Source organism: Lampetra planeri, chromosome 5 (assembly GCF_965212315.1).
Source record: "Lampetra planeri chromosome 5, kcLamPlan1.2.h2, whole genome shotgun sequence".
NCBI classification, from domain to species: Eukaryota; Metazoa; Chordata; class Hyperoartia; order Petromyzontiformes; family Petromyzontidae; genus Lampetra; species Lampetra planeri.
Window position 1 is genome coordinate 6,687,762 of NC_136111.1, and position 288,358 is coordinate 6,976,119.

General features: G+C 44.4%; 6 protein-coding genes across 9 annotated transcripts; 4 read left to right on the forward strand and 2 right to left on the reverse strand.

Moving 5' to 3' along the window:
* Positions 1 to 65,588: 65,588 nt before the first annotated feature.
* Positions 65,589 to 68,133, reverse strand: LOC144719202 (thialysine N-epsilon-acetyltransferase-like). Its single transcript, XM_078595096.1, has 2 exons — positions 66,959 to 68,133; positions 65,589 to 65,813 (listed from the first exon to the last, which is right to left on the reverse strand). The coding sequence occupies exons 1-2, from the start codon at positions 67,524 to 67,526 to the stop codon at positions 65,788 to 65,790; spliced, it is 594 nt and encodes a 197-aa protein (XP_078451222.1). The 5' UTR covers positions 67,527 to 68,133; the 3' UTR covers positions 65,589 to 65,787.
* A 2,140-nt stretch (positions 68,134 to 70,273) lies between these two features.
* Positions 70,274 to 113,957, forward strand: LOC144718750 (centrosomal protein of 112 kDa-like). Its single transcript, XM_078594250.1, has 27 exons — positions 70,274 to 70,546; positions 73,101 to 73,198; positions 73,995 to 74,185; positions 75,871 to 76,019; positions 76,376 to 76,460; positions 77,801 to 77,875; positions 78,089 to 78,136; positions 78,703 to 78,783; positions 79,155 to 79,241; positions 81,389 to 81,488; positions 82,376 to 82,494; positions 82,775 to 82,918; positions 84,665 to 84,819; positions 87,029 to 87,158; positions 89,115 to 89,207; positions 92,052 to 92,111; positions 92,932 to 93,011; positions 93,119 to 93,254; positions 95,063 to 95,170; positions 95,775 to 95,957; positions 97,401 to 97,631; positions 99,611 to 99,673; positions 103,197 to 103,346; positions 104,339 to 104,428; positions 107,240 to 107,341; positions 107,897 to 107,962; positions 108,450 to 113,957. The coding sequence occupies exons 2-26, from the start codon at positions 73,102 to 73,104 to the stop codon at positions 107,960 to 107,962; spliced, it is 2,823 nt and encodes a 940-aa protein (XP_078450376.1). The 5' UTR covers positions 70,274 to 70,546; position 73,101; the 3' UTR covers positions 108,450 to 113,957.
* A 2,119-nt stretch (positions 113,958 to 116,076) lies between these two features.
* LOC144718751 (axin-1-like) lies at positions 116,077 to 140,989 on the forward strand. Of its 2 annotated transcripts, none has more exons than XM_078594252.1 (9): positions 116,077 to 117,878; positions 122,576 to 123,470; positions 128,762 to 128,980; positions 130,343 to 130,439; positions 132,180 to 132,305; positions 133,040 to 133,656; positions 135,006 to 135,218; positions 136,441 to 136,602; positions 137,799 to 140,989. In XM_078594252.1, exons 2-9 carry the CDS (start codon positions 122,596 to 122,598, stop codon positions 137,923 to 137,925), a joined length of 2,436 nt encoding a protein of 811 aa, XP_078450378.1. In that variant the 5' UTR covers positions 116,077 to 117,878; positions 122,576 to 122,595; the 3' UTR covers positions 137,926 to 140,989. The 2 variants fall into 2 exon arrangements, with proteins under 2 accessions (XP_078450378.1, XP_078450377.1); XM_078594251.1 differs by lacking the exon at positions 116,077 to 117,878 and adding an exon at positions 120,979 to 121,896.
* A 3,257-nt stretch (positions 140,990 to 144,246) lies between these two features.
* On the forward strand, positions 144,247 to 147,991 carry LOC144718752 (myeloid-associated differentiation marker homolog). The gene has a single exon (XM_078594253.1). The coding sequence runs from the start codon at positions 144,424 to 144,426 to the stop codon at positions 145,297 to 145,299; it is 876 nt and encodes a 291-aa protein (XP_078450379.1). The 5' UTR covers positions 144,247 to 144,423; the 3' UTR covers positions 145,300 to 147,991.
* Positions 147,992 to 150,524: 2,533 nt separating this feature from the next.
* On the forward strand, positions 150,525 to 212,255 carry TSC2 (TSC complex subunit 2). 3 transcript variants are annotated; one of them, XM_078594254.1, is made up of 43 exons: positions 150,525 to 150,717; positions 152,260 to 152,408; positions 153,466 to 153,552; positions 154,704 to 154,814; positions 155,677 to 155,821; positions 156,331 to 156,463; positions 158,208 to 158,256; positions 159,041 to 159,166; positions 160,257 to 160,330; positions 160,808 to 160,934; positions 161,741 to 161,884; positions 162,520 to 162,714; positions 163,552 to 163,655; positions 164,670 to 164,751; positions 165,434 to 165,589; positions 166,642 to 166,758; positions 167,102 to 167,224; positions 169,083 to 169,189; positions 170,210 to 170,351; positions 171,174 to 171,296; positions 171,896 to 172,030; positions 173,575 to 173,764; positions 176,124 to 176,217; positions 177,849 to 177,951; positions 178,084 to 178,253; positions 183,972 to 184,103; positions 187,511 to 187,669; positions 188,228 to 188,392; positions 190,459 to 190,571; positions 191,395 to 191,721; positions 192,538 to 192,816; positions 193,862 to 193,930; positions 199,412 to 199,614; positions 200,317 to 200,439; positions 200,854 to 201,272; positions 204,257 to 204,335; positions 204,880 to 204,966; positions 206,354 to 206,540; positions 206,987 to 207,126; positions 208,537 to 208,615; positions 208,833 to 208,924; positions 209,336 to 209,434; positions 210,593 to 212,255. In XM_078594254.1, the coding sequence occupies exons 2-43, from the start codon at positions 152,274 to 152,276 to the stop codon at positions 210,713 to 210,715; spliced, it is 5,847 nt and encodes a 1,948-aa protein (XP_078450380.1). In that variant the 5' UTR covers positions 150,525 to 150,717; positions 152,260 to 152,273; the 3' UTR covers positions 210,716 to 212,255. The 3 variants fall into 3 exon arrangements, with proteins under 3 accessions (XP_078450380.1, XP_078450381.1, XP_078450382.1); XM_078594255.1 differs by lacking the exon at positions 193,862 to 193,930 and having other exon boundaries at positions 150,526 to 150,717; XM_078594256.1 differs by lacking the exon at positions 183,972 to 184,103 and having other exon boundaries at positions 150,526 to 150,717.
* A 3,405-nt stretch (positions 212,256 to 215,660) lies between these two features.
* LOC144718755 (uncharacterized) lies at positions 215,661 to 231,022 on the reverse strand. The gene is made up of 7 exons (XM_078594257.1): positions 230,916 to 231,022; positions 227,313 to 227,465; positions 224,646 to 224,798; positions 222,680 to 223,166; positions 221,328 to 221,396; positions 218,159 to 218,329; positions 215,661 to 216,144 (listed from the first exon to the last, which is right to left on the reverse strand). Exons 1-7 carry the CDS (start codon positions 230,926 to 230,928, stop codon positions 216,141 to 216,143), a joined length of 1,050 nt encoding a protein of 349 aa, XP_078450383.1. The 5' UTR covers positions 230,929 to 231,022; the 3' UTR covers positions 215,661 to 216,140.
* Positions 231,023 to 288,358: the final 57,336 nt, after the last annotated feature.

Below are 288,358 nucleotides of genomic sequence, written 5' to 3' on the forward strand. Positions count from 1 at the left end.
CCTTTGTCAGTCGGGACGCCTCGCCAAACGGTCCGCGCTGTGCATTGTGGCGCCGCTCAAAATGGACTTTTAGCCTCAAAGAGCGGCTTTAAAATGAACTGCTGGGGGTTTACGCAGTGAACCGGAGACCGGGCCACAATTGGGGCGTTGTTGGAAGGCGCGATGATTAATAAATGATTTCTGTTGAACAGCGCGCGATGTACAGCGCGATCGATGCATTTCGCAGATGTGTGTGTGTGTGCGCTGTTGTGGAAGGCACCCGAAAAGGAAAATGGAAATAATGGTGACATTAAATTTGAAGCCGTGCTTCCCATCCGTGAGGACCGCACTAATGTATTTCAAACCTAAGAAAACATAGTTTTGAGATAAAAAAAACTAAAAGTGCATTACTTTTGTCGTAACCTATTAAACTGTACACTGCATGTGCTTTTTAGCTTCAAGAAATCATTGATATTTTTCTAATATTCTTTTGGGGTGGTGCGGTGATGCAGCAGTTCGAGCACTACGCAGTGAACCTGGTCACCAGAGTTAGATTCCCAGCCATGGCTACCAGCATTGTAGAATGAGATATTAACCAGTCCTGGGCTTCCCCACTCTGCAATCAGTGCTGACCAAGCCCGGTTAAGTATGGTCAAACAGGGTACATGGCAGACGTTGAATTGAGGACGCCTTTATCCAGGGGTATGTTTAACAAAATAGCTGTAGAATATTATTCAATTTTTATTCTTATTTATGAATGTGTACATCAGTATTGCACACAAACATAAACCAAAGTACCCAATGCAAAGATCTAATATTTTTTAACCTTCAATTTAAATGTAATGGTCATAAAAAAAAGACTCTCAGTTGTGTGGTTATTAGCAAAGAGTTTCAGCTATCTCTCGCAAACACGCACCCAAACAAAACTGTACACGTATCTGATAAATACCTTGGAGTTAATTTGCCTAATTATAAAACACTTTGTTTCTTTCCGACCATTAAAGAGATGAACGATGTATACCTAGCGCGCGTACTCAATACGCCCGGGCGTTTTGCTTTCTTCGCGTGTTGTTCGACCGAGTCAGTTCAAAGCAGCGAAAGAGGCTTAAAACAAACCCCCGTACCGAAGGGATGTTTCTTTAGTTTCCATCTGGGAGCTATTTGAGGCCCTCCGAGTGCCTCTCGGTGCTCAGGAAGTGACAGGCTTTGGGAAAAATCTGTTGAATTGACCAATTAGTTTGTTTTGCATCACTAGTACGTCTCTCACCCACAATTCCGCATTTCCGCACCGCAATCAGCGTGTGCCAGTGAGGTGAAATATTGTGCAAAAGCATATGATTGCGGTAATTCGTATTCATTATGGCCTAATTGCGCCTCCGAGGTTTTTTTCTCAGTTATTATTTTCATTATTGTTTTTTTTTGCTCTTCTGTTAAAACTCAAATTTCTATCTGGCAAAAGAAATCAACAAACAAATAGGTATAGTAACACAATACGTACATTCATTGAAGTAGATCACTTTTAATCCAGTAACACGCAGGCCTCCATACTCAAATTAAGATTTGGATTGTGCTCTTCTCCATTGGCAGGCCTGAGTCCGTGGTGGAAATTCCACATCCCTTTTTGGTGGGGACCAATTAATCCACAGGACAACCACCGATTCAATATTCCATTGACGCAATTTTAGAACTTCCTATCCGTTATTTACCAACATGTTAAGCAACGAGTAGAGGAAGCCGCTCAAATTATAGGGCTGCCTATGGGCAGTGCAACACTTTGAGACGTACATATTGGACATACTGGAGATGTGGGTACTCGTAAAAATGTAATCTCATAGCTAATCTTTACTGCGAGCATAGAATAACGACCAATTGGGATTGTGCTTCGGATAGAAATGGTTTGGCCACCATTGCTGACAAGAAATTAATGATCATGAAATATTCGCGGTGTCGGACGTATTCGGACAAACGTCTTTTTTGTCCACGATGGAATGGTGGCGATGGTGCATTGATTTTTGTCAACACGACAAACCATTGACTTATTCCATAAATAAACAATATTTTCTAAAACTATAGATAATTACCTTCACAATTACATCCCGTGTGTATTATTAGGATGTTTTTGAAATTTTGACCATGAGATTCCCTAATTTGTGAAACTGCCCTTTCAGAGTTCCTATGCAAGGAGCACAAATCTAGCATCTGATTGCAGTGTCTAAAACAGAGCAATTTCAGGCTACATTAGGCACGTTGATGTTTTGTGTACCCATTGAAATTCTGTTAAAGCAAGAAGAATTGCCTTTTGTTTCTATGAACAACATTTCAGCTAATTTGTTTTCTGATTTGCATGCAAGGAATGTGCGGATGAGCCAGTGAACGGGCCCCGTTCGCAACAGCGTGGCCTCCTCCGCCTTGTCAAGCTCGGTCTTTTCGAACTTGACAAAGCAAACGTTGCTTCTCTGCAGCAGCTCTGCTCGTCGGGGATTCGATCTCTCCCCCTCTCCCAATGCACTGCACGTGGTCGCCGGGTCGTGGTTTGCCAGTACATCTGGCTCACGGGGGACTGCATTGGAGGGTTACAGAGCGTCACCCAGAGCCATCGTAGAGAGGTGGAGCAGCGCATCTCTAGCGAGACGGGCGGTCGTGACGCGGGAGCTGCTGATGCCGCACAGCTTCTTGACTCTCGAACGGAGCCCTTCGTTAATGACGTTCTGTCCCCTCTCTCTCTCTCTCCCTCTCGCTCTCAGCTTCCAGGAGTTTGAAGAGGAGGTCCCGGCTGAAGGAGTCTCCGTCCATGTTGAGACGGTCCAGCATATCCTCCACCGTCCTCATGTGGCGCTCCACCGTGCCAAGCTGTGCCATCGCCTCCACGGCCGCCTCGAATTCTGCCACGATGTCGCTGGCCGAGCCCCAGGTCTCTGCAAGGGCCACGCAGCTCAACCAGAGCGTGGTGTGGGTGCTGGCGCCGGAGAAGCCGCACTCCAGGGTGACCACACGAGCGCGTTGCCTCCTTCTCCTCCAGCGCGTACTGGTGCAGGAGGCCAGCCCTCATGGCCTCCGCCACCTTGGTCTCTTCCTCCTCCACCTCCTCCATGGCCTTCCATTTGACGTGTGGCCACTTGGGCATGGTGGTGTTGTAGCGGGCCGCTTTAAGGTGCTGCCGCGCTTGGCCTGCCACTTTGCCAGGCAGGCCCTCCGCTCTTCCATCTGGGCTTTGCCCAGCGTTCTTACACCGTGGGCAGCAGGGACGTGCTTGTCTTTATTCATTGTTAGCAGCCATCACTAGACATGTTAGTTTTAGGTTTTAAAACATTTTCATTGGAGGATTTCCGGTGACGTCATGGCCGAGGTGAGCAGTGCTGGAACGGACCTCTCCAACCCCTGCATTAGACTCTAACCCAGTACACCCATTCCACAACTGTTTCTTTCTTATTAATAATAACGGTTTTTGGGTTAGATCGCGTTATTTATAAATGTGTCGCAACTCTCTACCACCCGACACGGCCAATCAGTAAAAAATGTGTCATGTTGACAAAAGACAAATAGTTCACTACTTTAGCGCACCGGTGTGTTGAAGAGTGGATCCACAACATTTACACTTTGAGTACGACGTTTCGCTGCAAATTACATCCAGCATCTTCAGGCGATTTACCAGAATAGTGAAGCCATCCACGAGCTTCCTGTCATTAATGCAATACAGTCGGTTCTGCTATAACGCGTGTCGTTTCGTAGCTCGAATTGGATATAACGCGATTTGAGCGAACAGAACTATGTCGCACGAGTAGCAATAAGCGCTTGTGCAGCTGCCTTGGCATAGCATCGCAGAAGGCGGGATGCTGCTGGATGATACCCACACGCCTCAATATTTGTTCAGCCAGCGTACGCATCTCACGTGTTATCACCGACTGTGCTTGACCCTGTTCGTTTCAAGCAGCCAGCTTATCTCATTGTGGTAAGTGTAAAAATGTGTTTTAAATATATTTACGTTTTTATTTATTTCATAAATATTTCTTACTAGCCTTTTGCCCGTCCAAGGACGGGTGTATTGCAGTAAATCTGAAACTTGCAAGCGGAAAGGAGGCCGTGACGTGATATTCATTGCATCCATTCGTATGCAGTTTGTAAGGCCGCGGTGACACAGACCTATTTCGTTTTAAGGTGATAATCCCTTATTTATCATGATGTCCTTTTTACTTTGATGTCTCAATAGCGGAGATCGCGTGACGTGAGGGTTCTGCCTTTGTAGTGAGGGTTGTAAGTTGACGCCGAGGAGGGGGGAGGAGGCACCTCGGCCCCCCGTGTGGAGTGACGTCAGCCGCTAATTATTATGAATGGAGGGGGGGGGGTCCATTTGGAAGACGTCACCTGATTATGATTATTAATGAGGAGGGCTGGTGGACGTAGAGTGACGTAACGAGCGATGCACACAGGCATTCTCGGCTCATAGTAGGTAATAATAATGGCGGGGGTGTCCATTGGAGGACGTCACCTGCTCATGATTATTAATGAGGGGGGCTGGTCGATGTGGAGTGACGTCACCCGCTCATGATTATTAATGAGGAGGGGTAGAGGGGTGTCCATCTGGGGGACGTCACCTGCTCATGAATATTAATGAGGGGGGCTGGTCGATGTGGAGTGACGTCACGAGCGTTAATGACATTCCTGGGTGATTGTCGTTGGTATGGTTAAAAATGATTTAATTGCAAAAGATTTGTGTCATTTAAAAGCTGTTCAGCGAGTCACTTCACACCCTTCATCGTTTTCTCTCTTCACCCTCCTCTCTATTCACCCTCTACCATGGCTACAATTTGTATCGCTTCGCGACTAACACTGTAACATGCATTTGTCACTCATTTTTAACTCATTAGTTAAATATATCATCAAACTAAAATGCAGTAATTATTAAATAACACAAACATCGACAATATAACAAACTATCATGACGAATGTCAGTCATGTTGGTGATTTCGAAACCTGCTACCTCTTAACCCCTTAATTGCAATTGAATCAATGGTTATTATAACGCGATTGTTCTTCCATAACGCGGTGTTCTTTGGGAAAGCACCTACCGTGTTATAGGAGAAGAGAGTGTACTAGGAAAAGCCCCCCCCCCCCCCACTTCACAGTTAATGTTGACGCTCAACGCAGCGGGGAGATGCTTTGTGCGTTTCTTGGTCATGCACGGATTAATTGAAATTTTTCTCGGATATCACGGACTTCTTTTTTTACAAGTTCTGTGGCACGAGAATAAGAGCCCCCTCAAATGAAACCAACCCCGTAGGGTTTAAAACCAAACATTTTATCAAAAACTCCGGCACGCGTTTAACTGCAAACCTTAAATATTACTGCTTGGTAGACCATCCTGGCAAATTTGGAAAGATATTGAACCTCCCTCCTCGAAGCAGTGGTATAAACAACCCTCCTAGCCATTGCAGGAACAGAGCATTTAAACCATGAGCTCAAGGGCAGAGAGCGAGAGTTCGAGGCCAGATGGTCCCCATTCTTCATGAATTTGGCGTGAAGGTGTCTATGGTGGGAGGTCGGGGTGTGGGGGAGATGGCCGTTCGAGGTACCGCCCCATGAATACACATGAGAGGTAATCGCTGCTGTACGGGATTCATATCGATGATAAATTCCCTTGGCGCGCGTCGGTTCTTTTATTTGGTAGATTTAGTTTTTGTACATTTTTACCCACCACACTTTTCCCCTTATATCTGTTCATTTTCCTTAGCCTTGCCTTCCCCTTATCCCTTTTATCTATTTTAAAAAGTCCGTACTCCTGCTCGCAGTCCCTCTCCCACAACTCGAGAGTGCTGAATCGGAATCTTTATTTTATACTGGAGGAATCCGATGAGCTATGAAGCTCTTTTTCACAGATGGCCAGCAGGGGTGGGTAAACTGTGTTTCGGGCTTTTGCCCAAATATTTTTTGTGTCCCCTTCCCTTTTATCGCTCGTGCTCTGTACCGGGCTCTTGCCAGAATAAAAAAAAAACAATAGAAAAAATGTTCGTTGGAAAAATCCCCAAGAATGTGGAATTCCCACCAGTTACTTTGGGCTGCGAATGAGGATGAGAGTTCATCTGATCGGGGAGACCTTTTTACTTGTAAGTGGTAAGGTGACAATAAAATGAAATTGCAGCGGCTTGATGTGGTGACATTTGGAGGCCATATATAAACTCAACATTGTATTGCATTCTTTTCACAAATTGGAGCCCTAGAACTTGTCTGAAAATGTCTACGGGTTTCATTTGTTTCTGAAATAACAAGCGTTTCAGCAATTACTGCCCGTTTATTATCATGGAAGTTGATAACAATCTGTCGAGCGGGCATATTTTACACACTTTGCTTTAAATGTTTTTTTTTGCGAATGTCAACATTTTTAAAAGGAGACTTTGTTAAAAACAGAAACACTAAATAAGTCTAATGATTAAAACATTTCCGGAGATCAAATACAGGCTAACCGTTTAATAGTTTTAATCTATTTTACTATTCTAGGAATGTGTACTGCAGCATTATTCATGCTCGCAGTATAATTTACCAATGTGATTTAGGATTTCCTCGTGTCTAAGAAAGCTCAAGTGAGCATTGGGTCGGTGCTCATTTCCAGTGGTGGCTTTGAGCCAACTGGTGGAAATTCCACATTGCTGTGGCACAGGTAGTTGGATAGTGGTGGGGGGGGGGGCAGCAGTCCATCCATAGAAAAACCCCTGCTGACTTTGTTAAGCTTTTGGTACCCATTTTACCAACCCCAGAAAGATAATTGGCTAAGTCAACCCCACTGCAGATGAGGATTCAAACTCGCGCCCTTCCGATTGAGTGCCTGAGTACTCTTAACCGCAGCGCTGCCCAGTTGGGCCACAACACGATCGCAATAACACGATGCCCTCTTCGAATTTGAGCGCCGGAATTCAAGATCGACCTCGTGGAGGTGTTCTCGCGTTGAACTCTTAACATCCAACAACAGTGATCGCCGTTGAGTCTGACGCACGGGGAGCTCGTACAACGACATCGCGAGCAGGGCGCGCACATTGAATGTGATGGACGCTCCAGTATAAATCTTGAGGCTGCACACGGCCCTGACATCTGCAGCAACATGGACTTATCAACTTGTGCACTATTCCGGGTGCCGAGAATGTCAGAGATGGGATTACCGTCAAATTGCAGTCGCGCCCAGGCGTGCGAGGGGAAGGTGGGGGGGGTCGCTTTAATGCCAGAGAGCCACACGCACGCCTCGCCCCCCCGCCCCCGCCCACTCACCCACCCAGTTCTGGACGGGCAACTTTTGAAAAGTAATCATTCTCTGATTACTGATTACTCGGTGCTTTAGAAGTAACGTAATATCATGTTTGGTATTTTCATGGTACCGCAATTTGATTGCTTAATTACTTTTGTAATTGCTCTTTGACGCTTTCCATCTACGGTTGAACGCGTTCGAGCATCAGCTGTATTTCTCTGCCCGTCCGTCTGCAACGGGGCGTAGGGAGAGCGCGCTCGCAAAGATGATTCGACGTGTACGCAAATTTGTTGCAAAAGTTGTGTTGCTATTAGAACATACACCAAATCGGTCAGGTTATTTTGTGACGCCGCATTTGGCAGCGCTGCATGTAAATTCCTCGCTCGAGACTCAACGCATCTAATTCAGTACATCTGCGGACAAACACCGTGTTGTGGAGTGTAACAGCAGCCATGGGCATGCATGTTTTTTTTTACTGTTGTTTGACAATTTACATCTACGTGATTGTTTCATAACCTCCAGAATGATAGCACCAGCAATGGTTCTTGGGTCTGCTGTGATCTTAATGCGAGGGACCGCAGAGCCAATGTGTACAACCAAACGCATTTTCTCCAATTATTTTTGCAGAGTCGTTTGGGAATAGAAATTTGAAAAAAAAAGTAATCAGCCGGCAATCTGATTACACACTGAACACGAATAAAAAAACTTAATAATTACAGTAACCTGCCTTTTGGTAATTTAATTTCAGTCGAATAGTCCCTCGTTATTCGCTAAATTGCTCTCTCAGATTTTGGCTTTTCGCGAATCGCATCTGGAACTCTACACGAATGCATCGAGAGAGAAAGAGAGAAAGGAAGGCACCAAGTCCCCTCTACGCATGGCTACACACCAAAAAGATGGGGTTCAGTAATTGTCTCGTGTGTTTTGGCCCAGGCTCCCTTTATGAAGAATACATTCTAAACATCCCATTTGTGTCCACGGCGTTGTGGTCACAAATTGGGGCGGGCCACGACATTTTGTGATCTGTAAAAAGACCCTTGTGAAATTGATATTGGAATTCGCTTGCACAAGACTGAACGGCATGCAATGATTACATCATGCGTTTTCTGAAATTACCAGTAATGTGCAACGATGGGGAGCGTTTACTTGAGGCAAGCACTCTTGATCTTCGATCGTTACTCTATTTTCATGGTTTCTTGTATTTTAACTCTTTCTCTTTTCCTGGATTCAAATCGGACCATTTTACTAATCAATTGTAAAATATTTATCTTCCATCAGCCTGTTAGCTTTTCAGATCATTATCCAGCAGAAATTATTTAAAGCTAGCGAACTCTTGGCCGGTTTTCGACCTTCTATGTTTCATCAGCACAGGTAATGCTTGTTAAATACATGCTTCTGGGTTACAAGATTTTATTGGCAAGAGCACTTTGTTGAAACCACGGGATCCTGTTGAGCGCAAAACGCAACATTGCCTCCGAACTTATAATGCGTTTTGGTTGTGGAGCATTATGGGTAATAACATATTTTCTTTTGAAAATCCAATATTCCGATGGACTCAAACATATTTGATTATGTGGATACACAGAATGTTTGTTATCCACAGCCCATAATGATTGACTTTTTTACATCACCGGTACCGCCATAGCTTGGTCAATTGCCAGCCCAGCGGCTTTTGCGAGTCTCTCTCTCTCTCTGTGCACTCGGCGATCTTTGCATGATCCACAAACCCTGGCAGCAAAGCTGCTGGTATCCAGGCATGATCCACTCCGGCCACCAGTCCGGGACAGAGTAGCTGAACCTGATCCCCTACTCCAATGATGAGCAGGAATGCCATGTGCGCAGAGCAAGAGCTTTCTTTTTTATTTTGCATTTGGGCAACACTGCCCCCGGCTGTGATGTTTTGGCACGATGGCAAAAAAATATGGCACGGTGTGATATGCACCTCCCTGGCTTGAGTTTCATCACAGCTATTTAAGAGAGAGCTGATCATGTCCACATCAACACTCCTAGCCAAGCACGGCCAAATGCCTGATGAACAAATCGCACTGAAATGCACCATATTTTGGAAGTTATGCAGAGATGATAAGCCTGTTTGGTACCTGGATGAATTCTGGAATCTGTCTGTGCAGAGCGTTGTGTGTTACCAACCGTGTGTGCATGTCTTTGATATGGGTTGTCTGTTTTCCTCTCCGCATCCAAAACAATAAGTAACCGAATCTGGCCAAACATCCGAATGCAGGACTTTCCTAATAAAGAGTCATGAGCGCTGTGAAGCTCATTTTCACAGGTCTCCAGTCGGGGCCTGGTCAGAAATTCAAAACAACACAAAACACGATCGGAATGCCAAGTATAGGAAAGGAAAGCAAATCACTAAAAATAAATACGTAAAATCGATTAAGTATATCAGTTAAAATTGTATAAGTACACAAATTTCCAAGCTTGGGCAAGGTAGCAAAAACGACGCTCGAATCAACGGTCTGAATGCACTGCTCTGTTTACTTCTTAGGTGACTCTTTCCCTGAACACAGCTTACCTATCCTATATCTTAATTCTAGATTTGAAGTTTTCGTGAGTGCAAGGATCCATACTCTTTGGTTCTTTCGGAAAAGTCACGTAGGTGAAAATAAAATAAAAAATCATCAGAATGACGGAAGCGTGTGTTTATCCGAAACGTCGTGATTTAGTTATTTTCTATTTTTTATTTTTATTTTATTTTCACCTACGTGACTTTACCGAAAGAACTAAAGAGTATGAGTATCCGATATCTCTCACAGCGTTTTTGAATATACCCTATCACTACCTTTTTTGATGGTTATTGTATGCCTGTGGCTGTCAATTCACAACATGTTAGAGTAATTTGCTGCTGTATATTTCCACATGATAAGCCACTTAATTGAGCTATAATTTGTGGCCAGGTCGCTTCTGAAAAAGCGCTACATAGCTCAGTGGGGCTTACCTGGTAAAATACAAAAAATAGAGGTTAATGTCATTTTTGCTCTCAATGTAACACATTTGGACACTCCTTGTGTTAAATGACCACGATTAGTAAACAGAAACAACACATCAGTTTTCCTTCCACTACGGAGAGAGGGAAGGCAAGAGGAGGTGGCGGGGGCTAAGTGGATGGAGAGGAAAGATCGATCCCACGGATCAGAAGCGTTGGGGTGAGAAACGAGTCGAGTGGTGCCGTGCCAAAACCATGCTTTGGGTCTGGTGTCTTCACGACCATGGAAATGCAGCGGTTCGCGGAGCCGAGAAATGCTGCTGGTTAGCATACGTCTTGGAAGGCCAGTCCGGTGGCAGATTGAAATATATTTTACTTTTTCGTGTAGAGATGTAAGAGTGGAAGGTGAAATTATTTAATATTTAACACAGGCAGGCGGATATGGCCTTTACAGCCGCGCGCTGTTGCCTTTTTTGAAGTTTTTGCGTGTTTCTGTACCGTTGGTCAGGCAGTGTGACATTGTGCATTTACCGTGGAGAACAAATTCGAGCTTGAAGCTGATCTCTTCTCCATCCCTGCCTTGTCTCGCGCGCGCGCGCGCCCACTCTGCAAGCCTCCTGCTCCGTTGCCGAGCGGTTGACATCGCACGCATTTAGTCTGTGGGATAAAGTGGAGCAGGGCCCGGTTCACTAAACTCGGCAGCGTAACTCTGCGGCGGCAACGCAAACCTGGGTTCAAGTTACAAGCGTGGGTAAATTAGACGCATGTCACGCCAACCAATATTGATGCGGTTCCCTCTCCAATGCCAACATTCCTCAAATTTATGAGCAGTAGAGGGGGTGGAATGACGCATCGAATCATCGATGATGAATGTTAACTTTGTTATCTCTCGCGATCCACGCATAGGGCTGCTAGCGTAAGAACGAACGTTTGATTTCTGTTCGATTTGAATCATTTGTCATTGATTCACGTGACCTTACGAGCCACGACAGTCCGCTACATTTACCACTATGTCAAACATATATTGTTCTTGAATAAATTCGCAAAACACCTAACCGCAATAACTCTTGAATATGCGAAGGGGCGAAGCGGCAGCAAAAAAACTATTTTGTATTTTAACAATGCGGTGAATGTAGCAATGCATTTTTTAAAAAGTGGAATAATAATGAGGCCAATGCTGTTATTTTAGTTTTTTTACATTTTAAGCTTCTGCAGTCGCTGGCTTTTTTTTGCCAAAATAAAATCTGAAGTGGAATGAGTTTGAAGTTCAAAGGAAGCCGTGTTGTAAGAGCCCCGGCCGATAGAAATCTGCAAAAGAACTAACTTTGGCACGGCACGTTACATTACAGTGTAATTAATCACAACGAAATGTAAATGTTTACAAAAATCGCTAAGTGCCAAAAATACTCTTTGTTATTCCCCCCCTCTTCCTCCCGCCCCCCTGCCGCCAGAATAGGTTTCGCTTTAAAGGTCACACGGTATTGCACACGCGCGTGCCTTGGATAGACGCGGCGTCGCCAATAATTGCCGTCGTTAATTTCAGGGGGGGGGGCGGTGGGGTGGTGGTTTGTTCTATTTATGACGTGCGCACGAGCATGACACCTAGCAATAATAAACCTTCACCTGAACCTTGCGTGGTGGCGTTGGGGGTGGTGGGGTGGGCGTGGAGGGGGGCAGAAATTTCGGCAAATTCCTAAGTCCTTCTCTGCCATGTCGGTGAAATTCCCCATACCGACGGCGAGCCCGGCGCTGTCGTGATAAAGCCAGTCGTGGCGACACGGCAAATACTCACGGGACCTGGAGCCAGGCTGCCCTTTGCGCAAACACGGTGATTGAGCGGCGAGCAAACATCGTCCTACAGCTGTGATGAAAGTTAAGTCGATTGCAATTCTCACCAAAACATCATCGCACTGTTCCCATTAGGTCAACACCCGAGACAAAGCACTAAAAGCCTTTAAAGGTCTCTTCCACATATTTTACATTTTTGGGAGGTGAAACGGCCTATTGCCGTAGCCTTTTTGTTTGTACGTGCGTACGTGTTCATTCTGATTTGGAGAAATTTACCAGGCGCTGTGGGGGTTGCACGGAGGTGCTATTGCGAGCAGGTGAAGAAATTCCCTCGTGCGTTCGCGTATCTGGCCGACGTGGAAATGTGGCGGTGTCAATAAATGATAATCCCCCCGATGTGTTTTGTGGGTCGTACCACGTGTTGTTTGGCATGATGGCCGACGTTTCGCTAACACGTGCTGAGTTTTTTTGCGTGAATTAAATACGCAGGACAACTTTTAAAGACACAAACAGCCCAACTGCAAAAACCTACGTGGTCAAATTCTAATCCCGTTCTTGGGTCAGCCTGACTTTGCGGGATTCATAAATAAGTCTCGTTTTGTGGGAAGACAACAATGGGGTTGCTCTGTGGGTAAACTGACCTTCGCACTAGATAGGAATGTGAAACTTTCACCATTGGTTCAGAGACACCAGTAGAGATGAATACTGTCCAACCACGAATTTTTACTTTTAAACAAACATAAAACGTTTACCCTTTCCCCCCAATTTTAATTCTCGCGCTGCTATCGGGCGTCGTGTCGCGAGATAATAGATTTGGGAAAACTCGCAGAGTATTGCATCAGCCAATGATAACAGCCAGCGGATGCAACGATCTCAGAACTACTTTTGATATCCCGTTCAATCGACCTGCTTTGTTTGCAAACTACAGGGGCACAGTTTTCCACACATCTTCTCTACAGAGATATGTTCATTGCATGGAAAGTCAATATATTTATAAAAACAAATCTTGGAGGTGGAATTTATCCAAATTTAAATAAAACACCACATTTCTTGTGACGGATTCATTCGTGTGCAGTTAGTGGTGACCGCTGTAAGGTCACATCCACACGTTCCACTTGAAAACCCAGCTTCATCGAACACTGCCACCCAGAATCACGCAACGGATCTCGGCTGTGGCAGCCCAGTGCTTGACTCCTGAGTCACGTGACCACCTACTTACACTCCGACTTTTGAAGCTACGGCGAAATCTGGATATATATGCACACCCCTTGTATATACTGTTATGTGTATACGTTGATCTTCTTTCACACTGTACGTAGCCAACCGTGATAATTTGGAGCATGACCAGCTGTGCTTATGTCCGAAGTCGTGTCCTTGTATCAGAAGTTGCCCTTCGTCTTCCCTTCCACCAGTGTGATGTGAGGATTCGTTGCTGATATCAGTACTTTACTTATTTAGTGCAACATAATCAGTAGTGTAATTTTGGAGAAAATGAACAAAAAACTAAATAACAGCGCAATATGCCTCCACATATGTCTCTCCGCATAAAAAAGTCAGTTACTTTTTACAGAAATGAGCATTGAGGCATTGCTCTTTAACTGTTTACATCCCCAAGCCAGTGCCAGAAATTCCACATTCCTATGGTGGGGGTGAGTGCATCCATACGAAAACCCCTGACTTCCTCCCAAGTGTTTTTCATTATATCTATAATAATATTAGTTCAATTTATAACAGGCGCAAATTTGCGGATGTAATGACCGCTACCTTCTGTTTGAGAGCTGCTCAGTTTGCCATTGAACCACCGTTTTTTGGCAATCTTTCGTCTTATTAGACAACAGCCAACGGGGACAAATTATTTGTGACAGTGATACAATCATACCTGTGTGATTATATTTGTAAACATCGCTACATATTTACTATCCCCAATCTGGTGAGACAGCACATTGATTTTGACAATATTGCTTCACTCTGCCGAACACGCCTTGTGCATGACACGTATCTCAGCCAGGGCGGAGAAAAGAGCAAGATAGATGAATTGACGGTTTTACATCAATTAGTTTGCTATGGTTTGTAGGACACAGAATTTAAGCTGATATTTAATGCACCCCAGATTATATATATTATAAATATGGGCCCCTTGAGGTCCTTGGCGCCATACGTGTTTTGTTGGTGCACTTAGATCAAGCACCACCACTGTCCACAGAAAAGGAGTGGCCACCTGCGTGCAATACCCAGCTGTGGTCTCCATGCCATTGCCAGAGGTGCCACTCACCCCCTCTTTCCTCCTCCCCAAGCCTTCCCCAAAATCCTCCGCTGGTCAACGACCGCGGAGCAGCAGATTTGCACGCCTGACGGGAGATCAGACGTTTCTTTTTAAATGGAAAATCTCTTGTTGAAAGGCAGGCAGGCAGGCAGGAGCGCCGGGCGGTTGGGGAGGGGGGGGGGAGACAAAAAAACCCTCGGCTTGAATGATGCGGTGGCCAGCGGCCCACTGGTCTGGGTTCACCAGGCAACAGTGGCAGCAACAACAAACGATGCTGGACAATTGGGGCGGAACGGGAGGTGATGTTTTGGCCAACGGAACTTCACAAGGGGTCTTTGCTGTGACCGGTCGGCCAATCTCATCCAACCCTGGCATGGCAAGCCACTAAACTGTTTCCATTTTTAGAGATTTTTCTCTATTTTTTGCGTTTGACAGTTGCTTAAAATGCATTGGTGGGGTTTTTTTTTGCTGAGCTATGCAAAAACAATTACACGCAGCAGCAGCAGCAGCAGCAGCAGGAGGAGGAAGGGTATTAGGAAGGGGCTGCGATCGGATTCCCTTGATGCTTGGCCACATTAGGGATGACCGAGCTGTGATGCTATCTGCCTGCGTGTTCGCACGCCCGCTTCGCTCATCGCTGGGGAACAGGAAAAAAGTCACAGAAGTAAAAAAAAAGCTCCCACATTTTCCATACAATATTCCATTAACTGCTTCCTTTGATTTGAGCGCGCGTTTCAGGTTATATTTGTACTCGCCGAATATTACAATGTGCTAGTTTTAAAAATATACATTGATGCAAGTGATAATTATCTGAGGTGCAGTTTTGTAGCAAAAGTCAGTTACCATGCAGTGACGTAGCAATCACGTGTGCAGGCGGTGCAACTGCGCCTGGGCCCACTAGCCAGAGGGGCCCAAGCACCAGACCACTAAGGGGTGGGGGAGGGGTGTAAATTTGACCAGTGGAGGGGCCCATTTCATTCCTTGTACCATGGCCCACGCCAGCCACGTTCCGCCACTGGTCCAACACCAGCCGCATCCAAACGATGGGGCAAGAATCAACCCTCAGCGAAGAGTTTACACGGGTTAAATTGTTAATTGATCATACTGCTTTTCCTCCTCCTACACGCAAATCATACTCTTTGAGAAATTAACCAGACATCTGAAACAGGGCTCTTCTGACCCACCGAGGCATTTCTGAGTGAGTGAATGCGTTTTAATGCTGTGTATAACAATTCAATTCAACTGGGAAAATATCCAGGAGTAAAAAAAGAAAAGCACTATATTGAATGGGCATCACGCTATAAATGTGGAATAACTGCTGGTGGTTGCTAACCCGGCAAGAAAGATGACCACCGTTTCCTGCTCATTCGAGCATGGGGAACACTTGGAATCGACGGGCACGAGCGATGAATTAAATATATTTTGCAAAATACGGCCACCAGTACGGCAATACCCGCTTTTGAAATGCGGCCCGGAATTAGAAAAGTGTCGGCAAAATGCAGTCGCCGCAGCCGAGCCACCAAAGGGACCCGGCTCTTTCCGATAGCATCACAGACACATCGATCACGCGGGAGACAGGAAGCCGGAACATCCATCACGGCGCTGCTCCTGCCACCCTCCTCCTGGCCGGCGTGGCCTGCGCGTGAACGCGGCTCCGGCGTCGGACTTGCGCTCGCGTGCGGAGGAGTCGCCCCAGAGAAGAAGAAGAGCCTTGAAGCTGTTGGATGAAAAGCTTCCTGAGCACTCCCTTTACGGCCGGAGAGTTGAAGACGCACCCCAAGAGAGACCGCAGTTGGGCGATAGACGCGTCATTGTGCTCGACTCACTTTAAGGATGCTGCTGTGGTGAAATGCAGTTGCCCCCAGTTGATTCCATCTCCAGGCACAGCAGTTAAATAACGGGCGAGTTTTTATTTGTAATCCCCGCCCCCCCCCCCGCCCCCCCCCCCACCGCCGCAACCTCTGTCCAGCCAGCTGTATAAATGGGTACACCACAGGAATGGAACGCGTCCGAGGAGATGGAGTGATGAAATTAGCTCGTACGCTGGCGCCAGGTGGATTTACACCGTAGAGCCACGAAAGATGGCAACGACTTCGAGAGGCTTTCATCCAGCAGTGGATCGACCATGGGCGATAATGATGTTGATGAGTTATCCAGGAACCCGATGCTGCTTCTCATTGCTCTTTTGCAGGAGGGTCATGCATTTTGATGTTTGGCCAATTTCTTTTCATTGTGAGAAAAGGCTGTGGTGTGGCAATGAGCCTGGAGGAAACCAATGCATAGCGCCCAATGGAGATATGAGCAATTCCATGCAGTTGAATTCACACGGAGACGGTTTGATTTCAATGCATATTTTCAGTGTCGCCGGTACAATAGAGTGATTTTGTGACGAGTAGTCACGGCCATAGCCAGATGTGTACATGGAATATGGTGTGATGGGTGCATTAATATTTCCTGGGTCACCGACCCGAATGGATTGGGCTGGAATGAACTGTTCCACCTGAAGACGGAAGCTTGTGTTGCCTCTGAAACGTCGTGATTTTTATTTTATTTTTTATTTTACTTTTATTAATATTAATTTTTTACCTACGTGACTTTACCGAAAAAACCTAAAAATATGGAATGAACCCCTTTTGTGAGGAATAAAGCCTGAAATAACGACACGCGGTACTTGTGGTGAACATGCAAACAAACATGCTCTGACAATTATAATAATAGTGTATCCATTGTGCGTGCAACTGATTGGCATCCACCAGAGACAGCCTTCTTTATATGGTCTAGTCTCACCAGTGTCAGACCAGGGAACGTCAAAAGGTGAACACGATAAAACAATACATTCGATTAAAATACGACGGTAACATCCAAGAGGGCCAAATATAAAATAAGCGTCTACTCGCGACCGTCATTGAAAATTACGGTACACATTGGCACGCCTTGACATCCCGAATGCCCGTTGCCGCGAGGTCTGCGACTAAGCGAGCGTATCCAGCGGCGGGACCGCGTGAAACCGGAGCGACGTGATTCGATGTATTAATGTCACAGTTTGTGTTCTGCCGGGCTGATCTCGCGCTCGGCGACGCGCTGTGGGCGTGTGCCACGGCGTGCCAGCTCGGCGCCACGAGTGCTCGTGCGAGCGCTCGTGGCTGCGCCGTTATCCGAGATGTGCCGCTCGGGTTCCGTCTGTCCGCTCGACTGATGGAGCGAAGGCGCATGAGCCGCTATGTGAAAAATAAACCGAAGATGTCGAAACGTTTTTTTCTTTTTTACGAACTACCAGGTAATGCCCACTGAGCTGCGTAGCTCTTTTTAAATCTCTTATATTAAGTTCACTTGCTTGCTTGCTTGCGCGCTTACGACCGTGCAAATCTTTCGGTCGTTTTTTAACCCACTTCCCGTGATCCAATCGAGCTGACATTTTGCACACAGACTCGTTGTGCGTGACAATGTATTTTCGTGAAAAAATTCAAAAATTGTACACTTTTTAGGAAAAAATAAATTATATATAATTACCAATTGCTTAATGGTGACAGGCATTCATCTGACCCATAGGTGGCAGCCATCTCAAGCCAGATGACGAGAGGACTCTAGCCGCCACGCATATAAAGGATTTATAGTGAAAAACTTTGTTTTTACGGGTTAATTTTTTCAGAAACGACCTGGTCACAAATGATAGCCCAATGAAGTGGGTTATCGCGTGGGAATTTATAGCGGCCAAATACTCTAAACGCACGTTGATTCTAAATTTGGGGGGGGGGGGGGGGAAACCCGGAGGACTCTGAGAAAAATCCACGTGAGCATGGGGAGAGAAAGAGGGAGCAGAGAGAACTCCAAATATACAGTTGTCAAGGTCGGGATCGAAATCACAACCTCCTGCATACTCAGCGAGAGAGTTCACATCTCGCTACTGGTGCTACGAAAGAATAAAGTGCTCGTGAACGAGGCTCGCAAAGGGGAAGGTCAAGATTCTCTAAGGTCTGAGAACGAGAGATTGCGTAGCCTCATTTCTGGCATCATCCCACTCACTTCCAGTTGAATTCCAAGAACATTGACATGATTGCACTTTTAGATTCAAAACGTTCGTGACTGCAGGTATTCATCTTCTTGGTTCTTTCGGTAAAGTCACGTAGAAGGGAAATAATAAAATAATAATAATAAAACATAATAAAATTCTCACGACGTTTCGGCCACAACACAAGCAGCCGTCCTCAGGTGAAGACAGAGCTGTCTGAAAGACATTGGAGCGCTGTCTTTCAGACAGCTCTGTCTTCACCTGAGGACGGCTGCTTGCGTTGTGGCCGAAACGTCGTGAGAATTAAATTTCATTATGTTTTATTTTTATGATTTTATTATTTCCCTTCTACGTGACTTTACCGACAGAACCAAGAAGATGATTGCACTTGCTATCTTCGAGGTCCGCCACGGACTTGCCCCTGCCTACCGATCCCCTCTCAACTCACTACTCCCCTCCACGCATTCTCCTTCTTGTCGCATCTCATCTCGCTCTACCCCGCGTAGTTGCCCTCCGTGAAGTATGCCGATGAAGCCGATGGAAAGTGGGTGAAGCCCGCTGCCGGCTATATTTTTTATTTGATTAAACGTTTAAGCATTCATTCTCATACTCACGCTGCATGCGTCAAGTTGCGAGTGTCAAATGTGATTATGTTTAATGTACGCTCATCTTACGCAAGGCAAATGGAGTGAATTCTATTTTGCAAAGTAGATGGTAAATATATCACGAATGAGATGTTAAAAAACCAAGACGTAAAAAAAAAATGTTGCTTCTTGAATCAAATCACAACCTTGAACCGTCACCGTTTATCGAATCGCCGTGGGGGTGTACCGTTGAACTCCAAGCCATATAAATGCCATTTCAGTTTAGGCATCACATTGCTCGGCGCAGGCAACTCCTAACCCAGGCATGGTCTCCATTGTGAAGTCGTTTCGCTTGTGTCGAACGCGACGGCTACGGGCAATCTCGTGACTTTTGTCGATAACAAATTTGGTGAATGCCCACCGCATGGACACAGATTCATGGGAAGAGGACAGCCGGACCGGGGAGTGGTTTAATGGCCCTTGTATCCTGTCAGCAGGTTTGGGAAAGAGACACAGGCTAGTTTATCCACAATAGAACAGCGATATTAATGAATGTCTCCATAGAGAAGCATTATCTCGTCGTGAGTTTACTATGTTATTGCACTTTTTCTGCACAAATACAAGGCCCGCGGGCAACTGACGGCCACTGGTCGCCTTTAGTGCGGCTCCTGACGTGCGTTCCCCGACAATACACAACACGTGGCAACACCCCCACCATCATCGTCATCGTGCTGCTGTCAAACCCCAATGGTTTCGAATGTGTGGCGGCCCTCCTCACACTGACGATGTCTTATGGGCGAAAGTGTCCCCCCCCCTCCTCTGAAAATTTGTGAAAAACACTGCTGTCGAAGTATCAGTTACAGAACATCTCGGAGGACGTTATTATAATTTTGTAAGAGGGAAAAACAGCAATGTGGGCCTTCATAAAGTGTGATTTACAGTCTGTTTACCACCCACTTCTGGATGGGGGCCTCCCGACATCACATGAGCCACGGGGGTTGTTTGGCCATACCTGGTGAAAGTCGTGCGTCCGACATTGGTTCAAATATCGCTGTTAGCCGTGGCTGGGAGTCAAACTCGGGATTTTGGGGTTTAGCTATAACCACTGCGCCACCGCACCCCCACCCTCCACACCTAATATACACTAATAAGAGGATTCCAGCTGGGATAAGGATGAAAAAATATGTATTTTCTTTAAAAACTGAAAAAAAATCACAAGAACACCCTATCCGGATATTGAGAAAGTAGTGTGCTGGGCTCGGCGTAAGGGTACAGCGTGCTACTTTATGTAGACACATCACTCTTACAAATTGTGGACAACAGCAGGAGTGAATTATGTCCTTGGAAGAATTAAAGAAAGATGTTTCTTGAAACGTAATACGTGGATTTCTGCAGACAGGAAGCAAATGATGTATTACTCTAAGTGAAAGTGTCTTGTGTGTGGGAATGGTCGGTCACTTTGAGACAAAAAACATACTTTATAGGACCGAGATAATAATAATTATAATTACAGCTCATATAGCACCTTTCATAAGATCTCAAGGCACTTCATAGATATGACAATGGGGGCGGGGATTGGGTTAAAAGTGGCCGAGTTAAAATAGGAAATGCCATCCTGAAAGAGACATCTTTTTAGGCAGCACTTTGAAATGCCATACGAACCGGGCTCCCTGTGACAGCCTTCGACAGAGAGCTCCACAGTCTGGGTGACACTGAAGCACGTCCCCTCGAACCAGCCTTTGGCACTTGTCACCGTGTCGACGCAAAATTAATTGGTAACATAAACGAAATACGTTCCATACATAAATACAGTGTTACGTCCATGAAGTGGCACATAAGCACACTTATTGCCAAACTAAGGCTCAAATTAGACACCAAACTGAACCGATTCACAATATTTACATCATCATCATCAACATTAGTCGTTGAACATGACACGTGCAACATCTCGGTCCGTTCGTTCTTGAGTCCACGAATAGGGTTGCCACCTGCCCCAGGTGGCACCTGCCCCAGGTGGCAACCAGCCGATCCGCGGACTGGATAGTCCCGGACCGTCTGGGAATTGGCGTCTGTGTTCGGTTGGCAGGAATGAAACACAAATGTCCTGAGATCTGGTACCGTTGTTGTGTTACCACTCCATTAAAGTACACCGCACAGATGTTTTTATAGGCCTAAAGCTGAAGTGAGAACAATATGTGCCGGTTTGATCTGCGGCTGAAAAGTTGGATGCCCTGTCAACGAGTGAAAAGGTGATCTATTATTTGGGTCGACATGGATCTTCTTCTTCTTTCACATAGATTAATAGCATCAGATTAACTATGTAATAAAGAAAAAAACACAGGTCAACGAGGCCTTGTCGCTACGACATGACCTAACCCAATTAACTTTCTTGGACCGTGACCGTGATGGTGACAGTGCAGCGTACATCTGGTCTCTACCAGGTGCAGAGACAGAGAGGGAGAGATAGTCTATGGCTTTCCAGTCACATTGCTCATGAAAGTCAAACTTAATGCGGAAACCCAGGAATTACGATTTATGAGCTCTGTCTTGAGTAATATACTGGCAACGTTTTTTTAGAGAGCTGCACTGGAGGTAGGTTTCTCCGATCGTCGTCATATTTTCTGTGGTGAATAACATCCCTGTTAAAGCGAGCAGATGCCTGTTTGGTCGGCGGGGGGGGTAATAAAATTGGCCATTCCATCGTGTGTAACAATAGAACGCGATGCGTTTGAGATTTACAATTCGTCTAAATATCTCCGCAACTCAAAAGGCTGGGCAAATGGGACAGCCCGCGGATATAGATAATCTGAAATGTATCTTTGCGTCAGAGTAATAAATACTCTGAATATACGATGAGGTGGTTGCAGATGCGAGGAACATGCTAAGGTTATATTCGTTCATATCAGTGATTTAAAAAAACGGCTTTGGCAGTGCCTTTAGTGTTATCCCAACTATATATATTTTTTTACTTTACCAGGTAAGGCCACACTGAGCTATATAGTTCGTTTTCAGAAGCGACTTGGCCACAAACAATAGCTCAATGAAATGGCTTATCACATGAAAATTGTATACTCTAAAAGCATGTTTCTAAATGTGGAGGGAAAAATCGGAGGACTTGGTGAAAAATCCACACGACCACAGGGAGGACAAGCAAACTCCAAATATACAGTCATCAGGGTCGGGGTTGAGATCAAACCCACGATCTCCTGTATTCCAGGCGAGGCAGTTAACATTTCGCCACCGTGGCAGCCCTGCTGTATCCGTGCCCCAGATCTGTCATCTGTTTGCCACAATGGATGAACGTTTGCGCAGTCCCTCTCCACCTTGTCCAAAAACGCACTCTGATATTCTCTGCAGCTCTTTTGCGTGCGACTCGCAGATGGCGGTGAGGAGGTGCTGCCCAGGTCAGGTCACTTGCGTTTTGAAAATGGGATAAAAAAAACATTGAATGCGAACTTCTGTAGTTTTTGCGTATCATCCCTGTACGCCGATGTGGCCAACGAGAGAAACAGAAGTGGGATGGGGCTGGCACCGGTCTCTCGAAGGGAAGGTGGCCACTGATTGGCATCAACTACGGAGTGAGGGTCAAAAGTGGAAGTGCGGCCAAGCGGGCGTCCACCGAGAAAATGGAGCGATGAAACTGGCTCGCGCGCGGGAGCTGTCGGCTCGCACGCGATCTTTGCATCGTGCAAACCGTGACAAATGGCTACGGCCTGGGGAGGCCATTATCCAGCAGTGGATAAATCATGGCTCATGATGATGATGATCAGGTGGGGTTGGTGGATTGTGCAGAGATGACGATATATAATTTACCCACCTGCAGGGGATATGAGATGCCTGTGGAAAGCAATGCAGCACGTAGCCCCCTGGCCTATGCGTGTGCTTGTGTTATTCTACATGTCTGTAAAGTTCTCTCCAGGAACTCCATTTTCATTCCAAGTGGACATTTACAACAAGAAGAAGAAGAAATCATTGACCAAACATCCCTAGCAAACCCGCCCCCATGAAAAAAATCCACGATCCTCAGCTGAAAGATGTCTCGATTAAACGACGGGATAATTTAAATGAAATGCCGTCTAACACCTTCACCGACTCACACCGAATCAGTGTGGTCAAGTATGGCCATACAACCCTTACAGCCTAAATGGTTTGCGCTGTATAACAGGCAAAGGAAGCGAAATATTTGATGTCGGATGGAAATTCGCGTCTAACGTATTGCCGATACTGCCATGAGATCGTGGAAATGTCAACACTGGCTCAGGGCTATGAGGACTGCCCTTTACAAGCAACTCAATTTTGTGCTACTCAAGGCTACGTACCCTCGACTTCCGATTATGAGATGCTCCGCAAAGCAAGGTGCACCGCACGCTTGTGCCCGGTGTCAAGCCATGCACATCTGGTCAAAAACGACTTTCGGATAACGTAACGCGCCCCAAGTTTTACCCTTTTAAAATACAAGGGGAAAGGTGTGGATTGAGTACGCAATGCAGAGGATATGGTATCACGAGCGTAGGCATCGATTTCAATCAATAAATTCACGAGTCGTTTAATGCTGAAAAATTATATTCCATTTTAAATTACGACGTTTCGGAAGCAACACAAGCAACCGTCATCAGGTGTTGACTGCTCCAGCAAAATTACTGAGGCGTGTGAAGAGAGTGTGGGACCCTTGCAGTCACGAAAACTTCAAATCTAGAATTTTTTCCATTTTCTTCAATCAGCTTTAGTGCCTCTTCGGCAAAGGAGCATTGCTTGCTTCACTGAAGACAGACATCGATGCATCATTAAATGCCTATTAGAGAGATGAATTCAATTACCCACCGACTCACACTGAACGGTTTATATATTTTTTAAATAGTGTTTTCTAGCATTGGTACAGTGCGCATATTTGCACGCTCTGCACGTACAGAAGGAGGTTGAAAAATGCGCCTAAAATTTGGCTCGTGCATCTCATACTTTAGTGTCTCGTATGAGCTCCTTCATCACCCACCCCCCACCCCACCGCGTGTGACAAATCGGCATCACGATTAATTAACTGCAGAGGTGGGACAAAGTCATTGTTATGCAAGTCCAAGTCGAGTCGCAAGTCATCAAATTCATGACTCGAGTCTGACTCGAGTCCAAGTCACATGACTCGAGTCCACACCTCTGATTAACTGTATTGCAGGGGGTTGCATTTTTATATTTCTTTTTACGGACTTGAATTATAGTACAGTTCTCAACGAGCTGGACTCACAGGCTGCCATTGAAGAGGCAACTTCTCTACAAAAAGAAAAAGTTTTTATGAATTTAGAAATGTTAACGCGGGGCCGCCATACTTTAAACCGCGCGTAATTTATCTCACAAGGAGACCTTGTTTTGAATAAATGAGAAGTCCTAACGCCTGTGAATGATGCGCGGATCGTTTGATGGTGACGCTGAGGGCGTCTGTGCATTCTGGTTTATTCAACGCGTTTTCCTCCGAAACCCGTTTGCCACTGCCAGCTTTGTGAGGACGAGTCGCGTAACCGGGGAACAAACATTCTGGGGATCCAAATGTTCATCTGTTTACACCGGTGGCACCCATGCAAGTGGATAATTCGACAAAATTACCAATGGGCTTTGTTTTGGCCATTTTGTCCATGTGCGAAGCCAATGCTTGGTGACTTAAAACGTTCGTGACTGCAGGAATTCATATTCTTGGTTCTTTTGGTAAGGTCACGTAGATAGAAGACCGCTTGTGTTGCGATCGAAACGTCGTGGGTTTTTTTTGCTTTTATTATTTTCAATTTATTATTTAAAAATATATATATATATATCTACGTGACTTTGCCGAAAGAACCAAGAATATCAATGCTTGGTGATTTCGTGAAATGAAAAGCAAATGTTTAGATGGGTTTCCAAGGGAATTGCCTGTCTCTTATTCTCTATACTCCCTTCACCACACGCAATCAACCCAACTGGCACGATACCATGCACTGAGGCAGAACATCAACAAATGCGTGGCAAGTTCCCATAGTAGAGGGCGAGTCTGTCCCAATAAACGAATGCTCAGCACTCCTCCTGCCCTGTGGCAATCAGCACTTGGGAAGGCAACTGTTTTAAAAAAAATGTGGCAGTCTGATTACTGAGTACTCGATTGTTTCTAAGAGATGTAATGCGATCCTGTGACCAATTCGTCCGGAATGTGCCCGATCTTGGCGGATCTCAGCGGCTCAGCAGCGTTGATCCTGGATGCGGATTGTATGATCGACCACTGTGATTCGCAGGTGTTATAGGCTGCTGCAGGGCTACGTTATTGGCTGCAGAGGGCAGCGCAACAGACATTTGTTGTTGGAATCTACCAGAGGTGGGACAAAGTCATTGTTATGCAAGTCCAAGTCGAGTCGCAAGTCATCAAATTCATGACTCGAGTCTGACTCGAGTCCAAGTCACATGACTCGAGTCCACATCTCATAGGTGGGACAAAGTCATTGTTATGCAAGTCCAAGTCGAGTCGCAAGTCATCAAATTCATGACTCGAGTCTGACTCGAGTCCAAGTCACATGACTCGAGTCCACACCTCTGGAATCTACTACAGTATGCTCCTGCGTATATACTCTCATCTTGCATCAACCCGCACTGGGGAAGTATGGTTAAACAACACCCTTCATCCAGCAGTGGATTGACAAAGAGTGGACACTCTTCGTCTTCACCAACAACAAGATAGTTGTCTATTTGTTGTGCGTAGCAACATTGTATGATTAATCGGTCGTACATAAAGCGATTTGTTTAATCTTGGAAATAATACTGCAACTGTAATTTTAAGCTTCGTCGCGTGATTTATATGCGTTGGCTGCTGCTGCATTCACACTGACGCAGGCTGCTGACACCATGACTTCCCCCCATTTGTATTTGTTTTTGGAAGAATTTTCCAACTTTTTCTAAATGGACGTAGGGTAGCCAGGTGGCTACCTAGCCAGTGCAGCTGAGATCCTGAGTTCCGATTTCAGCCACCCACCATTGAACCGGGTTCTCAAACATATCAAGTTGATGCTGGCAGCCCCGTGGACCAATCATTATTACGCAATGTTTTTGTTTTCTTGTAGAATATTTCCTCGTTATTCACGAATCGCATTTGGAACTCTACGCGACTGCATTGAGAGAGAGAGAGAGAGAAAGAAAGTGATGAGCTAAAGTGATGAGATAATTTTTATGTATTTAATACCTTATTTATGTTTTTATTTAAGGTCATTCATGATGCCAATATTATCCGTGAAATTTTCTATTCGCGAGTATCTCTGGAACGTACCTCTCGCGAATAACGAGGGATTACCGCATTCATAACATTAGACATCCGTAAGGAAAACAGCAAGGCCAGAAGGAGACTTCGGTGAAAATTATGCAACAGACGCAAACCTCTTTACTTTGGACTTGTGGAACGAATGGAGTCGATACATTGCAACCACCGAGGAAAACCGCACTGTCGTGTGGAGTACGCGAAAAGCAGAGGTGGTTCACGCGATACGTGGATTAACGGTGGTGTCACCGAGGATCTAAAGGACACGCAGTAGGCCTACGAGAAGCGGTCGCCGTGATTAGAGATTAGAAGAAGTGGAAGAAGCTCCATGCGGCCTCGTGGTCAGCCGCCATGTGACGACCAATGGGAAAACGAGGGATAATTACCGCACGTTAGCAGGTGAGGCTCACTGAGCTGCGTAGCTCTTTAGTCAGAAGCAACGAATCATTCGAATGTGGATGTGACCCGCCGTGAGATGAACATTTCTCTGTAGCGGGGCGTATGCGACAGTGCCCCCGCCCCCCCGCGCCAGAGTGCGGATAATGAGGATAATAACGTGTGATGAAGAGGGAGTCCCTTGGCCACGATGTTATTGACGAATAAGTTGAGTTTGTGTTGTTGCTTGTGCACCACCGCCAACGACAGCGTCATCAAATACTTTTATTGTTAAAGGGTTTCCAAGTGGCCAAAGTCAATATTCTTTTTTCACAATTGAAAGGCGCCCATTTAAAAACGTTACTCGTTACCGCGTGAGAGTGAGTCGACTCGTCGCGGCCAGCTGGGCTGAACGTACCACAAAGATAATTTCCCTTAATACCAAAAACGAAATGTTCTTCGTAAAGCCAACGCTTGCTGGCAGTGTGTGTGTGTGTGTCGTTATGATCCTACTTACACAGAGACCCATAGTTTCACATAGAGAGCCACAGGCGGACACGGAGACCCGCAGACCAACATGGAGACGCGGACTCGCATAAGAGACCCACAGATGAAAGACCCATATGCTCGCATACAAGGGGGCTGTGGTGGGTAATTGCATGGAGGAGCTGTGCTGGTATTTTTTTCACCATCAACACCAAAAAGTGAAACGCGAACAAGAAGTGAAAAGGAGGCCAGGATTAGTGCCAGAAGCAAGGTCGGGGTTAGGGATAGGGTCAGCGGTAGGGCTGCTGCTTGTGTCTGATTGGCTAATGGGGTTAGCGTTGTACCTCAAACTCTATTCAAACTGGCCACAGCAGGTGGGAAACGGCGAAAATAAAAGAATCAGCCAAATGCGACTGCAAAAACAGTGGGACTCATTTTGAGTATATGGCTCTCTGCGTGAGTTCACGGTATGCTCTGTGAGCATGTGGGGTCTCTGTGTGAGTCTACGGGTCTCGCATCCGAGACTCCTCTGGTTCTCTGCGCGAACTCGTGTCCACCGCAAGCGTTCTGCAAGGTCACGGGTGGTAACCACACTCGTCATGCTCTCACTCTAGTAGCTGGAGTGCCAAGCTCGACATAAATTTTTAGTTGCTGCTCAATTTGCATCCTCATGAAAGAGAGACGTGGGGTTAATGTTGAGGGTAGCGTTTGGGTCTGGTTGGAGAGCGGGGTTGGGGTCAGGTATTGAGCGTGTGTGTCTAGTTGAATAGTTTGGTTTGGAGTAGTGCTCTCTGGGGTATTATTTTCGTTTGCAATTTACTAGAGTTGGTGAATGAGTTTTTTTTTTATCATGTTTAAGCTCAGGAAAAATCCATTTACAGTCTTAATACCATACCTGGTTGGCAAATATGGTTATGGTTATGGAGATGGTTGGGTTATGGTTGCCTAGCTCGTGTGGTTAGCTTAATAGAGTGAATTGGAGACCTTGCTTGGCTACTTTGGTTTGGGATACAGGTCGGGATGGTGTCTGTGGTTGTTTGGCGGGAGCTTTGACTGGCGTTTGTTGGCTTCGGGTATCAGTCGTACTTTCACGATCATGCTCATAGTTTATTGGAAATGGTGAGTATATATATCTCATTGGAAAATGTATCAAAAACCAAAACAAATGTGCAGCTCATTATATATATATGTGTGTGTATATGAAGGGAAAAAACATTACCTTAGCCTCAATGAAAATTAAAATAAAACGTTTGGAAATCATTGGCACTTGTAAAATTCCAAGGTAATTTTCTCGGTAAAATTGGACTCCAAATCATATTCCTATCATCCCCCCGTAGCTAAGGCTACGAGTTATTGGCACGACTTTTATTTAAATAACAAAACAATCACAGAGGCCACAGAATAACGTGGGGGAGGGGGGTCAATCTGCACCCCACCCCACATTCCACTTCTAATAGCAAACGTTAATTTACTTACCATTATTATGAAATGGTTGTGAAATCTACTCGCAAAAATCGTTGAGGTTAAAATGCGACTCTTGCAATGTTTTTTGGGCAATTTTGTTATGCAAAAAGAAAACCCATCAATGGTGATATTTGTATTGTACCAGTGAGACAGTAAAATGTGTTTTTGAAGGGACCCCTCCTAGGAGTTGTATAAATATTACTGACCGAAAAACAGGCAGCATGTTGGAAAGAAATATAAGTGGAAACCCACCCCCATTGCCCCCTCCCCATTAAAAGCGAGAACAAAATGCAGCCAACGAGAAATGAAAACGAAAACATTTGGCTGGGATGTCTGATTGATTGTAAGTAATCGATTACCCTCCTGATTCTCGATAATTTTATTCACGAATCAGATAACGGGAAATTAGTTGGAGAAAAACAGTCTCGCTTGTTTCCACATGTGCCGCTGGACGGGAGGTGGGGGGTGGCTTGCAGCGGTGTGTTTTCCACTCGCGGAAGGCAGGGTACGTGGCCATCGTTTTTGTTTAAAGGACCCAAGTAGCCGACTAAATATGTTTAGTCAATTAATTGACTTCGTTGACTACTCTTAAAGATGATATCACAGAGCCAGAAGTTAGAGGTCAAAAAGTATTTGCATTCGTATTGATCAAACATTGCATCCGATTTTACCATGAGAATATGACTCATTTGGGAAATGGTTAATGGAAGCAATATGATTGTATGGTCAAGAGGCATTGTGGTAGATTTTTTTTTCTTTTAAAATTCCAGTAGCTTTACAAAAAAAAAGATCACGTAGGAATGTTGAGGCACGTCTGAAATCATCACCATTATCGGTCATGGTCAATCCACTGCCAGCTGCAGGTCTCCTCAAGCCGTCGCCATCTCCCACGATGCTGCGATGTGATTATCCACGAACATACGAGCCGATGATTTCATCAATCCATCTCCCAAGCAATATAAGGCTGACGCATAAGTTAATGTATGCATCACATCATCAAAATCAATAATAATAATTATCAAGGTGGAAGCGACAAATCATCATCATCACAAACAATGATCTATACAATGCTTGTTGAAGGCTTCCTCACTCTGTGCAGTCGCTATCTCCTTTCCCCGCACCTCCGATTAGCACGGTTGGGTACGTACGGTGCGAAATGAAGTTCCACATGCCTACATACACGCGGTCTCGTGACGCAATAATTTTGGCAGCGAATGATGAATGGGAAGTGGCTTAGGTGTCCTCTGTTTGCTTGAACACCTTCCTCGCCTCCGTCTCAGCTCGTGCTAGGACCCCGAGTTCTAACCTGAGGCTCTGGCTTCTTCCGCCCCATGCGCTGCCCCCCCCCCCCCCCCAGGGCCGGATCATGGTCCCGTGAGGCCCCTGGACACATGTCGTTTGGAGCCCCCCCCCCCCTACCCTGCTTCCTATATTGGTGTCTTTGTTGCCTTCCTCCTCGCAAAATCTAGCTGTCTGACAAGGTCTGACTCTATTGACATAAGTGAAAATGAGCTGAGACGTGTTTGGCACATGCTACTCCGCAGCTCATTTTTTATTCTGCCTAAAAGGGAAAATGTCCACTCACCGTGGCAGTTTGTCACTGGCAAAGTTATAAAAAGCCAAAGTGCCACGAAAACATTGGTGAACACTGACTGCAGATTAAGTGCCTGCAACGTCTCAAGCAATTTAATGGGGCACCTCTCACCCTCAGAGTCAGACTTGAATTGGATGAGTTCGTTGGCAAAGTTCATGTCCAGGTCTGATGGATATGCAGCGAAGAGTGCATTTACCTTTTCCACTATGACATCACTGTTAGACACCTGATTTGGCATAATCAAAACTCCAAAGAGACTAGTCAAACGCTTGTAAGCGTCCAAGCGATGTTCAAGGCATGCCACTAGCTTATCAATGGCCACATAAAATGTTTCTATTTTGAACTTCTCCCTCTCCTCAAGTGTCACACCTGGCTCTGATCTCTCATCTGCAAATGATTTGCGTTTCCTCTTTCGCTGAAGATCGTGCTTATATGACTGAGAGACACCTGTCACATTTAAGGTTGCCCTTTCAAAAGCCTCATACTGGTTTCGCTATCCCACCACAAAATTCCTCAACGAAGACAAACGCTGTGCTGCTGCAGAGATATCAATCTCACTTTTCTGTAGGTGCATGCTTGCAGCGTGGAACCGGTCAAGTATGACGTCCCAGAAATGTGCCATGAACACCATCTCTAAGGTGTCCAATTTAGCACATGGTCCAGTGGCCTCAATTCGAGTATTTATTTTCTCATTATCATCATTGCACACACCACCGAAGGTATCTCTAATGTTGGTGTAATTTCTCCACAGTGCCTTGGTTGACTTTTAATGCCAGTCTGACATCTGTGTGTGGATAAAGAGCAAAATGTGTGCAATGACTGCAACATGTAAAAAAAAAAACTCGTCAGCCTCTGGGCTACTGCCGTCTAAGGTGTTAACACCAACTAAGTTAAGTGAATGCGCTGCGCAAGGCACATACTCTATCAGTGTTTTTTTTTGTTTCAGGTGGGCCTGTAGCCCATTGTATTTTCCTGACATGTTGCTTGCATTGTCATATGACTGACCTCTACAGTTTGAGAGGTCCAACCCAAGGCCCTCCACCATCAAAGTCACACAGTCTGCTCAACTTTTACCAGTGTGGCTCTCAATTGGCTCAAAGCCGAGGAATCGCTCCACCACGTTCCCGCTGCTGTTAACAAACCGGAATATTAACGTCAATTGGTCCACATGTGACAGGTCTGGGGTGGAGTCAACAATTATTGAAAAATATTTGGCATCCCGAATATCATCTGCTATTGCTTGGTGAGTTTTTTTGACCCATTAGCTCAATGAGTTCTTCACATATTGTCGATGAGAATTAGGACACTGTGCCTCTTCCTTTTCCGCCAAATATTTTCATTGTTCAGCTACGAATTGGTCAAATTGTGATAGCAATTCTGGGATTGCCAAGGAAATTACCGTTATGGGTTGACCCAAACTGTTCATCATCTCCACTAAACGCAAGTCCTCTTTCACCCAAGAACTTGATCACTGATAAAACTCTCTCCAGTGTTTACGTTCCCCATGAAGTTACTGCGTGAGATCTGCATCTATAGCACTGCCCTTTGTCCGCTGGAGCAAGGCAAGTATGCATGATCTGTGTTCTGCACTCTTTTCGTGTTTCCCTATTCTTTTAGAGTGCTTCCAGTCACTAAAGCCCTGACTAAAGTCACCGAGCTTGCTGGAGAAGAGTTTGCATGCAAAACAGTACACACAACCTGTTGAGGGCGAGTACAGTAGCCACTGTCTAGAAACCTTCTGCCAATTTGGCAAAATACAGTTCAGAAGTTCATTGTTGAAAATTCTAGTCTTTCCACTAAGCGCTCTATCTCGGACTGAAGTTGGGTATTTTTAAATCCTTTATATTAAGTTCACTTGCTTGCTTGCGCGCTTACGACCGTGCAAATCTTTCGGTAGTTTTTTTTAACCCACTTCCCGTGATCCAATCGAGCTGACATTTTGCACACAGACTCATTGTGCGTGACAATTTATTTTCGTGAAATTTTTTTTCCAAAATTTTACACTTTTTAGGAAAAAATAAATTATATTTAATTACCAATTGCTTAATGGTGGCAGGCAATCATCTGACCCATAAGTGTCAGCCATCTCAAGCCAGAGGACGAGAGGACTCTAGCCGCCCGTTTCAAAGACCAATGTGGGCTGGGTTGTGGCCCATTGAACACGCATATAAAGGATTTAAAAACTTTGTTTTTAAATCCTTCATATTAAGTTCGCTTGCTTGCTTGCGCGCTTACGACCGTGCAAATCTTTCGATCGTTTTTTATTTAAATCCTTTATATTAAGTTCGCTTGCTTGCTTGCTTGCGCGCTTACGACCGTGCAAATCTTTCGGTCGTTTTTTTACCCACTTCCCGTGATCCAATCGAGCTGCCATTTTCCACACAGACTCGTTGTGCGTGACAATTAATTTTCGTGAAAATTTTTTTCCAAAATTTTACACTTTTTAGGAACAAAAAATTATATGTAATTAACAATTGCTTAATGGTGCCAAGCAATCATCTGACCCATAGGTGGCAGCCATCTCAAGTCAGAGGACGAGAGGACTCTAGCCGCCACGCATATAAAGGATTTATAGTGAAAAACTTTGTTTTTACGGGTTAATTTTTTCACTGCGGTTTTGGAAGGCGACTGCTCCTCTTTCAATAAGCACTGACTTAACAATGTCACTGGAAGTGCTTTGCCATAATGCAGGGTCACTGACCTCATAGCACCAGGAATGGCTTGGTTGCTGATTTGATTCTTGTGAACTGCCCAACTGCTCCTGAGGTGGAAATGATGGTTCTTGTATACCATCAGCTGTTGAGGGTTCACCTTCAAAGGATAGTTCTGGAGGAGTGACAACATTACTGGAAACTGAACTAGTGCTGGTTCCTTCCTCACAGCTGACAATAGTGCTGCTGTCATCATTATTACTATCATAGGGTTTCTGAAAGAAGTTGGCAATGAGTGGAACACTTTGAAGCAAATCTACCTCACTTGCCTCATTTTTTTTTTGTCTTTCCTTTTGGAAGCACCACTATTCCAATGTTTGTGGTCCATATTTCAGAACTAGTATGCTATTTATATGAATATATTTATTGCACATCTCAATACTTATGAAATATAATTGAGTTAATCTATATTAATAATGACAACACCCTTCAAATACTGTTGTTGGAAAATACAGTCAAGTGGTAGTATTTTATAGTCTACTTGTACCTAAAGGCAGCTTTGAGTAGATTAAAGAAAAAAATAGAAAAGCACATAGAAGAAAATAACCCAAACCCTTTAAAAGGGCTGTTAGAAAATAGCCCTTATGAGGGATTGTTGAAATAGCCTTTAAAAAAGCTGTTGTTTTAAAAAAAGATGAAAAAGTCTCTGAATATATTACTGTGGTGTACCAAGCAAGAAAACAGGCATCTGTCTGTGGCTTTTCCTACCAAGAAATGTCTCAGAAACCTGCCTGACACAGAGAGAATTATGTTGCTTGAAATTCAAAAGATTACTTTTGTTTCACTGGCTGAACAACCAACAAAGGTTTCTATTAAGTCAGTGAAATTACTCGGTGGAGACTATGCACATCGGCCACACCCCATCGATGGGGAGGGGAATAAAAAGACCTCGTAAAAGCTGTCGACAATTTGCATGTCAACGTTAGCATTATCAACTTCCGTGGATCTAAAAACGGACCGTCTATGGAAACAATTAATGGGGTTTTCCTCAATCTTTAAGTATGGATTGGGTCTCTTATATATGCGTTACTGTATTAAAAAAAGAAAGCTTTTGGCATATTTTTTTCATGTTTCACAAAACCGCGGTGTATTTTTAATAATTGATTTGTCAACGGCTAACTAAGCTCTCAACAAACGACGAGCCCTCGGTCTCACTAGCTGGCTTTTTTTAATTTGGTGGTAAGGGCAGCTAGCTGGAAAAAATGGCAGCTCGCTAACTAACTTCTGTTAACAAGCTGAATCATGTGGGCAGCTAGCTAGAGAAAATGCGCAGCTAGCTAAAATAAAAGGATAGCTAGTTACGGTAAGTCAAATAACTAACGGCTTGCCATAATGTGACGCCCTTTAAACTGTCCTGTTATGCAGAATGAACTGACTTGTTGGTAAATATTGTATCATGTCACACCATATTGTAGCGTGCCAACCAGTGGCTCAGTTGTACAGAAGCGCTGTACTCTCCGAGAGGCTCTCGTTTGAAGCATTCACTGTGTGTACCAAGGGGCCCAGGTGTTACGCTCGATGTATGCATCGAGGGGCCTGGGGGCCCTAGTGGTCAGCTCATGCTTGAAGCACGAGGGGCCTCACATTGTAAGCACTGCGGGGCCCAGAGGCCCTAGTGGTCAGATGACGCTTTAAGCCCCAGGGGCAGAACCGGCCCTAGACATTTGGGGGCCCTAAGCAAAATTTGGTTGGAGGCCCCTTTGATGTATGATTTTTTTCACCCACTAGCTAGCAGTGACTCTAGGGGGCCCTCTGCTGGCCACGGGGCCCTTTGCAATTGCAAGGGTCGCTTAGTGGCTGGGCCGGCTCTGCCCAGGGGCCTAGGGGCCCGAGTGGTCAGCTCCCTCTTTAAACGCCAAGGGGTCTGGGGGCCCTCACATCGTAAACGCCGAGGGGTCTGGGGGGCCCTAGTGGTTAGCTCACGGTATAAACACCCAGGGGCCTAGTGGTCAGCTTGCGCTGTGTGCACTGAGGGCCCCTGGCATTCAACTTTCTACGGAAGTCTTGGGCCACGCGCCGCACACGGTCTGAGGCTTGGAGACCCCCTGGCAGCCCGAGGCCCCGGGGCACTACCCCGACTGGCCCGGTCCATGATCCAGCCTTGTCCCCCTTCCCCCCCGACCTGCGTTCTGAAAAAAAAGTCGATATTTGTTCATAAAACTTCGCACTCTCCTGAGTGTAAACGTCGGCCTCTGGGAAGCACAGTTCGCTCTGTAGGTTGAAGTGCTGGAAAAACCCTCTCCCCCGCCCCACCATCCCTCTGCCACCGATGCTCGAGAAGGGTGAGCTGTCTAACATCGTGTAGAAGTGTCAACAAGGGTCATGTAAACAAGACTTAACACGCTGAGGCAAGCACATGCAATGTTAGTGCTGCTGTCATTTTAACGGAAAAATTCTGCGGCGAATGTAGAATAATATTTGCGGGGCGCGTCGGCTGGAATGAGATGCGACACAGATACGTGAAGGCACCACTCATGAGGGCACCATCAATTCCGTCCCGGGTTCAACATGTTTTTTTCTCTCTGCTTGCACAACTGTTATTGTATTTTGCGGTTGATGTTTTTCGAGCTTCCCGGGATTTTTTTTTATAATCCTGTTTCAAATCGTATGCTTTGTCGTGACTGGTAGCAACATTGTCATCGAGACCTTGATTTTGCTGATGGAAAACCCGCTTAATTTCGCAATTGTTCTGTGGAATTCTATTGCAATCCCAGGACCTTTTTTTTCCACGGTGTAATGTTCAGGGTAACACTGATGTCGCCGGTTCATTCTCCTGGTATGGGAGTTGAGAATAATAGCCTAGTTTTTTTAGAATCCACCCAGCCTCTGTCCACCTAGGAGTGTAAAAGTCTATCGACAAGGTCGCGTGTGGTGAGGTACAGTGTGGGTATTCCTATCGCTTATACTCCTATCGCTTAATTGTTTTTATTACAATTCAAGTTAAAACGCAGCAGTGCTAGTTCGAAGCGTGTGAACACCGACCAACCATGCGTATTTATGTTTTCAAAGAGCTGAGCCAGAATGAATCAAGTGAAACGGTTAATTTATATAACGTCGTTTGTGTTTAGTCATTGGCGACCAGGCTGAGACCATCAAACTAACTACACAAGAAAACCTATAATAGTTTCAAAACAATATTCCTCTATTTACTCTGCAAAGCCTGTGTTCCCAGACTATTTTTCACAGAGCTCCTGTTTGGAATGTTTGCCCCATTCCTAATAAGTGGTGATGTGCGTCACAAAATACTGGTCAGGGGTCGACGCGACCTATCATCCTTCTGCAGTTTATAACGTGACAGCCAATTTGTGGGATGTCAACGCTGGCCATCCAATGGACAGACCGATAAGTGGCCATCGAAATGTTAAAATTTTCACCACCGATACAGGGCCACCTCCAACACGGGCGCTGCGGTGGCGAGATGTTAACTACCTCGCTTGATACACAGGACGTTGTGGGTTTCAGTTTCCGGCCCCTGACGCCTGTATATTTGGAGTTCGCATGTTCTCCCTGTGGTCGCGTGGATTGTTTTTTCTCTGGGTCCTCTGGATTTTCCCTCCACATTTAGAAACATGCGTTTAGAGTATTTTGCTGTTATCAATTTCCACGCGATAAGCCACTTCGTTGAGCTATCATTCGTGGCCAGGTCGCTACTAAAAAAGAGCTATATAGCTCAGTGAGCCTTACCTGGTAAAATATTTATAGCTTCATTTGTTTAGCGAACACGACTATAAAATACATCAGTGTGTGGTTATTGGCAGGCAGACAGAGATTTATCTGAGGAAAATAAAGAGAAAGATGAGAACCGGTTGGAGTACAGGACAGTGACAGCGATGGGTTGAGGATGCCTTCATCAAGCAGTGGAGAAATAATTGCTGCTGCCGATAATGATGATAACACTATGTAACACAATTTTACTTCTTAAGTGGTAAGTGTTATTTCGTAATTGATTATGCCTAAGAAGTATAGAAAATGGCTATTATTCCCCACAAACTTTGCTTTTGTGACCAGGACAGTGATATTTAGAAATTTACCTAAATATGCCTTGTAGGCCTCACACATCTTAGCAGATGCTTCCACAGAGTACTTTTTCGCTCTTGTCTTGATAAATTGGCCGCAGACATAGCAAAATGCATCTGGCGGTAGCTTGCATCCTCGTGATGCCATCTCAGAACAATGCAGATATGTATCCACTTAGGCAGCTGGAACTAAACTGAACTGGTGGGCTTAAGGCCCCTGTATTTATCCTACTATTTATATTACTGGAAAGTTCTAGAATGTTCTAGAAGGTACTCCAAGTTTACTCAGCACTGAATCTATCTGGAATGTTCTGGAAAATAGATCAATTCCAAAATATCACTGTCCTGGTCACAAAAGCAAAGTTTGTGGGGAATAATAGCCATTTTCTGTACTTTTGAGGCATCAGCAATTAGGAAATAACACTTAGTACCCAGGAACAAAACAAATAGGGCCACCAAGTGGTGATCGGTGTCATCCCACGCTCATTGGAGCAGAGAGACATATGGGAAAACCGGGAGCACTTGGGGAGGAAACCTCACTCGCACCAGGATCTAACATTCAACAAATCTCGCATAAAAGTCAGAAACTTGCTTCCAGTACCACGTTGCACGGGCCGATTCGTAGCCCAAAAAGTGAGTGTCTCTCTCACACGAAGTTATTATTTATTCATGATCCACCAACCCTGCCACTAAAACTTCTGGGTTACAAACTTGCGCCACCCCGAACGCACCTGGTTCAATCACGGATTGCTCAAAAACTCAGTTCAGATGCCAGAAACTTGGCATCACTGCTTTCCTGCTCTGCCACAACGATCGTGAGTCTCCTGCGCCTGACGGCCACCTCTCCCCTCCCGACCGAGTCTGAGCTGCCGTGCGCTTTACAGGTTACCGCTACCTCTATAGCTGCCGTGCGCTTTACACGTTACCGCCACCTCTATATCTGCCGTGCGCTTTAAAGGTTACCTCCAACTCTATAGCTGCCGTGCGCTTTAAAGGTTACCTCCAACTCTATAGCTGCCGTGCGCTTTACAGGTTACCGCCACCTCTATATCTGCCGTGCGCTTTACAGGTTACCGCCACCTCTATAGCTGCCGTGCGCTTTACAGGTTACCGCCACCTCTATATCTGCCGTGCGCTTTACACGTTACCGCCACCTCTATATCTGCCGTGCGCTTTACAGGTTACCGCCACCTCTATATCTGCCGTGCGCTTTACACGTTACCGCCACCTCTATATCTGCCGTGCGCTTTACAGGTTACCGCCACCTCTATAGCTGCCGTGCGCTTTACAGGTTACCGCCACCTCTATATCTGCCGTGCGCTTTACAGGTTACCGCCACCTCTATAGCTGCCGTGCGCTTTACACGTTACCGCCACCTCTATATCTGCTGTGCGCTTTACAGGTTACCGCCACCTCTATATCTGCCGTGCGCTTTACAGGTTACCGCCACCTCTATAGCTGCCGTGCGCTTTACAGGTTACCGCCACCTCTATAGCTGCCGTGCGCTTTACAGGTTACCGCCACCTCTATAGCTGCCGTGCGCTTTACAGGTTACCTCCAACTCTATAGCTGCCGTGCGCTTTACAGGTTACCGCTACCTCTATAGCTGCCGTGCGCTTTACACGTTACCGCCACCTCTATATCTGCCGTGCGCTTTAAAGGTTACCTCCAACTCTATAGCTGCCGTGCGCTTTACACGTTACCGCCACCTCTATATCTGCCGTACGCTTTACAGGTTACCGCCACCTCTATAGCTGCCGTGCGCTTTACAGGTTACCGCCACCTCTATAGCTGCCGTGCGCTTTACAGGTTACCGCCACCTCTATATCTGCCGTGCGCTTTACAGGTTACCGCCACCTCTATAGCTGTCGTGCGCTTTACAGGTTACCGCCACCTCTATATCTGCCGTGCGCTTTACAGGTTACCGCTACCTCTATAGCTGTCGTGCGCTTTACAGGTTACCGCCACTTCTATATCTGCCGTGCGCTTTACAGGTTACCGCTACCTCTATAGCTGCCGTGCACTTTACACGTTACCGCTACCTCTATATCTGCCGTGCGCTTTACAGGTTACCGCTTCCTCTATATCTGGCCACGCATCTTCCCCACAAATCAATAAATCTTCTTGTCCAGTGCGGCAGTGGGGCAAGCGGTGGCGCTTGGAGGTTCATTCCAGATCGCATATCAAGAGGGCACCATAAATATCTCCTTGGAATGCCCACCCCGCCCCCACTGCCCCCCCCCCTCCTCCAGGCTCACGCAGGGTGCCAACCGTGTGTCCCCCGCAAACATCTCTTGAGCCATCACCATCGTCGCGGTGTGCAGCTGTCAGGAGCTATTTACATTTCACTGCGAGGCACGGAAAAATAGCACGCCAACACCGCCACTGCCACCGTCGCCACAGCCGCTAGACGCGATCATTGTCCACCAGGTGATGCCACCGTCCTCGCAGCCCTCCGTTTTTCCAGGAAACGAGGATTGACAGCGGTGAAGATTTACGATCAGAAGTTCACCTCCGCATACGAGGTGGCCACGTGGCGCAAGAGGCTCGTGACAACTCCGCGATGGTGTTTCAGGGTCGTGCCGCGTGTTGTTTGGCACGATGTCCAAGCAACGTTTCGCGCCACGTGCTGGGAGTCTCTTTAGGAACCAAAACGGAAATGTTTTGTTGAATGCCGCCTCGTGCCATGCCAGTCATGGGGGTTGTTTGGCCATACTTCACCACCACACTGGTCAGAAGGGGAAGGCACAAGGCCGGTTCGGATGTGCATGAACCAGTGACGTTAGCCACGGCCGAGAGTCAAACTTAGGTGGCCGGGTTCATAGCGCAGTGCGTTAACCACTGCGCCACCGTTGACTCTGTCGTTGTGCTTTGCATTGAATAAACGTGTTTTGAAAGGTGATGCATTGCATTCTTGAAGACTTAAAAACCACTCCGACATACCACATGACCTGCCAATGTTAAAATGTAATAAATGCTCCAAAAGTGAAATATGTATTTGGTATATCCTGACCATAATTTAATTGTAAAAACATTCCACGTCCTTCAGTTGCACGCCACGCGCCCTCGCACGCCACGCGGCCGCGTGCGATGATTAATTCATCGACGCCGCGTCCCCCTGCCCTCTCGAGCGTTCGGGTCCAGTCACCTCCAATTACCCGAGATGTCACGAGGCACGGAAATAATGGTAAAACCACTTCGTTGCAAGAAAAGGTTCTGCAAAAAAAAAAAACCTGAGCCCTGGAATGAAATCCGGTAATAACCGCGCGCTCAGGAGCCGTTCGTTCACGAGGAGTGATTCGAAGCGGCGGTGGAGGTGGCTGCGGCACGAGCGGTGGTGCCATGCGGCCGGACGTGACTCACTCGATGGCGACAACCGTCTATCCCACTGCGGGCATTAGTCATTACTCGACCGTTAAAGCAGTGCGTACACATGCGCACGCCTCTGTGTACGTGTATTTGTGTGTATGCTTGCGCGCGCACACGCACGCAACACATATTCATAAGTTCATGTTTCAATCATTTTAATGTGTTGGAGTGGGGTGAGCGTGGGGGCCGCGCGGTGGTGAACGCGGTGCACTCGGAAGCCGGTGTAATCAGTTCGATTCTCCGCCATGGCTAACATCGGTGGGGAGTGACATCTGAACCGGTGATCGACACGACGTGGGGCGGCCTTCATCCAGCAGTGGAATGACAAGTGGCTGATTACTATGCGTATAATTATAATCGAGTAAAGTGAGTTAGCGGGTTGTATTTGTCTGTCTGAGTGCGACGTGGTTCTGGCACCGCCGTGTTGACGATCGCTCACGCGCTTCGCTGTCGTAAGATTTATTTCAAAATCCTCGGTCGTAAACTTTGACGCGGCTCTGCGACGGCCCTCAAACCCAGGTTCAGTGTCAACACATGGAGAGAGAGAGAGGTCAATCCCTGGCCCCTGTCTGCTCCACACCTCCACTCTAATCCCACCCAAAGTCTCAGGCACCGGCGATGGCGTAAGGGCCGCCGTGAATCGGTGGCACGTGTGTGTGTGTGTGAGTGCACGTGTGAGTGAGCGTGTGTGCACGTGTGTGTGAGTGCACGTGTGAGTGAGCGTGTGTGCACGTGTGTGTGAGTGCACGTGTGAGTGAGCGTGTGTGCACGTGTGTGTGTGTGAGTGCACGTGTGAGTGAGCGTGTGTGCACGTGTGTGTGTGTGTGTGTGAGTGCACGTGTGAGTGAGCGTGTGTGCACGTGTGTGTGTGTGAGTGCACGTGTGAGTGAGCGTGTGTGCACGTGTGTGTGTGTGTGTGAGTGCACGTGTGAGTGAGCGTGTGTGCACGTGTGTGTGTGTGAGTGTACGTGTGAGTGAGCGTGTGTGCACGTGTGTGTGTGTGTGTGAGTGCACGTGTGAGTGAGCGTGTGTGCACGTGTGTGTGTGTGTGAGTACACGTGTGAGTGAGCGTGTGTGCACGTGTGTGTGTGTGTGTGAGTGCACGTGTGAGTGAGCGTGTTTGCACGTGTGTGTGTGTGTGAGTGCACGTGTGAGTGAGCGTGTGTGCACGTGTGTGTGTGTGAGTGCACGTGTGAGTGAGCGTGTGTGCACGTGTGTGTGTGTGTGTGTGAGTGCACGTGTGAGTGAGCGTGTGTGCACGTGTGTGTGTGTGTGAGTGCACGTGTGAGTGAGCGTGTGTGCACGTGTGTGTGTGTGTGTGAGTGCACGTGTGAGTGAGCGTGTGTGCACGTGTGTGTGTGTGTGTGAGTGCACGTGTGAGTGAGCGTGTGTGCACGTGTGTGTGTGTGTGTGAGTGCACGTGTGAGTGAGCGTGTGTGCACGTGTGTGTTTGGGGAGCGGTGGTGGAGCTGTCGTGTAGTGAGTGGTTAGCGCGCTGCGCTACGGACCCGAGTTCCATTCCCGCTCACGGCCAACACCAGTGACGATTTTTGGAATCGGTCATTGGGCCTCCCCTAGGTCGACTCAGCCTCAAATGAGCACCTGGTGCGGTGTGTAAAAATATCGCCGCTAGGGAGACAACGGCGACCCGAGTTCGATTCCCGCTCACGGCCAACACCAGTGACGATTATTTGAACCTATCCTAGACCTCCCATAGGTTGACTCAGCCTCAAATGAGTATCTAGTGCGCTGTGTAATTAACATCGCCACTAGGGAGATAAAGGTGGTCGGGCGTGGTGTTGTCCACCCACCCATTTGTGTGCCGTGCCGGCCTTCATAGGTGCTCGCTAACAGCACTTGCCCCAACAGTCTGTTGAAGGCTATATGGGGGATCTTTGTGTTTAATTTTTGTGTAGCTACCATCATTAAGTAGGTCCGAAATTTTGTTATTGTAAATAGTTCTGTCCATGATGACCGTGGCATTGCCCTTATCTATTGAGATGATATCATCATCCTTAGAGGGATGATATCGTCATCCTCTCAACTACACAACATTTTTAAGAAATCCCACCAACAGCCTCGTTACAAAAACGAACAGTATCATCACTAATTCAGCTTCATTAATTGAACAAACAAACGGTTTTCCTTCAAACCTTCTGCTGCTCGACCACCCAGATTATATGGCTTACCAAAAATCCATGAAAAAGGTACATCCCTTCATCCCATCGTCTCCACCATTGGCTCACTCACCTACAAACTGGCCTGATATCGGTCTGAGACCTTGCAGTCATTCACTGATGAGACAACCTCTTCTGTACTTAATTCAGCTCACCTGGTATCGTCAATTAAAGACATCTCACTATCCCCAGGTGATTTTCTCGTTAGTTTCGATGTAGTTTCTTTGTTCACCAAAGTTCCTGTGCCCAATACCATTGCAATCATTGATGATATGGTCCAACAAGGATTGAATGCTGATGTACTGGCCCTGGTGAGACACTGCCTCACCAATACATACTTCACCGGGAATGGAACATTCTACAAACAAACTGAAGGCCCCCAATGGGTTCTCCCTTATCTCCGGTTGTAGCCAATATTTTCATGGAAAATTTTTAGATGGACACCATCCAGGCTTCCACTCTATGTCCGTCCTTGTAGAAGAGGTATGTAGATGACACGTTCGTCATCTGGCCACATGAACCAATTCCTCAACCACATCAATTCCATACACTCAGCCATCAAATTCACCATGGAGGTAGAAAAGGATGGCATGCTACCTTTCTTGGATGTCCTAATCAAAAAGAGACCAGATGGCTCAATGAACCATTCTGTCTACAGGAAAAGTAACCCATACTGACGCCTACCTAAAACCTGATTCCCACCACCATACATATATACAGACACAGACACAATTTCAACCGAGAGGATGGTTATAAACTCAGAAACCATTGGAAAGATGTCATCAACCACTTTGGGTCATGACTTGATTTGTGTTTACTTGTCAGCCTCCACGGTCAGTAGTGTGGGTATGTGGAGCGAGGTGCAAATGATTGCCCTTTGATTGGTGTAGACCCACTGCGTTGCCATTGCTTTCTCCTACATTAACATTAGCTGCCCCGCCCATGCTGTGGACACACTTGGGCTACGCCCATCTCTAAACTTTTATAAACAGTTTGCCTTTAGAGGCTAACCCCCCCTTTTCCTGATGACGACAGCTTGTGTTGCAATCGAAACGTCGTGGTTTTTTATTAATATTTTATTTTTCTTATATTTAAATTGCTGAAAGAACCAAGAATAAGTCCACATTATAGACTGCCAGTATGCTCACTCAGGTTAAGAACCAGGCTACAGTCTATATTAAAGACTGCCAGTACGCTCATTTAGTTTAATAACCATTGCTACGGTCTACATCATAGACTGCCAATACGCTCACCAGCTTAAAACCCAGGCTACAGTCTACATTATAGACTGCCAGTACACTCACCAAATGTAATAACCAGGCTACAGTCTACATTATAGACTGCCAGTACGCTCACCGAGGTTAACAACCAGGCTACAGTCTACATTATAGACTGCCAGTACACTCACCCAGCTTAATAACAATTGCTACAGTCTACATTATAGACTGTCAGTACACTCACCAAACTTAATAACCAGGCTACAGTCTACATTATAGACTGCCAGTACACTCACTCCGATTTAGAACCAGGCTACAGTCTACATTTTGTTGTTGTTTATTTTTATTTTTTTTTACTTTTTTTTATCTAAGTGACTTTCCCGAAAGAATCAAATAATATTAATTCATGCAGTCACGAAAGTTTTAAGTCAAAATTTCGTATGCTCTTCACGTGTCGTAACATTGTAGAGGACTAGTCGAGGAAAAATATAACAAAAATTCTAAATATTTTCTTATTATTTAAATAACTGAGCAAAATGCTCAAGTACAATAATCATATGAAGTAACATTCAATGCTGGAACCACAAAGTGTGTCATGTTATTTTGCAGGAATTTAATTTAGGCCTCATAATAGAAACATGTCGACTCTGTTTAAAGTAAGTTCTCTTGTACGTGATGAAATATCCACTATTCATTTTGTTTCAACCTCCTCAGCGGTTATATGCAGGCATGTAAAGGATCTTGTTATCAGCATTAAAAAATACGTCTCAGAATGAGTCAACAAACAATGAAGAGCAATTTGAGTTTATATTTCACCGTCTCGTAGTGAGTCATCGTTAAATCTACAGGTAGGTGGTACAAGTGTACACGGTGTCCATGAAGCTCTCATCCACTCTTAAATCATTCGAACGAGACAGCAGTTTTGAAGGGCGTGGTTGCAATGTTTGCGATGTTATTCCCTGCACGTTGAATCGCTTGTAAACTAAAGCGCCTGAGTGATCTTCAACATCGCGTAAGATTCGATACGATCACAGCCAAGGATGATGATGAACGCCAACACAACCGCCATTCGCCACTAAGTGGCGGTGACGTCACCACGGCGCCTGTGCCAGGCCAGGTGCACTTTGAGTCCACGTGAAGTGTCGAAAGCTCGCTGACAGGGAGGTCTCGGGACAGACCCAGCAGGAGCCATGGGTTGGCTGACTTGAGATGACCCGGTAGATGCACCACCAGCTGTACCCCATTACTGTGCCAACTTGCTGCATTTTAGCCGCCCGGCGCTCCGCTCGTTGCTGGCGAACGCCCTGGGACAACTCCTTGGGAGGACTCCTTGACATCCCGATGCGCCAACGCCTTGGCGGAGCGACTTGGAGGATTGAGATGGATGAGGCTCGTGCGATTAAATGTTCGCGCTGACGTGCGTATCGTTTCGTTCATGCAGTATTACAAGGAAATTTAGGAGGCGCTACGGATGTTTTGGCCAGACGTTTGATGTTAAATAATGTGTATGCTAAATGTCGTTGGATATGATAATTGAGATTTAGGCGGCACTCGGTGCCTGAGAAATTTGACGTTGAGGGTGTTTCTGATCGCCATTGCAGATACGCAATTACCCCTTCCGAGCAGGACTTTCGATATACAGTTTTGCCGTCTCGCAAAGCTGCTGTGGAATCGCCCACTTCTCCGGAGGACAGAACGCAGAGTCTCTTACTCATTGTCTCCGAACGTTCTTATTTTTGTTGTTGTTGTTGTTCTCGCTGTTGCCAGCTATTGCAGCCAACCGGTCCCCCTCGCAAAACATTCACGACGGGAGGAGATGGACAGGACGGACCGTCTTATGGTGTTATCAACCCATCTCAAAACTCCCGTATTTCTAATAAATAATCTCTTTAATAATGAACAATACTCTTTGTTTTTTTTTAAATAGACAACCCTACAGTATTTCAAGCCGTGCCGGTTTAATATTATAGAAGGAGAAACAAACATTCTTGAAAGTCTAACTCGACGAATCAAATGTGCACATATTTGCCAAGCAGGTTGAAGGGTAAAGGGACAATGGGCCTGCAGTGAGCGAGTGTTTGTGCATAACCACAAAGTGTGCTGCTCCGCGCTGATGGATTTCCCTTGAGACACTCTGTGGACCTTCCTTTGGCCTCTTACCAGCAAATCGTTCATCTTTTAGGAGAACTACTCAACATCACAATGCTAAAAGCCTCGGGCTACGCCACCGGCCTGCGTTTTCAAATTCATAACTAAGTGGCATTCGTATTTCCACGTCTAACGCCGTCAGAACCGCGGCACTTTGTCGCCGATTCAATGGGAATCGCAGACTCAAGCCAAGTCCATCTGTCTACACTCAGTGTGCGATACGAACCCGCTGAGTGATCCGACGCCGTGGCTGGGTGTAGAAAGGCTTGTTCCGAGTGTCCGTCTTAACTTCAGCCAATAACCTATTTTTGAAAAAAGTGCACACGTGCTTAGCAAATATTCTTGCCCTGTATTTACCCAGAAAAAAAAAGCCTCAGTCTGATGATCCTTTTTTTAAAGGAGGGTTGTACATTGGGATGTTTGGTTAATTCCGTTAATGAGAGTTTGGCATGTGGGCAACAATGTTGTCAGATGGTGAATGCTATTTCCAATTACGTCCATGCCTTCATTTCTACCAATCAAATGTTCGGAAGATATATTCTGATGTCGCTGCGAATAGCATTGGTGAGAGTGTATCTCCTTGCCTGACTTCTCATTTCGATTGCGTTCTTCATGCAATCTCAGTGTAGCTGTTCCATCTTGATGACTTGCTTTCATAATTGTTAAAATGTGTCTTTGTTAAGTCATTGGTTTGTGTGTCAGTGTTTGGTTGAGTCAAATGCCCTTTCGCTGTCTACAAAAGCCATGTTTAGTGCACATTTTATTTAACGCATTTTTCCGAGAATCTGAGTGATAGTATGTGGTAATTGCAATACAAATATTTTCTAAATCCACTTGATTGCGTGGTTGGTTGCCCTCTAATTTGCCAGTTCTCTATAATGTTTGTGAAAAATGCATTAAGTGTGAGCCTAACAGATCAATTGTATCCCCCTATTTGAATAGAAGAATTTAGACATTGTTCCATGACTGAAGTATTTGCTTTCTTTATAACCCTTGAGTATATGAGGCCGCAAAATATGATCCAACAGCTGGTCCCACTTCTTTGATGATGTCCACACTTATTACGTCTGGTCTAGGTGCGATCCCATTTTTCAGACAATTTACTTTCCGCAATCTGTTGGTTCACTTCAAATGTTTTTGTTCCACATGACCGTATTTTACTTAGTCGATTTCTAAGCGTGCACCTCCACTCATCTGTGCACACTTTGTAAATTGTGTTCTATTTTTGTTGTGAATGTCTATGGTTATGATCCGAAGCTAGTTACATCTACAGATGAAATGCGCCTTACAAATGTAAATTCGTATTATAATTATTCTTATTGCTCGTGCCAATTAAAAACATGTCTTCTTTAGGCACATTGCTATTTACTTTTCCTCATGAAATATATCATCACCATCAGCCATGATCAAACCTCCGCTGGATGAAGGCCTCCCCAAGCCATGATCATCTCTCACACCAGCTGAATTCATCACTCCATTTCCCCAGTTGCCATCTTCTCAGGCACATTCCATCCCTTGGCAGCCACTCCATCATTTGTCTTCACAATTCGTCCATCGTTCCTTCTTGTGACACGCACTCACCAATATACAAAAGTAACATTGTTCCTTCTTTCTGACAAAAGTACAACTCGATGCATTTATCGTGAGTTTAAAAAGCAATCAATACACCCCGAGTTAAAATTTTGCAGAGTTTGTAAACGAGAACACATTTTCAATCCGAAGTACCAAGAAATGCACACACGTTTCAACGGTGGTATATGAAAACAATACTCTTTGGTTCTTTCGGTAAAGTTACATAGGTATAAAATAATTAACGACGTTTCGGGCGCAACACAAGCGTCCGTCATCAGGTGGGAAAGCGTTGCTTTGCTTTTATTTTATACCTACGTGACTTTACCGAAAGAACCAAAGAGTATGGATTCCTGCAGTCACGAAAGCTTCAAATCAAGATTGAAAACAATATTTTTTTATTTTACCAGGTAAAGGCCTACTGAGCTATGTAGCTATTTTTGCAGAAGGGATCCGGCCACAAATTATAGCCCGACGAAGTGGCTTACCACGTTGAAATTTATAGCAGAAAATACTCTAAACACATGTTGCTTACAAACTTGCGAATCGCTTGGCTTGTCCGGTTATGAAAGTTTCGTTAAGAAACAAACACCACCAATCAGTTTGTTTGTCTTTCACCTCATCTCAGTTCCTGAAAATCGGCCGAAGTTCCAACGGGCAGCTTGCCTCACTACCTCCCATGAGCACGGTTGGCCGCGTACGGTGCGAAAAAAGTTCAACGTACGGTGCGAAAAAAAATCAACGCACGGTACAGCACACGTGGCCTGTCGCCGTCGGCGACTCGTGTTTGCGCTCCCCTCGCCTCGCCAGGTGTCTTCCGGCCATTTACACCGCGGCCCATGACCTGGGAACGCTTTTTTTTGTCAGAGAGATGCCAGGGGCCGTACACGTTGTGTGTTTGTCGAAAGAATACCAGTAACTACTCCCCCCTCCCCACCCCGATCCATTACCGAGGCATTCACACTCGCTGAATTTCGGATGCAGTGTAAACAGAACATCACAAGCTGCGGTTTGGCAGCGGTGTTTGCCTGAGCGCTATCTGAATGTGAATTGGACACGAGGCGCGTTGAGCACACAGAGAGACACACACACACGTGTACACACGTGCAAACAAAGATCCCCCGTATAGCCTTAGCAGATTGTTGGTAGAATTGCTGTCAGTGAGCACCTATGAAGTCCCGCACGGCACACGAGGGGGTGGGTGGCCAGCACCACGCCCGGCCGCGTTTGTCTCCCCAGTGGCGATGTTTACACACTGCACCGGGTATTCATTTGAGGCTGAGTCGACCTAGGGGAGTGCCCAAGACCGGTTCAGATAATCGCCACCGATGATGGCCGTGAGCGGGAATCGATCTCGGGTCGCCGGGTTCGTATCACGGCGCGCTAAGCTCCCCACAGTACGTGTACACACGGACAGACACACACACACACACAGGCGCAAAGCACAAACATCAGGACACATCCATACGAAGAATGCCTCGCAATAGCGGGAGAGGGGAGAGCTTCATGTACACGCATTGAACTTGAGTGTTTGTTGCTCGTGAGACCGGGAGATCGATTATCGATGCTCGGTCGCCGCGTTGATGGCATCCGTCCGTGGATTTCTCACTGGACAGAGTTGGGGGGGGGGGCACGTGAAGGCTGCTGTCATCTTCAACTCCGTTGTATTTGAGCGGTGCGTTACTAAGGCAGCTGACAAACAACAGGATTTTTTTAGTGTCCTGGGTAAAACTTGCGTATACATTTGTTTTTTCTCTCCCAGAATGGCTACCTGAAAAAGAGCATGGGAATCCTCAATTGATTTTATCCACGGATGGGATTTGAACTTAAGTCATCGAGTTCATAGCGTCATTGCACGAACCACCGCACCGCCAGTGCCCGTACGTGTGTATGTGTGAAAAGAGAAAGATCCCCCGTATAGCCTTTAACAGACCTTTGGAGTAAGTGCTGTTAGCGAGCACCTATGAAGGCTGGCACTGCACACGAGGGGGCGGGTGGTCAAAACCGTGCCTGGCCGCCTTTGTCTCCACAGTGCTGTTTACACACCGCGCCAGGTACTCATTTGAGGATGAGTCGACCTAGGGGAGGCCCAGGACTGGTTCAGATGTCCGACAACGATGTTGACCATGAGCGGGAGTCGAACTCGGGTCACCAGATTCGTAGCACAGTGTACTAACCACCACATTACCGCCTACACATACATACAGAACACAAAGACAGACAAATAAACACCCACGCATGCACGCGCACACCACTCCAGACACAACTAATGGCTCCATCAACAAACTGTAAAGTCATTCAAGTGGTGTTGTCTGTGTCCTGGAGTTCAACGGGCAAAGTACAATAGAGTGGTGTTTAAACAAAGCAAGATATGCTTGAGCTCAGGAAGCCGATGTTTAAGGAGATATGTTACATATCAGTAAGGGAAAGGAGCAGGAATGAGTCTCAGCTGAAGTTACTGACATTATCGAGAAGGCAAAGAGAGGCAACAGATCGTTTGGGCTTGTGTTGAGAATAAAAGATGCAACTCGAAGGGCTATGCTACCGTTGTTTAGTTTGGTGTCATTCCCCCGCACATCCGATTGGCACGGTTGGGTACGTACGGTGCGAATGATGTTCAACATACATACGACAGGGAGTAGAGGGAGGCCTAGGGTGAGATGGAACGATACGGTGGAAGGATATGATGAGGTTAGTGGATGTGACTGGAGAAGAGGCACCATAATAGATTTCACTGGGCATATGGAGAAAGAAAATGCGGTCCACGCAACCACCCCCCGAGCAGTGATGGAACTTTTGGCGTTTGAGAAAGCATTGTGCGTAAGACATCGTAATATGCGTAACGCGGTTGCTTTCGCGCTTTCTCGGTTGGAAAAGGCTCCTTGTCAAAGTAGATACCGTGATGTTATAACCTTACACAGGGTTACATTTTCCTTCAACAACAAATGGCAGCCGATATGTTTCAACTTTTGGCAATCGAGACAAAGCAAATAAGCAGTGTAACATTCAGATTAATAGCTTCTGATATTTTTGGGGGGATTTCAACAGTTGACCCATGTGAATGGTCCTCATTCCTGAATGTAGTTGTTTTTGTTGTCTGGCACGACAGTGTTGAGCCTTTGAAACCTCACACCCAAAGACTGCATCTGACTTGCGTTTTTTCTGTGATCCGCGTGTCTGCCCTGCTGCCTCTCAAATGTCTAAGCTATCGATATTTTGTGAAAAAAGAGAATCATTGGTGTTCATCCATATTTGTTGTTATTAGAACAAACACATTTGCCATCCTGAATTCGCTCAATCTCATCAGATCTCTGAAGATAAGCGGGGGGTTGGGTTTTGCACGAGCTGTCATGAGAGTATTGTAGCAAACTCCAGAACTATAAGGGTGCTGGTAAAAGTTTGTAATCAGCAACAAAACTATTTTATTCAGGGGCGCATTCTTCAAGTAAAAAGGGTGTGAGAAGGCCGATGATGAGAGACATTGACATGACTACGCGAGTCCCGAGCGCTATGGCGAGCAGAGCCACGGGGCAAATTTGCCCAGACGCAGCAGCGCCAAACAAGGGCACGGGCGTCTGAAAATGAAGGGATGAAAGAGCTGGAAGTTTTTGCCGCCACAGGCGTTGAGCGTGAGCCGTAGAGAATCTCCGGGCGCACTTACCACCGACTTCTCGTCGGTTCCGGGAGCAGAGCTCGCTCGCCTCTGGGCCCTTGCCACGGCAGAATTCCTCACGACAGTATTCCGTCGTTATTTGCGAGGGATACGTTCTGGAGATGCCCGTGAAAAGGAAATTTCAGGGATAATGATATTGGGCGACGAAAACCGAGATGAAGAAAAATTAATTACCTTGGATAAATACGTATAATAAGCTATACATGGAATGTATCATAACACGGAAAATTGGTTGTAATAATGAAAGTAATTACAAATAAATATATAAGATTAAATAATTGTTTATAAACGAACTTCCCTTTATCTCATTTCAATCTCTCTCATTATTTTATCTCATCACCTTATTTCTCTCTCTCTCTCTCTCGCTGTCTGTCGATGTAGTCGTGTAGACTCCCAGATGCGATTCGCGGATAGCCAAATATCGCGGATAGCAAGTTCGTGAATAACGAGGGAATGTTGTACTTGACAACTGGCTCACCGGACAAATGTCAAGGAAGAGTGCACGTTGGAGAATTTTGCCCACAAATCGGCTGATAGAATAAATCGCCCGTTCGAATATTTGTTTAGCTTCACCGGGTTATTGAAATAGTCGGTTTCGACTGTACTCTGAACATTCGCCTTCTTGTGTTTTACCATCTGACTCGAAATGATGCCGTCGATTGGTTAATCAAATATTTTCGACGTCGCTAGAGCCCCACGGTCCCGCGTGCTGGGATTATGACTCACTTTTTTGTCTTCGAAAAATTGTCCTATATATGTTTTGGTAAAAAACACAAAATTGTCTGGAAATTTTACGAGATAGATAAAAATGTGAAGATGGATTTTTAGCCATACCACCCCCTCCTCCTCCACTTTCACTCATCTACATTGACCAGCATGGTGAAGTATACTCTGTTGGTTCTTTTGGTAAAGTCACGGAGGTAGAAAAAAAAATAGTGATATATTATTTTTTTATTTTATTTTATTTTTTCTCCCTACGTGGCTTTACTGAAAGAACCAATGAGTATGGATTCCTGCAGTCACGAAAACTTCAAATCAATGGTGAAGTATGGTCAAACAGGCCTAATGACTAACATGGCATAGGGAGTCCTTCATCCAGCAGTAAATTCACAAAGAGCTGTATATTATTATGATTATTAAATGCATTTAATATGTTTAGGTCGAAACAAACTACACGTAATGGATCCCATAGATTCGCAGACAGTCACAATCAGGACGCTACTGTAAAAACAACGCATCAATCATAGCACGCGGTACCATTAGTGGGACCATTCAAAGGAAACAATTGGGTTTTGCAAAATGCCAAAATTACTCAACTTATACAAATAAATGTTGTTTCAAGTATTGCTTAGGTATTCTTCCCGACTTCTCAGTGAGAGCCCCGTGATAGATGTGTGTGCTCCAGGCTCAAGGAGGTATTTTAAATTGTGTCCACTCATTGAATTATGCGCACAGCGCTGGCAGTCGTTCTGTTGCAATCTTCTCTGTTAACATTATCTCATTATCAATCTCCTTGTCAAAGCACCGCGACACATTAGCAGCGCACTAAAAGGCCCCGGTGCGCGCAGTCTGTGTTCGTTACTCAGCAGCGGCGATTACAAAAAAAACCTCAACACATAAAATATTAGATTTTTCTATCTGACACACTTTATTACCGATGCAGTGGGTTTTTTTCTTTATTTCTTTTTTTCTCCTGAGAGTGCACTTACCGGTTGTACCAAATCACAGCGTGATTTGCTTAGGCCAGTCTGCGTTGTAACACAATCGCCACGATGGCGCTGCGTGAGCCGCAGTTAATTGAGGAAACCGCTTTTTAAGTAATTCGTCACATTCTTCAACGTAGATTTGCTTTAAAATTAGCGCACATTGGAGTGGAAAGAAAGTACTTTCTTTCATTCATTACACTTGGCATCTCGTGCCAAATTAAACGAGGGGCTATCGCATTTCAAAAAAACGTTACTTTTTTGTTCCTAGAAACCCAAATTAAACTTTATAACACCGTTCACGGCCGGCAACGGAGCGCAGCAATGCTCTCTTCGTCGAGCTGTTAACGTATTGCATTACTTTCGCGATCGTGGGGTTATTTTTTTTTATTGAGCCTCGCGGATTCGTAAAAATTCTCTGTAGGTAAGAGCGGCGTGGTGGCAAAAGAGGCAACAACGCTCGGCTATAGGAGGAGGATTTTAACACAGGAAACGGTGTTTTTGGGTGGTCTTGATTTTATAAATAACACGGCTGACCTCGGAGAACAGCGGTTGGTGGTCAGGAACATCTCGTCGTGTGGCCAAACAACCACCGTTGGTCCTTTTGATCAGCGTGGCCCGTGAGGGGTCAGGGTTTGGGGAAGGAGGAGGGGGGGGTTGCAAGGTTCGCTGGGGTTTTTAAGAGGCGGCTAAATGCCTTTTCCAGCTGCCACCAGGCCCCCGTGCTCATATTTCCGCGGCAACACATTACTCAGGTCCCAGCGAGTGACATCGCCCCGCCGATCGCCCCATGAGAGTTGTGCTCACGAGTTAGTCACAGATAGAGTAACCCTTGAACGACTCATTTCCAAAAAGCGCGCACACGCTCGCATAAGTTCGCAACACGCACACGAAAAATAAATGTACTCGCCACGACTGGAACAATAATACGGATCACCAAAGTAAATATGCGGCGAGTCAGTTTTTTTATTATTCATTTTCACAAAGAGTTGGCATATTTAACAAAAACAAATTGCACTGGCCGAGTATTCTGGAAAAGTTAATTATGCACAACATTTATATTTGATAAATTACACATTTAAAAATGCCCACTGGATTACAACAAAATGCTCGTCTGAGCTATGACATGACTAATGAATTGTGAAGTGTTTGAAAATATTTACCGTGCCCAATGCATGCACAGTATCTATGAAAATATATATTCTTTAATATAATGTTTCAACGTTGACCCTTAACATAAATGCATTAATTCTGTTTTATGACTCAATGTGTTTAAGCTTTCAGTCGCGGGATATTGTCTCGATTAAAAATTGATTACAGGTTGACTCTGGCGTATTCATGCACATAGAGTTAGTTCATCTGAAGGGAAAAACAATTAATCTTTTCACAGGCAACTTGGCAAACTTCGTTTGGCTCCATGCACCCGTAGCACGTTTTGAGCAAGCTGTGGCCAGTTACACGTTTTCCAATGTTAACTCTTACGTTATGGCTGAAAGCATCCAAAAAACATCGAATAGTTCCACAAAATGTTGGCTTAATTATGAAAAAATAAATACCAACACACCGATTGGTCTGAAGAACAACATTTTTAATCGGTGCATATTACCTGCTCTCACATGTGAGTGACACAGATGGAAACTGACAAATTAATTGGGGAAAAAAGCTTAAAAGTGCGCAAAGAGGCACGGAGAGATGCATACTTGAAATTACACCGAGAGACGGAGATGTGGAACACATGGCAGCAGGGAATAAACACAAATTAGATACATCATATCGACTGTTCAGGGAAATAAGTTAGCGTGGGCCCGGCACATTGCTAGAAGGGGTGAAATTCGATGGGCGAGACTGGTGACAAAATGGCAGCCAAACGAGCGAAAGATGCCCGCCACAGAGATGGAACAGTGATCACGGCTCTTATTCGGGAGGGAGACGTGGTGCGTGGCATCGCAAGAAGAATCGGAATCTTTAGTCAACCTAGAAGAATCTGATGAGCTACGAAGCTCTTCTTCACAGATGTCCAGATGAGTGCACGATAGAGAAAAGGTAAGCAAGTCGCTAAAAATAAATATGACGTATATAAGTGTAGTGACATAGAATGAGTCACTAGAGTATGTAGCATGGGATGCTCGGAGAGAGAGGAGGATAATAGGTACAGCAGCCCGGTCTGCCAGTGAGACACGTGGGCAAAGTCTGGAACCTTCTGATGAGAGCCAGAAGAGGGCGTGGCCGAAGGCGGAGCCTGGCCACGCCAGGGAGGATAAAAGGGAGGCTCCGACACTCAGTCGGGGCTGTCGTCTGGCAAAGGAACTCGTCGTGCTGCCGCCGTCCTCGTCTTCACCTCCTCGGCGTCGTTGGTCGGGTAGCGTACGGACCTGTGTAGTTATCCCCTGTGGCTATATGGACCGGAATAAATGGGTGTGCCGCCAACTCTTGGTGTCTCTAGATTGATACACTGCATAAGTACAAATTGCACAAGACTTTGAGGGATGGCAACATTGCGAGGAGGAGGCCTTCGTCCAATAGTGGAGAGACAGTGGCTGATGGTAAGGTCATGGCGGGGTTGAATGCAACGATTGATAACTTTCTTCTTTCGACAATTTTTACGTTCCTTTGTAGAATCTTAGTTTTCCAAAATCACTCCAACCTGCTCTCGCTCGCCGCCTCATTTCGGTATCAGAAGCTTGATTTATACTGGAGGAATCCGATGAGCTATGAAGCTCCTTTTCACATGTCCAGTTGCGGCAGGTCAGAAAGTTAAATTTTTCTCATTTTGATCCCAGGTTTGCCATCAGTAATTGCCTTAGGCAATTGCACAGAAACAAGACAGACATGTCCAGCATAATTTATGCAGATATATACCCTACTGAGGTCAGAATAATACTTGAATGCACACAAACAACAATACAAAACTTACAAGATGCCTAAATGCGAGACACCTCTCAAGGCGCTGTACAAATAGGGAACACGTGACTATGCAGAGAGTTTGAAGATGGGTATGTTTTGTTGTTTGTATTTAAAATAGAAAATAACAGACCTGAGAGCGAAATGAGACGGATTTCGGGTACGAGTGCATGTGAAGATATTGCATCAAGCGAGAGAGAGAGAGAGAGTAGAGGGAGTAGAGACGGTCAGCCAGTGGCAGAGAGTAATAGGGACGTTTGTGAGCCTGGGCTTGTACAGGGAGAAGCGCCTGCAGCAGTGGGGACTGCCAGGGGAAGGCAATTCCATACAGCGGAAACACGCCGCAGTAGTTTCAATATGAAACTCCACGACCATTATCGTTGCTAATCTACTCTAATGCCAAAGTAATAAGACCCCTAATTCTAGATTTGAAGCTTTCGTGACTGCAAGGATTCATACTCTTAGTTTTTTCGGTAAAGTCACGTAGGTAGAAAATGAAATTTAAATTAATAAAAATAAAATAATAAAAATCACGACGTTTCGGAGGCAACACAAGTCTCCGTCATCAGGTGGGACCGTCACAGCCAGATTTGCTGCATCAAATCTGGCTGTGACGGTCCCACCTGATGACGGAGACTTGTGTTGCCTCCGTGATTTTTATTATTTTATTTTTTATTAATTTTAATTTCATTTTTTACCTACGTGACTTTACCGAAAAAACTCAGAGTATAATAAGACCCCTGTGGTGGAGTCGCTGGAGTGGTCTCTGGGTCTAGACTGCCTCCATGTGGCAGACGCTAGAGTCCGAGGCAAACGTCACTCACGAGGGAGGAGATTCTCCGCCGCACGCCCGACCATCGCACGTTCACCTGAAACGCAACGACGTTCGGCAGGTGCGCGCGCGCGTGCACTTCCCCGCAGCGCTTAACAGCAGCGAAAGTGCGCATGCACGTATGTGGAACTTCTTTCGCACCGTACGTAGCCAACCGTGCTAATCGAAGGTGCTGTCGATTTGTTGTCATGAGTCAGAGGTCAGGTCAAGGGGTCACATCATGGCCAATGCTTGTTGATGCCTTCGCCGTTTATTCGAGATATGGCGCTGGTCCCCGCGACAGATTGTAAGTATATAATTGTATAATTGTATCGGTCGCATGCACAAGGCGCGGCGAGCTAGACGGATTGACGCATCACAAGACTGTGCGGGAGTTTTGCGACGATACGGGGAGGCCTTCACCCAGCAGAGGATATACAATAACTGATGACGACGGCGATAACGGATCAGAGTTGGTATGTGATTATATGAATCTGTTGACTTAAAATGCTTCGTGAACTTAGGATGCCGCGCATTGATTGCGTGCTCAGCTCGGGCACAGGTGCTGTAGGTGACTGGACATCCCCAACATTTTTGTACATGGCTGAGAGACACCCGTGTGTTTCACCCAAGGTCAAAATGAAACATACGGTATGTTCGATACGGTTTTCCCATACTGCCGATGGTAATTAATGATGCCACTCACTCTCGTCGAGATCTGTTAGCATTCGCAAAGTCCGGGTCACCGTGCGTCTCTAATCTAACCATTCACTCAGAGGACAACTTTTTAAAGTTGTGGGTGTCCTACTAGTCTCTGATACTCGGCAGTTAGAGCGCTGATCAATCTGTAACTCTGTAAGGTTGTACCTTCTAACAAGGGCCGTTTCTCCCATCAGCGCAAACCTGGCGACTGTTGCTGCTGATACTTTTGGTGTGCAGTGGCCACAGGGGGCCTGTGAGTGACTCTCTGGGCCCCATTGACACATTTCAAAGGTGGCCCTGGGGGGTCCGTTTTAGTTACTCCCGATGGGGGCTCCAAGAGATCCTGAGAGCACTCCTTGTTTACCAAACCAGTGAGGGTAAGTGAGACGATGAGTAAAGCTGTGGGAACGTGGAAGCCAATTTGTGACCTTCGACTCATTTAAGGACATTGTCCTTCGGACAAAATAATGATAAACGGATCAAATTTCATCACATCTGAAGAAGTGTCGCAGGCTTTAGCCTGCTTACCTAATTCTCAAGTCTATAAGACTGTCCGGAAAGTAAGATGCATCACAAAATGTCTACAAATGGTGTCAAAAAAGTTATACAAATCTGGTCACACGCAAAAACACCTGCAGGATTATAAGACGAACGAGCAACTTTTTTCTTTCAAGTACAGGAGAGGCGGGGGGGGGGGATCTTATATAATCAGGAGAATACGATAGTACTGGGACGAGTGTGATTACCAGGGCTTGCCGGGTGCCATAGGTGTAGGGCGGCAGGGTGTTGTCAGGAGATGGCAGTGCTGAGTTTCACCCTCTTGCACGTGTGGTGAATTCTCTCTGGGTTCTTTCTTTTCGCGTGCAGCAGGAAAAAAAACTCTCGTTAATAATACAACGAATGAGACATTGTGACTCAGTGAGGCTTTCCCGAATTCATAATTGGCCTTGAATACTTGAAATTGAAAGTTTTAGGAGTAAAAAATGTATGAAAATTGAAATGAATTAATGTTTTTTCGTAAGATGGCTTTTCATGCCTTGAATTGTGGCTTTAAAGAGAAAAGGCTGTACTCAGCATGTTATGATTCATAGATTCATCTATTAAAGTCGATTATAATGCTCATGACGTGTGCATCGTATTGTGTGAAATGTATTAGTTATTTGTGAGCAATTCCACAATCCCATGGTGGAGGCCAGTTCCCTCCATAGGATGACCATTGTTAACTTACTCCAATATTATGCTAACATTATCAAGCCATAAGTATGATAGCCTGACCCTGACCAGGAGTTGAACTCGCAGCCTTCACGGTTGTGAGTTAAGTGTTCTAACAACAGCGCCGCCTGGTCAGATATATTGTTTATTCTCAAATCGTCCAATTGAACATGTTTAAATACATTCAAACATGCGCGGGTAATTATCGTAGACTTTCGCCTGTGATCCAGGCAAACAACCCATAAAGAGAGAGGGGTGAAAGTGAAATTTAAAATAAAAACCATGACGTAATTAGAATAATTACCAGCTCAAACGCAATACGCCGAGCAAAATGATTCAACCTGCCCAGTATATGCGTCGTGTATGAGTGCGTGCACAGCGTTTTAACTGGGTGATGCATGTCAGCGAGTGTCTGATGAGTGGGGAGCGGTCGTGTGGTGGTTAGCGTGCTGAGCTATGAACCCCACGACCCGAGTTCGATTCCCGCTCACGGCCAACACCAGTGACGATTATTTGAACCTATCCTAGACCTCCCATAGGTTGACTCAGCCTCAAATGAGCATCTAGTGCAGTGTGTAGTAAACATCGCCACTAGGGAGATAAAGGTGGTCGGGCGTGGTGCTGGCCACCCACCCCCTCGTGAACCGGTCCGGCCCTCATAAGTGCTCGCTAACAGCACTTGACCCAACAGTCCGTTAAGGCTATACGGGGGATCTTTGTATTTGATCTGGAACATTATTGAAAGAAAACAGCCCCTCTGAACTTTGAAGTATCTTTTTTTACTTTTAAGTGTAATTGCCGTCGAGTGGTAGGGAATAATTGACCACGCGGGCCCATTTCGTGACAGAAATAATAGTGACTTTAGTTTACCAACGATTTTCGGAAGGGGGAAACTTTACAGCAGGCACGAGAGCCCAATTCAAGCAAAGTGGGAGGTCAGCCCAAGGGTTCCCCTGAGCAAGGCCTTGAATGAGTATTGGATAATGACGCTTTGGCTGACAAGATGTAAGTCTATAGGTCTCTATAGAAGACTACATAGGTCTACGAAAATGTATGTAAGTCTATACAGATATACACACAAGTATATGTGAAATTTCGATTGAAAGCTTTCGTGACTGTAGGGATTCATCTTCTTGGTTCTTTCGGTAAAGTCAAGTAGACTTTACCGAAAGAACCAAGAAGAAGTATATGTGAGTTATTGGGTCTCTCTGGTATTTATGTAAGTTTATTGGCCGTTATGTAAGGGCAGTGGATGGTGACTCGAGAAGAGGTACAGAATAGAAGTTCATTGAAACGTAAAAACCCGAGCAGCAAAAATGGGACTTTCTGGTTTCCAAGAAAACGTTTTCTTTTATTACGGTTGCTGAGCACAGCCCCAAAGACCCAACGCCAAGTGGCCAGTAACAAAGAGCACCATTGGAGGTGTCATAAATGAGAGTCCATATAAAAGCCGATTGATGTAACATTTGAATACGAAAGCGAAAAAGTGGCACTTTTCACAAACGCTGGCTGCATTGAAGCTCGGGGGTTGTTGGATGTCCCCCCATTGGCTGTGCGATGTCACTCCACCGCTCACACACACCCCGGCAGCGTACTGACCCCGGGATCAGTTGCTCCCCGAGGTCAATCGGCTTGGGTCTCAAATAAACAAGACGGTAATTACGCTTCGTGCTAGCCGGGCTCTCGTGTCCCCACTCCCAGCACCCCCCCCCCCGCCCACTCCTCCCCCCGGTCGCCCTTCATCCCACTGCCACCTGACGTCGCCGCGAGACGCACGCATGCACGCCAGCCCCGCGCAAGGCATCCTCTTCACAGGATTCAGTGCTGTTTGTTGCTGGTCGCTTGGCATTTTAGGTCACGTGGGGGTCTGTGGTTAGCGGCTGTGATTTAATGTATATGAATCAGGATGAGGTTCAGAGGGATCGTATATCTATGGAACAATAAATGAGGCAATTTGGCAAGCCGTCTTAAAACAGCAGTAGCAACAACCGGGCAGGTCAAAGACGGAGGTTGACGTTTTGTTTGCAAAACAAGGATTACGTAAACAAACAACCACGAATTTTTTTACGTGAGCAACGTTTATTCTCGTGGTCGCCACCGAAAGTTTCCCACGTGGTAGGTATAGTGTGTGTCGAAGGAATATCAGGATAAATTGATTTTCATAATGAAAGTTTTTTTGTTTATCTAAATGTAACTTTCATTATATTATGGTTGAACACTATGTACTTCCCAGGAGTGTCTGTGTAATGGGGCACACACTCCTGATTAGACTCACAGAAGTGGAAACCATCCTTGGGTCTGCACATGGTCAAACAAATTCTACTGCACAATGTTGGTCCAATCGGTCATTAATTTGGTGATTAATATGGATTTCTATATATTTTTGTAATGAACTAGACCATTGTTATTACTCTTTAATGGATTGCGATAATAACTGTTGGTTCCTCTTGCTGTGACAATCTTGATTTTTCACAATTTTATTTAAAAATGTGTTATTTTCTTAACATTGCGGCGAATGCTAGCGCCTCTGGTGGCTGTAGTGGTCACGTGGACGTACGATATACCGGGTAGCCCAAAAGTCAAGACAACATAGGGTTATTGTATTTATTTTAACAACGCACATAGGGTTATTTCATATAATTTTCATAAATGTTCAAACTGACTGCCTTTAACATTAATGCATGCACGTAAATAGAGAAAACGATGGCTGGTGGTCAAGGGCAAACGATCGAATGACAGCCAAAGGAGGAAGCATACCCAAGAGAACTTCCTCTGTGGAGATGGATCAATTCAATCAGCTGGGATGCAGGAGCTAGATAGATTGCTGCATTAAGAGACCGTGAGCAGCAACGGGTAGATCATGCTTCATGATGATACTGATGGTGAAGATGTGTCTGGGGTTGCCAGACTTAAACGTCTATCCTAACGCATGCGGAAGGTTCTAAGGTTATGTAGGAAATCGCATTTAGCCCATTTGTCCCTTGGAGAGCCAGTGGCCAGAAAATATTCAATCTCTGTGCCTCGATGCTTTTTTTGATGTTGCTCAAAACCGAAAGCAACAGATACTCGTTTTTTAAAATAATAATTTTGAACTCACAGTTGATTGAATCTCTCGTTGAAAGTGGATCCCGGCCGGATTAAAAAGTTCAAAATGCCGATCAGCTCAAAGTGCACAATCTGTCAGTGGTCCTAGGCACACGACGGAGCTGGATTAAACTACCTTTGAAATGTTAGGACAAATACGACGAGATGGAGCGTAGCAAAGGGGTCAGATCGAGATGGCTCCCTAGGGAGAAGAGGGGCACTTTAAAGACGATCTGATAACGTGTCACCTCTCTGCACCATTCATTCTGGCTTTCAAAACATCTGCTGCTTCTTTCATCTTTCGGTCTCGATAAATAACTTCCAGACTATCCCACGCCCTGTATCACTAACCCGTGCAAAATGTCATTATGCGCACGTGTCAGTAGGAATTTTTTGATTATTTCTTTTTTGCCTCATCTGATTCTGATTTTCATCAAACCCATTTATATGATGGCTCGTGTGAATTCCGCAGCCAGAATAATTTGCTTTGTGTGTCGAAGCTGTATTAAAATTCAGGAACTTCATGAGATTGCAGATGACAAATGTTCCGATTTTTATGCGGAACACACTTGCAGGTTATTTCTGTATGTGTCTGTGCTGTGTAGTTTTATACATGCAATGGTCTACATCCACCCCACGATTACATGCAAATTTTCACGATTTAGAGTCACGACCTAGCAGTTGATGATTAATAGTATATTTGTTCTTGTTCATACTGTATAATATATACAGGGTGCTTCAAAAATGTTTTAACACTTGAGAATTTGCAACAATACCCCAAGAAATATGCCTCCGGGCTCTGGAGACCACCTGGAGAAGATTCCAGGCAATGTGTTGACAATGATGGCGAACAAGTGTAGACTCTTTGACTTTTTGAAGCTAATAACATTTACATTTGTTATCAAGTTGCAGTGTATATCCGTTCTTTTTCCATTAAAAACGAGAGTCCCGTTTAAGTGTTAAAAAATGTTTGAAGCACCCTGTATCTTTCTTTCCTGACTGATATGCTCCGATTAATATTATTCCATATTGTTTATTCCATTATCCTAAAGGTAACATTTACACACGATCTGCATACCATTTTTCACAAAACCGAAAAACATAACCAAATATTACACAAACGCACAATTCGATGCAACTGTTGTCATCATGAGATATAACATAAGCGATGATTGTTTGCATGTGTGTAGCAATTTAAGTCCGCGTAATGTGTTGAAAATTGCTAAGTGAACTTGGAAGACTGGTGCAGTAAAAGTGGGGGCCGCCCCCACATCTAGACCACCATTGTTGTGTTGATCACCCCCCTCCCCCTCCTTCCATGCCCGCAATAAAAGCAAAGCGATTTAAAAATGAATAGGATGCTCGTGTATGTTATTCTATTTGGTAGATTTTTTGTTTGGGTACGTTCTTTCCCCCCCCCCTCCTCCCTTGCCTTCCCTTCTCCTAAAAATACCATGCTCCCATACGTTAGTAGAGCAGTGAGCTCACCTATCTCCCTTTCTCCTGCCCTGTGAGCACCTGGCCTCGGGCTTTCATCCGCGGAATATGTGCCACCACTTTTTTTAATCGCTCGCACTCTTTACCGGGCTCAATATTTAAAAAAAATTATACATGACTAATATTAAAAAAAAAACATTTATGTTTCCCACCCTATATCAACACACAATTGTAACATCCAATTGTATCGAATGCATTTGATACAGTGCACCTGGCTTGGCACCTGGCTTGGCACAGGCAACGTGATGCCGTCACCGTCGCTTAGTGGCGAACGGCGGGTACTGATATATTACTGGTATTGGTCTCTTGGAGTTCTCACCTTTGGTTAAGCAAAATAAGCTTGACTTCTTGACTTGTCTAGAGGATGGATATGGATAGATTCTAAAAAGTCCAAGCCCAACAGTAGTCCCTGCCACAAACAAATACTTTTGGGGAGTTGCACTGACTGCATTGTACAATTATTGCATGTACCAACCATGGGCGATTTACAAAGAATGAACGTTAATGCTATTGGTACCAAGCGAACTCAATTATGCAACACTCAAAAATACAAAGAAATATCATAAGCATTGTACAACTCCTCCGTCTCACAAAATGGGACTTTCTTATCGCCACTTCAGGCCAACCAACTGGCCACTCTGAAACGATATATATATGTATGGGCAGTGGATGTGACCAGAGAAGAGGCATATATGACCCCACACTGCCCCCCCCACCCCCCGGTTCTGTGACAGCTCAGAGCCGGCTCCACTAAACCTGCAGGAGCAGCTTTTGCTATTTATACTGATGACAAGGGTCAAATCTCCGTGGCGACATCACCGTAGCACGGCAACTCGTGTGTAAGACAATCCTGGCAAGTTTCCATCGGCGCCAGTAAATCATCCCTCGCCGGGGTGCCGAAGCTGTCACCCCGAGTGAATTCTGCCACCCAACGAGAGTCTGCGGGAAAGGTGAACCCACCCTTGTGGCCGACCGTTGCCTCCAGTCCTGGTGCCACCCAGGGCAGCTTTGCTGCTGTGTTCCTTCATCAGCAGCAGCAGTTGTCGGCGGCGGTGGTGGTGGTGGCAGAGTCAGCAAGCCAGCTATATAATCTCATCCTTTCTCAAGTGGCAGCATGCCCGGGGTGACCAGGAAACGCACGTGCCACCGCGACTATCGAGGTGACGCCAAACTATTTTAGAGTTTTGCTCTCAGGGCACGAGCAAGAAACAGGCTCTCGGGTTATTGCACAGATGAAATGCCGTGATCATTAGTTGCTTTTAATACATTGTGATATGAGCTTTTGCATTATAGTGTAACGACCCACCGCCAGGATTTTTTTCCCATTAAACTGTAACTACTATACATGAATCCAAATAGGAATCTTTGTTAATTAGGATGTGGCTTTTCTTCAAACATTGTGGGTTGATCGTAGCTATGTTATAATGCAGTCGGCACATATTCCAAACGCAATGGACATGCGTCTTGTGAGCTATAGCGATCGTTGCAGTTGTGCCTACGGGGTATGGCGAGCCAGCGTGATGCTAGCCGAATAATGCGGTCACACAATCGCTATGGTGTCACTGGGTAGCCATGGTCATTGAACGCTATTGCCCTTGAGCGGCGTCAAGCGTGTAGCCCGTGTTATATTGATGCGTCAATGTATTCCTGACCCACACCTGGAAATGAGACCGCATTACATCAGTACTAAAATTACTCCACTGCCTTCCAATCCAATGCCAGATCACATTCAAAATCAAACTCACAATTTTCAAGCTCCTCCATGGACTTGTCTCAGTCTACCTCTCACCTTTCAGGAAATATAAAGGACAAGTTAGACATTTATATATCGTGGCTCACCACCAAAGTGAGTCGGTGTGCATGTTTTAATTCATTTGGCAATTGCATATTAAAGTTGATTTTCGATTGGCTTTCCCAGTGAGTATTTAAAATCTGATTAGACATGTTTAATCTGTCAAAATAAAAGTTTAATATTTCCAGTTATTGCCTTCGCAAACCCTTTATTCCAGCATGTATGCAGTATAAGTTGAATGAGCAATCATAAAACGATGAAAGCATAGTAAGCAAAGACATTTTTGAAAGCGTCGATGTGTGTATAAGAGTGTAGTGACACCGGGGATGTCACCGTATGGTACCGGCCCGGAAGGGTCGTGCTGTTCGATGTTCCTACATCGTGGACAGCACCGTGTGGGAGGCTGTGTGTAACACCAGCCCTAGCGGGGCTTGGCGAGCACTGGGATAGTGCGGGCACCACGCACAGCGTGTGGTGGGGGCTCCCCCGAGGGGGAGGGGGTGAGTGTCAGCCCAGGGGCAGGGTTGCCACGGGCCGTGGCACTCTGGTTGACCCCGTAGACACGTGATCCGGAATGTCCACACAGGGGGCCCCAAGTGGGGGGTCTAGTGGGTGATCACGTGTCCGGGGAGAACTCTTGAGAACGATCGAGGGGGAACGAGAATGATCAAGAAGGCGCGCGGGCCGAGGGCGGCCCCGACCGGAGAGGGATATAAGGCGGGTCCCTGAGAAGGACCGGGGTCTCTTCGTTCTACAAGTTGGAAGCTCAACATCAAGAAGCGGGAAGCTCTACGTCTCAAGCTGGAAGCGCTTCGTTCTACGATGGACCACGTGGTCGGAGACCCGAGTAAGGGTCCGACCCTTCGTGGCAGTAACTCCCCTGTATGGTGTAGTTAGCTGGGTGGTCACCACCCTAGGTTGTATCTGGTCAAGGGGCAGTTTACTCATTTGTGTTACGGTGTTACAAATAAATGTGTTGCCTCTAAAAGGAACGTCTGCGACTCAGTTGGACTCACGACAAGAGCATTCACTTTTTTATTCAGGAAATAAATCCTTAATTTATTGGAGCATAAAACAGATTGAAAAACTTAATCACAGACAGCATTAACTGGCAAAACAAGTAACTCATCGCGGTGGTGAGACGAGCTGATGGTGCCTTCTTCCGAGTAGGTGCACAGAAGCTCCTTCCCAGATAGCAGCAACACATTCTCAACATGGGCTTGGTCCACATCACAGGATAGGGTGTTCATCAACTGCTGCAAAGACAAATACAAAGATTCCCCATATATCCTCGACAGACTGTTGGGGCAAGTGCTGTTAGCGAGCACCTACGATTGCCGACGCGGCACGCGAGGGAATGGGTGGCCAACACCATGCCGGGCCGCCTTTGCTTCCCTCGTGGCAATGTTTTTAAACATCCCACTAGGTTATCGATTGAGGCTACGTTGACCTAGGGGAGGCCCAAGACCGGTTCAGACAATCGTCACTGGGAATTGAACTCGGGTCGCCGGGTTCGTAATGCAGCGCGCTAACCATTGGACTTCCGCTCCCATGGTCGACTGCTGCACACACACGTACAGACGTCCCACAACTCTCGCTCACATACATACGCAAACATTGCATTGGAATTCAACCCAAATCTCGAGTCAAATATTTGTCACTGTAAAGCGAACAAGCTATTGTTGAGTGTTAGGCATGTGATGATGCATTCATTAATCAAATATTCTGCACTGCCCAGTAAACATGCAAACCCAATCTCCTCCCTCATCTAAATTCAGGAGCAAAGCTTTCGAGACTTATGTCTGCAGAGTTTCTGTCATCCCCCCCACCGCCACCACTTATGTCGCGGGTCGTGGTCTGTACCGGGCTCCGACTGAAATATCATTAAAGAAAAACGTGCAAGACCAGCAGGGTGAAGTCAAGTCAAAGAAAACCCCCTTGACTGACATGACGTGGTGAGGCCTTTATCCAGTAGTTGATTCAGAAAGTGATTTACACTGCTGGCCACTTGACATTATGGGCCTATGCTCAGCAAGTGTGATACATGAAATAAAATTTCATACAATCAACAATGTACTTCAAAGGCAGGCATAACCTAAAATATGACCATATATACTTAAGACTTTTTGCTTAGGCTGTTTAACATGAGTTTGAAACTGTATGATTAAAAAAATACTTGGAAGTTACGACTATATATCACTTTGGTACATTTTAATGCTGTATATCAATGCAGTGATGTGACCAGATAGCAATTATGGAGTGCTTGACCATTGTTTTGTCCTAAACATATTTTGTATAACAAAGTCTAGCAAGCAATATATATTTTTACGTGTATCTACATTTAAACAAATTTCGATGTTTTGTGTTGCATATTCCTTCAATGACGTATAGCAGCAAATACCTGGAGTCATGAACACAGGGCTTGCTTGTGAGCTTGAACCAGACCCACGTGGGCTCTTTATGAGCGCCTCCATCGCACCACCATCTAAGACGTAGCAATTAATCTTCTGGGAGATCGTTACATCCTGGGCGCCAATGCTCTGGTAAAACGCCATAGCAGACTTGTTCCGGTTGTAAACGTAGAAACACACTGAGGAGCAGTTGTTCTGTGCAGCAGTCTCAGCCACCCTTTTAAGCAGCGCCTTGCCAATTCCATTGTTCCTAAACTCTGGCATAACATAGATGCTGTCCATCGTGATCGATCGCCCATTGATGGTGTCATAGGAGTAGAAATACAGACTGTAGCCCACTGTCGCTGGTTTGCCACTAGACCCGTGATTGGGAGCCATCTTCACCACCACACATTGAAAGATGGGATTCTCTCCAAAGCCGTCCCTCCGTAGGTCTTCTTCAGAAATTGTTGTCTCGTGTTGGCGACTCTCATACGTAGCCAGTTCCATGCACATCCGCCAAATTTCCTCGACATCCTCCATCACCGCCCGTTTAATTTCAAAAACGGCAGAACTCATGCTGAATTGCTGTAGCGTGCAGTGTATTATTTTGTGAATTTCTATTTCGCTTAAGTATATTTTTCCAGAACACTTTCTCAAAGGTTGCAGTGAAGTTGTTTACATGACGTTACAAATTAAACCCCTAACTAATTTATTGTGTAAAAACAGAAAATGTTCCACGTGCGGTTTCTACAGCAGGTAATCTGAACTGTGACAGTCGTGATGAAGTGTGCAAACTGGAATGTTTCTTGATACAAGTACAGCAGTGTGCCGTGTTGTATTTGTGTCCTGCGCTCACTGTGTCTCGGTCATTCCTGGCCGTGATCGTCTTCTTGGGCACAGTTGGGGGTGGTATTCAACAATAATTAACAAACAAAAAACTATAATTCTCCGGTGTGATCTTGTTGCTCTCCACGCTTGGACACAATACATCCAGGAGACTCCGTTGTTTGTAGTGAATCAGCCTCTCCAGCACACGAGTACGTGGGACCATCTGAAATGACCAAATTTGCTGTCAACTTCACGCCCCATGCCTCACTGATCAAATCCCTGCGCCACACCGTTTCTAAAATCCACAACTACATGCAAATCTGTGCGCGTTTTAACACAGAAGCCGCCGAGCGACTATTTCGAGCCCTCGGCTTTACCGATTAATAATGTAATTAAACAATACGAACTTAAAGCCACTTATTACAAAATAAAAATGTTTATCACCACTATTCCAGTCATCCGTTGATTGTTATAATTGATGACTCCCCTGTGCACTCAAACACGCCACAAATACTCGCAAAATAAAAAAAAATCTCAATTTGAAAACTAATTTCCTGCCTAAAATATTTAAAAATTCACTAACACAAAGGATGAACTTTTTATAGATTTTTTACAATCATGTCTAATAGTGTATTGTATTACATTGCCTCTGTTTTTTCTTTTTTACATTTTCTTGTTTCATTGTATGTAATGGCAGAGATTAGGGATTAATAAAGTACAACCATAACCACAATAATATAAACAGAAATCTATTTTATAGCAATATATTGGGGGGGGGGGGACATTTTGAGCATATTTGAATATATATTATAATTACAGCCTTGGTTCAAAATAAATGCATCTCTGAACTAAAACGACCAAATGTGCTGTCAACTTTACGCCCCACGCCTCACCGATCAAATCCCTGCGCACATGGGATTAATTGTAGGTTTAGAATTATTTGTACTTACACCAAAATTAACCTTTTTTAAAAACTCATCTCCAAAACCTTCATTGTAAATGTTTCTGGGTAGCACGCACTTTAGTACTAATTATTACTTTATCCTCATCAATTAATTTAGATTCGAGTCTTACTTTTAGGGTTACAAGTTATATGTTGACGGAGCTCCCTAATTCCGCGTCTCACCTGTGCCACGCCGAGCCGAAATTGAAATCGGTGCCGTAACACGCCGACCCGTTCACACGGAATCGATCACACAGAATCGAATCGATCAGTGATCAGCCCTTTTGCCCACTTCAGCAATTGTTTCTTGCTGTGGTTGTCCCACCTGATGACGGACACTTGTGTTGCGCCTGAAACGTCGTGATTTAATTTAATTTATACCTACGTGACTTTACGTATGGATCCCTGCAGTCACGAAAACTTCAAATCTAGAGTGAAGTCTTTCCTCCATCGCACCGGGTCATCAATTTAGCACTTTGTCAAAAATATGTTCAATAGAAAAAAAGAGGTTCTTATAATACTGAAGCACGAAAAGATTCACCATTTGACAAGTACATAACCACACAGGTTACACATCTAACGGGTTTTTTTTCACTTTGGAGAAATTAATTATGAATGCGAAAACGTGTTCTAGCTGCGAGACACTTACAACTATCAGTGTACTGACAAGACGCTTGAAAATGTGAAGCATTGTTTGCATTAATTTAACTAGAATATTGCGGGCCCTTAGGGCCACACCTGAGGACGCCAAAAGGCGCCAAAAGGCGTCCTCAGGCGTGGCGTGGACCAATCAGTTTAAAAGACAACGCATATATTATGGGAGTATGTTTTTTGTTTGCATTCTGACCACAAGTATTGTGGTTAATGCAAACTTGATTCCTTGTAAAAAGTTTCAGTTTGGTGTTTTAACATCTCAACACCTGTTTTGTTGGCAGAAAAAATGGGAAAACCTATTATCATGAAATAAGATCAATAAACAACGAATTAACCAACTCCCCCCAACCCCCCCACCCACCGCCGCAAACCCCCCCCGACTCCACACCCTCCCCCCCGCAACCCCCCCCGACCCCCCACCCTCCCCCCGCAACCCCCCCACCCTCCCCCCGCAACCCCCCCACCCTCCCCCCGCACCCCCCCCCGACCCCACACCCTCCCCCCGGCAAACCCCCCCCCCCACCGTCCCCCCGCACCCCCCGACCCCACATTCTCCCCCCCGACCCTCCCAGCCTCCCTTCCACCCCCCCGACCCCACACCCTCCCCCCAGCAACCCCACCCCACACCCTCCCCCCCGCAACTCCCCCACCCTCCCCCCGCACCCCCCCCGACCCCAAATTCTCCCCCCGCAACCCCCACCCTCCCCTCCGCAACCCCCCCATCCTCCCCGACCCCACACCCTCCCCCCCGCAACACCCCCCTACCTCCCCCCGCACCCCCATCCACGCGACTGTGATCGATCGCGCGCGTAGCTTTGACGCCGCTACCATGGCGACTGCGCTCACGTCTCGCGAGAGTCACGCGAGAGTCTCGCGCGCGCAAACCGGAAGAGGCGGTTCAAACGGTCGTTGGCGCGACAGCGGCGGTGGTCACGTGAGCGACGCCGCTCGTTACTTTGCAAGTTACTCCGCCAGTTACAATTCCGTTACTTCGAGTTACTCAGTCGCTTTTTAATCGTCGTTCCTCGGCTGCGAATCTGTTAGTATTCCGCCATTTACTTGTTCGTTATTTCACGGATACGAAGCTGTTGTGTGTTTTTTTCCTTTAGCCGTCTCTTTCCCTGACACTCAAGAGGCGTTACTGTCCAGCCTTCTCGAGTTGTCGCTTGAGGTAAATTGAACCAAGGAGGCTCGCTGCTCCCTCGCACGCACCCAACACCCCCCAGTCGAATCGTCGCGGCATTGTTATGACAAGCAGAGGGGGGAGGCGCAGTGCACACAAAACAACATCGTTGTACTGTACAGAACTATAAATGATGTGGTCCTCCGCGTCTTCTACACCAACCCGCCACCTACCTGCGTGAATTGTGGCCAAATAACTTCCCCCACCACCACGACGACTCCGCACGGGCTTTGTTAGCCCCCCTCTCTCATCCAGCAGTGGATTGACAGGCGATGTTACGCGTAGACTGCACCACGTACTTGCACGTTTCGCGTTGTCCTCACGCGAGTTTGAAGCTTTAGCGAGGGCAGGAGACAGACTTTCACGTTGCGGTGAAGGCGGCTTTACACCTGACATGTGAGTTGCATGCAACTTGGGTTTCTTGTAACTTGGTGGCATGTAAACTGAATCGCTTATTTCAAGCGGGTTCACACCTGAGGGATCAGTTGCACGCAACTTAATCGATGTTTTTGTGTACGTCTCTAGCAACGTCTCAGGCAATTAAGTTGCGCGATTTCAAGAGCTTATTCAGTTGCGCAACTTGATGGCTCAGGTGGCTTGCAGACGCGAACAGTTTAAGGCGCATAGACGTGAACTTGATTAACGATGGTGACGTTTGCATTTGTTACTAAAGTGTTGTAATGATTGATTTGGTCGTTACTTTAAGGTCTTTTTTTCTCTTCTCAAACAGTCGAGGAAATTCCACATTCCCATTAGAGATAGTTTCTCCATAGGATGATTCATTGGTGGCTTATTACAAAATCACAATGATTTTAGCCAACCTGAAGCTTCGAATTGTTGGATGAGTCTTTTACTGACAGGGATTATAATTGTGTTAGTTAAGTGTTCTCTACTGCTTTGCTGCCAAAATATGCACAGTAAATGTCAAATATAGGATATGTTATTGTGTCCACAACTGGCAACATTGGAATCGTCTTGCAAACTGAAAATTATTCACAAAGTCAAAAGTGTCTCCTTGTTTACTTATAAAGGTGAGGGGCCGTTCATAAATGACGTCACGCGATTTTGGCCGATTTTTGACCCCCCTCTCAAATATGACGTCACAAAGCTCTGCCCCCCCCCCCCCCCCAAAGCCATATTTCCATTTAGAAAATAAAACATGCTTCAAATCACTTTAAACTACTGTATTTTCATTGTAGTGCGTACTTAATGTGGCGCTGCACTCTGATGTTGTAGGAGAAAACACGTATACATTTATCATAAAATTCACTTGAAAATATTCAACGTCTAACTAAAACTGCAGATGCTCAGAATATCATATTGAAATTCTATAATTATAAAATATTAAAAGTAATTATAACTATAAAAATACTTGAAACTTTGTAGTAGAACGAAGCAAAATGGAGAGTACAATTATAACAATCACATATTAATTCCACAGAATTAAAAGCCCTGGTAGAATAATAAAAATCTAAATGTTTAATAACAATCATTCAAAAAAAATACAAAATGTATGCTTTTCCATTCTCCCATGAAAAAGCAAAATGCCCCTTCATGGAATAAATAAAAGGTGACCTTACTAAATTAAAATAATCAAATAGTTAATAATGAAAATTAATAAAAATGAGTGTTATAACAATTCTATTAAATTTGGATTTAAAGCTTTCGTGACTGCAGGGATTCATATTCTTGGTTCTTTAGGTAAAGTCACGTAGAAGGGAAATAATACGTGACTTTTACCGAAAGAACCAAGAATAACAATTATTTTGTTTATATTTATTTTAAGTTGCGCATTTTGATGTGACGTCACATTTCTCAAACCCCCCTCCCCCCTCGTCACACATCGTCACAAATGTCTGACCCCTCTCCCCCCCCCCTAGGTGTGTGTATTAGCAACCTTTGACTTATTGGTATATAAACTAAACTTTTAAACTAAACTTTTGTTTATTTTACCAGGTAAGGCCCACTGAGCTATATATCTCTTTTTCAGAAGTTACCTGGCCACAAATGATAGCTCAACGAAGTGGCTTATCACGTGGTCATTTATAGCAGCCAAATTCTCGAAACGCATGTTTCTAAATGTGGAAGAAAAAACTGGAGAAAAATATACGCGACCACGGGGAGAACATGCAAACTCCAAATATACAGGCGTCAGCATCGGGATTGAACCCACGCCCCCCTGTATACCAGGCAAAGTAGTTAACATCTCGCCACCACGGCACCCACAGTGGCGCTCCTTTATGTCACTCCTAAAAGCAGGCCCAATCTCCATATGTTCGCCGCTATGAATTTCCACAAAATGGTACAGTATTGATTTTATAGACTCTATAGGGATGATATGGGCTCAGTTGACCCCCAACCAAGTGTACTTTAGTTTTAATACCATAATACCGTTATTATCGACCCTCACTTTGCTTGAGTATACAGCAGTAGGTGATATAAATGTAACGTTTTGAAATTACATCAGTTTTGCCAATTCAATACTTCTAAGGACAAATTGTTTGTTGGAAACTTACTAAAGTTTTTTGGTTCATGTGCACAGAATGTCAAGCCACAGTTTGTGGGATCTACTTGATGCTGAATTTGATCACCTCCTGGTGGACATGAAACCCTTTGTGCTTAAGCTTTCAAATAAAACAGGTGAGACACTGATCACACATTAATGTGAATGCCAAAGTTACACATACCATGTGTCCTCGGTATGATATAAAGCTGCAGCCAGTACCTGTCACCTAAAACCATTAAGGAAGGCAAGGGGAAACCATGTTGACTATTCCCTAGTTATAGTTTAAGAACACTAGCGTGTGTTTTGAGGCGGGGGGGGGGGGTTCTAATGGAATACTGTAGAGGGAGAACTTGTGGAAAAAACATAACCTCCACTCGCGGGGAGGTCACCTTATTTTTCAGGTCAACACTGCTGACACTCCCTGTGTTAATATAAACTTAACACATTTATTGCCAGTCTTTTTTATTCTACCTCTCTGGTGCTACCTTTTCAGTAGTAGTCATCTTTGTTTATGACCAGTAATTCACACCCCCGCTCCACCCCCCCTGAAAACATTTCTTTCTGAATAAGAGCCTTTATGTTCCCAAATTCAATCCCTTTCTTCCATGGCAGTACAAGGCCATTGAGGGTTGCTTTTTTGTTGGCCTCCATTATTTTTGCATGTCCAAACTAAAGAAGTCAGCATCTTTGTATCTTTTTCACAAAATGCTCCTGCTAACATAGCTTTTCATTTATTGTCTAATTTAATATTTTCACTTGTCTTGATACTCCCAGGATCCTTTTCAGACAGTTCATTTCTGCTACCAGTATCTTTCTTTAATCTTAAGGGTGAGGATCCATAGAGTAAAACTGGAATCACCGATGCCTCGAAGTCTCCTTTACATTGGATTATCTCACTGCCCTCATTGCAAACTGTGCCGCGCGTTCCAGAGCGCCAGTGCTGTGCACTCTGGGTTAAGAAGCTGTGTGAGCCACCGGGCGACATGCGCGCTGCCGTTTGGCGACCGGAGCGCAACGCTTACTCGAGGCTGCTGCTGGACATGCTGCGCTATGGACGGCTTGAGGGGCCCTTCTCCAGCAAGCCTCCTGCCGGCTCCCTGCAGCCTCTGCCTGCCGACCAGGCACGCCATGCCTTCATAACGCACCAAGTTTCCACATTTTGACCAACTTACCTGGAATGCACCCAATCTTGTCATATCTCGTAAGCTAAGTAGGGTTAAGCAAAGATAGTACTTGGGTGAGAGACCATCATGCATATAACAGGATATATAGGCTGCAGGGCCACTTTGTTTGCAGCAGAGGGCATTGCAACAATATTGTATTATAATTCTATGTTCCCACCTTCAACCTGCTCTCACCAGTCTAGCGAAGTTTGGTCAAATAACCCCCACGACCCGCAGGGCATTGGGAGGCCCTTATCCATTAGTAAAGATGACAAAAAGGCCTTTGGCTTTACAAGTTTTCCTCTTCATTGAAATATATTCTATACAATTTAAAATTGTTTTCAATCAGAAATCCTGCAGCAAGAGCTGTTCTGAATTTTGCAATGATGAATGCAAATTAATTGCTTCACAAATGTAATCATGTGAAAGGAATTAGCTGTGTGGCTCCGCAAATGCAATGGATATGACGTGAGCGAATGCCGCTGAGATCCTTGACATGAATCCTAGAAGCTATCAGTGATTAAACATGATTCTCAATTAGAGCAAGTTGATTTATTCACGCCATTCACAGTTGATTGCACAATAATGGCTTTTGTAAGACTTTCCAGTTCTAAACGATAAAACAATATTGATAGTATTAGTATGGAACAAACATTTCACGGGATTTAAAGATACTTAAACTAGTGTTACTGTGAGAAACCTGATTGGAAGTTTGTCGATTTACAAATACTAATTCTAGATTTGAAGCTTTCGTGACTGCAAGGATTCATACTCTTAGTTCTTTCGGTAAAGTCACGTAGGTAAAATTAATAAAAATAAAACAATAACGTCGTGATTTGTATTTTTTATTAATTTTACCTACGTGACTTTACCGAAAGAACTAAGATTACAAATACTAATTGTAATTTGGGGTAAGTATGAAATATTGTGAGAAAAAGATGTTTAAAAAATTGTAATTAGATGCATAAGTTTTTGAAATGGGTGCATGATTGTTTACATTCAGCATTACTGTAGTTAGATATGGATCAGACACTTGCAAGATTTGTAATGTGACCCAACTGATATTTGGTCACATTCTGATGGGTTTGTCAAAGACTTCACCTGGTTGTTATGCCCCAATTGCCTTAAATTTAACGGTAACATATTTGCATTATATTTATTTATGTTTTAATGTACTATACATTGTATAATTTTGTTAAAAACAGCTTGTAATTTCACAGAAACTAGCTGCGCTTCTTTGTATAACCCTCTGTAGCTGAGTGGATTGGACACTAGAGGGCCTCATATTACACACGAAGAGTACGATTAACTTAATTTCATGTGTTGCTAATTAAGGCGTACATAATGACAGCATTAATCAATTGTTTTGGGATTTTGCCACGAAACAATCAGATCCAACACAATGCAAATTGAATCCGATTGGAGCCGAATGGGATGTAGACCTGCTAAAACTGATGGGATATAGGTTCCAATGAGCCAAATCTCTGCATCCTTATTGTGTTTTGTTTTAAATCTGAAGGTTATCATGAAGAAAAGAGTGCAATTATGTCTTAGATCTGAGTTAAAGCTGACTTATTTACTTGGTGTGTGCTGCCCTTTGCTGCCTGATGACTCGGTTCATGTATGTGGATGACACGGGAAAGAAGAGAGACGGGCCTGCTTGGGATGAGGACCTGGACAGGCTGCCCACCTGGGCAGCAGGGGAGCTTGAATCGCCGCAGCTGAGCCAAGGCTTGTCCAGGGACGCACGGAGTCACTTGGCATTCTCTGACTCATGCCAAGAGCACCGCAGGTTTGTTTTACTTCAGAAAGAAGCATATGCACCGAAACCATTTGTGATGTATTTAATGATGATTTATCGCTTGACTTAAAGCTTTCGTGACTGCAGGAATTCATATTCTTTGGGTCTTTCGGTAAAGTCATGCAGATAGGCTCAAAGAAAATACCAAAAAGCAAAAACTACAACGTTTCGATCGCAACACAAGCGGTCGTCTTCAGGAAAAGGACGACTGCTTGTGTTGCGATCGAAACGTCGTAGTTTCTGTTTATTGTTATTTTCTTTGAACCTATCTTTGTGACTTTACCGAAAGACCCAAAGAATATAATGATTTATGTCTTAATTATTTATTTCTATGTTTTTTTTTTCAGAAAATGGAAGATATCCCAAGATCGGAGTTCGCAGTCCACCAACGCTATGCATAGGTCTACGGAAGATGACCCCACAACAATTAGTGTAAGGAAATAAGAAACCCCTGAATGTCAAATGACTCTAAAAACACATCTAAGCTGACGTTTTTATAATTTAATTATTTTGTGTCGACTCGTTCCATGAAGAGATCTTTTCATTTTCGCATGATGCTTAGTCTGAAAATTCCTGTGTTGCATAACGGATGTTTAATTCCATTTGAAAATGCAGAAAAGAAACAATAACATGTACTCTTTGGTTCTTGTGGTAAAGTCACGTAGACATAAATTAAATAATATAATACGACGTTTCAATTGCAACACAAGCAACCATCATCAGGTACAAATGAATGAGAAAGCAAACCTAGTAAACTTGGAAATATAATGCAATACAACACAGAGAGTCGGCCAACACCACAGTCAACACCCCACCTGGTTGCTTACGTTCTTCCAAAGATTGCAAAATTTGAGAGAGAGGCAAAACATAGACACGGAGACACACAGATAGACACATAAGCAGAGAGAAACTCAGAGACAAACAGAGAGAGACACACACATAGGCACACAGAAAGACAACGTCTCTGTCGAGGCCTTAAATAGAGAGAGAGTGGGGGGTTGGGGCAGAGGGGGAGTTGTGTGGAATTCCTGCCCATAGGGGACGGACGAGCTGGACACTAGAAATCTAAATAAACAAGCACGGAGAGTTGTGTGGAATTCCTGCCCATAGCGGCCAGAAGAGAGAATGGACTTAGAAACAAGCATGGAACAAGCACGGTAGAAAGCAAATTTAGTAAAATTAGAAAATTGTAATGCAATGCAACACAGAGAGTCGGTTAGCACACAGTTAACGCATAGCCTGGTTGATTACATTCTTCCAAAGATTGCTGAATTAGAAGTTAAGTGTGAAACAAACAAGCATGGCAAACCCTCCCCGTAGAGGTGGTTCAAACTAGATTCGAAGCTTTCGTGACTGCAGGAATTACTCTTAGGTTATTTCGGTAAAGTCACGTAGAAATCAATTAAATTAAATAATAATAGAATACGACGTTTCGATTGCAACAAAAGCAACCATCATCAGGTACAAATGAATGAGAAAGCAAACATAGTAAACTTGGAAATATAATGCAATACAACACAGAGAGTCGGCCAACACCACAGTCAACACCCCACCTGGTTGATTATTTCTCATTCATTTGTACCTGATGATGGTTGCTTGTGTTGCAATCCAAACGTCGTGTTCTATTATTGTTTAATTTATTTCTACGTGACTTTACCGAAAGAACCAAAGAGTAATTCCTGCAGTCACGAAAGCTTTGAATCTAGTTTTGTAACATGTATTTAAGTTATGCAAAGTACAGTATGCAAATATAGAATTTGTAATTGTTTTAGGACCTGTCTGGGAGGAAACCAGTAAATATGGATGAAAGTGACTTTGAAAACCGATTGAACAGCTGGAATTTGGGGGTAAGTCATTTTGCATGTTCTGCTTGAATAACATTTACACTTGTAGCTGCAGCTAATAATGTGTATCCGTGCGGTTTTTCAACCAATTCAGTAACATGCCACAAAGACACTCCAAATATACGTCTGCATTATTTGACTTTGTTTAAGACTTTCTGTACTACCCAATATCTGATATGTCAAGGTCGTTTTGAAACCAATGTTTTGTGTTTTTAGATTGAAAACCCAAGGTATTTGCGTGAAAAGCCAATACCTTTATCACCGGTGAGTCACAGTTGCAGAATGTTATATGTGTTGATTGCTTTTCATATACGATTTGTTCAAGTTACAAAATTACTGTCGGCATTTTACTGTTAGGTTAGATCTAAGGTTTGGAGAGTATCTGAAAACTAAAGGTTCTGTCAGTCACTTTCAGCATCAGCTAATAACAGTAGGGAATTGGAGGCAGTATACTACATCTTGCTATGTGTTTAATTGTGAATGCAGCACAGGGCTGTTCCTGTGTAAATGCAGAGCATATGGAATGGGTTGCAAAGCAACACAGACCTATGAACCTCATAGTTGGGAACCTGGTAGTAAATGTATTTGATTAGTGTATTCATCAGAACTGGTTCAGTGTACAAGAGGGCACCAAATAACTGGTTCATTCAAGTAATTTTTTTTTATTTGTGAGAAGTTTAAAAAAAATGGTGACATTTTTCTAAAGTATCTCAGCTGTATTTGGTTAAAATGACAGCAGAAGCTAAGGTATGAATTCTTCGGTGTTTTTGCTGGAGGGAAATCCATAACAGCTTTTCATTCGTATTGTTACTGTGTTTCCACGAGTCCAGATTGTACCCAGGAAAGGCTCTCGGAAAATGGACCCATTATTACCTGATGCTGAAGCTTTTCATACGAAGTATCAAAAAGAGGTAAAAAATAACAATGTAATTAAGATTAAATGTATTACTTGTAATTTAGACATTGTTTTGTGACATTATTTACATTTCCTGTAAGTTATTGAAATAATTATCAGCATTCCTGAATATTGATACAGTAGAGTACTGTCTTGTTAAAGTCATAATAAAATTACATCCATTTATAACAATTGTATATCTTTTATCTAGTATGTTCGTACACTTACCATTTTTATAAAACAGACCCATTTTCCAAATTGTTCTCCAACTGATTTTCATTGTGCAGCCAAGAGGAAGCTCCATGCAAGTGGTATGGCTGTAGTCCTGTCACTACACACCAACCACCACCACCACAGTGAGACTACTTTATTGCTTGTCTGATATAGATGGGGCTCAAGATGAAGGCCATGGAGGAGCAGTTCCAGACGGAGCAAGTTGCAATGCAACTGAAGCACGAAACTCACGTACAAGAGGTGGAGCGCCGTGTCTCTCCGCGATTCCTACTTTCAGGCGCATTTCAGAATGCGCCAAGAGGGAATATCATAAATCTACCTTGCCTTCAGTGGTGCACATTGGTGGAACTTTGGGCATTTATGCAAGATTAGTTATGACTTTAGACAGACAATAGCCTGTGTCACCAACAAAATAATAAAATAACATTTTGGTCTATCGGCCTATGAGCCTTGTGAACTAATTATTTTCAGCAGCATTTATATTAGCAGGCAATCTAATACAAATCATTAGCAGAGTGTCCTCTTAATGAAATGCTGTGATGTTGTCTGGTGTTAGAGGAAGGAGCTCTCTGCAAACATTGTAGGGCCTGGTAAACTGACCTAGGGCAATTTATCATTACAATTACATTTCTGTTTGTTTAATTATATTATTACAGTAAAAATTATACTGTAATTACTATAATTGCAACTATACACAAAGGAGACTCGTTTATTATGAAGGAGGGATAATTCCAGCTGGTCAATATTGATGGAGTGGCAGCCAATGAACAGAACACATCCGAGAGGATGTCCACCAAGGAGATGGAGCCATGAATTAAGCTCGTGTGCAGGTGTTGGGCAGATTATGATATCGCAGCATCGTGAGCGATGTCGACGGCTAGGAAGGACTTCATTTACCAGGAGATTGACCAAAGCTGTTGGTTCCAATTCACAATTATACTTTAGCACAGCAAAACAAATGAAAATCAACCATTATGGTAGCATATCCACCTGCCCACCCGTGGTTGGTGGTCTTTGTTTCAAGTTGGAAGGATTTAACACCCTGTGTAGTGCACGTAAGGCATGTCAGTGTGATACTGGATCCATGCCAGATGCCCGGGGTAGAGGATACCACCTGTGTGGCTTTAATTAGTGTGGTCGTTTTGAAGGTATTGTCAGCTTTTGTTCTCGTGCTAATTGCAAGCACATTAATTTTGTCATTTATAAAAAAAAACAACGTATAAGCCTTAGATCCATAAACAAAGAAACACATGTAATTAAATTATACTTTAATTTAAACAAATTGGTACAGAATGCTGACATTTTTTAATTCAGCAGGCCTGATAATGTCATGAAGGCTTGGTAATGAACTTAAGATTTTAATTGTAAAACGATAATGTTACGTGAATCATTGGAACCTAAAATAACGTACTATTGGTACATGACATTAAAAAGGGTATTTGAATTTTCAGTACAGTGTTTTCAGTACTTTCACCATTTCTATGACCCTACATTTTTCAGTCTGATCTGTACCTATCTGCTTAGGTATATCTTTTGTTTGGAGGTACAAATTATTAACTTCTGGGAAATACCAGCAGGGTCTCGATGTGCCTCTGATTATCCAGCTAGCTGCCCTGGATTCCATTTAGATGTCCTCATGGGGGTTCAGAGATGACATTCTGGGTCACCTTTTTAATTGTTAACCTTCGTGTTGCATGGGAGGCGACCCGCGGGAGACCAAACGACAGGCTTATTAAGGCGAGCTGAGATGGTGCGGATGCTGGGCCACACTTGTGTAATTATAGCAGATGACCTTTCTCCCACCCTTCACTAATCCGAGGTCTGATGCAAGTGTGCGCTGTCTGCAGCGGTTTATTAAGAATGCTGCCGCTTAATCGGTCTCTCTGGGAGTAGGGACTTGCTTGTAGCGCTACATTTGCAATGAATGCACCATGGCAAACTGTGAAACTGGAACGAACCTTAAGTATATGTGTGTGTGTTCAAACCTTGTTATGATGTTGCTGAGCACCATCGTTTAGCATTTCTTTCGAGATTGCAGCAATTTTTACGGCTGTTTTGTCCTTGTATATAGGTATATCTGCATTTTGGGTCCAAATATAACATGCCATTTTGGATGTATATTTTAATTAAAGTATTTATCATAATTCATCATAATTAAAGTATGCATCATTAAACTCAAAACTGTCTCCATTCTCAAATAAGCAATAGGTATTGCTCATATCTCTTCGTGATCTTGAGCAAGTAACTTAAATTTCACATTCCCATGGTCATGGCCAGATGTTTCCACTGACAGTGTTATCATGAACTTATATTGTTACAATAATGCTACATTTGTATGGTTATAGTAGTGTAATTCGTGAATTTAAACATCGATGTTGTTGTGGCAGATTTTGGATGGAAAAAAAAGTGAACTGGAAGAACTGAATGCAGTGCATCAGAATAAACAGAAGGAGGCTGCAGATGCAGTCAGAAAACTGGAAAAAAAAGGTGAAAGGTCAAGTTTCACAGGACAGTATTGCCTCGTTATTTTCGAGGGATATATGCTCGTGTAAAGCAAATTTCGAGGATAATGATATTGGCCTACGAAAACCTTTACCGTAAATAAATAGGTAAATCTATTATATACAGTAAAACCTTGGATTGCGAGCATAATTCGTTCTGGAAACGTGTTTGTAATCCAAAGCACTCGCATATCAAATCACTTGTATATCAGTTGTGATCACGTGACGCTCGGCAGACAAAGCGTATACACGTGCTACTCGTATTGCAAGACCTCGCTCGTTTATCAAATTAATATTTATTAAACAAATTTGCTCGTCTTGCAAAACACTCTCAGACCAAGTTACTCGCAATCCAAGGTTTTACTGTACATGAAAATTATAATACAACAAAATAAAAATTGGTTAGAATAAACAAAGTGAATAAAAATAAATCTTAAAGTATTAAAATAGTTTTAAAATGAACTTACCTTAAATTATGATGATGCTGCACAGCCAAATCACTGTATCTCATAGCTTTGTCTCACTTTATTGCATCACATTCTCTCTCATCACTTTATCTCATCACTTTATTTCTCTCTCTTTCTCGATGCAGTCGTGTAGAGTTCCAGATGCGATTCGCGGATAGCCGAAATGACGGATAGCAATTTCGTGAATACTATATGATACATTTTCCTGTTTGTCTGCAATTTGTACAATGAGCTAATGTATATTTTATAATGACCTGTATACTCTGATTCTCAATTGATGAGATATTTCATGGAATAATTCATTTTAAGAAATAGGCTAATTTCCGAGTTCAATGTTACAAATACTTGATGCTTTAAAGATATGAACAGCCAATGAAATCTCTGCAAACTCGTCGGCTTGTTGCAGTTGATGTATTGGTACAAGAATCACATGTTGTCCGAGAGACCAAGGACAAACAGATTGAAGAGCTAATGAAGATGATAGGTCAGAGTGGGAAGAACCTGAAAAATGACTATGAGAAAAAGGTGGGCCAATATTTTATCTGTTTAATATATACTGTATCTGCTTGTGTAAACATATCTATTTTTATGTTCATAGGAGATTGAATGATAGAAAAATGGCATGTATTTATCTCTTGGGAATAAAATTATTTCATGAGGATGCAAGGATTTATCCAACTTAAAATATTATACCAGAGCCCTTTGCACAACCTCGTTTCACAATGTCAAGTGTTATCCTCTCATATGTGTGAGAAGCCTTAGGGCGGCAGCCAGAAACTGGTATGATGTAACCCCTTTATATCAGCTGAATGAAGCCATAGCCAGCCTGGAGCAGGAGCGCCTGGAGCTGCAAAAACATCACACGGGAAGCATCCAAGCACTGCTGGATGAGACTAACATGCGGTTGGCGCATATGGAGGCCGAGCACAAGGCACACGCCCTCCTAACTGTGAGTCGACGTGCGCTGTGAGCTGGGTAAAATGTTACCTTTTGTATTTTGTTTCTCTGGCCGAGTGGCGCTGTGGTTGGAGCTGATTCACGGTTAAAAATGTTTGTGGCGTTGATAGGATCAGAGGTCGATTCAGCTCATCATTCCCCCTGCGCTTAACAAAGTAACTTTTTTTTATTGACATAGTTAACAGTGGTTATCCTAAGGGCACAATAGAAAATGTGGAATTTAGACCACTGACTGAGCGACTTGGAGATTAGTACTGACTCATGCTCATTTGAGAAGGAATAATTTTGTTTGAATATTTATAATTTTGACAAAAATATAAATCATGCATGTTTAAGAGAGCCTTCATATGTAGTATATTTTAAAGAAGTTAAGTAAATGTTTTTACATTGATAGGGTATATTGTACTGTCTTGACTTAAAGCTTTCGTGACTGCAGGAATTCTTATTAATGGGTCTTTCGGTAAAGTCATGTAGATAGGTTCAAAGAAAATAATAAAAAAATATTGTTATTTTAGTTTTTTTGTTAATTTCTTTGAACCTATCTACGTGACTTTACCGAAAGACCCAAGAATATATTGTACTGTTTCTAGATTTGAAGCTTTCGTGACTGCAAGGATTCATACTCTTAGTTTTTTCGGTAAAGTCACGTGACTTTACCGAAAAAACTAAGAGTATATTGTACTGTCCTTGAACATATATTAAATTTGTCTCAATAATACTTTACTTTGGATTGTAATTGTAAAGATGATTAAATAAAAATGACGTTACTAAAACATCAAAAGGGTGCAAATCAAATATGCATAAATTCAATACCACATTACTTTCACGTACCACTCATCCTCATTATGCTGTCCAACATTTTATTGAGTGGCATGGGATCACTTGATAAATAAAACATTGCCACCGCACTGTTGCTTCAGCATGCGAGGCAAGCCAGAGGGGCACCGTGGGACACACCACAGCGCATTATCCATCCAGACAATTATCTCCCGACATGCAATTGAAGGCAATATTGAATTTATGAATTTCAGAGCACAGCACTTTAGTGTATATTACATTCTGTCCTTTGTATTTCTGGCCATGCAATTTGATATTTGGAATAGGAGTCGTAAAAATATTCGAAATACTTTTAAAATGTTTTACATGTTGTGCCAACCTTATATAAGGCTTATTTTGAAGAACCACATAATTTTGTTATGCAAATTGTTACTTTGTTACTAATTTACATAAATTATGGGGTGTTACATATACATCGAATGCTAATTTAGAGATCAAGATTGTAATAACAAAATAGAACAAATTAGAAAATACAAGAGAAAAAATAATTCCTCATTGAAACAACAACACCCGTTTTTTAATCTTTCAGAGCCAGGATTTTCAGGTAGGGGGGGGGCAACACCCGTTTGTCATAATTATTGAATTACTGAGCATATTAATTGCTACTTGCCTACTGATTTGGGTACTTCCATTAAAAAAGAATGTGCTGCAATAAGCATGGGGCTGTGTGTAATTGTAATATCCGGTATTGAGAACAAACAGTATAACATATTAGAAAGTGACATTTGAATTTGAATCTCGTCGTCACGTTCAGTCAATTTAACACGTAGGCTTTCGCGACCAGCAATGGCGGAGCCAGGATTTTCAGGTAGGGGGGGCAACCCCTCCAGAAATGCCATCGTAATGTTGACCTCTGTGTCTGGTGGACCCAAACTGATCACCGTTCCACCACCACCGCCAGGGCAACGTTAAAAAGGAGCTGGAGGCCCGTGTGGAGCAGCTGAAGGCAGACGGAGAGGTTCAAGTTAAACAGAAGAGCCGTCTGGAGCAGGAGAATGCAGAACTAACTCACAGGAACCAGGCCCTCTCCCGGGAGCTACAGGACGTGAAGGGTTGGTGAGCTCTTTGCACGAACAATCAGGTCATGATTCAGGATCACGACTCGATTCAATAATGAAATCTTTGTCTCATTTTCACCATCTCGTTTTTATTTGTGTCTCGTTATTTTCTATATTATTTGGACAGTTTTGGTACTCCAATAATATGTCAATGTAACGTTACCATGTCAGTTGCATTTAGTTGGCATAAGCTGTAAATAATACATTCTTGCACGTAATTATTTGATGCTTGTATTGTGAGTCTAAGCCTCGATTTAAATTGATCGATCAATGCATCTTTATAAGTCCATTGGCAAATAATGCATTTCACATTATTATAAAATATTACACGTAAAGTAATATAACTACAGGACATTACTTAACACAAGTCTTCTGCACTGTAATTGTAATGTTCATTGCCTGTCATTGGTGATCATAAATACATCAAAATGAACAATACGAAATACATCTATATACGTAATGACAGACATATATAATTAGCATTTGTGTAAAGTATATTGAATTCCTTCTTAACTGATTAGAAGGTCATAGAGCTGTCAATATAGCAGTGGCCTTACCATGGATGAGGGGAGCTAATTAATGTGTAGCTAGCAACAGTGGCTGTGGCCCAATCATCAGGAGGGGCTGCATTTGTGAGTGGATCAATGAATGAGTCGCAAGATTACTCCAAAGCTGTCCTCTGATGTTGGCTAATATTGGTCTTTCAATGCATCTCAACCTCAGACTTGAATACACAGTGAATTAACATACTGTAGGGATTACATTCGACACATATTATTCACAACAGAGGAGGTGAGTCTTGTACATGGTTATGTGTTGCACTGTGATTGCGTTTGCAGTTACTATAGGTTACTGTAATGGTAAACGATGATTATCTAGACTTAAAACTTTCATGACTGCAGGAATTCATATTCTTGTTTTTTTTCAGTAAAGTTGCGTAAATAGAAAATAAACTCCTTAAAAACGGTTTTTAAAAACAACGGTTTTATTTACAACTTCGTTTAACTCGCCCTCGAGAAGTCCGTCAATGATGCTGCGCCTGCTACCACAACAACGCTTACTTGAATTAATTGATTACTTGATAAATGAATCTTGAATGTACAACTTTTGCTTGTGAGGGTGCCCGTAACTCGTTAACACGGAGCAGGCTCGCCTGAGACACGTGGCGCCTGCTTCTTGGGCGAGGTCATTCGAGAGTTTAGGGACCGCGGCGTTTTTGACCTACCCAAATATGTATTTAATTAATAAGCCGTCCATACAAAATGTTAATTGCTTTAAAAGAGCCAATTAATTGATTCATTGATGCCGCTTTTGATACAGGCATGCATTGTCACCGGATCTGAGTACGTGTGCAAAATTTGGAATTCGTTGGACAACAGGAAGTATACTGAATTTTGATTACAAGATTTGACCACCACAAACATAGGAGTCAAGTGAAGTAAAACCGTTGAACAAAATAAAAAAATGAAAATAGAATAAAAATAATAAGATAAATTAAAAACAATAAAAATAAGCTAAAAGAAGACTTTTATATATTATTTATTTATTTTATTTTTATCTTCTTTTTTATATTTACGTGACTTTACCGAAAGAACCAAGAATATAATAATTATCTAATTACAAATTTAGTGGAATTCGTTTAGAATTATTGCTACTTTTAAAGTGTATTAATTTAATCCAATATATGTGGATATTGCACAACTGCTATAGCTTTTATTTTACTATTTTAGAACCAGTCAAGACAATAGAACTGTTGGTGGGTACAAATGTTTTTGATAATTTATAATGAAAGACAAACACATCAGCAGAAAATAATGGCGATTTGGATTTTTTTTTGCCAATAATTTGTGATAACTACTTTCATCAACAAACGAAAATGAATTAGACCAAACGAGTTTGTATGTGTTTTTTTACAAGAATTTGCACAGAGACCATGTAATAGATTGCAGAAACTCATTACAAAACAAGAAAACTGTAAAACCAGAATAATAAAAAACACGTCTTATTTTAACTATACATTGGATTGAAACTGATATGCTATAAAAAGCATAACCAGAAATGTCACATAGAAGCACTTGTGTATGCGATCAGGACGCTACGTGATTGTGCTGCGGCATAGCGCGGTGTGTGGCACAAGATGATTTCATGATTGGACACTCTACGTTGAAGCACTGGCGGTCAGTCAAGACAGGTCTCCTTGCCTGTAGGTTCGCTGCAGCACAGAGTGACACAGAACAGCTCTCTCAGGAGCACGCGCACAGCGTGAAGCAGCTGCAGGCCCGGCTGGAGGGCACCATTAACTTCCTGAAGCAGGAGCATGCGGTGGCAGCCGCCAAGGTAAGGACGTCATGCTCAGCTGTGCCTTTAAAGCCCCTCCCCACCCGTTCTTACCAATTATCAAGTAAAAGTGTCTCCCTGCTCAAGTGAGCCTGGGGTGGTGCTCATCTCTGTCGGTGGTCCTAAGCCAGCAGTGTGAGTTTCACACGCCTAAAGAGAAAGCCAACGTACACCGTGGAGATGGGGTGACGAAATCAGCATATGTGCAGGGGCTAGATGCTTTGTTGCATCGTGGGACTGAGATATGGAGATGGCTTGGCTAGGTCTTCGTCCAGCAGTGGATTAAGCATGGTTGATGATGATTGTGAAAGCTAGTTTTACCAAAGGCCAACCTGTTGGCTTACCACAAAGTAATCCATATTTTATCGGTCTGTGTTGACTTTCGACTGGAGTTTGAAAAGGCAGCCTTCCGGTAATGATTCGAGTGCTCAGCCACAGTGACACCTGGCGATTGCTAATAACTACAAGCATATTTAGTTATGTAAAAAAAACCTCATAATAGTCTTGAAGTAAGCGGAGATTTGAAAGGTTAAAGGGGATTTTTTGTTAATATCGAGAAGCAGATGTCAACGACCGCATTGTTATTGATCAATACATATTGTTGATAAATTAATCAGCTGCATTTCCTTTCATTAGTGTGCACACAGTGCTGATTGCTTCTGATGCCACCGTTCGGGATGTGAACTATTTACAATCAGTACTGTACAGTGTTTCCTTTGTTTTAGGGAATGCCGAGCCACTGAATGACATCACATTGCATTGCATGGGGTCGAAAAAATACACCACAGCACATTTTTAAGCAAAACAACCAAATGTATTTTAATGCTGCTGCTTTTTTTAAAGTGCATAATAAGCTTTATGTTTATCTGACAAGCAATATATTTGGATGTGGGTCATTGTGGGAATGCGTATTTGACAACACTGTTGATAAAAAGCCATTGTTTTCTGAGAATATTTATTTCAAATGGCAGTGCTTTTGCACACATGTAATCTGCTCAAAAGTACAATACCTATTCATTGTTGGAGACAACTATTATTATAGGGGTCGCAGAGTCAAAAGCATAAGTGTTTTCCATAGAGTAGTTCGTGATGAGGGTTGTCCACACAATGGTTTGTGACTACTCCTGGAAGAACATTTTGAGCAGTGTATTAATCGTGCAGGAAATGCCCCTGTTTGAATGCAACCATCGTGTGAAGTTATCTGTGTGGACACATTGCACTGCTTGCTGTTCGTTACGCTGGACATAGGCACTGCAATAATTTTACATAAAACCAATGAACCTCCGATTCGCACAGTTAGCTATGTACGGTGTGAAAGGAGTGCAACAGACATACATACTGCATGAATTATGTGTTATTATTCGGTTGGTTATGTTAAACATAGTTTTTCTGTTCATCATTTTCATTCACAACAGCTTAAATGTTAGGTTTGTAATAAGGGCGTAATTCAATCCTTCATATTGCGTTAATGTAAAATCAAACTATATTACAAAAAATTAAACCCACTTAACGCTCATTGAGTTGTTTTATGTATACTTATAATACTGTACCTGTTTCATCTAGCTCATTTTGTTGTCATTTTTGAGAATTAACTTTGTTGAATAAATATGTAAGAGGTTTTTTTTTCATAAGGAGGCTCATTGTGAAATTTATTAATGATTGGAGTTACATGTGTCCTGTTATGGCAGGGATTGGTACCCTTTTGGAGGCAGAGTAAGTAGTTAAATGATCTTTAACACAAAACTCCATCCTGCAGAGCAGTGGACTTGGCATTTCAGGGGCAGTCCAACGTTGTGTTTTACTCCAAGTAATGGTACTTGGTAAGGAATAAAAACAATAAAGTTTTCATACTAATTTGATGCTCTCCAGCTCAATAAAAAGGCAACTATTTTGTTTAGTGATTTACTACTACTTTTGAATAGGATTTGCTTGCACTTTCTCCTTGGTAATTTCCAGTCAGCAGCATTCAGAGAAGATCTGGAGATGAAAGTGAACATCCTAAAGCAACAGCTTGAGGAGGTAGAGCATCAGGGGCAACTACAATTGAAGGTAAACAAACAACCTCACTCAGGCTTTCCCGGGTTTTAACTAAGATGCATGTAATAATTCATTGATAAAAGTTTATTCTTGCATCTATTTGTGCATGTGAGTATCAATTATTTAGAATCTATGCAAAATACAACTATATTATATGCAAACCTTTCATGCTGATGGTACAAATGAGTCAACAAATTATACAAAAAAGAAACAATTCACGAACCAATACGGAAGTTAATGTAATCTCAGGAGAACAGCTTAATAATTACTGTAATCTAAGTAATTTTTGCATTGTGCCATGAGGTGCTTGTAACTCTTTTTAATGTTCCAACTAAGATTGGAAGTTTTTATGCCGTATCTTTGTTTTGTATTTCACCATTCTGTCTCTAAAACGGGTGGTGGGTGGATGGTCACTATGAACGAACTTTAGTGTAAAGTTGTGTTCTAATTAGGGACTTATTTGATTGAAAACTGGCCAATTTGATCCAAGGGTTACTAAAAGAACACACAAACCAGCACTAAAGGGACCTTCAGCATCCTGGCCCCCTACCCTCCCTAACAGAGCCGTTGTCTGAACCCTTTGGTCTCATTGCGACCCAAGGACATACTGCTTTCTACACGCCGAGCACAAGTGCTGAAAAACCAGCAGTAAATAGATGGCATAGTAGTGCACAAAGTATAAGCTTAAAGCACCTATAGATTCGTAGGGTTATTGCTTATTAAATCATACAAATGTATCTTTAGAAATCCGAGGGTAAATTATACGTACTCAATACTTTGAAATCCAGTATTATCAGTGGCATAACCCCAGGGATATACTGTTTTTTTTAGAAATGCATAAATCCTTTTACTTTGTTTAGCGTAAAAGGGTTATTTAAAATGGTCACACTGAACTCGTTTATTGGAAAATGGCTACTGTACTACATTTAAGGTGAATCACAGACATATAACACTTGACTAACAATCAAACAGACTACTTATCAGCTGCATAATAATATTGTTATTTCGGCATATCAGGCTTTTTTTCAAACCGCGCTACTTGATTATGCCTATAAGGCTTTTCCTATGAGTTGTATGAGGAGATGTTTTTAAAGTTTGACTATTGTAATATTTTGTAAAACAACCAAGACCTCCCATCTACATGATAATGTTCCAAATGTTTGCTTAACAGTATTTTAATGACAGTATATTGTCACAAGAATCACATTGTACATAGCTCACAACATTATTCACTTGTATTATTTTTCCATTTCAGCATCTACATTTCATGCCATTAAAATGTTTATTCTTATATTTTTGCATTCGGTAGTTTTTTATTGATAATATTTCAAGAAATGGATGCATTGCAGTATATAGTTCAGTATGATATTGGTACAATATACTTTTTAAAAAGTCTTATCAAATAGCCATTCTCCATAAAAGCTAAACTGGCAAGGGAATTCTGTAGATTCCCATTAAAAATAGTGCTCTTCTGTGTAAGGATCAGTCTCTTTAAATCGCACATCAGAGGTTAAATAACAAAGGCTTGACACTGAGCTGAGAGATTACCTCAAATAGGCGTCGTGCAGCACATCGCATGTTTTCATTAGAATTTTAACGAGCATTCTCATTAGACTTCAGTGTGTCCAAATGGGATTATAGCTGGCGGTAATGAATTCTATTTGACTAAGGGGGTAGAGTATTCATTAAGAGAAGCTTTAAAGTTTAATTGCTTATATTAAAAAATGGAAATGTTGTTTTACAAATGAAAATGTTACTTAGCCACAATGGATCTTCACATAATGGTTTTTTAAAGTACAATATGATCACGGAGTGTTGTGCTTCTTTCTGAGCCGCTCATAAATTATGAATGCCACGATGCCTGACTCATAATCTGGGATTAGGCCAGATGGATTTTCTTTTTCCACCCAAACCACCTCCCAACTTTTAGTCACACCACATCACCCCATGAAAATGACAGTGCAGTGCTGACAAGTGAGCTTCTGCAGACCCATTTTAAAGTGAGATAATGTATTCAGCGTGTCTCTGGGAAGCACAGTGTTTTGGCAACTCCAAGTTATAATTGACCTGCTGGGGAGCTGGAACCTTTCTTGGGCCTCGTGGGATCGCTGGCCTGGTGTCAGGCCTCCTATCCTGGCTGTCTGTCGGTCAGGCTACTGCTCAGATTGTGCCTGGCCACTTGGGAAGAGCAAAACAACGTCCACATCTGCTGTCTTTCTGGATTTATGAATTCTCTAATTTTAGTGTATTCATATTTGTGTGTGTTATATGCTGCATACTATTTATTTGTTTTTACAGCAATAATGAGTACAATGGCCAATACATATTCTCTATTTCATTGCTCTGATTTAGCACTGCAGTACTTATTAGTAGTGTAGACATTTGGTTTTGTTTACCACATCTATGATTTATAATATTTGCCTTGAGTCCATATTTATATTTGATGTATTCCTATATTTATTGTGTTTTGTGCATTTGTTATTAAGCTGATCCAATCTGTGTGTTGACAATATAAAGGTTAAAACATCCATAATAGAGGTTTTTGCGTTAGATCGTGTAAATCTATAAATGTGTCGTTAAAACCCGCCACCACCCGACACAGCCAACTAGTAAGGGTTGTCACGTAAACAGAACATTCCAATTCGTCACTAGTACAGTTTACGTGACAACCCTTACTAGTTGGCTGTGTCGGGTAGTGGCGGGTTTTAACGACACGTTTATATATTTACGCGCTCCAACCCAAAAACCTCTTATGGATGATATTGGGCGCCAAAGCCTACGTGTTAAACAGGTTAAAACATGTATTTGTTGGTTTTATATATATGTAATTTCTTAGCCACACCATGTTTTTTTCAGGAATCGGAAGCAATATTTCGGGAGGAAAAATTTCAGTTAGAACATCTTTATGAAACAAAGGTATGATGCATGCGTCACTTATAGAGGAATTTACTTGTCTTTTAACAAAAAACATTTCACTGTCAGAATTTAACCTGCCAATTATAATAAAATAATTAATTCAATTCATTCATATTTACCACTGCATGAGATTATTAAGGGGTGGTTATGTTATGGATCTATGTGTTCATAAATTTGTAGACTTGACACTGCTGGCTCAGAAATACTGACGAATGAGCATTGCCTCTCTCCCTTTTGAGCATGGAGACAATTACAATTATTATATGATCATATTTATAATTCTGTTATTTTTCAGTGCTCTACTATAGCTGTGAACTCCCAGCTCATCTTTAACTGAAGTGAATTGTAGATTTACTGATGCATTGGCAGTGATATCTGCATGGAGAATCCCTCATCCTGCTTTACTTGACTTTTTTCTTCCGAGATTATCTGGAGGATTGGAAGCTGGTAGCCAACAGTCAGATAAAATTGGCTGCTGCTTAGATCCCTATAGCATTCCTGCAATCCCAACCCTGGCAATATTACAGCCGTCTCAACATATATGGCAAACCCTTTGATGAACCGAACTGCATAAAATAAGATGCATAATTTAAACACAGGAGGGGAGACCGTAAGTGACTAGCGGAGGCAGAGGGTGAAAATGGCTCCTAAGAAGGCAGCAGGTCTCAAGAGATATGTGCATGTTGTGTGAGGTGGAGTCGAAGTTACTTACGTTGAGTTGTAAATTATTTGTGAGAGCATGAACAGAATGATTTTTTTTTGCATTTGTTAAATTATACAATTGGAATGTGCGCATTTAACCTTAATTATATTTCAACAGCTGAAATCTGCACAAGGCAAATTGGAGCAGGAAACGGAAGGTTGCCAAAAATCCATCACAGCGTTAGAAACTGCATTGAGGTTGGTTATTTATCTTTTTTATTGTATATAAATGGCATTCGTACCACCTGCGCAGATGTGCTGCTCTTTTTACGCATGTGGATTTAAGCAAAGGGCGTTCTGTGTAGGGACAAGGAGGAGCAGCTGAGAAAGGTGCGAGAAATGCAGCGCGTACAGGCACGGCAGGCCGACGCAACACTGGAGCAGCTCAGAAAGGAAGTGGAGCTTAACACGGAGAAAGTGTTGATAGAGATGAAACAGCAGGTTCACAATTGTCTTTTTATTTTGCAATGGGCACGCACTTGACACACACAATGAACATGTATGTTTGTTTGTTGATCTTCTTTCGCACCGTACGTAGCCAACCGTGATTGGATAAACCATGTATGCAGCACTGGGTGGACAGTTTGTATTCTTTCAGGATTGACCTGAACACTTGTACGAGGACACTCGTACAAGTGGATGTAATATTCAAAACTGTACACACAGGTCAATGACCCACTTTTTGTAGTGCCACCATCTAGTCACCTAAACCAGCAGGTTTAGAAGTCTTAACACATGTTTTGCAGTCTACCATCCCCTATCCAAAGTTTGGATGACAGATGTGGGGTACCACACCCAGCAATGCCACCTGCGCTGTCGTTTCGACAGACCTGGTTTCACCTGAGGACGGCTGCTTGCGTTGTGGCCGAAACGTCGTGAGAATTATTTTATTATGTTTTATTTTTATTATTTTATTACTTCCCTTCTACGTGATTTTACCGAAAGAACCAAGAAGATGAATGCCACCTTTGTCTAGGACCCTAACCAGATCTGACAAATAAAAGGCGAAGAAACTAGCTGTGCACGATTGTCTGAAGTGTTTTAGCCTGCGTTGAAAACAGTACCCCTTCATATATTGTATTACTTTGCTTGTTTACCCAGGAAAGCGTCACTGAGTGTCATGACAATTTCTTTGGTACGGTCCTGCCAAGTTTCCACAACGGACGGCAGTGATTCCGATGTATGTTCCAATTAAGCAATTTGCGAGAAATGTTATCAAATGTGGGCCATGATGCCTGCACACACTGGTCTGCTCTTGCAAACAACGTCACGGGATCTTCAACGTCCACTGTGAAGCAGACGGCATCTATATTGAGGGTTAGCACACCAGCAGTATGAACGAGGGCAGCCACCGGATTCGAACTGTGAATCTCTGCAACAAGCGGAAAATGCGATACCGATCGGCCATTTCACCACCCATCTGTAGTTCAGCTTTTTTGGCATGTCGCTAAAAACAAAATCACAGATCAATATTTGTTATACTGTCTTGACAGATGGTACATTGTTTGACATTCGGAAGTATAAACAAGTATGCAAGTTGAGAAAAATGTGTACAGTATTGTAAAATTGTGTCTTGTTAGTTTTGTCGGCATTCATCTTAAGATATCGACTCAGTTGTGTTTTTATTTAGTGAAGGATGCAACTCATTGGTTGTATTTAGGCTTTCCGTATATAATTTGAAGATGTTACTTTTAAAAAAGACTTATAAAATGAACCACCTCCGTTTATTGGTCAGGAAGTTTGCCCATTATTTCAGCTAAGCATCATCATCATAATCGTCAGCCACGGTAAATCCACTTCTGAATCAAGGCCTTTCCAAGTTTCCACCGTGCCTAAAAATAAAATGATTTTATATTTGCATATATATCTAGACAACTCTTGAATTTTTGTTTCTGTTTATTATACTTTTTCGACCTAAATCTTCATATATTGTTTGATTGCATATTTTTATCCAAACACATTTCTTATTTACATTTTAAGGTATTTATGCACGGTGTATTATGTATAATATATACATATATGTAGTATGCACGTTACATTATATTTGCTAATCCTGAAATATTTTTTTCTTTCTATAGACTTTTAAGTAACCAGGGGTGTATTCCACACTTACTAATTGATGTTGACAGAGACGTTGCTTTGATGCACGCTATGCATTTACTTTGGTGCCAAAACATCCTTTCATTGCTTCCAGCTGCCATGCTGGCCCCTGTAAATCCAATTTTTCGCTCATGTAATGTATTCTGTAGATGCAGAGGGTGGAGGAGGACCTCAGAAGAGCCAAGGCCGTGCGCGAGCGGCAGGCCGAGGAGTTTTCCCATCAGCAGCAAGCGCTACAGCAGCAGCATGAGCAGCAGGTGATGGCGCTTTCACTTGGCTGTCTCCTGGCACCGGTGGTGTTTGACATTTACCTGTGCCCATTGACTCCGTGAATGCCCGGTATAGCCACTTATATTGCGGTGAAGACTGCAGCGCTTATCCCTGCAGTTGTTTTGATTCGTTACACGACTGAGGCACCACCGGCGAATTGTTTTATAACTACATGTAGAAATGCAATTGAAAGACAAGGGAGTGTATTAACTCTTATCTTTTTCTCAGATTGTTATGCTTAGGTTTAAATTGACGTAAATATTTTAAATAATTATAAACACACCCACCAGTTATTCAAAATTATAACGATTCAATCATACCTGCATTGTGAATGTTAATAAAATAATAATGTTACGATAAACATTTATTAACGGACACTGCAAATGTGATGTCGATCTTAAGTTACTCGTACATTGCCAAAATTTGGTACAGCTCTTCTGGTTTCCGGCTACTATTTCCACTTAAGGTACGCTGTACAGGACGATAGCAACCACACCCAGCCTTCAAAGTAATCGCGCGCACGCACCCTCACGTCGTTCCACGCCGTCGCGTCGATGCGACGCAGCTCACCTATATCGGTCGTCCAATCAGCTGCGGGACGTGCGGCTCCATTGCGAAGAGGAGAAGTCTCGACTGCTGGAGCAGCACGCCACTCACATGGAGAGTGTTGCCCGCACACACGCCGCCACCCTCGAACAGCGCCAGCGCGATCTGCAAGCCACCGTGGCCGAGCGTGAAAATCAGGCCAGAGAATGGAGGCACAAGGATGCAGAGGTAAGTAATGTGCGACGCGCTGTAACACGTGCGCCACCACAGTGGCAAAATGGCAGCGTCATTGTTGTCGTTGTCATCATCGTGATGGTTGTAAATGGGGATTTGTTTGAGATTTTTTTTTTCTTTCGCCCGTACGGCAGAAGGGCCCAGCCATTTTTGAGCATTCGTTGCGCAGTTGTTGAGTGTGCGACATTTCAGGCGAAGGGGCCAACATAAATCCTTTCCAGATGCCTTTCTTTACTTATAGTCAATTTTGAGCACGCAACATTGTGCCAGTCCATAAAAAGATGTCTGCATTGCTATAACAGCGCAATTCATGTTACATGGAACTAAAAGATACCGTAGGCGTATTAAGGTTTTCTTTCATGGCCGCTTAAATAAAATGTCCTCATGGTCATCAAACATTGTCCGTGAAGGAGTATATTTAGTTAGCATTTGCTCTGAATCCGGAGATGCTATGCTTCCAATTAGATGTGACACGGCAAGGAGCGGCACCGTGTTGCAGCCCTCAAAGTGGCTTTTCTGCCGGGCTGGAGCTTGCCCCCCTGTTGTGCAACCATGAAACGTATCAATAATCCCTTCTGGCATGGAAAAAGCAAGCAGAAAATGGACAATAATGCTGCTGCTGAATTATAAATCATCTGGATATATTTCAAATAACACTTTCTTTAAAGTGTCTTATGTATCAAGTGTTTTCTTGGTGGGAAATGTCCAATTTAACTCCACACTCTTTGTGTTGAGGAATGTAGTTTGGGGTTTAAACAAGTGCTATTGGCCTTCTGCATTCATTGAGAATATAATGGATACAAAGTATACACCTATAAAACGTGGTCAAAGGAATATAGTGTTTTCTTTTAAATGCACATATGCATTTTAAGAAATTAAACTTTACAAATGTGATACATAGATTTGATGTACAGGTAGTCGTTTATTTATAGCATTGTCCTTGGCAACAGAAAAAGGACCCCTCCTGGCCTGTGCTTTCCCAGAGCTTAACTTAAAGAAAGATATTGTCATAATAATCCTATATCTGTGCAAGAGATACTGACTGTCTCAAGACTCTTTCGATAAGATCCTACTTAAGATGTTTCGCTCATTGCTTATTGAATACTGTGCTGCAACCGGAGTACCATTTGAGAAAACTCACACATAGGAGTGAATAACAACAACAAATATCCATGTAGATTACTTCGCAACCTATTTTCCTTCAAAGTGGGTGTCTCATGCGCAAGATGAAATCTGTGCGATCCACCAACCCCGCCTCCAGGGAGAGCTCCAAAGAGCTGGGTTGCAGACGTGCGCCACCATTCCTGGGCCATTTACAAGAGCGTTCATTCACTGGCAGGGCACCAGTGTTTGTGCATGAAATTGGCGACAATGAGTGGCTCACGGGTGTTGCAACCAAGGCCCTGCCACACAGCAATATGTTCCGTGCGTACACAGACTATAGCGCAGTTGGAAGAGACGGTGCTGAAGCTGCAGGAGGAGGTGGAGCAGGCACACTGCCTGCGCAAGCAGCAGCTAGTGGAGCTGGGGCTTCTGCGCGAGGAGGAAAAGCAGGCCACCCTGCTGCAACACGAGACCACCTGCGCCCAGATCCGAGCCGAGGCCGAGAGGACCACGCTGGACGCGCAAAAGCAGCACGCTGTTGAGATAGAGCAGGCTTCCGCCAAGGTGAGCTGCTCTTCTTCTCGACTGTGAGAGTTGACCCCAGCGTGTGTCACATCTATGGATCGGCATAAAACTCAGTTTATTATTACTATTTGTATGAGGCGGCGGAATTTAAATGAAGAAATGTATCCTTTCGTCGTGATGTGCCTCCTTACGTTCTGTGTTGAGAACATGTGTGGACGATCATAATGCTACTCTCCATACACTGTTCTTTGAGGACATTGCCACATTTATTATCTTCGTGTATATTTGTATGATTTTTTTTTGCATATTTTGCATTTGTCTACACAGGAATAGGAGAGACCAGTGTAATTTTGAACTTTTCATAAAAAAGCATGGAACTTTATGAGTCATATTTTGTGGAAATCGCATTTTGCAGTTCTGAAGTTCTTATAGATTATTCTCGATGGGTGGTAGGAATTCTGAGATCCTAACTTTTTTTAACGTGTAGTTGTAGCAGCAAATCTGTTTACATCATGTCGTTATATTTGTAACAGTTATGTAATACTGTCCAGATAGGTGTTTGTGTTCCAATTTTGGTCTAAATTAAAAATATAACAATAACCTTAAAACAATTGGATGTATTTGAAGTATCTTAATGAGCTCGCTTGACCTTCTTGTTTGATGCATTGTGAGTTATGTAAGTGCAGTGAATGCTATTCTAATTTGCATCAGAGAGTTATATTCGTAATTGAATTACAATTGCAACACACTTCAAGGCCACCCAGAAATGCGACTTATTGCCAAAGTAAATTGCACAAACACATTTGGCAATGTAACAGGCAGCACTAGCAGTGATTTAATAAAACCCATACTTTAATGTCACCCTCTCTAATTTCATCTCTACATATGAAGTGCGCTGGCCTTTACAATCTCATTAAACAGCACGGGCATGGTCTAGCCAGTTGACACACCTGTGGCGACAGGCTTTTAAATGGCCGATTACCTGGCGCGTTCATCCCCACCATTAGGTAAATGAACAACGCTATTTGGGAAAGGTCACCTTTCTTGCGTGCTGGGTGTGCCAGCAGGGTATGGCCAGCTTGTGTCCTTGATGTCAGGAAGCTTATTTGCTTCTGCCTGAGATTAAGGTGTCTTCACAAGAAATGTATTTCCTCTGAAGTGTTCTTTTTAATTCTTTTGGAGTCCACTGTGGCTTTAAAACGGTCGTTTGAATGTTTCTGTTAAAGCCATGATCACAGGCGTTTACTTTCAATGCCGCTAAATTCTTTAGGATCATGAAAAAAGCAGTTTTAATGTGTGACGATGTTACCATGCTGCTGGTAACTCCTTTCATCAACCGAGTCCAAGAATATAAGCACCGCCTAGCCAGGGCTGCTGCAGAAGGAGGAGAAATAGAACATGGCACACATTCCAAAAGTAATTCTCGTTACATGTGAAACTAATGAATGGTAAGTGTTGCAATTGTATACGTGTAACGTTACTTATATCTTGTTGATATAATTTTTTTGGTTATCATGTATTTTCAGTTTGGACCTGATGAATTTCAAACATTATTTGACTTTACTTGATTTGGCTTCGTCAGCTTCATTAGTGAAATGCTGTGTTATTTTCATATGCATATTGGCGATAATATGAAATGTAAATTTATGTTGCCAATTTCATAGGATAATGATTGTTTTTTATATAGGGAACTTTCACGAAATCCAAGGAACACAACCGTTCTGCTGTTTAATTGATGTTTTCCAATTAGAAATGAATTATAGCTCATACCCTACCAAGTATTTGGATGACAATTTAGAAATATTTCAACATTTAAATCTCAGTTTAATAAAAAATTACACATGCAAAAGTCACTTAAGTTGATTTGTATCGTCATTATTTGCTTCATTGGCATTGCTAATTGATTAAATTAATGTGTTCCTTAAAATTGTATTTAATGCGCTTCATATTTTAGGTGACATTTCTTTACATGCACTGAGTGGATTATGCTAATTTTTTTCTTACGATTCATATTATAGAGCACTGAAGAGCTAAAAACAATGGAAGTGGATTACTCCGCGAAACTCTCTCAGGCTGCAAAGGTGAGGCTTTAATTTTGTCGTATTCCGTGCTAGTCATTATTGGTGCTTTTAATCCAGAATAATGTGTTTTCAAGCAATAGGGTTATTCCACCTTCATTTAATTATTGTAAAATTATCAAAGATAAAAAAACTGAACCAGAACCTTCATAGAATCCTTCTTGTGTAAAGCACGAACACAGCTTTTAAAAAAATACCGTTACGTTTTTGTTCTATCTTCAAACAAAAATGTAATCTTTAATTCTAGATTTGAAGCTTTCGTGACTGCAAGGATTCATATTCTTAGGTTTTTTCGGTAAAGTCACGTAGGTAAAACATTAAAATTAATACAAGTAATCTTTACATTAACTGGAGGTTCTTGCTACATGATAGGCGACGTAATCAACTGCCTTATACAGCTAACAGTGGTGAGTGATATCTGAATTGATCATCGGCTTTCCCCCTCACCAACCCAAACTGACCATACATGGTGAAGTATGGTCAAACAATCGCCACAACTGACAGTATGGGGAGGCCTTCATCCAGAAGAGCATTGACAAGAGGGCTGTAAATTATCACTATATCATTTTGTACAAAGTTGATGTGTTGTCAAATGTAGCCCATGGTGATGTGGTGTACCCGCACACAAACCTTGTGCAATACAGTCAGCGCAGTTTTGGGGTCTCCGACATGAAGACCTGGAATCAGTTACCGGGGGCAGATGTTCTGGATTCATCCTTGAGTCGGAGGAGCCAGTTTTGCAACAGACTGAAGCACTTCTGGGCTTTGTGCGAATTGCGCTTTCGAAAACCAAGTTTATTTATATTACTATGTTAAAAGTATGATCAATGCGCATTCGTAATTGACTGGACTCGAGTGTGTGACAACAAGTGTTCAGACTTATAAATGAACTTGATATGATACTGAGGCAAAGCAAAGCTCGCAATGAAAGCATCTGTTTTGCCTGCAGTTCGCTTTTGTTTTGACTGTTGTCCATATCCAGTCCATCAAGACCAACTGGTGCAGAATGTGGATTGATTCTAGAAATACAGTTTTAAATCGTGGCATGCCTTGCCACTGTTGGACATTTCCACAGCTATTTCTCAAATCAAGGCAATGTGTCGTGAAAGAGCAAATATTCATCATCATCATGATCCGTGGGCAGATGGCCGTAGGTGTCCACTGTGCATTTCGTCGTTTGTTTCCACTTTCCTCTGTCTTGTGCCAATATGCTCAAGTAGTGCACATGTTTCTGGCACCAATCTTTTATGTCGTCAAACCATTCTGTGTAAGGTCTTCCTCTCCTTCGGGTTCATTCCATTGTTCCCAATAACACACTTTTAATTTTGCTGTTGTTGCCCATCCTACATATTTGTACAAATAATGCAAGTTTCCTTCTCATCACTGACTGCATCAGGTCTTCCATTCGCAACCTTTTTATACTACTTTGGTCAATTTGGGTCTTGTTTAGATGCAGTATAATTCTATAGCAATACATTTCGAATGCTGATAACTTATCTCTGTCAGTCTTTTTCAAAGTCCAAGTCTCGCAGGCATACAAAGCTGTAGTGAACACACATGTTCTTAAGATGCTCATTTTGGTCTTGTAGCCGATTTGCTTGCTTCTCCAGATGTTATTGAATCCTACCGTTACTCCTTTTGCCTTTGCGATCCTCGCTCTTATGTCTTATGTGCAAATGTCGTCTCATGTCAATAGGCTTCTCAAGTATACACGTTCCTTTACATTTTAAATCTTTCTCCTTTCTGGTATTACTTCTTTCTAGATGTTCTTCCTTCCGAACACCATCGTCTTTGTCTTTTCCATGCTAATTCGCAGTTCTGCATCCTTTCCTGACTTCTTCTATGTGGTAAAAGAGAAATTATTACAAGTACTCATGTGCGTATTTATACACTCTAATGAACACTGAAACAGATTTGTAAAAAAAAAAAACGTAATGTTGTACAGCATTTGCACCTTTGTACGTGTGCTGCTTTTCTCTATATATATAAAAGGCAAAGTTGTGAATATGTGTGTCTGTTCAAAATGTTTAGCGTACTTCCCGACATGCAACAAACTTGAGATTTGCCATGTCGGTACTTTCCAGACTGTACACCATGCAAAAATTATGAAAATACACTTTTGGTTTTTTTTGGGGGGGGGCTCAATAATGCATATATTGTTTGCACGGCAAGTGAACGCATTGTGGTGTAGTGGTTAGCGCGCCGCGCTACGAACCCGGCGACCCGAGTTCGATTTCCGCTCACGGCCACCACCGGTAACGATTATTTCAACCGGTCCTGGGCCTCCCCTAGGTCGACTCAGCCTCAAACGAGTAACTGGTGTGGTGTGTGAACATTGCCACTGGGGAGACAAAATTCAAGCCTGGTTATTTATGTATTTCCCATTGCGACTACAGAATGCATGTATTTGATGTGAAACTTACAACCAAATATTGATTTGAAGCTTTCGTAAAGTCACGTAGGTATAAAATAAAATAAATCACGACGTTTCGGGCGCAATACGAGCGTCCGTCATCAACCAAAGTCGAAACAACAGTCAGTCTACTGTTAAATAAACTTCTAATACATATAATATAACTGCATTTTTGTACACATGGTGTCTCCGGGGTATTAAAGTTTTGCATGTTAATGTTTCGCCATGCAGCTTGTTTGCTGAAAGGGCATGTTCAACTAATGCATTTGTTTTACATAAGCTGCTATGTCAATAGTCTGAGCCTTCAGGTGTAACTTGCTTGCATGGGGGAGCAGTGGAACAGTGGCTACTGCACTGTACTTAAATTCCAGTTAGATTCCTGGTCATGCACATTAGTGGACATCGGTGTTTGAACCTACCCAGAGCCTCTGCTCGGTTCAACTCTTCCTTAAATGAGTACCAGGTGTGATCAGCAGTGAGGAGACATGCGGCCAGGCATGTTGCTCGCGAGCCACGCTCCCTCGGGTGGCTTCCATCCTTCGTAGGCATTTGCTCATGGCACTTACCCCTACAGTCTGTAAGGCCGAATGGCGAGCAGGGGTGTACTGTTTGCATAACAAAACTACACATGCTTTAAAGTTTGTATTCTAAAATTTGAAGAGTAAAAACAATTACACTTGTTGCACATATAATCTGGCCAAATGGCACTGTGGCTGAACACATTTTTTTAAGTTCAAATCTTGTTTGGGGGTTGATTAAATGAGAGCCACTTTGTGGGAAATCAACGTTGGTTACGCTGTGCCTCCCGTAATATAAATGTCGGATTTACTGTCATTGTAGTTTTTTTGTCATTCTGTAACATAAGGGTGTGTATTTTTTCATGTAGGTTTGTGATTTATGGTATTATCACACTGCACTTTGAGACACTTTTGAACTTGTCATGCGAGTATAATAAAATAATGATAAAATTATGATGATGATGATGATTGCTTCTACTCGCTCAGGACCACCAATGGAAATGAGCACCGGCCCACTTGAGTTTGAGCATGAAGATGCATTCACCTTTGAATCCCTGTGGCAAAAGTAAAATAAATCGGTGCAAACTGTGCGTAGGCGATCATGGACCTGCAGGCACAAGTGGCATCTATCCACGAGGAGGCTTCCGAAAAAAGTTTGGATGCTGAGAAGAGGCTGCACGACGCCGTCACCAAAATGCAGGGTGACCTGGAGGCACTTCGCCAAGAGCACCGCAGCACGCTGCAGGCACGTTCGCATGCCTGCTCGCCTGTCGTTTGCCTTAATTGATTAGCTAAATCATTCAGTTGCTCATGGAAGAGATGGCTGCGTGGCTCAAGGGTCAGAACGCTATAGTGGTCTCAGCCGAGTGATTGGGTACAAAAAAAATCGTAAAATTTGGGTCTGCATTTAACTTAGCTAAATTCCACCTTTGAGAATCAAACATTTTGGTTTTACTGTCACACAATGAACATTACTGTCAGAGGCAGAGCGATTGAGAAAGTGCTGCCCCTACTCTGTAGAGCAGGGGTGGGGAACCTTTTTTCTGCCAAGGGCCATTTGGATATTTATAACATCATTCGCGGGCCATACAAAATTAAATTTATGTTGCTATGAAAAAAGCGCCTAGATCTATTGCATTTCGAGTCGTGCGGTTGCCTTGGCAGGGCCAGACTAAATGATTTTGCGGGCCTTATACGGCCCGCGGACCGGACGTTCCCCACCCCTACTGTAGAGCATAGGTAATTTTAACGGGTTTAAGAGGCAGCTGAATGAAATCCACTTCTGTGGGTCATTCTTTGACACAATGGGTTGCACTGATCTGCGGGAGATCTGCATGAATATTTCGCCAAATGATGCCACACCAATAGCACAATAGGGCTAAAATCGAACAATTATGTTTTTACCTCCTTTAACATACAAAACTAGAATTATACAGATTGCACACACATCGTGTAACCCTTTTAACAATTCGAGTTCACAGTGAGGTTCTTCTGTGTGAAAGATATTGTGATTCAATTTGTCGCTCTTTGAAGAGCAGTATTTAATGTGGTCACTCAACAATAAGAGTGTTTGTTTCCATGCTTGAGTGACAAAAATGTTGAAACCCCGTGCATGTCTACACATCACTTGGTATGATTTTGCGTGATTTTGTGCGTGCATGTAGTTTATTATAATTGTAACACGAGCCTGCACTGCTTGAACATGAGATTGTTTATGGTCTTGACGGGCCCTGACAGGAACTGCATGGCCTGAAGGATACCCACTCGCGGCTGTCGGCCTCCTGGGAGAAACAACTACAACAAATTGGGCTCAAGCACCAGGAACAGGTGAGCATGCCAGTTCGTTCTAGATTTGAAGCTTTCGTGACTGCAAGGATTCATATTAGGTTTTTTCGGTAAAGTCACTTAGGTAAATTTTTTTTAAAATTAATAAAAGTAAAATAAAAATAAAATTAAAATCACGACGTTTCGGAGCCAACACAAGCTTCCGTCTTCAGGTGGAACCGTCACAGAACGATTGCTGTATCAAGTAAGAGAAATTCCAAGAAAACAGTCCTTGTATATATACTGGTTGAGGGTGGGAGGAGCCAAGGTAGGCCCCTGGATATTATTATTGAGGTTCGGTGCGGCTGAAGCACGCTGCTAGGAATGAGCCTTTGTTGTGTAGACTGGTTGAACTGAGAAGTTCCAAGAGTTGTTATTTCATTTTATTATGTTTTATTTTTATTATTTTATTACTTCCCTTCTACGTGACTTTACCGAAAGAACCAAGAAGATTGTTAAGGTGCGGCTGATGTAAAGGTGCGGCTGCTGTAAATTGGTTGCGTGCGAGGCTTAATTCTATATGGTGTACAATCATAGTTATAAAAAGAGTAGTCACAGTTACCATGTCTCTCTAGTTTATGAAAACCATCTCATGTCGGATTTGCGGGAGCACAGGTGTACTCGGTGATCCTTACGCATGGGTATCTGTAACTTTTCCATTCCAGTTAGTGCGTACGAAACAAAGGAAGTCATGTTTAAGGCAATGTAAACTGCATGAACACAAATTTCATTGTTTTACATATCTGGAAGCTTCAAGTAAAATGCATTAGTATGCGAATATAATAAATGGGAAGATTAATAATTTTATTACGTACCATTTACAAGGAAAATTGCAAATGATATGCGAATGTAACATTTAGGATATGATTTGCTTTGAGACTACAAAACTTGAACAAGGCAGGAAAAACAAGAAACAATCGAAACAGAAAGAAAATTCTCTGCTCATTAAATAGAATGGTGAAAATCCATTGAATCCCTTGGGGTTGAATTGTTAGATGTCTAATTATGACGTTAACTGCTGTTGCTATTTCAAACGGTTTGCACAATATGACGCTTATTTCCTTTTTATTTGTGCACCGTACGGACAAATATATTGCTGCTACAATAGTTGCACCAAGAGTGAATGTGTGTGCGAGTCTGCTCTTTTGACTTGGCCTCTGAGCGATGACTTTTAGTGAACACAATGCAGCACACTTGACTGAAGAGTCAAACAGAAATAATGTGTTCCTCTACGAATTTCTGAATTTGGCTTGGAACCTATGTTGGATTTCGCTGATTTCAGTGTACGCATGAAATTCCATTTTGCAAACTTAACATTGTAATTAGTTAGATTTAAGGTGGAATGACCCAGCGTGTTTATACTACTGCAAACATACATGTTTTTTTAAGCCAAGAAGAAATTCAAATTGTCCACCTTCATGCTGCATTGGTTTAATGCAAGTATTTAGTTTGGATAGTGTGTTTAGTGTTATATTGGCTTGTTATACATGTCTTGGAAATGAGCTTGTTCGTACATTGTATGGCCTGAGATACATGTGTACATGATCATTGTAAAAGTAATGATCTTTAATCGTGGACCAATACTTTGGTGAATCAGGCATGGTATTCATTTATGGTTTCATATTTAGTCTTGTTGCATGATTTCAAAATAACATATTCTTGGGTCTTTCGGTAAAGTCACGTAGATAGGTTCAATGAAAATAACAAAAAACGACGACGTTTCGATCGCAACGCAAGCGGTCGTCTTCAGGAAAAGGGGGGTTTGCTTCCAAGGAAAACTGTTTATAAGGGTTTGAAATGGACGTAGCCCAAATGTCAGCAACCAATGATAATGTAAGTGTTTGGCAGCGAGCCTGGCGGTGGTTCGTTTTCCACCAATCAAAGGGCTGCCAGGTGAAAATTAGCACATGTTAAAGAGAGATTAGCATGTTAATGGAAGAACGCAGCGCCGCAACCAAGGGGTCAGCGCGCAAAGTGACTGTGAAGAAAGCGCAAATTTGAAATGGGTGTAAAGCACAACTAACATCGGAAGGTGGTAGGATGGGAACATCATAGCCAATTATGACTTCAACTGTTTGATAACGTCCTTCCAGTGATTGCTCAGTTTGTACCCATTTTCTCGGTTGAAATTGTGTCTGTGTTTATATATATGGATGGCTTCATGAACGATCTTTGTTGATAGCCAGTGGGCTTGCAAAGTACCTTCGTCTTAGAGAAATCAATTTCGTGTGAGCCAACAATGATCAGCCACGGCTGAAGTGTCGGTCCTCCCGTGTTTAAAATCTGCCTTATGCTCACGAACGCGGTCCGAGACATGTCTTTTAGTTTCACCAATGTAACTACTGCCGCAGACACAGCTTAGTTTGTAGACACCGGGGTATTGCATGTCAGGTACTTTGCTCGGGTAAATAGATGTTAAATAGATATTTTTTAAACATGAAGAATGCTAGGGTAACATTAATGTGATTTGTGCTTATAATTCTGAGTATTTAACAAGTAATATTATAAATATAATATCAATATAATATTACTTGCCTGTTCTTTAAGCGTGTTATTCATTATTCAAACTACATCTGTTTAGCATCAGCTCCGCATGCTCCTCCTACTTTATAGCTCTAAAATATCTGCCAATGGGGCACAGGGCCCCACGTTAGACAGCGCAAAATCGAGTTGGCAAGTGAGGCTCTCAAATGTTTTCTTCTGAGTTAGCATTGATCTTTCTTAAATAGTTCCAAGTATTTTAGATGTCTTGCTTTGACCATGACGTTTTTGGGTGAGATATCCCAGCTCCACCTGGTATTAATTGCCTTGCAGGTGACGGCGCTGCGGCAGGAACATGAGAAAAAGCTGAAGGGCCTCATGCCGGCGGACGTCCGCAAGCAGCTGGAGGAGACCATTGCGTCCCTCCAGTCACAGGTGACAGGCAGAAAGACACATGGGGGGGTGATATCAACTCCACCACTGGCTGCAAATTGGACTTCAGGGTTGGGCCGTATGTTGAGCGCATCTTCTCTCAAGCTTTTGGCACCACGCAATTGAACCAAAGTGAGGAAACTCACCCAGTTCATCCTGATTGGAGACCAGGTGAGATTCCTCATGTCATCATCCAAAGATACCAGTCGTAGTGCGTGGCACAAGCTTGAGAGAATATATGCTCAACACGCAGCCTAGCCCAGAAGACTACACTCGGATTACGAGTGGCTGGGAAAACCTACGTACGTGCTTATTCCACCACTGGTTGTGGGATTAAATCCTCAAAAGCAGACATGCTCCATTCTAAAGTTTTACTCCTCTCCCCTCTCCGAATGCATTCTGTTTCAAATGGAATTGTATGAAAGCCATGGCAGCTTCTCTTGTGACACCACCGCTCTGTGGGTGCATCACGAGCGGGCAATTAAAGGCCGCCAAAGATGCTCTGCTTCTTTAGAGAATTCCCTGAATGACCAATTATGATTCATTCTGCCGTTCCAGGTGAACTGCCTGCAGAAGCGTGCCTCCCTTTTGCAAGAGCAGTTGGATAATCAAAAGACCCTGTAGGTAAGGCACAGAGCCCTGATCCATTGTGCATCAGATGGGCTTTGACATTTCCCTGGAGGAAATGTATAACTAGAAAATTGTAATAACTATCGACATATAATGATTGCAGAAAGCCAGTCATGGTTTATTGTGAATTTCTGTTGTGTTTGCACAAAGTTTTTTAAATAAGGACAGTTACAGTTTCCAATAATTATGTGATTTAAATGCCCATCGTGCTTATCAATAAATGCATGATATCGATCCATGGTCTCATAAATGTCGAAAATCCCCATAAAACTCAAAGCAATAAATTTACAATCACAAAAATGACATTTGTCCAACACTAGGCAATTATAATTTTATAGAAATATATGGTGAACAGACATTTTAAAATTTTATATGCCATTGCTAAGCTGCAAGTCGCACATATAATGCCCCCTCTAAGGGTGCGTGGGGCGGTTGTATGTGTTTACATATTGATTTGTATTGCATGTTGTATGGACTGCAGATAACTGCATTCGGCTGCCGACATAGGGCTGCGATCAGTCAAAGATGCCTCCAGGGTCACCCTGCAGGTGTTTGCAATTCCCAGCCCATCTGTCTGTACATACACACTGACCACAGGGCTGTGACTGGCCTTGTCAGCTCACCCCTCACTGTAGCCCTCAGCATCTAAAAAAGCCAACCATATGGTTGCTTTGCAGCCAGTTACATAAGCATTGTAATTGGGCTTATGAATACATTCAGTGTATTGCAATAGCAAACTACAAAATGTAGTTTGTTGCAGTTCACTCGTATTTCCAATAACTACCTGCATTGATGTCTGTCTCGTGTGATTACAATCTAAATTATATTTCGAGAATACAGTACACTGTATGTGCAGTGGAGTTTGTGTCGGCTACGGATGGGGAAAGGTGTCAAAATAATGGAACATACTGTGATGACGTTTCATTGGAGGTGTGAAGGAGTCTTTGAGAAACAGACAAGTGTTGTATTAGCATACCCCGACTAAAAGCTACCCGAATTGGTGGCACTGTCGTTTCAAATGTTCAAATGGCTAATAGGTAAACGAGTTAAAACCCTGGTCAGATCACCGACTCAACTGTCTTACCTTTGTGTTTGATACATTTAAAGTGGCTTCTGTCATATGATTGTGGAATTCCCACCACTGGCATAGAACCATTTATGGACATGACAACCACCCCCACATTCATTTGAATAGGGGGAGACCGACTTGATTGCTTTCTGATCATGCACTTTTTGAGAGGTTACATTCATTGACTACCTATTGTGACAGCTATGCAGATTTAACAGGAAAAACATTCTGCAGTGACATATGCTGTTTCCTTTTACAAATTAGTGGCCTATTGAAAGAACAATTTACTTTTTTCATGTAACATTTTTCACGTCGGATCATTTCTCTGCATGTAAGTTAAATTATATGCCATTTATTATGGTATAACAACAGATGTGTATTTATAATTTTAATATGGGAGTGTCTTTTTACATAGTCTCTGTACACCAATGGACACATACATGCTTCACATGTCTATAAATGGACCAAAACAACATCATAAAACATTAATGGTATTCTGAAAAAGTTGTGCCTGACAATAATGATGAATGTGAAGTGTAAAATCAAGCAGAAATGTATTGGTTAATATGTTGTGTTTGTGCTCTTTTGCGATGTTTACATTGAGTGGGTGTGTTCGTTCATAACAAGGGCCCACCTATCGTCTCAGGAACTGATGAGGTCGCGATTCCTGCATAAGCTCATGCTCATTGTAAAGTAATTTATGTTTTACAAACTATATTTATTTATATATGAAACACTCATTGATTTATGTGCATAAACAAACACACGCTTGAGACTATTTATCACTGAAATACAAAGGCTAATCGCAAAGTCCATCCCTGGTTTTAAAGTAATGTATTGTGATGACAATGTTTCAAAATATTACTTAAATTGTAAAATAACACAACACGTGTTTACAGTTGCGCTTTCCTCCATCTACATTTTAGCTACATAGCCTTTATTTTGTTCACACATTTGAGTGGTATCTTTAAAAAAAAATACCAAACGATTTGCAAATATTTTACCTCAACTTTTCCAGCTGCATTTTTATCACCGTTAATGTCATCCTGTAACCTTGAAGGTTGACCGAAGGAGTATCCATCACAAACACTACCGGTTATTTAGATGCAATTGTCCATTATCACTGTCTTCTCAATTTGTTATGATTATCCAAATGTGCAAAGTTAGAAAAATTGCGTACAAATTACTGGAGTATATTTAGCGATCATTGCCGCTTTTGCAAAAACTTGGTAAGACCCTCCTGAAAAGGGTCTCGAGACTCGGTGAGACTTTCCTATTAATATGAACTAGCTTGTTTGCCCATCCAAGGACGGGTGTATATTGCAGTAAATCTGACATTAAATAGAAAAATTGTTCAGCTCATGATTATTGAGGAGGGGGGTTGCCCCATGTGTAGTGACGTCACCCGCTAATGGTTATTGGGGAGGGGTGCGGCATGTGGAGTGACGTCACCCCCTCATGGTTATTGGGGAGGGGTGCGGCATGTGGAGTGACGTCACCCCCTCATGGTTATTGGGGAGGGGTGCGGCATGTGGAGTGACGTCACCCCCTCATGGTTATTGGGGAGGGGTGCGGCATGTGTAGTGACGTCACGCCCTCATGGTAATTGGGGAGGGGTGCGGCATGTGTAGTGACATCACCCGCTCATGATTATTAATGAGGGGGGGGCCTCATGTGGAGTGCCGTCATGTGATGGACACACACGCATTCTTGGCTTATTATATTAGATAGGAAAATAGTGCATTCCCTCCCATCAGAAAAATACATTTTCAGATGTGTTGTCCATTGGTATTGAAAGAACGTTAAATTCTGCATGTTTTTATACTATGACACAAAAACTAGGGAAGGACTTTATTATCACTCTGTTTTACTGCATACCAAAGCCATTAAGCTGAAATAAATGACACAATCATTTGTATTATGTTGTTTCAGTGATTATATGTTATTGTTGAAAACATTTCCAATTTGTCAATTCCTATGATGAATTACATGTGTGTCATGGAATGCACTTAACATTTAAAAAGTTGTCAAAATACACAAAGGAAGCAATGAAACTCTACAAGATAATGTCATTGATAATCATTGTGTTTTAATTTATAATTATGGATCGGAAAAGATGGATTGTGAGCTGACCTGTGACAGCCACGCATTGAGTTTATTTTTGTTAACCATGTTTATAGACATGTACGTGTACGATTGTTGTATTTTACTGTCATATTTTTGTGAAGTGTGTTCTTTGTATGTAGTTATATTTTTATGCATACGGTATTTAAATTAAGTTGATATGGCTATAAGTATGGCGATTTTACGTGTGTCAAGTGTTATTTTTATTAAAAAGAAACAATATTGTATTACTTGGTGTATATTTACAATAAGCACGATGGTGTGTCAGTAATTTCACTAGACTGATAATCAAAAAGTTATGATTTCAAATATGACTCTGGGGTGGACTCAGCCCATCATCCCTCCAGGGTTGTTAAATGAGTGCTACTTTGTTGCAAATCAACAGTCCATGGTCATCCTATATAAGTCTAGTCCCATTCCATGGCAATATGGGATTTCCACCACTGGCATTGGGCCACTATTCCACAATTCCAGATATCGTTACATGTATCATGGCAAATATCAATCACGAGTAAGACTCACTGCCCAATGGTGAGAACACACAGGTTTATAATGAGCATCAACATTATTCTCTTGATTCATCAGTAATTGTTATTAAACATGTAAAGTGTCCAATGGTCACCATAATTGTCACTAAAGCTGTAGATTGCGAGCTGTGTAAGGTTCAAGTATCATATCCCAACAACATTGATATCTAAAAATCCGCTGAAAACCAGACGTTACAATCCTTCTGACATGAATTGCCCACTGTGTGTTGTATACAGGATGAATTGAAGGAGTGCTGGTACATTACCCACAACGTGGTAGCTCATTTACACCTAATTGTTTTCGTCTTGGGAGATTGAACTGCACAGTAAATGAGATGTGTGCATTTCAATTGATCTACTTAAGTGCACACATCTGATTTTAGACTGCCATGTCGACTGACCAACCCCACGATCACATCTCACACTCTCATTTAGTGAATGAGAGTAACATGTTAGTAAAATACATAAATAATGATGTGGGTGGATTTGGAGGATTTTGACGTTTCAACTGACATGCTTGAATGGGAATGATGGGACGACACTGATATAATGTAGCATAAACATTATTAACACAAACCACAGTTTTTTTTAGGCTATAGTAATATGTCTAAACCACGATATTTTCTGAAAAAGGCTTATCTGAAACAGGAATATGAATGCCCTCTTAGTAAAAAGAATCCTTCTGTGTTACAGTTATTTAATACATCATTATGTAAACACATTAATATTCTACGCAGAAAAGATATTTAATTGCAAGATTTACTTCAAGTGTATGAAAAAAATAAGGTGTAATAACTGGGCATGTAACAATTCATCCACATTAATTAGATTTTTACAGTTTGGGGTCATAATTACATTTTACTATGTAAATCTTTGTGTCATTCCTAATCTTATTTGTATTGTTTCTTGTTCTCTTTCTCCTGTTTATAATTGTGTTTTCGCCATTATAAATATAACATGATAATATAATTAGCATACAATCTAAATAATAAATTATCACACCATTCAATGCATGAATTGTGATCCTAAAAGTCTATTTCAATTGATGAAATGCCAAGCAACTTAGAGGATTATACAAATAAATATTACAAATTGGAAAACGTACATATTTGAGATTCTTCCTCATCAAAGCAAATTTTGTCTGTTATTGATTATATGAGCACTGTAAGGTGAGATGTTTTCGTTCTAGATTTGAAGCTTTCGTGACTGCAATAATTCATACTCTTAGGTTTTTTCCGGTAAAGTCACGTAGGTAAAAAATAAATAATAATAATACATAATAATAAATAATAGAAATAAAATAATTATTTGCTTTCTATAATTTTTTCTATTTTTATTAAAATAATTATTTTATTTCTATTATCTTTTCTATTATTATTTATTTTTTACCTACGTGACTTTACCGAAAAAAACCTAAGTATAGATGTTTTCGTATTTGTATACCTATTTCACAAATACTATTCTTGTCAATGGAGAAACAAAACATTTGTCAAACTGATTTGAATTTGCACTCAGTGAAATGTGCTCATTTTATTTTACACAACTATTTGTTAAAGTGTAATAGTCATTTAATTTATCATTGCTAATCAAGTATAGAAAACCGAAAAGATAATGCTATATTTACAATTTTTATGGGATAAGTTATGCTCATCATGCTGTCTAGAGGCAAACTACTTTATTGCATTCATTGTTGTTTTTTGCAGATTGTCATACATTAATAATACTTGAGTTTGACATGTTTCTGTTGCAGAGTCGCCTTGCCAAATGATAGGGTGTGCTATAAATTGGGAAGAAGCCATATTCCGTTTTGGTCGTGCCATCTGAAATGGCAGCAGATGTGCGTCAATTAACATTACATCGTGGATGGAATAAATAATTGAGTAATGCGGTCCATGTTAATCACTTTGAGGCAGTCATATAACCTCTTCTTGGTTCTTTCGGTAAAGTCACGCTGTCTTTCCGACAGACCTGTTCTTCACCTGAGGACGGCTGCTTGCGTTGTGGCCGAAACGTCGTGAGAATTATTTTATTATGTTTTATTTTTATTATTTTATTATTTCCCTTCTACGTGACTTTACCGAAAGAACCAAGAAGATGAATCCCTGCAGCCACGAAAGCTTTAAATCGCAGTCATATAAGTTGCCGTTTTTTACCTCAATGTAAAGTGTAGAATGTTTTATATATTTGTTTTATCTTTGAGTATTAATGTGATGATGACCCTGTGAGTGGAAGATTTGTGCCAGAAAGGCGCAAATAAAAATGTTCTTCACTTGCGTTCTCCAATGCTTTCTCCAGTGTCACACCTATGGTGGGGCACGATGATAGATGAACTCACGAATGCATTTAACTCAATGTCCGTGTGAATATGTATTTCTCCGCGTGCATGTCGGGAATCCCAACAGTACTGTGCAAGGGAAATAATAAAAATATAAAACAATAAAATTCTCACGACGTTTCGACTGCAACACAAGCAATCATCAGGTGTGAAATCCACAGAAAGAACATTTTCTTCCAGTCGAAACGTCGTGAGAATTTAATTGTTTTATATTTTTTATTATTTCCCTTCTACGTGACTTTACCGAAAGAACCAAGAATATGAATCCCTGTAGTCACGAAAGCTTTAAATCAAAATTTAGTATTGTGCAAGTTGGAGAAATCCCATTGGAGGGGGCTGTGTTCAGAACAGTCTGCGAGTGTAGCACTACGAGGACAAGTACATAAAACATATAGCATGAAGGGGGTCAGCCACCCACATATCAGCAAAGAGGTTTTTAATCCAATGCTTAAAAACACGAAAGGTATACAGGAACAGGGTTGTACTGTATTGCATTTTGTCATACAATTGCATTGACCCGTTTGTGTATTTACAAGATATAGCCAAAGATCGCAATGAAAATGTAAATAAAGTACAGGATTTGTCATTGTCTGCAATATTTGTAGTGCAAATAAATAATAACCTGCATTTCAAGAATGTGGTTTAATCCCCTGTTAGAAAATAAGCAAACAATCAAGTAAGCTTGTTGTGTTTCCACGAAAACATGTAATAGTGTCTTTACTATCAGGTGCTCAAAAACATGCTATGGAAGTGCTAACATATAGTGATATAAACACGTGTATTTTTTTTTACAACTTTATTTTATTTAGAATCCTAGTGGTAGGTCAGCTCAGTATCACCATAGGGTAAATAAAATAAGTAATGCTTTGTGGGACGTCAGTAGTGGTCATCCAATTTAGAGGCTGGCCGCAAAATAGCAATGTGGAATTGCCATCACTGGCTCTGTATTCGCAAAGATGAGCACGGTCGTTTCACACTCCTTCGAAAAGGGAGATGCTTTGACTTGTGGTGAAGTTGGTACTGAACTATCAATTGTAGTCAAATTGTATCAGCAATGTAAATCATAAGTAGTGTCACCTCATAAATGTCACATTTCTTGTGGTTTATTCAAGTAACTTATCCAGTTTATTAGATGGTTAAAAAGGAGGCACTGGCCTTTTCCACCAGTGGGGAATTTGACCAATGTGAGTTTTTTTTTAAATGTACCATTAATAATGGCTTATTCTTGTACTGCAGTTATGTCACCATTTCATTAGTATACCGACCATGTATCCATTGTATAACATTAATACCTTACAAATTAAATGATATATTTCTTATTAAGTGATTGCTATTGTTATGGCGACATCGTAATGCACTTCTTTATTTACAATGTTATGTAATTAGTCATCAATCAACATTGATTCTTTCACTCAATTACGTGCACTGCATCGTGTGTAAGAATCGATGACCTCCGATGTATACCAATTATATACATTTCAGCTCTTAAAGCAAGAGAGACAAAAGGAGACTATATAATGAATGCTAGAATTGAACAGCCACCCATAAATCGTGACAAGCTATCAAATCGCAGAAATCCTCCAGTCGGGGTGAATCATTAACTGGTAAAACTCATACCTGAGCGTGGGGGATATTTTTGCTTAAAAAGGTGGCGTGCTATACTGTACATTAGTACAGTCATAATACGTACTGTAGTAATTACAAGTGTAGTGGGTTTTTTTTAATTATAAATTAATGTTATTGTTACATACCGTACCTACTTTATTACATACCTTATTGGTCACCCCGTGCCCTTATACACCTCAACGTTCATCCTATAAAGTCTCATCACAAGGGAGAAACACAAATAGACAAAAAACATTTACCCATATTAAAACGGCTGTACGCCGTATGGACCTGAAAACTCAATTTTCCTGTTTGAATACGGGGAAACCGTATGGGTTGACTCGGTACGTTGTTAGCTGTGTAATGATATTTATTTGGTCATATTTTTTAAAAGCCAAAGTGGCTCTACGCTTAAACGAGTGTCGGAAGGTGTTTGCCCCAAATCAGTGATGTTTTATCACACATTCGTGAAAAGCGGGGCTGGTATCTTAATAACAAGACCACAGTTGACTTCCCAGGAAGTGGTACGATTCTACTCTTGCGTACGCCAATTTGTTCAGGAGATGAATTCCAATATTGAGGTCTGCTGGCCACGAGAGGGCTTCAGGAGAAAGTATGTGTAGTTTTGCTATTTCTCCGTTGAAGGAGAGAGGATTACACTGGTTTACTATATGGTCCAAAGTTTGGGTTGCATTTTTGACAGTTGCATTGTGGCTTCTTCCACTTTCCATTCATGAAGGCGATGGGCGCAAGCAGCCTGTTGATTTTCTGATGCGGTTTATGGTACACCGGTGTCTTCGAGGAATGTAAAAGCCAGAAGGTGCGATGTTTGGGTATCGAATTAGGTGTTTATTGTGGACGTCTGCGTTGTGCCATTCTGTTCGCCAGCGTTCTTCCGAATGTGTGAGATTCTAGGATAATGGTACGAATTTGGCTGCATCATAACTTGTAAAAAAAAACTTTCAAATGGATAATTGCAACCAATAATGAGTGTTTAGTATGTTGGTAGAAACTGGAGTACACGAGGAACCCCCACGGATACAAGGGAATCACATGCAAAGCTGCACAGATCGATACAATAATCCACTCACTGTAATTATATATCCGTGCCAACTCATAACCCTGCAGGATTTGAAGTTTCACAAATATGCGTGATCCACCGATCCTTGCCTCCAAAGCTCCATGAACCACGGGTGTGTGCCACCACGGGTGTGCCACCACGCCTGATTAAAGAGAGAGAGACAAGCCAGAATGTTGTGGCTGCCCTCCCACCTCAGTCAATGGACCCACCAACTTTCCATTGCCCCAATACTCACCCACCCAGTCAACCTGTCGAGTCTTCTCGGCTACCCTCCTCTCCCCTCCCCTACCAGTGCAAGCCACCCTTCTTTTCGCCCTCCCACTCTCTTGCCACGGCCACGCCCGCCCGACAGCCCGCCCGCCGCTCGGGGAAATGCGCCTCTTTTCAACGCCGGACACATTTGTATGGTCGAGACTTGCACAGGCGAGCCACTTGGTGAGCACCGGGGAAACGTGTACACAAGAGGAACACCGTAGCCGGGGTCTTCTCTGTCTCAGCGTGAACTCGACAACAACACCATCATCACCATCATCATCGTGGTCATCGTCATCATCAGCAGCAGCAAACAACAAGATGTGCGCCTGAGATTTAGTTGATTTTTTTTGTAGAATGTATCACGCCACTACTCTCCCCCTATCTCCCCGTTACCTACCTTCCTAACGATCTATCGACCTGCCTATGTATCTTCTTCATACCTACATATCCACTCGGCTACCTGTTCACCTACGAACCGAACTTATCACTCACCTATCGTCACACGTATCTACCTATTCCTTGCTTATCTTCCTGTCTTATCTTCATATCTACTTACCCGCTTATCTACTTACCTTCCTATATCACAACCAACCTCCTTATCTCATAACGATCACTTCTTCCCTATCAGTTTACCCACCTACCTGCATCAATACATACGTACCTACCTTCCTACCTGCTTACAGATCATCCTGCCTACCCACCCAACACGACCACCTCACCCTCCCAAGCTCGCCTCCAGAGACCCGGGGCGGTTGGACCCTGGTCGCGAGGCGTGGGTGAGGAGGAGACGCGGAGTGGGTGAATGTCCACCTCCAAGCCTGGGTGAGAAGAAGGCGAAGAAGAGGGGAAGAGAGGAAGAGAGAAGGGGGAGAGAGCGCGGAGCGACGTGGAACGAACTCCGGCGGAGGCACCAGGTGGGAAACCCAATTGTGTCACCCCCGTTGTGTGCGGGTGGCGTTTCCTCGGTCCGCTCAGCCACCGGCCATCGATGGCACTTGCATGGGGGGGGTGGGTTTGTGTGTGTGCGCGTGTTGGTGGTCGCGCGTGGTGCCGGCCTTCGCAGGTGCTCGATAACAGCACTTGCCCCAACAGTCTTGTACAGGCTATACGGCGCTGTGGGGGATCTTTGTTTTTGACGTTGTGTGTGGGTGGTGGTAGCGGTTAGCGCTGCGCTGCGCCACCAACACCGTCTCACCCGGGTTCGATTCCCGTTCACGGTCAACGCCAGTGACGATTATCTGAACGGGTCCTGGGCTTCCCCTCGGTCGACTCGGCCTCAAATGAGTACCTGGTGCGGTGGGTAAAATATCAGCACTGGGGAGACAAAGGCGGCCGGGTGTGGTGCTGGCCACCCACACCCCCTCGTGTGTCACAGTGACGGCCTTCATAGGTGCTCGCTAACAGCACTTGCCCCAACGGTTTGTGCAGGCTATATACGGGGGATCTTTTGCCTTTGTGTGTTGAACTTCTTTCGCACAGTGCTAATCAGAGGTGCGGGTGAAGGACAATAAACTAAACACACCAAGCAGTTGTTAAAGAAATGCGTTTTCAATCTGGATTTAAAAGTGCTTCCTAATAAATTTGAACGATGATTTGCAGTTAAGGCCCCTCGCCGGGAAAACAAAAAAATCGTCTTGCTGGGTCGGTCGTGATGATTTTTCTTGGTTTAACAATTGTATTTTGTACATTCAATCTAGATTTGAAGTTTTCGTGACTGCAGGGATCCATACTCTGGTTCTTTCTGAAACGTCACGTAGGTATAAAATAAATTTGTCTACCAAGACATTTATTGCTGTGGTTGTCCCACCTGATGACGGACGCTTGTGTTGCGCCATAAACTTCGTGATTTAAATTATTTTATTTTATACCTACGTGACTTTACCGAAAGAACCAAAGAGTATTTTGTACATTGGTGAACTCAAATACAATAGCCCTTTATGTTGTTGCCTTGTTGGCTCTAATAAGCGTGATTAAATGTAAATCAATGGAAGAATAACAATTGCTGCATTGGTGAGTAATACGGTTCTGCAAAAATAGGTTGGACGGACAAATTCCATACAGAACTTGCTTTCAAATATATCTGAAGACGAGTTTTGAGTGTTTTGTATTTGTGACACTGATGACCCCGTTTAGCCAGTTACCCGGCTATTTTTTTGCACTGCAGATCCGCGATGCCGCGTAAGCACCGACTCGACAATTTAAACAAAGAAACGGAAAAAAACCCCATCGAAAATTGCAGAAACGCCTGCAGAACATCCATAGTAGACAAATTCACGTTCTTCAAGCCCCCCCCTCCCCCATCATCGCCACCACCACCACCACCGGTCTCCCGCCGTCTTAATTAATTTGCTGGCTGTTCCCCATCACCCCTAATTACATTTGTCTTCATCAGCATCCGTCGTCTTCTTACATAAATCAGGTTTTTTTTATGGGGTTAGATCGCGTAAATATATAAATGTGTCGTTAAACCCGCCACCACCCGACATAGCCAAATAGTAAGGTTTGTCACGTAAACAGAACGTGGCCAATTCGTCACTAGTACAGCAACAACAACGGCGTTTTGGAGAGCCAAGCCACAACATTTACAATCCGAGTACGACGTTTCGCCAGTAATTACAACTAGCTTCATCAGGCGACAGCCAGATTCATCTTCTTCTTCCTCATCGACGTCGTCACAGTCTTGAGAAGGTGCCTGGCTGCCCGGTCAATTTCGTGTCGACCTCAATCGGCTCCAAGCCACCACTCATCCACGACTCCATCATCGCCCGTCTCCGTTGGTACCACAGGGGCGCAAGGAGCGGTTGTGTGCGTTGCTCATGCAGCAGCATCAGCAGCAGCAGCCCATGCTGCTGAACAACGATACCAGTAGGGTGACGACGTCCGTCTGACACCAGCGTGGTGAAGTATGGTCAAGAAAGCCAGCCAGCCCCCCCCCCACCTCAATATAGTTGATGGTCGGCGATGCGGCAATCGAACACATCTCGACGAGCTGTGCACGATGCACTATTCAAAGTTGCATTTTTCGATAAGGGATTTTGTTATGCTGACGTTTGGCGTTTCGACATCGCGGATTGTGGCACTGATTTCGGATCGATTAGTACCCCAGAGTTAAGTACACCCCTCAAAAAAAAGTGTCCCCAAAAATAGAATTTTTAGTTGCCTCGGCAATTTTGTTTTATTTGGTTACCCCGGGGTACCGCCATGAGGATGACAGGCACTTGTCCCAATCAGTCTGTTGAGGCTACCCAGGTGTGGGATCTTTTGTCTTTGTTTTCCGCGTGTGCTGTTGGGGGAGCGGTGTGGCGAAGTGGACAACACCGGTGGCGATTTATCTGAACCGGTCCTGGGCCCCCCCCCCACCCAAGGTCGACTCAGCCTTAAATGAGCACCTAGTGCAGTGTGTAAACATCGCCACGGGGGGGGGAGGGGGGGAGACAAAGGCGGCCGGGCGTGGTGCTGTCACCCCTTGTGCACAGGTTGTGAAAGCGCTGCCCCGTTGTGTACTGCATTATGCAGTTGTTGTACTGTGTATTGTCTCGTGTGTGTGTGTCCACGTGCTACTGTTGTTGGGGCTGTCGACGATGTCGTCGCAGTACCACTGCGTCCTAGACTGCGTATTGCACAACAGCATCAGTTCACCACTAAGTGACGGTGACGTCACCAGGGCGCTTGTGCCAGGCTAGGTGCACTTCATAGTAATGCTGCACCATGTACCTACAGTATGTTTACTGTATGTGCACAACATGTGTATATGCTTTGGTTCTTTTCGGTTAAGTCACGTCTACAAATAAAATAATACATTAAAATAACATATTACGACGTTTCGATTGCAACACAAGCAATCATCATCAGGTATAAAAGAAATAGCAACAAAAATCTAACTAGAAAACTATAGACAGACATACAAGCAGACAGACATCACAACGGCACACAGAGAGAGGACACAAATCGGCACAAAGAGAGGGGTCGTTTCTGTGACGGTCCCTTAAATATAGAGGGGGGCGGGGACGGAGAGAGGGAGGGGGCAGAGAGAATTAGCATATCAATGAGTGTACGGCAACGTACTGCTGTTGCAAGTAAGATGACAATGTGGAACGGGCACGCAAGCTTGAAAATTAGGAGACAGGCACACGAAAATTAAATAACCTAGCAAAATATTTAAGGGACCGTCACAGAAACGACCCCTCTCTTTGTGCCGATTTGTGTCCTCTCTCTGTGTGCCGTTGTGATGTCTGTCTGCTTGTATGTCTGTCTATAGTTTTCTAGTTAGATTTTTGTTGCTATTTCTTTTATACCTGATGATGATTGCTTGTGTTGCAATCGAAACGTCGTAATACGTTATTTTAATTTATTATTTTATTTTTAGACGTGACTTAACCGAAAAGAACCAAAGAATAATTCCTGCAGTCACGAAAGCTCCTAAATTAAGATGTGTATATGCCTAATCTGTGTACAGTACGTGTAAATTATTGCTAAAGTGTGTTTATACAGAACCTATGTCATGTGCATGTACATCATGTGAAGGACTGCACATACAGCATGCGTCGTATACCTCTGGGTATATTTGCACGGCAATGCGGACAACGTCGTTGAATGCGCCTGGTCTCCGAAGCTAAGCAGGAAGGAAACTGGTTGGTACTTGAACGGGGGCAGGAGTTGACAGATAAGCAATAGGTTCTTGATTCCATCTGTGCGGAAGCTTTGAGCGTCGCCCCACTCATCTGTAGGGGTTTTTTTGTCTTCCCGCAGGGTACTCAGGTTTTCCTTCCACACGATCCCACACGAAGCCACATCCGCTCATTTATGGAATTGGCCAAATATCCCAGTGCAGGACCCGCGTGAAAAGAGAGTCTCTGTTTTTAGACTGGGACTTTCCTGGGCAAAGAGCAGCATCACTTATTTTCATGTTTCTGGCAGTAACTCATCTTCATCGTAAGTCCACATTACGAAGGTGATTGTTTATATATTTGACCATGTATGCTTATGCGAGTGAAGTTTCTTAACCTTTCGTTTTTTTCTTCCAATATATGCACATGTTACGTGGTATACCGTCCACTGTAGTATTGTTTGTGCATGTGTAATGTGTGTACACAACCAGGATGTAGCACAGTTGGTAGAATGGCAGGGGTCCCAAAGTACATTGAAGTACCAGCCACAGTTGACTCAGCATCATCCTCTCCTTCATCACCACCACCAACACATAAACACCATTAACCCCAGCATCAGTGTCCCTACCATCAGCATCATCTGCTCGACCATCAGCATCATAATCACCACCACTGCCAGTAGTATCATTACCGAAACCACTATCGTCATCGCCCTTCTGCGGTGATGGTGGTTGGTAAAATCGCCCATTTGAGTGAGCATTAAGACACCGACATGAATGCATTAACAATGCTGTTGTTTATTGTTTCTTTGATGGTAAAGGTACAGCCCTGCAATCGTGCTTGCTTCCACCGCTGCAGGGGGAAATGGAGCTCCAGAGAGCACCTCTGTATGGTTTTGTCGACGACGTTTCCACGTTGTCTTGGGAATGGATGTTACCGTTTTTCATTTAAGCTTTATTCCATTTTAATTCAAGTCATTATTCTTGTTGCCGTTGACCACATAGAGCTTCGAGCGCGTGCACGCATGCTCGCTGCTTGCGCCGCGATGCTCCACGCGGACGCCAGCTCATTCTTCACGGAGGATACGCTCAGACCGCCGGTGCCAGGGGAAGAAGGGAAAGGAGCCAAATATCGATGCACAGCAAGAACAGCAGCGGCGGCAGTGCAGCAAAGTGTCCATAAGCCAATTCAGACGGTGCTGCTGGCGCAATCGTCACCGTCTCCGGGGAGCCCCACATCGGCACGCCGGTCGAACGAGCCAGAGGGCAGCGCGTCGCCGCCGGTGCCGTGCCCGCTGTGGGGAGAGTCTCTGCAGACACTGCTGGAGGACTGCGACGGCGCCAGCCTCTTCCGCGCCTTCCTGGCAAGCGACAGCTCCGAGGACATGCTCGACTTCTGGTTCGCCTGCGCCGGCTACCGCAGGCTAGGCCTCGCCGACGGCGGCCGGCGGCTCGGGCTGGCGCGTGCCATTCACCGAAGGTACCTGGCTGAGGGCGGCGACGGGCGTGGCACCGTGTCCCAGCTGCTCTCGCCGGGCACGCGGGCCCGTGTGCGCCGGGGCGTGGAGAGCGGCCGGGCAGAGCTGTCGCTGCTTGACGAGGCGCAGGGGGAGGTGCACGCGGCGCTGGAGGCCGGAGCCTACGTGGCCTTTCTCAAGTCCGACGTCCTGGCGGAGTACGCGCGCTCAGGCGGGAACAGCCCAGGGCCCGGGGCCGAGGCGCTGGTCCTGGGGCCTCGAGGGGGCTGCTACGGCGGGGAGGAGGGACGGGAGCGCGGGGTCTGCGCATCCTTCCAAGCGTCCGGCAGAGCCGTGACGTTCGAGCAACGGCTTGCGGCGGCAGCAGTGGCGGAGCGGAGGAGAGACGGGGAGAAGTCGGCACACGACGAGGCTGGGAGAAGGTAAGAGCGAGCCACGCGCAGAATCTTTTTCACCAAGTGGCAGTGACATCATCGTGGTGTCGCTGCCAAGCCAAGGGCACGGAGTGACGAAGATTTGCCGACAAGCTGTCAGGTTCAGGTGAACAGAAATAGTCACAAACGTTTTCTGAGTAGACCGTGTTAATAATGTATGTGTGGATGACAACCATCGATCTAGGTTTTCGGGGTTAACCGACCGAAATGGCAGACGGATGCATTGACCGTGTTTCGCTCATTTAATGCAGTGCAGTCACTAGAGTCCACCTGCCCAAACACTGAAATTGGTGCAGAATGCGCCTTGGCTCAATTAGAAAGCATAAGCCTCAACTGCCAAATAAAATGTCAATTATGAAATTCAAATAGCCATTAAACGTTTGTACAAAAACACACAAACCAGTGGTATGGTCGGTAAGTCATTACGTGCTGCCCATAGCAATGCATGCATGGGTAGCAAGGGATGATGGGTTACACGGACTCTTGACAAAGATTTTTGAATGCTTAAGCGCTTGGACCAAAAGTATTTATTGACGTTGCCTGTATTAACAGTGTAAAAATTTTGCCTTCAAAGGCATTAAAATTGACATTTTTGTACGTTGATTAATTTAGTGCATATAATTAAAAGATGTAATTCCTCTATGTGGTATGAAAGTGCAGCCCTGCAATTGCTCGCTAACCACTGCTGGCGGAAGGACCTCCAATAGAGGGAGCTCTCGGAAGCCCCTCGAGAGGAATGTGCATGTACTGTGCATTAAAAAAAACACACCGCACACAAAACTGAAGGCCTAGTTTTTTAAAACCCTTACACGTGTCCCTCAATCTTGTAATTTCATCAATAAATTATCCTGCAATCCCCCCCCCCCGACTCCCTCCCCCACCACCTCTCTTTAGGTTGAAGATTCAAACTGTTATGTATCTAAAACTGTATGAAAATATAAGTTGCAGCACATGGCTTGAAAGCTACTGATTCCCGGAGCGAGATAACCCCCCCCCGTGGCCCTTGTAGTCTGTAGGAAATAACGCAGCGCATGCAAGGAAACAAACAAATAGTGATACAGAATCGTTGTATTCCTGTTTTGGCTGCTGAACCCAAGAACTTGTGCCCCAAGCCTTTGAACTCGGAGCTCGTACAGCGAAGGAGCGAACTTTCTGAAGTCTTGCCAAAAGCAACTTTATTACGAGAGGAGCATATGTTGCATGGCCGCTGTTAACGCCATTGTAAAGATCAAACCCTTTGTTCTTTATTGCTGCGGCACGATGAACTACGCCACATCGGCGTGCCGCAATGAAAGTGTCGTGGCGTGGTGGCGCACACGCCTGCGCTCCGGGTGGAGAGTGGGTGGATCGCGCAGCCAGAGAGAGAGAGACATCCCCGTGTGCTGATGGGCTGTGTGATTTGGCTCGGAGGTGGCAGTACGGCAAGTGGGTTCCTGACCACAACTGTGCCGATCGCTGTCGGCCTTCTCGCGCGCGTCGGTCTTCTCGCAAAATACTCAGAGGACAAAAATTAGTTCGGCAAGCATCCCAATGCGGTGCCCTCCGAGAAAATAATCTTGAGAATCGGTGAGGCAAGATCTGCCCTGCCTAAGTGAATTTGGGGTGGGTGCCAATCACCATTGACAGCCCTGGAACCAGAAATGGATGTCTAACGTTGCTATCGCGGGTCCCAGCCTATCCGTAGAGCAGCCACCGTTTCATTTTCGAGTTAAGCCCCTCCAGGCACAGCAACACGCGGCTACGTTCTGCTTGGATACTTAAATTGCAGCATCAAACAGAGGAAAGTTGGTTTCGCACGCAAATTGAGAAAATGCACTGATCTCCTCTATACAGCCCTGAGCCAGTGGTGGAAATTCCACATTGTTATGGATGGGGTAGTTCTTGTGTTCTTGGCCTCGAAGGGCTGCGAAGGGCTGAGCGAAACCCCGGCTGGGATTTGAATTCTCGAACTTCCGCGTGCAAGCCGTGCACCTGACTGCTGAGTCACCCAGCCGGTTAATAAAAGACAGTATCATTGAAGTGCTGTGGTGGAGGGGGTGACACAGTGGTTGGTGCTCTGTGCTGTGAACACCTCCCTTGCGAGTTGGATTCCCAGCCCTGGCTAACTAACATCTATGCCGAGTGACGTCTTCACCGATCTGTGGTCCCCTTCTTCACCAACCAACGTGGTGAAGTACGGTCGACAACCTCCGTGACTGAAAAGCACGGGGAAGCCTTTCATCCAGCCGTCGATTGACAAAAGGTTGCAAATTAATTCTCGTTATTGTAGTATGTATATATTTCTCTCCAAATGCTAACGTGAGTTATTTCAATATTTTTACAAAAAAACTCTTGAGAAGCTACATTGTCCACAGCCTTCTAGCACGCACCATTGTGTTCGCCAGCATGACAGCGCAGGCATGTGATAATAATGTTAGTAAGAATTACAACACTTCATAACCTTGGGAGAACCCAATGGGACACAGACGACACATTGTGGGAGAGACCTGGGATACATCGAATGCACAGAACAGCTTAACAGTGGCATGATTGATAGACTAAATTGTCAGGCACAGTACAATTTGGATACAGAAAGTTGCTAAGGGGTAGAAATATAAAGTTCCCATGGTGTGTGCCAGTCTTTCACATAGGATGACCGCTGTTCACATCCCACTGAGTGGTACTTATTGTACAGGAGTTCAACACCATGCAGTAAAAAACATTTTGGTGCTCACGATAACTGAACAGTCATCACATACAAAATATTTGTTTGTGTTGTTTTAAATCGGGGCACATTACCTGGCATGAATCTGATAAGGAACGGAACAAAAACTAAACAAGTACCAATAAAAGGATGAACATATGCATGCTCAAGAGTTGCACCAAGAGATGGAAAGACGAACGCATGTCTCAGAGAATATAAACGCACATTGTAGACGTAATGTTTACTGAGCAGGCTTCGGCAAGGAGGCGTCGTTGGGATCGGACGATGGCAGATGGATGAGACTGCTGATGGCAGTGGCAACCCCAGGAGAGAACGCACACGACGCCAACCATGATGGAGGTGGAACATTGGGATCAGTTAATGCGGAGGAGTGTGAAATATATTGTGGCATCGTAGGGCCATGAGGGATGGCAACAACATGGGAAGGCCTTCGTCCGGCATGGCTTATTAAGACATCGGTATTGTTGTATTAAATTAGGTCACGTGATCCCTGCAGCCACGAGAGAGGGATCTACAGCGTCCTACAAGTAGAAGGAAACATCGATTTGTGAATCAAGTCATGGTCCAGAATTGTGATAATTTAATCACTGGGGGAGCCTATTATTTTATTGATGCCGAAGATATGACGGGCAAAGTTGACCTCCAGCCAGTATTTTAATTCACGACCATCTGACCGCGAGTCAATCACTCTGACCACGATGTGTGAAATTTCATAGGAGAATGGGAGATTGATCACGAACGCGGAAGAATTTTGGACATGAGAGGGAATGATTCAGGAGACGAGGGCATAGCGAGAACTTTATATAATGCGGTAAGATTAAGTTCACGCGACAGAACAATCAGGACGCGAGCAGATATGGGAAACGATGAAAATGAACTGGCTTGACAAACGGGCCCATGCCTCCTTAATCTCCGTTTCAAGCCACCGAGCATGAAAAGAGGGGGGGTGCGGGGGTTGGAGGGTGTGAGGGGGTTGGGTGGGGTGTGGGGGGTTGGTGGGGGTGCTTTTTGATCCTGCAGCTTTAGACCACCGAGCCACTTCAAAGGATGCCACATTTTACCCATTATCTACATTTATGCTACAGTCGAGTGTTTTCCCAGCTGCTGTTAATGTTTGAAGCACTCGAGTGCTACGTTGGCCGTGCTGGTGCTATTGAGCAAATTGAGACGTCGTGTTGAGCTCCCCCTGGCCTGGGTTTGTTAAGACCTGGGGCAGTTCTGAGAATCCCACACAAGGGATTCCTGGCCGGTGTGCACAGCTGGCCACTCAAAAAGAAAAGTCAGTCAAAAGTGATTTCCTGCTGAATTGAGCATCGAGGTCGTGTTCATCCTCTTGTTTACAGCCCTGATCCAGTGGCAGAAAGTCCACATTCCTATGGCGGGGTTGAGCCTAACCATGAGATAACCACCGTTTACTTTTTCCCACAAAGCGGTACATATTTAATCAACCTTGGGAGGATGATGACCCGAGTCAACCCCCAACCAGGATTTGGACTCCAAACTCTCCAATTGCAAGACGCTGACTCTTCCGCTGAGTTATCTCTTCAGCTCGCCACTTGCATCTGTTATTTATTTTACTTTATATTTGCAATGTAGTGGTTGACTCACCGTGCCACAAACCCAGCTTCCCGGGTTCAATTCGCGGTCATGGCAAACATCAATGGCAAAGTATGGTCAAACAAAACCCATGATCAACACGATGTGGGGGAGGCATCCATGACAATTCGATGAATTTTCATAATTTAGGGTTGAGAATTGATTCAATTACCGATTCATTTTTGTCTTGTTTTCACCATGTCCTTTGTGTTAGTTAATATTATTTTCCGCACAGTTTTGTTAGCCTCATTATTACATTTGCACATTGCATCCTTTTATCAATTCACTGCTGGATGAGGGCCTTCCCAGGCCGTGCGGGTCGTGGGGGTTGTTTTACCGCACTTCAACACGCCGGTCTGCACGGGTTGGTCAAGGATGGGAGCATGGACGTGAGAGCGTAATTGCATTGCAAAAATTGACTGTGCCACATTCACCTCTGCTACCCATAACAGCCTGTGACGACAAGCTGTTTAACTTCCAAGATGTTTATTTGTATGTTGACCTTTCGCACCATGCTGATCGGAGGTGCGGGGGAAGGACCACAAACTAAATACAAAAAGCAGTTCTAAAGAAATGAGTTTTCAATCTAGATTTGAAAGTACATGGCTCAAGTGGCTTCCTAATATCGGAAGGAAGAGCCTTCCAGATGGGCGCAGAAGCACATCTGAAAGCCCACCATGCAATGACCGTCTTTGTTCGATGGTTAGCCAAAAGCGACTGCGAGGGTGACCAGATTTGTGTGATGGTTTTTGCTCCTTGACGAGATCAGCAAGGTGTTTTGGTTAACACAGTCTGTTGGGTAATTTGGTCGGACTCATTTCCATTTACCGCGATGCATGCCTCTATGAGCGTGAGAATATATTTGTCGGGCATGAGAATACATTTCGAACAACAATACCACGGCCTTTGGTGTCTTCTCGGTTACGTGGCGCGGTGGGATTCCTAATGGAAGCGCTGTGCTGTGATCGCGGGCCCGCAGTGCGTGGGTGCGCCCGCGGGACCCGCCAAGCCTGGCGGAGTGGCGGGAAGGAGTCGATCCCGTGGCGCTGGGAACGAGCGGCGGGAGCGACGCGGCCGGACCGAGCGACGACGCGAACGAGAGCAGTGAAGTCGGCAGGACGAGCGAGGCGAGCAGCGGGACGAGCTGGCCGAGGTGGACGAGTGGGCGTCCAGGGGATTCGGAGCCCAAAAGCCTCACGTGCGTTCTGCCACTGCTTCTGCTTCTGTGTTGCGTCGCCGGTTCACGGCCATCCGCCGTTGTTGTTCACGTCGCCGTTTGACGTTGCTAATTTTGCCGTCTTCATTTTTAACGGAAGGCTTTAGTAATTACCGGCACCATTTGACATAAACGTTTACCTTGGCACCGGGTTTCCCAGACTCCATACCTCACGAGCCACCATGGTAGATCCATCTGGTAGGTCAATCTGAGTTTACCTGTTTATCTCGGTTCAAGTACAACCATGCTGCACGTGCCTGATGATTGCTAAATTACACCATGGCAGCATCCCCCACAATTACCGTTACCTATGCTGCATAATGATTACTGAACACCAACGACAAATATCCCCCATATAGCCTTAATAGGCCGTTGGGGCAAGTGCTCTTCGCGAGCACCTATGAAGGCTGACACGGTACACGAGTGGGTGGCTGGCCAGCACCACGCCCGGCCGCCTTTGTCTCCATAGTGGTGATGTTTACACAGCGTACTAAGTATTGATGTTAGGCTGAGTCGACCTAGTGGAGGCCCAGGACCCATTCAGATAATTGTCACTGGTGTTGGCCGTGAGTGCGAATCGAACTCGGGTCGATGGGTTCGTAGCGCAGTGCGCTAATCGCTACACTGCTGCTCCCCACACAACGCCTCTCACTCACGTACACACGCGTGAACCAGGGCTGTCTCGACAGCACGCGGGACAATGTTTCGCAATCATGGGGCACATTCAGCATGTTATAAGTGGTGCTAACGTAAAAAAAAAAAACGCCACTTTTTTCAAATTTTCTTGCTGTGGTTTTCACACCTGATGACGATTCCTTGTGTTGCAGTCGTAACGTCGTGAGACTTTTTTTATTTTTTATTTTTTTTATTTTATTGTTTCCCTTCTACGTGACTTTACCTTTACTGAAAGAACCAAGAATATGTTATAAGTTGATTTGTATTTGAATGGCGGTAAATCGGTAAACTCGGAAAGATGTACCGTGGTGGGTCCTGAAGAGTGGAGTTTTGGAAAACCCCGTCAAAATAATTTACTTATATATAACATCAAAATTTAACATCCTATTTTACTTCATGTTTCATTATTACCCGAACCAAGAGGCAATTCATTTAGTTATTTAGTCATTTGCCCTGAATTGCAATCACAACATATTTGCAATTGTAATTTCAGATAATGATGCTCCAGTAATTGCAACTGTAATTCACCACAGCTCTGATCATAACTGCTTACCGAATCAATTTACCGCCACCAATAACCTTCACCATTTATGAACACAAATGACCACAACGTTGGCTTTTGTAATAGAGAAATTAAAACGTTAACTTTCTTTTTCCAAATTATCGCAGAAAAATGATCGATCCAGACCAATTAAAGTGTGGACAGAAGCAGGCTTGGTGCAGCAGCGGTAGCAGCAGCAGCAGCCACATGGAGGAAAGAATGAAAGTGAGTCACATCCTAAAATAAAATTTCAAAGCAGGGCCGCTTGACGTGGTCTTCAGAGGATCTGCACCGCTCACTGAGATTCGAGGTTAAAATCCAGGCAGCCACCCGTGATTAAACATGGGTTCCCACGTGTAGTGAGCTGATTGGCTCCGTCTGGTTACTTTGACACTAAGTTTGGTTTTGTACTTGATTTTTCTAAGTTCCTGCTCCGATAGTTAAAAATATTGGTTTGAATTTCATGCAACGAACATGACCCACTGTAGCACAGTGGGTAGCAATGTGCTGCCATCTCCTCTGTGGACCATAGGTCACTTAAAGGCATTTCAGAGGCAGCTCTATAAAATCCACTTCTGTGGGGCATTGTCTTACACAACGGGTTGCACTGATCTGCGACAGATCCGAATTAATTCTCTGTCTCATGATATTCTGTTCATAGCACAATCGGGATAACATTGGGTGGGAAAAAAAATACACGATTAAACCGATAAAACAAAAATGTACAAAAAATAACTTCACATTAAAATGCATTTGAGAGACCCAGTTTCATCACGAGCAGCACAAACCCCAGATTTCAACCCAGGATCTCAGCAGTATCAGCTCACGGCTCTGACACATTATACCGAGCTACTTGTAGCATTCCTCATGTCCATGTCCATTACAAGCTTCAAAGGTGGTTAATTTTAATGTTCAACTCCTCACCCAATAATTCCTCTGAAAAGCTATTAAATCATTGCCTTTGTACATAACACGTCCTCCAACAAAGGTACACCTTCGTAGCGTGAAAAAAAGACCACCACATTCTTATGGTTAAATTGCAATATTCAGTTTTCCCACTTTGAAGTCAGCAAAGTGCCGAGTAAAATGACGAACGTGGTCGCCTGAACAATGCGACGTTTGCGCCATGGCACACGGCAGACTTGCCGTAGATCCCCCGTCTGAATGTGCACCTTTTAAGTTTGTCTCTGCTTGCCGCTAAAGCGTTTTGCGATCCCAGCCGTGTGTGATAAAGCAGTCCCTAATGCAGCCTCTACTGTGCAGTCGAGCAGTGTTGTAAACGACAGGGCACCTTTCCAACAGCCTGAGAAGGCCTGCAGAGTTATGGCAGGCGCTTTGACGGCCTTTTAAGTGACTATTGCAGGTTAGAGGCCACCCTTTGATCTCTTAACCAGAGACGATCGTAACGGGTCACGGTGTTGCAACATTGGGAGTAGAATGTTTTTGTGCAAGACATACACGTGCACTAAACAGTGTGTGCATGCTTGTGTGTGGGTGTGAGGTTTGTGAGTGGCGAGTGGTAGTTCAGTGGTTAGCGCACTGCACTATGAACCTCGCGTACCCAAGTTCGATTCCCGCTCACGATCAATAACAGCGGAGAATATTTGAACTGATCCAGAGCCTCTTCGAGGTCTACTCGGCCTTAAATGTGTACTTGGTGCAGTGTGTAAACATCAGCACTGGGGAGACAAAGGTGGCCAGGCGTGGTGTTTGCTATCCACTCGGGTGCCGTGGTGGCCTACATAGGTGCTGGCTTGGAGAACTTGCCCCAACAATTTGTTAAAGGCTACATGGGGGATCGTTGTCTTTGTGGGACAGCTGCTAGAGCGAGTCCACTGCTTCACAGTATCTCGGGATGTGCTGCGTGGGTGGTGCAGTGTGGAGATAAAATGATAATGATGTCATATCTGGACCCATTACAAACACGAACTGCTGTAACCGAGGTGATAACACCACTTTGCCCAGAGGGCCCGGCAGGTGATGAAGGACGCTGTGATGAACCCGGCGAGGTTTGCTGCGGAGCTGACCGCTCGGCTGGAGCGCCTACAGAGGGATCGGAGGCTCCAATGGGGCCTGGAGGAGCAGCAGGCAGTGAGTATCCACGTGCCACCCAGCAATCAATGCGACCCAGTGTCTAGCTTCACTCAGCGCCAGCCAGCACCACCATTATTCAGCACCACCACCACCCAGAACCACCCAGAACCACCCAGAACCACCCAGTAGCACCCAGCGTCACCGTTAGCCACATAGCATGGCTGGCATGGGCCCCAGTCCAAGGAATGAAACTGGGACCCGCTGTCCATTTTTGCCTCTCCAACCCGTGGGCCCGAATGCAGTTGGAACCAGATGCACGCTCTATAAGCTGCAGCATTGGTCGTGAAATTCCACTCAAATTAACTCCTACTTCTTTTCCACTGCACAGTCGAGTCACAATGTGGCCGCAGCTCAGGAGGTCCAAGTTTGTTTTTCCTTTGCAGAACCCGAGCCGTGCCGCTAATTGTTTTTCGAAGGGCGAAAATAATTAACTCAGCCTCGTGGCCCTGTTTGGCACAGAGAGCCAGATTCAGATATAAAGTGAGGCCAGATTTTCACGTTTAGCTTCAGTCTCAGCTTGGCAAATAGCCAGTGGAACATCACCCGTATGGTGACGACCCCACGCTGGCATAACTTGGACATGCTCGTACCACTCACACCCAGTGCTATCAAGTTCAGGTTCCACTCCCATTCACTATGCGCCACCGAGTGCCACGTGCCTTACTCGTTGATGTTATTAGTGGGTTGAGAATTTCCAGCTTAAGCCCATCACCTGTTCTGTGCTGCTGCAGGAAGGCGAGTGGGCGGATGGAACAGGAAGCCCCATTGACATGGCTCGCCACCCTGCAAGCTCTTCCCGGCCCACGAATTCCTCCCGAGGAACCTCCGCCCACTCCGATGGCAGGGCGACGCTTCCGCAAAACGTTCCGCAAGACGACGACGGCGACGACGAGTGCACCGAGAGCGTTCTCGACGGGCACGTGACGCGAACGCTGGTGTGCCAACTGCCTCATGCCGGCGGTGGCTCTGAGCGGCCCCGGGGGGCTCGTAATAACGTGGCTCAAGCAGGGCCCCCCACAAACCAGACCCTCCCTGAGTCCCCCACTGCACGCTCCCCTCCCCGCATACAGTCGTCTCTTAGCGTCAGCACAGTGCACTCGTTCCACTACAGGCAGGTCTCGCAGCACATGCACCACCACCATCACCACCATCATCATCATCACCACCACCACGGTGGTGGTGGCGGAGGAGGCCGCAGCGGGCGGTCCCTGCAGGAGATGGAGATGGAGGCCGCGAGGCGAGTGCGGTACGAGGCCGGGGGTGACGCCTGCCAGGTCGTGAGCGATCCCCGCACGGGCATCGACAGCATGGGCCTGCCGGACGAGCTGGCTGAGCGCCTGCGGTGCAGGTGCGCTAGTTGGACCGACGTACGGACTACGTTTTCGCTTTCTCAATCGCACCACAGAAGCCGACGGGTAGCCGTCAGGGCAAAATACATTTGCATCTTTGCAAATAGCACTTTTTTTACTCTAGCTTAGATCTATTTGGTCTGTTTTCAAGAGAGTTGGGCCTTAATGGCGACGGAACTTTTACTACAGGTTGATTCAAATTGGATCATCTTCGTGATAGTTTTAGTTACCTCCCTGTTACAGACAGAATAACGAATCTATCAACCGTGTTTGGAAAGAGATGATTCTCTTCCATATGGCAATTTGTTCAGTAGCTAAATGCCAATGTTGAGGATCGCTAGCCATGAGAGGGCTTCAGGGGAGAGTTTGTGTGGTTTTGCGATTCCTTCATTGAAGGAGCGCAGTCTACAATGTTTCACTCTTTGAAAGCGATGATATTATATCATTTGGGGGGAAATGCTAAGTTATTACAGTAGTGCTACCAGTGTCGTATGATGAGACGGTGTCTCTTCAGAGCTCTAAGATGCTGTGTTGTTGCTCCGGTCAAGGCCTGGAGATGCGAGTGGGTGTATATGCTGTATGAATCTGCTCTGCTGCTGGTTCCTAATAAGGACATTTTTTTTTTTCTTACACAATTTGATTACTACTCATGTCACATCTCGACACAAAGTGTCTATTTAGAATGCTCGCAGAACAGTGCTTTAGCTCGTGATTAGAGTTCGGCCCATGGAAAGTGGAAAGGAATATCTCTCAACTACTTCTGAGATCTCTTCAAGCAACCTTTTCTCCGCACTGGAGGCGTTACAACTTTCCCATGTGTCCTGCTATAGTAAGTCTCAAGCATTGGATGGTTTTTGCCAATTTCAGTGAGGAACCAAATGTATAGTTTTTTTGCGTGAAGTCATCGGTCACCAGGCTGAGATGATAAACTCCTCGCTACACTTGAGAACCCAATTTAATCATGGGTGAGTGGCTAAAACCTAGATTCAGAGTGTTGGCTCATTGTGTTTGACACTTGCACCACCCAGTCACCTCAGGATGTAATTTTTTTATGTCGAGGTTGTGTCTGGGATTCTGCCACAGTGGTGTAATGGTCAGCACACCGGACTTGCAATCCAGAGGTCGCCGGTTCGATGTGACCACCAAGTGGCATAAATATATGCACCACAGTTAGTCCATTGGCAAGCACACAGGGAGAGAGAGAAGGGTAGAGTGTGAGTCTCTCCCACCTCTTCTAAGACTGAATTTACCTCTTAAATTAGGCTCTTGAGAGCTTTCTCTCGTGGAGGCTCTTCCACCAGCAGTGGAATGGGAAAGTAATTGCTGGGCTGCACCTTTATCTTTGCAGAGACGCGACGCAGGGCTGGTTCCCCAGGACGCCGCTGGAGAACACGTCTCGCGAGGACGAGGAAAGCGGCGGGGCCTCCGCGGAGACGGCGGCGGCAGAAGCGGCAGCGGCATCCTGCCTGCCCCTGGAGTCCGACCTGGATCGCGCGCACGTCTGGCTCCCACAGCTCGGCGGCAAGAGGGAGTCGGGCAGGAACCCAAAAGCCTCACACGCGTGAGTAGGATGCAGTTCTCGGAGAGCCACGTGCCCGTTGAAACCGAGAGCTGCTGTTATTCTCAATGATGTGGGTCCGTCTGAATGGCAAGAACAACATAATTTTCAGAATGACCATACTTCACCACGCTGGGCAGTGTGGGTTTGGTGAGGAACCGGTTCAGATTCGACTCGCCACCAATGTTAGCCTTGTCCTAGAATCGATCTCAGTTCACGCGGGGTTCGTAGCACTGTGCGACATGGGTCCCATTAATCATGTAAAGATTCATCCATTTATATGGAATTGTATGCAGGAGAATTATACTAAATTCCTAAGTCATGCAGTTACCTCTCGTGACCCATGTAGCCACTGGAGGTGCTACCTTCCCCATAATAAAAAAAAATCCAGCACAGAACTCCTGTTGTCCACAGTAATTTTGGTGTTCCATTTCATGGATCCTATTATCTGCGGAATCATCCGCGGATTATAGGATCCGTGAACTTTAGAACTGTTTTTTTGTGTTTAGTTTGTTGTGCTTCCCCTGCCACTCTAATTAACACGGTTGGCTACATACTTTGCGAAAGAAGTTCAACATAATACAATAACCCCGATTGAAGAAGATATACATGGATTGAACAGCTCCTCTTATCCACGAAAAAAATCACAGATAATATAGGATGCTCTTCCGCAAAGACTTGTGTGAACAATTTTAGATAATCGCGAATAATAGGAGGAATAGGGCTGTGAATAACAGGTTGTTAGTCGGACCCGAAAGCTGCTGCGACTATTAGGACGACGGATAAGGGGTGTTCTGTATTGAATATCATTGTGGCCCCGAATTATGACAATCGAATCTAACTACACGAAACTAAACTTTTTAGTTCACCAGGTAAGGCCCACTGAGCTATATCGCTAATTTTCAAAAGCAACCACATTATATCTCAAACAAAGTGGCTGATCATGTGGAAATTTATAGTAACCAAATACTCTAAATGCATGTTGATTCTAAATGTGGAGGGGAAAACCGAAGGCCCTGGAGAGGACATGCAAACTCCAAATATTAAGGCGTCAGGGTCAGGATCGAACCCACGACCTCTTGCATACCAGGCGAAGGAATTAACATCTCGCCACCGTGGGTGGGAGGTGAATCATTGCATGCCTAGTGCCCGTGGCTCACTGCTCCTCCTGTTTTCGAAATCGTTCTCAAAGGCCCGATGGCGCTGTCGTTTGCGATCGTTTCAGGTGCAAGGCAAAAAGGCCGCTGTCTAGCCGGTCGCCTCCACAGGGCACCGCGGTGGCTTACTATTTCTGCGGCGAGCCCATCCCGTATCGCACGTCGGTGACGGAGAGAGCTCTAACGCTGGCCCACTTCAAGGAGATGCTCGGCAAAAAGGGCACCTACAGGTACCGTCCACGCAGACGCACCCGCAATTAAACGAGAGATGAGCCTTTGATGAACGCGCAAACCTGAACGGTTCAGGGGGAAGGTCTTTGTGTCTGACGTTTGATAACGTTTCACAGGTTAATTCAACGTAACAACAAAAGGAAAGTCTGCCTCTGCGTAGGTTTCGTAGCTGTGGTGTGCAGCTCTCCCCCATGTGTTTGCGGCCTGTACTGCAGGTTGTTCGGCACGATGTCCGACGTTTCGCTCTGGAAAAGGGGCTGCAGGGCATAGTGGGAAATGGTAAAGGTGTGAATAAAAACAACCCAGGGAGAGAGACTGTGTGATTGGTCCTGGACTTGAAAAAGGAAATGGTCTCAGCAGCAGCGCAGGTGGCCAGAGGGAGGAAACTCCAGAAAACAAGGACCGCAGTGAAGGAGCAACCGGACACTAAACGGAGGTTGTCCGGTGGGTTTAACAGAAGGCTTTGGTTGTTAAAATAATAGTAAACTGTCTAGCCCACTGAGCTATAAAGCTCTTTTTCAGAAGTGACCTGGCCACACTTGATAGCCCAATGAAGTGGCTTATCATGTGGATATTTATAGTCACTGCCAAATACTCTTCATGCGTGTTGATTCTAAATGTGGAGGGAAAACCCGCAGGACCCTGAGAAAAATCCACGCGACCATGGGGAGAGAAAGAGAGAGATAACGTGCAAACTCCAAATATAGAGGCAGCAGGGTTGTGATTGAACCCACGGCCTGCTGTATACTAGGCGAGATGTTGACATCTTGCCACCGCGGCGCCTCAGTGGAGAGCACATGAAGGGGGAGTAGATCAGGGTGAGAGATCGGCAAAATGTCCAAGATGGTGAAGGTTACCTTGTATTTGATGTGGGGCATGATTGGTAGCCATCTGAGGGATCCAAATACTGGGCCAATGTGTTTATGATTCACGTGAACCTGTCCTCTGCTGATATTCCTCGTGTTGTTCTCATCAAGGCTAATCTCCAATAGATACAAAAACTCCTGGTGCAAGAAATGTCAATGCTCAATAATTAATTGTTTGGCCTAGGTTATAGTAATGATGATCGGATAAGTGTTCAGTTAACAAATCTCAAATCTACTGAGCGGCAGTTTGAATGCTGAAACTAATCGCCGAGGCAGTACCGAATGAACAGGTTGCTGTTGGTTCAAGTGCCCCCTTGTGTTGCCTGCAGGTATTATTTCAGGAGAGCCAGCGGCGAGTTCGACTGTGGGTTTGTGTTCGAGGAAGTAAGAGACGACAACGCCGTTTTGCCAAGTTACGAAGGCAAAGTCATTGGGAAAGTTGAGAGGGTGGAGTGACATCAGCAAAATAAAACGTCTGGTTTTATTTGGAGTGCTGTGCCCACGTGTGTGTGTGTGTGCGTTACAAAACCCGGCGGCCCGAGTTCAATTCCTGCCCACGGCCACAACCACTAGGCAACCATTGTCGACTTCTGTCAAAGTTGTACTCGTTTGATTGACCACGTAAAAATTATGTTTAAAATATTTTATTTTTATACACACACGCAGAATTGTGTTCTTTGTGTAATTTAATTTATTGTGGTTGACATATGCACATGGTTACATACTGGGAGTGTTTATGGACAGATCTAGCATGTGGGTGTGCGGTGGGTGGCACTGCTATTTTATAATCTGGGGGGAAAACTGCTGCGGTTGGGGGCATGAAAAGAGTTGGGGAGCAGCGATTGGGGGTGGGGATGTTCTGTGTGGAGCAGCTGCAGCTGTCGAGATAGAACGTGCTGCAGCCTTGTTGAGGATGGACATAGCTTCATAATTCCACCTCTGTTTACAATGCAATGTCTCCACCCACCCCTTCGGCTACAGCGTCTCTCCGCCGAGCGGTGCCATATTTCGCTTGCGCAATCTTTTGCGCGTTACATTTTACGTGAGCTACGCGGTGAAATTTAATACAAAGCACATTCAATTGAGATCTTCCCTTTGACGGCCGTAAAGTCTGCAAACTCTTTTGACTGGGCCTCGTTCACACGTAGATGCGCCGTCGGGGGTGTAGCAAGTGGCGCTGCGGTCAGCGCGCGCTGCGCTGTCGACCCGACGGCGGACCCGCATTCGATTTCCAAATGCGACCATCATCAGGGGGAGAGTAATATCTTGAACCGGTCCTGGGCGTCCCTCTTCACCAGTCCACTCCAGCCAGTGTGCTGCAGCGCGTGGTCCAATGATCCCCAAGACGGACACGGCATGGGGAGGCCGTCATCTAGCAGTGGACTGGCAGAGGCGCTGTAAAAAAGTACGCTGTGTATGCGGTACGTGTACCTGTGTGTATATACAAACGCCGTGCAACATACACTATTGGAGGCAAACATCAGCTGTTTGAAAACAGGTTTTCAAAAGAACACGTGATTTGTTTATTTATTGTGTATATATCGACCCCTTGCGTTCATAATATTTCTGAAGTTTTACATAAATATACCCATTTAATCCCAGTAACCAATGATATACTCTTTAATAGGTGATTAGGTGGGAAGATTTGTTTTAAATCCATTTTTGTTTTGCAATCCATATTATTTGTGTTCTAGTTGTATGTGTTTCTATTTAATGGTCTATTCGAGGAAGTCCATGCAAGGATCAATGAGTTATCAGAGATATTTTTCCTGTTTTAAGGCGTGACATCTTCAAACTTAACTTTTCATTGAACGAGAGTCGGGGCGGCGTTAGTCCTTACACTGTTGGTTGGGCTGCTGGCCACACGTGAAACAATTCCGCACAGTGAGCCACATTTATTTTAGTGCAAGACACGCGCGATGGATTGATAACGGACCAGAGACCCCCCCCCCGCCCATTGCAAATCAGTGTGTTGAGCCTTTTTTACCGCATTGCACAGTTTAGCGAAAGCCGAGCGCCTGTCTTATTTCTACCTGTCGGGTCCAATCGCATCTCGGCTCAAATTAACTTGGTGGGGCAGTGCTCAACTTTGGTGGTGGCCCTGAACCAGTGGTTCAAATTCCGCATTCCTTCGATGACTACTGTTACTGCTCTTTGGTTTTTATGGTTTGTGCTGCGTGGCTCTGCGATGTGTTTTCAGGGTCGTACCGCGTGTTGCTCGGAACGACGTCCGACGTTTCGCTCCACGTGCTGGGAGCTTCTTCAGGAAGCGTTACTGAGCAGCCTACGATCTCTCAAACGTCGGATATATTGTGCCGAACGCGCGTACGACCTGAAAATCAATCGGAGAACCATGACGAATGTTGACTTTGTACAAAATGGTACATGTTATCCATTCTGTTGGGATGACAGATTAAATCAACCCTCAACTGAGAATTCTGCTCACCACCCTTTTTATTGTGTGTCAAGCACTGTGAGTTCCATTATTTTGGACGTGACATTGCAGACACTTTAAAGACATGGGTAATGATAATAAGATTTGTTTTTTGAATTCGTATGACGTTGCATAAATGCCTCGGCAACTCAAAGCGCCTTGTATCTCATCTCAAACATTCTAATTGCGCCCCCACTGGCAGCTGTCCTTGTGGCGGCAAAATGAGACCCTGCGTCTACGTGCAAGCCAGTAGGCGGCGAAGATTGCGATGTGTAATCCCGATTGAGTCATTTGCAGGTAATCAGCGTAATCACAAAGTGGCGTTTTATTTAAAGTTAACCAATTTCGTTTTGTAATCTCCCCCTTCATAGTTAGGGAGAAATTCTCGTAACGGACGTGTACTGTTAGAAAACCTGGCTGTTAGCTTCCCCGCTGAGATGGTTCATTCGATTTTGCGTACGTGTAGAGCCATCGACTTGTTCCATAAATAAAGACAGACACCCAGTGTGTGTTAGTTCTGAGGGTGATATTGAAATGTTGACCGAGGAAGTTGCCCAATTCGTCGAACTCTCATGCTTATATTTACTGTAGTAATAAAACAAACTGCTCATGCCCAAACATCTGTCACTGTTACACCTGCTCTCGTCAAAATGTGAAAACGTCGGCAATAATTACCTCTCGGTGTCTGATGTTCACAGATTGCACATGTATTATTATCCTTACCCGGAGATTAATGAGGTATTATTGATGCGTGATAAGTTCTTGAGTGTCTTCTGTGGTTTGAGATGCTGTACCGTGAGTGTTCTGCTTACACCTTTTAAGAGTTAATGTTTTCTCAGGGTTATACACTGGTTGGCATTGCTGCAGAGAATTAATATTTTTGGGGAGCATTATTTTAACGGTGATAATTGGTGCACGTTGATTGAATGAATTCTTTATATTTGCAGCACTTACAATCTTAATATTTGTAAATAATACAGCGTTTATTCTATTTCATGTAGATATTGCAATTACAGTATTTCATGTCACTATACCAATGTACTGTTCGTGTTTCTGAGCACTTTTAAATAAAGGTTTATTTCATAATCGTGTAGTATTGACATTTTTACGGTTGACTTTTTCTCAAGTTTATTTCAGTTGTGCCACTTTTGCAAATGTATGGACATCTCACATCCAACTGTGGTGCCACTGGCGATGTTAACGACCGTACTACATTTAACCACGACGACTACAACAGTAACGACCACATTTAAGTGTGTTTACTCAGGAAAACGTCTGTGGCGATGGAGTGTGCCTATAGCCATTAATCATGCACGTGGATGGAATCGTTGGGGCAACATTAGTCCCAATGTCCCATGTTCACTCTGCCTTGGAGGACTCTCCTGATTATGGTAGGCCTATATACACTTGTTTTGGGGTACAGAGAGGTGGGCAACAGTAAGATGTAAAAAAAAATTGACCCCAGACTGGAGGTCAAAAAGTATTGCTAATGCCCAAGACTCAATTGCAAGCGCTGCTCCTGCTGTATTTGTAAGTTTTAAGTGACCGTTAACATTGCTTTTACGTGTAAAACAAACATGGTCAAGTAAATTTTGATTTAAAGCTTTTGTGACTGCAGGGATTCATATTCTTGGTTCTTTCGGTAAAGTCACGGAGAAGGGAAATAAAATGATTAAAATATAAAACAATAAAATTATCATGCCGTTTCGACTGCAACACCTGATGATGATTGCTTGTGTTGCAGTCGAAATGGCCCAGGTTCAAAATATTACTTATTAAATGGAGGCCACGGACTGCGCCACGGAGTTTTTAGCAGTAAACAAGGTACCGTGTTGACCGGGTAATACTTCGCGCTACCTTTACCCTACCGGGTAATTCTTCCGAGCTACCTTTACCCTACCCTTTACCTTACCCCTTGGCATGTCGACACCTTTACCCTTTTACCCGGTAAAAAGGGTAAATTAACTTACCTTGCCGAGGCCGACCCTCGACCTCTACTGTACACCCCCTTCGACCTTGAGCCAGACAAGGCGGTGGCAAGAAGACGGTACAATCAAGAATGAACAATGGCGGTCGTGTCCTTTGGGTCTTTCGATAATGTCACGTAGATAGGTTGAAATAAATAACAAAAAAACGACGACGTTTCGATCGCAACACAAGCGGTCGTCATCAGGAAAAAGGGGCATCAGGGCCGGCCCGAGGCATAAGCGAACTAAGCGGCTGCTTGGGGCCCCCTGGCCACCAGGGGGCCCCCGAATCGTTTTTTTTTTTACAATTAAATAACTTAAACAAGTGATATAAATGAATTAATGAATGAATGAATAAATGATTCAAGACAAGAAAATTCTGTCGACAACTGCTGCTTTGTCACGGCTCACGGATGTCACGGCTCATTGACAATTCAATGGCCCAGGAAAGACTAAGTGGACTTGCAGTCATTAGTATTAATAACAAAGTTGGCCAAGCAATACCATACAATGATGTCATTAGTGACTTTGCCTCCAGAAAAGCTAGGAAGGAACGATTTTGAGGTCATTGTTGTACAGTTGACATTGTTGAACCCTTGCTGTTCTTATGTTTGCTTTCATTATTTAAGTATCTTTTTTTTTGTAACATTCTATTTTTGATTAGATTAATGTTTGTCTATTTTGGTTTTATTTAAAAGATTGCACATTTAATGCACATTTGCAAATAATTTATTTAATATGTTTTTTGTGACCGTTTGTATTCAGAAGTTTTAATAAAAGAGTGAAGTATTTTAAGTGTTGTTTTTATTTTTTATTAATACATAACCTCACTGTATTCGTTTATAATATTCGCTATAACATTATAGTGTGACATTTGTGTCAATAATCTTCTAGCACAGATGAGTCTGCGTGGTGGGAGGGGGGCCCCCAAATCAAATTCTGCTTAGGGCCCCCAAGAGGCTCGGGCCGGCACTGAGGGGCATTGGGCAATATTTCACATTGATTGGAATGAAAATGTCCTGACTGTAGATCTGTGGTTCTTAACCTGGGGTACACGCACTTTGGGGCCGTCCATAAATGACGTCACGTACCTGGGGGGGGGGGGGGGGGGGGTCAGACATTTGTGACGATGTGTGACGAGGGGGGGGGGGGATTTGACGTCACATAAAAATGCGCAACTTTTAATAAATACAGACAACACGTTCTACTTAATTAAATAGACTTTTTAATAAATATTTTCTCCTACAACATCAGAGTGCAGCGCCGCATTAAATACGCACTACAATGACAATAGTTTAAAGCGATTTGAAGCATGTTTTATTTTCAAAATGGAAATATGGTTGGGGGGGGGGGCAGAGCTTTGTGACGTCATATTTGAGGGGGGTCTGACTTTTTGTGACGCCGTGTGACGAGGGGGGGGGGTGAAAAATCGTCAAAAATCGCGTGACGTCATTTATGGACGGCCCCTTTTTGTGGGTTGCGAGATGCCCTTTCTGGGGGTGCGCGACATACCACAATGTTTAAAAAAGGTAGATCGAAATACAAATTAAGCACGGGCACGTAAGTACAACTATTTAGTTTCATCTAACCGACGTATTTACAACATTTCCATGTTTTAACGATTCAGAAGCTGCAGTAAAGGTTAATCACCACTGCTGTAAAAGATGACATCCAACGAGTGTGCATTGCAAGATGTTCTCTACATTGGACTGTTCCATGAAGGCAGCAAGCGTAATGGTGCAGAGCAGCGCACGCTTTCAAGCTTGGGCAATCTTCGCGGAACACGGAGCCAAAATAATCCCAACTTAGCATGTGCGACCCAGGGAGTTGAGGGGGCCGGGGGGGGGGGGCTCACGGTTGCTGCTGCCGTACCGTGCCACCACCAATTGAGAAGGAGAGGGTGGGGAGGTGGCAGGGTGGGGGGCTGGATCGGCCATTGAACGGCACGGAGGAGAGTCCATCTGTCCTAGTTTGCGAACGGTGAAGTTATTTTCTATCATTCCGAAAATGCCACGTCTACACGCCTGGTGCGCACAGTTGAGAAGCACTGGTTTAGATAATACCGCATAGTGGCCTAATGCGGTGGTTCCCAACGTTTCTTGTCCCGCGCGACCACTGTGAACAATCAAAATACTTTCACGGACCAATGTATGGTGTTTTGTGAAAATAATAATCTGCAACAGTCACACGGACCACTTACCAGGGTTTTACTGACCCACAAGTGTTCCACGGATCACAGGCTTGGGGGGGAACCTGCATCTGCCAAATCAACGTTTGTCAAACAGAAGAATGCTGACTTACCACCGAGACGAAAATAACACGTTGCTTATATTGCAGCGCACATGGTGCAAGGTGCACCACCGATTGCTTGTCTACCAATCCCGCTGTCACACGTTATCAGTGCATAGCAATATACCGCAATCAAGGTACACAAACCCCGATTTCTCCACTTCCCATATTCAATCACGCCGGAGTTAAACCTCAACGACGCCTGAAACGAAGCGGATCACCTGTGGCCTCGTCTCGTGGCGTTGGACATTCTTTACGTTCAAAATGTCGCAAGTAGCCTTGTGGGTGCTGAGGATTCTGGAGATGGCTGGAACGTGCACAACCTTCAGCCTGCTGGTCCACAAGGGGGGCTGGGGCGAGCACAACTACGGACACTTCTGCATGGCCGTGTGGTGCATCTGCTTCATCCTGAGCACGATCGTGATAATCGTCGAGATATCGAGATTCTACAAGAAGCTGCCCTTCTCCTGGAGCGACCTCACCATCACCATCTCGACGTGCTGCTGCATCATGCTCCTCCTCGTCTCCATCTTGTACCCGGTGTTTTTCCTCAATGGAAATAAAGTCACCGACGAAGTCAAAGGCTTCAGGATCGGGACCACGGTGGCCTCCTGCCTGACGACGCTTGTGTACGCGGCGGAGGTGGGAGTCGCACGTCACACTGCCGACGAGATGAATGGCTTCATGTCCACCATCCCGGGCATCATCAAGATCGTGGAAGCCTTCATTGCTATCCTCATCTTCTTGGTGGTCGATGATAAAGACGTCTACAACACGATGCCCGCCAAGGAGTGGTCCATGGCCGTCTACTGCCTCTGCTTCATCGGGTCCCTTTTGGCAATTGTTGTGGCCATAATCAAATGGCCAATTCACGGATTTGACCCTCCCGTGGACAAAATCATGTTGGGATTTGCGGCATTTGCTGTCGTCGCATATGCTTCTGCTGTCTTCCTCTGGCCCATTTATTCTTTCGATGGTGCCTTTCAAGTTGCTGAGAACTCAAGACCACTCAATTGCCCGACCGAGTGGGGTACATGTAAATATGACGACAATGTATCAGTGACTGTAGCTACTTGTTTCAATTTCATTGTTTATTTAATAGATCTTATCTTGATAACCAAAAAGGTACTTAAGCGATAACCTAATTATCGCATACATTTCCAAACTGGAATTATATACCAACGTTTTTCCCTCTGCATATATGTAGAGGACTTTGCGTGAAATTAGCATGCTCATATTTGGATGAAATATTTGTACAATAATATAAAATAATTGGTTAAGTGTATGTATGTGCGGTCCCTGCTTGCTACATACATTGTGGTTTTAAATACGGAAGTCTCTCATAAAATTTTAGTTTTGATAACAACTTATTACAATGTGGACCTTGCAATGTGTTTATTTTATAGACTAAATGATGCCTCCTCCTACGTGTTCAGGCAGACGCATTAATCACGTGTCGTCCTGGTGTTGGTGTGCGATAATTATCTGCATGTTTCGCTTAGTACAGTTTGTCTTATAAATACTGGGCTAATGTAGGGGTGAGATTCCCCGGTATACAGTATTGCATCTTTTTTATTCTTAACAAACCCCCATTATTTCTATGAATACCAGCTTGCAATGCTATTAATACGGACTTTTATGTTTTAAACATAGCAAGGAATAAATATACATATGCATGCATGGATTCTGTAGCTCCAATATCTATTTTGTCCTTGGGGGCACCACGGTGGCGGGATGTTAATGATCTCACTTGGTATATATGGAGTTTGCATGTTATCCCCATGGTCGCGTGGATTTTTCTCCGGGGCCTCTGGTTTTTCCCCTCACATTTAGAAACATGCGTTTGGAGTATTTGGCTGCTATACATTTCCACGTGATAAGCCACTTCGTTGAGCTATCATTTGTGGCCAAGTCGTTTCTGAAAAACAGCTATATAGCTCAGTGGGCCTTACCTGTTGAAATACAAATAGTTAAATACAGTAAATATTTAATTGGCAAAAGCAACGTGAGGGCTTTAAGCCATACAAGATGTCACCAATAGGCAATGTGCAGACGTGGCATACGATGCCATTACATTACTGGCAAGGAATAACTTTTTAGCACTGGTTTCATCAACAAGTTTTGGGCAACGCTTTGATCAATTTGGCCATGCTTTCTCTAGGATAAGGCCCTAAAAGTAACGTACCTTTATACTTATCTTTTGTTCATATTGGATCATCTTTATGAAAGTTAGCGTGCAACCCCCACCCCATCTCTTCGCCCTCGATCGACAGACGGATGGAGAGAGCTTAATGCATGTTAAAACGGCAATATAAAAGAAATGGGGAATAAAAACACTGAAACCACCAATGATCTCAAGTGACTTCGTGAGCAGCACGAAACTGGGACGGCCTGGTGCGTTCCCTTTGCGCGCAGCGTGAAGACGCTTCTAACAACAAGTCAATAATAGTTTGCACATTGTACAAATGTTTCTCTTCGCGGGTCAATTAGTAGTTATTTTGTTTCTTTTCATTTTTAGGGATAGCCCCCCCCCCCCCGCTAAACCCCCTGTGATATGCAGCACACGGTACATCCGCCCACGTTATTTCGAGGACACACTTTAAGGGGTGATTTAAAAGTCGATAAACTCCCGAAGGAGTTGACCCTCTTACAACTCATGATCACTCTACCTACGTTGAGTATAAAATAAGAGCACGTGGAATGTTGTTGTTGCTTACAATATGCAAATAACGTGTAGTCCAGGATAAGAAAACTAATCCTGCATGAACTACTTGCGGGCATAATGTACTGTAATAGGGTATTGCTTTTGTGTTCATCCTGTTTTTACCCCAATTGGATGAAGGCCTCCCCACATTGTTTTTAATTATGAGGGGTGTTTGACAAGTACAAAAGCTGTGTCGGTGTGGGGATGCCTGGACTGGATCGGGATGTAATTTTTCCACTGATGTTTACCGTGATCAAGAATTTTAATCTCGTCACCATGTTCACAGTGCAGTGCGTAAAACAATGCACCATGCTACTCTACGTTGGGTAAATAACTGTAATAGCTGGCATAATGGTATTGTTTAAATATTTCAGTGCATGCGTTTTCTGAAAAAGAGTCTTTAATATCTGGTGAGGTTTTTATTCGGTAAATAATTGCCATAATATTATTGTTATTTTGACAGTGCATTATATTATTATGAGAATTTCAGTAAAATGTTCTTATTACAGTTGATATGCGCTTCTCAAATTAGTTTTTTTTTAATGTTTGTTATACACATCAGTGGGGTGAAGTTGTGTACTGTATTGTATTACAAATGCAAAAAACATCCTTTGTGTGTAGTTATAGCACGGATGCTTACAGAACTGTGTGCGATTCCATTCAAATGGTGTATTTACAATATTAAAATATAGGGTTCAGTTATGCCAGGTAAAGTAACAATTTTAAGTAATGTTAACATGTAATTTGCATTTTGATTTAAAGCTTTTGTGACTGCAGGGATTCATATTCTTGGTTCTTTCGGTAAAGTCACGTAAAAGGAAAACAATAAAATAATAAAAATATAAAACAATTAAGCAATCATCATCCGGTGTGAAATCCACACCTGATGATGATTGCTTCGGTTGCAGTCGAAACGTGGTGAGAATTTTATTTTTTATATTTTTATTATTTTATTGTTTCCCTTCTACGTGACTTTACCGAAAGAACTAATAATAGGTGATTTGCATTCAATTTGTTTTGTGTCCATTTCGAAAACGTTAATTTAGTCTCATGCACCACAACGTAATTACACTTGTAAATGTTTTTTTAAAGTCTATTCCCATGCCCAATAAACGTCGGTATTTCCAATTGCTATAACTGTTATGTTTTACTTTGCAAAGAAAGGTTTAAATTATAAACGGTTTCACATCAGACCCAGAAAGTGAGTTAACACATTCCTGCGGAGGGAGCTGGTAGGAACGTTGGGTTGCTCGGTCAATGACCAGGGTCAACGGCGGCGTAGTGTATTCCGCAAATATGCCCGACTGAGGGCGGGCACAAGCCGGCGTGAGTAGGTTAAACGTTGAGTTTTATAAGGGCACCACGGGGTGACCAGCCCCTCCCCACCCAGCCCCACCCCTCCCACCCCCCACCCAGGTCCTCCCTCCCCACCCACCCCTCCCCATCCTCCCCACACTCCCCTCTCCACCCAGCCCCATCCCTCCCATTTTTGGATGCACGACGGACGGACACAAAAATCTCCTGTGGGCTGGTGGAACCAGGTGGTTCCTACCAGTATTAAGTTACAACCATGGTTGCTGCGAATGGTGATACTACAATATAATCGTACGATATAAGGTCCCCGACAATATTGTTCATTTTTTGCAAAATACCGTTTTGTTATATCGTGACTATCATGGCTTAAATACATTTTATTCATGCATTACTTTGGAAACAAGAACGAAGTAAAACAAAAACTATAATTAAAGATCTGCATACAGAAAAGCCGCATTACCCATTAAAGTGGCACCTTTGCACAATGTTTTTCAGAGTAATCGACTACGTGAGGTTTATTCGATGAGATTATCTTAGTATTTGTTAACTTTTTCATTTTTACTTGCATGACTTAGGGCGTGTGCCTTACAAGTGTAATAGGTCATATAGATTAGAAGTCTGTATACAGTTTGTGTATGTCCACGTGATAAGCCAATCAGTTAAGCTATCATTGGTGGCCAGGTCGCTTTGGGAAAAGAGCTATGCAGCTCAGTGAGCCTTATCTGGTAAAATAAAACATAGTTTTCGTTTTATTATCTTATTGGAACTGGAAATACAGCAGAGTACAAACATTATTCAATAAAAATTTTAAAATAAAATTTCAAAGTTATGGAAAACTGACACAGTATGAAGATAAATGTCATTACATATTATACCGTGTCATGTCATGAAAAAAAAAATCGTTCACAAAGTCGTGAACTTGGTGAATGGTGGACTTTGTGAATGGTAATGTGGGTCGCAAATGGTGTATGACGCAGTTGCCGTGCACATAAATCGGGTGCAAAGATTCATTGCAGTTGAGAATTTATATGGCTTAGTCCTACAGTATTTAAACAATACTTGGACTACATGTACATATCACTTTCAGCGTGGTAAAAAAAATTGGGGGAAAAAGTTTCAAGAACCCATTTACTTTCATAGCATCCGTGTAAATGTGTAGCCTTCTACATTACAGCCAAGGCAAAATGTTTTCTACTCTAACAATTAATGACACTGCTCATTTTCAGCTCTGAGCCAGTGGTGAAAAGGGTTTACTTCCCACAAAGTGGTACCTATTTTGCCCACCACTCGGGGATGATGGATCGATTCAACCTCCTGTATTTGGATTCACAACTTTCCAATTCGGAATCCTCTAACAACCCAGGGAATATGGAACGTTGGAACAACGTTGAACGAACGTTTAAGTGGCAATACGTTGCATCTTTTCAATGAACATAGTTTTTATCAAACAATCAGCAAGGTCTATGTTTGAGCATAAACAATAGCCATTTGACTGAAAATTGAACGAAACAAGAATCAACTGAAATCAGATGTTGTGCACGGCGATGACATTGTGTGCACGTTGCTAATTGGGCTGGAGTGTAATTAGGCAAATGGATTTATGCGATTTGATTACAAATCGCTGAATGGGGCCACACGGCGCGGAACTGGCATCATCAAGCGATGCCTTTTGTGTTTCAATTTCTCTCCTTCCCCGCCCCCCTGCACCTCCGATTTGGCACGGCTTGGCGAAGTACGGTGCGAAAGAAGTTCAACATACGGCACGTGCATGCCACTGAGCCCCCCACCCCTCTAACCTGACGATTACCAGTCTTGTGTCCCCCCCCCCTCCGACACAAATGAACCGTGATTACAAAATGTATCCCTCGCTTTAAAAACAGGTTTGAGAAAAGATTCTACGAACGATTGAATTAAGAACTAAATTACATTTTCTATGGTTCGTTCGGTAAAGTCACGTAGATAAAAAATTTTTTTTAATAAAAATAATAATTTTGTTTTAATTATTTTTGTTAATAAAAAAAAGTATTTTTAAATTATTATTTTTATTCTATTTTCTATCTACGTGACTTTACCGAAAGAACCATAGAATATGAATTCCTGCAGTCACGAAAGTTAAGTAAAACATTTACCAAATTACAATTAAAAGAAGAAAAAAACAAAAAACCTCTCATCTGGCAACACCGTCCACTCCTCACCCGCTTCCCCTGCCCCGCCGCGTCACGTGACCCCCCTCCCCACCCCCGGCCCCTTCTCCAATAATTACAATCGATTCCACCCGAGTTAGTCACTAACCCGTTACCGCAACAAGGAATCGATTCCTCTGCTGTCTCAGCTCCGCCCCCTCACCACCACGGGCACGCCCCAAGGGACCGCGGCCCCGGAATTGAAAGTCGCAGCGGCCGGACGTGCCGAGCAGAGCGCCTGGCAGGGCTGAGGCCGGGCTCTCGCTTTCTCTCTCTCTCTCGCTTGCATTGTAACAATCTTCCTCGCTCACTCCACCAGCTCTAAGTCCTTCGCTTTATCCTGCGGCCTCGTGTCAGGTGAGTCGAGAGAACGCGCCTTTTTTTGCGGGTTGCACCGCGGTTGCACCGGGATTGCACCAGGCAAGAGCCAGCTTGGGTGACAGATGACCCCCCCCCCTGCTACTCCAGTTGCAAGCATTGGCAGTGGGGGTGGTTGGGTTGGGTGCGTTGCACCTTGGCTGGATTCCAGAGTTTGGGTGGCGCAGTTGATTTGCGTGGTGGTTCCACGGAGAGGGCCCGCTGCGAAGTTGGCGGAGTTTTCTGTGAGTGGCTCCGTGGTGGCACCAGACTCGGCCACTTTTTGTTGTGGCAAAGGTGACGACTTTGGGGGGTGGCACCTCCCTTTGGAGGGCGTAGGTTGGCACAAGTGGGCCCGCTCCCCCCATGCGTGACCCTGTGTGGCACCTCGAAGGGGCCTCAAGTGGCACAGGTGGTGTTCCGTGCATGGCATTATGGTCCAATTGGTGCAATGGGACCTATGTGTGCCCTTGGAGACGATGGCATTCTTTTGGTTGGCATTACATATGGTCATGTTGGTCCGAGAGAGGTTCGCTTCAAGGGTGTGATCAAAGTGGCCAAGTGCTTTCGTTGAGCCACTTTTCTAGAGTATCTTTTGTACAAGTTCAGCTGCCAATTCTGGCAGCCCGGTACGGAATATTTGGCGAGAGGCTAGGTATTGTGCCCTTCAACAGCACTTGCCAGAATGGATAAATTACTTACACTTTCATCAAGGTTTTTGGGTTAGGTCGCGTAAGTATAAATGTCGTAAGCCTCCACTAACCGACGTGGCCAGTAAAGTTTGTCACGTAAACAACGCGCCAATTATTTGCTACTTCAGCCCACCGGTGTGTTGGAGAGTAAATCCGCAACATTTACTAATTGTTGGTTGTGTCGGTTGTTGGAGGGTTATGATACATTTATACTTACGCAATCTAACCCAAAAAGCTCTTATTATAAATAATATTGGTCGCGAAAGCCTACGTGTTATACTTTATATTTATTTTAGTGACTTGCTTACCTTTCTCTGTATTTTGCACTTATATTGTTTTTCTGTGTTGTTTGTTGTAATTTGTTGAGCCGCCCCGACTGAACATCTGTGAAAAAGAGCTCAATAGCTCATCGGATTAATCGATTCTGACTTGACCTGTGCAATCCATGTCCCCATATCCGAAGCAGCCCTGGATCCACCAACCTTGGTGTGGTGTCTGTTTCAAGGGTGTAGGAGCAAGCGGTGCTAAGATAAACTAGATTTGACCAGAAATGTACATGTTACATGCTGCACACAGGCTATAAATGGACCAACCCTCGTTGGACTTGCTGTAAAATGGGGTGGGGGGGGGATAAATTGGGATCCAACAAAGAGAACGTGCCTGAGACTGTGTTCTCTTGCTAAAAATGGAGCGATTAAATCTGCTTGCGTGAAGATGGATTGCAACGTGTCCAGTATTGTGGTGGCATGCAAGGCATTCATCCAGCAGTGAATTGACATTGGCTGATGATGCGGGTATGCTACGAAGCGGCTTGCATAATTTCTCGTGTACGTGTGTGGTTTCTGTCTAGGTTAATTAGTCACAATGTCGAAACATCCCACCAAAGATTCCTTAAAGGATAAGGTCAAGAACCTCCTGGGACTGGGACAAAATCCACATGTCAAGGACATACCAGATATCAAGCCTGTCGAGTTCATCATCACGGAAGATCGCCTCCGGGTGAGCGTGGGGCCATCTCAACTTTTGCTCAAGCAGACTTGTTATTGCTTTTCAATCATCTGACCATGGAGCTTTTGTTAGTGTTGTGAGAGCTTGACAACTCGGCATGTGGACGGATGTTATAATGATTCCCTTGGGCTATTTTTCGTTCATCCCCATGGGGTTGATCAAAACACAATCCTGCGGAGGAAGCTGGTAGGAACGTTGGGTTGCTCGGTCAATGGCCAGGGTCAACGGCAGCGTGGTGTATTCCGCAAATATGCCCGACTGTGAGGGCGGGCACAAGCCGGCGTGAGTAGGTTAAACATTGAGTTTTTAGGGGCACCATGGGGTGACCAACCCCTCCCAGCCCCTCCCTGCACGACGGACGGACACAATAATCCCCTGTGGGCTGGTGTAACCAGGAGGTTCCTACCAGTATTAGTGCTACATTGTGGGAAGGCAGCAGTAGTCTTACGGAAACATTGGTTCCTACCACAGGAATGTGGAATTTTCACCTTTAGCTTGGCCACCAAATGGAACATTTGCTGCTGAAATTATGCACTCACAGAAGACTTTTATGGTTCAAGGGAAGTGTAAAAAAAAATAGTTTGTTTCATGTAGAAGGACAGATATATTAAGGAGATGTTATTGTCTGCTTATTTATTCTGTAACTTTGTCAATAACGATGTTAATTATTCTTTTGTGATTTTTGATGGTCACAATTAAATTATCAATGTTGTGGTAATGTAGCACGTAGTTGCTGCAAGGGTCACTTAAATCAATTGCATACAATGTATGTGAATAATAACTAAGCTCTACTTGCATGCAGGATCCCATGGATGTTTCTATTTTAATCTGAATTGATACATAGTGACTGTACATGGTTCATTCAAAATGCATTCATTTTGATTGTCCATTCATTTTAAGATTATGGATAATGCACTTGTGTATTGTTGCGGTCCCAGTAAAAAAATGTGTGTATATCAATCTGTGCCTAGTGAATGATATGCTGTAGACAGTACTGTGCAATAATTGTTTTTCAGTAACTTTAAATGTAATTCAATTCTCTTTGCAGGACATGAATGCGGACAATGGCTTTAGTAACAGAATTAAAGCAATAAAAGAAATGTCCGACCTTGTTAAAACCAAGAGACTGGAGGAGGTAAAGGATTAATTAAAGTATCTCACTCTCTGAGAGCTATCTGTGGTGTTCTTATCTGGGTTTCCCTTCTGTCTTTCAAATTTCACAACTAAACTGAAGACACGTGCCACCTCACTATCCTTACTCTAGTTCTCTCGTTGATACTTTGCATCAAAGACCTATGGCTTCTGCTCCGTAGTTATGATTAAATATTTAAACATGATATTTGAATCTGTATTGAGAGATTACTTTTACCATAAAACATCACTTATTTTGCAGCCACTCGACAATATCAGGATAAACATAACTGGAATGTTTTTCTCCTGCTCCAAATCTATGTTACCTGTGTTCCTTCCATGATGTAGTTCTCAACTTTTCATGGTTATGTATTGTTTAACATATTTACTTTTGGATTCCTGAAAAAAATACTTAGGACTAAGTGAGGCTTTCCTGAGTAGGCGTAATAAAATAAATTACATGGATGGTACTGGCTGTTTTTGATGGCTGGTATCGATCAGAAACGTCATAAATATTGTATCGGTATCAGCCATATTCAATTGCGATGCTACTAAGCGGCAGTCTTTCTGCCGGAATGCCACGCTGGGCTCGTGCAGCCTTGCCCAGCCAGAAATTCCACAGTTCCGAATCGTTCTTGTTTCTTAGAAAATAATTATTCTTCCAGGCTAGGATGATGTGAATTGCCCAGCTCATACAGCCACCACCAATACATGTTTTTGAGAGACTGTAGCAACACAATTTTTGACAATATACACTTTACAATTATTAAAAAACGGTGAGAAGGGAGGAGATTTAAGTCAAAGGGGGTGTTTATTTGTAATCTTTCTGTTTGTGTATGTTGGCCCTGCAGCTGTCATGAGACTGTGATATTGAGCTGCTGTTATTGTGATATGTTGGTTCGGAGTTGGTGCACCCAGCAGGCAGGGATTGGATACAATTACCAGGCTAGGGAAGGGCTGTGAAAGGTCTCTGTCCTGTCAATGAACGGCTCAATTTTTCACATGGGATGCAATGTGCGTTTATCTTTATGGTATTCGTTATGCTGATTGTCCATATGTGGTGAGGAAAGTGTGCTTTATATTCGTTCAGACTTGCTAATTTTGCCACCTTGAAAAAGGTGACCTCGAATGTGTTTTTGCTCTCGCCTGTCTCAGCATGCAGTGGAAGCTCTGTGGTGCACAGTCTCAGACCTGCTGATGCCTGAGCAGCCTGCCGAAGCCAGGCACACAGTACTGTCTCTACTCAAGGCGATCATTCAAGGACAGGTATGGGAAGGGCACCGACGACTGGACGTTGGCAAAATGAATGCAGAACTTTAAAGTTATTACGGAGCTGGCGCACATTTCAGGCGCTAAATATTCCTCGCCTTTTTTTTAAAACCTTTGACTCTGGATTAGGTTTTTTCTACATTTCATAATCCAAGCAGGCTTATTACTTTTTGGCAGATGATAATTAACAAGCATTATGATACGTTTCTGCATATTATAGTGCAACACATAATGCAATACAGTATAAATGTTGTGAATGTCGATACAACTTGGATCTCCAGACAATGTGAAATGCAATGTGGCTTTATATATAGATTCAGTATTCTTCCAGCCACCAATTTAGTATTTAGGTGTTCGGCCTTCACTCTGCCTTGGAGGACTCTCCTGATTATGGTAGGCCTATATACACTATGAGACCACCTTTACCAGTGGCAAAATATAGGGTAAAAACCCTTTCAACTGGTACAAAACTGACACCTTCATACAAGTCATCATGTTTGAAATAACCACAACACAAGCAGTCAAAATGCAAACAAAAAGAAACAACTCTGATAATGATAATGATGATGCCTTGTATAAAGGTGTCAGTTTTGTACCAGTTGAAAGGGTAAAAACCTATTACTAGGCCTATATACACTTGTTTTGGGTACAGAGAGGTGGGCAACAGTAAGATGTAAAAAAAAATTGACCCCAGACTGGAGGTCAAAGAGTATTGCTAATGCCCAAGACTCAATGGCAAGCGCTGCTCCTGCTGTATTTGTAAGTTTTAAGTGACCGTTAACATTGCTTTTACGTGTAAAACAAACATGATTAAGTAATTATTCTGTCTCTGTTCATTGCCCTAATTGTTTGTTTTCAGGGTAACCGTTTGGGTATCCTCCGCGTGAGCTTCTTCCGAATAGTCAGGGACTATCCTCTGAATGATGACCTCGTGCAGAGGATGGAGATCTTTAAAGCCTTGACGGATCACGGAAAGGATATCACTTACATCGATGATGACATAGGTAATGTATTCAACATGTGTTTTTTCACTAACATATTTAGAGCCATGCGAGAGGCCATTGAGAGTAATCATCTATTTTCCAAGGGAGACCTGGGTCAAAGTGAAATACATTAAATGATGGCTTAGAGGTCATTACGAACTTTGTACAAACCTTATAAAATGAGCATGATCAATATTAATATGAAATAACATGAATAATTTGAAATATAACTTCAGATTTCAGTGGTATGCATGTTAAATAAGGTACATGTTATGGGTTAAGAGCACTTCCATTTTATATTGAACAAGCAGCGAGTCCAATCTCCCATTTGAAAGGAATGGTGTATTCGTTAATGCAGGAGGAGCATCGTGGTAAATTGCCCGTGAAACAATTATGCATTTAAGTTACTGCATTGTGGCAGCTTTCAGGTCTTTTGGTAGCTCGTAGTAGTGGAAATTCCACTTGGGTTTTTTCTTCCCGTGGAGTGAAATGCCCTAATTAAAGTTCCTGCTGTCCTGGACATTGTACAGGCCCCTTTATTCTGCAATGGATGGACGAGACCAGGCAGAATGGACTGACGCTGGACTTTCTGTACATTCTGGTCAACATCGTCAAGTTCAACTCGTCTTACCTAGACCAGGACAAGGTTGCTCAGATCGTTCAGTAAGTGGACTTGTCTATTTAACATTATTGTGGTTGTTAATTTTTTTTTCATATAAACTCTTAACTTGGCTTAAGCCAACCTGTAGATATAAAACATATAAAAGACTAGCATCTTTGCCCATCCTAGGACGGAAGCTGTAATATTTACGAAAAATTTGAGCAGAGCCTTGTGTAAATATAATGGCATTGAATCTTGCACAAAGTACGTCATCAAACACCTCACTTCATGTCACTGTAGCACTGTATATAACTGACCTTCAATTTGTTCAAATTCACTGCTCTGATACTTTATTTTCTTCTGCTTTCGGTCGCTGTGTTTGAAATAAATTGTAAATCGATACTATCTGCAAAATAACTCAGAAATGTCTCCATAAAGAAGGAAGGGGCACTTTGCACCTGAACAAATTCAATTACTTGGGGTGCAGTGCTTTGAGACTTACTCATGGTGTGCTGTAGCTCGCCGGAGTAGCAAACAATTTGAATACGAGGCAATGGTGGCAAAACAGCAGACATTTTTAGTTGAGCATAATTTGCAAGCGTAAAGTTGACCTTGCTTTAGTTTGACGTGGCATGGAATTAATTGTCTGGTTAGCTCTAGAGGGGACAATGGACGTTAAAAATAAGATTTGTGCCTATTCTAGATTTGAAGTTTTCGTGACTGCAAGAACCATACTCTTTGGTTCTTTCGGTAAAGTCACGTAGGTGAAAAATAAACACATTTTTATTTCCGCTCCACGTTTATCCTTACGGAGTGACGTCAGTCGTTAACGATTATAAATTAGCGGAATGTAATTGCGGGGAATATTGGCAAAAAATATTCATAAAACACCGTACTGAATGTAACTGTAGCACTGTATTAATGTGAGGTTAATGTAGCACAAAAGGAAGCCATAAAAGACCTTACAGCATTAGACTGCAGCACTGCAGTGATTGTTGCACGCAAGAATATGATAAAACAGCTGACGCAATGCCACTGCCACTATTCAACGGACACTCAAAGACTTGAGGTGCAGTGCTGTGAGATGTAGTTATGTTCTGCATTAGCTCGCTGGAGTTGCAAACAATTGTAATTGGAGTCAATAGCCGCAAAGCGGCTGAGAATTTTAGATTTTAGCATACATTTTTATTTCCGCATAATTTGGAAGCGCGAAGTTGATCTCCCTTTTGTTAGACCTGGCGAAGAAGGAAATGAAGACGGGTAATGCAGTGCGATGTGACGTTGCATTAATGTTATGGTTAATTCTATAAAGATGGGTGATCGGCGTTACAAAAGCAGCAATAGTCGCTCCAACTTCCTCGGCGTTAGTAATGAAATGCAGCAATACATAAATATTTGAGGGGAGGGGCCGCATGTGGAGTGACGTGACGTGCGGGAGACGGACGATTTTAGCACGTTACATAAGGTTACTCGTAGATTACTTTATAATAGTGGCAAAGTGCAAGCCTAAACAAATGTAAGTTTCCGCTACACCTTTCTGCTTGTGGAGCGATGTCATCCGTTAACGATTATTAATGACGGGGGGGGGGGGTACCCAACATGGAGGGACGTCAGCCGTTCATGATTAATGAGGAGGAGTCAGGGGTGTCCATTTCAGGACTGCGCCTACTAGTGAATATTAATGAGGGAGGCTGGTCGACGTTGAGTGACATCACGAGCGTTAAGGACATTCTTGGGTGATTATAGTAGATATTCATTGTAACACATTAGTTGATATCTGATGTCTTGTGTGTGTGTTTTTTACAGCAAAATCTACCGTCTTTGTAACATGACCAATCAAGCAGCTGATATAGAGGTTTGTGATTTTTTTTTTTAATAACGTGTTTTGTTTTAGAAGGATTATTTGCTGTCCTGACACATTATGGGCCATAACACAATATGGTAAAAAACACTTTCACCAGAATGAAATTTAATCGAATTGTAATTCATCTACTGATAGCCCTATAATGTATGCCATAACTATTGGTAAAAAAATATTGCACGGAACAATTGCATCTCTTGGCATCGGTACGGAGCTTTGCATGAGTGTATGTATGTTTTCTCTGGGTACCCTGGTTTCTTTCCCCATGCCAAGCACTTGTAAACGGAAATGACCAAACATCCGAAATTTTACCCTCCAGAAATCTAGAGAAATGTTAAGCTCTCTTAGGTAAGTTAATGGCATTATTATAATGTAATGCAGCAGACCAGTGACAGTGGTTCATGTACAACATTTACCAACCTGGAATTAAGTTCGGTTCCAGGTCATGGTGAAGTTTATCGGCAAGTGATATTCCTGCTTTAAAGCTGTGTACTAACCAGCGTGGTCAATTATAACCAAATGTCCTAAATAAAAACCTGTTGTGGGGAGTTATTTTTTATACAGGAGTGTAATTATTAATATTACAGATTCACACTTCAGCTTTTGGGTAGTTGACACAGGTTTGAAGTGACATTAATGAGAAAACATGCTACTGCACTCCTTTAAGAAGTATAAGAGTGACTTGAGTGGTGGCACTAACGCACTTCTGACCATGTTAGGACAGCCCAGAACACACAGCCGTGATACTCGTCAACGTTCTTGTCTGCTTGTTGTGCAGGCTTCTCTAAGGGTGCTAGACGCCGTGGTTTGCTACAGCTGCCTGCCGTCAGGATCACTGTGCGCCTTCATTGTCACGCTGTGCCGTACGGTGAACGTCAAGGAGTTCTCGGAGGCCTGCTGGAAGGTGTGTACCCTACCACTCGGAAGTACTAAATGACGTTGCAGACAACCGAAAAGCGGATTAAAGTTTCAAGAGAGGCTGGGTTAAATGGGCATGCTACGGTAATTGGTCTCAAGATAAATGCTACGCTTGCAATTTTTTTTATTTAGCGACTTCGGCATGTGGGAATTTTAATATTTTTTGGTTTGTGCAAATTTCGACCCATTTCTCCAAATGTTGCTTTTAAGCTAACTAGCAGCCCACATGTACTTTAGATGTGTCAACCAGCGAACAAACAAAACTTTTTTCCAGTATATAGTATATGATGGTGTATCCTGTGGATTTGCACGGGATAAACAGCCGGGGGTGTAGGGTGGGTGGGTGGTAAGGGTGGCGTCGGCACGACCCACGAACCCGGCTCGCATACCCGGCTCAACGCTGTGGGATGCAGGTGACATCACCATGCAGGTCATGCGAAGGGACATCGTTACCACACGCGTGCACTTGGCTGTGTACCAGCAAGCCAGGCAGGAATCCAGCCAGTAAAACTTTTTTTCTGACTGTGAAACATGGTAGTAGGAAATAATGATATGCTGGTATTACCTTTACGCAAATGAGTACTGTACTAAAACAATACACATTAAAAGGAAGATCGCATGAACAGACGATCAGACCTGGAGTCAATCTTGGCAATCTTATCTGAGATTAGTCACAATTTATAAAATGTGTCTGCAATTCATTACAAATTAAATGGTTCAGTGACGCTTCAAAGTTAAACTAGATAAGTGCTTGAAACGTCGTGATTTATTTTATACCTACGTGACTTTACCGAAAGAACCAGAGAGTATAGATAAGTGCTGGCTACACTCAACCACTTCGGCTCCTTTTAATCACAAAGTAATCTTAATCATAATCTCTGCTAACTGTGTTGCTGTAAATGGTATTGATCTCGGGTCTGGAAACAATACATTATTGAATAGAATCTTGACCCTTAATCGTGAAAGTTAATCAAATGGCTGGGAAGGTTAAATTGTTACTTGCTTGGTGATTATTATCATGTGTGTTGCCCACATGTTAAGTGAAAATGCCTGTTTTGGTGCTCTGTGCCTTGCAGCTGATGCGAAATCTTCTTGGGACCCACCTTGGACACAGTTGTGTCCGCACCATGTGCCAAATCATGGAGAGCCGGTGAGTGGCACCCACAATTCACATGATCCACATAAGTGGGTTTTTCCCCCAACCAATTTATTTTCAAATCATGAGACGGAGGGTTCCGTTTGAATTCCTGTGTCACTGAGAGTGATTTGGTCCTGGTAGATGTCATCAAAATATTTTTAAAGTAGCTTCGTTAGGGCTCTTTATTCACTAGGGGCATTCCTATTATATGCCCTACGTAGAGTGTTTATCACTTTTCAAGTGGGCATTTAAAATTAAATAGGAGCTGAAATTAGGTGAAAACCAACTTTATTGTGATGGGTTTTAATTTCCACTCATTGGTGACCTGGCTGATACCACCAACCAACTACATTTAAAAACCCGGGTGAATCCTGGTGTGGCTGCAACCCGTGATCCGCACCCCATGTCAACAGTGCTGGCTCCGTGCTCTTGACCGTTAACCCCACTGTAACCATGTGTTTTGTGTCTTTGCTGTTGTGCTTCCTGTAGAGAATATCAGAAGGACATTCCTGTGCTGCGTGGGGCTGTATTTTTTGTCGGCATGGCTCTTTGGGGTGCTTACCGTTTGCCTTCACTGAAGAACACCCCCACCTCTGTGCTACCCTCCTTTCTCAAGGTAAGGCTTGCAGTTGTGCGTAGTGTGTCCTTATTTTTAGATGGCCCATTCCGCTCTGAACCTGACAACAACCTAAATTCAATTTCCCATCATGACTAACATCAGTTGCGAGTGATTATTTGAATTGATTTTAAACACCCCCACCCAACCACCCTTCACTAACCGGCATTAACCAATATGGGTGAAGTATGGTCAATGGACCGGCCGTCATGCAGTAGTGGATTGACATAAAAATTACTCTTGATGCACAGCAATGTGGCAGTTAATCTGCATCTGTAAAAAAAAAAACTGATGCTTCAGCTTCTGACCACAAGATAATAGGCCATAATTACAAATTTCAAATTTTCTTCCTTTTTCTGTACTTAACAGACTTAGCACAGTGACTTGTCTCCATTTAACTGGGATGTAATGTAGTCGTATAGTTGGCATCTTGTGAACAATGTTACTCCCCATCATTGGATGGAATAGAGCAGTGGTTCCCAAGCTGTGGTGCGTATAGCCCTGGGGGTGGTATGTGTGACATCTCACGGGGGTACACGAGACGATTTGTATGATGGCAGTGGTGACGTAGGGTATGGTCATGCCGGGTTACAAAGTAGTGCATAGTTACGTTGTAAATGTTAATTATTATCGAGTTAGTCGATGATAATTAAATGTCGTAGGTGTTAAATGTGTCATTGTAGTTTTTCATTTGTTTATATTTTTAGCCGTGTATGCGGGGACAGATATGATTATGGGGCACACAAATAAGCCGATTTTGGGAGGGAAAAGTGGGGAGGCAAACCAATCCCGTTTATGCTCGGCAGGCCATGACGGAAGACAACGTGGTGGTGTCGTACGAGATTGCGCTGTCGCTCACTCGCCTCGTCAGGAAGTACGGCCGCGAACTGCAGGTGGCCACCTGGGACATCGTTCTCGACGTCATCGAGAAACTGGTCGTCCAAGTGCAGGTGCGACATTGAAAATTCCCTGCAACGCCTCCCGTACAAATGTCCGACGACCTGGAGTGAAGTAAAAAAAAAAAGGACAGTCGTTTTTATATCATGTTTTTTTCTCAAACATATAAAAATGTATGGGCTTTTTACTCATTCAGAATGGCCTCTGATGATGTGCTCTTGCCAAGTACGAAATATGGGTAGTGTTGCATTTCACTATTTTTCTATCTGCAATTGGTAAATGTGGTGAATTTTAAATACTGTAACGTGGCATTTCCACATTAGAAAATTGTTTTTATTTAACTTCTGAATTGGCAAATGCGTTTTAAAGTAAGTTTGCATTGAATTGTGCTCATCTGTCATTGACCCTGAGATAAATTCCACATTCATAGGGCATTGACATATTATGACAACCATTGTTTCCACAAAGTGATATTTTACCAACAATGTTAAGATTTTGGGCTCAGGTGGCCCTTGGTCAGGAATTGGATTTAAGTGCTCTGGCACAACACCACACAGCTAAACTTAAATCGGTTGGAGATTAATGTCAGTAATTGTTAACCCGTTTTTATTTTATTTGTATTCCACCCTTGATCATATGTTTCCATTTTGATGATGCATGATCAATGTCTGCCCTTTGATGTCTGCAGCTCTTCAACAATGCAGACTTCTGCGTGAAGGTGCAGGATCAGCTGACTGCGATCGAGGAACTGTTCACGAGGGATCAGTACCACGGCTGCGTCGAGCGCTACTTCACGCTCGTGGAACGTTGCACAGACCACAGGCCAGCGCGGCCGTGTGAAGGGCTCACGAAATTACACCAACGCCAAGAGCTAATGCCCGAGGTGCGCCCGGAGGACAGATGTCTGCCTTGCACTGCACACACACAAGGAAATAAGGCCGTTAATGGCTCCTGTCATTCCAAAGACAATATCGGCAGGTGGCCTTGCAAGTTGTTAAAAGTTTTTTCTTTATAACAGTAACAGATTGACTTGAAGTCCATGGTCCCTTGTTGGTATTATGCCTTTTTTAATATCGACAAATGTCATGCCTATGAACAAGCTATAACACTGATTGGCCGTGTCGGGTGGTGGAGGGTTACGACACATTTATAAATAACGCGATCTAAACCCAAAAACGTTGATTATGAATAATATTGGTCGCGAAAGCCTACGTGTTAAACCAAGCTATAACACCTCGGTAAATCCTATGTAACAGAATTTTGTGGTAAATTTTATTGTAATGCTAAATAAAAAAAAATTAGTTACAGCCCTGAAAATATGCTGCTGGGTAAAGCCCCCCCCCCCCCTCCCCTCAATGCTATGTCGATCATGGGAGTTGTTACACCATACTTCACATTGCTAATCGGTGCTGCTTGGTGAAGGTCGATGAGCACTGCCGGGTACAGATATCGCCTGCCACCTTTCTAAGCTGTGGGTGGAAATCAAACTTGAGTCACCGGGTTTATAGCGTAGTGAACAAACGCATGCACGACTCCACCTGATGCAAGTTAACATTCCAAAATGAAGCTGGTAACATTTGGTTGTGATCCTGTCACTTTATATAGATGTAATCACATTTCCTTTGTTGGGATATTGTGTCTTGTCCATGGATTGTGCGCCTGTTTTTTTGCCATTCGTGTGTCAATTGGGTAACTCACTGGACTTGTGTTTTCCCGGCAGTGCCAGTCTGTGCTGACCTTGCTGACATATCGTGCTCAGTCCATCCATCCTGCCAAAGACGGCTGGATATTGGAACTGCAGAAGATGATGGAGAAATATTTCAGGTGAGACATTGGTCATTTTGGTGAGCAACGTAAAGATTCTGCGCGTAATGGATTACGTTCATAACAGCCCGATCCTCGCTCTTGCTGTCGATTAGAGTTCGTGGCTTGCAATTGGTAAGGTGCGAGTTCACATCTTTGACCCCACAGAGGTCAATAAAATAGGTACCACTCTCTGGTTCCCCTATTCCCCTATGGAGATACTGGCATCTGCCGTCCATATGGATGTAGGATTTGCACCGCTGGCTCTGATCCAGATGGTCATTACACCGAACGGAGGCGCATTGATTTCACGAGGCACCTTTTTTCTCCTTTAATATCACTGCACAAGAACATGTTACCTCTACTGTATATATCAACATGTGGTCTGCTCTGGTTTAAAGCATTTTAATTCTGGCATCGCCTACTCATGTGACCTGCTAATTTATATACAATGTGGTTTTAAAAACCATAACTGAATCGAATTTGACTCCTAAACTTAAATGGTGTATGCAAAGCAGAATACTACCTAGTTTACTTAATTAAGCTGCATTATTTAACATGTGCCAAACAACTTTAATACTGCCTGATATCACAGCTGGTCTTGTTTATGGCTCATGTGAAAATGTGTGACTTTCTTGGAGGCTTTACCATTTTCCTCTGCACTGGTTTAAAATTTTATTCTATTCGGAAATTAATTACTGGCGTTTTTTTGCATTGTTGTTTTATACCTGTCGCCTATCCTCATCAAACTTAACTGCACCTGAATCTTCTTTCTCTGCAAAAGCCATAATGTCCTTGCTGTAATGTTAGCCGCCCATCTATAAGCAATGCCATAGTGCAGGGTATTCCACCCTCGTCACCTTGCATGCTTGCACTTGTTCGTATACTAGCCGTCAAGATCCTCCCCTCAAATAATTGTATGTCACCCTTGAGATGCTGTTTATAATGAAGAATAAAAGTACAAAGTGTTTTTTTTCAATTGTGCGTAGTCTACTGTGCATTTAACCTGTGCGAGTTTAACGCTTGATGTGGCAGAATGCAGACGTCCAGCGTCATCCGCAAGAAGTGTCTGGAGATCCTTTTCTCGGTGCTCGGCACGCACAGGCACGTCTACGAGGTACGGCCGAGAATGGCAGAGGAACACACAGGCATATAACATTTCACCCCATCCAGCGATTTGATTTCATTGTCACGACTGATTCGGAGTTGTGATTGGGGACAGGGTGTCTCAGCGGTAACTCTGCTTCACTTATAAGAAAAGCCTGGGTTCCAAAAAAACAAGTGTAGTAATCATAATATTCAAGAATAATTTTTTATGCAAAAAAAATTAGCGTACCATTTTCTTTTTACTATTGCAGCTGTTAGCCTCCTTTTAAATGCATATAACATGTGAATTATATAATGTATGCACGATAAATGTGGGCTTGGCCTGAACGCATCGCAAGTATCAGTGACGGTTGATGATTAAGAACGATGGGAGTGGCAGCCCGGGCATTGTACTTGACCAAGAGTATGTCCAGCGACGAGATGGATCCATGAAATTGGTTTGAGCTCGATGATTATATCTCAGGATTGTTAGAGATGACCACAGCTGTGGTGGGGGGATTGTGTTGTGGGGGGGGGGGGGGTCTTCATCCAGCAATGACTTTTTGCTAATGATGATCAACATACGCACTCAATGTATGGATATTCCTGCCACTCTTGAAATTAAATGTCGTTCCCACGCCCCCGTACTCCTACTAATCCTGTTTTAATTCGGATGCTCTCTTGCTGCTCCTGTGTGTGTGTGTGTGTTACAGGAGGAGCTGATGGAATCGGTCCTCATCCCACACCTGAGCGCCGTGGTGGAGGACCGCGAGGTGACCGTGCGCAAGTTCGCCACCCAGAAGCTGGTGGAGCTGGCGCTAACCTGCAGCTCGAGCCACTTTAACAGCCTCCTCGACGCCCTGCAAAAGGTGACGGGTCACCCATCCAAGTTTCAATGTTGTTCAACTAAAAAAAAAAGTTTGATTTAATGCATTTGCGCCGTCGATGTGCCCGTATTGCACATATGCGTGTTGAATTTTTTTCGCACCTGTACGTAGCCAACCCTGCTTAATCGGAGGTGTGGGGGAAGTACAACACACCAAACGACGCAAAAAGCGGTGCTGAAGAAATGATGACTCGTCAAGATGATTCAATATAAATTAAATTGTAGTCTAAAATTGTTTCTTTTCCGGACTTCACCTACAGAAAACCAGTCAAATTGTTAAGTGGGGTTGCCAACTAAAAAAACAAAAACAGAAGTAAATACAACTAGCTTTGTCAGCCAATGCAATGGCACGCCACGCACATGCCTCCCCTCTTTGTGACGTCACATATCGTGCACCGTTATAACCTCTGGTTAAATACTTCCGCATGTCAGAAAGTGTCACGGAATTCATGCATGCGCATGATTTTTCTTCCTTGTACGTGTACATTCCTTTTGTTGATCCAATTCTTAAGGGCCTCATGCCATGCGGGTCTTGGGAGGTATTTGACCATACTTCACCACTGCTCGGTGGTGGCTGGCCAGCATAGATGTGGGGGCATAGAAGTACAGTACAACAGTAGCTTTTTCTTCACTGCCATCTGCTTCTGCTGTCACGATCGCATTATATTTGATCCATTTAAGATATCACTTTCCATTTATTTTAACCGTGTCTGGGAATTGAACTCGGATCATTGGTTTCGGAGCACTGTGCTCTAACCACTGCACTGGTGGTGCAGCCGTTTGCAAATTATGTAAAGTTAGTTAGTTACAGCCTTGCCATATCTACGTGCCTGCATACACGCAGATGCATTTTTCAACACCGCGCTGAATTTAAACTGTTTGCGAAAAATAGCCATTGTGCAAATATGAGATTTGCCCGTGCTTCTAATCTGCGTGGGGTACATCACACCATGTTGTACAACGGCTCCATTTTACCATGAACGCATTAGCAAATGTGGATGTGTGTGACTGCGTTTTTTACCCGTTGTGCCACAGATAAGCAGTCGAGAGATGGTGGAGCACACGGCCTCTGAGGCCGTGGAGGAGGAGCTTATGGAATCGCCTTATGACGATATCAAGACTGCGGTGTTTGGACTTTTAGAAATCCTGCAGGTTTGTGGTGTGCTCGTGAACGTGTACGTATGTTGAGCTTCTTTCGCGCCGTACGTCATAACCGTGCTCATCGGAGGTGCGAGATAATAGTAGTAGTCTGTTTTTATATTTAATTGAATTGCGACAGTCCCTGAATTGCAGTTGTTAAATGCATTGAGGTGGGTGAATCGTTCCTTTTCGGCTTAACCTTATGAAAAAAAAAGGATCCTCCAACTATAGTCACGTGATGGTTAGCAACGTATCTTACTGACACACTTACCTCTGCTCTATTTCAAAGGCTAACGTCGTTGGGTGGGAGTTTCTGATGCATAAAAGCTGCTTTCTCCTTTGTTTCTCGTTTCAGAGCAAGATGTTTTTATTGCCAGCCAACCATGCTGTTCAAGTGTATGAGATTCTGATAGCGCACCTCCAGAAACACTACAGGATGGGCTACAACATGGATGTGGCTAATGCTATTAGAATTCAGGTCTGTACAAATAATTTGGTAATGCAGTTTTCACCACAATGGGATCTTATCGTTAAATTTATACCGGGAAGACAAGTGGTTAACACACTGTACTAGAACCCGACAATCTAAATTGGATTTGCATCCGTGGTGGGTGATATTTACTTCACTAAACTGCACTGATAGGTGTGGTGAAGTATGGTCAAACAACCGCCATGACCGTAATGGCATGGGGGGGAGGCCTTAATCACGAGTTTCTGCATGCCACAATTTTAAATATGTAATTCCAAGTAATTGTGCTTATGTATACACAAAGTATTCCTGTAAATGCAATACAAAAATATTATTCATTTCACTTGTGTTTACCCAGCAATCGCTCCTTGTGCTTCAAGACTCTTAGGGTAGTCGCGTTTTGGAATTGGGTAATTGGAGCTTTGGGTGTGGGAGGGGAAGCCCTGGTTACCCAGAGAGAACCAATAGATCTCAAGAGGATAACACCCAAATACTCGCAGATGATGGAATATTGCTGGCCATTGTGCACTGGAGCACATGGTGCCTGTATGAGCCGCCGGTCCGACCTATAAATATTATTTGCAGGGATTCGCCAACTCTGGTTGGCTAATAGTAGTCGTTTGGGTAATTTAATGATTCATGAATATAATAGGGAAGCATTTTATTCATGTTCTTAATTTTCTTCAGAAATGTATCTGTTCTACACCAGCCCCAATCTTTTCTATTGAAACTTTAATGTATTTATTAAATCTGCAATCTTGCACCTAATCGGATAAATGGTAAACATTAACAACATGGACTCGTGGAACTAAAGTTCTGAGACCTTTACAAGTTTAAATTTGGCAGGTGTTTTTTGAAAATTAACTTTTAGTTCCCAAAGCGTAACGATGAAAATTACAAGTGTACATTGACGTGGACCAATTTATTTATTTTTCTTCTCCAGAAGATGAACATTGCCATCCACTTCATAGCCACATCACTGTGCACCGAAAGATTAACCAAATTTGATTACCAAGGGAACTAAACTTCTAAAGATCGGAAATCTCACCATATGCCAGGCTTTATTTTAAAACTAATATGCTGAGCAAAACCTGTGCAAAGGATTAGTTTTGAACAATATACCTTCTACTGTTGGAACTAAATGATAGCCTAATGAGTAGATATCTAGAACTGTTGACAATGTAAATATGGCAACATTTAATTGCATTCAAACTAAAGTTATTACAGTTCATCAAATTGCTGCCGGGGGATTCATCGTCTTGTGTGTAATGAGGAGTAATGGTTCATTCAGTGTTCACAGCATACTTATCGTGCAAAAGCTATCACCAAGGCACTATGTTTATTCTTTGTAAGCTTTACAGAACATTTCCTCCTTAAGTGCTGCAGGAATGGTTTATAAATCCCAGACGGTGACCAGCAAGTGCGTTTTGATGCAGATGGGCAAAAGCATGCGAGGCTATGGGGGGGGGGGGGTGGGCGCGTGTCTCGACATCTCCCTACTTGGGACGATCAGGTCACAGCGCCGTCTACCCGTGGTCGACGACAACTTTAAAAATTACTTGAGTGGTTGTCTGCCTATGTTGTTATCGTGACTGTGCTTCCTTGGTGTGTGTCACACTCGGTGTGTCTTTGTGTGTGTCTCTGCATGTGTGTCTGCCTGTGCTGTTCCCGTGTCTGTGTTTTATCATTCATTCTTACCTGATGATGGTTGCTTGTGTTGCAACCGAAACGTCGTATTCTATTATTATTTTATTTTCTACGTGACTTTAACGAAAGAACCAAAGAGTAATCCCTACAGTCACGAAAGCTTCGAATCTAGTTTGGTAACCTGGAGTCTCCTATAACCCATGTCCTACACTCTCTGCAGATTTTTGATTTCTTGCTCTCCTTGCGGGCGGACTCGACTGCTCGCATGGGATTTGTGGACAAGCGCGGTGAGCTCCGCTTCAGCGTCTACTGCCTCTGCGACACCAGGTGCGCGCGCCTCCTGTCGCACGTCTTGGCGGTGCGTTTATTTCAAAGCGGACGCAGCCAAAATAATATTAATTGGGTGTTATTCTGTAGTTATGGATGTATGTCTTTTTGGATGTTCAGTGTACAAAACGTATCGCGTGGAGGGGACATTTAAACCCGTGATGGCGGCGCGCTGCCATCAAGCTGGAAGGCTTGTATCGGGATTTTTCTTATGCAAAATTAATTTTCAACTGCCACGTTGGCCTGGATCGGTAATTTTTTTTTATGCCAAGGTTAAATGCATTAAAGAGTGCATGATTAATCCGAATTGTTCAAACATCTGCCCCAGGCATTTGTTAGTGCTGTAATTAAAACCGTGAGTGGCCAGTAGGGGGGGGTACAAGATTAATTGGTAACGGTGTTGAACACATTGAGTAGGGGGGGGGGGGTGAAGGGTTTGGATTACGAGGGAGTGGGGGAGGGGAAGAAATCAGCATTGAAGCATCCTAACATTGAAGCATGGGCCAAAAATATATTTACTCAAGCCTGCAAATAGTTATTAAAGTTTATATATTCTAGACACTCGTAGAAGAATGCCACAATTGTGGATTATTTAAGTATTAAAGTGTACTCGATATACACGTGTTCCAAAGACCTAGTTTTTTCAAATAAAAACGTCCTACATTACCTGCCTTTTTTATGAGTGGCCCATTTATTTATGGGTGCTGCTCACAGGTTTAACATGAACCGCCTGGAAAGTGAAAGCGTGCGCGTGTTGTGTGTGTGTGCTCGGTGGGGAGCGGTAATGTAGCAGTTAGCACACTGCGTTACAAACCCGACCACTCAAGTTCGACTCTGCCTCAAATGAGTACCTGGTGTGGTGTGTAAACATCACCACTCAGGAGACAAAGGCGGATAGGTGTGGTGTTTGCCACCCACCGCCTCGTTTGCCATGCCAGCCTTAATAGGGTGCACGCTGAACAGCACTTGCCCCAACAGTCTGTTAAGGCTACACGGGGATATTTGTCTTTGTGTGCTCAGTGACGTGGAGAAGCGAACCAGCGACGCGGCTTCCGTGCCGTCGGACAGTCCCATTGCCTTGCACCAGCAGAGTCTTCCCTTCCGCTTCGGCCACCTGCCCTTCTGCCGCACGTTCAGCACCCTGCTGCAGTGCATCCAGCAGGTACAGCTGGGCCCGCTCGAGCTCTCTGCGTCCATTTTTAATTTTGATGAAAGTTTACATGCAAAAATATTAGTTTTTTTTATAATAAGTCAACAATGACTGACTTGAGTCGGTAACAAGTATAACCCTAAAAAACAAAGTTTTTCACTATAAATCCTTTATATGCGTGGCGGCTAGAGTCCTCTCGTCCTCTGGCTTGAGATGGCTGCCACCTATGGGTCAGATGATTGCATTGCACCATTAAGCAATTGGTAATTAAATATAATATTTTTGTCCTAAAAAGTGTAAAATTTTGGAAAAAAATTTTCACGAACATTAATTGTCACGCACAACGAGTCTGTGTGGAAAATGTCAGCTCGATTGGATCACGGGAAGTGGGTTAAAAAACGACCGAAAGATTTGCACGGTCGTAAGCAAGCAAGCGAACCTAATATAAAGGATTTAAAAATGGTCAAGCCCGAGAGATTACTACGACGGCCCACCAAATACGAAACCACGACCGATGATGTCGATGAAATCGACTAGTCCGACGGAAGATTCGGGTAATTTACTGACGTTATTTGAAACTGCAGTGTACTGAGGAAGGACAAATATAGTAATTGGCTATATATGTAAATCAAAATATAACCACTAATTGGCGGAGCTAATACTTTTATGCACAGACTAAGATTTGATGAACATTCAAAGGCTTGTCATCGACTAGAATAAGATTAGGCCTAAAATAAAAAAAAATTGACAAGTGCTTGCCTTGATGGCCAAACTGTGGTGTGCCAAACTGTTTTGCGGTGACGTGGAGCGTTTCTACCCTGTGTCGATCTGCAGGAGGAGGAATGGAAAGTGCTGCGGTTTGTTCTGAGCAAGATCCCGTCCCTGCTGCAGAACAAGATCCTCATCATGAGCTCCCAGTGCTCTGTGGATACCCTCTGCAATTGCCTTTGCAAAATGGCAAGTGCTAGCTGGGGCAATGATACATGTTGCTATCCAAATAATAATATTATTGATAGTTTACAAATTGTATCCAGCAATACCTCCAATTAAGCCTTACAACTCGCTTTTTACGAGTGCTTCACTTATAAGTGGCCAATTATTGAGTGTACACCTTGGGAGGAACCTACCTAGCTAAAGTGAGACAAGGGGGTTAACACTAAAATAATTGGCTTCGCTATGGCTACAAACGATTCACTCTGCTGCGTCACAGGCTGCCATATAGCCCTGTGCGGGGAGTATCATGCGCACATTATTCTTTGATCCACCAACCCAGAGCGCCATAATAATATGGATTTTTTATTTTTACTTGCATCCTGTTCGGGGCCAAACATGGTGAATGGGTGCTACATTGTGGGCAGAATAGAAAAATCCATAGTTATACAGTACTACTATGCTCCCACGCCTACGCTGCTCACCTTCATCCCACACTTGCCATCGTTGTGACGTGTGGTCAGATGAGCACTGCGACCCTCATCCAGCAGTGGATTGACAAAAGGAGGCTGTACGCATGTGCATTGTGCTGCATGCATAAAGCCGGGCGTTTTTGGGTTGCGCAGGTGAGCAGTAAAAAGATCAAGGAGTCCAACATCGTCGCCGGGGATGTATTCTCATGCACCGACCTCCAGATGGTCATCTTCCCCATCCTCAACGCGCTCACATCCTACCACAGCCTGCTGGACACCGCAAGACAGGTGACCACCACCCTGATCCGCAGCAGTAGCGTGAAAGCACGATAACTGGAGTAAACAATGCAAGTGAGAACGGCCACTACAGATGAACCTGCTCGCGGCAGCTGCTGGAGCCGGTGTAATGATGTGGGTATGTTCACGTTCAGGAGCTTTCACCTTGAAGGTGAAACCAGACCTGGTTTTTTTTATCACTGTTGCTTAACACAGGACTGACGTTATGGTCATGCATTAGTCTCTAAATCACCTTTTGAGTGTAGTATTACTCTAAATAGTTGTCAGCCTACATGCGCTGCCCTGTCCTCGATTCTCCTCGTTCAGGGAAAGTGTTTTAAAATAGATTTCGATTTAAAGCTTTCGTGACTGCAGGGATTCAATGTTTCAATGTTTTAGAATAGGTTTTGGTATAAAATGCTGATGGCATTCTCGTCAACACCAGCAAGGTGTTGTGGCAGGGTGCGTGACTCAAGCATGCGGTTGGTCTTGTGCCCTGGTCAACTTGGACCATTTCACAGGATATGAATATTGGTTGTTATTTGGACACGATTGTTCCTGCCATAGTGCTATAGGAATGTGGAATATTGGCTTCTGGCTCAGCCACTAACAAAGATGAGTGTCACCCTGATGGTAATATTAACAGGCATGTGATGTGAATTTAAAATCTCCAGTGCCTTACGTCCATATTTGCACACTCATTTGATGAAAGCTTTAAGAAGTGTTTTGTTGCTGCCATAAAGGCCTCTTGAACATTTTAATTGCCTTATTTTTAGTCGATGTTTTAAATAGACGTGTAACCGGCACATAATTAACTGAAACGTGGGGCATAAAATGATTGATTGTTATATTTCAGCTTGTGAAATGCCACGTTACACATGATTTCCAACGCTCGTTTCATGGATCGCACGTGATAATTGGGCATTAACATTTAAGAAGCAACCGACCGTGGAGTCATTGATAAAATGATGAATTATGTTCAAATATATGTATAGACTTTGAATGGAATTGCATCCCAAGACACTGCACAGAAACGGTGGCCGTTTTTATTTCATTATATAGAGGCAGTCGGTCATAGTCATGGGAAAAGAGGAAGGCCTTGAGGTCTGGACTTGAGCAGAGGCTGGGAATTGATGGCAGAGATGGCTGGGGTGAGGGTGGTTCCAGACGAAGTCATCAATATCATTCTCATTTGGACATCTCCACTATTAAACTGATATTGGGGCAGTGCTATTTCTTCAAGTGGAATGTGAATAGCCACCCATGCCTGTATAGGCAATACCTGTAATTATGTGAGCCCTAAAATTGCCCCCTGGTGAAAGCTGCATTGCTTCTGTTACACCTAGACGCCTAAAATTAAGCGTTGAATTATGTACGTACCAGAATGATAGACCAAGTGTCTGCCCCATGTATATTCACAGATTTGTCAGTGCTGTTCTGTTGCTCAAACCTGGCTGCCCGCTGCAACTGCTGTAGGCTGCGTCTGCCGCCTGCTGTTGTCCATGTACCTGCTGTTTCGGCTGCTCACTGTGGCTTGCCTGTGCCGCTGTCTGCAGAGGGAGCTGGTGCAGTGTCTGGATGCGGGGCTGATCTCGCGCTGTGCGAAGCAGTGCGTCATGGCGCTGACCATGTGCGTGCTCGAGATGAGTGACATCATGTTCAAGATGCTGCCTTCCATCCTGCTCAAGCTCACGCACATCTCCGCCACTGTGGGCATGGCATCCTCCGTGCTCGAGTTCCTGTCATGTGAGTTGGGCGTCTCGGCTGCGTCTGCCGCTTGTTGGTGGCTGTGTGATAAAGATGCACATTTACAATTGAGTGTCAAGAGCTAAATGATTGCCAGGGTGAGGGGGGAGCAGTGGTTTGTAGAAATTGTAATGCAATTATCTCCTTTCTGCCTTATCTGAAAAAGGGTCATTGCCAAACCGATATCTTGTTAAAAACCGATATTGATGACGTGATGTGACTTTTCTTGCCAGTATTAAAATATTACAATAGATTTTACCCTTTCTGGCATGATATGGGACCACTCCGTTTCAAAGACAATGCATATATTATCAGAGCGTGTTTTTTGTTTGCATGTTCACCACAAGTACATGTGGTTAATGCAGACAGCATTCCTTGAATAAGGATTCTGTTTGGTGTTTTAACATCTTGACACCGGTTTTATTGCCAGAAAGGGTAAAACCTATTATTATATTGATATGACGTGGCCAAGTGGTAGCACTTTCTCGGGTTGAAGTTTGTGGGTTCACTCCAGTGGCTGTCCCCGATTTTTATACTGCGCTTGTATTAACTGTAGAGATATGTGCCGTCTGCTTTTGTATGTTTTAAGATACCGTGGCATAATTCGCCAGAGTAAGGCCATTGTGCGTCAGTGTCATGGTACAAATTTTGCCAAATTTTAAAGATTACCCGCAAATTACTCATGGCTTGCGACAATGTAACGATTGGCCTGACTTCGAAAAACCTCACTGGACCCTCGCTGAGAAAGCCATGAGACTTGGTGAGGTTCTCCTGGGTAAACGTGTAGTGACATCCCCGATGTCACTGTGTGGTGCCGGCCCGAGAGGGCCATGGTGCACGATGCACCGTCATCGCGTACACCCTGTAGGCGCGTGTAGTACCAGCCCTAGTGGGGCTTTGTGTGTGCTGGGATTGCGCGGGCACCACACATAGCGTGTGGTGCGGGCTCATACAAGGGGGAGTGGGAGAGTGTCAGCCCAGGGGCGGCAGGGTTGTCCCGGGCCATGGCACTCTGGTTGACCCCGTAGGCACGTGATCCGGAGTGTCCACAGAGAGGGCCCCAGGTGGGGGGGGGGGGGCTAGGGGGCGATCACGTGTCTGGGGAGAGCTCTCGAGAGGGATCGGGAGGGAGCTAGAAGGCTCGAGAAGGCGGGCGGGGCCAAGGTCGGAGCGGCCTCGACCCAGGAGGATATAAGGTTGGTCCCTGAGAGGGACCGGGGTCGCTGCATTCTACAAGCTGAAGCTCTACGTCTACAAGCTGGAAGCTCTACGTCCTACGAGGCTTCAACACGTGGTCGGCACCTGAGTGAGGGCCCGACCCTTCGTAGCTGTAACTCCTACGTATAGCGTAGTTAGCTGGGTGGCCACCACCCTAGGCTGTATCTGGTGAAGGGGCAGTTACCCCTTTGTTAGCGGGTTGATGTTACAATAAAAGTGTTGCCTCTAAAGAACAACGTCTGCAACACAGTTGGACTCGCTTCACATGCATAATGGTAATGATAAGTATTGATGGTAGTGGTTGTGAAGTGTTTTCAGCCAAGAATTCCATGCTTTCAACTTGAGATGTAATAGTTTTTTGCTCCCAATTAAAAAAGATGTTCTCCAGTTTATACAAGACTGCAGATTTCACTTTACTTTTAATGACCACATATATAGATGCCTATTTTCAAACAGTTTTTCCAATTTACAAAGACGGTGGTCTTTATATATATTTTTATAATTAAGCCATTTATTTTAATGATACCTGGAATTATCTCATGCAGATATCGTCTTTTATGGTGATGTGTAATGAGTTAATATTCAGCATTCTCCACTGCATCTTGGACCACTTGTGAAAATTTGTAAAATTTACGGGGTTAAATGAATGCTATCATTGACCTCATTATGGTTTTCGGACAGAGTTTTCTACAGTTCCCTTTAACTACGTAACTCCCATGCCAAAAACATCTTATTTTCAACCCTGGAGTATATATTTACACGCTAGATTTTCAAAATGGTGATACATTATTTATCCAGCGAAGCCTCGCTGATTTGGGAGTCATTTTTCAGGAGTGCTTGGGCGTTTGGCCAGTTATTTGCCATGCGGGAGGATGAACTGGTGAAGCCCACGCATATGAGGTGTTGACATCCAAAATGCGATATAAATAGAACCGCAACCCACTTGCTTGGCTCTTATCTGGCCACTTCATAACCCGAGGTTGGGAGTTTCGGGCACATGCTACTTTGCACAGTCTGCAACGCACCTCCCGAAGTGCTGCATTACAGACTTGCTCCGCACTTCCCGCTATATTAAATCTCTTTAGATTTTGATGTTTTAACGTAATCTGGAATTTTTCATGCTTGCGCATCTTCTCAACAGTTTTGGTCCGCCTGCCTCACCTCTACACAAACTTCGTGGCAGAGCAGTACATCAGCGTGTTTGCCATCTCCCTCCCATATACCAACTCCTTCAAGTGAGCCCGTTTCCCACAATACCAATGCTTGTGTTTTATTAAAAATGAATGCTCGGGTCGGTCGGCGGTCAGAGATGCTGAGCTTGCGCTGCTGAAATCTTGGTCAAATCCAGGTTTCAACCATCTGTCTTTTTAAATCGATTTGATGGTTTCAGCCTGGACACCAATGACTGCACACACACAAAAAAAAAATCTAATTTGGTGTTGCACTTTGACCGTGTGATTTAAAAAAAAAAAGTCTCTTAGGGTGGGTGGGAAAGGGCTTGCCCCTCTCGTGTGGCTAAAGGGTCCATTAAAGACATCTCGGCAGTAGCGCTGTGAATATCTGATTCCACGGATCATTCCTGAACATGGGATACTGCGGCGTTCAAAATGGATTCTCCATCTCTTAAACATGATTCTTCATCTCCGATTTTGTGCTCAACTCGTTTTCACACCTTGACACACAGAAAGTTGTGTGTAAATCTTGGTTGGGTGTCTACTTATCCCATCGCTCATTGCCCCCCCCATTGTCGATAAGATTCGTACCACCTGAGAGACGTCTGTGGAGCTCCCGTGGGAAATTCTTGCTGGCACAATTTGAAATATGGAATTTCCTCCTGTGGTACAGGGCTGCCGATGGAGATAAGAGCTGCCCCCAATTCTTATTTCAACATTCTTTGACTGGACTCGTTGTTAAGTAAATTAAATTGTAGATTGTTATGGGATTATTTTAGAAAACAGCATTTGCAGATAAAGGCAGGTTAAATTGTGACCAATTACCTTTATCGCAACAGTACATAATTTGATTTGGAAATTGTAGTTTTCATGATTTTTATTTAATGTGTTTCTGTCACGGACTTTGCACGTATCACCTCCACGTTTCAATGGAAATAACGTGAAGAGAAAATAGAATCTATCCACGGTTTCTAATTTGCAGTTATTTCAATTTTTGTTATTAGTTTTGTGTAATTCGGTGACAAGCGAGCAGTGCTGTGTCGCACCACGTCAGGGCGTGGCCCCGGAAGATGAGGGGAGAATTATTGACTACATACTCCTTTTTATATTTATTTTTAAATCAAACTTATGAGTGGTTTTCATTGGCATTGCAAAAAAAATCATTCGGAACATTTGCACTGTTGGCGAACACCTGGGATTCTTTCAAATCTCCATGCGATTTTTGGCGCCACCGCCCTGGTGGATATGGTGAAGTTTTAGTTGGATGAGACTCATGCCATGTTTTTACTCTTCACGTACTACCCACATGTACCTGTGTAGCCTATTGACTCGGCTGAAACTGCGATCAAATAAAATTTCTTGTTCAGAGATGGTTTTATTTTCAGGTCTTTTTCGCGTTTAGTCCCTTCAATAGACCTCCCATCCACCTGCTAGATGGCCTATCCTCATGCCCTCAAAAGAGTGTTCATTGCATAGAAGTAAGACCATAATGTTGCAATTCTTATGGCTGTAATATAGCTAATTGTTTTAAATAGTATATATCATTGTTTTATGCAGGAATTTGGTAACCAGGCTTGGATGATCAAGCCACTGCACATGGGAAAATGGATTACTCACTGTTGTAATTGCTACATGTCTTTAAAATGACGACAATTGCAAAAACAACCGCATCAACGAATCTTGTGTTACTGCAGGTTCACCCAGTACGTTGTGTCACTGGCGCACCATGTGATTGCCATGTGGTTCATCCGTTGCCGCCTTCCATTCAGAAAGGACTTTGTGCAGTACATCACTAAGGTACGGTCTCGCGTGCACACACAGCGCACCACCCCTCCAGCTTATTGTCTGACGATTTTCAGGTCTTTTCCGAGTGTTCGGTTCAAAGGCAAGGTTTAATAATTTTTAATCCATGTACCTCCTGTGGTACAGGGCCTGCGCTCCAACGCGCTGCTGCCGTTTGATGAGCAGCACCTGAGGAGCGCCCAGCAGAGCGCCCAGCAGAGCGCTCAGCAGAGTGCTCAGGAGACTGCTCAGCAGAACGCCGACCAGAGCAACTTCCGCGCACGCAGTACGAGCCTGAGCGACAAGCCCACGCGCAGGTGTGTCCAGCTCCCAGCACCCTCTCCTGCATTCCATTCGATGTTTCCGGGGGAGCGACAAGGTTAATGGTAGTGGTGATATTTGAGATGCAGGTGGCCATGTAGCGTCAACGCAAGTTGTATCCATGATTTCGTTCATTGTAGTATTGGAACGCTCTGAGGAATTGTGGGTTGTCTTTTAAAATAGACACTTGGCTTCGAATCCATAATACTTCAGAAGTTTTGATCGTGTGGTCCGAGGTAAAGACTCATTCTGACTGGAAGAAGCTGGGGAGCTAAGGTTTTCCTGATGAGTATTGCATGGCTTGTGACCTTTTCGAAGGGAAAAAAAGTGACCACCAGATGAAAGTGTGATTATATCATTATTAAACCACCACCTATAGGGCAGCGTGCGTTTATACTGCTTTACATAGCTTATGCAAGTCATTAGTATTGCAAAGCCTAATGAGGTTTGGGTTTACCCATGCAATGCAGTTTCATTCCTGATTGTATTTTGGAAAGGTGAAACCCCATGCAAATGATCGGCTGATGCTGGCTCATTACAAAATAAGCATTTAAAGGTGGTTGTCATTGCCAAAATTAAACGGAGTTCAATCCAGTGGTGAATTGGCCATTCAAGTCACTGTTTCTCAGGTAGTGTTGGTTTAACTGGTGGGAGATGGTGCCTTTTTTAACCAGTGCAGTATTTGCCTTCCATTTTAAAAGTTCCAATTGAAAGCTTTTCGTGAGAGGTCCTGTGAAATAAATCTTCTCTGGCCGTTCTGACACGTGGGTGTGCTGCCCTGTGAGGTTTCTGAATGGAATATTCGTCTTGTGACACCGGTGGCACAATTTAGAATAAATAAGGGTTGGGGGGGAGGGGTGCAAAGCGACAGTGCTGGCTGCATCTGTCAGCAGGAGGGATTGATAGTGGAGAGATGAGATGGAAGAAGTGTGTTGGCGGCATCGCCACAAAGGATAATGTTGATGCACAAGTCACGAGTACCGAGCCAAAGCCTCTGATTGATGGGATAAGCTCTTAAGTCGGAGGCAAGGAGTGATGAAAAAGGTTATTATATGAATTCATGACTTGAGTTGTTTGCCCAAGCATACTAAACTTTATGCAAAAGTGTACCCAGGTATGTAGTACTAGTCGTGAAGCCCTTGCATCAATCCGCTGCTGGATGAGGGCCTCCTCTATGCTGTGTCAGCCATGGGGATGCTTGAGCATACTTCACCAAGCTGGGTCAGTGTGGTTTGGTGACAGAGGGACCCAGGATCCTGGTGCAGATATCACTCGCCACTAGTATTAGAATAGGTTTTACCCTTTCTGACAATGAAACAGGTGTTACGATGTTAAAACACCAAACAGAAACCTTGTGCGTGCTGTCTCTGGTGTCGACCAATCAGTTTCAAAGACAATGTATATATTACCAGAGCATGTTTTGTTTGCATATTCACCACAAGTATGCTTGGTTAATGTAGATATGATTCCACGCAAACGGATTCTGTTTGGTGTTTGAACATCTTAACACCTGTTTTATTGCCATAAAAGGTAAAACCTATATAGTGTCTTGTTACAGCAGCCTTTTTGCCCACATCAGCAATTGTTTTCTTGCTGTGGTTTGTTTCACCTGATGACGGATGCTTGTATTGCACCCGAAACGTCGTGATTTAATTTATTTTATACCTACGTGACTTTACCAAAATAACCAAAGAGTACCTATTCTTTTCCTTTGATACTGGCAAGAAAGGTTCTGTGTCACTCACCACTGCACCGTGAATTGAAATCCGGTGACTTGGTTCACAGTGCAGTGTGTTCACCACTTATACCAATGCTCCCCAAATAGTAATTTTAAAACATTAAGGATCGATGACAATTAAACATTCACATTTTTAAATAGCATAAAAAAATTACCGCTCCAAAAATTACTTGCATTCGTATTGACCCAGCAATGAGTCCAAATCACCCATTGTAATGTCACTGAAGAAGTATTGTTTCGACATTCGTGTCATCGCCAGACATGTTTGTTACATCGCTGCTTTCCGGACTGTTCGGGGCAGTGGCTACGATTCGTTGACTCGGCTCTTCTCTCATCTGTGGGTTTATGCCTGACTTCTTGGCCCCAATGAGCACATAACAATGCTACCCTTCACTTGAATGTCACCGGCGCATGCCGCCATGAAGTGGCTGAAACCTAACTGTTATCAATTTACAAAGTAAAGAATTAAACAGGATTTTTTTGTTTGTTGCAAAACGACATTGGTGCGTTGGGTTTTCCGCTGTCAGAGAACACCGGACTCGTTATTCGCCAACCCCTGGTGGCTTTACGCGTTTTTCAGGTTTTGGCCACTGTGGCGATTGTATTGTGTTGCAAGAAAGGATCATTGCCCGAAACAACATCAGCACCTGTTATATATAGAAATATGTCTCCCATTTAAGGCCACGGTGTTGTTGATGAATGTTGAGAGGTTTTGTTATCCGTGGCAATTGTAGGTCATATTCTTTGGGTCTTTCGGTAAAGTCACGTAGATAGGTTCAAAGAAAATAGCAATATAACAAAAAAAACTACGACGTTTCGATGGAAACGTTTAGATTGAAACGTCGTAGTTTTTTGTTATTGCTATTTTCTTTGAACCTATCTACGTGACTTTACCGAAAGACCCAAATAATATGAATTCCTGCAGTCACGGAAACTTTAAGTCAAGATTTCATTGTAGGTCACTCATGCACACATCAGGCTGTGTTGAGCAAGCAAAGTTGTCATTGACACATTTGTTAGTGCAGGTTGATGTTTTTCCAGTGGATTGCATTTGGGGCAATAACACACGTGCTGCACTCCCAAAACCGTTACCTTCTCCATTGCCTTGGGAGCTCTAGATTATGTATTTCTTTGGAAGCCACGTGGATGTGCTAAATTACGTTTAACACGTAGGCTTTCGCAACCAATATCATCCATAATACAGGTTTTTGTGGGTTTGCTGCTAGGTTACACTGTGGTAAGCAGACATGGTGAAAACAGTCATCATAAAAATGCATGTAATTCTACGATTGTTTTCCAGCAGAGATTGCGTCGTAGTGAAGCGCTTCATTCATTAAAATCCCTGATTGAGAGTTCAGTCGACCGATAGTCCCTCCCAGGGTCTAACTTTGAGTACCACCACTTCATGGGGTTAAACAATCCGCATTGGTTGTTTTAATGGAGACGCTGATCCCTGCCACCAAGTGCAACTTCGGCTCCTGACTCATGACTAACAACAAGAGTTATTTGCCCCCCATTGATAATTGTTCAACGTGGAGCTTGTTTTAAGGTTCAATTATTATTGGTACTGTGCTCTCCCAAAAATTCAATGTTATTAAACTTCCATTATTTCTGCATAAGTGACCATTGCACTTATGAAATGTTGCATTTGGTAAGACCTGACCCATATGATTTTCACATTACCAGTTGCCAAAAAAAACCTTGCACATACTGGAAATATTTTGCCGACCTTAGTTCTTCACACGTTTACCCTTCTGTGGTCATGAAATATACGTTCCTGCTGCTATAACCTGCACACCGTCGGTGAAATGAGTAGTTTTATTTGTACTCTGTAAAATTGGTGTAAAATTGATGCCACAAGCCAAATGTGTTTCCAGAAGGCTTCTAATGAAAGCAGACCTAGCCCGTCACCACCTGTCCTGAAAGCTGTTAAATACCTAATTTACAACTCTCATTTAGACTTTAGCAAGCAACAAAAAAATAAGATGCTTACCTTTTGAATATTGATTGGATTGATTTATTTCTTCACAAGTAAAACCCATTGGGCAAAGAATGGCCATTTTCAGTAGAGACCTGGTTACTGTACACACTAAACCTGATTTCAACGATAAAAAAAAGTTAACAAACAGCTGCACATGGCCGAGTTCTGAATGGCAAGATCAGATGCACTTGTGCCGAGATTAAGCTTTGTATAAACAGCTTGGAAGTTTGGAGTAGAATGTGGCGGGAAAATATTGTGGATTTAATCGGGCAAAGTATTTTGTAAGGGATGAGGGTACACGTGCAGAATAGAAGGGGGGGGGGGGGCAGGATTTTGAGATACATTTGACAACCAGAAATCTGACCCAATTAGAAGATGTAAAGTCATATGACTAACTATTTTATTTAACCAGGTAAAGCCCATTGAGCTATATACTTTTCCGAAGCGACCTGGCCACAAATGATCGCTCAATGAAGTGGCATATGTGGAAATGTATTGTAACCAAATACTCTAAACGCATGTTTTTAAATGTTGAGGTGAAAAAGCGGAGGACCCGGCCAAAACTCCAAATATACAGGCATCGGGGTCGGGATCGAACCCACGACCTCCTGTATACCAGACGAGGTAGTTAACATCTCACCGCCGTAGCGCTCATATGATGGCAATGAGACCGTAAGCGAATTTTGGGGGTCAGGTGTTAACTGTTCTATAGCTGTGCGGTCTTGCAGAAGGAAGGAAGAGATGGCAGTGTGGTGGCATCTGTAGCATTTGCTGCGATTGACTCCTGACCTTGACTTTGAGTTATTTTTTGGTTTACGTGCTCTTGTGCAGTCGTCTTATTGTATTTTACTTGTGCGTTTTTTAAATCTTTTAGTTTTCTTTAAAGCCGATGTCTCATGTCACTGCTATTCAGATTTGGATGTGTCATGAGTCTCCCCGTGTGCCTTGTGTTGTTCATCTTTAACGAGAGATTTCCCTAGAGTGGAGAATGCACAAAAAGGCAAGATTGGGTTATTGCTTATGTTTAAAGTGCACCACTATATATTGCTTTTAATTTTAAAGCTACAAAAGACAAAAATAAAGGTTTATTTTTTTGCTTCTATAAATGTAAAAAAAATATTTAACGTTTGCTCCTCTTTACTGAGATGAATGAATAACATAGCAATGTGTAAAATAATAATTTCAGGAGACACGTGTCTTTGCTGTGGTTTTCTTGCTTCTAGTACTGTATATATTCTTGGGTGTCTGTAACTGCATGACTAACTGATGGGCTCTTATGAATATGAAACTCATTCGAGTCCCCAATGCTCAGGAATCCCCCGTATTGATATTATTCAAAGCTCTCCAGGCCTGTGCCAAAAGATTTATAAAAAATTCACCTTCAAGTAAAACGTACCATCTAAACAATGTATAGCAATCTGAAGGTAGCGCAGTGGCTCAGGTGTTAGAGCATTCTGCTGGTACCGCTGTTATGTTGGTTTTAAATTAGTTTTTTTTATTCTTCTAAATTTCATCCCTCCAGAACAAAGATAAATGACCATTTGTGAAACTTGGCCCACTGCACCCTTTTTATCAGGCAGTGTTAACGACGGCGGTTTAGAGATGTTGTTGTGGGTCTGTGCATATTTAGGTACACATGCGCATGGTAGCAATTCATTGAAAAGTAATTATCTTTCTCTCCAATTAAACCATCCACACATAACAGGGAGATGCCTTGTAGCCAATCCAAGGCCTAGATATTATTGAGCGAATTCAAGACATCGGTGTTTAAAGACTTCGGTAACCGTGTTTTAAATGTGCCGCTCGATTTTCATTTAAAATTAATTTTGCTCTGATTTGTCTTTGCTGTTTTGTCCTTGAATGTTTACACCGCTATGCTTCTGCTTCCCCCCCACCCTCCCTCCCCTCCTTCCCGGACCTTTTCCCCCATTTGTGCCTTGTGCGTAACACCACACCTTCCTCCTCCACCTACGAAAACGCGTCACGGCCATTTAGTCTGCGTTCTGCGCGGCCAAGCAGGCAGCCAGGCTTGGGTAGCTCGTCACCGATTAAAGACATTCGCGAGCTCCCTCTGGCAGCGTCGTTCAGGTCGCGAAGCATCAGCGTGTCAGATCAAGTCCACCGCAGGTAGCGACTAAAAACGTCCACTAGAGGCAGGAGTCCAACTCTGTCGCCGACATTTCTAAGTCCAGTGTCACACGGCCAAGCTGCCCGAAGGACATTTAATGATCGAATGGGATTGCCGTTTTAAGCGTGAACCTCCTGGCGGCGGAAGGCGGGGGAGCGTACGAAAACCTCGTCAACCAAAACGTTGCGTTTTTTGCTCCTAGTGTTTTGCACCAGCAGTGGTTTTTTTGAGGTCGCTTGGGATTTCGTTTTTTGGACACGTGAACTGAGCTGTAAAATGACTTATTTTATCGAGGCAGGTCCATTTGTTATTTTCTTCTCGAACCTAATAGAAAGTAAATTGGGTTTTGTTGATATAATGCACACGTTGGCGTTTCGGCTTGGCCAGGTTATTTCGCCACATTATAATGTATTGCAAGTTGTGCAAAGCTAATTAAGTTGGGTTATTATGTCTATGATGAAGATTATAATTTTATGAAATATATAGCTTTTAAAAATGTAATTAATATAAAATATGGTTAGAAACATGCCATTTTATATATATATATATTTAAACAATCGAACAAGAATAGCAAACCCAAAATCGGGCTACAAATCTGCCTACTCGGTATTTCTAAACACGTCTACTGTTATGAAGATATGAACAAAATTCCAGAGTGCTTCTCAAATTTAAAAAAAAACAAGCATTGTATTCGCACTGAGTAATATTGCTACCACGCTTGCCTGAGAATTACCCTTTTCACCTCTGCTAGAATTTGTTTCCTTTCCTCTCATAAAACAATTCGTGCAACTCCAGCAAACTAGCATCACATCATTTTCGCCACTAATCTCATTTCCAGTTGCGATTGCTTTGCAATATTTCTCCACTGAAATATTTTGTGCACTTATAGTTAATTTGTTTTGTGTACAACTTCCGCGCCTTAAAAGGGCAGTGCTCATGGCAAATTTCAGCACTCGCTCCAAAAAATGTGCGTGCGTTATGTCTTTCGATGGATGTTCGTAGAATACAATAGCTGTAGAGCTATGTGCTAAGTGAGCACCGTGCCACACAGCTGTGGCCAAAACATCACCTGTTAGGATATGATTTGAATTTCTAATGCAGTGAAATGTGACCGCATCCCATGATGCAGTACAAAGAGAAAAAGACGTGCCCATTTATAGTTTGAAGATGAGTTTTTCCTTTATCGAACTGAGAAATTAGTGTAGAATTATTCAAGTCCAGGAGGTAATTTATCGTGCTTTAAGTGCACATGACACTATATACACTTATTAACACTTGTAGGCAGAGGAGCGTCTGGTTCTTGGACTTGAACAAGGGAGGGATCTGGGCAGTGCAGAAGGCCTGAGTGAAAGAGCTTTCCAGATGGTGTAAACTGCAGCAAAGAAAGCGCAGCAGCCTTAAAATCTCGTGAGGTTGATCCGGAGTTTTGATAGGAAGCCTTGGTTGCCGGAGCGACGGTCAAATGAAAGTGCAGTAGAGTGATGGGACAAGAAACAGGCAGGAGACATTGTGGTTGGGATACCCCGCATCAATAAGCAGGTAAGTTAATGGTTATGGATGGCCGGGGGACGTTACAGCCAGAGGGGACAGCACCTCGGACGATCCCTGCTCTGGTAAGTGAACTCTCGCACCCGCGAGCGACGCATGTTTTTGCCGAGGACTCTTTTTTTTTATGGGTGGTTGCGGCGGTTGCTGCCGGCTCGGCTGCATGATGATGATTATGACGACGACTTGTCGATGATGATTTTCTATCATGATACTTTTTTTTTTGATCCCGAACTAATTTTTGTTTTGTGCCTGGAGTTTCGTTACTAAAATCTGCTTCACTCACCGTCGCATGGCGATAGCGCGCAGGCATGTAGCACTGCCGGCTGAGGAATCCCCGGGGGGATTGCTGTAGATCCTTAGTGTTGCACTCGCGTGCAGATGCAACGGTGAAACCAGGTTCCTGATTTTTTGAGAACCAGCAGCATGAACGTGGTGTGGGGGGGGGTATTGTGCACGGCATCTTGTCTGCCTCTTGTTAAGGCCTTGCCGCCACCTCCCTTCATGAACTGTGCAGATTTTATCTGACCAAGTGGCACTCATAAGGATTACGATTTGTTTGTTGTTTCGCACCCTTTACTCTGGGGTGTCCTGGAGTGCTCTGGTTAAAATGCTCAGAAGGGTCAATTTTGCTCCACCATCCCTACATGACCAATACAAATGAGTACAACTGAAGACCTATGGGCAAACGGGGATGTCTAATTAGAATGTTGAATTTTTTTCCTATGACCTCGGGGAGCACTTTTTGGATTTTTACCAATGTGGAATAATTGGATGTGAACATAGCCATCTGCAATTTCCTCTGGCCACTTTCGCTTTCGAGTGCCCTTTTTCTTTCCTGCCTTTCTACAATTGGTGGCTGCCCCTGTGGTTACCAACCCCTCGATTTCTGATCTCTGAGCATGCCCCATGTCGGTTGTGACCAGAGGACAGAACTTGTAAATCTTGATCCCTTACCCCCCCCCCCCCCTCAAAGTCAGAAGAAGACGTCTATGCAATCTGTCACGTACAATTCATTTTAATCTGTTAAGTTAAGAATACTAATATGGTATATTCTACACCAAAAAAAGAAAGTGACTCTAGGGACAACCAAAACCAAGAGTGTTAGCTTTGCATGGAGGTGGTAATAGTGGTGGCTTGTGCGTGTTAACTTTTTCATGCCGTCTTCTAGTCTCTATCCAGAACGATTTCTCTCTGGTGAGCGTACGTGCTACTTCTCACTAACGGACGCATGCCCTCCCCTCACTGGCTCTTTCCAGCTGATCGTTGCTCAGTTACTAAACACCTCGAACACACTTTTTGAAAGTTTTGAACATTGTATTCCACTTTTGAATAACAATTGAAAATGTTTTTAGATATTAGAATATGGTATTTCTATCCAACTGCTTAAGCCACATACTGTAGAGATAATGCAGTCGTGTGGTTGTCTTAAACGTAGTGTGCCTGGTTGAAGAGGATCACAGTTTTGAGTCCAGTCTCTCTCCCTCCCTTGTTTTGCCCTGGCCCCCACCTATGCGATCACCCCTCGTGCTCCATCCACCCACCACCATAGGTATGTACCAGTGCATTGATTTCAAAAAGGTTTTCTTCGGTTCACGGTGTGTAAAGTCGCATTGCACGCATGATAATTGATCTCGGTACGAGTAAAAATTTATGTCCAGACTTTACATTTTTCTTCAAATGTTCCATTTGCATTTCGTAGGGTGAAGAATTAAAAAAACGAGATGTGTGGAGGGGGGCAGGGGATGCGTGAAAAAAATTAGAATCTAATAAATTATTTAGTGACAATCGAATCCCTGCATTCTCCTCTCTCTCGACCACCCGACTCCCGCCCCCTCCGCGTGTGACTGTGCGGACGCAGGATGGAGACGCGGCTGGGCGGGATGAATTCCGGCTCGATGGAGGAGAACGCTCCTCTTGCCGACGACAGCCTCAAGCTGGTCCACCTGGAGCTCACAGAGATCTGCCTCGACATGATTGCCCGCTTTGCCTTCTCCAACTTCTCCACGATGCCCAAACGGTGAGGATGTCGCCCACCTCGCCCCTCCGCTGCTCGTTTTCTACCTCGCACCACGCTCGCATTGAAACGCGTTGTGCGATGTGAGCGTTCTCCCATGCATAAATCGGCTGAATCCTTGCAAAATTTCAGCTGCATTCGATTATCAATTTGACTTTTGAAGTTGGTAATCTAAGCTGCAAATGCTCGTCAATTTTTTTCCGACTTGTGATTGCCATGATCAATCCACTGTTGGCTGAAGGCTTTTCCAACTCATCGCCATTCTTCGTGATCGCACGATGTAACAATGCAGCTGGACATGAACTGATTTTATTGCTCCATCTACGTGGTGAATTTTCTCTCGGACGCATTCAATCCCTTGGCTGCTGCCTCCATCATTCTTTCAAGCAACATGTCCTACCCAAGCGCACTTGCTTTTCTTCACGGTTTGGGGCATCTTTAAACCTGCTCATGATCGCTGAAACCACGCGTTTTCGCCACCTGTCTCCCGATGTTTGTAATTCCATGCTTCCTTGCGATTTGGCAACCCTAACCTGGGCGCTCGCCCGTTTATATTTGAAGGTCACCTGCCGCGGAGTTCCTTCTGGCCGGCGGGCAGACCATGTCGTGGCTCGTGGGCAACAAAATCATCACCATCACCACCAGTGCCGGCGCCGGGCCCACGTCCCTGCTGGGGCCGCGCTCGAAGGACTCGCAGAGCAGCGACTCGGACCGCGACGGCGACAGGTGACCCACCCTGCATTTTTACGGCACCTTTTTGTCAATAACCAACGGAGTTCGTGATTGTGTCTCGGTGTATCACGTGACTGCTCGTGACCTCTCGTCAGCGATGTAATTTCCTAACAATAATAATGCAATTTATAACACGCACAATATTTCACATATACACGTGACATAAATGACTGATTCTCAGGAGCGAAGCCAAGCTCGGTGTAAAGCGAAAGCCAGGTGAAAGAGATGAGCGTTTAAGTGTCTCTTTAAAGCTATGTGATTTGAATTACTCGGTGTGCAGTGTTCCTCATTTGCAGTGTCTACCCGTGTTTCACGACTGCACTTTGTCACTCGTTGCGGTATTTATTTTCTGCATGCGAGTTTGGTCTTTTTTTTGTAAAGGAACAAAAGATGTCTGCCCAGCTTGTTTACATTAGCGGCCCTGAGCCAACAGTAGAAATTCCACGTGATGGCAGTGGCCATGAAATTGACCTACATTTCAATAAAATGTGTATTTATAAAACATACATTTGACCGCATCCTCAGATGCTGTATATGGAAACTATGGGGTAGATGTGTTTTATACAGGCAGTCAGTCGGTCATAGGAAAAAATTAAGGTTTTGCACCCTGGGCTTAAGCAAAAATGGAGCGAACACTAGGGAAGGGTTAGAGAGAGAGAGAGAAGGGGATTTCAGACTCTGGAAGCAGCAGAAGTAGCCAGTCTCCATCGCATGACCACGGTCGATTTCTCACGAAGTGGTTCAAATTCAATTGAGACTTGGAGGAATGATGGTCTGGACTAAGTGAGCATGTAACCAGGATTTTGCCAGTTATTTTTTTCCCAACTGAAAACCTCTACCAAGAGTGCCACCAATATGGCCAGATGTTCACAGCGACCAGGAATTATTAATTGTCGGGTGGGTCAAGAGCTCGGAGTGCTGAACTAACAGTGCTCAGATCCTGAGTCAAAATCCCGGATTCAGCCACCTATGCTTAAACCAGATTTTCAAGTGCACGGAGTTTACAGTCTTAGCCTGGTCGTCATTGGCTACACAAACCCATGCCCTTAAATTTGCTTCTGCACGTAATTTGGCTAAATTCCAGCTCTGACAATAAAAACCTATTTTGGCCGTTAAATCTTATGGTGGGACCCCGGGGTCCAGAAAAATCGTAATTAATTAATTATTTTTGGGGACTCCGTCCCACCGCGCACATAAACGCCGCGACCCACCAGAAATCAATCCTCTCGTTCTTCAACCACCCGTCGTTGCCAAAATTGCCGTAGTCCTAAACAACACTTTGAAGCTTTGATGAGCGCATAGTGTAGAGCTCATCGAGAGGAATAGGTTGCCGTCGAGAGGAATAGGTTCGCCTTCAACAGACATAAAATGACGTCGCAACGCAGTTTATGTGAGAGCCGGGGACTTATGGGACCCTAGGGTCCCACCATAAGGTTCAATTATGCATCGAACATTACTCCTTATATGGTAGAACAGGTGCGAATGGGCTGCTCTCCACTGTATGAACCAGAGATCGGATGAAATCAGAGGTCATCTCAAGTCAACTCTGTCCTCTTCTGCGAGCCGTTCTCTCATGCGAAAGAGTCGCACCGCTGTGCGAGCGTTCCGAATGGATACTTCGTCTCACGACGTGATTACCGCTAGCACAATGGGGATAAAACTTTAAAAAGTGATGACGCAAACATAATGATGGAAAAAATTAACCCGTAAAAACCAAGTTTTTCACTATAAATCCTTTATATGCGTGGCATCGGTTTTATTTTATCATTTCTGTTTTTCTTGAGTAAGAGTTTCATTTTTATCACTTTGGTATTTTAAATTAAATATGAAATTTTCTTTTTTCCTAAAAAGTGGGAAATTTTGGAAAAAAATTTTCACGAAAATAAATTGGCACGCACAACGAGTCTGTGTGCAAAATGTCAGCTCGGTTGGATCACGGGAAGTGGGTTAAAAAAACGACCGAAAGATTTGCACGGTCGTAAGCGCGCAAGCAAGCAAGTGAACTTAATATAAAGGATTTAAAAATATCGACGGGCGGCGCGCGGCGGTTTTGCGTGCAGATCTCCGGGCGGCGGGCAGGCGCGGGCATCCAAGGAGGCTCCGGGGAAGCTGGAGAGCCAGGAGAGCCAGCAGCCCGTGCGCTCCGGTCGAGTGCGCCAGCGATCCGTCTCAGGTGGCGCGCCCACAACATGGCAGGGAGAGAGGATGGTTTTTGCATTCATTTTGGGTTTCCAACTTTGATGGCGTTTAATTCTTCGTCGATTTTTACACACGCGAGCGTTCAAAACCGTACACCGCTCATCAGCCATGGCGTGGTACATATAGGCCTGAACTATTATCTTTATTGGTGTTGATTAATATCATCGGCCATGATTAATACATTGCCGGATGGTCTCCCCAAGCTGCATTATCAACTAAACACGACCTCCGAAAGTGCTGGATTCTAGAGCGTGATGCGCAAAGGCAGTTTAGGGTAGTCTTTGCCAACAACGCATTTACTGTGAGTAACTGTGGTAACTTGGCATGGCAGTGGTATGGAGTGATGGGCTCTGTCTAGCCATTGTAAAGCATGGCACTGATTGGACTGACGGCTCTAAAGAGCACACAGCTTTGAGATAGGCATGTCACCTCTTGCCATCCATTTTTCCACTAGGGGTAACAGCAATCATATGTGTCCTGAATTTGTACAAAGAACATTTTTTTTTACAAAAGAAAATGGTGCAACAATCAATGCCCTTAATGATTGCTCCCTTATGGCTTGCGCCACTACAGCTAACTCACTATCATCCAGATCCAAAACTTTCCTTTCTCTTGGCTCTATTCAAGAAACCAATGAAAGTGTCTGTCTTTTGCGTTGAGTTTTTTTCCTTCCCCGCACCTCTGATTAGCATGGTTGGCTACGTACGGTTACGTATATGTTGTGAAACAAAAGTTGTAGAAATGAACAGTTTTTCTTTCGGCCGAAACGTCATGGCGCGATTGTCTGTCTTGCGCAGGTGGGCACGCCCTGAGATCCTGCTACTCCAACGACCTGAGCCCCCTCTCCGTGGCAGCAGAGCCCAACGGTACCAGTACGTCGGCAGCAACGGGACCGGGTTCCACCACCACAGACACTGCAACCACTGCCACCACCACAACTTCTACCACCACCAGCAGCGCCACTGCCACCACCGCCGCCGCTCCAGTGAAAGCCGCCACCCCGGCCAAGGAAGCGGCAGCATCGCAAGCGAAAAAGCCGAAGGAGAAAGAGCCCCCTCGGCTGTCCGATTGTGCCTCCATGATCACGCAGGGATGGGCCGAGATTCTCATCCGACGGCCGACGGGTGAGTGGACTGGCAGCGGGGTGCTGGAGATGACGTTATTCACGGGCTGCGAGGATCGAGGACTTGAATCTTTTTGCTGCCATGTGGCCAGATGTTGTTGTGTGGCACAGTTAACACTGTGGGACCCCTAAGAAACTGCTTTTTCTGTTTAGTTTTGTTGTCCATTCCCCGCACCTCCGATTAGCACAGTTGGCTATGTATGGTGTAAAAGAAGTTCAAAATACAAAACTAGGATTAAGTTGATGAATTCACTTTTTAGTTGTGAACAGATTTCTTATAGTAAACAGAAAGTCAAACATTCATGCTTAATTATATTCAAATTAAAAGTTTAAATTCGTCATGGCAATGGCGATCTACGTAATGTGAAAATAAAGTTAATGGGGGCAGTGTCAATATTAACGTTATGGCTCATTCAGCATATCAATGGTCAATGTACTGGTAAGGTGGTGTTATTGATGAACGTGGAGAGCTTTTTGAAATGCTTTTCAACAAAAGTTGAAAGTGTTAATGCATCATCTCCATCCATCCGTAATGAGGATGAACACTAACTCATAAATCCAAACCAAACTGTTGTATAAAGTTGTTCTATTAGGGACTTGCTCGATTTAAAATTGATGAATTGATCAAAGTGTTGCCCAAAACTTGGGAGACCCGATCCAGAGGAAAATAAACGTTTGATATGCAACACTTTGTGAAGACGAGCATCACATAACCAGTGCAATGTGCACCTTCCGAGCATGTTTTTATTTAAAACTTGTTCAACGCGATTTGACGTGCGATTTTTTTTTTTCTTCCCCACCTGACCGCCCGCTGCAGGGAACACTTGCTGGATGATGAAGATTGAGAACCCGGCGAGCCCTTACTCATCCGCGATCAAGACTCTGCCACTGCAGGACCTCTCCGCCGTGCTGCTCGCCCCAGACTCGACCGCTGGCTACCCAGCGGGTAGCAAGTATGACGAACCCCGCGACCCCAGCGACCCCGGGCGCGGAGATGGCGACAACTCGGAGGGGCGGACACTCAAGACGTCCATGAAAAGTCAGGTGATGGACCCGGACGCCAGCCGACATTACACTCTGCAGAGGTCTAACACAGGTATAGCCGTGCGTGACGGTGAGTCTGGATACACGGGTGTGTGTGTGTGTGTGCTAGCGATACGTTTAAAAAGATTGACTAAATCGCCTTGACTGTTGTCTACTGGACGTGGTATGGTGGTTGCAGGAATATTTTACGGGTCGCCGACCCAGACAGACCCGGCTGAAATGAACCCCCTGGGGGTACCTTGGTTGACATTTGCTTAAACTAAGCAGGATTTTAAGGCTGGATAGTGCTTGCATGGACGACTGCCATGCATGAGACAAGTGCTGTAGGCTGCTGCTTGCAGGGCAGTGGTAACAACATCTGTTGTACTGTGTTCTAAGGTTTGTGATTGCCTGCATTCACCAACCTGCACCCACCAGTGTGGTGAAATATAGTCAACCAACCCACAGCAGGGAGAGAGGCCCTCCTTGCATTGAATTAATAAACGTCATGTACATTTACCCTTTTTAAAATGGTAGTGCACATATTTCCTACATACAGTTTATTAATAATAATGATTGGCCGCATAGCCAGATGTGAAATCGAACCCGGAAGTTTGCGACTTTCTGTTTTCATCTGAACTCGACCCAACATCCCTCCCTAGGTTAATAAAATGTATTACAATATTTTCGAACATCGGTGTCGGTGGAAAGACAGATCGCAGCCATAGGATTTGGAATCTCCACCACAGACTTGAGGCTGCCAGTGGAAATTTAGCAAAGCCCCCCCCCCCCCACCATGCCCTGGCTCTTATGAGCAGGGAGACATTTTGACTTTTCTTACGTTTGTTTAATATGAATAATGTACAATTTTTCAGGACTGACCCCGAAGTGAGGAGCACAAACCTGTGTTGTATATTAAGATTTCTTCTCGCAGGCACGGTTAAACTGGAATCCAAATAACCTACTCCCCACGGATAATCGAGAATTAACCACATCCGGCAATTCTACCAACAGGGTACAAGAGTAGCACGAGGGGTGATGTTTGTCGTCCGTTGCTTGATGTGTGTGAACTGCTGTTCTTGCGTGCGGCGCAGTAACGAGTTTGATTTGCTCCACAGTGTCAGGTGACTGCTCTCCCTGGCAATCCAGTTGCAAGAATAAGTTAAGCAGAAGCATTTCGTGGGCAGGTATAGCTTTCACTGCTGCCGCTGTCATCCACAGGCACAGCAGAAAGTCCACCCAAACACTGGCCTGGTTCTTCGCCAACTCTTGTTTAGAACAAATTGTTCTAAAGTTGCTGCAGGCGGCTGGGTTAGGGGCCTTCATTTATTATGTTCTGCAACACCTCCCTCTGCGTTTTTCCTTTCAAAAAGATTTTGACAACGAATTCATTGCTTTTTTTATTTGTGCATTTTTTATTATATATCGTGGAAATCAAAATAATAGAAATTTTACTCTATGCTGTCGCTTATCATACTAAAATATCACGTAATTATATAAGCCGTGCAAAAGTGGGATTACAATGTTCGTCATACTTAAAATGTCATGGAAATGTGAGCCTTTTATCACAATTAATTATCATACAGAAACTAAAATATGACGGTGTAATGCAGTTTTTAATAAAATCCCTAATTAAAATATAAATTATCTCAATCTTCTGGAGATGTATTTTAAATGCTTGTCCTAACTTAAACATCGGGCCAACATCTTTGTCAGCTAAATAAAATTATTCTGTTTTGAGCATTTTGAAGTATTACAATATTCTAATTCAAATCAACCAGTCTCCAGTAATTGCTTCTAGATTTGAAGCTTTCGTGACTGCAAGGATTCATACTCTCAGGTTTTTTCGGTAAAGTCACGTAGGTAAAAAATTAAATTAAAAGTTAATAGAAGTAATAATGAATATAAAATAATAAATCACGATGTTTCGGAGGCAACACAAGTTTCCGTCATCAGGTGGGACCGTCACAACAAAAATTACTGCAGTAATTTTAGCTGTGATGACGGAGTCTTGTGTTGCCTCCGAAACGTCGTGATTTATTATTTTATTTCCATTATTGCCTCCAGTAATTGCTCTTAAGTTAAAAGGCCACACTGTTTTCGAGGAGCGCTTTGTTGAGATTTATAAAATGTACTCCATACCTCAAACAGCAGCTCTTAAGATTTGCTCGAGGCTGAACGTCCGCTGGAAAATTCTACTTTTTAAAATGTGCAAATCGTCGTTTCTAAAATCTGAAACGTAACGGAATTTGGCCGAACAATGATGGCACAACAGTGCTTGGGTGGATTTCTGAGCTGATTTGTCAGCAAACTTGGCGTTCATTTAACCCCAACCCAGTCCTCAGGGTCTGCCTACACTGTCCTCCCCCCCCCCCTCCTTTTGGCAGCTTTCCTCCTTGTGGAGTCACCCTGAGCACACAATATCTCTGAGACTTGGCAATTGACCATTTGGGGGCAGTGGCTTGCTCAACTTGCTGGCCAAAATGTGAAAAAATTTAGTTGAAAAACGAAAGTTCCAGGAGGGTTGGGCCATAATTATTAGAGATTTTAAAAAATAATGTTGGTATCTGTGGGTCAATTGTATTCTTTTGGCATCATTGCAGGGCACCTGAAAATAAGAACTTTTATTTTTTTTAAAGATTTTTCCAGATTAAATGTTGTAAGATAAATAAGAGGGCTGGGGTAGCTTCAGGGTCACATAATTTAGTGGGCACCACTGAGATCCTAGTTTCTGTTTGGGCTTCAGCTACCCTGAATTACAATTTATTTTCAAGTACCAGTGAGTTGCTTTCTCACCAATGACTGCACAAAGAAATGTAACATTTAGCGACTTCACTTGATTTGGCATGCATTACACGTATTAGTTTACCACCTGATAAACAACTCTAGCCAGGGCTTTGATTAAATAAAATGTTCCAATAAGAAAATTGGGATTTAAGTAACACCATGCTACAAGTTTGTACATGATCACATAGATAAAAAACTAAAAGTGGAAATTGAAACACGATAATATGAAAGGAGAAAAAAAATTCATGAATAAAAGTTGGTAATGGTCACATGTTTGTGTGAATTGTGTTTTTAAGCGTGCAACACTGCAAAAAATGCAATTTGCACTTTAATTGTGGCGTACTGTGTTTTAACAATTTCTCTGCCCTATGGGTACGAGATGTCTCACAATGGCTGATTGTGAGTCTCCTGTTATTTCTGGATGGCCCTGCATTGAGATGTTTTGGCCAATTTATTTATAAAATTAGTTTGTCTTTCCATTTTCCTCTGATTTTAATCCCAATTGTGCCAATGGGACAAGATGAGTACATTTCCATCCAGAGCTAGCAGTCCACTTCAGCAGGGCCCTTTAGCACATCAATCAAACTGAACTATTGAATTCTGAGCTAGAATAAGCCAAATTAAGTGAAAGAAATCCTATTTTTCTAATACTTTGTGCAGTCCTTGGTCCTATTGGTGAAACTGTCAACTACGCTACACTTATGTGAATCACGTGTTGGTGAAACGTGGATTCGAACCCAGGATGTCTGCGCGGTGCCAGCTCTGTTTCAAATGAACCAACCAGACACTTTCCTAGAATACGTGGAAGGACTTTTTTGGGATTTGTAGAGACCCCGTGCCCTCAAAAGCTCACCTTCAAGCTGTGAATGACAGGCATGTGCCAGCACACTTGGCGCAGAGATAAGGATCGTTTCCACCTTTTCTTTCATGGCGTAATTTGTGAAGAGGTTCCTTCGTTTAAATGTGGAGTTGTGCGTTTTGACTCTGCTCCACTTTGCACAGTTTCTCGCAATACTTTGAGCGAGAGCAGGCAGTCGCATCATTGAAAACGTATGCGGATAGTTTGAGCTAGGCATATTTTTTTATCCAGCTCGATTTTAACCTTCCTGGGTAAAATCATACTGAAACTGAATCTGCTACGAGCACAGCAACAATTGGCTTGCAGCTGTAAAACTCTTGACTGTTTTTTAGCTTAATTGGATTGTCACCTAAATGTTGTATCTGTAAAAGCCTTTAATCGATTTCATGCGGTCCCAGAATTTACTGAAATATTCTCTCCTGAATTTTAATTGGTTTTAAGTTGCTACAGAAAGCAATGTTTGAATAACATGTCAACAAAAAAGGCCTTTCTATTTTTGCTTCACACAGTTTATAATTAAAGAACACAACTGGACCAATGTTTTTTTTATTAAACAATTCACATTGGGCCATGCATGCACAATGCAGTCAGTGATGAGCACTTGATCCACAGGAGGCCTGCATGAGGCCCATGGCTGCTGGTGGGCCCCTCTCTATTTCATTTCGGCGACTAAATACTCCGCATTTCAACCTCAAATATGGTCCATTTGCCCAAGTTCCAAACTCACGCATCCCTCTACCTGTTCGGTGGCACATTGCCACCCCTCCACGGTCAGACCAACTGGCCCCCAACGTTGTACTCACGCTTTCAAGTTTGGCAAGCCCCTGCCGTACGCAGTTGGGGGTGTCTCGGGCTTTGAAAGATTGGGCACCGATTTCATGTGTGGCTTCCCTATAACCTGCGTAATTGCTCTGCTCGTGTGAATTTATAGTCCGTTAAAACGTTTGATGCGTTTTATGGTTCTGGATGATCACCGTGTGTTGAATTTCAGCACACGTAGTTTGCTTATGAGATGATGATTTGAAGTTTTTTTTTGTGATGAAACAAAAAACCTTTATATTCCTTCGAATATATGTTTTAAAATACCTGTTCTAATAACTGAATTGTTTGCAATTGGAGAATTGAAAACTAAACATGTAAGCGTGTGTTTTTCATTTTAACTCTGTGTGCCACGCAATCTGCATTAGTAGTTGCCATGTTTGGCAACATTCACTTGTGTGCATTTGTCAAGCAAGGATGCTGTGAGAAACAAATTAATGGTTAGTTTTGTTGGTTAGAACTTGGGTGGAAGGTGTTGTCACTCGCATGAAACCTTATTGCATGTCTGCTTTTTACGTGTGTCCTTTCATATTCTATTCTGTAAGATGCCTCAGTGTCACCAATTGGTTAAGTTTAACGTTTGTGAAAGACTTTGACGTCCTCAAATTTGTAATTTTATTGATCAGCTTCGGTTATATTGCCCTTAAAGTGTAGTTGCTCACCTGTTTGGATCGCAAAAGGTTTTTCGTTGCCAGTAATTGTTTCGGCATAGTGCCAAAAGGTGGCAGGGGTGGGTTGAATGCAACTGTGACATAACATTCGATGCGGCGGTGCAGCACACAGCAAAGTGACTCGTTCTACTTGGTTTATGATAGCATGCACTGCACTGATGCTGGAATAGGAGGTTGTTTCTCATTATTCAAGGCACTTTGCTTTATATAAATTGTGCTCCTCTCAATAGCTACCCCATTAAGAAACCACCCTGTGATGTTTTCCAAGACACTCGTGGCTTTTGGCACGCTTTGTCCATATGACAAAGGCGCCCTGTATACTTTGGAACATGGTTGGGTCGTGATAAACTAGGTGTATATTAATGCGTGCTGTTGTGTTTATCTTTGGAAGAATTTGGTTCTCCTTTTAGTGGAATAGATTATTCGGAATCCTGCGTGGGGACAAGGCAACTGCTGGGACACCGTTTGGCATCGTGTGTTTCTTTTCAAGCACCAAAGATTGCATTGATGAATGGCTTTGGTTTTATTATTTTTCAGGATCGTGAAGCAGCTATAAAGTCCATAAGAGAACATAGCAGAAAAGCATTGAAGAGCTTAATCTGGAAGGAAGTGGTGGGGGGCACAATTGGAGGATTAAGGAGACCAGGTTACCGAGACAGGTTTTTTTTTTTTTAGGTCTATCACCAATGGGAAACATGTAAACGCAGAAGTTCGTTATGATGAGACTTGTCTTAGTGGTCCGTGAAGGACATACAAACTGTGGCAAGGGGAAATTAAAAGCTGACTTTTAGTGGTTGTGTGAGATGATACCAAAATGTGGGAGGTCAAGAGAAAGACGTGAGCAATGGTCAGTGTAGAATTATATCAATGGATCTTGGTCTTGACTAATCACAATTCTGGCAAATGCTTAAAGTTTTTTTTTTATTGTTCACGTTGCTTCCCTATACGGTTATTTTATGTCCACGATTATTAGTTTCGATTGAGCGATGTTTTCACTGCCTCGCTCTTTTTCCATACCTTCGTTCACGTCATGATTGGGATATGAGAAAGGAGTTTGAACGATGATCGTGGCTGTTTCTCCCTGTTTACTTGCTCATTGAATAATTGAAGTCTATTTCAAAATCTATTTGGAAAATCAACAAGACAGATACAAATGTGGACATGCTTCCGAGCGCGTTAATTGCGAAAAGGATGAAAATATGCTTCTTTTATATTCTGTCAACTCAATGGCTTGGGGATGTGGTTTAATGCGTTTTGAAGTCAAAATAAGCTGTGTTGCAAATCCCATCTATTTGCAGTTATAATCGTCACACAAATGTGGAAAAATGGTGTACATTACAGTTCGTGATGACAGTAGCGGCCGTTAGAGAAACATTTTGTTAAATGAGAAGTTGAACATCTAAAAAAACGGTCCAATTTTATTTCAAATGAATCCAATTCTTTTGATCCCAATTATGTGAATTACGACATCTTCATGGACACCCTGTGAATTACATGGAATGCTCCCCGCCCCCCCCCCCCCCCTCGGCCAGAGTCTGTGGTGATGGAGGAACTAATTGCATCTGGGAGCAAGGCCTCCTCGTCGCCCTCTCATGCCATCGAAAGCTTTGACGACTTCCACGACTTCATGCCGACGTCGGAGGTGGAGAGCAAGTTTCTGCGCTCCGAGCCCCTGCCCTCCCTCTCGATCCACGGTGACGGCAATGAAGGACAACAAAGGATGCTCGTGAGCAGGGTGAGTTGGGGGGGGGGCAACGTGGCCAACATTGGCTGGAGCCTTTGGGAGTGGCCGCTAAAGTTTTGAAAGCATTTTTTTCCCTCATCGCTTTCCATCTAAGGCTGAGTACGTGTAACACATTGGCGCTGTACGTCCATAATAGTTGGGCACGATGCATCTCGTAAAGCCGATCCAAAATAAGCGACCCTGTAATGTATTACTCTTAGGGACTTGCCCTATTGAAAAACTTTTTATTATTAGAACACATTCATAACATTTGATAGACAAACCAGAGGAAAAAAAACTGGAGTTTTCCCTTTGAAAATTGTTTTGCTTTAAGTTAGCTGAGAATAAAAATGTGCCTGCATAAAAAAATGCGTCGGTTTGACTGCTATGTGACTAAACCTTTGTCTGTGGCAGGGCATCTGGAAACTTGCGTGCCCTGGCAGAGAACAAATGAGACCGTCAAAGTGCAGTGATTTAATAATAATCGGTTCCTGGATCAAATTGCGGCCCTGAATAAATGGGAGGGGGGGGTGGTGGTGCGGTGATGGAATATGCTGACAAAGACTGAGCTCTCAGCCAGGCTTGCATATAGCATGCCACCAATGGGTGTCACTGGCACCCTCTGGCTCTTGACCGCACAGCTGCGGTCTTTCCGTGGAGCTGCCCGACACCTCCTGGGTGTGTGTGAACCCCCCACCCCCAACCCTGCTTTAGTCATCGTCATCGTCGAGTCAGGGGGAGGAGAGCTTGCCCACGACCGCGGGCGTTCCCATCGACCGCTCGAGCGCAGCCCCAGGGCGGTCGCACGACAGCGAGGAGGAGCAGCAGCACCTGCAGGTGAGAGGAAGAAGGTAGCACTCGCTTGAGGTTCACTCACCCATGTGTTCTCTGTCTCCATTGGTGAATTCGTCAATGATGCCCTTAAAGAGGAAACATTTTATATGGTAGGAGACGTTTCAGGCAACGGCCCTCATAACAGAGAAGGGCCAAGGCCTGCAACGTTGTCTATTGGATATATAATTGTCTTCTTTGGCAGTGTTATTGACAAATGTGAGTTTTTGTTATTTGTGCTTGTCCACCACTGTCACCGCAGTGTCACGCACATTTTTTGGGCCCGTCAGGATTGTTCGCTGTGTTAAAGGTCACTCGCTCATTCTCTTGATTGGAAAATTTGAATTAGATTTGTACAACTTCTAGTTGCTTAATCGATTTAATCGTCCCAACGCTGTGTCAACCACTCCTGCCCTGCAGGTTCTGAATAAGTCAAGCTCCTCACCTGAGCTCTCCACACTCCACGACCGCGAGTGGGAGCTGCAGGTTTGCGCCGTCGAACTCTCATCTGCTCCCTTATTCGAGTCTTCGAGCCCAGTGGCCGACACAGCAGGGGCTCGGGGCAGCCAGGATGAGGCCAATCGTGGCGCGACTCTGAGCCCGCCTGCACCTGCGACGGCAACGGCGGCAGTGGCGGCGGCGGCAGGAGGAGTAGCGGCGGCAGCTGCGGACACAGAGCCGGCATTGGCGACGTCGCCCTCATCCTCCTGCCAGCACCGCCCGCGTGGCCACACGATCTCGGAGAGCGCGTCGTACTGGCGCCGCAAGAGGTCAGAGTTCAAGCTCAACAAGCTCAACAAGAGCGCCGCGGAGAAGATGACTGCTGGCATCAGCCCCAGGTGAGGGATGGCGCGGCGCGTACGGGGTGCCGTGCCCAGCGCCGGCAGGCAGGAGTTCTCGTTGTACGAGCTGTGATAAGCAGCCGGTCGGTATCGTGGTGATACAAGCTTGGCGATATCAACCCAGAATCGCCATTGGAAATGTATTACATCGACATTGTCCATTCACTTTAATGGTGATTTCACTAGGCCAGACAAGCTCCATAGGTGCTCTCCTCTTGCCTGAACAGCAGGAGGGTGCAAATACGATTCTAGGCTATGAAGCATGTGAATTGGCCAGCCCTTGGCATCGATCATGCGTGAGATTCTCAAATCTACTTGGGTCACAACTTGGCCAGGGGATGACTCTACAGCAAATAGGTTGTTGACCGATCCTTTGAGATATTGTGGTTTTCCGCCACCTTTCATATTTTATGTATTTTCATGAGACACTGCAATATCTTCCCATACACCACGGTACGGTGGTGGCTATGCACATCGCATGTAATCCAACACTGGAGGCGAGGGTTGGTGGATCGCACAATTGACAATGTTGAGACTCCCTTTCCATGAGCATTGAGGTGCAAATACCCTGTCTTGCCAGCGGAATGCCATACAGCAAAGTGTGGACTGATATATCGTCTGGTCCTTTTGTATAGGATGTGTTGTTGCCCCCTGGCACGTGTGGGTTTTGTTCGTGTGCTCTGGTTCCCCCCCCCCCCCACGCGTATAAACGCCAAATAATTGTCTGAAAACACATTTACTGTATACTAAATTGCAGAGCATTTTTACGCTAGCTCTCACCGCCTGGCAACCTTCCAGCTTTTCTGTGGTTCATCATCGATTATGAGATGCAGTGTGCATGAATGATGTGATTTAAAATGAATCCTTTCGATTTTATCTTATTACAAAATACACTAAGGAATTGGCCAACCATCCTGAAAAGGCCTTGGCTCCTTGGCAGTCTTCCCAGGGAAAGGAAGATGTCATTTGTCTAATTCTTCGTGTGATATTGCAAGGTTATTACTGCACTTGTCAAGGTCGTGATGTTCAATTTATTCGAAAGGAATTAGCTGCAGTGTGGAGCCACGAGGAATGCATTGAAGATCGAGGCCACTGCCCCATTGTATTGCGTTTCCCAAGTTAACGAACTATCTCTGTCAAAGCCTATTGTAGCGGCGTGAAATGTAATTTAATCCCCAGGGCCCAGGAATTACTATCTTTGCCCCGTGCTGTGTTATCGCCCTGCTTTACACACAACGCTGCATTGCGGCGTCTTTCGGTGCCTTTTGTGGAAGGGTAATCTGTTTAATGTGAAACACGGCCGCCCGAGTTAGTGAAATCATTGTAATCGCGATCCGACCTCGAATCTAAATTGACTCTAACCCCGGTTGTCCAAAGGCTTGAGCACTCGGCTGTGGGTTATTTCAAAGTAAATGCAGGAGCTGTAATGATGCATCAACTCCTTAATATTGATACTTGAGCTCCAAAATGTTTTTTTTAAATTGAATGTTTTAAGAACCCTCTTTTTTCAATTTATGTATATCACATGTCTATAAATTCATGTCACTTCTGCCACCATTAGTGGCTGCTATATTCGCCACATTTTTACAAAAAATAATCCTCCAATTTAATCTCCACCCTGCATTGCAACACTTTATTACATTTTCTAGGGGTGGAGGTGAATTCTTACACCTAATGGTACATTTTTAGTTTGCTTTCAATGTAACCTTACACTAATAATAATGGTTATTTTAGCTACTCAGGAATACCTGAATCGAGTCTCTACTCCTTTTTAGCAGGGTCTTGGTTGACAAACCCTGCTACTTTCTCCATTGTTAGATTTTTACACGTGGGAGGAATCTCATGATGTGACAAAATCATCTCATGTGAGCAACAAGCAGCACATGGTTAAGCCAACAACCTACTTGCTGTACTGTGCCAATAAACCTGGCCAGTACAGCACATTTTACTGTGCACTGGCATGTGTAAAATCTCATTATGCACTGTTGTGGAGTATTATGGAGTACACCAGGAATGTATTGATAATTAAAAAATCAGCTAGGCTGGCCCAGCGTTAGGTTTAATTCTCCTAATTTTTTCAATTTCAAGTTTCTTTTATTTTAACCAGGTGGGAACTCCAATAGCAGAATATTCTTATTTTGTAAAAAGTCACCTGGGTCATCAAAGTGACGCAATCAAAACAAATTAAATCAAAGTCCAACGATTTAAGCAAATAATTGAGTCGCTGGCATCCGTTTTGAGCCAACAACGACGGGAAATCGCTGCGTTAAACGGTCCTACGCGCACCCTGCCTTCAGGGGTGAGGCAGTTTAAGACTAAACATGGGTCCACACTTGTGCAATCGATGCACTCAAATTGGCCGTTAAAAAGCATGGAACGGGACCCCAGAATGGCCGAGGGAAGCTCATTGGCCAAGCTCTGTGTCCAGTAAAAAAGCCTCCTGCGAATTTGTGGTGGGAATTCTCAGTGGTTGAGCCTCGGAAATATCAACAGCACCGTGATCCTTGTTGGTAAACTGTTGGGAGGTAACCAGTCGTCGATTTATCAGTTTGAACGCGACTCTTGTGCTTGCGAAATGCACATCGAATCGTGCTTGAAACAATGGGATATTTCTGATTTGTGCATCTTATGCGGATTTTAGGAAGCTCGCGGAGCGTGACGACCATACAGACGAGGGAACGCGTGAAAAATGATGAGTTGGGAAAGAATCATATTTGAGGGAAAAAAAGGTGGAAATTCGTACAAAAATGGTGTGTGTGTGTGGTTTATCTAATCTGGGATCGGATCAACTGAATTGTTCCATTGTGGGAAGCAACACGTGAATTCGTGTAAATTATTTTAATTCAACAATTTTAAACGGCTTATCCTCCAACCTGCGAAATCACGGAAGCAACGCTGATTGTGTTAGTTCCTTGTTGGACTGCTCAACGTCAAGGGTGAGGAGTGTTGAGTACAGAGCTTGTGTCTGTGTTTTTTTTCAGCTTCGTGTTTTTGCAATTCTACTACTCTCCTCTCTTTGGAACCGAGGCCAGTCGCCCCATCCTTTGTCCCAAGACTCAGGTCAGAATTGCGTTGTCGTTGTTCATTGGCACAAAAAAACGTCTTTTGACCGAGCACCCACTTGAAGAATTGACGTACTACACTGGCTTTTGATTATTCAAAGAATGTACTTCATTCGCGGGCAGGTCTGAAACATTACAAAGCCTATTCGGACAAGCTTTTCAGTAGTACTCGTCAGCGTCTGCAGCCCCTTGGTGAGTGGTGGACAATTTACGTTCCTAGAACCAGGAGCCGGTCTCTCCACAAAATTATCACTTCTGACTTGTGCAGAGTGGTACTCATTTTATTGATGCTGTGGTGGGGGGTGGGCTCGGTTTACTGCTGACCCAGATATGAACTTGCAATCGGTCAATTGCTTGTCTCGCTCTTGACCAGCAGCACTACCTGGCCAGATGATGATTTTTCTGAGTCGATAAGTAAAATGCAATAAACTTGTTTTGCACTGTCCTGTGGCCTTAAATGAACTCTGCAGTCCTGGTTTGCATGCTGCACGCAGGGCTGCGCTGTGCACTCAGCTTGCGCGTATGTTGTCTGCCTGGCTTAGGCGGTCGAGCGATCAATCAAGATGATGGACAGAATCCCTCCGTACGACACGCACAAGATTGGCGTGATTTACGTAGGCGAGGGGCAGGTGAGGTTTACTATCTCGCACAGAAGAATGCGGTCATTGCAAATCACTGCTGCCATTACAATTACATGTTGGTTGTACAAATCACATAAATGTGAATCTAGATGTTATTAAAATTCTCGGTAACTTGCCCATTTTAAGTTTGAAGATAGGGTATTTTTAACAGTAAGAATGATGGGTAGAAGTGTGAACCCTCGGAGGCAATTTAAATGGCTGGTAAAAGTTTTTTTATGGGAGAAAACATGCCCGAGAGTACATCTCCCGCAGAGATGGAGTGATCAAATCTGCTCATGCATATGCTAGGGTGGATTGTTGTGTCGCTGGACCATGAGAGATGTCGACGGATTTTGAGGCCTTCATCCAGCAGTAAATAGAACAAGGCTGATGATGGTTTAAGTGCAGAATATAAATGTCTCATATCGATGTAACTGGGTTATCTGACATAAACCTGACACTCTGGCAGTGATAAAAGACTCCAAACTTTAAATGTCGAGCATTAATCTCACCAATATAGAAGGTTCTGATTCCACCTTATAAACTTTGCATTTCCAATAATAGTCTGTTTTAATTGAGAAGTAAAAAGTGCAGTATTGCAATTAGTGGTGCTGTGTAAGAATAATGATGCACTGCAGTCTTATGTGAGGCATAACACACATTGTTTAAGAATAATTGTAGTGTTTAGCACACTGTACTCGGATTCCTGTGCCCTTGAGTTCGATTCCTGATCCACGGCTAACATTGGTGGCGAGTGATTTGGTCATACATTTTGTATCTAAGATTAATTTTATAAGTACTTGTAGATGGGGGGCTCTCCCTCCCCCTCCTCCACACAACCATCCACCACAATTTTTATTGTGAAGCTCTAAAAGTGAGTGGGAAGTGTGTCAACAAACAAGGACGATAGCAATAAGGTTGTAGGCGATTGTTGCTTTAATGAGTGTTGCGTGTGGCAGGAAGAGCGTTGAATGAGAACCTGTGCAAATGATGATGGCTAAAGAAAATGTTTAAGGGTAGCCGAGCAACCTGCTCGTTGTTGACTTATTCAGGAAGACTGCACAGTCATACGGGCATGAAAAACAACTATTTAGATTTCGTATAGCATCTAATTGCAATCATATCTCAAGAAGCTTTATTCAATGAAGGAAAGAAGCAACCTTACATTATTGCAGAAGGGGTGGGTTGGTTTAGAGAGGAGAAAAGGGCAGTACCATGGCACAAGCTGGGACCAAGCAACAGAAGGCCCTGCTCCAAAGAGAACGAGCCCCAGGGGCAGCCGGGAAAGCACCAAATAGTCCTCAGGGCATCCTCCCAGGGGCCATAGCCATTCAGGAAAGGTATTGAAAATGCGCTCCGTCCCCCGTAATGCGTTTGTGTGTTGTTTGGCGGACAGGTGAAGAACCAGGCGGCCATGCTGATGAACGAACACGGCTCCCCACGCTACGTCAGCTTCGTGCAGGGCCTGGGCCGCCTCATCAGCTTGCGGGACTGCGACCCGGACCAAATCTACCTGGGCGGCCTGGACACCAAGGGGGAGGACGGGGACTTTGCTTACTGCTGGCACGACGACGTCATGCAGAGTGGGTCTGCTTGCATCATGCGACAGTGACACTCGATGAGTGCGGTTTTACAAATCCTGGCTGTTGACTCTACCCTATGAACCCATGTGACCTGCATTCAATTGCCAGCCATATCTAAACCAGTCCTGTGCATCCCTTAATATCGACTCGGCAGTAAATGAGCACCTGGTGTGGCGTGTAAACATCAGCAATGGGAAGACGAAGGCGGCAGAGCATTATTCTGGCTACAACACCCCCCCCTGGTGCTCACTAACAGCACTTGCCCTAACAGTCTATGTAGGCTATACAGGGGACATCTTAGTTCAAAAATGGTTGCAGCCATTAATGGCGTACACGTTATTTTTCGTGTTCCTGTTCGCTGCTTCTGAAATGAGACTTGACGTGCTCTCGTTCAGCATGAAACGTCTTCCCGCCCCCCCCTCCACCCCCCCCCGATGCCCCTGCAGCCATATTCCACGTCGCCACGCTGATGCCCAACATGGAGAGGGATCCTGTGTGCTGCAACAAGAAGCGACACGTTGGAAACGACTTCGTCATGATAGTGTACAACGACTCGCAGGAGGACTACCGCATGGGGGTCATCAGGGTGCATAAACGCACACGGTCACCAGATCATTCGGACATCGACCACCATACATCCGCCGCCTGATTTTGTGGCAGAGCAGAGTTTAATTTTTTGGGCAAAAAAGTTTTGTCATTTGGTAGAAAGCCTCACTGAGTTCCAAGACCCTCATTTTTTTAGGAGGGTCCTGTTAAATTTGGATGCATGTTGAACTTGTTTTGCACCATACGTAGACAACTGGTAATCGGAGGTGTGGGGGGAAATGACAATAAACACAAATCGGTTCTAAAGAAATTAGTTTTCAATCTAGAATTAAAAGTGCGTAGCTCCAGTGGCTTCCTAATATCGAAAAGAAGCGTTCCAGACGGCCGCAGAAGCGCATCTGAAGGCGCGCGATGCAGTGACCATCTTTGTTCGATGGTTAGCCAAAATCCGCTGCGAAGACGACCGGAGTTTGCGTGTGGGAACTTCCTTTTTTAATTAATTTACATTTGGGAGGAAACTGGATACAACAGAACCACCACACATATGAGAGGATGACATTCTTAAGTTCTGCAAATTATGGTTCAGGAACCTTTCTGCTGTACTGCCATCTTCTGGCTACCTCTCAGTCCAATGGGTTTGGGAGTCCTATGATGTTTTAGCTAAAATTTTTATCACTTGATATCCTCCACCTCCCATGTAGTACATCTCGAGTCACCCTGCGGTGGTCTCGCCAAAGTGGCACCACCCGTGATGGCAGCTGTCCCTGCGCAGCACAAAATGAATGCAGCACAGGCCCACGAGTCTGCATAATTCTGCCAGTAGGGGGCAATTGATTAAATTTGGACCATGATATCAGCACACACCGACTAATTTTCCAAATAGCTTCATGGGATCTTTAAAATCCACTGCAAAGCAGACGGTTCGTATTTTATGCTTAATACTCCCTCGGTGTTAACCAGGGTGGCCGCTGATTTTGAATTTCCAAATCTCTGCAAACAGGCGGCAACTGCTTTACCGCTGGGCCATGCCACCAACCCAGCATCCAAAGTGTGCTAGGTTTACAGGCGTGCACCACTCAGCCCGGCGTATAAAAACTAAAACTTACGTAATCGGCTTGCATCTTACATTTCCAATATGTTTTTGCGGACATGTGGACAGGATTAACGCCTGTGCAGGTTGGCATTTACGTACCATGCTAATAAACAAGAATAAATAGAGCAGTTATTTGGGACTCTTGGTTTGTCCGTGTGTCCTTTGCAATACGAATCGTCGTACGTCTCGCATCCAGTTAACATCCCCAAAGCTGTAGTGACGATAAAAAAAATTGTAAATCTGCATTTGTCTCAAATTTTTCATTGCCTAATAACTAAGGCAGCTTAATTTACAGATTGGCAAAGATCAATGTGAAAAAGAGTCTGGTGTATTGTAATCGTTTTTTTTTGTTTACAGGGCCAGTTTAATTTTGTGGAGGTCGTAATCAAACCCCTGGACTACGAATGCAGCCTGGTGACTGTACAGGCCAGGAAAGGTATCTCGTGCGTGTTTGTATTCGTCAAGTACTGTTCTGACGATGGCTTTTTCTGCACTGCGCCCTCTCTCCTGCCCACCAAATAACCTTGCATTTGTCGTGAGGATTTTCAAACATTTTTTATCGGGGACATGGAAAACACTGTCACCACAGGCACACACGGGAATTTAAATGTAACCTTGCAATTGTTTCAGCCACCTCTCTTTCTCCTCTACAGATCTTGAAGGGCTGATTGATACGACCATGGCAAAGATAGTCTCGGACAAGAACCTTCCTCTCTTGGCTCGGCAGATGGCTTTGCATGCCAATGTAAGTGCCCACCTAATTAAATCTCCCTCTAATGGTTTTGGCAAAGTTTCTTTACCTTTTCACTTTTACTGGGAAAACCCATCATCGCGTAAATGCCATTCGTCTGTATCATTTAATTACCCAAAACTTCAGTGCTGGCTAAAAAAATGTTTTAAACGCATGCTTGTGCGGAGTAGTGTACTAGGTTCATTTCTTTCTTTGCTAACATCCATTAATTGAGCAGCGGCACTTAGTGTCCTGGATGATTGAAGTCGTGTATTTTGGCACTGCGCTCGCATCAGCACACAGGGCGCACTGCGCCAGCTATCGCGGTATCTACTGCCCCGCGGAAGAGATTGTGCACACGGCCGTGCATGGCTTGTCTGCTGCGACTGCACAAACACTTTGCCTCGCTGTGCTATCGTTTGTTAGATGGCATCACTTGCTCATCAGTACAAGGCGAACCCCCGTGAAACCTACGCATCCAAGTGGCTGGCACGGCTGAGGCAGATGAAACGGATCCGGGAGCGGGTATGTGGCGGGATCGTTATGTTCACTGCATCGCACATCATTATCATCCATCGGGCATCATCTATCTACTACTGGATGAAGGCCTCCCCATGCCTTTGCCACCCATTAACCCAGCGATGTTTTCATGTTTCACTCCTGTACGTGAATTGATTTCATTGCTCCATCTCTAGGGTAGGTGTCCTCTGCCACCTCCTCTCCTATGGCTGCCATTCTGTCACCAGTGTCGTCGATCAGCCATCGGCACATCTAGCAGTGTCCTGCCCTTGCTCTCATTGGCAATGTTTTCTTTATTAACTTCCTTGTTCCATGGCGTCCTTTTTGCAACTAATGCACCTCCTTCACGCTTTTGTGCACACTTATCAGCATTGTACTTTTTGAGCGTTATCCCTCTGAATGTACGCACGTTAAACTTCTTTCACACTGTACGTAGCCAACCCATGCACACCCATCATCACACCTGAATATTCATGTGTTGTGCTTTACGAGCCGACACCACAGATCCGCACTCTACAGAGATTTTATGGCTTGAATGCTAAACAAACCACATGGCAGGGCTAAGGTGGGACCTCGTCACCCAAGCACACTGCATCCGTTAAGCGTATGTGAGACTTGCACTGGCGACAGTGAGCAATGTGCATTGGGCACAGCCCAAATTGCTTCTTCCCATCTTAGGAACCGCAACAGTATTCCCTCGTTATTCGCGAGGGACGACGTTCCGGAGGTGCTCGTGAATAGAAAATTTCGCGGATAATGGTTATTGGCCTACGAAAACGTATATTTTCAATTAATTACCATCTGAGAAGTTCCATCGCTCGCATCACATTCTCCCGCATTTCTAGCATCACATGCTCTTGTTATCACTTTATCTCTTAACTTTCTCTCGATGCAGTCATGTAGAGTTCCAGATGCGATTCGTGGATAGCCAAAACTGCAGAAAGCGAGTTCGTAGATTTTTGCTGCTTCTTTACAAAGTTGCCATAGTTGCTCAAAGTAATAAATGAGGTGCCAGTAACAATTGCTGCTGAGATTGCCCAAGTGTTACTTGGCCTTCAGAATCACTTGCAAGTAGGGCCGAGCTTCTAATCTGAGTGGTGCATTCAAGTCGGGAGGTGGCAGCAGTTGTGAGATTCATCCGTCTGCTCTTGCTGCACTTGGCAGGTGCTGGAGGAGATCCAGAGCCGCCAAATGAGGACGTCGCAGACGGTCGTGAACATCGCTGCCGACGCAGCCCAGCGCATGAGACTCATCTCAACCATGGACGACTTCAGCGAATTTGTCTAAAAGTTTGGAACGCTCGCACCCGCGCAAGCTAAATCTGTTCAAAGGTGAAACTCTAAAACTGAAAGTGAAGCTAAATATAAATGTGTACAGCTATTGACGGTGTTTTTAAGAGTTTCGTTTGAAAATAAATAAAAATTGTAGCATATTGTACCAAAATGTTAGATGGATTCCAGTTTCTAAGCTAGCAAGTGGGGATCTGTAATTGGTGGCATATAACGGTTGGTAGTAAACTTTCCATTAATTTGTCTAAATCCGAGTAAACAAGGAATCTTCACTCCATTTTTGTATGCAATCTACAACTGGATGTGTGTTTGCAACTCTATGATCTGCAGCATCCTCCATGTACAGACTGAATGTCTGAGGGTTATTCCCAATTGCAGCACTAGAAGTGTGGCATTAGTAACATTTATATGCAGTAAAATAATATACCCTCCATACAATGTGCTACTGCCAGGTTGGACAATTCCTTACTATGAAACCTTGAACTGCCTTAATACGACGGTGACTTTCTCATTCGTTTGTTAGGTCAAGTTTTTGTTAAAATCTCAAGAGATAACATGCGATGCCCCCCCCCCCCCAAATCAATGTCATAATCTGCTTCCATATTGCACGTGTGTTTTTACAAAGTGTTCATTGTTGCTGTAACACTTAAAAAAATGAAGTTGAAATACCTAACACTAAGAAATTGTAAAAAAAAAGTTCTGAAGTTGAATAAAATGTCAACTATCTTTTTCATCTGCAAAAAAACATGAAGGGTTCAGCAATAATATGGTCTAAGTTCTTTGAAAGAATGCCATCTAAACTTAAATGTATAAATTTTCAAATTGCCAATGCATATCTCTTAGGTTGGCCCTCTGCTGCTTTAACTGTCATTAAACTCGACAAACAAAATTAGCTTAGCGATCGTGGTGTGCAGTGTGACTTGTATACTTTGTCAACAAACGGCGTGGCTCGACATTGTACTGTGAACCTCTGTTCATCGGGGAATTGCTTGTTCGGGTTTGGGGTCTCAGAAGCCATTGCAAGCCAAAAACATTTTTGTTCAAGCATTTTCGCAATGAAGCTGCAACCATTACCCACGGAGTGCCGCGATTGTGTGCCTATGTTTGCCCTCTTCACCCACTGATTTGATATCGCATATGTATATGCGCGAGCATGTGCCGCATTCTGAATAGGGCTTCCACATTTCAAGTTTTGTAATCGCATGCATTGCAATCCCAGCAACCCACCATCTCCAAAGTGATGGCCTAACATCTCGATTTTGCAATTCAGTAGAAGTGTATATTCAGTAACCATAGCTTGGCACAAGTGCCGAATATGCTTTTGGCTGGAACAGCCCCACAATTAAATCCTGGCGGCCACTGCAGACCCCCGTGGCTGTGCCTTGCCATGTTCATCAACTCTTGACCTGGCAGCCCCATGCCAGTTCCTGCCTCTTTCTCCCCGCAGCGCTGCACATCGCTTCGGCACGATTTTTGCTTGTGAATACCTGTTTGTAAAGTTTGAAGTTATGTTGTAATAAAATTTGTTTTTAGTGCAATTTGGTTTACATGCTAGTCCCATTTTTGTAAAGTTGAATTCCATTTCCATCAGTCAATTGCAATTTAACCTGCCAGGTGGCTCGGCTGTAAGAATGAGCGGCTTGCCATGAGGTTGCAAGTTCGAATCCTGAGGTGGGGGTTGATTTGCCCCCATCTAACGTTGGTCAACAGTGGTTATCCTCTGGAGTTTTCACCACTGGCTTTGGGTTTTAAACGGGGGATGAGTACTGCCTCTGCTCATTTTGAGCAATAAAATCACTAACTTGGTTTGCAGATGCCCTTTAAACAAGAACGTCCAAAAACACTTGAGGGTCCTGCAACATTTCAATGTTTGACCAATTCCTTTCACCAGTGTTTGGCATGCAGAAGGAAACCGAGTACTGAACCCAGAAAATCTATGCATATGAGGATAATGCAGATTCGTGCATTTGAATCCTGTTGCTGTATTGCCATTTCTGTGCCACCTCGCAGCAGGTTGGGGAGATTTGCAAAACTGCATGATCACCAATCCTCCATAGCTCCTGGATTGTGTGCACCACTGCACCCCAGTGTTTACTGTTAAGAGCCCACTGCAAATGTCCATATTGCAAGGTAGACGATGGGTGTAAAGCATGCAAAAACGAATTCTGTTATAAAAACACAACTCTGCACTTCAGCTATTTCACCGTGAAAGGGTTATTGCAATTAGCTGATCTCGCATTTTCTGACGTATAAAACTTCCGTTTGGCTCTGAACATTATGCATTTATAACCCTTTAATACAATAGGTTGTAGGTATAGAGCTGTGAAATATGTAGCTGACGATATAACCCAAATTATATGGATTAAATAAGTGCCATTCTAATGCATTTTCAATGTGCTCCAATTTGCTGTGCAAATCCTTTTGCAACTTGATCCCATGCGTCTTTACCAATGCAGAATTGAGGCCCGCGGTTGCGGTCATGGTAAAAGTTTCAATTCCTCAATTGCTTGAGCAATCTGGGGCACAGCTTCACAAAGGAAATGGGAAAAGTCTCGCCACCATCACTCCGTGCACTGGGTTTGACTGCCTCTACCTGGTGGCAAGCGGGATCCCTGGCAAGGTTTCGGAAGATATCACCGAGCCCCATGTGGCCACACTTCCCCTGACAGTCACTGCAGTGTCGCGGCCTTGCAGTGCCTGTGGATTTGCGTTCTCGCGAAAGCTGTGAAGACATTGGGACGCCATTGCCACTGCATAATTAACAACTCCGTTGATGAATACAGGTTCAAAGTGTTTTGTTTAATTCGTTTTTTTTTATCAAGGCAGCTGAGCACAGGCTCAGAGGCCCATAATGTAAAGCAGCCAGCAACAAACAATTTGCCCTTTATACAAGAAAGATGATGTACATTAACTTTTTTCTGGTGGGTTGTGTGCCAATGTTTGCTACATCATTTTTTATACTGTATACTAGCTTTACTACCCGGCTTCGCCCGGGACTTGGATTCTTGCCTTGGAATAATTTCATAATCCCTTGTATTTCACTGAAAAACCCTGAAAAAAATTGATGCTTGCAAGAAAGAAAAGATCTGAAACAAATAAATTTAACTGGAAATAAAAAAAATCCGAAAAATCAATTTAACGAAATCGGATGTTTTTCACTGAAGGGAATTCAACCTGAACCCACTTATACGCAAGGTCGATTTAGGCAACTCGGGAAGGGAATGAAGTGGCGAGCTGAAAAGTCGCGTTCCCTTAGATCAGGGGTCGGCAACCAAAATAACAAGAAGAGCCATTTCTTTCCAATTCGGTACAAAATTCAGTATTTCAAGAGCCGCAATGCAGCTGAGTACATACTGTACATACGTACATATCGTCAAGAAGCGGCCCGTAAAGAGCCGCATGCGGCTCCGGAGCCGTAGGTTGCCGACCCCTGCCTTAGAAATTCCAGACAGCAGAAGCAGTGCAAATTTAATGACGCCAGAGCTCAGCGTTACGAGAGCGTTTGCTGCTTCACACAAACAGATGTCGTTTCTGTTTTATATTTAAGAGCGAGCTGAAAATAGTCGTTTTGACTTAGAAAATTGAGACAGCTGTGCCGCGCATTTGTGCGGGATACACGGCCTACGCGGAGGGTTTGGGGGGGGTGCGTGACGTCAGCAGGCACACTGCGTAACGTTGCCGCATGCGGGTGACATCACAGATGTGACGTCACCGCTCACTTGCCGTGCAAAATATTATTCATTGCGCCCCCCCCCCCCCCAAAATACAAAAGTAAATTTTTTATACTTTATGCATTGTGTAGTCTAGAAGCTACCCACATGCCAAATTTGAGTTTGTAGCATGTTGGGAAGTATACTAAACATTTTGAACAGACATTCCCAAATTTCCCTTATATATAAACTGTATATATGAATTTGGTTCTTTCGGTAAAGTCACGTAGTTAGAAATAAATCACGACGTTTCGGGCACAACACAAGCGTCTGTCATCAGGTGGGACAACCACAGAGAAAGGTGAGACTCGATCATGTGAGCCTTCTTGTCTCGTCGTCTGTTAAAAGCTCTCAAAGATGTGTGAAAACCCTCCTACCGTCACGAAAGCTTCAAATCAAGATTGTATATATCAATGGGAGCCAAGCGGAGTACCAAAATGTGGTGGGAACACAAAATAAACTTTGCACTGCCATCTCCTGGTCACCTTACCGCCTTGGCCGGTAGTATTCAAAACACAATCTCTGCGTGATATACACATCCAACGCTGAGTTACAAATGTGCCACCACACCAATCATAGAAATCGTCGCGATGCTGCCGTGCTCTTAAGAGATTAAAAACAATGCAATAACATTTCACGCCTATTTCTGCCCTGCATTATTTTTGGTCTCAAGGACACAGCATTGTCGAGCTTGTGAATCGTTACTGAACCTGACCCAGTCACTTAACAGCTTATTGGGCCGACTGACACTTAAAACGGGTCGGGTGCCATTTCTGATGAAGGTTCTCTCAATTACACGGGCAATGATTTTCTATAATCTCTTTTGGGTCTTTGTATACGCCATTTGCTCTACCCACCCAGTTTTCATTCAATGCGACCTCTTGGGATTGCTGCATTTTCTAGCAATTTGACAGTGTCATGAACACATAGTTACAGGGTGGGGACATTTGTTTTCATACAAGGTCTTAAAAACCCCAAAAACATTTGTTGACAATTTATGGGCAATTTAAATATTATTGGTTAACCTATTAGCTGCCAAAGTTTATAACCGTACATGCAGGGGTCACATCACGCTGGTTTACACTGCCGTCTACAAAAGGCATGGAAAGATAGAAAGTCAACTTTCTAACCTCTACAAATTGCTTGTCAAATGTGCTGAAAGAATATTAAGGAGCAGGAACGACTGACACATTTTTAATTAGCTCATTACAAAAATAGTTGACGCGGCACATCCAAATTCATGTGTTTTTATTAAAACCAGAGCAAGTAGAAACTTCACAAACACATCACACATTCCGGTACTAATTTACATCTGAAGCCATTCTACGTGCACATTCTAGACATGAGAATAGGTTTTTCCTCTTTTTTCTGGCAACAAAACAGGTGTTAAGATGATAAAGCACCAAACTGAAACCTTTTACAAGGGAATCATGACTGCATTAACCACAATGTTTGTGGTCAGAATGAAAACAAAAAAACACTGATAATATATGCATTGTCCTTGAAACTGATTGGTCCAGAGACAGCTTTCTTTTGAGCCTCATCTCAAACAGTGTTAGACCAGAGGATGCCAAAAGGCGTACAGCCCAAAGACAATGCATAATTATAGATGGTGGGTCAAATCATGAGCTGCGCATGATTAGTTTACTATGATTCTTGAGTGGCCTGATGTCGGTGACCCCGTAAGCGAGCAGCATTTTAACAGCAGCAATCTCATCTGGGAAAACGTACAGAAAAAACAAAAGCAGGTGGTCACAATTTCAGAAGCAGCACACAGGGTTCACATACGACCCGTTTTGCAATTCTAGGGCTTCAATCTTGCCAATGCATCTCACTGTTAAAAGCTTTTTACAAAAAGGCAAAGAACAGCATCGTTAAATTGAATTTTTTCACGTGAAATGTATTTTCCATTCACCCATTTGTTACGTTTTTACTCATTTCAATAGGAGCCCGGTAGAGTACAAACCACGCCATCAGGAGGGGGCGCAGAAACTCTGTGGACAAAAGTCTCAAATCCCAAACGCAGTGCACCTAAATTTAGAGGCGGGGGAAGATTGGCCTCACTGCCCCACCAAGTGGGTGTGTATTCTTATATGGGAAGGGGACCGAGGGAAAAATAATGTAAGGAAGAGGGTGCAGGGGAAAGAATGGGGTGGAAAAAGGAAAAGGAGCACTTAGGGAAGGAATACCTCGCACACACACACATTGGTGAACTTATCAACCTATCAGTCCCAGAGCGGTGATCAACTCACTCCCGTCCGTCCCCGGGGGAAGGGAGGCTCTGCTTGCACCTCTCCACTCCCCGCTGACCTCAGCATATGCACCTTACATTGGGCTCTGCAGAAATGGGGACCAATCTGGCCTCGAACTCCTGTTCCCTGCCTTTCAGTTTGTGGCTGAAATGTTCAGTTTCCGCAAGGGCTTCAATTCACACTACCCTATCATATGACTCTCCTGTAAGGATATGGAACCCACAATACTCGTGAACATAAATTGCACATGACCTGTGTTTTCTTAAAACACATACCTAACTATATTAAAACACTCCAAGACAAAATTCTCATGGCTTTAGAGAGGGTTGAGCCGTTGGTAAACACACTGGTTTAATTGGGGTACCACCAAATAATAGAAACCTATCATTGTACAAAACTACAAAATGTCGGTACATACCATTCACCACATGCATTATTTGGTTTATTGAGCACACGGGCATATCCTCATGAAATTCCTAACCTTTAAAAAAACCCATCGGTAGCTACAATAGTTACATACATTTTGGTGTGTGGGTAATCATTGTTTGTCTGACTTCTCAGTGACCGATTCAGTGACATCAAAATCAGATCAGGGTTTGCCTTCTTAAAACAATTGTCACTGGAACCACCGGTTCGGAAAGCTAACTGATTATAGACAAATTGTTACTTTATCTTGGTTATGAAACAGACACCGCACTCATTAGTTTTTGTGTATTATAAATAATTCCTTTCCCATGGTATGTAGTACAATATCTACAGCCAAATTAATGGATAAATACAATGATTTATTATTTGCCCATACAATAAGCTCCTCTAAGCCATTGTGTAGAAAAAGTGTTATTGTAGCATTTCAAGTAGTCGCCTTCAAATCTAAGTGTTAAGTATGTGATATATTCACATTCCACTGCGATTCAATTGCTACAATAATTTGCAAAACAGTAAAAAAATATTTCGTTTTTACCAGCTCATTTCTAGTGTCAGTACCATGCTATGTCTTGACACATTAACATAAACGTTATATTTTAATTAAAAACGTGCATGCATTACCAATTGACTTTTGCATTCATGATTACATATGTAGTGGGTGGTCACCCATACAAGCACTATCCTGGCTCAACCCTGCTCAGTTTCCGAGATCCGGTGAGAGGTTGGGTGCATTTTTGGGCAATTTGCTCATAGGTTCCCGAGTAAACAAAGGACATCATTTCAGGCAGACCTTACTTAGCACTCGCGATGCATTCCCGGAGAAGTGACTGCTCACCGGATGCGTTTCCTCTGCACAGTGTGTTCGCGCTCAGGAGCGCTTTTTGGATTTTCGTAATCTTTTTCAGTGAGCATTTCCTCCGAGACAAAGCACGCTCTCGCGAATCATCGTTCTGCGGGGGGGGGGTCGCGCCAAGCGAGGTCTGCCCACGTTGTTAATGTAACACGGCCAATTCCTCTTTCAGCATCACTGCCGCGTGTGCAGCCGGTCCGTACCGGCCAGCGAGGTGCTCGGCCGCGCGGTCCGTAGCGCCTTCTCCAGGCCGTTGTAGCTCGAGCGCAGCAGCGTGACCCCGAGCGAGGGCGGCAGCAGCGACGGGTTGCTGTCGCTCAGCGAGCCCGTCCGCAGGCTCTGCAGCAAGAACGACAGAGTCTCCACCTGCTTCTCTGCACACCCACACAATAGAGTACACATTTTATGTATTATATAGAGAGCAGGGGTGTCCAAACCTTTTGCAAAGAGGGCCGCATTTGATAAAGTGAAGGATGCCCGGGGGCCAATAGTTCCTTTCGACATTTTTTTTTAACCACAAAAGTTACGTGAACATACACACTGTTATAAAACAATTTTCATTGTCACAATTACCTTTATTTTTCAAATGACAATGTAACCAAATATAAGCCACTCAGGCAGACGTGAACTCTAAAAACACAATTCTGCCTTTCATTCAGTCAGATAACATTGAACAAATTGTATAGAATACCTTAAATTTCCATGAGTTAAATATCTTTGCCTCATCAACATTTTAAACAGGAGTTATAAGTAATGCAAAGTGGTCTGTTATCATTAAACTTTAAAACAAGTGAATTTTGCCCTTGTCTTTTACAAGATCTTTCAGAAAGCAATAGTTTGTGTCACATCTACAGGTACATAACACCAACAGTTATAACCAAATCTTATTCAAGAGTTTAATAAAACAAGTGCCATAAGTCCAAGTGCATTAGTGTGCTTTAGGCTTTTCACTGTTAATAGTGACAGATGTTACCGTTCAAAACACTCAATTTCAGATTGATCAAGGAACAGATAACTTGCTGACACTAATGAGAAGGGTGATACTGAGATCTAGATTTCAGTAAAGAGACCAGGTCTGGCTTGAGGGCAGTGGTTGAGATGCGTAAAATGCCACGCAAGTGGGAGTCACTCATCCTTGACCTCAATCGGTTCTTGTTTAAGTTCATGACTGAGAATTATTTGCTCACACAAATGTGGAGCCGAAAAAGCTCAGCATTTTCTTAGCGAATGACCGCATTTCTTTTTTGCAGTCGCCATGGCAGAAATGACTCGAGTAGGGTTTGCGGCAAGGATGCAGATCCAGATAGAATTAGAATGGTGCTGCCACCATGTGGTGAAAAGAGGAATTACATCTTTAAAGTTTTATGATTTATAAGACCGAAGCTGCGGGCCGTATGAAATCTGACCGCAGGCCGGGATTGGCCCGCGGGCCAGACTTTGGACATGCCTGATAGAGCAATTCCCCGAGATTGGGATTTCATCTTGATTTTGGGTGAAAATGGTTCAATTTCCAACGTACGGAAAATTCTGGTTACGGATCGTTCTCGGGAACCTAACCCTTCCTTAACCCGGGGACTGCCTGTATTTCGTTTGATTCTTCTGCCCATGCCGAGGACCGTTTTTTGTTGCATCTCATCCACGCCGTATTCAACCACCATACTGCAGGTCACAAGACTTCTACGCTCCGTTTCTTCCCTCACACTGCTTGACGTTGGAATTCCATCCCAGTCTCTTTTTCCCCAAGCTCTTAACTTTGCTTAATTAAAAAACGTGTGAACTATTACCTTTTACTACTTTAATCGTGCTGTTTTTTGCTCATTGCTTGTAGTCATGGGCCTTTGCTCATAAACCTTGTGGAAAAAAATACCTCCTAATTTGTTGAAAGAATAGACTCTTTACCATTTTCGGCAACAATAAAAGGTGTTAAGATGTTTAAACACAAAATAGACACATTTTGCATAAAGGGTCCCATAGATATTGTTGTGAGATGTTTATAAATAATTCTACTAAAAAACCGAATAGTCAGGAGATGAGCAATATACAACAAGATCTGCACACACAATCAACACATCACTTTTCCACCATACAAGACTTTTTTTTTAGAGGGTGCGATGTGCTCTGGAGAGAAGGCAAAACTTTCAAGTCAATTGGTTTGATTCAGCTGGTCGCTAATGTACCCACCGAGGGATGGACAATTTACAATATGTTTTAAAACGTCATTTTCACTCCTAACGATGTACTTAAAGATGTTTGTCGTTCCACTTTTAACTAAAAAAACCTAAGTACAAGAATAAGTGATTGTGTACGAAGCAGCACAAAGCTGCGGTTGTGATAGCACCGCAGCTTTGTATGTTGCATGGACGTTGAACTTCTTTCGCACTGTATATAGCCAACCGTGCTCATCGTACAAGCCCATTCCAGGACAAGCCATGCAAGCCGTAAACAAGCTATTCATACAGTTGTCATCATGTGTCCGCTAAAATGGTTCTTGGCAGTGTTTACCTACCAATGTTAACAAGTCAGACAATTAAGAAAAGTTAATCTGCCGATTGACTTAAAATGACAAAATTCAGGAGTTCAAGTGTTTTGGTCTGATCTTCTAATTCAGTAAACTAAAATAATTTGCATACAGGCTTTAATTACTATAAGCTCTAAGATCAACCAACCATTGCACCACAGGCTCCGTGACTAATTTGATTGCAGTGAGGCTGCATTTGTCATTCATCCATTTCTGCAGGAAAATCATCTTGCATGGCGCAATACAATTGAATATGGCTACACATTTCATAAGAGTAAGCTGCATACATTGTTGTGTTAATGGCATCAAGACAAGTACATTTTAAATGCAATCCTGATAACCCCCAAAGGCAGTGCAAACCACATGTCATGTAGGGAAACCAACCATAAGAGAGATCACAACAATATTAAACTTCCTGTTTGTATAAATACGATTTGACATTCAGCTCTATGCTGCTTAGAACTGCTGTGGTACACATAAATACATATTGGCACTGATTGCATTTTATTATGCGGATTGTCAATAGTTATGAGTGAATGCATTCGTATGCGGTGCATTTATACGTGGTTATAGGTTGCAGGAATTATAATGGATACAGCCCTCATTTTTAATGACTAAAAATACACACGCCTGTCAGTCCAGATGTTTTTCATGCGGTAGGAAATTATTCGGGACGTCAACACAGCAGAAGCAAAATTCTGCTAAGATGAGCGTTATAAAAGGAGTGAAAATTATTGATGTTGAAATATCGCCAAGACAGTTGTGATGCATGCAGACCCTGTGTGTGCGTGTGGTATGTACGGTCAGTCGACATTCCAGATGCCCTCCAGGAAATTCAGAATGTTTCTACGCACTTAGTCACTTGATCCACCTGAAGTTCATCCTTGTCCAGGTCCTTGCTGCTTTCCTCCATAGGTACATCGCTGTGGCAGTAACAGAAAACAAAGCCGAAAGCGTTGGCATGTGTTCGAGTTAATTTGTGACCAAAGCATGTACATGTAGAGACCTATATTCTTTGGTTCTTTCGGTAAAGTCACGTAGATAGAATTTTTTATAAAATAAAAAATACATTAATTAAGACTGTAGCCTGGTTCTAAATCGGAGTGTACTGGCAGTCTATAATGTAGACTGTAGCCTGGTTAAGTTTTGTGAGTGTACTGGTAGTCTATAATGTAGACTAGCAACGGTTATCAAGCTGGGTGAGTGTAATGGCAGTCTATAATGTAGACTGTAGCCTGGTTATCAAGCTGGGTGAGTGTACTGGCAGTCTATAATGTAGACTGTAGCCTGGTTCTTAACCTTGGTGAGCGTTCTGGCAGTCAATAATGTAGACTGTAGCCTGGATAAGCTTGGTGAGTGTATTTTTAATTTTTATCATTTTTTATTTTATTCTTATTCACTTTATTTTTAATATTATCATTTTTATTTTTCTATCTAAGTGACTTCACAGAAAGAACCCAAGAATATGAATTCCTGCAGTAACGAAAGTTTTTAGTCAAAATTTACGTAGAGACCTCTTTCTCAGTCCATTGCTGGATCAGCCTTTCCATGCCATCCGGGGCGTGGGTGTTATTCGACCGTGCTTCTCCATGCTGGTCAGTGCAAGTTGTTGAAGGTGGGGGGAGCATAGAAATACACTACAACAATGTACTTTGCTGCAGTGCCCTCTGCTACCTTCAACGTTGCCTTTCAGTAGCCTATAACACTTGTTTTATGTGTGGTGTTCACCCATCCAAGCCTTAGCTTCGGAGATCTGGTTAGATCGGGTGCATTCCAGGTTATTTAGCTGTCAAAACATATATTTATAATAATAAAAAAACTGCTCACAAGCATGTATGTTGAACTTCTTTCACACCGTACATAACCAACCGTTGCTAATCAGAGGTGTGGGGAAAGGACAACAAAATAAATGCAAAAAACTGTTCCGAAGAAATTAGTTTTCAATCTATATTAAAAACTGAAAAGTTAAAGGGGCATCCTAATATCAGAAGGGCATCCCAGACGGTTGCAGAAGCGCATCTGAAAGCGCACGATGCAGTCACGTCTTTGTTCGGTGGTTAACCAAAAGCCGCCGCTGCGAGGATGACCGGAGTTCGCGTGATGGTTTATGCTCCTTGACGAGATCAGCAAGGCATTGTGGTTCATTTGTGGCAAGCGCTTTGTGTGTAATGAGGGCGACCTGTCGTCACGGCACACGCACACCCACCTGGGCTGAGTCTCCGCTTGGGCCGCTGCTATCTGCCCAACGCTCTTCAGCCGCTCCTTTCGCCGCTTCTTCTTCAGCTTCCTCTTCCGCAGCTCGGCGGGCGACGGAGGCACCTGCACGCCCGACGCCTTCAGCAGCTTTATGCGCAATTTCTTCTTGATCTTGCGCTTCTTGTTCTTCGTGAGCGTCGGACCGCTGGTCGCCGCCGCCCCTTGCTTCTGCGCTCCTGCCGCAGCTGCCGCGACTGCCACCGCTACCACCGGCACGCCCGCCGCCACCTCTACCCGCGTTCCAACCGCTGCTTTCGGCGCCCCCGCCGAGGTTGCCGGGGTCGGGGCTGCTATGGCTGTGCTCGAGGGCTTGCCGATTGCTGGTGCCGATGGGGCGCCGTCGGCTGGGGCAGCATTCGGCTTTTTTTTCTTTTTCTTCTTTTTCCGCCGCTTCGCTCCGCTTTGGGTACCCTCAGTAGCAGCAGGTGCAGCAGCATCTGCAATAGCAAAGTTTAGTGTAAAGCCCAAGGAAAGTGTTTCCAGTTTTCTTAACTCCACCTGGCCAAGATCCGGTTTTAAATCCACCTGGTGTGGAGCGGTGACAAGTGGTTCGTGCACTGCACTATGAACCCAATGACCTGAGTTTTATTCCAGGCTAAGGAGCAGTGGCAAGAGATATCTGAACTGGTCCTGCCCTGCCTCCCTAATCTTCACCAACCCACACTGATCAACACGGTACAGTAAAGTCAAACATCCTAAAAAAAAATAGCAGACCTACATCAGCTCAGTGGATTGAAAATGGCTGTATTTCTCTCACCACATTACTTTAAAGTTAAAAGTTCAACCTATTAAATTTAAAACTGTTGCAAAAGCATGCATCTGTGTGCAAAATGATTCACTCGTATTGTTTAAGATAGGTTACTGGACTATCTTTGAATCAATTTCAATAATTGTTCAAGTTAGAAATATCTGGTTGGGTGGCACAGAGAGCACATTATACGAACAGAAAATTGCGTGTTAACTCAGCCCATTATCTCTCCAGGGTGGCTATTATAAGTACCACTGTGGGAAATACTGGTTATCCTGTGGACAGACTGGTCCCTCCACTCTAGAAATAATACATATCTACCACTAGCTCAGGGCTGCCAACAATGCAAAACCTCATTTCAGTATGGAGATGTTATTTTTTGTTACATAATGATTATCCATGTGTGAACACATTTCTGGGATCCCTATTTGACGCTAAAGAAACACCGAACATAGGAGCCTGGATCAGCCATGCATGTCATTACGGATATTACCAGCTCATATTGCAACTGCTTTCTGTTGCATTCATGCGTTGATAAAAAAAACACTTTCCTGCCAACTTTCAACACGAAAAATAAGCCGCTATTCAGTCATTTTATACGACAATACAAGAATATTGTGCCTTTCCATTATAATAACATACAGAACTGTTGAGCAGGCAGGCAGTGACAATCGATGAACCACAAAAGGTGATTGGAAAATCCTAACCCCTGTCGTATGTTAAATCTCGCCACGCCGCACTAATGTGTGCCTGGCCATGACTGTCCCTCAAGTGACCTCGGAACAAGTAAACCCGTAAAAACAAAGTTTTTCACTATAAATCCTTTATATGCGTGGCATCGGGGCGGCTAGAGTCATCTCGTCCTCTGGCTTGAGATGGCTGCCACCTTTGGGTCAGATGATTGTCTGGCAGCATTAAACAATTGGTAATTAAATATTTAAATGTTTTTCCCTAAACAGTGTAAAATTTTGGAAAAAAAATTTCACGAAAATGCATTGTCACGCACAACGAGTTTGTGTGCAAAATGTCAGCTCGATTGGATCACGGGAAGTGGGTTAAAAAACGACCGAAAGATTTGCACGGTCCTAAGCAAGCAAGCGAGCTTAATATAAAGGATTTTAAAAAACCATGGCTGCCCAAGCTTCCCTTGCCAGCCCACAATGTGCACCTGGTACAGCGCTGACGTCGTTCATATTCTGATCGCCGTTGTTGTCTTCAGGTTGGTCTGAGAAGAATGGGATGTAGTCTGAAGGGAGCAGATCGGCGCTGTGCATGTTTTCTCCCACTGGGGCGAACTGTGCAGTGCCTTCCACTTGATTATCTGCCCAGAGGGGAACACAAATCAGAACACGTTGAGTGGGGCGCTGAGAATATCTCTGCCAACACACTCGTACAGAAATTACCTACAATGTTACAAAGGGCATATTTAATTCATTCGGTGCAATACCAAAAGCAGTGGCAGTTGGATTGTTTTTTTTAAAGTTCTCTGTTTATCATGTTGAGGACGCAGAGAAAGCTCCATTATATTGAATTATGGTCACCGCTTTTATCATTCGTCTTAAATTCCTTTTTACTTTACCTTCTCGCTGTTGCCTGCGCTAAGCATTTGTAGTCTACAATCAGAACCTCAAGAAATTGTCTTCGAATATTTACTCTCCTACGACTAGATTCACCTCTAAAAACCTTGTACTGAACCATAAATATATCATCCCCCTACCTCAGACTTGTCTGCAAACACTACTTTTTACTTGCTTCACTGTTATGCAGGGAAGTAAATTTTCTCAGCTGTTTTCACCATGCACTATCTTCTTATCCAGATTAGACAAGCATTGCATTTTTTTTATAAACCTTTATTTTAATTCGATCGCAACCTATTATCTTCTTCTCTAGTTTATACCAAGTACTGCTGATTCTGTATGGCACTCAACTCAACTGTTTTACTCAGATTATGTACGACAATTGAGGTTAACATTTTTTTATTCTCCGCACATTTTTGGAGATTTGTTAAATCCCATTGATTTGTAAAATCACATTGCAAAATTGAACTAATTTCCAGGCTCTTTGACTTTACATTGGTAATTTATAATTGAACAGCGACAACAAAATTAATTTCAAATGCAAGTCAAGGGTGTGTGGGCATCAACAATGGTGCTGGGCTTCGACCGAGCGTTACTCATGTGCCGCACGTGGTAAACTGTCGGCACCCTTCACCATGCCGGCTCCGTCTGCTCACACAAGCAATTCAGTTTAGTTCTGCACAAAAGTTGTGCAATAACACAAACTGGTCCCAACTCCACGTAAACCTGGCTGCTTCATAACAATCGCCGTAAAAACGCGCTGCTGACACGGCCGAATGTGACTAGAACCTGCAGACCACAGTTAATGAGCGTCGTAAACATGGCTGAAGGCTGAACCACATTTTTATTCCAGTAAGAATGTGAAATGGAATTGGGTTAGGACATGAGTCAATGTACTCAGTTGGTGGTTTAGACTGTTGTCTGGCCATCCATTTGGAACAAAGCAAATACAATTTTTGTGATGTAATGGAAAGACCAGCCTGGAACAGCCAACAGCATTTGATGACAATTGTCTCATCAGTTAATAAAATGGCATATGAAGCAGTTTGGGGAATGCATAATTAAGTTCGCTCAAGGGGAAAGTCTAGACAACGGCTAAATCTTGCTCGACTTATTATAGATCGTTAAAAATGGCACAAGCATAGATTACATACACTATGGGGGAGAGGTGACGCCCCATGTTTAATTTGTAAAACGTTTAAATGGTATAACTTTTCACTTAACTTTTCGTGACTGCAGGAATTCACGTATCTACGCGACTTTACCGAAAGAACCAAGAATATGTATAACTTTTCACAAGGAACTTCTATTTTAATGTACTTTCTAAAATGTCAGATGTGAAAAAAGGGTCATCTTTGGAAATGTTGATTAAGTAAACACCCATTATGTCACTTGTTCACATTCAACACAAGTCACACTAGCTCAGGGCTGCCAACAATGCAAAACCTCATTTCAGTATGGAGATGTTATTTTTTGTTACATAATGATTATCCATGTGTGAACACATTTCTGGGATCCCTATTTGACGCTAAAGAAACACCGAACATAGGAGCCTGGATCAGCCATGCATGTCATTACGGATATTACCAGCTCATATTGCAACTGCTTTCTGTTGCATTCATGCGTTGATAAAAAAAACACTTTCCTGCCAACTTTCAACACGAAAAATAAGCCGCTATTCAGTCATTTTATACGACAATACAAGAATATGGTGCCTTTCCATTATAATAACATACAGAACTGTTGAGCAGGCAGGCAGTGACAATCGATGAACCACAAAAGGTGATTGGAAAATCCTAACCCCTGTCGTATGTTAAATCTCGCCACGCCGCACTAATGTGTGCCTGGCCATGACTGTCCCTCAAGTGACCTCGGAACAAGTAAACCCGTAAAAACAAAGTTTTTCACTATAAATCCTTTATATGCGTGGCATCGGGGCGGCTAGAGTCATCTCGTCCTCTGGCTTGAGATGGCTGCCACCTTTGGGTCAGATGATTGTCTGGCAGCATTAAACAATTGGTAATTAAATATTTAAATGTTTTTCCCTAAACAGTGTAAAATTTTGGAAAAAAAATTTCACGAAAATGCATTGTCACGCACAACGAGTTTGTGTGCAAAATGTCAGCTCGATTGGATCACGGGAAGTGGGTTAAAAAACGACCGAAAGATTTGCACGGTCCTAAGCAAGCGAGCTTAATATAAAGGATTTTAAAAAACCATGGCTGCCCAAGCTTCCCTTGCCAGCCCACAATGTGCACCTGGTACAGCGCTGACGTCGTTCATATTCTGATCGCCGTTGTTGTCTTCAGGTTGGTCTGAGAAGAATGGGATGTAGTCTGAAGGGAGCAGATCGGCGCTGTGCATGTTTTCTCCCACTGGGGCGAACTGTGCAGTGCCTTCCACTTGATTATCTGCCCAGAGGGGAACACAAATCAGAACACGTTGAGTGGGGCGCTGAGAATATCTCTGCCAACACACTCGTACAGAAATTACCTACAATGTTACAAAGGGCATATTTAATTCATTCGGTGCAATACCAAAAGCAGTGGCAGTTGGATTGTTTTTTTTAAAGTTCTCTGTTTATCATGTTGAGGACGCAGAGAAAGCTCCATTATATTGAATTATGGTCACCGCTTTTATCATTCGTCTTAAATTCCTTTTTACTTTACCTTCTCGCTGTTGCCTGCGCTAAGCATTTGTAGTCTACAATCAGAACCTCAAGAAATTGTCTTCGAATATTTACTCTCCTACGACTAGATTCACCTCTAAAAACCTTGTACTGAACCATAAATATATCATCCCCCTACCTCAGACTTGTCTGCAAACACTACTTTTTACTTGCTTCACTGTTATGCAGGGAAGTAAATTTTCTCAGCTGTTTTCACCATGCACTATCTTCTTATCCAGATTAGACAAGCATTGCATTTTTTTTATAAACCTTTATTTTAATTCGATCGCAACCTATTATCTTCTTCTCTAGTTTATACCAAGTACTGCTGATTCTGTATGGCACTCAACTCAACTGTTTTACTCAGATTATGTACGACAATTGAGGTTAACATTTTTTTATTCTCCGCACATTTTTGGAGATTTGTTAAATCCCATTGATTTGTAAAATCACATTGCAAAATTGAACTAATTTCCAGGCTCTTTGACTTTACATTGGTAATTTATAATTGAACAGCGACAACAAAATTAATTTCAAATGCAAGTCAAGGGTGTGTGGGCATCAACAATGGTGCTGGGCTTCGACCGAGCGTTACTCATGTGCCGCACGTGGTAAACTGTCGGCACCCTTCACCATGCCGGCTCCGTCTGCTCACACAAGCAATTCAGTTTAGTTCTGCACAAAAGTTGTGCAATAACACAAACTGGTCCTAACTCCACGTAAACCTGGCTGCTTCATAACAATCGCCGTAAAAACGCGCTGCTGACACGGCCGAATGTGACTAGAACCTGCAGACCACAGTTAATGAGCGTCGTAAACATGGCTGAAGGCTGAACCACATTTTTATTCCAGTAAGAATGTGAAATGGAATTGGGTTAGGACATGAGTCAATGTACTCAGTTGGTGGTTTAGACTGTTGTCTGGCCATCCATTTGGAACAAAGCAAATACAATTTTTGTGATGTAATGGAAAGACCAGCCTGGAACAGCCAACAGCATTTGATGACAATTGTCTCATCAGTTAATAAAATGGCATATGAAGCAGTTTGGGGAATGCATAATTAAGTTCGCTCAAGGGGAAAGTCTAGACAACGGCTAAATCTTGCTCGACTTATTATAGATCGTTAAAAATGGCACAAGCATAGATTACATACACTATGGGGGAGAGGTGACGCCCCATGTTTAATTTGTAAAACGTTTAAATGGTATAACTTTTCACTTAACTTTTCGTGACTGCAGGAATTCACGTATCTACGCGACTTTACCGAAAGAACCAAGAATATGTATAACTTTTCACAAGGAACTTCTATTTTAATGTACTTTCTAAAATGTCAGATGTGAAAAAAGGGTCATCTTTGGAAATGTTGATTAAGTAAACACCCATTATGTCACTTGTTCACATTCAACACAAGTCACATAAATGCAAACATTTAAATTACATTCTATTATATACATTTTATAATGAAACACTCGCATTAGTGTTCGTGCAATCCAAAAACAGCTAAAGGGATCAGGTCACTGCAATGCAATAGAATCGCATGGAGACTTAAATAGACCTCAATTAAAATGAACGGTATTTGCATTTATAATAGATCTCGATTAAAGTGATTGACAGTAACGCACCTCAAGGAAAGTGAATGGCTCTTCACACATTTTTATCATTGTAAAAATGATGGTCGTTTTGATATTTCTGAAACTAAGGCTGTGTTAAGAGAGGATTAAAATGAATGGAATTTATGTAGGTCCCACCAATGTTTGTAATCTTAAATACAAAATGTATTGCCTTCTTATGGCGCTCTAGTGACTGAATAAAAGCCATAATGATCATCGTTAAAAAAAGAAATGGGCGAAAGGAAATGGATATGGTTGGGGTTAAGGGTGGGGTATGGGTTACAGAACAAGCGTTCAAACACTACATCGCCACACGTTTCTTTTCTTGTGCCCAAAGCCGTTGCCCCTCCTATCGCTCTCATGAAACTGGGTGCCTTTATCTCCCCCATAGCTTCAAGGCCTCAGGTTCGACTCCCGCACCGCCCGTCTCCAATCGATGGGTGAGTCTCTATTATCGGCTCCACCGCTGAGTAGCTCTGAAATGAGGGCGTCTTTTTCGACGAAGATTTCAGCCCAAATCTTACTTATAATTCACAGGCCATTATGAATCCACTGCGGAATGAAGGCCTTCCCACGCATCACGGTTATGCGATTCATTTGACCATACTTCACGCTGGTAAGTGCGGGTTGAAGCGATGGCGACGCAGGGCTGGAGTCCGATATCACTCGCCATTAATGTGAGCCGTGACCGGGAATGGAGCTCAGGTTACCGGAGTCATCGTCCAGTGCGCGCCACCGCTCCACTCCCCACTCAATATTCGTCGACGAGCATGATCTCGTGACGATACGGCACTGCACGTCCATTCTCGGAGAACTGCACTCGCGAGCTTGAAGCGTCATTCATGCTTCTCCAATCATTGCAATCGAGGTCTATTTTACACCACGGTAATGACGACTCGACGTCAGTGCAATATTTCTATAATAGTTCAAGTTCATTTATTAGGTATAGCCCTGTGAGCCATTCGGCTCTTGAATCGGGTGCAACCGCAACAAACAAAAAACATGAACAAAAAACATCTTAAAGTGAATATGTGACTAAGTGCAAACAGAAAATCCAAGAAAAGACAGCAAAATATTGACGCAGTGACGCCCGTGCAGAGCTATCACGGTGGGCCTGCCCCCCCCCCCCCCCCCCCGATTTTAAAGTATTTAACTTCAAAGTTAACATTCGTACAGCCCGCGCGACGCAGTGTATAGGCACATCATTACACTGCAAGAGACTTCTTTTAAGGGGTTGCGCGTTTTCATTCACAACATTAACGCAACGTCAGAATTGATTCATAAACTGCGACTCCGAACGAGGGCATCAGCCTCGGCCTCGCCTGGACGTCGATACAGGGAACTCCTCCCATCGGGCCACGCGGCGCTTGCCAGGCAACACCGAGGCTGCACGCGTGCTTTAAGGCCGCAACGCGCACCGTACGCGGCCGGGCCACTCGGGGCGTTAAATAACCCCAAAAATAAATGAAGATAAGGAGGAGAGAATTGTTTACATCGGTGGGTGAAGAGGAGGAAGGAGAGGGGAAAGAAGAGGCAGAAGTGGTGGGTGAAGCGGGTGGAGAGAGACACGCGCAGCAACTTACCCTCCGTCTCCATGGCGCATTGGTTCTCATACGGCAAGCGATGAGGCGGCGCGATAACGCGATTCGTATTTAAAGTGGAGGCGTTTTGTTATTTAAATTCCGCGCATTTGGCAAGTGGCTGGGTAAAGCGACAAACCCAACGAGTCGCCATAGCGGTCAACACACGTGTTTTTATTTTCCCCGTATTCTTGTGCAGGGAAATTAAATGTTTAATGTCCATACTGCGTACAGTCGTTTTGAATACGGGCAAAAAAATGTGTTGTCCATTTGTGTTTCTCCCTTGCGATGGGACTTTGTATGATGAACGATGAGATTTAGAAGGGGCACGGGGTGACTAATAAGGTCTGAATTGATCTGTAATAAGGTAGGCACTGATAAGGGGTTGACATGTGAGAGTGATTTACTGCTCGAGTGAGCATTGAGGCGGTGCTCATCCGTTTACAGCCCTGAGCCAGTGGCATGATTTTTGAATTTCTTAGTCGGGGGGGGGGGGGGGAGTCTTTCATAAATACATTAATTGTTGACTTGCCCACAAAGTGATACGGTGCTGAACTTGTTATTTTTTGACCACAGTGGGATGATGGGCTGAGTCAATCTTCCGATTAGCGATCCGCTTACTCTGCCGCGGAGCTAGCTGGCGAGACCGATTAAAAAAGAGAATATCGCCACATATGTCAATAGCTGCCCTAAGTGGAAAACGGTAACGTATGAAACATTTTACTTTTCGGGCAATGGTCCTTCAAAGTTGATCTCTTTGCAATTTAAGAACGAGCCATTGTTCGATTTAGACGAGACGACGGAACCATGTGTGGCCAAAGTGTTGTCGAAGGCGCCCAGCCAGTGAGCAAAGCTTGCGAGGATTTAAAGCGGGTTCGTAAGCGGAGCGAGTTGATGTTTCAGACCAGTCGCCATATTCGCAATATAAAAATAGTCAAAAAATATATGAAAAGTTAAATAAAGATTATTATCAAATACCCCGCCGTATCTCTAAAAAAAATACTAATTTAACACGATAAAAACAGCATCCATAAAAAATACGTAGTGCAAACAATGCACAAAAGTGGTCGCTTATAGGCAAGTAATATTTCTACTTCGTCAAATTCTTTGTACATTTTGTAGTGTACTAATTCACAGACACTAGTAGGGGTATTTTTCGATTTAAAGCTTTCGTGACTGCAGGGATTCATCTTCTTGGTTCTTTCGGTAAAGTCACGTATTTTATTACTTCCCTTCTACGCGACTTTACCGAAAGAACCAAGAACACTAGTAGGGGTACTCTCTTTTATTCTGGCCTTCATAGCCTCAGGGGATAGCTACATACTGGGTCGGGACAGCCAACATGCTGCCAGATCCACAGCTTGAAGAGGGCCAAGATCACGACGACGACAGCACGACGAGTTCCACTCCAGATCGCAACAGCCCTGACTGTGAGTCGGAGCTCGCCTTTTATTCTCCCCAGCGTGGCCAGACTCCGCCCTCGGCCCCGCCCCCTTCTGGATCCCCCAGAAGGCTCCGTGTCTTGCCCACAGGTCCAACTGGCAGAATGGACTTGTACCCATAATTACATTGTCTACCAATCTCCCAGCGGCACGCGCTACAGTGACTCATTCAATGTCAATACACATTGGCAGCTAGTCAGAAATTCACTTGAAAGTAGTGATTTAAGGGGACTAATCGACGGCAATGACTGCAGACCAGGTTTTGTGGCAATATTGTTTCAGAGACTAGGGGCAGCCATCGAAAACGCTCGGTGGATTATCACATAGGATCGTAAGCGGTGGTTGGTAGTTTCAGGAGGCCTTTGTCCAGGTGTCAATTAACCATGGCTGATGTTTTTATTGACGAATACCTATTTAGGAGGGCATGCGAGAAGGTGCAGCACCGCCAAGTGTAGAAAAGAGGCAATTGTGGGGAACTCGGGTAAACTATGTGACATCATCGTCCGTGGTTGGTCTCTGACACTCAGTGGGACACTGCTCGCCGTGCGAGTTTACGAAAGTCTCATGACGTTGCATCTTATCCAAAACTCTACAAACGGGACGGTTGTACAACTGCGACCTCAATTCGTCACGAATAATTATCGAAATCGTCAGGAGATGTGTCGCGAATTAGTGCATGCCTATGATATGCGGGCCAAAATTTATATCTGTACCACCCAAGAGGTGGCTAACTAGTTCAATTGACCGTCCACGTGGTATTGGCCAAACATGCAAATTCGGAACCCTACTGAATAAGAGGCTTGATACTTCGAGCAATAATTATGACTGGGAATACATATTTAATTTAACAAATGCAAATAGTATTAATTGAATGAGTAGGAAAATTATTACTTTTATCATATAAAGTGGAATAATTTTTAGTAGTAGAATTTCCATATCGCTTTTTTTTCTCATTGCAGTGTCATTAAAGTAAAACTAATTATAAAAGAATTGGATACAGAATTATACCTCGTTCAAAGACATTCTGTTCCATTCACACGAGGGGTGTTTTTTTCGAGGTGCTTACATTTTTACCCCAAAATAAATGCATTTAGGACACACTGAACGGGAAACACGTTTTATTTATTCCTAGAAGTGGAGTAGTTTGTCTTTGAATTGGAACTCATAAACAGGTCGAGTGTAGGTGAGGGCTCTTAGTCTGGTTATTGTGTTTTTGTTATTATATTTCTGGGCTTTTAAGCTTCAATGCATGTTCTGCTTTAATTTTGGATCCTCTGTGTAGGGAAGGTTGTTGCATATAACATCCCATTAGGGACACAGTGTATTTTCAATTAGAATGCGTATTCTATGGGTCTTTCGGTAAAGCCATGTAGATAGAAAAATTATAAAAATATCACGACGTCTCGATCGCAACACAAGCAATCGTCTTCCGGTGAGATTGAATATATATTCCTGCAGTCACGAACGCTTTAAGTTAAGATTTAGAATGAGTATATTTTACTCAAATTTCGCAAATATACATTTATTCTTCTCATTTACATCCTCAATTCATTATTTTAACCAAACATGAATATTTAAATGTCTTTTTAGTCGGATACACTTTTTAAAGGCGGTATACTTTTTTCATCCATTCTATTACCATTACTCTAATAACCACAATCCACTTTTTAGTTATGGGAATTGTTAAGAATGAAAATCAATTGGACAGTTGTTTTTCTCGTAATGAAGCACTATTTTGGGCATATTAGAAAGATATGTATGGCCTCTATGCATGGGCTTGAAGGTTGGCATGGGATAGGTGTGGTGGCGTGCGGAGAAGGCACATAGAAGATTAACACAAGAGTTTGAATCGATCTCACTGCAGAAGCAATGCTAATTGAGCTCTACCTACAGTGGTGATGAATCATCATCAATTAGACACGTGCGTTGGCTCGAGCTTAGAGCCTAAAGTACACTTACAAAGTCGTACACATATACAAAGGATAAAACAAAACAGATAGAGCCGCAAATTCATACACAAATGCAGATTAAGAAACGACCGTGGGGGGCACGGTTCTGAAATGGCAAGCTTTTTGAATAAGGCCCTACATTAGAAAAAAAAAACTATCAATGCACTGTCTCCAGTAAATATCAATAAAGTACGAACTTTGGGGTCTCATTGCGAGGAGGGGAGGGGGGCGATCACCCCCATGCCCTTGGATTCGCCACTGCACCTACATACGAGAAAAGTACCACAAGTTATGAAGTATGGAAGCAGTGCACGAGTGTAATACAACACTCCAGATAGGGTGGGGGGTAGTGGATCATACAGGGATCATAATTGTCATGATAAACTCACCTGCTGAACAACCGCAACACCTTTCGGATGGAGTGCGGCAAATAGGTTGTTGGTCTCAAGTACGTGTGCAGATCTTTAGTTTTCTCATTACATGTGTAGTGACTAACTCAGACGATGAGACTTGGAGGCACTTCTTTATTAACGAGCACCATCGGGATTAACACACTTAATGTTTAGTCCGTCTATTATCGGCGACGCTACTCAGCCAGGACAGTTGGTAGGCTATCTGACTAGCGGTGCCCCGAGATGGTAGAGACGGAGACGACGACGACAAGAATGGTGAAGACGACGAGAAGAATGGAGACGATGGACTTCAACAGCACGACGGGGATTCCACTCCAACAACAGCCCCGAGGTCCCCCACAGGGGCCCCTCTTATACTGTAAGCGTGGCATCACTCCGCACCGGCCACGCCCCCTTTCTGGAACCTACTAGCGGGTTCCTGGTGGGCCCGTTCTCTGACCTTTCCCCACGATCCCCCTCTCGTGCATAGCCTGGCCTGCCGACGTCAGGACTGCCGTACGCCGCAGATCCCCTTTTCTTCCAGCAGCCAGCGCTATGCCACTACACATGTGTGTAATTTCCATACTTCTGTAGGGGTGTTAGAGAGAGAGCCGTTATGCATGGCAGCTTATGGGAAACAAACACAGTGGGCGGGGCTACGTGAGTGCACGGGGGGGGGGGGTGCTCGCAACGACGTCCGCACCAGGCAGCCCGGGGCCCCACCCCTCAGCGGGGGTGGAGTATAAAGGGGGATGTGTCAGAGGGCTCGGGGCAGAATGTTAAAGCTAAACCAGTGAAGACCGAAGATCGTCTAGCTAGAGCCCTGGACTCCCCTGGGACGCCGCCCTTGTCAGGGCCGCGCAGGACCGAGCCAGCGGCGTGGTCCCGAGAACCAGAGCTAGTGCTCTGGGACTCTGGGTACCGTAGCCCGACTTACCAGTGTCGGGCCAGACAGCCTCCCCTAGCCCGTTAGTGGAGGACTAGGAGGTAGGTCAGAGATAGCTAGCAGTGTATTCCCAGCTAGCCGGGTGAGGGGGCCGATACCCCCTCTAGTATTGTATGTCCACAGTTGTGACTACTTGTACGGAATAAATACGTGTGCCTCACCAACGGTGTCCAAGAGTCATCAACGGTACTTCACTTCTCTGGGCACTCTCCTTCTGCATGCAAAAAATACTTTTGATAATGGAATTGGGCAAACATTTAATGCCTTAAAATCTTGAGACTATCATGAATGAAACAATAAAGTGGAACGTCTCATTATTGCGATGAATTATACACATTTTCAGTATTTATCTTTTTAAGAAAATGCAACAAAAATACTCTTATCTCTAATTTAACAGATAATTGGTTAATTTTGCATTCCTTTTATCACGTTAAATGTAACTGAAAACAGGAAGGTCTCATTATTGTTTGATCACGGCCATAATGCAGATGACGTAAAAAAATACGGGAATACACATGCAACACGCATGGTTAAATCACGTACATGGGACTGAACCACTGAAAATGTATATTCGCGAGAGCTGCCTGGTTAGGGGCCAGTGGGAATTGGAAGCCACATTCTACGTGTGCCCTTTGCAACCAATCCCCCTGGCCGTGTCGCCCCATTGGTTTTGCGCTGACATTTTATCTCAAGGTGCAACGTGTTTTAGTACATTTTAATGAGCATCTGGTGCGAAATTATTTGAGGGTGTAAATTTGAAATACAGTACTTATTACTTTCTCCCCAAAGCATTCGTGAAGACTTTGTCGAGCACATTTTTTCACGTAAAACTTGTGCACCTCGCTAATGAATCTCGCAGTGGCAATTAATGTGAGGGAATTGCATAGTTTGCATTAGCTTGCAGCCGGCATGTACTGTATTTTAACGATTCTGATCATGACTGGTAACTAGCCAGAAGGCAGTGATGCGGGGTAAACATTGCTCTAATCCCTGAGCACGTTTCCTCGTCAGAAGTGGAAAGGAAGCTTAGGGAATTAGACTGGAGTTGAAATAAAGCCAGATGTCATAATTTCCTCAAAATGTATCTTGTGGAAGAGAACGCTTGTATTGTCAGCCGAGGCTGACAGCTGATACTTACCACTACTTAAGCAAGACATTAAAAAAATTAAAGTATACTTTAGTGTCCTCTTGCTTAAGTAGTGGTAAGTCGTGTTGAGTGTTTATTGCAATTTAAATTATTTATCCTTTCATTGTCAAAAAGTGTCCTTTCTGGAAAATACATATGTATAAATATTTTAAAATCATTCTGAAAAGGTCACAGCCAAGTCACCAATGAATTTACAGAACATTTTTTAAATTTGGTTTTAAATCGATGGTGTTAATAGAAACATGATGAAAATTCTCAATCGGAGGATTTAAAATGTAGGACAGTTATCGACTTACGAACAGGTTCAGTTCCGGAGGCTTGTTCGTAAATCGAACGGTTAGTAAGTTGGAACACAATAATGAAATTTATTTAAATGCATATAGGTCAGTGTCATGAAATGTGTTATGGTTAAACAAAAAAAGCATTGTTAAACTATTTAATAAGAAAGAAAAAAATTGTACATTTGCATGTAATACTGTAACAAATAGTGTATAGTAACTAAAACAAAGAATAAAGTAACGATTAGAAAAAAGAAAGCGTTGAAGTGTTGTGTAAAACTAACATTTACTGCCCGAGACTAATTCGAGAATCCATTGAAATTGAGAGAAATACAAAAAATTTTTACCGCTCTGACAGCTACAGTCTTAGTGCGTCCTGGAAGCATATTATTAAGTAATACATCTTATAACTACAATTCCTTATAGAGGAAACACATACTAACGGATTACTAATCATTATATAATTGCAATAACCACCCCCTCCCGGAGGTCTCTGATCTCGGCACCTGATGGGTTCAGTGATGACGTCATCTTGCTCTATTGAAGACCGGAAGCCGGTTGATTGCTTCACTCTTCTGGCAAATCGCCCAATGATGCCGGTTCTAATTATGAGCGAAACGCCACGCTATTCAATTTTTTTAAATATTGTGGATTTACTCTCCAACACACCGCGTGGGCTGAAGTAGTAGCTAATTGGCGCGTTATTTACGTGACAAACCTTACTGGCCGTGTCGGGTAGTGGAGGGTTACGACACATTTATACTTACGCGATCTAACCCAACACCTTTATACTGGTAGGAACCTCCTGGTTACACCTGCCCACAGGTGATTATTGTGTTCGTCCGTCCATCGTGCATCCAAAAATGGGAGGGGTGGGGCTAGGTGGAGAGGGGAGGGTGGGGAGGGGCTGGGTGGGGAGGGACTGGTCACCCCGTGGTGCCCTTATAAAACTCAACGTTTAACCTACTCACGCCGGCTTGTGCCCGCCCTCACAGTCGGCCATATTTGCGGAATACACCACGCCGCCGTTGACCCTGGCCATTGACCGAGCAACCCAACGTTCCTATCAGCTCCCTCCGCAGGAATGTGTTAATGAAATAATTTACTAATGCACAAGTTTCAAATTTGGCAGGTGGAATTTTGCTTTTAACGCTGTCATGCAATTTTCCCTACGGAGTCATTATAATTATGTCTCCATTTTCTGTTTGTCTTGTACCACTGGTAAACATTCTAATGACACGAGCACACACAGCTGTTCAAAGGAGACAAATGAGAAACAATACTAACACGAAGGAAAAAGCTAGACAAATTATTGATCATGCATTCACGTGACACTATACTAAACAATACATTCTGGAATCAAATCATGACCCCCGATTCGTGAAAATTCATCACATTTCTGTGGGGTCGTATCATTAATTGTATACTTTTTTGCAGACAACGCATTTCTGCTGAATTTTTATTATTTTTATTTACATGTAAATGTATCTTGCAGGAGTATCCTACAGTCTAAATAAACATTCTGATCACCGTAACAGCCGTGAGAGTCAGGCACTGGTACAAGACCTCAAATGAAATCAGAGCACTCATAATTTTTCGCACCTTGTTGCGCTCAAAATAAGACGACGTAGACCAGGAGAGCCATCGATCGCGCGGACGCGTTTCATCTGGCATTCTGGGATCAATGTTTATAGTCAGCCCAAGAGCTTTGTGATTTTTCTGCAAATGACATCATTTACAGATTTCCTTGATGTTTGGTCACCCAGCCCCTCCGGGCGTTCAATCAAGCGCTCACTGATGGCGCTCGCACAATTAGCCTAACGAGATGGCAGGAAATACTGTAAATGGATGTAGGTGCATTGGCAGCAGCAGTCGTGTAATGAAATATTATCTTCCGAGGCACCTTTGGCATGCCTCACTACCACGGCCATGTACACAGGGATAAAGCAATTGGTCTTCGCAGTAGATGGATGATGAACGGCATGCAATCCCCACTCTGTCTCTGCCTTGCTGAGGACGATTGCTTGTGTTGCGATCGAAACGTCGTGATTTTTTGTTCATTTTATTATTTTCTATCTACGTGACTTTATAATAAGAATCCCTGCAGTCACGAACGCTTTAAGTCAAGATCTTAACACCTGTTTTGTTGCCAGAATAAAGGGGAAAACCTATTCTCATATTTTGGTACTGGCAAAGGAAGTCCCATGATGGGTCAAAAGAAATTCGATTTCTCTCCAAGCAGACCAATGAGAAGAGTAACGCAGTTTTCACTTACCACCGCATTTACGAACTCATTATCACAGATTGAGAAGAGTAACGAAGGTTTGTAACGCAGTTTTTCTACCACGGCATTTACTAAATCGTTATCAAAGATTAATTCGTGAGAAAAAAAACATTGTTAGGATTAAACAGCTGAATAAATTTGGTTTGCCAATTAATGCAGCGTATTTCATCTCTGGGGTCTAAACATTTCAGTTTTATTAGCAGGTACCAATCACTCTTCATATTGTAAGTGTGCTCCACATTTCAGGGATAACAGGTCAAAAGAAAACAAGAAGTCTCAAGCGATCCGATGAGAAGGTTAATGCAGTTTTCTTACTGTAAAATTTTACTGATTTGTTTGCATAGATGCATTAATTTAAATGTTTTAGTGGAGGATAAACAGCTGAATTACTGGAGATGGCCTGCAGCGCTGATGACAGAAGGCAAATATGAATGTGGGCTTGTTGAAGCAGTTGCAAGAAAATGTCACAGTGCATCAAGGAACTCATGGAAAGAGAAACAGCCTCTCAAACAATGCGGGAAAAAAACATCAGTGCAATTTCGCGTTCGAAATAATGCTCCTTAAACGCGTTGTACGGGAATGTTTAGACGTTCGACGTGTCACGATGGTTGCGCGTGAAATGAAAGGCAGCTTGAAATGACGCGTCTTACGGCATCGCCCTGAGTAAGGCCATGATCAATTCACTGTTGGATGAAGACATGTCGTTGCCAACCCTCGCGGCCCCACGATGCCGCCACATTCTGTCTTGTCTGCTGCAAATAGGCGACTCTCGTCACTCTGTCTCAGCGGTCGTCTTCCTCTCAGGCACGTTCCAAATTTTGGCTTCCACTCCATCGCTAGTCTCGACAACCGGCAATCGTTCCTTCTAAGCGATGTGCCCAGGTCCGCTTCCTTTTCATGTCTCTACTGAGTATACGTTTTACGTGCCACGTGTTCCTTTAATTCATCCGCAAGGATTATTTGAGCCATACTTTATGGAAAAGTATTCTCGATAACGGTGGAGTGAAGCGGATGCGGCCGTCTGGAACGCTCTTTCTTCCAATATACGGAAGCCACTGGAGCTATGCACTTTTCAATATATATTGAAAACTAATTTCTTTAGAACTGCTTTATGTATTTTATTTTTTGTCCTTACCCCCGTACCTCCGATGAGCACGGTTGGCTATGTACGGTGCGAAATAAGTTCAACATATAGTACGCATGTGCATGCATTGCCATCTGTGTTATCAGAATTGCGACAGCGTATACCAACTACAGTATAATCACCCAGGAATGTCTGTCCTTAACGCTCGTGACGTCACTCCACATCGACCAGCCCCCCTCATTAATATTCACGAGCAGGTGACGTCACCCAATATGAAGTACTCCCCCCCCCCCTCACTAATAATCATGCGCAAGTGGCGTCACTCCACATCGAACAGCCCGCTTCATTAATAATCATTATAAGGTGACGTCCTCCAAATGGACACCCCCCCCCCCTCCATTCATAATAATTAGCGGGTGACGTCACTCCACATGGGAGGGGGGCCGAGGCGCCTCCTCCCCCCTCCTCGGCGTCAACTTACAACCCTCACTACAAAGGCAGAACCCGCACGTCACGCGATTGAGACATGGAAGTAAAACGGACGTCGTGATGAACAAGGGATTATAACCTTAAAATGAAATAAGTCCGTCACTGCGCCCTTACAAATTGCACACGCATTGATGCAATGAATATCACGTCGCGGTCTGCTTTTCGCTTGCAAGTTTGAGATTCACTGCAATACACCCGTCGTTGGATGGGCAAAACGCTAGTCGTAAAAATGGAGAGAGAGAAAAAAAGACAGAAAATGTTCAGCAATTGTTTATCACAGCGATTGATTCACCTTAATTTTGTGGTGAAGTGACCCTGACGCATTATTCATCGAGTGTGCTTTCCCAGAATACTCGCGCAAAAACACTCCTCGTTTATTCTGTCCCAACGCCGGTGGGAGAGTAGCATCAATGGCCAATTAAACGAGTTCACGTCAGGGCTGCCCAGACCTATCACTTATCGGGACCTAGAGGGCCAATTATGGACAATGACTCACACTCCCAGAGAGAGGAGAGGTATAGGCCGCGTTATTCTCTGCGCAGTAAGTATGGTTTATCACCGGTTTTGGCTTTTGAAGGTGAGGGAAGATGCAGCACACGCTTGTCCACAGCAAACACAAGCAACGCAAAGGGCAAAAGCAACCAGAGAGGGTACGCATTGGGCAATGGAGTGCATTTTCCCATCGTGACGTTTGATGTGTGCCGAGCTTGATGGGTATTGATAGCAGTCAAAAGTAATTTCCTGCTCCAATGACCATCGAGGCTTTGCTCATCTCCTGTTTACATCCATGAGCCAGTGGTGGAAAATGTACATTCCTATGGTTGTAGGGGAGGGGAGGTGGGGACTCCACAGAACAACCACGGCTGACTTCCTCCCCACAAAGTGGTATTTGTTTTTATCGAAGCCAGAAGAACACTTGGCTGAGTCAACCCCCAAACTAGCATTTGAACTCGCAACCTCCCTGTTGCCATGGCTCTCCGCTACCTCTGTCGGATCTGGAGCTTTCAGACCACTGCGGCACAATGTGATCGTGATGGTGGTAATACTAAATAATGGGGTGGAACGGTGGTGGAGTGGTTATCGCACTTACGCTACAGACCCATCATCCTGAATTCGATTTCTACCCACAGCTAACGTCAATTGGCGAATATCTGCAGTGGTCCCGGGCCTCCCCGAGGACAGCCCAGCCTTAAAAAGAGTACTTGGTGCGATGTGTAAAACCTTAGCAATGAGGAGAAAATGTCAGCCGAACGTGGTGCTGGCCACACCACCACCAACAACCTCACGTGACGCGTCGCCCTTATTTCGGTAATGACGAACACAACTTGTCCCGACAGTCTGTTATGGCTATGCGGTGAAACCTTTGTCTATGATAATAATAATAAATAATGGCTGTGAGTGTCTAAATGGGCTTTCACCTTGTAAAAGAAAAGCATCTGCTCCTACTGTGTGGCTGAGTGGCACTGTGCCCAACTCACAGTCAACAGATGAGGATTTGAAATACAGTCAGGGGTTGACTCAACCCATCATCCCTCTAGGGTAGATACAATAGTTACCAAATTGTGGGAAAGTAACAGTAATTATCTTGTTGATATACTGATCCCCACTGTAGGATTATATAATTTCCACTACTTGGAGCCCAATGTCCTGCTCTCTGCCCTTTTATTGCATATTTTGAACCCGGTCCACCATCAATACTTGCCCTAGATAATACACACTGTTGTGTTTTACAGTTGTGTCCATCCAACAATTATTTCCTTTTGTTAGGCAAACTTGATGTTCACAGATATAAACCCAGGATCTCAGAAATGCCAGCTCAGTGCCCTGACACAGTCATTATAAGCCCCTTTAGCCACCAGGCCACCCATATTTTTGTTTGTTTTTTTAGTCGTTGTAGCTGTGGCTTTAATAACTGGTAATACCAGATGAAAACGTGTCCTACCTTGTCAATTTTGTCCCCGACGTCGAAACCTGTGTCCCTCAGGGTCTCGTCGTCTGAGCAATCCTCCTGTGAGTGATGAACAGTGTGCGTTAACTACAGCGCAGTTAATTACCAATGTCTCATTTCTGAAGTCAGTGAAGCAACTACAACGACCGGTAGAACGCGAGGTTGTTGAGTGGCTCCTGGGGCTATTAGAGCACTAAGCCAGCTGTGCTTGAATCCCAGCCTCCCAGCAGAGATTAAACCAGGTCCTCGTCTGTGGCGGCGAGTTTAGAATTGATCGATGGTTTTCCCTATTCCCGAGACTAATTTTGCAGTAGAATGCTGCCATGGGACGTTTGGACAATTCTTTAATTGAGCCAGGCGGTAGTGGCTCGACACCTGTGGTCGGTCACTTTGGAGGCGAGGGATTAGTTGATCGCACGCAGCCCAAATCTGCCGGGGCTGTGAGGTGGTTAGGAGATGGCAGTATGATATTTGGTTTCACGAACCTGTCGATGCAGACAGCGATACTGATTGTTATTATTCGAAGAAGAATAACAATCATTTTGGGGAGATTTTTTTTCTGTCTCATTCCGGTGCTCAAAAAGGTAGCAATAGTGTAGTTCATTCTAGATTTGAAGTTTTCGTGACTGCAAGGATTCATACTCTTTGGTTTTTTCGGTAAAGTCACGAAGGTAATTTTTAAAAATAAATTAAATCACGACGTTTCGGGCGCAACACAAGCGTCCTGGCCATCCCAGCTCTGAGGGACTGTTTGCCAGAAGGACACGGAGTGAAGCCACACACTAATTTTGTACATGAGTACAGACAGCTGTCTAGACAATGCAGTATGACAGCCCCTTGAAGGATTATGGGCAATGCCGTGTAATGTAATTTATAGGTTACTCCTCAAAGTCACAATTCGTTTAACTGTCGTAGGAGTGTTTGACATAGAAAATGTGTTTCTTTGTGTATAGGTGCTGATAGCACAATCGCAATGCAAGTAATGAACCAATGACAACTAAGAGGTTATATTTATGCTTCTGAACCCACTAAAATACCACCCTTCATTGTGTGCACATGTGCGAATATGAGTCTGGGTGTCTGCTTGCATTTCATTGGATATTTTGGCCATTACCGCAACATGGCGAAGTTCTTTCGACCTGACAAAACTGAGCCAGTCATGGGTATTCCACATTGCAATGATGGAGGCTGGTGTTCCCATAGGACAACCAAAGTGCTGCAATTTTCTCATATGTATAAACATACAGTGGGTGTAATTATTCATTACAAATTACATTGACACTTTGGCGACTTTAAGAAGTAGGAAAAATAACTTCGCTCATCAACATTTAATTGGAGCAACTCGCCGTTTTGCCAAACTGAAATGTCTCTCCATAGCGGCCACTAACTTGGGTGCTGTGTTCCGAAAATGTACGTGCTGTGTTTACAGTCGCCTCCCAATTAATAGTTAAAGTTACACATTTCTAACGTGCGCAGTTTCTGTAAAATTAGAGGCGCAGGAAACCACAGCGAAGCAGGAAGGCAGCCACAACTGGCGCCAACAATTCCCCAAGCTCTATGGCCCTACATTTGCATGTTTGGCCAACTCTATTAATGTGGGAGGAAACCGGAGCACCCAGAAAACAAACCCCCCACACACAATGAGGCAACACTCAATTCCATACAGATGGAACAGATGGAGTCCAAATTGGCTGTACCACCTTCTTCGTCTGCCCAGCCAGGGTATCGCACCTCAACGCCTATGGGAAGGGAGTTTCGCAACATTTGCACGATCCATCAACCCTCATCTCCACTGGGCTGGAATACAAGCGTGGGCCACTGCTGCCCGGATGATTTCGACTATGATTGGATGGAATCCATCATGCGTAGTTTATTTTTCCTTAAACCCCGTGAACTGCATCCTATCTGCATTCATCGCAAGATATAAGACGTATGCATGTGATCCTCTTTGCTCGTGTGATAAGATTTTTTGGGAGGACATAGATACGTTATCAAATCCTATACATTTTCCGAACATTTTTTTGTTCATTGCAAATCAATTTAACAACACCGACCCAAACAAACGAAACGAATTGGAAACCCACCGACACAGATGGATACTGCAGAGTAAAAATTTGCGGCGGGTTTATAATGTTAAGGTTTTTTGAGCCCGAAATAACCAAGAGCGGCCGCTGCCTGTGTTGACCCGAGTTTGATGTGGCCGGCACGTGTCACGGAGCGCCGTGGCAGGCCCTGCCCTTGTGTGCGCTTGGCAGTCGTCGGTCATCATCCTGCCCCTCGTCACGAGTACAGAGAGAGAGATAAGGTGGCAGCTAACGCCTGCAGTTAATGCTGTGCTCCGGCGTCGTGGCTTTTGACCGCAGCCATGGCTCGGAGTGTGGAAGCAGCAGTTAGGAGAAGCATTTCATGAACTGCAGTAGGATGGGAGGGTCGGGGCACCGCACGTATTAGCCGGTGTGAGCTCACCTGTGATTAATCACACGCATGATTGTGCACTCTGATAATTGCTAGAGACAGCCAGATGCGTTTTGTTAAGATATAATTTTAAGTGAATGCAATGGTGACCATGGATTGGACCCGGAGCCCCACCCCCGCCCGTGCACTATAGAGTACGGGGTACGCTCCCCCAAATTTTAGATTTGGGCGGACTTCGTGCCGAGGGATTGAGCTGCTGTGTTGTGACGTGGAGGGTGTCCTTGCAGACTGGTAGTGTAGCGGTGAGCGCGCTGCTATACTCACAAAAGCCCCCACTGAGTCTCAGGAGGGTTCTGCATTGGGCTCTGCCCACCGAGCAGTGTAAATGGGTACAACCACAGTTGGTCGATTGGTAGGCTTGTGTGTGTGTGTGGGGTGAACTGTGGTTACATTTCATGCGGTGATGTAGCGGTTAGCGAGCTGCGTTACAAACCTGGAGACCCGAGTTTAATTCCCGCTCACGGCCAATACCAATGACGATTACCTAAACCGGTTCTGGGCCTCTCTTAGGTAGACTCAGCCTCAAATGTAGTACCTGATGCGATGTGTAAACATCGCCACGAGGGAGACAAAGGCGGTCGGGCGTGGTACTGGCCACCCACCCCCTCGTGTGCCATTCCGGCTTTCATAGGTGCTCGCTAACATCAATTCCCCCACCCCCCCGTATCGTCTGCCCAGGCTCTATACGGAGGATCTCTGTCGATTGCAGATACGCAACTGCCCATGCGAAGAACGCTTTGAAATACAGTGTCGCCTTTTCACAAACCTCACTCGGCTGTGTGGAGTGGGCCACTTCTCGGGAGGACAGAGCACGTCGACGAGAGGAGAGAGAGGGACGCGGCGGGCCGGCGACAACGGTATCGGTTGTCAGCTCCTAAGGGGCCGTCCATAAATGACGTCACGCGATTTTGGACGATTTTTGACCCCCCCCTCCCTAGTCACACGGCGTCACAAAAAGTCAGACCCCCCCCCCCTCAAATATGACGTCACAAAGCTCTGCCCCCCCCCCCAAAATAAAACATGCTTCAAATCGCTTTAAACTATTGTCATTGTAGTGCGTATTTAATGTGGCGCTGCACTTTGATGTTGTAGGAGAAAAAAATTATTAAAACGTATATTTAATTAAGTAGAACGTGTTGTCTATATTTATTTAAAGTTGCGCATTTTGATGTGACGTCATATTTCTCAAACCCCCCTCCCCCTCGTCACACATCGTCACAAATGTCTGACTCCCCCCCCCCCTAGGTGCGTGACGTCATTTATGGACGGCCCCTAATTTCATTTGAGATAATGCGCGATCCGTGCACACGGGGGCCCATCCGCGGTGCACGTTAGCAGGTTGCTCACCATCGTCCACTCCCCCGCCCGCCCTCCCTCTGTGTAGGGCCAATTCGAAAGGTCAGGGGCGTCAAATTAGCAGTTCCCCCGACAGTTATGGGACCCCCCCCACCCCTCCTAGTGTCGCGTGCGCTTTAGTGTGCGAGCGATTGAATTAAAGGACTCTCTCTCTCTATTGTAACGCGAGAATGAGAATAGATTCAACCCGGCCCCGCACCATGCAAAGTGGAAGTAATGCGAGTCACGAGGAAACGCTGCATGGGAGTGAACAGCCCCACGTGCACATTGTTGTGCGGGATGAGAAAAAAATCATTTCAATTGAGAATAAATATATTCCGCATTTGAAGTGCAATTTTGTGCATCGCAGAGGATGGTGGTGTACGAGCGGTGTCGCAGTGGATTATTCAGCGCGCTATGAACCCGCCGACACGAGCAGGATTCCCAACCCACGGCTAACATCGGTGGCAAGCGATATGTGAAATGTTACCCCCCCCCCCTTCACCAACCCACACTGATCCACGTGATTAATGTATCATCACACGCAAAGACAAAGATCCCCCAGTATAGCCTTAATAGACTGTAGGAGCAAGTGCTGGTAGCGAGCAGCACCTATGAAGGCCGACACGGCACACGAGGGCGTCGTTAGCCAGCAACCCGGCCGTCTTTGTCTCCCCAGTGGGAAGGACGACAAACTAAAACACCAAAACAGTTTTGAAGAAATTAGTTTATGTGTAGTGACATCGGAGATGTCAATGTATGGTGCCGGCCTGAGAGGGCCAGGGCACGCGATGCACCGTCATCGCATACACCCTGTTGGCTGGTGGAGTACCAGCCCTAGCGGGGCTTGGTGAGCGCTGGGATAGCGCGGGCACCACGCACAGCGTGTGGTGCGGGCCCCCAAGACGGTGAGCGGGAGAGTGTCAGCCCAGGGTCAGGGATGCCCCGGGCCATGGCACTCTGGTTGACCCCGCAGACACGTGATCTAGAGTGTCCATAGAGAGGCCCCCAGGTTGGGGGGGGGGCTAGGGGGTGATCACGTGTCCAGGGAGAGCTCTCGAGAGGGATCGAGAGGGAGCTGCAAGGCTCCAGAAGGTGGGCGGGGCCAAGGGCGGAGCGGCCCCGACCGTAGGGGGATATAAGGTGGGTCCCTGAGAGGGACCGGGGTCGCTGCATTCTACAAGCTGAAGCTCCACGTCCACCAGCTGAAGCTCCACGCCCACCAGCTGAAGCTCTACGTCTCAAGCTGGAAGCTCTTCGTCCTACAAGGCAACCACGTGGTCGCGGACCCGAGTGAAGGCCCGACCCTTCGTAGCAGTAACTCCTCTGTATAGAGTAGTTGGCGAGGTGGTCACCACCCTAGGCTGTATCTGGTGAAGGGGCAGTTACCCCTTTGTGTTACGGTGTTACAAATACATGTGTTGCCTCTGAAAGGAGCAACGTCTGCGACTCCGTTGGACTCACTACATATGTATATATGTATGGAAGATATGGATCGAACATACACAAATTAACGGCATTGTTCAAACTGTTAAACAAAGTGGGTGGGCTTTAGCAGAACACTTCGCTCGAAGGAATTATGGGCAGCGGTCAAGATTAATAAGTGGCTGCCAACAAGTCAAATGCCTCCGAGAGGAAATCATCCAGGAAGAGTGAGCAAATAAATGAGTTTATGTGCAGATACTGGGTGTAGTATACTGTATCACAGGCCCATGCGAGGTCGCGGTGGTTTTGGGAGGCCCTCATCCAGCAGTGGATTGACCATGGCTGATGATAATATTCGGCTAACAAGGAGACCGAGTGAGTGATGGCTTCAACTCGTGTGCAGGTGCTAGGTGGATTAATATATCGAAGGACCACCAGGGTCGGTGGCGACTTTTGAAGGCCTTTATCCGGCAGCGGAATGTTCATATCTGATGACGATGATGATCTACAGATGGATCACCCTGTACAGGAACAACAAAAGCAAGGGGGAGGCATGAGAGAAGGTTAAGAAATGGTGACATCACGGGTAGGCCCTCATCCAGCAGTGGATTGCCGATGGCCGCTGGTGATGATCAACAAGTGAATCACCCCGTACTTGGAAATAAAATCGGCTTAAGGGGGTGGGGGGGGGGCTCCACGAGAGGGTGCGCAATGTGCGCTCTGTGACTCATACTCCGTAGCTCGGTGAGGCCATCTGTCTCGGCGGCGAGAGGCGAGCTCGGAGAACGAGTGGAGGAGGAGCGGCCCCCGTGCAGACGAGCGAGCCAACGCACTTCTTGGCGTATCCACGGCAACTGCATCCCATGAAGGGAACAGAACGGCGGACCCGTGGGTGTGTGTGCGCGTCCGTGTGTGTTTGATTTTTTTTGTTCGAAGTGGGTTTTTTTTGTCTTTCATTTAATCACTCCGTTGCTTTGTTTTGCCATGCGCGGTCGTACGCAGGGCTGTGAAATTAGAGCGGTAGTATTTTTCGATTTAAAGCTTTCGTGACTGCAGGGATTCATCTTCTTGGTTCTTTCGGTTGCTTGCGTTGTAGCCGAAACATCGTGAGAATTATTTTATTATGTTTTATTTTTATTATTGTATTATTTCCCGTCTACGTGACTTTACCGAAAGAACCAAGAAGATAGAGCGGTAGTCTTCGTGGGGAGCTGTGGAGTCCAATTGTATTTGGCAGCTACAAACCCGCGCGACCTTGGTCGTTTTTTTTTTATTCCGGTGCCATGGCTAACATCAGTGGTGAGTGATTTCAGAACCAGTTCTGGGATCTTCACCTGGGTCCGGTCAGTCTCAAAGGTATTGCCAGAGGTGCATTGTGTAAACATCAGCACCGTGCAGACAAAGGCGGACGTGCACGGTGTAAGGCCATTCTCTGTGTCCATGCACCGTTGCTGCTTTAATCGGTGCCCACGGCACTTTCCCCTAACACGGCGGCGATCTTTGTTTTTTGTGCGACACATACTCTTAGTTCTTTCGGTAAAGTCAGGTAGGTAAAAAAATGAAATTAAAATTAATAAAAAATATAAACGAAACGTCGTGATTTTATTGTTTTATTTTTATTAATTTTAATTTTCTTTTTTTACCTACGTGACTTTACCGAAAGAACTAAGAGTATGAATCCTTGCAGTCACGAAAGCTTCAAATCTAGAATTGTGCGACACGGTGCATCAGCCCGTCAACTCATACCGTCAATCCACGAAAAAAATCTGGCCCATCTCCATTCCGCCTCGTGATGTCATGTCACACCTAGCCTGCCACACGTAGTCTGCCACGAATACCATGTTGACATCGCCGCTGTATGACGAATGGCACATATATTTGTTGTATGTATGTGCACGCGCGCGCGTGTGTGTGTGTGGCATAAACACTGCAAATGCACTGTATATATATTACGGACTAAAGCACCACGGTTGCACCCAATTTCTTCGGATCTACGAAGCTAAGTAGAATGAGCCCGGTAAGTACTTGAATTGGTGGCCACCCGCGCTTGACAGGTGTTGCAGGCCTGTGGCTGCTGCTTCACGGTTGTTGGGTTTCATCCAGGTTCTTCAAATGCCTCCCACACGAAGCCAAAAAAGAAAAAAAATTCCAAGGCAGAGCTCACTTGAAATCGAGTCATGGAAACTCAGTGAGGCTTTCCTGCATGATTCATGGATATGTATTACGACTATGACCGGACGGAGCAGTGGCACAGTTGCTAGCACGCTGCACTATGAACCCGACAACCTGAGTTAGATTCCCTGCCACGCTTATCATCGGTGGTTATTGATATCCAATCATAATCTGGGCATCTTCGCCCCCCCTTCACAAGATCACACTGCCCGATAAATGCCCGTACGGCATCGGGATTCCTTCATCCGGTACCGGATTGACAAATGGCTGCACATTGTGCACCATTACTACTGCAGATTATGTAGGGAATTAATATCTCACACGATATTTTCCGGAATGTCGAAAGGCTGTCTTTCAGAATAGATTCAGGCACGACCACTAGAGCACACGTTTTTCCTTCCCATAATTAGGCGAGACGGATGTGGCATGCCTCGATAATTTTCTGGAACGGCATTCCTGACTGTTCCGGCTGAAATTAAGTATCCGGTGGTAAGTGTTCTTCACCGCGTTGTCAAAAAAAATAACAATTCATCATTAAATTGAATCGCGACAATTAATCGAATGGCCGGGCGAAGTGAATTGTTACAGCCCGTACTACCTAATGTGCCAAGATTTACGCGACTCACATTCACTTTCACAACACAACAGAGCCACCAGATTCCACACTGACAGCCCCCTCACATGAAGGCAACATTGTATTGTTTGGGTCCATTGGCATTCTAGGCGGTAACCAGGCGCAATGTCCTGACAAATAAGTGACAGCTTCTGCCCGCCAGCTGCCATTCACGAGTGTGGTCAACCTACGATGTCCCTAACAACACTGATCGAAGGTTCAACGAAAGGAGCTATCTGGCTTCCCCTGTTTATATATAGTTTTATGCCTTGGCAAAACGCGAGGCCATATGGCTTCTACAATTTCGCTCACCAAAAAAACCTTGCACAGGCTCCCTCCCATGAAATTAAGGATTCGTTCAAAATCGCAACCCTGTGCTATACCTAGCCCTCTCTCTCAGGGTCTCTCTCCCCTCCACCTCCACCATACTTATCCACCCTTCTCACTCCACTGACCATCGTAAAAGCGCCGCGGCCTGCGGAGCACGTCTAATACACTGCTCGTTGCGCCCAGAACCAGGACTGCCTTTGGCTGAGCGGCGTTTCTCCACAGCTGCGTGAGTCATCGAGGACTGTCACGCACTGGCACGCGTGCAGCGTCCAGCCACCATCATCCACCTTCAAGGCAGCGGCTCACCTGTTCAGGATGCCGCACGAGAGACTCTGAGCTCCGGCTCCGCGTCTCCGAATTCTCGATCGAACAGACGCGTTCGATTCGGGAATTACGCGTGCTATATGAATTGTATTTTCTATGATTATTTTGTATTGTTGTTATTGTTGTTGTCTTGCAGTCACTGGACTGCATTTGTCCGTGTGAGAGCTGCACAAGGGAGGTGCGGCTATCTCCTCCAGGAGTGGGGAGTGAGTGATCCCCTAATTGTGAATGCGGCGAAGTGCAATCCATCACTCACATCACCAATCACTGCCCCAACACGGGATCCTGCTTGAGGTACAAATTAAATCCCTTCGGCTACCCGCCTTACGGTATTGCATGGCTTTCCAATCTCAACACCGTAAGTAACTCAGCTTATTGTAGAGTATAGTTAGTATACTGGTGATACTATGTAGTTTATACTTTAGTTGTTTACGTGTTGGTTTTAGTTACTGCAGCTACATACTATTAACACTCCTTCCCTTTATTAATGCTACCCCTCCCTTTGATGCTGCTAATCCTGCATAATGCACGGGCATAATTAGTACTATTCACATTCCTGCATTTCCCATATCCCCTCCCTTTGATGCTGCTAGTCCTGCATAATGCACGGGCATATGTAGTACTAATCACATTCCTGCATTTCCCATAAATATGCTAAATTCCTCTTGATATGCAAATTCTTTTGTCAAGGCGCCCCTTCCCCCCCCCCCCCTTCCAACCCAGCTTATATATATGCTCCAAGCTCGTGTGCTGTTTCATTCAGACTCTGTCGCCTCGACGGACCTGGTTTTCACCTGAGGACGGCTGCTTGCGTTGTGGCCGAAACGTCGTGAGAATTATTTTATTATGTTTTATTTTTATTATTTTATTACTTCCCTTCTACGTGACTTTACCGAAAGAACCAAGAAGATTTACCGAAAGAACCAAGAAGATGAATCCCTGCAGTCACGAAGCTTTAAAAAGGGCAGGGATATTTACCAATTCGTAGTTGGAGATTACACTTTTCACTGTGGGAACACTGAGTATACTCGATTGGTAATGGCACGATTTAAAAGTCGGATATCAGGTAAAAGATCTCAATGCAGAACCCTCCTGAAAATAAGAGACTTTCCTGAGTAAGTAAAAGTGCCCGAATAACATTTCTCATTATTTACAAAATTTCCCATTTTGAATGCGTCAAACGAATGCAATCTGATTTGGCATCAAATTAAGTCTGGTCGTGTTTTTTTTTTATGAAGTGCCTCCGCTAATCGCAGTCGTAGAGTGCGGATCTTGATTGCAGTCGCGAGTCCTCTCCGAGGCAGACGTGCGTGGCGCAAATCGAAGGTGCCTGCTTCGTGGAGGGCCGCCGAAGCGTTAATTGTACCGGCGTCCCATCTTGCCAGTCCGTGGGCGGCTCTGGATAAACGGCTCCGCTTCGCCGCATTCACGATGCCTCCCACGGGATTCACCGCCGCACTGTTATCCGTACAAAAACGGGACGCAGCAAGACGAGGTGATGTGGCCGAGCTGAAAGCGCAGCTGTGACCAGGGCGGCAAATGCTCCGATTATTACATCGGGAGCGTTAACCATAACAAATAACTACTCAAGTTTGAACCACCTTTACGGGGAGGATGTAAGTTGTTTTTTCTCTCTCTCTCTGTGTCTTCTTCTGCCGCGTTGTCTAGCGGTGGTGATGTTACCGATGACTGTGACCTCGAACCATCAGGGGAGGAAGTGTGGAATAAGCGGGGGGGCCCTGCCAAGCAAAGAGGTGCCAAAGCTAGAAATGACACAGCGCGTCGGATGCTGTTGCGCGGCCGGTGCGTGGGGATTGTAGTGCCGGCGTTGCGTGTCGCGGGGCGGCGGTGGGATGGTGAGCTGTGCTTTTTGGTGTGGCCATTAAGGCTTGAATATTGCAAAATTCCAGGGCATTTTGCCGCTGGTGAATAAACTTATAAAAGTCTGTGTCTTCTTCTTCTTCCTAGCGTTGTTCCCGCTGTGGCGCAGGGTCCGCTTTTCGGCATTGTCTTCTCCATTTGGCTCGGTCCAGGGCATCTTCAGGGGATGCGTTGACCGTCTTCATGTCTTCCTTTATTCGGTCCATCCATCGCTTCTTCGGACGCCCGCGTGGACGGCGGCCCTCTGGCTCAATACGCAAGGCAGTCTTGGCCACTGATGACTCTTCACTTCGCATCACGTGGCCGTACCACCGAAGCCTTGCCTCAAGCATCTTGTCCGCAATGGGGGCCACACCAAGTCGCTACCGAACGTCTTCGTTCCTGACACGATCCCATCGAGTGAGCCCGAGGCTCCATCTGAGCATCCTCATCTCCATGGTGTGGAGAGCTTGTTCGTGTACAGTTGTGTCTCTGTTCGTCACATTTCACACTTAACTTCAAATTTAGCAATCTTTGGAGATCGTAATCAACCAGGCTATGCGTTAACTGTGTGTTAGCCGACTCTCTGTGTTGCATTGCATTACATTTCCAAAATATTTGTAAAATGTTGTTTTCTCAAACGATTTCTATCTCTAAAATTTACCAGGCTCTCATAGGGCCATTCGATCTTCTTTCCCTCGGTCGTTTCGGGGTGGATTCATTGACATGCTAATTTCTCTGCTCCAGCAGCTGCCCCAGCAGACCCACCTCTCTCTCTGCCCAACCCCCAGTCTCTATTATTTAATTTATTTTCTTTCTACGTGACTTTACCGAAAGAACCAAAGAGTAGAGAGCTCCTCGCCGTCTGCGTCACGTTGGACGTCATGGATCCCCTGGCGTGATTCGTAAAAAAAAAGTAAGCCATGTGTTCCGGTGTCATGGTCCGAATTTGATATCAAACATATCAAGAGCAACATCGCCCCCCTACTGACAAACTGACGGCCACGCAGCCGGCGTGACGTCACCTTCCACCGCACAGGAACAGCTGTCATCAGGGGTCACACGAGGCTAAAACAGAGAGAATTCAACTACAGTTGAGCATTGGAATGATTGCGATGAAAGGCACTTTGAGATGCTAGGGCATCTGCGTGCCCGATAAATGCCATAACTTCTGTATTAAAAAAAATAACTTTTACAAGCCATTGCCGCTGTCCCGATATGTGGGTTCCATCACGTTTGCCAATTGCTGGATTAGAACGAACGAAAGAACAGCTGTGTGCGTTATTTGCGAGATATGGACTCCTCCTTCCAAATGAAAGAAAGATTGTGTCGAGGTGATTTAAGTGAAGGAGGATTTCCCAGCAGATTCAAGTGCCACGCTGAAACGGATAATTAAGCCGAAGTTTGGAGAAAATCACCGCAAGTTCATAATAACAATACAGCCCTGGAAACTGCTATTACATCTCAAGACTGTTTTTCAAGAGGGATCTTGCATTTCGATGTTTAGCCATTTTCATGTACAAGTGTGTGGTTTCATTTTGGAAGGAAATTGGAGCACCCAGAGAAACCGCAAGCATATGTTGAGGGGTAAACACTCAAAGGACTTATAGATAAATTAATCAATTTCTATACTGCTATCACCTATTAACTCGGCAGCTGAAGCCTACAATACATTACATTCACAGGCAGTGCTAAATCCATACATATATGGTACTAGCCAGGCACAAGCCCACTTCGCTCTGAGGTCTAACGAACTTGGGCAAATCCAGGCAAATTTTATCATAGGCAAACACTGCTCTTTTCTAAATGTTAAATGTAGACCAGATACGGTGCTGCATATAGATTCATATTGGTCCTCAGAGGTCAAGGCTGGTGGCTATGTCCATTAGCACAACTCTATTTAAATATTGGCATCCACAAAGTGTGTTGTATTGCCTAGTTCATTATCGGAGATCCCTTAAATCAGCGGTGCATTTTTTAAATGTTTATCAACATTCTTTTGGCGTGACGCCGACCCTTTAAGGGAAGAATAAACATCGCTAGCTACAGACTGTCCTCTAACTCATTGTTTGATCCTTGTAATGCTGCTACATTCGGATAAGCCCAGCAGTTGTAATTGGATTTGAAATGATTCACCACCAAAATGCAGCGTTATTATTATATTTAATTTAAAAGAAATACGCCGATAAAAATGCACGTGGCTATCATGTGGCCTGCAACGTTGCTACTTTAATAACATTTATTTCAATATTTTCGCATTTGAAAATCAAAACGTTGTTGGAATGTTTTTTTCATGGGGGAAAAAAACCCCCATTGTTGGAATGTGTGTTGCTTTCTCCATTTATAGACGTTTGTAAAGAAATGTAATTGCAGAATACAAAGGGCATTTGTGAGCGCGGTGACACAGCCGAGTGGGCAGCACGTTCGCCGATTGTTGTCGAGGTTCGTGGTTCAAGACCAGTGGCCGCCCTGGTTACTTGCATGTGCATTCTAAATAAAGCGTGTTTTTCACCAAGATTATCCGAGTATGTCACTCTGACCCTGATGCCCTTTCGACCATCGACTCGCCCGTAACACTCTGCGTATAACGGTACGGGCAGCATCGGAAACAAACATTGAGTGTTTTACAATTAGGATCAAACGATAACCTATGAACTGAGCATCGTTTTCATAATCGATTACCGATTTTGAATGTTACGAACCGGTAATATATTCCAGTGAATTTTTTGTGTTGAATGAACTGCGGAGATAAAAAGAAAACTGCATGGCGGCAGGCCTAGGGTGAGTTATATATATATCTAAGTAAAAAGTAAAAGTTTATCCCCGGCAATTGCTTACTCATGCCACAGCTGCCAGAAAGCCCACCACTGACTTGTGTTTAAACGGACGAGGATGGAATCGGACTCTGTATGGCAACTCCAATGGTGCCAACCATTACACTGCAGCAGTTGCCTGCGTTACTCAGTTAAAAAGTTAAAACAAAAATGTGTTATTCATTGCGAGGCCCATATGTGGCAGCAAACCAGTTACTGGCTTCCCCGTGTTATTCAATGTGGTTACGGGCAATGCAAACAAAACACTATTACAATATCGCTTAGTAGTTCACAAGCCATACCTTGCAAGCACATTCTTGGAGTGCAAATTAATGCGTCGCTTAACCTTGATAGACGAATGGTGTACCGTCTCTATTTACAATATGAACGTAATCGTTTTTGTGTGTGTGCAGCATTACCTTGTGGATTCATCACTACATGGACTCCTCTACTCAAGGCCATTCGACTTACAAACTTTCAGAGATACGAACAATCCAGTCTGTATGTCCAGTGGCAGCTGTTCACGATGCTATTGCTTGTTACAAACTTGTTACAAGTTAATTTATGAAGAGACGAAGAGAGCGACTGTGCAGACATCTCCTGGTACGTTTTTCAAGAGAGTGGAGAGGAAACACGAGCACCAAAGGATAATTGGCATCTACATCTGCAGAACATGAAGAACCAGTGGTATCTACATCTACAGGAGATTATACAACTTGTTTGTAATCGACAGGAGTAAAGTTGGACTTACAAATCGACTTACGAACAGATCACTGGAACCTAACTCGTTCGTAAGTAGAGGAGTCTCTGTATTGGTGCAAGGTCTCGCATATTTTCCTGCATTCTAGATTTGAAGCTTTCGTGACTGCAAGGAATCATATTCTTAGGTTTTGTCGGTAAAGTCACGTAGGTAAAACATCAAAAATAATGAAAATAAAATAAAAACAAAAATCACGACGTTTCGGAGGCAACACAAGTCTCCGTCATCAGGTGGGACCGTCACAGCCAGATTAGACTTGTGTTGCCTCCGAAACGTCGTGATTTTTGTTTTTATTTTATTTTATTTTCATTAATTTTGATGTTTTACCTACGTGACTTTACCGAAAAAACCTAAGAATATTTTCCTGCATTCCTTCCCTTTCTTTATTTTTGCCCCCCTTCTGCCAACTCTGACACCGTCCCCCTCTCTTCATCTTTGCCGTCTCTCGGTCTCCACGTTGTCGTGCCGTTGTTCTCGTGACGCAGTCCTACCCATTTCCACTTTTTTTTGACTTGACAACAGCATCGGTGACCCCCTGTTTCTTTCCTTATTACTTAATTCCTTGACCTCTTCGACTTAATCTTACACGTACTAGTTTCCATAGATCTTTGGCAAACCGTATACCGTAGCCAGATTCAAATGGAATGGCAACAGGGCCTGCAGTACTGTTTCCAGACACAGAAATCTTCACGCCCAGCTTAGAGCCCATTGAGGTTACAAGCCTTTTTGTCAAAGGAGATCTGGGTTACGAAATCAGATGTAAGAAAATAACCACTATATAAAAAACATACACACACACAAAAGGAAAATATAAAATACCACGTATAGAAACACACGACTAAATACTCTCAGTTCTACATTTTACATGATAAAATATTTGTACAAATCAATGCTATAAACAACGAGATGAAGACTAATGGAGGGCCAAGGAATGGAACGTGTGCGAAAGGATCCACATCGTGGAGATGGAGTCATGGAATTTGCTGGTGTGATGGAGGTGCTCGGTGGATTCTTGCATCGTGGCACCGTGAGAGATGGCGACTGGTTGGGAAGGCCGTCATCCAGCAGTGGATTTACCGTGGATGATGATGAGTAAGTGGGCTTCTTCGTAGAATCAATTCAGCCTCGCAATTATGTGCCATGTTTTTTTTTTACCACAGTTAGCCTTAATGTTAATCCCGTAGTGATTTAGTGTTATTTCAATTAAGGTGGTCTTTGAGGCGAAGTGAAAATGTGAATCCTCTGGCTAAATATAATACTTCTTGATATATTGAAAGTCAATACGCTGTGTGATTTATAATGTTTTGGAGTGACTTTAGCATAAAGTTTTGCTCCAGTGATGGACGAAACAAGCCATATTTATCGGATGTTTGTCCAATTTCTCTTTTGTTTCACACATTTTTATAAATCAGAGGTCATTTTGTGTTCCGGTATGCTGCCATACTGGACCTGCCATCCAAAGGTCGCCGGTTCAATTCCATCTCCCGGTGCGGTACTTTAAACGAGGCACGTGTTTCATAAATTAAATGCCCTCCCACCACCTCTGTTCACCCAGTGGTGTAAAAAATGGGTTCGCCACCACATGCAGTCGATCGGCAGGTCATATGCGTGGAAGAGTAAGCCAAACACAGAGCAGTTCCACGAGCAGTGGTGTGAGCAACTACTTTCAGGGCTGTACCTTAATTGTTTAGTCCCATGTTCAATTTCGGTACACGTTCAGTTCTGAAATACTTGTAATCTACTTCACAGTTCTTTTGCTGCTGTTATTGATATTGTTGCTGTTGTTATTACTCTAGCCAGCGTAGTGGTGCCGTGGCAGAGAGCTTGGATCACTGTGTGAAAATACGCGAGTTAAAATCTCCGTCGCAGGTCACCAGAGCATATCAACACTCTCCAGATGGACGATGACCTCTGCAGCCCCGGTAAGAGCCTCTTGAATCGATAAAATGATTATCACACAAACTGGGTTTCCAATTAACTTCTTTGTTCAAATGCACTTCTTTAAAAATTATATATATAGTAGTTGCAAGGTTGTATAGAGTAAGAAATTAAGACATTAATGAACTTTGGCATCGTATCGTGCTCAAATATCGCAGTGCGCGTTGAGAACAGGCAGCCGCGGAGCCAGTTGGGACCAGCAGGGGGCAAGACTCAGCTGGACATTGGCCCGGCGTTCTTCACTCAATGCCAGAGGGGGGCCCACTTTCGCCTAGAAGGCATCATCGGCGTGAGGGGCCGCCACACATTTGAAACCATTGGGGGTTTGACAGCAGCACGCTGATGTTGATGATGGGGGGGGGGGGGGGTGTTGTCGCACGTTGTGCATGTCAGGGGCCGCTTTAAAGGCCACCAAAATACGATCTTTATTTCTGCTTTCGTCTCTGTATCTCCTCTTGTTTTTATATATTTTTAAAAATGTGTATTTTAACAAACAGTCCGATACAGAGCATAAACGGCGACTTACCATGAGGGGCACGGGAACTGGGCGGTGTAATAAGTATAACCCGTAAAAACAAAGTTTTTCACTATAAATCCTTTATATGCGTGGCGGCTAGAGTCCTCTCGTCCTCTGGCTTGAGATGGCTGCCACCTATGGGTCAGATGATTGCATTGCACCATTAAGCAATTGGTAATTAAATATAATATTTGTCCTAAAAAGTGTAACATTTTTGAAAAAAATTTTCACGAACATTAATTGTCACGCACAACGAGACTGTGTGGAAAATGTCAGCTCGATTGGATCACGGGAAGTGTGTTAAAAACGACCGAAAGATTTGCACGGTCCGAAGCAAGCAAGCGAACTTAATATAGAGGATTTAAAAAGAGTTCAAAGTCTCTGCTCCTGCAACAATCAACAGACAGGAGAGGGGGAGGGGAAGATGGGCTCACGCTCCCACCCAGGTGGTGGGGACGACAAGCGGGAACATGTACTTTGGGGCCGTCCATAAATGACGTCATGCGATTTTTGACGATTTTTGACCCCCCCCCCTCGTCACACGGCGTCACACAAATCAGACCCCCCTCAAATATGACGTCACAAAACTCTGCCCCCCCCCCCCCCCCAAATAAAAATGCTTCAAATCGCTTTAAACTATTGCCATTGTAGTGCGCATTTAATGTGGCGCTGCGCTCTAATGTTGTAGGAGAAAACATTTATTAAAAAGTCTATTTAATAAAGTAGAACGTGTTGTCTATATTCATTTAAAGTTGCGCATTTTGATGTGACGTCACATTTCTCATCGTCACAAATGTCTGACCCCCCCCCCCGGAAGTGCGTGACGTCATTTATGGACGGCCCCTTTTACATACAGAAGGGGTGATCAGTTGTTGTTGTTATTGTTGAAGTTGTTGTAACGTTCTGACCTATCCCCCACTGGCCATCCGTGAAAAAAAGAGCTTGTCAGCTTATCGGATTCCTCCAGTATGAATATTATGATTCTGATCGTTGAGGAAGAACTTAAGTAAGGAGTGGTGGGTGAGGCACGGGGGGGGGGTAGCGAACTGGGAGAAGGAGCTGGTGGGTGGGGGGGTAATGGGTAAGTGTGAGAGACGAGAGAGAGACAACAACAACAACTTACACGCGCTTCGTGAACGCGCCATTGTTTCGCGTTAATGAACCGGTGACGTCACCCGCTTGCGTCAGCGACTCTATTTTGAGACGCAAATGACAGGCCGATGTGTGTGTCTAATTGGTACAGTTTACTCGGTGGGTGAAACCGCTGCTGCTACTGCTGCTGCATTGGCAGCGGTGCACAAAGTAACATTAACACACACACAAATCCCCCCTCCCCTCAACGCACGTGTTATGAAGGTCTATTTCTCGAAACGTCGGCGGTTCTATAAAAAAAAACATCGACTAAGTCAGTGTTGTTGACGAGTGCGTTGAGTAATTTGTGCAATCGCTTCCCCGTCAAAACACAAAAGACGCAAGGCTAAATGATAGCGTACGCAGAGGAAGGGCCACACTTGTTTTTCTTTCCAATTCCATTTGTGGATGAAGGCCTTTCCACGCCATATGAGTCCCGGTGGTTGTTTGATCGTTCTTCACCACGCCCGTCAGTAGGGTTGTCGGTGAAGGGGGGAGGGGTGGCAATCACAGTTCCCCTCGCTACTGATGTTAGCTGCGACCGGGGAATCCATCTCAGCTCACCAAGTTCACAGCGCAGTGCTCCGACCACTGCACCACCGCTGCATTCGGGAGACACTGTGACTTAAAAAAAGATGAAATCGCATTTGATACGCGAATCGCCGTACAAATATTGTATTGATTGAAGCGACTGGAAATTGCCCCTTCACTCGTTGTGACATTCAACCGTGGTGAATACAGGGGAAACATTTCTGAACCCTCCCGAGGCAAACCGGGGCAAACTTGGTACCATGTGGCATTTGCATATTCTCCGTTATCCTCTCATACGCACGCCGTTCTCTGGACACTCGTATGCGTGCAACATACCCGAGATGGAAACACAGCCACCAAAACAACATTTTTCACCGCGTTATAATTGCAGTGAACGGTAAGTCACGAAACAAAAAAAAACGCATCGTGAAAAACTCGACGCAGAAAATTCCTGGCTTTGATCTTGCTGCTGAAGCTTGCTGGGCCACAACCCCTAGCCCACATCAACTGCACAAACCATGGCAGCAGCCGATGGGGATACAGTACAGTGCTCATACCTGTCAACCCATCCGATTTACCCGTATTCTTGTACAGGAAAATTGAATTTCAGGTCCATACGGCGTACATCCGTTTCAATACGGGCAAAAAAATGTTTTGTCTATTTGTTTGTGTTTCTTCCTTGCGATGGGATTTTTAGTATGAACGTTGAGATCCGTAAGGGCACCGGGTGACCAATAAGGTCTGAATTGATCTGTAATAAGGTAGGTACTGATAAGTGGTTGACAGGTATGCAGTACCTGCAGTCATAATGCAAACGAAAAAAACATAATTCTGATAATGTATGCACTGTCCTTGAAGTTAATTGGTCCACACCCGAGACAGCTTTCCTTAGAGCCTAGTCTCACATGGGTTGGACCAGATGACGCCAAAAGGGTGTGGACCAATCAACTTCAAGGACAATGCAGACATCAGAGTTATGTTTTTTTGTTTGCATTATGACTGCAGGTATTGTGGTCTATGCAAACATGACTCCTTGTAAAAAAGGTGTCAGTTTTGTTGCCAGATAGAAGGGTAAAAAACCAATTATCATATTTTTTACTGGCAAATGAGGTTCCAATGAGGTATGCAGTACTTGATGATGATGCACAAATTGAAAATTCCCGGCCACTGTACAGAGACTTTGGTCATCCAGAACAGAACCAAGCAACGTATAACGACCCAGTGGGCGATTTTCAATCACGAAAGAGGCGTCACAGTGATACACTCCTGGCGCAATTGTCTGGCTGAACCACCACAGCGCAAAATGATAGTTGTTCTACATCAGGGGTGGGGAACGTCCGGCCCGCAGGCCGTATAAGGCCCGCGAAATAATTTGGTCTGGCCCTGCCAAGGCAACCGCAGGCTGGACTCGAAATTCAATACATCTAGGAGCAAACCTGGAAAAGCAGTTGCGAGTAGCAATATCATCAATACCAGCTAATATCACACGCCTCACCAAAGAGAAGCAGTTCCAGCCATCACATTAGGGGTGAGTTAATTAAATGTTTGACCAAATATAACAGGCAAATTTTTAAGTTGATAATTCTGTTTCGCTCGCGAATGATGTTATACATATCCAAATGGCCCTTGGCAGAAAAAGGTTCCCCACCCCTGCTCTACATCAACATAAGCCATGAGAATAAGTGAGTGGTGGTGCCGCCTGACGGACAGAGCGTGGTATTGCACCTAATCTCAAAGGCGACAGGGTGCTGGAGGGCTAATACGATGCATATTCTTGGTTCCCTCGGTAAAGTCACGCAGAAGGGAAATAATAAAAAGAAAACATAATAAAATAAAATTCTCACAACGTTTCGGCCACAACCGCAAGCAGCCGTCCTCAGGTGAAGAACAGAGCTGTCGGAAAGACAGCGTCCTTTATTATTTTATTATTTCCCTTCTACGTGACTTTACCGAAAGAACCAGGAATATGAATTCCTGCAGTCACGAAAGCTTTAAATCGAAATAGAATACGATGCAGTTTAATGAACGACTTGTGTTGGCACGATAACAATTCAAAACTAAACTACTTTTTTATTTGACCAAGGTAAGGCCCGCTGAGCTATACAGTTCCTTTTCAGGAGCGACCTGGCCACAAATGATAGCTCAACGAAGTGGCTTATCGCGTAGAAACGTACAGCAGCCACAATCTCTAAACGCGTGATTCTAAATGTGGCGGGGAAAACCGGAGGAGTCGGAGAAAAATCCCACGTGACCACGGGGAGAGAGACACGTGCAAACTACACACATACAGGCATCAGGATCGGGCTCGAACCCACGACCTCCTGTTTACCAGGCGAGGTAGTTAACATTTCGCCATCTCGGCGCCCTAGGGTTTGCGGAGGGGAATTTTTTTTTTTTTGACAGGGCTCTATCCCCATTTCTCTGTTACAGTCGATTTAATTGGGGGGGGGGGGGTGAGACGGGTGAACGAACAAATGAGCTATTCGATTATTTCGGAGTTCATGTGAGTTGACAGAGTTAATTAATGCGCTTTTAAGCAGATTCTATATTATAAGAATGTATAACTGGGGACCAGTCTGTTGGACGAATGGCATCTACTAATATGCAAATGTAATACCCCCCCCGTCACCTTTGTCCACCCAGCAGTATAAATAAATGCACCTCAGTCGATCGCCAGGTTGCATGTGTGGTGGGGTAAAGTGTGGGTATCCCTTCCTCTTCCAAGCGTGAAAGAGTAAGCCAAATACCCTCTAAACTTGAGGGGCTCTCTATAGCGCTCTCTGTTGGAGATTCTTACACCAGCAGTGGCACGAGCAAATCATTGTCGGGCTGCTCCTTTACCTTAAAACATCAGATATTTAGAACTTTAGGCCGACCCTACCTGTATAAATTAAACCAGTTTAATCCGCAGGCTTTACAGTATATATTTTTGGCAGCCAACAATTAAAAATGTTGTCGTTTGAATGTTTCACGTTTCGACCGGCTGTATTTGTGCCGAATTGTGAGCATTCTAATCCCTCCCCGTGTGCATCATTAGAATTTCCATCATTCGGCGATCTCTTTATTTGATCAGGAAATCTCAAACCACTCGTCCACTCAAGCCACCCACCACGACGCGCCTTGCCGTATCCATCAATTGTCTCCATTCAAACGCAAATTAAGTCGCGTTAAACGCAGCACGCGCCTTTTAATGGGCAAAACACATCTCACATTATATAGAAATTTAAGAAACGCCTTCAATGCGTTTCAATCTGAATCAGCGGCCTCCACCTCACGAGAGACGCACACGTATATACATACGCACACACACACAGAAGACGTGTTCAGCAATCTCCGGGTGCGTGCGGCGTGTATAGATTTATACATAAAAAAAACTGGCTATCATGAGTTCGATTTCCGGTCATGGCTAACATCAGACATAATTTGCGAATGATATCTGAACCAGTGGTAGTTCACCCCCTCGTCTTCATCATCCCGCAACGATCATTGTTAAAACAACCGCTGTGATGACAGACACGGGACGTGGGGAGGCCTTCGTCCAGCAGTAGATCGACATACCACTGCATTTGTATCATTATTATTAAACGAAGATTGGTAACCACGGAAAGGCGGACCATGATGATTCGCATGGCCTGGAGTGTATGAAACGCGCTATGAGATGGGTTTATCAATAACGAATGAGGCAGGGTGTTTTTACAGCCGTTCCACAATCCATGTTGGGCGACTCTTCAAAATCCACCTCCGTGTTTTTCCACCGATTTATTCTTCTCCCCCCCCTCTCTCTCTCCCCCTCCCACCCCAACACATCACATCACCGCCCCCACCCTCCCTGACTTCATCCCTCCAGCCCCACCACACAATTGCAGCCTCGCTTTTGCAGCTACGCGTACAGCCAGCCGGGTCCGCTCTGATGAATATTACGTAGAGTGCGGTTGCAATGCCGTACGGGTATTTATTTGTAAGATATTTCTGCGTTTCCATGCAGTGACGTGCGACTTCCTAATATAAACAACATCAGCATAGGTGAATTCGCAGCGAATCCTTGCTCATCTCTGCTGATGCACTAGGCAATACACACACACACGGCAGCAGCAGTAGCAGGACTAGGCGACTGTGTGTTTTCAATAATTATATATTTATATACATGTATCTGTGATACGTACGGAACGCGTAATAAACACATCAATGCATAAGGAGCCAGAAGGCGCACGAGGGGACCATGCCAGCCAGGAGAGACGGCACTGGCAGCCGTGAGATGTCAGACGGAACGGTGCGCGTCTGGACTCGGTTCTTCGATACGCTGGTCAGCGCCGTCGCCTCGGCAGGTAAGCACAACCCTGCCCATGCCGGCCCTGCCCTTGTCTTTTTCTTCCCTTGTGCTGTCTTGCCCTCTTCTCTGCCCTGCCTTTCTCTTCGCTGCCCTTCCCCCAGTGCGGTCTTTCCCTAGCTCTTCCTTTCCCTGTCGTACCCTTCTCTTCCCTTGCATTCCCTGCCCTTTGCTTCGCTGCTTTGCTCCTGTCGAGGTCTCCCGGTCGTGACCCCACCCCTCTCCGCCAGTAATCGTTGTTATATTTCTATTTGCTTTGTTATCAGCGCGATTCAAAATGAATTCGTTATCGCTGTTGCTGCTCGTCGGCCACTTGCCTACCACATGCGCTGCGCAACGGGACGGTTGTTGCGTGAACAATCATTCTGTGGTGGTAATGGTGATGATGATACCGTTGCTGTGGATGATGATGATGATGGTGGTGGTCATGGTCGTGGCGACAGTGGCGGTGATGTCGCTGGCGAGATGGAGATATGGAGCTGGATGGTGGGTGGCCTGTAGATTCTGAGATTGCGTTGACATCATCCTGCGGAGGTGCACATATTAAGTTTGAGTCTGCGTGTGCTTGTGAGGCTCTGGTTACGTTTTTTAATTGCGCCACGTTGCTTTTTCACACGCGATACATCACTTGGATCATGAGATACAAACGCCTCCTAAGTATATATATATCAAATTATTTAATAACCATATTCCGCTGCACATCATTCATTCAGCTCTCAAAATAACATTTCCCAGGGTCGCTGGGAGACTGGCGGATGTGGCACAGACATAGCGAGACGCATATTGGATGTGGTGTGCCGAGTGCGAACATTATTTTCTCGAGTAGCCAATCCGAACAGATCACGGCTGAAATTAAAGCCCTGACTACAAGAATTGCCACACACTGCGTACGTACGTGTGAATAGGTTGAGACCTGTTAAACGTCACTCTTTTTTCCGCCCCGTGGCAGTCCCAAATCTGACGAACGTGTGAGAGATTCTGTTTATACTGGAAACATTGTACACACCGAACAAACCGATCTCCCCTCCCATCAACCCACCCCTCAACCCACCCGTTGTGTCCTCACGCTGCCACGAGTCAATCTCACGCCCTCCACTGGCCGTTCTCACGCATCACCCATCTATCAGCGTGAGAGCGTTGTGCGCTTACGAATATTGAATACAGATGTCCATTATTGCCCCTTATGTAGCTCGACGTGTGCTCGTACAGTGTTCAATTAGGCACCACGTGTAATCACAATATCAGAGATTCGCCCAAACCTCAGTTCTTGTGGCTTAGGGAGGCTTTCATCCAGCAGAGGCATTGCTCATGGCTCACGATGATGAGTCCTTGTGACACACAACGGTCCGCATTTCCGTGTTTGTCAATCTCCTCCGATTACATTACAAATTAAGTCGTTCCGCACTACATGCGCCTGATGATTGGTACACAACTACACGTGTTCCATGTGTGCATGTGTTTTCCACGCAAGAGGTGTTGCATATGATTGGCGTTCTCTCACACTACGTGGGATGTGTTTAGCAAACATCTGCCACGTGCAGTGTGTAACGAATTCATATTTCACTATAAACTGTTTATCCTCGTTGTGATGTATACTTCGGCGTTGGCAGAACTGCAGTTACGCTGCAGTAAGATGCATGTGAGCTCCATTCTTACTTTATTGGAATTCCTGTGAGAAGACTGGCCATGTGAATGTGGAATTACCACTCAGGGAAGCCAACAGATATAGATGTGTGCTGTCCTCAACCCTGAGCGTGGAGAAATTACACCTTTGACTTGTCCGGGAGTACAAATGCAAATCATTTATCTTATTTTTAGCCTTTTGTTATCTACTGAATGATGGCCTCCCCCATACCATGTTGGTCATCATTAACCCACACTGACCCAGGGCTGGTGGATATCAGCCACCATGGGGATGTTAGCCGTGGTCAGTAATCGAAGTCAGGTCACCGAGCTCATTGGACAGTGCCCCCATGCAGCTCTTCCAAAGGTTTGAATAAAATAAAAATAAAAACGCAAGGGAAATGTATCCGTGTTTTTTTTTTATTGACACAGCCAACCATTTAAGTAAGTGATCTGTGGCTTTCCACAAAATGCATTGTTTATATTTAATAATACTAATGCCGTTTATGTACCCACGAAAGCCCCAGTCTCATGACTTTTTCAGTGGGGGGGGGTGGGCCGAGATCGGCATGTCTGGCCAATTCCATAAATGAGTGGTATATGGCAGTCTTGATTTGAAGCTTTCGTGACAGCAGGAATCCATACTCTTTGGTAGGATGTCGGAGTACCTGGAGAAAATCACCCACATATACTATGGCATCTAGACTCATAATTATGCACGGTTAGATTTAAGAATACGTTGTTGTACTAATTTTTTTTTTTATCCAGGTAAGGCCCACTGAGCTATATAGCTCTTTTTTCAAAATCGACCTGGCTACAAATGATAGCTCAACGAAGTGGCTTATCTTGAGGAAATTTATAGTAGCAGCCACATACTCTAAACGCATGTTTCTAAAAATGGAGGGAACACCAGGAGGACCTGGAGAAAAATCGCGACCACGGGGAGAACACGCAAACTCCAAATATACAGACATCAGGGTTGGGACAGAACCCACGACCTCTTATATACCAGGCGAGGTAGTTAACATCTCGCTATTGTACTGCCATCACCTAGCCAATATCAGTCGTCTATAGCAGTGTGCATGGCACACCATATTTAGGCAGCTTACTGCTCCCCCATGCAATAGTTGGCACATTTAATACCATCCTTATTCTACAGTTTGTAAATTTGAATTGGTATGCGTGTATCACATGCTGTGTTTGTTTACGCGGTGAGACTCGGCACAAGCACAAATACAAGCGTACCCAACACTCCTCGAAGCATTATCCAGACATTCGTGCAGACTGATACGGTATTGACATTACTATTATTACCGCACGCCTATTCATTTGGCGACCTGAAATCCACTCCGAGACTTTATCTGCGATTAGGGACAGACCCACGTCTGTGCAATTTAAAGCTGGGGAGAGTATTAAGGAGAGGAGAACACGGACGCATCATCCAAGCCCCACACAAGCACCTGCCATGGGAATTGCCACTTAATGGATGCCCTCCCCTACGGCCCCAGCCCCCAACCCCCACCACCTCAGTCACCCACCCAGCCATAGCTATCGCACCAGATGTTCTACTTCCTCGTCTGGCAGTCATGTGGCTATGTTAGCTCCAGTTCAGTGGTTGGCGATGCTCCCGTGCCAGGTTTTTTGAGCAGCAGGGACTATGTACTTTCTACCAGACGTTCCGATGCACAGTTGTTTTTAGCAGCGGTGGTTATGTGACTCCAGTCTGCTGGAGTTCTATAACTGCAGGAGACATTGTACCACACCGACCATCGCAAGACCCAGCCAGGTAGTGGAGACTGTGTGGCTCCAGTCCGACGGGTTGACGCCTCTCCCATTTCTTTTTCTCTCAAAAGGAGAGGACATTTGACCCGGACATTCCACCGTCCAATCTTGCAGGAGCAGGCTGTGTGGCACCTATTCGGTGGAGCGACGTGCTGTTGTTTGCAGTTTTTCAAATGCAGGGACCACGTACCATTCCAGATGGTCCACTGCCTAGCGACGGCATTGTGGCTCCAGTATGGTGGAGCGATGCACTCCCGTTTCAGGTTTTTACAATTGTATGGGAAATGCGCAGGTGGATTACCTGATTGTTTTCTACTCGGGAGTTGACCTGTAGGTCATCAGTGGTCAGGCTCTCGCTGCCAGCCCAGTTCTCCTCTGACAAAACTGCATCGATTTTATGATGCTGTCTGGTGAAAGGACCTCCGATGAAGCCGCTTCTGTTATAGTCCAGTTGTTATGTGAAACCATCTACCCCTTTGCTGCTTGGGACTGGAAACCCCGAAATGGGATATCTACTCACCGAATTAGAACCACGAGCTTCTTCAGTGGCCCCGACGTCAAAATCAATTAAATGTTTACATTAAGAAGTTGAGGGGCGCTTCTTAGAGGTGAGTTTTAGTTTTAAGACATTTTACCTTTCACATTTTTAAGCCATTTCTTGAAGACACGTAACAACACAAGCATGTCGACTTTGCTACCGCAGCTGATTTGAGGAGTGGGGATAATTCTTATCTGAGGTGTCTTTATCTGACCAGACAATAGCCCTTGGAGACAACAATGCCCTGATGCGTGTATTTATCGAAAAGGTAGTTTCTGCAAAACAATGGCCAAATTGGCAGCAAGCAGCAGTTATTTGGCCAATCTTTGCCACCAAATTCCAATGGGAACCTGTCTTTTTGCCAACTCATGAATCAGGCTTCACGTTTCCTTTGCAGAGGGAAGCCATAACAAGACTTACACGCTATGCAATAGAGTTGATGTAAAGTGAAAGAGGCAACTACTTGTCACTTATAGCAATCTCTGTATACTCTGCATGGCAAGATGACATCACCATTTTTTGCTCATATCCCACACACAGCCTTGCAATGGCCACCAGCTCAATGGAACCACGTTTGTGGCAATTTAAATTTGGGTATCCACCGTTCCCTATTGCTACCATTTGTTTCCTGACGGCTGTACGTATCGTTGACAAAGCAGCCTCTTTAAATGTTGATAAGTATCCTTTTAATTATAATTACACGACCGTGTTGTTTTTTTTACGGCTGTGCTGCATGGCTTTCCGACGGGGTTCAAGTCATACTGCGTCCCGTGATGTCCGACGCGTAGCTCTATGCTCTGGGAGCTTCTTCAGAAAAAAGGCATCTGTCAATACATATTCTAAGGCATGCTTTTGAAAATAAGTAGATTTTTTTTCTTCTTTTTATACTTTTTAGCGAATGATAGCCCTTTTTTAGCCGTTGCACAATCTCATGGTTTCCATCCATTGGTCCCGAGGTGTTCGTAGACAGGATTTGGAAACACTGCCACACAAACAAACACACGTCCTCCTCCATGTAGGAACTGACAAAATCCCATACAAAGTCCGCGAGGACCTGCAGTGTTTGGTGCAGATTGATGCGGTGCTCAGCCTTCGGACCACGAGCTGAGACTTTTTCCCATCGGGTCTCATCGGCTTTCTTTTTATTTCTGTGGCGGCAGCAGCAGCATCGTAATCGGTACGATTCCGAGGATTAGCTTGGTCGGCATTGGACTTCATGCAAGGAATGAAATGGGCCCTTCTCTCTCCCCATGTCCAATTTCAGCCCCAGCTGCGAAGCCTGGTGTACCCGCCCCTCCGAATTCGCGGAACCCCAGTCCGTGCACTCTATAGCTAAGTCACCGGTCCGATTCCAGTCATCGACACACGCAAACAGTCGCAGTTGTGTACAGAACGTGGCCTGAGCCGCCGCTATGTTGAATCGGCCAAAAACGGATAAACGGCACAATGTGGTGAGCATCAGAATACCGTCGCCGTTGTACTATGCTTTTCATTTCAAAGGTGCCTGCTAGCAGCACTTATCCCACGAGTCTATGGCTAAATATGGCTCTCTATTATCACATGCAAATAGACTACAACTTGACTTTTCTCGAGTCATTCGTCTGTAGAGCCGTAAAATACTTTTAAAAAATTGATTGTCAATGACGGAATAAGTACTTGAGGTTTTAGCAGACTGTTTGCAAGTTGTATACAGTAATAACGTATGAGCATAATCCTAATTAATATACTTACGGCTGCTCTGACAGAAAGGCTTTATTTTCAAGAACTTACCCTGGCCACAATTTGTAATTTAAATATGAATAACAACGTTGAGCCCTTTGTAAATACGCTCGCTGGATGAAGGTCTCCCCAAGTCACACCCACTTGGGAGTGGGTGTGAGGGGGTGTTTGCCCATATTTCACCACGCTGGTCAGTGTGAGTTGGTTAAGGGGGAGACACGCAGGACAGATTCAGGTATCACTTAATATTAATCTAAGCCACCGTCGGGAATCGAACCCAGATCCCTGGGGTGAATAGTGCAGTGCATTAACCACTGTGCCACCGTTCCATACCCAATTGTAAATTTCAACTGGCACAACTGTGTGGAATTCAATAACGAGCACTGTATATTTAAGATTTACGGGGGAAATAATGCAGCACTGACATTACAGGCAATTATCCGTGTGGAGGAGCACGGGAAATTGCAACTCGTTTCACAAGCATAAAACTACAGCAACGGTTTTTATTTTATTTTCTGTAAATTAAATGTTTCCTTGAACAAGCAGAACTCCAATGTTATTGGCACTGTGTCCATATGTCGGTGTGTGTGCAATGCTACACGGAGAATACCAATGTGGCTCTGTTGCTCCTTAGCGAGATAAATAATGTATGCAATATTGGTTTTATTTAAGCCAAGCCTGTTTGATCAGTGTGGCAGGCGCGGTTTCCGTGAATTTTATATATTCGTAATGCATCGGATATATTCACGAGTGGATTCTCGATATATGCATATATTAAACGTGTTGTAAATATTACATCGAACGCGGGGTTGTGTTCGTCTACACTCGGAAGGGGCTTTCAGTTCCAATCGCTGGTGGGCATAGACTCGGCCTGTCATCCCTTCCGGAGAAGATAAAATGAGTAAGGGGCCGTCCATAAATGACGCACCTGGGGGGGGGGGGGGTCAGGCATTTGTGACGATGTGTTACGAGGGGGGGGGGGGTTGAGAAATGTGACGTCACATCAAAATAGTCTTTTTTTTAATAAATGTTTTCTCCTACAACACCAGAGTGCAGCGCCACATTAAATACGCACTACAATGAAAATAATTTAAAGCGATTTGAAGAATGTTTTATATATGTTTTGGGGGGGGGCAGAGCTTTGTGACGTCATTTGAGGGGGGGGGGTCTGACTTTTTGTGACGCCGTGCAACGAGGGGGGGGGGGGGCAAAAATCGTCCAAAATTGCGTGACGTCATTTATGGACGGCCCCTAACCACTTCCAGTTGTTGACGTGTGAACTTCGGTCGTGTCGTTGTAATGTGGTGCAGTCGTTCCGCCACTGGAGCCTCAGCTACACACATCACACCGCTCGGGCACACGCACACAGACTCCGCTATTGACAAACAGGACACTCTTTGCCTATTGTGGTACCACAATAGGCAAAAACCCCCCGTGTAGCCTTAACAGACTGTAGGGGGCAAGTGCTGTGAGCGAGCACCTTTGAAGGCCGGAACGGAACACGAGGGGGTGGGTGGCCAGCACCACGCCCGGCCGCCTTTGTCTCCCCCAGTGGCGATGTTTACGCACCGCACCAGGTACTCATTTGAGGCTGAGCCGACCTGGGGGAGGCCCCGGACCGGTTCAGATAATCGTCACTGGTGTTGGCCGTGAGCGGGAATCGAACTCGGGACGCCGGGTTCGTAGGGCAGCGCGCTAACCGCTGCACCACCGCTCCCACTGCACACAACCATTGGTACACACAGCCTGCACCAAACCACAGTACTATAGTGCACACACACACACTGTGGTACACACACACTGTGGTACACACACACACTATCACTGTGGTGTACACACACACACTAGCACTGTGGTACACACACACACTACCACTGTGGTACACACACACACACTACCACTGTGGTGTACACACACTACCACTGTACACACACACACTAGCACTGTGGTACACACACACACTAGCACTGTGGTACACACACACACCGTCTTGTTCACCGATGGGTATTTAACGTCTCGTCGTCGGGGCTCCGGGCGTCATCGCTGTCCGCGCCCTGCGCGTCGTCGCTGTACCCACACAACCCCCGCCCCCCCCCGCCCCCCCCCGCCCCCCCGCCCTTCCCCCCCGCCCCCCGCGTCACCGCTGCCCCCACACAACCCCCCCCGCCCCTCCCCCCCCTCCCCCCCGCGGGGTCGCTCACGCATCGCCATGCACGCCACGTCGCGCCGCCGCGCGTCACAGCCCCACGTCCTCGGTGTAGCGGCGGCGGCCTGCCGGGTGGACGTCGTGGCGATGCCTGCCCGCAATCCCCCCATCCCGCAGCCACCCCTGCTGCCGCTGCGGGTGCTTCTGCAGCGTTTTCCCACCAATACGCAATGGGGGGGGGGGGGGGGGTAACGCTATCGGCTGCGCTCAATCCACTGCTGGACGAAGCCCCCCACTCCCCCACCCACCACCCACAAACCGCCACGGTTCTGGAATGATTCGTGGCAAAAGTCCACTCGGTGACCTTGCGCGCGAGGTCAACTTCGCCGCTCCTTCTCTTCTCCTTTTGGTGGACGTTCTCACCGGGCGCCTTCCACGCAGCAATCGGATGTCGCTCCGTCATTGTACGCGGGGCACCGTGGACCATCGATCCCTCGTGCCGCGTGTCGTGCCCCAACACGCTCAATCTTCGGACCCGTCTGAATCACGTCGTGCGCGTTCTCTCATTCGAGTGTTCCTCTCGCTGATATTCCAGACATTCCAAGCGTGCGTTTTCTCTGCGCTTCTTTGCCCACTTTTCAGTTTTGTAAATACTCATTGGGTGTTTGACCAAATGCCTTTTGCAGCGTCATCGTCAAAAGTAAAAGTGTCTTGACACTAATCTGAGGCCTTCCTCGGAAAAAGAAGGTTACGACATTATTTGTAAGGCAAATTTGGCCAAAATAAACATTCTTTATAACTCGAGGATGCGTGAAGGGAAGAACAGCGTCAAGAATTTAACAACGAGACGATCGTTATTTCGGAGGGGCTGTTCACTGAAGCTTCTGAAACTCTCCGATCGTCACAATCATGGCAACAGGAAGGGCGATGGGCCCTATTGCCTCGACGGGCAATTGGGAAGTAGTCGTCTCCCCACGGGTCCAGCGACCGGCGGGGAAGACCTAGGGCCAGGTGGTAGGAGACTGGTCAGGGGGCATGTCGTGGAGGTCACCTCGTTGTCTCCTGTGCAGCTGCTGCGAGATCTGGCGGAGGGTAGAGAGCGTTGTTGACGTTGCGGTGGCATCGTCGGCGGTGGCGCTTTGGCTACGATGGCGTCTTGATGTTCAGGAAAGAGAATGGCGGTCATTTTTATGAAAGGAAAACGGCCGATGTATGTAAAAAAAGAACTGGGTGTCATTTTCTTACATTGTCCAAACAATATCGATCCATGGTTGATGCAGGCGTTTACATCTACTTCCGTAGATGAAAACACCCCCCTTTAACTCTCAAATGTCGATTTGCAGTCACAAGCCAGCGTGTCCTTAATTAAAATAGTAACCAACTTAAATCGCTTGTCAATCCACCACTAGATGTAGGCCTCTCCAGGTCCTGTCGTTCGTGGTGGTGGTGGGGGGGAAGAGTGAGGGGCTGTCTGACCATGCTTCACCACGCTGGCGAGTGCGGGTCGGTGAAGGTGGAGAGAGACCCAGGACCAATTTAGAGTTCACTCGCCACTCATGTTTAACCGTGGGCAGGAATCGATCTCGGTTCACCAGGTTCACGGTGCAGTGAGCTGGCTGCTGCGCTTGCGTGTCGCTAATATGGGTTTCAAATTCCACCGAGCGTTCTGGGCTCCATAGACAGACATTTAGCGATTCCCAGCGTGCGCTCCATTTGACATTGCCAAGCTCTCTGGATGCCTTTCGGAAAGGACTTTCGCTTCGCCAGGAGGCATCAGAGCAGTGCTCTGAAGTCACATACTAAACTAAACAATTATATTTTACCAGGTGAGACCCACTGAGGTGTATAACTCATTTTCCGAAGTGGCCTGGCCGTAAATGATAGCTCAACCAAGTGGCGTATCACGTGGATATGTATAGCAGCCAAATACTCTAAATACATGTTTCTACACGTGGAGGGAAAAACCGGAGAACCGGGAGAAAAATCCACGTGACCACAGGCAGAGATACGTGCAAACTCCAAACATACAGGCATCAGGGCCGGGATTGAACCCCACGATGTCCTGTATATCAGGCGAGGTAGTTAACATCTCACCACCATGGCTGGTGTATACATTAGCACTGTCCGTCAGTCCATTTGTCAGAGGGGAGTGCCCTTGCCTCTGAACATCTGAGAGTTTGCTAGCATTGGTTCAAGTAAGCACGACTCTGCTCATGAAGCGCTGAACTTCAAAACCGGTACAGAGTTTGTGTTGAACCAAATGCTGCTGATATGATGCACTCCCGAAATGTCACGCGGCTGGTGGAACGAGTACTATATATTTTTTCACGTTGAGGGAAAGACATTTGAAGGAGACAGATATGGGAAGGGACAGCTATTATGTTGTGTTATGTAGTATAACGTTGCGTTTGCTATTAGGGACCTGCTCTGATCAAATGTGGCCAAAATAGATCGCGGGGTCGCCCAAAACTTTAAGAGAAATCGGAGAAAAAAAACCCGGTTTTCAAAAATACAAATGCATTCTGTCCTGACAGCTACTCCGTCGGCTTCCGTACTGCGAATTAAGTATTTCAAAGACAAAATGCACTTTGCAGAGCGTTACATAACCCACGCGTATGCGTGATGTTTTCGAACTCGCACCATGAGCGAAGCTTCACATTTGTGGCAAACATCCCAAGAGACGCAGCTGAGGTGGTTATCGACATATCATCAGCTATTTGTTTTTTTTTGCGTGTCCGATTTTCATAGTATGTATGTATGTTTGATTTCTTTGGCACCGTACGTAGCCAACCGTGCTAATCGTATCGACGAACGTAAATCCATGGATCGTTGAAGAGATCTCTGTTAATTTGAACCGCCCAGTGTGAGCCACGAGGAACTCCGGCTGCGTAACGGCGAGCACGCGCTGGACCTGCAACCACCGAGGTTGCCGCTTCGATTCCACAGTGCGGCAGTCGGAATAATTGGGGAACGTTTCTTCAATCGTCTGCCACTTCCGTCCACCCCAGCGGCACAGATGGGTGCACCGCAGTTAGTGGGTCGGCAGGTCGCGTGCAGGTGAACACGTCTGGCTGGCGTTGAGGACTCGGTCAGGATACCTTCCAGAGGGGCTTTCTAGAGTTCCCTCTCGTGGAGACCCTTCCACCAGCAGTGGCACGAGCAGGTAATTGCATGGCCGCACCTGTACCTTCAGCAAACGCTACAAAATGTAGTGTTTTTTTTTTTGCGTGTCATATTTTCACCTCGCAGTGCTGCCCCCTAATATTGCTGCCACATCGACTTATTTCCCAGGAGCCGCCGTGATCCGTAGGGATGCGCTGCGATGCAGGCCGACGTGTTATTTCATCGGGAATGCGAACGGGTCTAAATGAGACGGAAGCTGACAAAGGGAAAAAAAACAATTGGCGCAAATTTGTTGAAGACGCTCGCCGCAACTTTCACTCGGCATAAAATAATAAGCGTAGATTTAAGCCCTTTTGTCGTTCTTCTGCTGGATGAAGGAATTGCCATGATCTTTCAGTGATGGGAGTTATTTGACCATACTTGTAACGCTGGGCAGTGTGGGTTTGGTGAAGGTTGTGGGAGCACTCCGTATATATTTTTTTAATTAAATATCAATGTCATTATTTACCCAGGAAAGCGTCACTAAGCCTCAAGACATGTTTCAGGCGCGTGTCCTGCTTTGGGATGTTTGGGAGGAATCTCGAGTCCCCCAAGAAAACCCACGATCATAAGTGGATTTCCCTCAAACATTTGCACAGATGTTGTATGCGTTTGTATGTCCCGCGTGTCTCAGTACAATTTAAGTCTGGAGGTGACCGGGTGGCTCTGAGGTCAGAGTCGCTGAGCCAGCACACCTTGAGGACCTAGGTTTGTATCTGGGTTACAGATAACCGTGATTAACCCGGGTTTTCAAGGTTTCATTTGTTACGGTCTCGTCCTGGGCAACAATATCTGCACAACAACAACAAAAACACAATCACATCAAATTCGGGTTTCCACTTCATGTAGATGCATTCCAGCTCCGAGAATACTATTATAAAAGCGCACAACTTTATCCATCTGTGATGAACGCTGCACTTTCCGTCGTTTTCATGCAGGGGGCGCTGCAAACCCACGCGCCCCCTGCATGAACGACGGAGGCGCAGGGACAGACGTTCGATTACGTTGGAATCGATCTGCAGACGGCGGTCTTCTCGCACGGCCAGTTCTATGTCGCCTTATCTCGATCCCACAATCCCAAACAGGTGAAAGACCGCATCGAACCGAACCCCCAGCAAGGCCATCAACTTAACAACGAGAGAAAATTCACACGAAATGTGCTTTTCAATTAAGTTTCCAGATGTAAAATGATATTAGCTTAAAGTTTGACGAACGGCCGGCACTCTGCCAAAATCTCGATGGGATGTTTTTCGCCAACGCCCTGGCAGCAGACAGGCGGAGGTTTAGACGGCTGAAACTGATACGATAAAATCATCCCTCACACTAACAAAGTGTCTCCACCTTGCTGAAATAACTAATTAGGTGCATGTATTTAATAATGCATGATATCTTCATGGACACGCTCTACAATGATCCAATCAAAATGACAGTGAAAATAAATGTTATAAAAGGTTTTGATTGATGTTGTTGCTTTATCCACCAAGGTCAAACTGCTGTTTAAATATAATTATCATGAATGTGCCATGCTGCCGTGGTGTAATGGTTAGCACACGCGCCATGGTGGCGAAATGTGAACTACCTCGCCTGGTATACAGGTGGTCGATCCCGACCCTGATACCGGTATATTTTCAGTTTTACATGTTCTCCCCGTGGTCACGTGAATTTTTCTCCGGGTCCTCCTGTTTTTCCCTCCACATTTAGACACGTGCGTTTAGAGCATTTGTCTGCTATAAATGTCCACATTTGTGGTCAGGTCGCTTCTGAAAAAGAGCTATACAGCTCAGGTGAGCCTTACTGCCTGATAAAATAAAAGGTTTCGTTGAAGAGTAGTTTAACATCGTTAATATTCAGTTCCAGAGGTCCACTGGTTTGAATCTCCCAGGCTGGCAATTGAAGCAATTGGCCACGTGTCTTACCCCCACCCCTCGCCCCCTGCATCTGTCCACCCAGCCGAGTAAATAGGTTCACCAGAGTTACTCCATCGGCACATCGATCGTGTAATGGGGGGGTCAAGCGAACGTGCTCACTCAGTCCTCTTCAAAGGTGTCTGGCCAGCATGGAAGAGTAGACCAATGTACCCTCTTGAGGGGGCTCTCAAGCCAGAGGGAAGGCCCCTTCCATGACGAGGATCGTGAGCAAATGAAACTGCAGGAGCTGCACCTTTACCTGAAAAAATGGACACCGTTTCCAACGGCGCGTGAACACATTTCTACAAAAAAATAACACTTCACCACATTTCTTCACTTCTTTTATACGTGTTAGCGTTTTTTTTTTATATATCAAGACCTACAACGCCACACGAGGGAGACAAAGGCGGCTGCGTGTGGTGCTGGCCTTACCACCAGCCCCTCGTTACATTGACAAAGATAGAGACAAAGCTTCCTCCTCCCCCCATATAGCCTTCAACAGACTGTTGGGGCAAGTGCTGCGAGCCACATACAGTGCTGCGCATGCACACGGAGCCGAAATATTTGGTGACTTATTTTGCCTCTGGCTTAATCCGCCCGGCGCTGCGTGGCGGTGCGATTGATGCGATTGCCCGCGGGTTTTGTGATGTGAGCCGAAATTGGAACGCGTCGTGAAATTAAAACCGCATTCCAAGAGCATATTCTTCCAAATCAGCGGGAGATGCTTTGCAGAAGACGCACGCTGCGAGGCAAGCCGAGAGGGAGCTCTGCTTTGGCAACTGAGACAATGACACGTGGGCTCCAACTTGAATTTGCATCGCCGGCGGCCTTGCCCAGCTGGGCAGCACACACCAAAGGGTTGTTCACGAGGCACATAGCAAGTCACCAGCCTCCCCCCACCCCCACCTCGTTAGCCCCCCCCCCACCTCTAACCCCCAGCGATTTGATAAATAATGCAGATTTGGGGGGGGGGGGTTGTCATTCTACACAAGAAGACATTTTATTTTGTCTAATTTTGTTTTTTACCAGTCTCAATCGTACTCTTTGGTTATATATTTTCTACCTACGTGACTTTACCGAAAGAGTATGGATTCCTGCAGTCACGAAAGCTTCAAATCACCATCCTGCTAATCTGTGCAGGATGGTGAATGGGGGAGTGGTTCGTACGTACGGTGCGAAAGAAGTTCAACAGACATTCACACATACACTCTCTGCTGATGGTAGCCGTGGCACTTGGCATCAGACTCGGGCCGCTGGGTTCATAGTGCAGTGCCAACCTCAATTGATGTTTGCTAACAGGCGTGTGAGTTAAGCAGGGTACGAATGTGTGTGCATGTATGTGTCTTGAGAAGCATATTTATGCAGACATCTGAGGCTGTGTGCATCACATTTTATGGCATCTTTATGCAGAAGCCCTTCATTGCTGTCACTGTTGTGGTTATATTTGCTGATTCAATTTATATGTGGGGGGTGAGACCCTGCGTTATCATCCAATGTTTTTGGATTTAGAATCGTGAGTGTGGCTGTGTGAGCCCGTATGCTTCGTACGGGCATGTGTATGCATGTGTGCAGGGGTGTATAGGTTTGCAAAGCTAAAAACTATTTTTATTTTACCAGGTAAGGCCCACTGAGCAATATAGCTCTTGTTCAGAAGCGACCTGGCCACAAATGATAGCTCATCGAATTGACTTATCGTGTGGAAATTTATAGCAGCCAAATACTCTGAACGCATGTTTATGAAAAATAGAGGGAAAAACTGTAGGACCTGGAGAAAAATCCACGCGACCACGGGGAGAACATGCAATCCCCAAAGATACTGGTGTCAAGGTTGGGACAAACCCACGACCTCCTGTATACCAGGCCAGGTAGTTAACATCGCAATCCTTCATGTGTGTGTTTTTGTGAGCCGTGTTATCGTGATTAGTGCTGTGCACTGCTCTAGCAACCAGTTGACGTGCGTTGAGTTCTCAGCCATGGGAACATCGGTACTGGCGACTCCATCTCCTTGCATGCTGTGGTATCCTTAAATTGGTGCTTGCAAACTGCACTTGCCCCAACAGCCTGTATGGCTAAACAGGGGACCATTGTCTTGTGTGTGTGTTTTGAGCGAGCAAGTGGGGAACGGTAGTGTAACAGTGCCCTGCGCTACAAAGCCGGTGACCTGGGTTTGATTCATGCTCACGGCCAATACCAATGACGATTTTCTGAACCGGTCCTGGGCTCCCCGAGGTCGACGCAGCTTCAAATGAGTACCTGGTGTGGTGTGTAAACATCACCACGAGGGAGACAAAGGCGGCCGGGCGTGGTGTTGGCAACCACCCCCTCGTGTGCCATGCTGGCCTTCATTAGGTGCACGCTAACTGCACTTGCCCCAACGGTCTGTTAAGGCTACACGGGGTGCATCCGTCTTTGCCTTTGAGCGAGCAAGTAAGCATGTCGGCGTGTGTGGAGAGCGAGCAATTAAGTACGTGAGAGTGTGTGCGTGTGTGAATGCGTGAGTCATAAGCGATTGGCTATTGATCGTGATCGCACACAATTAGGGTGCAGTGGTCAGGTCTCTGATGAATTCGCTGGCGCGGGGCCTCTCTCGTCAGTGAGCCCAATTTTCACGGCAGCAGACGACACTTTGTGATGAACCTCGCGGCCCGTGAGATTTCCTGCATTAAAATTGCCATCAGAATGTTGCTCAAGTTGTTAGTGTGGCCTTTGATTTGCCACGAAGGGTTATAAGCGGGGGCTTCATTTTCAGCTGGGTCTGTCCAGGTCAGCAAAGCCCCCCCCCCCCCCCCCCTAAAAAAAATCCTTACCCGACACACCACATCAAGTATATCACTTGTTATCGCCGTGGGCTACTGGTCACATGCCATCTCTCGGTTTTACCAGCGCTGTGGGAAAATTTCAGTTAGAAATTAAGCTCTGAAACGACAAATCATCATCGGCCATGGTCAATCCACTACCGGATGTTGGCCTACCTACTTACATGTACGTGAGCCTAAACGAGCACATCTTGTACACGCTTACAAATTGCAAGACTGCAGCAATCGTATCGGGAAGAAGGATTCGGGGAAAATCTAGCTCTTGGATTCAGAGCGATGATGGCAAGGCCGTAATAATAATATATATTGGGGGGACACACACATCCCCCCCAATATTCAAATATGCTCAAAATGTCCCCCCCAATATATTGGTATAAAATAGATTTCTGTTTATATGATTGTGGTTACGGTTGGACTTTATCAATCCCTAATCTCTGCTATTACATACAATGAAACAAGAAAAGGTAAAAAAGAAAAACAGATCAATGTAATACAATACACTATTAGACATTCATGTAAAAAAAAAGTCCATCCTGTGTGTTCGTGATTTAAAAAAAATATTTTTGGCAGGAAATGGCAGAAAATTCATTTTCAAATTTAGATTTTTTTTCTGGGGGCCCCCACACCCCCTGGAAGATTTGATCGCCCCCAATGTTGACTCCATGGCTACGGCCTTGGATGATGGCTTTCGCCAGTGGTAGGCAAGAGAAGTTTCGGTCCCACGCTAACTTGACGCCGCATTAGGTCACACGGCACGTGCTTCCCTGAGCTTTGCTGATTAACGTAATGCACGGGCAACGGCATCGACAAACGCCGCTCTTTCACTGCCATTTAAACCGATTGCAGAACGGGAGCGGCATTCGCTGTTAATTAATTGAGGGGCTTGGGGCTGTGGCGGGAATTATTGACTCGCAGTCGGTGGGTTGCAAGTTCACATCCCAGTCGTGGGTCGGTAAAATGACGGAGCGAGCGTCGCTTGCTGTGTTGTCTTCTGTGCGCGTGTTACAGGCGCAACGATTTTTCCATCCTGGAGATTTGATTAAACGTCGCGATTTGGGTCACGATTCAAAAGACGCCCGTGAAAAGTAATTGGCCAAACATCCTGATGTAAGCAAGGCCCCCTTTGGAAAAGGTGCTGAGACTCGGTGATGGTAACGTTAATTATCCTTACGATAACCAAATCACCCAGGAGGGGGCCCAATCTCATCAGATCTCCGAAGCTGCGCAGGTTTGAACCTGGGCCATGCTGGAATGGGCTACCATAGTGCATGTAAGTAATATGTTAAAACAACTTAAAAAAAAAACACGCTTTAATGAAATGTACCGTACTAGTAATGGAAGAACTCCACGACTCCAGGAAGTGTCCCCGAAGCTTGCCATAACGTAAGGGACCGTGGTGATTTACAGCCAACGTCAGTTGAGCGTGGACAATTAGACCCAAGCCGAAACATAACATGTAAAAAATAATGTTTAAAAATATATTTTTCATTTTTAATGATAGAATATAGCATTGTCATCAGTATGACATAAGTATACCAAGTTTGCAGTCGATACTACATTGGGAAGTGGGTAAAAATTGAGTTACAAGATTTGAGGATTCAACAGAGTGAGTTAATAAAAAGCGTGTAATAAAGAAACAAGAGGTGTTGCAGCCAGTGCCGGATTCTCCTAGCAGCAAAAAGTAGCTACATATGTAGGTAGTAGCTACCAATATAGTCGCTACATATGTAGTAGCTACTAATGTAGTCGCTACATATGTAGGTAGTATCTTCTTGGTGTTTTCGGTAAAGTCACGTAGAAGGGAAGTAATAAAATAATAAAAATAAAACATAATAAAATGAAACAATTCTCACGATGTTTCATTTTATTATGTTTTATTTTTTATTATTTTATTACTTCCCTTCTACGTGACTTTACCGAAAAAACCAAGAAGATGAATCCCTGCAGTCACGAAAGCTTTAAATCGAAATGTAGGTAGTAGCTACCAATATAGTCGCTACATATGTAGTAGCTACTAATGTAGTCGCTACATATGTAGGTAGTATCTTCTTGGTTTTTTCGGTAAAGTCACGTAGAAGGGAAGTAATAAAATAATAAAAATAAAACATAATAAAATGAAACAATTATCACGATTTTTCATTTTATTATGTTTTATTTTTATTATTTTATTACTTCCCTTCTACGTGACTTTACCGAAAAAACAACGAAGATGAATCCCTGCAGTCACGAAAGCTTTAAATCGAAATGTAGGTAGTAGCTACCAATATAGTCGCTACATATGTAGTAGCTACTAATGTAGTCGCTACATATGTAGCTACGGGCCCCGCACTTTCAAGGGCCCCGCGCTAAATGCTTCAAAGCTATCAATTCCGCTGCAGCGATTCTGCACTTGCTCTATTACTATAGAACTATACCGCCTTCAACTTTTATGGACGACTGGGTGTTTAAGGTTAGCTATTTGTCGTATTATCTGGCTGTGTAGCAAATGAAAAAACACAATTGTTTTACTATGGAAGTAAAAAAAATTGTGATTTAGTATTTACATGTTTTTTTTTTAGGGCCCCTTTATAACATATGCTAAAGGCCCCGTACGAGCTTAAAACGGCACTGGTTGCGGCCTTCTGTGGAGCCACATTCTCAGAAAAGGGCAGCGCGCAACAACGTCCATTCCTGGAATCCAACTTCTTTGCTTCTCGCTGTCACCAACCCGCACTGACCCACCCCGGTGACCGACGGTCAGGTAATCCTCACGACCGGCAAAGCGAGGGGAGGCCCTCGACCCGCAGTGGATTTACCGCAATGGCTGTTAAATGGGGGGGGTGGGTTGATACGGTTCAAAAGCGCCTGTGTTCGTATATTTGCCCAAGCAACGATTCCCGTTATCCCGTTTTAAAACCGACTGGGAGGGAGTGGATTTTTTAAAATTCCATTTCAAAACCGAGTATTTACTCTTTACTCTCGGGTCGAAACATCCGTTGGCTAGATTAAACGAAAAAAAAGGGTACCGCTTCTTGTGAGCGTGAAACGCGTGGTGAACCTGTCGTGCCACCACTGTGATGAGCACACTGCCTGTGGTGTGATAGCCAACATCAGTAGAGGAACATCTTAGCTGGTCCTGGGCATCCCCTCGGTCCATTCAGAATTAAAATTACCGTAGTACATGGGTGTGGTGTGTAAGCTGGGAAGGCAAAGGCGGCCGGGGGTATGGCGTTGGCCAAACTACTTCCCTCGTGTGCTCTACCGGCATTGGTGTGACGATAACAGCACTTTCCCCATTCGTCAATGTGGTTATACGGAGGATCTGTGTCCTTGTAATTAAAACGGCGTGCGATTGTTGCCGTACAGCGTCTGTGCGTCATTTTGTATGTATGTATGTATGCTGAACTTCTTTCGCGCCGTACGTCGCCTACCGTGTTAATCGGAGGTGTGGGGGAAGGACAACATACATACATCCCCTTTCTAGCTTCAACACAACGTGAAGCCCCCACCTCTTACCTCTGCCCCTTGGTGGAGAATTCAATATGAATTTATTTTTAAAATTCATCTTTGGGAAAGTGATGATTTTCTGCACGAACATTTGGTAATTACTATAATCACACCAATCTGTAAAAAAAAAAGTTGCGTTGGTATATACAGTATGTATGCATGCTAGAGAGAAAAAAAATGCACAGGCATATCCGTTGAAACATTTGGATTAAATCCGAAGTGATACCCAGTTGACACTAAGATTAACGTAATTTCACTAATTTGGTTGGGCCGTGTCCAATTGGCCAGGGTAGAGAACCTTATGTGCGGTTGGAGTTATAGCTGCGACACCCAGTTGACCGTGTAGATATCGAAATTGCCAAGGGATCTTAAATAAAACACACGTTTGCAATGTTCTGCTATATACCCAGAAAAGCCCCCACTGAGTCTGAGGAGGGTTCTGCATTGGGCTCTGACCACCTAAATGGGAACAACCACAGTTGGTCGATTAGCAGGTTTGTGTGTCTGTGTGGGGTGGGGTGGGGTGAAATGTGGTTAAAGTTCTGCGGTGGTTTAGCGGGAAGCGCGCTGCGCTACAAACCTGGAGACCCGAGTTCGATTCCCACTCACGGCCAACACCAGTGACGATGATTTGAACCGGTCCTAGGCCTCCCCTAGGTCGACTCAGCCTCAAATAAGTACCTGGTGCAATGTGTAAATATCACCACTGGGGAGACAAAAGGCAGCCGGGTATGGTGCTGGCCACCCACTCCCTCGTGTGCCTTCATAAGTGCTACTCGCTAACAGCACTTGCCCCCAACAGTCTTTTAAGGCTATACGAGAGATCTTTGTTTTTGTGGTGGAGTGAAATGCGGGTACACACCCACTTCTTCCAGAACATCTGGCCAGCGTGAAATATAAGCCCCAAAACCCCTCTTGGAGAGGTTCTCTGGAGCTCCCTCGAGTGTGGGCGGGAGGGCCTTCTGCCAGCAGTGGCACCAGCAAGCAATTGCAGGGCTACACTTTTGCCTTCTTACCTGCGTTGTGATGTTCGTAACTTGCCATTAATACGTGTTTGGTTTCACGTGGGAGGAAAACCAGACTACCGAGATGCAAAAGAAAAACCCACGGATGTGGAGGTAACATTCAAAGCCCCACACAGATGGATTCAATAATTATCAATTGCACTCTCACAGCCCACAGGTTGAATAAGCCGTGTGTGTAATTTTCGAATGGAAAGACGTTGATGGGTGTCCATCGTAGGCAACGATAACAGCCCCCCCCCCCTTCCCTTCGTGCTCTTTCTCTGCATTGAGTTCCTGTCATGTTCAGGGTGAAGGAGTCAGATGTCGTTATTCGGGGCTTGTTTCTGGTCCATCTCACGTGGGGTTTACCACGTGACCGCGGAGTCCAATTCTGAACCTGAAGGCACGAGAACATTCTGAATATTCCAATCCACATTCCCATGGCGGCGGCCAGTCACTCTTTGGGACAACCCACTGTTGACTTCACCCCTCGACAGGGGTACTCATTTTACTGGCCCGGAACGGGTGATGGGTGGTGACAATCATCCTCCACCCTGAACGGGTATATGAAATCGGCGTGTTTCCCTATTGCAAATCGGGCCCTATTCCACAGAGATACCCGGCCAGATATGAACACAAAGGAAATGCAAATGCATTGTATTTGAAATGTAAATACAGTAGAGATTAGTAAAAATCAATTAATCATTCATTAAAAATAAACGTTTGTGGCTTAGTTAATTCTGATGTGTCTCATTAGCGAGCATTATTATGCCATTAGTATTTCTGTTTGTCGGTTCTTGCAATGGATTTACAATGTATTATTACATTTAATTTCCTTCATGTCTCCAAAATCTTGATGATAATTAAATCATATTTACCCAGTTTGTATGCCTGTTTATAAATCAGTATTTCATATGTAAATTGCTTTTTTGTCTCTAAAGCAGTGTTAGATTATATAGACTATCCTAGAACAAGCTTCTTGATTGTACATTTTTGTCCTGTCTGTCGACTAGGCGGATTGTCACTCTTTCTCTCTCTGCCTGTCCATCGATCCCGACGTGTGTTTCTGTTTCACTATTTCAGACAATGTATGTGCCTCTCCCCAATCTGTTAACCAAGAAAAACAAGTCAAGGATACTTTACCAGGTGGTTCGTAGTGGCATTGTCAGGTACCTTAAGAACCTGGGTTCAATTCCAGCACTGCTACAAAGGTTGCCACCTGGTCCTAGTATTCCCAGGATTGTCCTCTTTATGAGATAGCTGTCTTGAGAAATCTATAAGTTCTCCCGGAACATTAAACAATAATCGTCCCAGTTGTTATCAGTAATTATATCTTTTTCTCCAGTTTTTTTGCAATTCAGAGGTGGAAATTCCATCCGCCACCCACGATTAATTATTTCATGGTCCCGAGTCAAGCAAATGCTTGTCAAATTTGCCAAAAGTCCAAAATCTAGAGATTGTAGTAAGATCCGAAATGCAGTAAGAGAGAAACGCGTACAAATTAAAAGGCAATACCGGTGTCCTCGTGCGATCGCAATGCTGTGGGCGTGGCAGTGGTTGCTAGGGATGGCGTCATCAATCCTACTTCACCAGCCAATCAGCTGCCAGTAAGACAAACCCCGTGGGCAATGTCGCTGACATGCACTTCAGCCTGTCTGTTGCTGAGATAAGCATATTAAAGTTATTTACGTTGATTATATTTGTTATGAATGTTATTAACGTTATTTGTAACGTTGTTAATATTGTAATTAATTCTTATTTTATGACCCAATCGGTTACTTTCACTTTGACAACTTACTTACGAGTTGTCCTGACCATTCCCAAGTTCTCTCCAAACTTTACACTGCAATAATTGTCTTAACTTTACTTGGAGTTGTGCAAATGTTTTATGTTTAAACAGATTTGCAATATTTCTCTAATTGCGCAAGTCGCTGTGCACGCAGGCCCCAGGTTCTCAAGTGCAATAATAGTGAAGTATTGGAAAATGACGGCAGGAAACTCCTTGACGGGAACACACTTCTTTTATTAAATCTTGACTTGTAACAATACAACGCGTGGCCTCTCTTCTTCACAATGCGCTTCTCTTGACTCTGGATTCTGTGCTGCCGGCTCTCTGTGCCTCGTGTAGACTCCGCGCCTCGGCTACACTCCTCTCTCGCCTCGTGTAGACTCTGCGCCTCTGCTACACTCTCCACTCGCCTCGTGTAGACTTTGCATCTCTCTCTCTGGCTACACCATATGCATACTCGGCTCGTGTAGACCTTCCTCTCTCGCTGGCTACACCGTATGCATACTCGGCTCGTGTAGACCGTTCTCTCTCGCTGGCTACACACTATACATTACTCAGCTCGTGTAGACCGTTCTCTCTCGCTGGCTACACACTATACATTACTCAGCTCGTGTAGACCGTTCTCTCTCGCTGGCTACACACTATACATTACTCAGCTCGTGTAGACCGTTCTCTCTCGCTGGCTACACACTATACATTACTCAGCTCGTGTAGACCGTTCTCTCTCGCTGGCTACACACTTATACCTTACTCTCCTCTACTCTCCATTACTCTCCTCTCCGGGCTCTATCTCTGCACCTTCGTCTTCATTCTTAGATGGTTCCACTTCCGCCTCCTGCTCCTCTGTGCATCACCTTATATACCCCTTCTTCCCGGGAGACGGAGCGGATGCGGACCTCAACGTCGGCACCGCTCCTCAGTTACCCAATCCCCACGCGCTATCCCTACGATCCGGTTCCGCTCA

Bases quoted from the DNA above. Each gene is read 5' to 3' on its own strand.
- LOC144719202 (XM_078595096.1), bottom strand. From the start codon at position 67,526: ATGAGTTCTGCCGTTTTTGAAATTAAACGGGCGGTGATGGAGGATGTC. The intron at 65,814-66,958 runs GTATTTGCTGCT...TTGTCTTTGCAG, and splicing joins CCCTGTGTTCATGACTCCAG to CAGTTGATGAACACCCTATC.
- LOC144718750 (XM_078594250.1), top strand. From the start codon at position 73,102: ATGTCAAGCCACAGTTTGTGGGATCTACTTGATGCTGAATTTGATCAC. The intron at 89,208-92,051 runs GTAAACAAACAA...TGTTTTTTTCAG, and splicing joins AGGGGCAACTACAATTGAAG to GAATCGGAAGCAATATTTCG. The intron at 104,429-107,239 runs GTGAGCATGCCA...ATTGCCTTGCAG, and splicing joins GGCTCAAGCACCAGGAACAG to GTGACGGCGCTGCGGCAGGA.
- LOC144718751 (XM_078594251.1), top strand. From the start codon at position 121,869: ATGTTTCTGGCAGTAACTCATCTTCATC. The intron at 123,471-128,761 runs GTAAGAGCGAGC...GCGGGCCCGCAG, and splicing joins CACGACGAGGCTGGGAGAAG to TGCGTGGGTGCGCCCGCGGG. The intron at 133,657-135,005 runs GTGCGCTAGTTG...TTATCTTTGCAG, and splicing joins GCTGAGCGCCTGCGGTGCAG to AGACGCGACGCAGGGCTGGT.
- LOC144718752 (XM_078594253.1), top strand. From the start codon at position 144,424: ATGTCGCAAGTAGCCTTGTGGGTGCTGAGGATTCTGGAGATGGCTGGA.
- TSC2 (XM_078594254.1), top strand. From the start codon at position 152,274: ATGTCGAAACATCCCACCAAAGATTCCTTAAAGGATAAGGTCAAGAAC. The intron at 167,225-169,082 runs GTCTGTACAAAT...CACTCTCTGCAG, and splicing joins CTAATGCTATTAGAATTCAG to ATTTTTGATTTCTTGCTCTC. The intron at 176,218-177,848 runs GTGAGCCCGTTT...GTGTTACTGCAG, and splicing joins CCATATACCAACTCCTTCAA to GTTCACCCAGTACGTTGTGT.
- LOC144718755 (XM_078594257.1), bottom strand. The intron at 223,167-224,645 runs GTGCACATTGTG...TTGCTATTGCAG, and splicing joins CGACGTCAGCGCTGTACCAG to ATGCTGCTGCACCTGCTGCT. The intron at 221,397-222,679 runs GTGGGTGTGCGT...TTACTGCCACAG, and splicing joins CAAGCGGAGACTCAGCCCAG to CGATGTACCTATGGAGGAAA.